Here is a 243,793-nt window from a genome sequence, read left to right as displayed (position 1 = left end):
AGAGAGAGTCTCAAGGTGACTGATAACACTTTCTCTTTGTTTCTGTGGGCGCCAGACAATGATTTCAGTTTTGTCTGAGTTTAGCTGGAGGAAATTGTTTTGCATCCACACACTGATCTGTGCGATGCAGCGACACAGTGTATCTACAGGCCCGTGTTCTCCTGCCGTCAGTGACACGTAGATCTGAGTGTCATCTGCATAATTGTGGTAGGACACATTATAGCTGCGTATTAGCTGGCCTAGTGGAAGCATGTACAGATTGAACAATACGGGTCCCAGGATTGACCCCTGGGGAACCCCACAGGTCATAGCCATTTGGTCTGAGACAAAAAACACTGACATGCAAGAGATGAAGCTACTGTATTCTCTAAAGAGGAATGAGCTGAAACATTCTCCCACTCTGATATCCTGACATGTTTTGAATGTAAAGTCTTGAAAATTTCACCTATAGATCAATCAGAAATGCATCGAAAATCTACATAAAAATCAAAAATACTTGGTGTTATATTATAGTCTACAACAGACAGCTGTGAAAACAGGGCTGAGAGAGTGGCCACTGTGCTTAAACCAACACGTATTTTAACAATAGCCTGTTTCATTCATCTCAATACCACCTCAGAAAATTGTTTCATATTGTTAAAAAAATGGCATATTGTCTTTAAGTGTGACTTATTCTTTTTCACACAGTAATGGTGAAACTTTTTTTTTTCTTAGTATAATTACTTTGAATATTCCATCCTCTACTGTACATGATACCATCAAAAGATTCAAAGACATAACTGACCAAAATCAATATGTGATGCCTGTGATGTTTGGGCAGCTGCTTTAAAAAGAGGCACAATTCTGTCAGAGAAAACGCATCACCGGCTCATTTAAAACGGACTGAAGCAGAGTGGAAAACTATTGCGTGGTCAGACAAAACAAAATTTGAAACTACCTTTGGATATCTGGGGTGCTGCATTCTCTGGACTAAAAAGGAGAGGGACCATCCAGCTTGTTAGAAGCACTCTTTAAAAGCCTGCATCGCTGATGGTATGGGGGAGCCTGAGTGTGTATGCAACTGACAACTTGCACATTTGGGAAGGCACCATCACCGCCTAAAAGTATTTACAACATACACTCCCGAGATTTTTTTTCCACTTTTACTATGGTACTTATCTTTTGGTCAATGCCAGGAAATAAATTCAACAAAAACACAACATATAGAAATGTGACGTGTGTTCTACAGTACTAACACAAAGATAGTGACAGACTGAGAGAAACATCACTTCCATGTGTAACCAATTTAGATTTCTAATCAACTGGAAATCTTGTATTTACTTGAATTGTGTATAAACATAGAAGGATTAAGTGGGTGATACTAAAATCCTGGGGCAGAAATGCAAAATGACTACAACTAGATAACTTGCCCCAATGGGACTCAAAATAACAACAGGGGAGCAAGAAAAGACCACAAGATATTCTTAACATGTAAAGAAACAAGGAACAACCACAAAAAAAGCCTAAATAACCATAAAGAGTAAAGATCGATCAAACAGTTCGAACAACAAAGCAAAAAGTCAGTTATCACAGAGACATAAAATTAGCACAGACACCAAATTGTAACTCTAAAGAGACACACTGAAAGACAAATAACTATAAGGAGATGAGAAATTACCACAGAAACCTAAATGGATACAAAGATGATAAAGTGGGCTACTGCAAAGACAAAGGAGACACAAAACTACCACAAGGAGACATGAAATGATCAGAAAAACTAAACTAAACTAAACATCTCAAAGGATGTAAAAAACAACGACACAGAGATTGAAATTAAGAAGACACGAATGACCACGAAGGAAAATAACTCTGCGGTTGTTTCAAAAGGGGGCCCCCCAGTCTGTGTCCATGGGCAACAGCTGAATAATCCGTACATTATGTAATGTGTTGTGTAAACTGTGAAGCGGTCATTCAGACTTATGTTCTGCTGGAGTAACCAAAAAAAATTAAAATTAAATTAAATTAAAATTCCATCTCTGTTTCAGTCTAATAATTCTGCAGGCCTTACACGTAAACGTTGCAGAAAATGAGGCATAAAAGAAGCGGGCGCAATGAAATGCTGTAACCTGCTGCTCATTCAAGTAGCCTGTGACCTATTTATCTGCAAACCTGCCAGCATCACCACAGCCGTTCAAAAGGCAAGACCAGCGTGCTCCGGCTGATTGTTCTGCATTTGGTCGCTGAGGTGACTCTTTAATAGTCAGATAAACATCTTGACCCATATCGCATTGGCAGCGGTTCAAAAAAAAAAAAAGGCCTGCTGTTCAGCGATTGGCCAGAAACCCTCGAAAGATTTGCTCCGAAGTTCGGATGGAGGGGGGCGATGAACCCAGCCTATCAGGAAAGAGAATCGGAGGTTGGCTTCATGATACTGTACTTGCTTTTTAAAAGCATCTGTACCGATCTGGAGCAGACGTGAAGCGGTCCACTGATGTAACGGGAGCCCCGGCAGAGGAGGCCCAATCTGGATGCTGTGAGTTGGTATTATTTCCCATCTTCATGTTGTGGCCCGATGGCTCGTGCTCTTTTTTTTCACAATCAAAACGGACCGTATTATGAGAGACTATTTTCTTTCTTTCTTTTTTTTTTTTACTGAAATTTTAATGAAAGCTCGCTGATCTTAACATTTCCTCGGTTCAGTTCATCTGTGTGCAGATTATTAAGGGCAGATTCGACACAAATTCAGCAACGCTTCACCAACTGCTCCAACAGCCGGTTAATAGTTGTCCTGGTTTTCGCACCCCTCTGTTTTAGTTCAACCACGTTCAACTTTAGAGAGCAGCCTCAGTTTCTGAGAGCTGCTCTGTCTGTGCGCTGTTTGAAGAGCTTTTTCCTTTTTTCCCCCCACATCTTTGCTCCAGACTGGTCCTTTAGTGTGCAGGTGGATTAATAGAAGTGACGATGGGAGGTGGAGGTCAGCAGACGGAGCCCAGTGGGAGAGGTGCAGGTGTTTACACCTGGGAGGAGGTGGAGAAGCACTGCAGCAAGAATGATCAATGGCTGGTGGTCAATCGAAAGGTTTACAATGTCTCTCAGTGGGCCAAAAGGCATCCAGGAGGGTTTCGGGTCATCGGCCACTACGCTGGGGAGGATGCCACGGTAAATGTTTTTCCTCTTTGAATAAATCTATCAGAGTGTTTACTGAGAACAAAACTACTATTTGCTGTGGCGGTGTTTATATCCTACAGTAAATGGCAGTGGTTGAGTAGGTTTTGAAGGGCATTTAGTATTTAGTATATGCTAACTATACGTTTAATAATGCTAGGTGCTAGCCAAGCTGGCTCTAGTTTAGCTTCCTGCCAAGCTTCTGGACGCAGTGTTGCCAATTTAGCGACTTTGTCGCTAGATTTAGCGACTTTTGGCCATTTCTGGCGACAAAAAATTTAGCGACTTTCGGGCTCAATCTGGCTGAATCTAGCGACAATTGAACTTGTTTTGTGAGTGACAAATCAGCTGCCCCGCGACACCATACAAGCCGAGACAGAAGCACTGCAGGACGGCGGCAAACCGGCATACCGTCATTCCCTGTCAAAACGGCAGTTTCAAGCTAGCTACAACGAGGGTAGGTTCACTTCCTGTTTTCAAAACAAAATGACATTTTTATCGTAATGGCTTTCCCTATGATAAAAGGCAACGGGTATTTTATTTTGTCAAAATAACCGGAAGTGCGTTGCTCACTGTGGCTAGCTTTAGTAGCGCAACAAAATTGTAAATAGCCGGTATTTTGGCAGGTTTTTAACACGTTGGGGATCTAAACGACTACTTTCTGGCCTAGAAATTTTCAAATGTTGCTAAAGTTTACAGAGTTTAGAGGTGAAATCAGCTTCAGGCCGGCTGATTTCTTTTCGGGTAGGAGCGAAAATATATAATATGGGCGTGGTTACGTCACTGATGACGTCATGACGTAATCTAGCGACTTCATTTGCACCAGCCTGTGCTGTCAGTATTTGACAACCTCTAGCAATGGGATTGCGCTTCAAAAATACCAGAGTTCCCCTTTAAGACTGGCTTTAAGTGAATACCTTTAGGTTACCAGAATGGCGATCTATTGTAGATGGTATTAATAGTATTATAAATTGGTACGCACATCAAGTGTCAAGGCTTAGTCCTTTCTCTTTCTCTGGAGAGTAAAGACTTCGGAGCCTTCAAAGCTCAAAAATAAATTTGACAAAAGCAAAAGCGACTTAATTTGTTGGGACAGTGATTACTGTGGATACAACTAATATAGTTGACAATATATGGAATGTTTATTTTGACGAGAAATGATAAAATTTCAGATATCTGTATCTCGATTCTCACTATCCATTAAAACAACAACTTCATTTTTTTAAAGATATGTGTATGTCATTAAAGTGCGAGATAAGATGCAAATGCATTGTCTATTGGCAAGAATACGGTCATCTTCTGAAAAGTTAGAATGTCATTTTGATGAAAATGACTAAAGTCTCGGAGTTAGTTTTGTAAAACGGGCGAAAATAAGAAAATTAATAGATTAAAGAAATAGACATGTATCTTCAGTATGGATTTTTAGGATATACTTTTTAGGCCTTTATTTCAAATTCTTATTGTTATTTGTAAGATTGGTCCTATCTCCAACCAAAATATGGAAAAACACACTGTGTGTTCACACCCTGTGAGTCAACCAGCTTTCCACTCACGCCCATGAGAGTCCATTTGATCTTTGACGAATGCGCCTTCCATTTGAAATCCTGATCCATGATTTTCCTGAAATATGTTGAAAATCTCAACATTTAAGGTGGAACTATGTAGAATAGTGTTTCATGTCTTTTAACAACATCTTTTACAACTTGCATGGTCGAAAAAAACCTCCTACTTCCCCTTTTGTAATATAAGTACCATTGAGTCATGTATCTCCACATGCAAATACATGAAACTGGATAAGAAATGTGCTAAAAGTAACCTTCCCGATTGCTGCTATGAAGTTTTCATCCATCCAAATCTAAATGCATTTCCTCACTTTGACCACAAGAGGGAAAACATGCACATCAAACACGTTACATCATGAAGCCGTCCCACTTAAGACTTGCTGCACATAGTGAGGTAAAAACCTCTCTTAATTTCATTGTATTGAAACTCTGCTGTTCGTAGCAGGACTTTTATTATCTAAGATGCGCATGCATATAATATGAGAATGTAGAGTGGACCGATCCAAAGTGGTTCGGAGTGAGTGAAACAATCTGCATCGTTATCGGATAAAAACTGCTTTCTGTTCAAGAATTGAAAATAAACTTTGGAAGATCATGTCTGAAGATGTTTGCAGTCAGATTTGCTGAGTTTTTGTCTTCATCTGCCTTCCAGGACTTCAATACTTTTCCAGCTTGATGCAAAACACTTTGAGATGTCTCTGAGTATGAAATGTGCTCTAATGATAAACTTACCTTACAGAGGATACTTTTTTCTGTTATAGTCCAAACTATAACGTGTGTTTTTATCAAAAGTGTTGCAATATATATGAGAACGTTTTTGCATTTCTGTATACGTTCCTGTTTGGTGTATCATTTAAAGTTGTTACCATTTTTCTTTTCCAGGAGGTGTTCTCTGCTTTTCATCCTGACCAAAAGTTTGTGCAAAAGTTTCTGAAGCCTCTGTTGATCGGGGAGTTGGCAGCGACAGAGTCCAGCCAGGACCACAACAAAAAAGTAAGACTCTGAACTCAAGTCAGAGGTGTAGGTTAGACTATAGGCTGACCAGTTTGGTTATTCATCAATCTTATTGAGTTGACATTTGAAAAATGTTACGTCACTGCATCATCATTTCTGCAAAAGGACCGTTTTTCTACTTCTTCTCTTTCTTCAGGCAGCAATCATTCAGGACTTTAAGACTTTACGAGAGCAGGCAGAGAAGGAGGGTCATTTTCAAGCTAAGCCGTTGTTCTTCTGCCTCCATCTGGGTCACATCCTGCTGCTGGAGGCCCTCGCATGGCTGATTGTCTGGTTCTGGGGGACCAGCTGGACACTGACGCTTCTGTGTTCAGTGTTGCTGGCAACTGCTCAGGTAATTTGAAAATAAATATCTGTTGTTGTTAAAAGGGATGTCACCACACAAAATTGACCCTGTTCCTCTTTAGTCGCAGGCTGGATGGTTGCAGCATGACTTTGGCCATCTCTCTGTCTTCAAGAAGTCTCGGTGGAATCACCTGATACACAAGTTAGTCATCGGACATTTAAAGGTAATCTGCTTGGATTTTAAAAGTCTTTTTTTCATTAATAAAAGGGTACACGGTTATTGAAATACTGTTTTTGTTTTTTTTCAGGGAGCTTCAGCCAACTGGTGGAATCATCGACATTTCCAGCATCACGCCAAACCCAACGTCTTCATGAAGGACCCAGATATCTACATGTTGGACATCTTTGTGCTTGGAGAAACTCAACCAGTGGAGGCAAGCTGCTTTAAAGCAGACTTTCTGATTCTTACACATTTGTTTGGCCAAGCTGCTCACTCTTCCTGTGCTCCTCTTGTTACAGTATGGAGTAAAAAAGATCAAGCACATGCCCTATCATCACCAGCACCAATACTTCTTTCTTGGTATGTTTTTTATTTGGAGTCATTTAAGTGAAATGATGAATGATTACAGCTTCCAGGAATAATTTACATCTCTCATTTTGTTTCAGTGGCACCACCACTGCTCATTCCAGTTTTTTACAACTTCAATATAATGAAGACCATGATCACCCGCCGTGACTGGGTGGTAAGATACAAGTCTCTGTGATTTTTTTATTTTATTTTTTTTTATTTCATTATGTGATATAAAGTGTGTCATAAGTAAAGATTTAAAAAAAAAACTTGATAGTGAATCATGGTCCTTCTTTGCAGAAAACAAACATTGAAATGATTAGAACTTTTCCTTTCAAAGGATTTGTCCTGGGCCATGACGTACTACTTCCGTTACTTCTACTGTTACGTACCCCTGTACGGTGTGTTCGGCTCGTTGGCACTCATGACCTTTGTAAGGTATAGAAATATGAAATAAGGCCTTTGTTTTTATCCGATGTTCCTATTCATAAATTGTTTTTATTCTTAAGTTTTAACAGCAAATAACACCGTAGTCTTATTCTTATTCGTTAACAGGTTTTTAGAGAGCCACTGGTTTGTGTGGGTGACCCAGATGAGCCACCTGCCGAAGGAGATTGACCACGAGAAGCGCCAAGACTGGCTGACCATGCAGGTGCCTGCTTGATTGATAAATACTGTTACCTTTTTATTATTTTCTTTTTTATTTCTTTCATCCATTGCAGATGCAAGGTACAAATGCCCAGCTTTGGCAGCTCATTTGAATCAAGATATGTTTTCAAGCATTTAAAAAACCCCTCATATGGAAATGTGACCAAGGCTTAAAACGGATCTTTCACTGGAGGGCGTCTTTGAGATCTTTGGATTTTTCCATTAAACGATGCAATTATTTCAGTGTCCCAAGATTACAATCACTAGTTTTATTCAGACTGCTGTTTTTTTTTTTTTTTTGTTTATTTAATTAATGAAGACGTCACACTGTACTGCCTAATGTGAGGTTTGTGTTTCTAACCACATCCACCCACTGAAGGATAAGCAGACACAGCTGTATAGCAAATTTATCGGTGTATTAACTCATCTTTACTCTTGTTTCATCTTCTTTTTCAGTTACAAGCCACTTGCAATATTGAGCAGTCCACCTTCAACGACTGGTTCAGTGGACACCTCAACTTTCAGATTGAGCACCAGTAAGTAGTCAAATTATTTGTTTTGGGAGCAAAGTCAATATTGGCCAAGTTATCAGACAAACAAGAGTACAATTTTAGCTCTCTCAAAGAGTGCTGAAATGAAATGAAAGACTTCTTTTCTGCTCTACAGATGCATCAAGCACTAAGAGTTCAGAGTAAAATACTAAAGATCATTACACAAACAAAACTGTGACTTTGGTTAAAATACGCAAAATGTCTGGTGCAGAAAAAGTCTGGATAAGTGGGTAAAGACTGTGTGAAACATTCACTTCATATTGAGCAGACTGAGAACGCTGGAATCAAAACAGGATTACTGTATGTTAGGGGGGGGTTACTTTTCTGGACCAAAGTCCATTCAATGACTACAAAACACAATGTAATCCATACTCATCCATACAGGAACTCATTTGACCTCAATGATTTTGAATTCTTTTGTCTTTTCTAAAAATTAAAGTGAGATTGCTAAATTCCTGTTTTGAGGCAAAGTATATCTTTAATGTGCCGCTAGACACGCAATTATTTTTTGCAAAAAAATCCCTTTTGGGTAACGCCTTTCTCAAAGTTTTTTACACAAATGTTGGAATGCGTTTGCTGTCGTTATGTCTAACGGGCACCTCTTTCTCTCTCTGAAGTTTGTTTCCCAGGATGCCACGCCATAACTACCAGGCGGTGGCGCCACAGGTCCGTGCTCTTTGTGAGAAACACGGCATTCCATACGAGGTGAAAACTTTGTGGCAAGGCATGGTTGATGTTGTCAGGTAAGAACTCACTGGCAGGATGAGCAACAAAGCTAAAAATCCCAACCGATGTTATTAGCAGGCAGCAAAAGGAGTTTGTGTGTTGATTCAGTAAACATTAACAGAACGATGAGGATAGAAGGTTGTGAATGTCTGTGTAATCAAAGGCTCTCAGTCTTTTTCAACAATTAAAAAAGATGAAAACGGAGTGTTAATTTACTTATGTTTTGTCCACTTTTTTCCTCAGGTCACTGAAAAAATCAGGGGATCTCTGGCTTGACGCGTATCATCATAAATGACAAGCTGGGTGTCGAAAGAAAGATGCATTCTCCTTCTTTTACAACTAAAAATGATTGTGTCTATTTGACTTTGGAAAATCAGTTAATAGTGTTAATCTTTTTGTTTCGTAGGTGTTACTGTTAACCGATTTGCTAGTCCATTGTGCTCGTGTGACGTTCGGGCCTCTTGATCTATGCTAGTATGGTTAAAAAAGAGTAAAACTGTGAATAATTTTAAAGTATTAACAATTTTTCTGCACTGTGATATAACCTTTGAGGCATAACCGCAAGTGTCCTGACAAATAAAAATCCTGATCTTCATAAAGATTTTTTTAATTTTCTCTGTCAAATGTGTAGCTTCTTCACCGAGAACCTTTGATTTGTCATCTTAGTTTACAATAAAGAAACAGTTGACTGTACCCACACTTCTGGCTTTATTATTGCACTGACAAACAAAGACATAGGGGAAAAAAAAAAAAGACAGAAAACGTTTTTCTTTATAAAGGACAGCTTTTTAATTATGGTCTTTTTAACCAATGCATCCCACAATATTTACAACCCAATGAAAGTGATCTCTGAATCTTAATTTCATTGTTTTTAACTACAACAACAGATCTACAGCATTTACTCTTTATTTTTCCCCATCTGTGGAGTTTACTTTGCAAAATACCAAGTCGCCAAAATAAAAACAAACAGACAAACATTAAAGACAGCATCTCACTTTTAATGACAATGACCTCGTGCAGAATTACTGCTTGATAAGCATGTCTGAAATCTGAAGAAACAAAGATTATACATAATAATACTTAGTGCCGATCAGCATTTGCCAACCAGGGTGAGACTACTGACACCTGCGAGTAGTAACACAAAGCGTGTTTTATCATTCCTGTAAACAGCAATAGGAAAATAATTGGCTATACATCAGAAAATGTGACAAATGTTCTGGCACTGATTTTTAAAATGCAACAGCGATGATTTACGTATTTACCAAGTCATTTAGTAAACAATATTAGCAGCGAGCATAAACAATGACCACACTGCTCATACATATATGTATGTTACATGCACGTCATGCCTACACATACGCGCGCTCACACCCAAACACACGTGTACACACACACACACACCAAACTGTACATGAGATGATATGCTCCCAATCTCTGCAGATATCCCTTCAACAATTTGAGAAATTAAAATCAAAAGTGACATGATTTGAAACCATTTGAAGAACATGCACATTTGAAGATAAAAAATAAATATACAATTAAAAAAAACGTACACAATATGTCTTAGATTTTCTACTGGAGATCACAATAAACTGCAAAATGATTGAGTAAGCTGCTGAAGCTATGAAAGCCGCGAGGGAGGAAACTGTCTGGAAGGAGCTCCGTTGCTGAACAGGTTCAGTCTTTTCCACCAGAGTCGATCCTCTCCTGTCTCCGCTTCATGATTTCCTGCAGCTCAGAGTCCCCCTTGGATTGCTGTAAAGAAAACACTGATGTTGCCGTGAATGTTCCTTTTTCTCTGCGCATACTGCTCTTCGTCACTTTATTTAGACTAAAGGAAATGTCCAAAATACATGATGTATGTATTTACAGCATGATATTTTATCATTTTATTTGTTTGTATGTTTCAGTTACAGTCCTTCTTTTCCCTGTCATACTGTGAGCCAGAAACCACCACCACACTAGCCTTTGCATCCATCAATTTCTTTAGTTTTAGTCCTATATTTAGATTTTCACTTTCAACAGTGACAGCAAAAACACAACCTCTTTCAGTTGATTTTTTTTACTAATGAATAAACTAAACTACTACATTTCTCTTTAAGCCTGTTTTTTTTGTGTTAGTCCTTGTTGAAGATGAGAACTGCTGAAAGAAACATTTTGAGGCAACTTTTGCGGCCTTTGTTCCTCACAGCTTTATCCAAGTCAGGATTCATTAATTAAACATATTGTGTCCGTCTTCAGCAACATAAAGCAAAATAAATATTTAATAGGAAACTTAATAGGTAATAAATCCAACACTATATTAAGACCAGAGTGTGTCCCAAAGTTTACATTTACACAAAGTGTAAAGAGATTCATTCACATCTTTTTGGAATTTGGCAATTTGTTTTGTGTTTATTTTCAAACTTGTGTTTTCTTTTTATGTTATCAAGTCCTCACTTGTGTGACCCAAATTCATTGCGCGATGCTCCCACTCACTGTACTGAGCCAACAACAAATAAGTGTGAGTGTATAAGACCGACAGCTAACACCAGCTCGTACATGCCAGAACTTAAAAACTTTTTGACTTGATTTCTAAGCGGTGTGCATGCACACACACACACACACACACACACACACACACACACACACACACACACACACAGACAGACAGGTGTGACCGACCTCCACCACTCCTTTCTGCACGGTGACCTGATGGTAGACACGACTGCCTTCCTCTCCACACACTGCCTTCAGCTCTTCTTTGTTCAGGGAAAAGAGCTGGGCTCCAGTCAAGATCCCCAAACAATCAACAGTCCTGCAGAAACAGTCAAACAAATCACTAACATATTCATTCAAACAAATTTCTTACATTGGCAGGTTAACATTTCTTCAAGGAGAGAGCACTGATGAAACACTGATGACCCAGATGCACACCTCTTAAGACACTGTGACATGTCATGGCAGGAAAATTATTGGTGTCGTCAACGGCATTTGTACCAACCGGATTCCTTAGAGATGTGTCTGCTCTAGCACCTTATATGAATACTGGCTCCCTGGGGCAATTAATGCAACTAAACTATCATCAATCTAATTGATTAGAGCTCTTCATCTCTATGACACTTTCCCAGATAAGTACTGAAAGTTCCAATCTGGGTATCTCTTACACAATAATTGAAAGGTCTGCAACACAACAAACACCAGTCTAAAGCAAATACTGCTGGTAACACATCTGAAGACAGATAATTAGTCTGAACATGTCGGAGTAGCTTTAATAATAATTAGATTTGGAGCCAAATTCCGAACAGAATCAAACATACACACATATACATACATTAAGAGCAGCTCTGAGGCGGAGCAGCGATTTGAATTTTTAGCATTATGATCAGAACAACAAGACAAACCTGCTAAGGTTCTTTTTTTAAAACTCGTTTCATAAATCTGACCCAGCTCACAGTGTTTAGCATTGCTAACATTTGCTAGTTAGCCCTAAAGAAAAAAAACAAGGTGCATTAAAACACAAAGAGAGCTTGAGAGAAAAAACAGGGTTTTCATTCATTTCAATAACATAAAGGTCAACATAGCAGCAGCAGCGACTGTCATTGGATCCGTACACCGGAGAATCAATCAACTCAGACATTAAACCACTGGAAGTCAGCAGAGATAAGATGTTGAGGGATGTGCCTCTGTGAGGTGGGGTGGGTGTGTGTGTGTGTGGGGGGGGGGGGGTGACTTGGTATACAGATGAATGCTGTGGGATACTTACTGTTTTGAGAAATTTTTCGAGTTGAGCCACATGATCACCTGCTCTGGGTTTGAGTCAAAGGTGAGCGGCACTTGATTGCCCGATGGTCTCTCTACACGGATCTTTCTGGGCGGCTGGCTTTTGCTGGAAGTGATTTTAATCAACAGCTCACTGTTGACCTCATCCATCACTGCAGCATAAAGACATGACGGAAGTGAACATAAGAATAAGAGACCTATAAAAATGATTTAATCTGTTTACTTTGTTGTGTTCACTCACTTCTGTCTTTGGGTCTACCCTTGTTGAAACTGTCTCCATGGCTCAGAGACCTAGAAGGTGGTGTCCTGTAGTCTTTCTGCATACACACACACACACACACACACACACACAAGCACAAACACAGTTCATGAGACACGTCCACAGAGTTGTTCCAAAAACCGGTTTGTCTTGAACCTCAATCTGGATTATACATTTCTGCCCAGAAGCCAAAAACAAAATAGGTGTGCAATTTTTTTCCGCACAAGGAAGAGTGGTTGAATGCATTTCCTGCTGCAGGATATTGGTGGTGCAGGCTGGACGCATGTAGTTTGTTAGTAAGGAGGGGAATGTAAATGTTGCATAATATGTACGAGGTACAAACAGGCTGTATACAAAACTGAACACACTCAAGGGCCAGTCTCGGGATAATACAAATCGCTTAGGATGAAGAATACACAGAAGGAATAACACAACAAACCTATATGGAAGAACAAATTAAAATGATACTCAGTCAAAAGGACCAAAGCAGGTCTCTTACTTTAATAGGACAATGCAAACGCTACAGTTACTTTTTGTTAAGTAGGACTTATTATTTAGGAATTTTACGTGTAATGTTTAATGTAAATTGGTACTTTTATCAAAGTAAAGGATCCAAAAACTTTGCTCCCCACCTCTTGTCAACAGGCTTCACAAGAGATAAAAGTAAGGACTGTAGGCAAAAGTGAGTCACAGTGATAAGGACATAGAAGAATAAAAGGCATACAACACTAGGAAAAAAAACAACAACTTTGAATTGTCCTCTGACTCCACTGTATTCTGGTGTACTGAGAATAATTTTAGTACATAAACTTGTTTGTGACCAAATGATTGATCAAAATGCAGCCAATGCAGAGACTTTGTTTGTATTTATATAGTCTGCTCAGAGATTTGATTTGGCTTGTGGTGCAGCCTGAAGCAGAGGAGAAGAAGGGCAATACACCAACTGATATTGTTTCCTTTCTCAAATCGTGTTGACCTAAGCAGTGCTGCCATCTGAAATTAAAAGACATCAGTATACATTCTATTTACCCATTTGGAAAAACCTCTCATAGTTTTTGTGTAGCCCATTCCTTGAGTATGTCATGACCTCATGAACTGAGAGGAACATAACTTACTATATGTAGCCAAGATAAAAAGCAAACAGTCTGACAGTGGTGAGAGTTCTGCTAATTTCAGATCCCAGTAGATGTATAGTATGTACAGTTGGTGGGTCACCTGGTTGTAGGGGCCTTCTGCCTCTTCTATCCTCACAACATCCAGGATATTAAATGGAACATAGCCGACCTGCCCACTGCGATTCCGTAGTTTCCACCACTGTTTGTTGTCCTCAATCACCTGCAAGACATGTTACACATTTCACTCCTGTGACACAAGTGTTGTGCAGCCCACACTCTTGACACACACTCGGCTGAAATTGCGTCACTGCTCACAGTGACAATTCGTTCTTTAGCAATGATGTGTTTCCAGGAGGTGCAACCACGTGAAGCAGTTAAGATGTAAAAGTTAACCTGCAAACATGCTAGTTAAAACTACAGTTTTGACAAGAAGGGAAAAAAAACATGACATAATAACCTCGTGGATTTCGTCCTGCAGCACTGACAGCTCGTTGGCATTCCGCGCTACAAAGTGGTAGCGAATTTTGGCATATTTACGGGCACTGGGCATCTCGTTGTAAGAGCTGCTGGGCATCTCGTTGTAAGAGCTGCTGGGCATCTCGTTGTAAGAGCTGCTGGGCATCTCGTTGTAAGAGCTGAGACACATAGTATCACAATCTCACATGGTTTAGGTGAAATACACAAGAAAGTTTCTGAAGGACTTTACTACTTACCCATTCAATGAGCTTGAGGAATGTTTATGAGTAGGACTTCCAAGATACTAAATGAGAACAGACAAATGGATTTAATGATATAGTTACATTTCTAATGGTTAGGGCCTATAGATGGCTAAATAACAAATCACTTACATCCTCAGGTGAGTGTCTCCTGTAATCAGGACTGGGGGAGGCCCCAAACTGTCCTGACGGCCCCTCAGTTTCCCAAGGGGCAGTCATAAAAAGCTCTGCCGGTGGCTCCCAACCGTTCCGAAATCTTGGGACATAAAGAGGAGCGCACTGATCCCTGGGCCACTCTGCTCTGTAGGAGGAAGAGTGAGGGAATGCTCAAAAGGTGACCGTTGAACTACGCATGTGTGTAGGTGTAGCTAGCAGCAACAATCTGCATGTTCTGTACCTGGGTTTGGTCCATCCATCACCGAGCAACTCAAAGATGGTGGTCTCTTTGGGACTGAGCTGTCCCCGCACGAAGTCCACAGCGTCTTTAGAAAGGTGAGGAGAGATGACTGAACGTAACAGTTCAGGACTTCCACAGCTCTGAAGCACCTGAGGACATTTTCAAAGGTTTCCAGCTTTTCACCATCCAGAGGCATACAGTATTTTCTCCATGACCCTCAGCTCTGAATCATTTCAAATGTTTCAATGCTGATGCCAGCATGGCACAAAGGTTCTTGTACTTTGTAAAGATAATAATGATTTCATGACTTCTTTGATCAAGAATAAAATAATCAAAGCACAAGTTAAGAATTTAGGTTTGATACAAAAAAAAACCATCTCATTTTGGTGCTCAGAAGTAATGAGAAATAACCCATTGCCTGAGGAAATTAACTGAACAATACATTTCCACTGGCTTTAAAGCTTTAAAACTTTACACAACAAACTGTTAGCACTTGAACAGAATCACCCTGGATAGTGTCAGTTATCTGCATCCCAAATGTTCTGAATATCCTCTAAAATACTTTTTGACTTTGTCAAAACTGATTGTTGTTTTCAGCAAGAAGTCATGGGGCCACATTTCTTTTCACAATTTGAGTATTACCGCTTTGTTTTTTTGTCTCAACAACATCAAGCAAATCCGACATGTCCAAAGATCACAGCACCATATCAACGCGTTTCTGTCTAGCAGTATCGAAGGAGTGGCTGTGGTTTGGAAAACCAACATTATGTAAGTGTGGTAGCGCCTGTGTTAGAGCAGAGAGCCACACCACTCCAGACGGGTGAGAGCGGAGCGGCAGTGGGTGTGGTGTCAGAGAGGTTAAAAACAATAAGATGAATGCCTGCTGGGGAAAAAAATGTACTCGACTGCTGTCATTCTGTGGAATGAAAGAGTCCTTGTATATTTTTGATTTGCACTTGGTCCAGATGCTTGTAGTTTGAGCTCAGTTAACGTTAAATGCATCCTGACATATTCAGCAAAAAAATGTATAGAATAATTCATGTATTCATGTACTTGTGATACTCAGCGTATCCCTCATCCATTTTACCCTGCATGAGATCAGATGTTTTGATTTTTGACTCTTACCAGCTCCAAAGGGCCAAAGAGGAAATGAACCAACTCAGCAGCACTCGGGTTGTGTATGTGCTTCTTCAGTTTGGCCTGCAGGGGGCAGAGTGACAGATACAGTGATGAGGTGATGAAGGGAGAGCTGAAAGAGAGGGGTTAGGAGCTGTGATATCTCACCAAGAGGTTGAGGGCCAGCTTCAGTTTCTGCAGGCTTTCAATGAACTCTGCTTCAGTGGGGGGCTTGGCACGCAGGGTCAGCATGCCCTCTGTAAACAATCAGAGGAACAATGACCACACATAGACTCCAGAGTTACCGGCCTGCCACACAGACATGGTGCACACAGGACGTAAGTTTCATTTTCTGACCAGGGTTCGAAGTCATAAATGTTTACTTTGTCTCATCTTTACTGAAGCTTATGGCTAAGGTTATATTGTAATGGTTAATCAATGTACATCTTTACAGATTTAAAGTTTACAATGGCCAGAAAATAAGAAAGATTGTTACTGTGGGTCTTCTCAGCTTGTGGCTCAAAAGGTAAAAAATAATAAACAAAAGATCCCAAAAATTATGGTTATGTTATGCAAATTTGAGGAAGACATTGAGTATAGTTGTATTTCATGAATATTCATTTTCTTATTCTATACTGTTAGAATTTATTTTAGAGATATAAAAACATCATGAGGGCCCGAACCATAAGCTGAGAAACAAATTCTTCAAATCAAGAATTTCTGACTTGTCTGTGTGGTCAGGGGCCAACAAACACATTGTCTACTTTTACATTGCTATGACCACAAAAATGTGTGGAAAAAGAAAACTGTGGTTGTCTCTGGCCAGGCACACTCAAGCAACACATTGTTTTAATGTCTCGTGTGACATGTAAAGTATGTCTCACTGTGTTGACATAAAAACAAAGCATCATAACACTGCCAGTGTTGGGGTACAAAACATTTTTCAACGTTTACAGTAATACCATTACTTTCTACAGCAATCACAAGGGGAAACTGTTTTGACTCATCTAGTCAAAGAGTTTTGCTCTGTTTGGGATGACAATAAATATGCACTCGTATTTAAAAAAAAGAAGGTAATAATATTACTGAACCCCAACTGACAAAACTCTAAATTGACCACTACTACCACAAATACGTCACTGAATGGCAGTCCTGGGCCACAGGTAACAAAGACACACAAACATAGCAATGTGAGCAATATGAATATATTGTCACCGCAATCATGCCACCACAGAAGAAGAAGACAGACCTGCTGGTCCTTTCTTCTTATTCTTCTTACTCTTGTTGCGCTGGTTAAGCTGGGAAAAGGCCTCTGCCACCTTTTGCAGCTTAGCCACAAAGAATTCTATGTCATCCAGAGAACAGTTGAGGACTTGCTGAAGGAGACAAAACATCAGCTTTAAGGGTTATGATCTCATACAAGGAGCTGTGTGATGGTGTCACGGTGGAAAACAAATGCTCACCACATCCTTCTCAATGCGCTGGGCCAGCTTTTCATGTGACTCTGAGTCACTTTGTCCAGAAGCTCGTCTGTCTATATTCAATCATTAAAAAGATGATATTACAACATTCATGGTAAATGGTAAAGTGTGTGTGTTCTTTTGAGTGCATGCACTGTGTGTGTATTCTTACCCCGTGTGTACTCAGCAGCTGCCACTCGTCCTTGTGCCGCAGGTGGGGGGCCCCTGGCGGCCGATGGGGGGAGAATGGTTTCTCTGTGATGCCTCATTTTCTCCTGGTTCACCCTTAAGGAAAAAGGAAGTATATTGACACAAGTTAACTGAGGGACTATTACTACTTCAAATATGCATTTAACTGCAGAAATATGTTTGTGTGTGTATAAGCAGCACTATCCCCACTTCAGAGTCTGAAGCCTCATTTTCTTTCCATGCTTGTTGTCTCCAATGGCACTATCTATGTCTGCATGAACCAGTTCAGCCTGGAAGTGAGGAAAGACACACAAGGTCAGATCATAATGTCTCAGCCAAATCTCTGTTGTTTTCTGCATTCACTTTTGTCATCTCAAATTCAACAAAAGAAAGTTTACTGTTAGAAAACATTTTTTAGGACCCAAAAAGTCTGAACAACTGGAGGCCAGCAAGGTCCTCTCCTGCCCCCATTTGGACTCTCAATCTAGGGACAAATCTGTCTCTGGGCAATAACAGTAAAATAAAAAAAAAGATTAAAAAAAAACAAGCAAGCATCCAGGCTCAAACACAACTGCAATCTGACCTGGGACTCAAACAACATCAGCATCAATCTATAAATGAAATAAAACACAAAAACATCCAGTGACTGATGGAAATGAAAAATAAACACACTGAGATAATCCTTAAACATTCACACTCAGACCCACCTCCACCTCGTCACAGTGGAAGAAATGAATGTCGGGTTTGTGTTGCTCCTTGTCCTGACACACGAGCAGCAGCACAGACGGGTAACGTGTCTGATTCAGCACCGTCTGGCTCAGGTGGATCGTGGGGAGAGGGAAATTCTCAAGTTCTTCCTGCAGGAAAACCACAAAAGAGGAAGGATGGTTGGAAGGAAAGAGGTGGTAGCAGGAAGCAGGCCAAATCCTGAGAATGGCAAAATAATCTTATGAATAGGATAAATATGAAGAAGAAAGTGGAAGAGTTGCAAAACATGAAAAGTATTTCATTTGAATTCTTGCTAAAGATGACCTATCAGAAGCCTGATATGTTAAAAATTAAGCCAAAAGCTGCAAATTATTATCTTGGCTTCAAAGTGCTTCACAATTTTTCACCCTTCAGATATTTTTGGATTCATGTAACATTAAAGATCATCAGGTTTTCCCATGATTTCTAAAACCCAAATAAAACTAATTACAAACAAACACTATAACAAGAAATCCAGTGTTACATATCTCTAAACTTTGTTTTCAATATCTGCTAAGAGCCTCCTGTGCAGCAATAACTGCAAGTAAACATTTCTGGTAGCTGTTGATCAATCCTGCACACCTGGGATGAATTTAAGCTCAATCCTCTGTACAGAACAGCTTCAACTCTGCCCTGTTGGTGACATTCCTCACACAAACTGCTCACTGCTGACTTTAATTTTGCTATTTCAAATCATTAACTTCATTCTTCTTTAAATAATTTCTGGCAGAACAACTTGTGTGCCTCAGGATATTGTCTTGATGCACACAAAAAAAAAAACTTTCCATAGAGATTCAGCTCAAAGACAATTTACGGACATTCACATAAAAGGAAGCAAGCTGTCCAGACTATATAAAAAAGGCCCAAACCACGACATGACCACAACAGTGCCAAGCAAACTACAGAAGGGCAGCAAAGTTCTTTTTGAGGTGCAGTGGACTTCTCCACATAGCTGCGTTGTTTGCATACTTTGCTCTGTGGGTACTTGTAGTTCAACCACTCCTAAGGAGCGTAACAATGGGCTTGAATTTTGTCCATTAGTAACAACCCATCTAACTGTGGATAAGCGCACAAACTCTTTAGAAATGTATTTGTAACCTTTTCCATCCAGATCCACATCGACAACTAATTCTTTGTTCCTTTGTTCACGCTGCGTCGCGCTTCAGTTTCTTTCCCTTATTTAGGCTAATTTGCCAAAAGGATCAAAAACTTTCAAATGCCACAACTGAAAGTCAGACAGGAAAAAGAATGATAAATATATTTGCGGTATACCCAAGAAAATCTGAGTTTTATCTCCAAAAGCTAAAGGTCCTGCAATAAATTTTATAATAGCATCTCCCATTAATCCATTTTACACCCTTAACTTTCACCAATAATTTGAAAAATCACCTTGACATGTAAAGTTTAGCAGTTAATACTTGGAGCATGGTGAATTTTTTTATTTGCATTCTTGACATAAAATCAGATTCCATACAACTTCTCAACAGAAACGTACTTTATGCTGTATTGAAACAAAGAAACACCTTCACCGTCTGTAAACATAATGTAATGACAGGTGGACAAAGCCTTACCTGTGTATCACAGTCAAGCAGCCTGACCGCCTGGTCAGTGACCTGCAAGAGCATCTCCTGAGTCCAGATTTTATCCTTGGAGTCCAGAACAACCAGTTTCTTGATTGCATCATCCACTGTGACAATAGATTCTGACTTGTCCATGATGAACGTGGAGAGATGCTGAGGAGAAGACAGCTGTCAGTGACTATAACCTGAGGTGAACTACAGATAACAGAAGTGGAAAGTATGGTATTCTTTGGAAAGTTCTAATTTAACACTTCCATTTTTGATATGCATGTCTCAGTTTAGGAGCTGTATCAAAGGAGTAGAATACATTTATAAGTTCATTTGAGAATTGGATAATATGCTTTTTTGCCAAGAGGTAGATGAGAAGATTGATAAAAGAGGCCTGTTAGCTTAGCTTACTATAGCATTTCTCATTAAGGCTGGAAGTGAGGGAAACAGCTGGTTAGCGTTTTTCAGTAAAAGCTAATTCTTCTGGAACTTTGAAGGATGTGATAATCAATCTATCCATATTTTGTCACATTAATCTCCCTCAAAGAAACAAGAGCAAAATTAACAATTTAGGTCATCCCATCCATCTCAACTAACCCTCCAAGTTCATGACAGATGGGGTTTTTTTCTTAAAATAAAAAATATTGTGAAAACTTTGATTAAGTTCATGGGATCTTGCAAAATCCAGAAGTCCTTTTCAAAACACTTTTCCATTTCTTGTATTTTGAAGACTATCTCTATAAACCATTTAATATTTGTTCTTGCTTTTTCAAAGCTTCCCCCACCTGCCTATTATTTTTCACTGGGTTCTGATCAGTTCACTTACAGTTAATACATTTCCTACTCAAATTAAATTAATGCATCATTAATATGATAGACATAATTAATTTGATTCTGTGTAGTATTAATATAGTTACATGTACTTCAATGTACTTCTTAAGTTATTTGGGCCTGAATAAACACTAATTGACCCTGAGGAAATTTGCTTCGTACCTAAAACTCGCCCTTTTTAAGGCATCTTGACTCCATACTTAAATCCACTGAAACTTCTTTATGGGAAAACCCTTAATTCATGCCGTAATTGATCAAATCCTTGAAAATGGACAATTTCACATATTTTCATTGACTGTAATATCATTCAATGGTTTTAGTTTACAGGCAGGTATTTGTACGAGGGTTTTTGTCCAGGTATGGGTCTCCGTGCGATACCTACACTTAAAGCTACCACTACAAAATATCTAATAACCCACACAAATTAATCGCAGGACCTTCAGCTGACAGTTTGAGTGAATTATTATCATGTTTTATCTGATTTTAAAAATGCAGTATAACACGGCTGCCGCCAGTTTGTTATTGTTAGAAAAGGTAACAGTGACTGTTATCTGTGATTACCTGCTTATGTGTGATAATAAGAAGTATTTCAAACAACTGTTTTCCATGCAGACGCAGTACATAGTTTAGCACCATCCCTGACCCGGTGCAGGTCTCTCACTCCCTAACATAAACCCCCACACAGCTGCAATCAAAGAGCTGATTGTTTTATGACAACAGAGTTCCTGTAAATGAAACGCAATCAAGACGTCAAAGTGTGTCAGATTTTATCTCTCCAACTCTTGGCACATTTATAGCCTTTTTATCTCGTTTTTTTTATTTTTTATTGTCAAATCTTTAGCACAAGGGTCACATAAGATTTATCCACTTTAAAAAGTGGATGATTAAGTCACACATTTTTTTTAAATAAATAAAAGCATTGACTTTTCTCTCCTTTTTTAAGCCTTTCTTTGTCATTTTTTTCACACCTTTTCATTTTAAGGCATTTTCCAAACTTAAGGCAAAAGAGTAGAATGACGCTGAACTTGTGTTTTTCGTCAGCAGCCAAAAGGGACTGCTTTCCAAATTTAACAGTTAAACCTTAGGCAGAATAACGTCATTGAAATTATTCTTTTAATATTGCTTTGTGGTGCTCAGCTGGACTCAAACTAGAGATGAAGAGTTTCATTGTAATTTTTTTTCTACCTCTCTTTACACCACGCACATGAACATATAACCCAAATGATACAGAATAAAAATGACTAACTGCAATATTCACAAGAAATCAGTTATTTCTAGGATTACTCATCGTAAGACTTCCTACAAAACACAATTAAACAACTTTGCATTTTGCTTTAATAAGCACTGAAAGGTTGTTTAATCTAAATAAAGGTAGAGCGTATTGAAGTGACTCTCACACTGATCTGTCTACCTTTCAGTTTCTGTCATAAAAGCATTCCACAAACACATTGTGGGTGCATTTAAAACCTTTATGGCAAACCTTAAATTCAACAATGTTTTTTCAAAATAGTTCAGTCACGCTGAATAAAACAGAGAAGATTTTACCTCGACGTGATACTGCGACGTCTCATGCATGATGAAATTCGAGTGGGAGTATTTTTTCCGCTGTTCTGTTGATAACAAAACAAAAACATTACAGAAGGGAAACTGCCTGCCATTTTTCTGTAAAATCCTTCTATATAGACGTCAGTGGTATTACTGACCATTAGTCCACATGTTTTCGTTTCAGCAGAGGGAGGAAATGAAATGAAACGCTAATGTGCAAGCTAAGAAAAAGAGCAGGGCAATAAGGAAGTGATATGTGTGTCTGTTTTTTTTTTTTCTTCCCATTCTTTATGGGAGGGTGCAGTAAAACTGATTCAAACTGTTTTTATATATAATCTTTTGCATTGCATTGTGTCCGGAAATGTCCTGCTGGTAAGTGAGTAAAATACAAGCAGACCTATCTGAGAAGTTAATTATTAAATATACAATCAAAGAGTGTGTGAATCTTAATATGGCTTCATGCACATTTTAATGTGTTGGCAAAGATGGTCACAAAGATTAACTGCCTCAGTTGCAGGTGCAGATTTAGGGGTTAAAGATCGATGACAGCACCATTCATCCTCAGTTGCTTACGTAGGGCATTCTAAAATGTTTTGAAGTCACCCTGAAATACACTTGCAAACCCAGGTGTAGTAGTGAGTTAACTGAAATCATAGGTTGTAGCGTGCTACCAACGATTCTGAAAAAAAGAGTGCAGCAGATGTCACCACAGAATAGGCAACAAAGGAATGATTCAACAATTTCTGAACGACTAGACGTGCTTTTTTAATTCATTAAAAATCATTTTCAGCACTTCAGGTAGCCAAATGCAGCATCACAATCAATAACTAAGTTGCTTAATGGGCAGCGACTGGTCTCCACCTCCACAAATGGCTCACCCTGACTTCCTTATGTGTCCACCTCTTATAGTCAGATTAACAACCCTTCATCATCACTAAACTGAGAGTCACTGTAAAGCTGCATAAAACCAAGGGGAGACGCTGACGTGGGCAATCATATGTCACTGTCACATTGCTTACATGCTGTCATTTTAAAGAATGTTGTGAAATTTAACTGCTATTTCTCAAACCAGTACAAGATAAAAAGGATTTAGACGAATGAAGCTGAAAACGCAGTCACTTGTTTAGAATTTGAATGACATTTTTAGTGACACCCACATCCAAACAATGAAGCTAACAACAGCATTGCGTGAGCTGCTGGCTGAGGCTCTTGTGTTTGAACTGTATGATGTTAAGTGAATGTGCCAGCGTGCTTTTGACCTATTTATCAGGTGAATAGTTTGCAGATAACAATTATGGCTAAATGAGAGCATGTTCCTATCAAGTCCAGTGCCTACTCTCATATCAGTTCCCCACCCAAAAGAGTCAATATTCTGATTCCACACAGATTCTTTTCACATTTCTATTTGTGTACTTCTTGTTGAGTGCAACACTAAAGCCATGCTGTTTGCAGAGCACTTTACAAAGTTATGGCAAGAGTCTTAAGTACTTTCCAATATTTGCCCTTTTTTACACTTCATTGTGAAGACTGATGAAGACACCTCATGGAGCTCTTGCATGTGCTTTGCCCTGAAGACAGATTTCTAAAGGGGATGACTTTATTCTGTTCAAATGACGCAAGCAATTGTCTTCCCTGTTCCTGCCATTTCCTTTCTGCTGATTCCTTCCTGCTTGGCTCCATACAGGTGAAACATGAGCATCAAGTGTCGCTCTGAAAGTTGAGCTCGCCTCATGTCTTAATAATGACTGAAATTTGTGCCAATCAATTCACAGCGCCACAACAGCTTGCAATAAGAGCCACTTAGCGGGCAGATGGGCCGATCCATAGAGCTCTCCAGAGTCAGTGACCAGTAAAATAAGATTATCGTGGCAGATTATCAGACCCATTCATGACCCAGATCAATCCGACGAGCCCATTAAAGCCCATTTAAACAACCTGAGGCTCGATATGTATCACCTCTTCAACTCAGATGCAACAAAGGTGACACTGATTGATACAATGTCAAAACTTAGTTTTGATTCATTGTGATGTGTCAGTTAAAACATATAAAATAGTAGATAAGAGTGAAAGCCCTGTGTACAAAATGCTTAATCCATCTAACAAATCCAACTGTGTTGGCACAAACTGCTTTCCCCTCATACTGCACGGCACCCTTTAGATACAGAAATGTGCAGCTGTGTCCACAAAGACATGTAGACAGAAAAGTATCACATCTCAGCCAGACACCTGACAGAAGTTCCACTGAAACCGCAAAAGCTATCAGAGATTCAGTTTCATACAAACACAGGCATTGGAAAAAAAACTTAACAACAGACAGAGATTAAAGCCTCTCTGTTAGAAAGACCACCCGTTCAATCACAACCCAAACGCAGGTTACCTGACAGAGACATGCTCCTTGGCAAGAAATCGTCTGAGAAACTTAAAAAAGACTCCTGATGGTTTAAAGTCCAGAGTTGAGCTCTCTGATGTGGCCCTTTTCTGTTTCACCTGTTTCACCCGAAGAAGCTGATAACAGATCAGGTGGGCGGACCTGTGCATCATTTGCATCAGTTGTCTGGTTGCGCACACTGGGTGAATGATGGGGAGGTTTGCATATGGGAGATTGCTCTGCTGTTGTTAACGTACATGTTTATTCAGCAAGCAGTGAGCAGCATTCTATCCAAATCTTCAGCTCTGTTATGGCTGGTGCACTATATCATCCACTGTCTTGCCTTTCGGGTTAGAGAGGACAGACATGCTGTGGCTGCCCTGCTGTGAGAAGGTAGTGGTGACCATCTGCCACACAATATGAGAAGAGCCATTGAGAAACAACACAGGCTCGTCACACATGCAGTTGGATATTTCACAAACATCACAAGAGTGGGCGCACCCTGTGGATATTTGGAAGATTTTATGGCTCAAAAATATTTCACAGACAACGAGGTGCACAGTCAGGTTGTTTGGGAACATCTTGCATCCCCACAATACCATCATCTGCCATTTGAGCCTTTTCTAAATTTGGAAAAGTGCAGCCATGCAGCAAAGATCGTTGTCTCGTTGTACATTGCTGTAGGTTTCTATCTGGGCCTACTGTACGGAAAATGTTTCTCCATGTTGGCAGTTTGGAGGGAGGAGCTGGCAGGAACAAGTGAGCTCATTTCTGAGGCAACAAGGGGAGGACCAGAAGAGAAAAAGGGGCAGAGTCTGCTCTTTCCTCTCCACTTTTTCAATGTGTCTTTTATTCACCTGTTGGAGCTGGGTATCCCCACCCTGTTCCAACCACACATTAAAAACAGGCACACCCTGCACACTAGCATGAGGTGTTTCACTCTCACACACACACCCTAACACAAATACGAAACAGCTAGAATAAAACGCCACATCTTGCCATTGCTACATTACTTCAGATATAAATGGAGCTCTAAAATGACACAAGCAAATCCTCCAAAATGTGCACCAAAGACTAGAAGTCAAAAAAACATAAATACATCTGCTCATATGAGAATGACAGTAAGGCTGATGCCTCAGACAACTAATCCCAGCATGTAATGCACAAAAGGAAAGCTGGAAAGTCTAGTTCCCTTCAGGAGGCCTGCTTCCCTCCCATGAGTCTGACAGCTGTGTCACCACATTGAGCACGACGTGGCCCCTTAGCAGAACCTTGGCCCCTTCTTATCAGTGTCCATGAGTGTGTGTGTTCATGGGAGAGGACTGTGATAGTCAAGTTAAGCCCCATGGCTGTTGCAGCATACCAAAGAGGGAGAGTGGTAATTTCCTGATTGTGTAATTTGCAAAGCAAATTCAAAATTGTTGTGATTTTTCTCCATAACTGTGCTGATCCACACAGCTTGACAATGGAAAAGTATCAAAGGATAATGTCACAGTTATATTTTCTAACTGTAATTACTCTCTTTTTTTTTTATGTCTGAAGCTGTAAATACCTAAAAACGGGTCACAAATATTTTTCGTTTGTAAAAAGCAAAGACAGTCAAAGAAATGTTAGTCTAAGTTCTATGACTAATAGTGTGCTTCTTGGGGACTTATTTCAGAAACAGATTCATGCACATTTGGGGGAAGGGGCTTGTGAGTCCCTACGTCAGCAGGATGGTTCAAGCAGGACAGACTTAAAGTTTAGATCACAGCGTCTTTGTTCATCCAACCGAAGCAACATGTCACCAATATTTGCCAGTGTGGGCTCTATGTGCTTTTCATGTCACGAATTTATGAACAACAATGCAGGTTAATGTCAGATTTTATTGTCTCAGACAGGATTCATTTACAGGTCAAATCAATCTTGGTTCTACTATTTTCATTGCATTTCAAGATATTGTGATCGACGTCGAACAGATTAAAATTAGAAAACAATGGTAAAAAAAAATAAAACATATTCAAGAAATTTTCATGAAACCAGTCCTTGAAAAACAATTGTGAAACAACCTCCTCAATTTTAGGTTGTGAGAAGTAAACTGTCTGCAGTGACCCAAAATGCAGAAATATCACAAATATAAGGATATGGATATATTTAAAAAAGCCAACAATAAAGTATTGCTATATCTATATATATATATAGATCCAAACTTCCATGATGCTACTTACCGTAGAGGGCCTTAGCGCTGAGCTTGCTGTCCGATCTGGCCACTCCACTGCAATTACAAGAGGAGTAGGAGACGAGGTTACGCTGGATGCCCTTCATCTTTTCCCCTGCACCCCTGGATGTCACTGTCACAAACCCTCCCACACTGCCGCTTTACATTAACACAATATGCCACGAAAATATAGAAGTGGTATGTAGGAACTGACTGGCCAGCACTGGATGAGATTAGCCTGGGATTCTGAGCATATGGACTAGTGAGAGGAAGAGAGTGAGAGTGGAAAAGGGAGAGTAGGAGGGGGGGGGGAGGCTGGAGGTAGGAGCATAGGCAATGCAAACAGCTCTCAACAGAGCCGCTCTGTGCCCAAAGTCCCTGACCCATACCACCTTCCACATACTAGGTTAGTGATTTCTCTTGTGCCTGCGCAACAGCTACACAGCATAACACAATTAGCTAGCACCCAGAAAGGTAAATATCTAGACAGAAGCCACAAGAATGTGTGTGAAACTCACTTGGCTGGCCTCGACACAGGTCCCGGGGCACTCATGATTTTAGGCATCCACCTGGATGAAGAAACAGAGAAGAAGGTGCTAATGAGAGACTGAGGAAAGAAATGTTGAGTGGAGGAAGGAAACCTTTTTCCACTGTAACATTTGTCTTCAAATGGCAGTTTAAATGTTTGTTGTAGCAGTTATTTTTACGTTTTTTCACACATTCCTTATTGATGAGCCTCATGGTGTGTAAGCTTAAAGCGATACTCCGGAGTAGAATCAACCTGGGGTCATTTGAACCGTGATATCCAGCCAAGTAGCCCACCCAAAGTTTTTTCGATATTGGCTGAACATCAGCTGAGTAACTGAGTTATCCCGAATAGCTTCGTACAAGGGTTAATGGATCCTGGCAGTATCTCCAAAATTACCACACTAAAATCACATGCCATGACACCAAACTTCTACAGTAGTACAAATATGGTCTGTACTCACAAAACGATGCATTTGGAAGTTTGAAAATAGTCCAGGAGTTTATTATTATCAACACAAGCCTGATAGCTTTTCTGCTGCTAAAGCTGCGTCGACGTCACTTCAGGGAGCTGGGAGCTTCAAAGTAAGATGAGGGTTGATCTACTACTGTAGACAACAAAGCAAGGCTGCTCAATTTCTCCATTGATAAAATAATTTCACAACTCTACAACATAAAAATTCATAAAAAAACATGTAGAATATAGCATATACTTTGTTGTCTACAGTAGTAGATCAACCCTCATCTTACTTTGAAGCTCCCCGATCAAGGAAGTGACGTCGACGCAGCTTTAGCAGCAGAAAAGCTATCAGGCTTGTGTTGATAATAATAAATTCCTGGACTATTTTCAAACTTCCAAATGCATCGTTTTGTGAGTACAGACCATATTTGTACTACTGTAGAAGTTTGGTGTCATGACATGTGATTTTAGTGTGGTAATTTTGGAGATACTGCCAGGATCCATTAACCCTTGTACGAAGCTATTCGGGATAACTCAGTAACTCGGCTGATGTTCAGCCAATATCGAAAAAACTGCGGGTGGGCTACTTGGCTGGATATCACGGTTCAAATGACCCCAGGTTGAATCTACTCCGGAGTATCGCTTTAACTCCTTAAGTCTCGTGCTTGTTTTCTTTTCTAGTTTCCATCTTAAAAAACGTTCTAAATTCAGTCGGTAACAGCTCCACAACTGTGAGGCCAAACCGAACAACCTTAGACTCTGGATATGTGACACAGGAGGACTCTCAAATACAGCCCGCCGTCTCCTTTTCTCCAGGCCAGGGTGAAAAACAAAACAAAAAACATCCATCTAAACCATCATAATCACAGAGAGCAAATAAAATCCTCATAACAACCAGTCAGTAATACTGATGTTATTGAACCTGTTCGGCAACTTCTCAGCAGAAACTCTTTGAAATGTACTGCAACCAAAAAATGAAGCAAGACAACTGCCACATTCATGCGAGTCATTTCAATACCCCCTGGCCTCTTCAGTCAATGTGCTCTGGTGGGAGACTTTTGAAAAGTGTGTTGCATTTTTAAAATGCACGTGAGTTTGGAACAAGAAACGTCAGACTCACACTGTAAAGATTTCCCCTCCAAAATAATCTGCCAGCAGAAGCACCATGACTTTACTACCATTTAAAAAATCATTCATATTTTATTTTTCACAGTATATTACTTCATATACTTTACAATATATGACTGTGGGATGACTGTACATGTTAAGCAGGTTTACACTATCAACCTGAGTATTACAGTTTATTCAGTTAATCTAAATCCTAATAAAGAACAAAAAAAGAAATCTGTAATGCCACTATGTTGTGTATCACCTTGTAATGTAAGTTATGACATTTTCGAATTCAACAACAGTGCTGAATTTACTGAACTGTATCCACAGTTGGTCCTCACCCCAGGACAGGCTTGTTCAGTCGGACAGTTGCTGCTTCTCAACCTGGCATTCCCTCAGGAGAACCTTACATATACCCATCTGTGTCAATATGAGGGTCATCAGCAAACCATCAACTCTTTTACAGAAAAGACTGTTTTCTGCTGATAAAACAAGCGCTATCTGTTGTCAACCGGCCTCATTAACTGATCATTTGCATGCAAAGGATGAATTTTTATCCGTAACTTTAGAATTAATGTAAAACGCTGTACGTTTAAGATACTGTTGACAGTTAACAGGAAATGTATAGAGCCTCCAGGGTGAAAAAGTTTCAGATGCCTTATTATGGTTGCAGATACTGTATGCAAAGCTGAAGTGTAGTGTATCACACAGCCTGTTCATCCATCACTCAGAGCCAGGTGTTGGGCCTCCCATGCCTGTAGTCAGGGGACTGGTCCTGGGACAATAGCAGACAGCAGGCCGATGTGCGTTGTGTAATTAGATCCACTCTGCTGATGACTATATCTGCATAGCTGACACAAATTAATTCAGTTGGGTTTTTCGCATCCAAACTATTTGATTATTACCATGGCCTCTAAGAAGACAAAGCAATGTGTAACAGAACACTGCGTCTAAATCTGAGCGTTTAAGGTGAGCTGAAAAGAAAAGAACAAAGGCCTCCCACACCTTTCCTTCGGTGCCTTGAGACTTTAACTTGTCTGTCAAGGCGTGCACTGACACGTTATGCAATTCGTATATATATATATATATATCAGGTCTACAGTTCTCACTGTGGTTGCACACAACCCGATTTTATCTGACTGCAGACCCCGAAAAGATTTTAATCACTGCATTAAACACTGATATGTAGGGATGGGAATCGAGAACCGGTTCTTGTTGAGAACCGGTTCCCAGTGTTTCAATTCCTTGGAATCGTTTGGTGATTTTGCAAACGATTTTCTTATCGATTCCAGTGGGCGCGAATGACGTCCAGTGCAGCCAGCAGTCAACAGTAAACATGGCGCCCAAGCGGTACAAACGCTCAAAAGTTTGATTACACATCCCTAAAATAGACTACAACAGGGCAACTTGCAAAGTGAATATTTCACCAAAGGGAGGAAATACTACCAACATGCAATAACTATGAATGAATGATTAACGTCGGTGAATCTGAACCCAGCTTCGTTAGCAACGTTAGCAACGTTAGCATGTCCTCGGCTAACACTGCAGGTCACTAACTAACTAACAAACACTGCCTATCATGTTAGCGCCATTTGCCTCATTGTAAAACCTGCTATTAGTAACGGTTAAGGTTAAATGAAAGCCTTCTCAGGCATTACATTTAGATGAAATCATGAGAGACAGAGCCTGACTGGCTCAGAGCCAGAGGCTGGTGGTACTACCCCCAGTTCACGTCTACCTCCAGCTTCTCTTTTCACCAGAGCAGGGAAGAGTTAAATTACCCAGGCCATGATAGACCAATGTGGACCTCACCGTTGTTGGGTTTGTAAGGTCATGACTTGTGTTACTTCTAAACTAAACAAAGTTGATGCTAATCGACCGGTTTGTTGTCCTTTTTCTCCAAATGAGAATCAATAAGGGAACCGATAAAGAACCGACTCGTTACGCAGAATCGAAAATGGAATTGGAATCGTAAAAATGTTATTAATAACCATCCCTACTGATATGTGTTTATCAGCTAAAGTGACTTTTAGACTCTAAGGAGCCACGTACTGCTGTACTGAAACCGGTTCAGTTTGCATTATTAATCAGTGGTGAGTGTTCAGGATCCTGTGTCACCAACAAGCATTTTAAGTTTACTCCAACAACAGCACAAACGGTTGGAAACTGACCTCCTGCCGCTTGGTGGAACTCTGTATGTTTCCCACAACAAGTGTGAAAATGTCATTATCATTTCTAAAGCAAACTGTTTTGGCAAGACTCGCCTATTCTTTGAAATGATAACTTTTTGTTTTTTCTTATTAAACAGCTCAGACAAATAGAGAAAACACACCGTGTGTGACATTTTCAGGTGCAAGCTTATCTCGCTACAGATCATAAAAATAACCAGCTTAGAAAGATAATCCTCTCAAATCTTCAGAAACAAAGTAAGGGCAAATCATAACAGCTCTCACAGCACTGAACTACTGCAATGCTGCCTATTGTCTTGAGGACTACCACAACAAAGTCTATGGACTTTATTTTAAGTGAAATCTGCACAAACGACAGACTTCCTCTTTCAGCTCTTATCTCCCCGGTCATCTCCTCTCCGTGCTATTGTTCGCCGTTCTGGCCTGCTGCCAGATTTCAGGAGGCAGATGAGGCCGGAGGAGGACAGGCTGGGTGTCATGTGTTGTTAACCTGACGGCACGAGGACGTTTGCACACCTCCTTTCAGACCACTGTAGGGTGCTTATTTCTGAATGATGACAACTTCTTTTGCAGAGGTAATTACACAGTACGAGAGCAATTACTCGCTCAGCAGAGTTTGTTTGTATTTAATTCTACCCTTTTTTTCTATTAGCAATTATATCAAGCAGCTTTCATTTTAATATTATTCAAGGTAAACACAAGAAACTTGTGCTAAAGAAAAAAATAAATAAAAAAAGACCAGACTCAGTGAGCAATTCCCTATACTCCCTATATATACCAGTGAGCAGTGCTGACCAACATATCATTGGGATCATCAGGTGGGAACCTCCTTTCATCAGTGTTTCGTCTAGTTGGGCCCACGACACCTCCAGGAGGCTAGACAATGACCACTGGCATTTAATTCTACCCTTTTTTCTATTAGCAATTATATCAAGCAGCTTTCATTTTAATATTAAGGTAAATTAGTTTAGACACCTGTAATAACACCTGTAATAATCACAACACTTTCGAACAATGATCTGAGCTCGTGCTCAGCAAAGTTCTCTCTCAGCTTGTGGAGTCATGTAGTTTGTTGACATAGTTGTTTCCAGCTTGAAACTTGTCAAACTGCCATAGGGACACACAAGAAGCGTTGAAATACTCAAGTATAAATCTTTCTGGCAGTCATGCCTGTCAGCATCTTAGCTTTGATAACTTAAAACTTGGTAATTCAGTCATTCTTTTATAAGCACGAATGAATGGATTCCAATGGAGAAATATTGTCACATGCGTCAAAAGCAAAAATCAAGAGTAAAACTCACACCCTTTACATATTACATCATAATTCAAAAAGATAAAGTGTAATTTAAGTCTGAAACTCATCAAATGTCACAAGCACAAGGGATTTTAGCTCAGTGACAGCTCGAACACAATGAATATCAGCACATATCGAGGCTTCGGCTCTGAGAAACACAACAGGCCTCATGAGATAGCTGAAGGTGCAAATCACAGGGTTACCTTGCACTGACCCTTACCAAATCATGTATCCCTGTTGACAGGCTGAATATATATCGGCAAAATGGTGAAATAAACTGAGTACTAACAGTATATGTTCATTAGCAGCCTAATCAAAAACACCGGTAATACTACAGAGCTAGAAAACACTGAGCGTGATATGTGATGTAATGTAGGTAGTATGTAAAAATGATTTGATCATACCATTACATGAGCAATATGGACATTACCCTGTGCCCCTAAAACCATTTAGTAACAGATAAGACATATCTGCCTCTTGCCCAATGACAGCTGGAATAGGCTCCAGGCCCCCCCGACCCTAAATTGGAATAAGCGGTTATAGAAAATGCGTGGATGGATAAGACATATCTGATTTTATGCCTCTCAAGCCATGAAGCCATTCAAAAGGCTGACTGTGTTGTTGCTATTAAGAAGAACACTGATTTCAGCATGAGCAGTCAGTGTTAATTGGTTGTTGACGTGTAGTGTGTTGGGAGGTTTTTCCTACCATTTGAATATAAATGACACCACATTCCTCTGTCCATAGAGCTAAATGCTGTAATTAAGCCTGTGTGTGACATCAGATATGATGAGAAGGTTCGATGCACCAAAAACACAGCGACAAACCTCACACAAAATGCTACAGTATGTAAATGACCCCATATTGCTGCATCATACAGTTTGGATCCAATTTGATCAATGAGGTCTTAAAGAAACTTCCTTGGTAACAAAAAATAAAAAGATGTGCTAACCTTTAATTTATCAGTAAGATTTTTTTGGGAGAGTTTTTTTTTTTTGTGTTGCACATTCTTGTTCATTTCTATTTCTGTCAAATCAAAGACAGATATGTTGTCGAACAACCTTTGGCTTTGATCAAAGCATTCATCGACCATGCCATCATTTCAACAAATGTATGCATTGTCAAGGCATTCATTTCCACCCGGAATTCTATTAATTTTTTGCAAAGGTCATGCATTGAAGTTACAAGAGCCCAATTTGCTTAGAGTCTTCTCCAGTACATCCCAAAATTAATCCTGACATTGTTATCTTGGGATATGACTTCACCAACAAGGGACAAAAAGTCCATTAATGGAAAAACCTGGTCAGGTAGCCAGCAGACTTCGAGCACATAATATTGTTGAACCTTGATTTGAAGGTCACTTTTAGTAAAATCCTGGCGGTGGCTTTCTTTTTTTTTTGGCCAGGAATTCTTATATGAGCAGCCAACTGAGTCTTAAAGCCTGTACTGACAAGGTCAAAATGATGAGCAAGCAATTTTTGTTTGCTTGCTTATTCATAGCTATTGTGACTAAAAAAGGACAACAGAAAACCTGTCCGACAGCTGGGCACACAGAGATCATTTGCTTTTTAGACTGTTTATACGCTACAGCAGAACTCGCGGTGCCACAGTTTTTATAATCAAATGCAGGCTTGTCGATGATAGCTTTCTTCCCATTGTGCAAACACAGATTTTCGGAACAAAGGTTGAGCCGAAAAGCCTCAGCACGCCCATAGGTATATAAATGATGCACATAAATCTTTTTGCTCATGCACCAATGACCTCTTTACTCCAAACATACTGTACTGTCTGCTTTCTTTCAGGCCAAGCAGTCCAACCAATTCCATATCCAGATCTTCATGGAACCTCACGTCTCCTGAGTGTCCTCGAGCTCTGTAGCATGTTGATGCATACAGACCTGTCAAATATCTGTTTTGCACAGATTTAACTGTTTTGAACATTTATAGTTAGTACATAAACGAGTATATATATGAGTGGTAATTTCCTGATTGTGTAATTTGCAAAGCAAATTCAAAATTGTTGTGATTTTTCTCCATAACTGTGTTGATCCACACAGCTTGACAATGGAAAAGTATCAAAGGATAATGTCACAGTTATATTTTCTAACTGTAATTACTCTCTCTTTTTTTATGTCTGAAGCTGTAAATACTATCTATGCCCAGCATAGTCCAGAGTCCAGACTAAACATGGAGAAGCAGCATTTAGCTGTTATGCTGCCAACAAGTGGAACAAACTGCCAGTGGAGATTAAACTTTCACCAAATGGAGACATTTTTAAATTCAGGTTAAAAACATTTCTTTTCTCATGAAATCTATGCATGAAATCAGCATGGTATTTTTTAACTTATCTAGACTGTTGCTTGTTTTTAAATTCATTTGAATTATTTTATTTGTTTCTCTTTATATTATTTTATGTATTTTTAATGCTTCTTACACTCCCTGCTGCAATGCTTTTATTTTATGTAAAGCACTTTGAATTGTTTTGTACATGAAATGTGCTATACAAATAAATTTGACTTTGACTTTGACTTAATAAGGGCTCCGAAAACAGTAAAGGGAGGCTCCCCGTCCCATCACCAAAGATCACATGAGAAAGCTCCAGAGCTGCTACAGCGTGGACGTGGAACTTTTGAAGTTCTTGTTGGAGACCATGTGAACTTACTCGTGCAAACTGAGTGAAGTACACTAACATCCCACCGAAAAGTTTACAAAGACATAAAAACAACATCTCGGGGACTTACTGTGGTGTTTTCCGGACCGGATGCTCAGGCGGACTAACGTGGGTCAGTCAGACATCAGCCTGTCATCCCAACCTGTCTGGAGTCTGCGCGGCGAGATTACTCCACGGGGAAACGCTCGATGTCTGCGGCCTTCTGTTTTGAAGTGGACACTGTAAACCATACACCCCCCGTGGGTTGTCGATTCTCAAAAACCCAGCAACTACGGAGGCGACGCCGGACGCAGGTTAGAGACGGTGACTGCGCAGGTAACTCAATCTGACAGAGGAGGGGGAGGAGCCACCTCAGACTTCACCTGAAGGTTCTTTGCTTGTAAACTAGCGACTTTGAACACATGTTGGTGATGTAACTCACTCGCTTTTCAGCATACAGAGAGCTTTAAAATCAAAGGTCAGCTTGTTTAAAGGTGGTTTTTGAGTGGTTTTTTTTCCGGCTTCAGTGAGTGAAAATGAATTAAGGGTGTTTCCGACTTCTTTTCTGGCCCACGGCTTTATTTGGAGAAAAAAAAATGGCCAAAGTACAAGTTTGCTTTTCTTTTTTAAACAAAAAATGTCTGATGTAATCATTTTAATTATCCTGATTTATTTCCGTGTGCTTTGGGGGGGAATACCAGTGACAGGAAGCGTACTACTGCTGTAAACAAGATGACATTATTTTTAAAGTAAATTACCCTAGCAAACCCTAACCGCAACCTTCTCTTTGTGTAGCAAAAAGCAGTGACTGGTCTGAGCTAGTTAAACGACTCGGGGTGACAGACTGAAAGAGGAGTAACAGTGTGGAACACTGCCCAGGGTTCAGTGACACTTCCTGGTAAGAGTGACCACTCTGTCTGAGTGCGTCTCCTGCAGAGAACATCATCAATGTAGTGCAGTCGTTCTGGGCAAAACATATAAAGAACAAGAATTAGCATATATGAATTATTATCATCATTATTATTATTATTTTAACAGACCCCAAATTGGTGGGACAGAATTAAAGGTCGAAACGGAAATGTACACTTTGGGTGACTGTATTCAGCTGTTGCTCAACCACAGGCTCTCTGACATGTGATTTGTTTTCTACGTGGTTACTTTGGTAACATTGCCGCTGGGTTTGATCATTAACTTCAGCTGTCAAGCCTGAGAAATCACCTGTTTGAGAAAAGTGGAGTTGGAAATGACTAACAGACCAACCCTGAAAACCTCAGATACATGGAATTAATGCGACAGGAGTCGGCATGGGGGAATAAAGGACACAATATTATATATTATCAGATTATTATTTTTTTCAATTCTTTGATTGGAAAAAGTGTGATCTCTCCCCAGTAATGCATTAAATAAAGCTTTCAACTCCCAACAAAACTGATGCCTTGTGCATTTTAAAGGTGTTTGAAAGAAAGTTGAAATCAGTTTTTTTCACATTTTTTTTTTATTATTATTATTATCAAAACCATTCTGCCCTCTAATGGGCAAAACAGGAACATAAAATATACACAGCATATCAAAGCATATTCCCAAAAAGATTTTATTTTTATCACATGAAAAAATATTCAGTGTTAATGTGAATGCTCTTCTTTGGTAAAGTCTTTCACAGAGATTATTACAGCAAATATACACAAAAGTATGTCTCTGCATTATAATTATTATTCAGACTGATTGTTTTATAAAAGCCTGACCAGCTCAATTAAACATTACTTACATGATTAACACTCAATTACAGCAAGTAACAGGGTTTTTTCATGATTTCCTTTTTTTTTTTACTAGTTGTTGAAAAGTGTAGACAAGCTGGGAGTTCGGCTGCAGCATACGAGACGACGAAGAGGAGTCTTCTTCATGAATAGGCACTGAAAAACACAAAGTAGATCACATAATGCATACTGGAAGGAAAATCTGAGGATTTGACGGCACTGTACACGGTCTACAGTATCACTTCAGTGAATGCAATCCATATCAATAATTCAAACAAGTCCTAATAGGAACCAGGGCTTATTTCATTCACGAACAATAGCGTGGACAAAAGAAAAGATCCCTGCTGTCGGGCCATTCAAAACATACATATGAGATGCTACTTACGTCACCATATCTTGTCAATCAAAATAAATGGAGCGTCAATCTGTGGGCCAGTCTACGCATGAGATAATGAAGTGTTTCGTCTATGTTTGACACCAGATACTTTAATATATCGACCTTGTCTTTCGTTTGTGTTGCACTAACTGTGTTTTCTCATTTGGCTAAGGTAACTGAACAAATATTCATCCATCCATCCATTTTCTATACCCACTTAACCCGATTCAGGGTCACGGGGAAACTGGAGCCAATCTCAGCTGCCATCGGGTGAGAGGCGGGGTACACCCAAAACAAGTATTCTTTTTCATGAAAATCTTTGACATTGACACTTTAATCTGAAACACCTGCTGAGAGTGAGTGGAACCAACCTGGCGAATCGAGCCAAAGTGCTGAAAGCCAGGACTCCATCTAAGCCGTAGACAGCCAGTAAGACACTGCTGATGATTACATCTGCTCGCATTACGTAGGTCTGCCACACCAGGAAGTAGACCGTCAACAAGACAGTTGTCGCTGTCACAATGAGGTTACCCAGAATATAGCCCTCGCTCTCCGTCAGGTTGCCCTTCACACCTGCAGACAAGGGCAGACAGTCATGTAATGAGTTCTACTGCCAACTATTCTTTTAGGGGATATTACAAGTTTCCATGTTACATGTATTCATTCAACCCCAAATGCAACTCTTAGGTCCCACTTACTGCAGACATGAAAAACAAGCTTAGAAAAGATTTGAACAGCTCCCGCTCGGGGCATGTTTGTAGTAATATGGGTCAAAAAAGAAAAAAGTTAAGCAATGCTTAATGAGAGACAGCGTGGGCAAACAGTTCAACAATTTATGATAAGGTTTCCCAATTTAAAATTGCAAAAGATAACTGGTTACAGTTGATTACAGTTTGTAAAATCATGAGTCAATTCTGAGAATCTAGATAAGTCTCTGTACAAAAACGTACTTCTGAGTACTTCATATACTTCAGTGATGTTTGGGCCCTCGGGCTGCACTGCATTAAAAAAATGAACCCAACTCACTGGATGAGCTTAAGAACACATGTGAAAATCATTTTCACCACTGCATCCAAAAATGTGAGTTAACTCTCAAAGCAAAGGCTGAAATACACCTGATGCAGAAACACTGTCTTGTCTGCACAAAGCTTATTGTAATGAACTAGAGGTGACACTGAAAATATGGACGCTGCACACAACTGGCTACAAAAGGACAGGGTTCATCAGGCTCGTTATGAGCACAAAGTTCCAAAGCCTGTATCTGCGATAGTATGGGGCTGCATCCCAGCACATGTCATGGATAAGTTACGTAAGTTCTAAACACCGTGTGCAGGTTTTATAGCCACACTAGCAGCATTCAGCTCGTATTAAAACAGCGTGACTCCGGAGTAAAAGAGTTCAGTTGATAGAGTGGCATTTTGCAGATTTGTCTTTTTATTATTTTCAGTTGAATGTCGGGTTTAAATACATTAAATCATTGCATTCTGTTTATATTTACACTTTACCCAGTGATCAAACCTGTTTGCAAACATGGGTGTAAAATAAAAACACTAATTGTGTTATCAATTCTATATGAATATTACTTCTAATATATAAGATATATATAAAAAAAAGGCAGCATCAGATACATCTTTATGAGCAAATAAAGGGAGCAAACATGTCACTCGTTTTTTTCTCAGACATATATAAAAAGTTTTATGTATTGACAGTTATAATCGAAGATGTGACAGCACATTAAAATATATCCATCCACCGAAAAACTACTATTTAGAAAACATAATCTGAAATTTAAAGCTGTATTTTTACACGTTTTTCTAGTTTTAACAGCGCACAGAAGATATTAATAATGCCCCATGTACTGAAGGCATCTTGGTGGTTAGTGTAGTTTGTGTTTTCTCACCAAATAAGAAATGAAGAAACTCCAGAGCAGCCAGGAGGAACAGCAGACCAACATCACAGGCCAGAGCATCCACAGGATAGGACAGCACCAAGCCTGAAAGCAGCAGATCATTCACCGTCTACAGTTAAACACTTAGGATAAAGCTCAGGCAGAGGGACACATGGCATCACTCACTCTTTTTAATGATCAGGCCTAAAGTGAACAGGAAGTAGAAGACGAAGTAGACGCTCGTCAGTTTGAGCAGCAGCTGCAGAGGAACAGAGGAGAGCTGGGTGCAGAGTTAAGGATCATCACCACACAGAAGGAGATGTCTCTATGTTCTGCAGGCGCACATTTGAATTAGATGAAAAGGATACGAGACCCGCAGACCTCCCTGCAGACGTAGAGAAGAAATTGGGTTAATCACAGTAAACCTGAACAGGAATAACATCGATCGCTTTAAAGTTTCTAGAAACTAATCGTTAATATTTGTGTTTAAGGCTGAAGCGTGTGTATAACCATAGCAACGCGTCCACTACCTGGTCCGGGGATCGCCATTTTGAGCTTCCTCTCTGAGGCTTTAAACATGAACGTCTCCCCCTGCTGGCTGGAAGATGAACCACAACTCACCAGGGCTTCGAGTGATCTTACTTTTTGTAGCCTGAATCTAAAATCTTTTCTAAACAACTTGCTGATCAAACACAGCAAACACAAACTCTGATGAAAGCTTTATAATTTGATTGAAAATCTAAACATGTCTTTTTTTATTATTATTATTATTATCATGTCCATAGGCTCCCATGACCCTCATCAGCAACATTGGCCAGAGAGAAACACAACAACAAAAAACAGATGGGAAACAACCACAAACAGGCCTATATACGTAATAATACAAGGACATGCAAGCTGTACACAAAAAGATGAAAAAAATACAATAAGCAAAAAAGGACGAAGAAACGCACAAGCCTAAAAAGATCAGAGAATAAAAGGAAATTTTATTCCAAAAAGCGAGGAAAGCAACAACAACGTCTGCAGTAAACACATTCTGAGACTTATATTCTGTACAAATGACACAGATGTACGGTTTTTCTGGTTGTTTTTATGTTTCCTAATCTTTGTGTTATAATACAGTCCTGATGTATTAAATCTATCGGTTTCAGTCCAGTGGAAGACATACAAATTTCACATCTGAGTTGTTGGTGATGTCTTCACTTTTTTTTTTCAATCAAACTAGTCTCACAGTAATAAAAGCTTTATAAAGGTTTGTTTTGTCACATATTAGACAGAATTAGAAATTGACACTTGCCTTCTGATACAACTCCTAAGCAGGTTTTCTAGCTAAAAGATGAATGAATGAATACTGACCTAAATGACCATTAAGGGCATTGGCAACCCAATTCAGCCCCGTACAAATTATTTGAATCCCTGTGTTCCCGGGCCCCAACTTCTGCTCAAGAGGATGTTGTTTCCAGCCGCAGAGGGATGCAAAACAAGCTTTGATAAGCCATGATATGATTACCTGTCTGGCACCAAATATAAAACAAAGTTTAGAAGTAAGCAAAGAAATAAGCATACGGAAGAATTCAGCTAAAAAGCCAGATTTTTTTCTCTTCTCAAAGCTGTTGAAGACCAACGCAGAATGAAATAGAGAGTGAATATTTCTTTTGACAGTTTGACCGGAGAATGTAAGTATATTTCCTGGACTTTAACCTTTAACCTCAACCTTCACCTAAGCATAACGTTAACCACATGAGGGTCTGTTCATAGGAGGAGAGTGTTTATATGACTCATTTAGCAGGGTTTACATCCACACAGCATTGGGGATTAGTACACTTATACGCACATATACAGTTACACGGCTATATGAGATAAGAAATATAGAATACCAAAATGAACTGCTTTAACATAGCCAGCTGTTTCATTGTCCCCTGCGCCCTCGATCTGTTTCTCTTTCTTGCTTGTCCTCTGAAACAATCTGCATAGTGTGGCTGGAAGAACAGAGGCGTTGTTTGGGTTGAATGGAGGAAAAGCAGAGGGGTGGAGGGGTGGAGAGCGAGATGCTCCAGCTGTGGGGGAACAAGACAACACAACAGCATCTCACATGTGGGTGAAGGGGGGTGGGGGTGGGCGTCCAGGCTGCGGGGGCTGCACACAGTGGCATTGTTATAAGGGGGGTTGGATGCAGCTGATAAGGTTGAGAGAAATGGATCATTCCCTCAAACCCTTCCATTGGGAAGCCTATAGACACAAAACACCCCTGTTTTGATGCGGTTGTTCAAGTTAAAACAATTCAGAAAGTTCCTTTAGAGAGAAGTGATTTAAATGACCCAATTTGCTGTAGATCAAAGTTTCAGTGTATCATTAACGGCAGAAAATATTTGCTTTAAAAATCCCACTTCGTCGACTTTAAAAGCCGTGCCGATTGAGTGTTGGAAAGTGTCATCTTTTCTTCGCTTTAGGCTGTTTTAACTGTGGAAAGAGAGAGAGAAGTCAAATTGGATTTTACCCCAAAATCTGAGGTCGTACTGCTACCTCAAAAATACTGAACACAAGAGAGAAGCACGGGGAAAATTTATGCTACAGGGCAGAGAGACTTCCAATGTGTTAGTAAAAAAGAAAAAAGGAAAAGGAAAAATAACAATTCCCTTCCACAGAGGAGCACGACATTTAGCCTGATGGAAACACAAAACAACAGCAAAGCATGCAGATGGGATTTGAGGCTGGGTTTGGTGTGTCCTGAAGTTGGTCATTTTGCAAACTTCTACTGTCGATCATTCTGTCTCATTTTGATCCTTTTACATCTGGTTGTGTTCATGCTGATCCAGTTCAGCTTGCTTTCGTAATCGAACACTTCAATTCAAAAGTTACGCCTATTTCTGGTCACTTCTTTATTTCTATGTTGTCATTTTAATGTAGTCTAATGTTTAATGTAGATATTTTCACACTTTGCAGCCAATTAGTAATTGTTCATTTTTTTCTAACTCTTTGTGGTCGTTTTCCTTGAAGTTTGGAATTTGTTTTGCATCAATTTTTGTTCATTTGAACATTTGGAAAACTTTGAGTCTCATCTTGTTAATTTTCCATCTGTTTGTAGCCATTCTATATCTCAGTCGGTGTTGTTCTGGTCAGTTTGTATTGATGTTCTGTGTTTGATTTGGATTCTTTTCCCACCTCTCCATTGTCATTCTGCCTCTTTGTGGTCCTTTAAAAGTCTCCATTTATTACACCTCTCCTTCATCTCATATTGGCTGTGTTGTGCCTCTCTCTGGATACAGACTGAATATTTCTGGAATAAGAGCAGGCCACCCCCTGACCCCTTAGGGCCCCTGAGAGCTGTTGATGGTTTATACAACTGTATCTGAAAATAATTAAAATCAATGCAAAAATATGGTCACCTCTGAAAACTAAATTTGGATTTAATTGCATCATATGGGCTAATTGCATGCAGAAAAGAAGAAAAAACATATCAAACTCCCCCAGTGTCTTAAAGTCGCTACCTTTCTTTGATCAAAAGTATAACCGAAACATATTAAACATATAGATCTGATGAATGAAAAATAACACGTCAAAAATAAATGTCTTTTCATTATCTAATGGACGAATAACTACTATTTTAGCCTATTAAAGGAAGTACAAAAATATTTATATTCGACTACAGTGCTTCAGAAACAATGTCTTTACAGAAGCTTCCGTGGATGTTTGCAGCACATCCCTCACCTGCCGCAGCTCTCTCCTCCGACTCTCTGCAGCTGCTGCTGCTGCTGCACACATCCTGTCTGGGAGGGAGCGGCAGAGGAGGAAGAGAAGCAACTTCACGGACTCCCTGGAATCTCCTCTAAGCAAATTTAAGGCACGCGTTTTCCTTCCCTTTAGCTCTCCACTTATTTCGCCGTCGATTTTGCCGGTATAGTCCCCCCTGGCAGCAGGTGCGTTTGAGTATCAAAACCAAAGTTTGTTATGAAGTTTATGGGAATTGAAGTGAGGCTGCGCCTGAGTGGACATTTTTAATCTTGTTCTCATATGGACTTTTTGTCGGAACTTTCGTTTTAAAAAGGGAACACCTGAGACCGTTTACTTTTAAAAGGGTAGGCTATCCTGTCTCAATTTGGCCAAAAGAGAACCAGTTTGTGCCAAGTTCTCAACAAGATTAAAAAAAAAAAAGAACTTCAGCGCACGCGGTGGATTCATGTGAAGTGTAACAAGGCTTTACTGATTAGAATCTGGATTCCGTGATGTATATGTGAAAGTTTCCCCCATCCGAATTGATTTCGTTCGGACAAGGGGAGACTTTAATGGATTTTTTATGTGGGACCCGCTAGGATGGACGTGGTAGATGAAACAGAAGCTTTACAGAGATTTTTTGAAGGTAAGAACTTCTTATTATCATATTGGCCTTTTTTTCTTTACTTATGCGTTAAACTCACAGAGTTTTATATATATATATATATATATATATATATATATATAGGCCTATATATATAAATAAAGACTTGGACTTGAATGATTAAGAAGATTAGATTAAAGTATATATATTTTTTAACTTTCCCCACCGCTCAAACTTTTAAACATCTTTATTATTATTATTATTATTATTATTATTATTATTATTATTGTTATTATTAATAATAAAACACGTGTTTTTCATCTCTTGGCAGTGTATTGCACGTTCAAAACTGTTAAGGACAAGACATGTGGCCCACATATTAAGCTATTTCTACTGTGATCTTATGGGATTGGTGGCTTCCAGAGGAAACTTTCCCAAACATAAATTGTTTCAAGGTTTTCTTGTTTCTCATCCTAAAAGCTAAAATTGCAGGAATTCAGAAAGGTTACTGGGTGCGGGGAGCAAAAGTGCTGGTGATGGCTAACAGATCTCCTTTAAGTGGGAATCCTCAGGAAAGAGAAAAAAAAAATTGGTGGAGGAAGGTGGGGCTGAAGGGGTGTAGGAATTCAAGAAAAGATAAATGGTGTGTTTTGCAAGTGTTCTGTGGCACAATGTGTGAGCAATGTCTTCAAGCAGTGGTGTTATGGTGATCGTCATATTCCTACTTCTGTGTTTTTATCTTTTTGAGTTGTGCTGTAAATCTAACATTACGCATCAGAGTAATCTCATTGCGAATTATGTGTGTTATTTTGTGCACTTTGAGACTGAATCCAGAATTACATTTTGACTGCGTTAAGACTTGTGTTTATTAAACAAGTGTTTAGGGACAGGTCATGTGCACATAAAAGCCCACACTGCAAAAGAAGTTATTTGTGAGGATAATTAACACTTTACTATAGTATACACTGAGTGCTGACTTGAATATATACAGCCATCCATGACTGTCAGAGGTTCCTTGCCATTCTGACAGGAATTTAGTGTGTTTACATTCTTGCTTTGGGAGTACAGAGATGTTCTTACTTTGGCTTTATTTCAGCGACTCTCGCTTGGAATAAAATGTCAGTTTGTCCATGAAAGGTACACAGCAGAGCTTATTTTCCCAATTGATTTTTTTTCTTGATCTGAACTAAACCCCCTCAGTTACATAATTTTCTCAAATGTGAGCTTAGGACTTAAAGAGATCAACCTTATATCTGGATCGGCGATAAAATAGAATAAAAAGTGTCAGGAGGCTTTTATGTATGAGATAATGAATAATCAGTTCAAGAAGTGCCTGTTCATCTTCACCTCGCTCACACAGGCGCAGACACGTGCAGCACTGAAATGGGTTTCAGCGCCGGTAAACTGTGTTTTAATAGGATTAGTGGAATATGGATATGTTCACATTAATGTACATTCCAGGCATAGTCCTGGTGGCTGTTAAAACACGATGAGGTGAGGCTGGTGTTTCTCCTCGGGTCTTTGGCCTCTCGCTCCGGCTCTCTCTGACTCCATTAGAGTGACAGTGAGCAGACAGGGTGAGGAGGTGAGATAGTGCAGACCCAGGGTGGAGAGAGACCGGCCTGCTGAGAGAAGTGAACCACCAACCCCCTCAAAACTTGACCTTCTCCTCTCTGACTCTCTTAGACTATAAACAGTAACTCACACATAGGCAGAGCGGGCACATTCACTGCTGCCGCTGTTGCGTTGCAAGTAATCATAAGTCGACCAAAGACTGAATTCAATTATAAAAAACGGTGCTTGTGTTGCATATTTCTGCCTCATGAGATTTGGTCTAAACTCTGTGGATCCAACAGGCGTTACAGAGCCCATTTGAAGGACTCAGTCTCTCAAACTTTTCAGTGTCGAGTGCAGTGATTTTCATTATCGGTTAGTTTTTCAGTTATGACTGATTGATTGTTGGGCCTATCAAATGTTACAGAGACATCACAAATTCATCTAATAGCAAAGAGAAACAGGAGATTCACACAGTGAGATTAGATCATTCCTTTATTACAAGCTTGTTACAAAAGAAGAATCAGTTGTTCAGAATTGTTGAAGATTATCTACGATGCTGTTGGGAATGCCCTGAGTTTTCTGGCATTTGGCCATCTCACCATAGATGTGATTAAAATGTTGACCTGATGTTGGGACTGAATGTCAGCACATCAACAAAGCTGTTGCGTTACACTCTGAATTCATTTAATTCATTATGATTCATCCTCTGTGCCACACGAATGCCTGTTAATTTCATGGCAATTCACCTGATAGATGTTTCATAATTTAAGTTTGAGCTGAAAGCCAAGAACAATGGATGTTCTTTGGGCATAATGGGAATAGTTTGATTCATTGAAATTGCTACTACTGTACTCCCATAGTTGTTGTGAATAATGACTGGGGATTCTGTGGTCCATCATTGAAAACCTGTGTAAAACTGACAAAGTTGAGCTGGTTGCACTGATTAATAGGTTCAGCAGAAAGTTGCTTTATCAGGAATGAATTGTTTTGGAGCAGCCTGGCTGGTTGTGCGTCACTCCTCATCGTCAACATTGTAAACCTCGGCTTCCTCCCGTTAAACTTGAAGTCAGGTTTTCTACATCTTTGTTTCTACAAGAGCATTGAAATGATATGAAGACTGAAAAAAACAAATTTTGAAACTCTTAAATGTCTATGTAGTTAAAACATTGTCTTGATATGTTTTAGATGCCCTTTGAATACCTGTTTGTGAGTGATTATGACAAAATAAGTGCAGGTGTTTGATACTGTTGTCTGTCTGAAATGTTGTTATCAAAAGAGAGAGAGAAAGAAGAATAAGGTGCAGTTGTGCAATTTCAGCGGAGATTCTATATATTTCTTCATCTCCACCTCTGTTGCTGTTTGTCGGATTGTGTCGTACTCTGCCCCTCCTCCTTTTTCTCAGTCTCCACTTCTTGCATTGTGTATCTCTTGCCCTTAAACTCAGCCTCACATCTGTGGTGTTTCTCACTGAGTCCCCGTCACAGCCTTTTTTCTCCCGTAATCTCCCTGAGCCATGTCCGACCGGTGCGACCAGTGCTTGTGTGCAACAAGGGCTGTGTGTGGCAGCCTGGTACAGCCCTTTCTCATGACTTGGGAATAATCCTCATTAAAACACTCTCTTACTCACCCACACACATACACAGTATCTTTAGCACATAGGAATGCACTCACAAACACACACACACATTTCTTACCCTGATCTGCAACTCTCAGGTCTGTAGAATAAAGTCTTTGAGCCCGAGTGGGGAAACATGTGAAAAATAGACAGGAATTTTTCCTCTCATCTTCTTTTTCAGGTGTTGCCATCTCAAGAACTTCAACATGCTTTGGCTACGTGCAGGTACTCTGTGCTGCTCTGTCTGCTCTGCTTCTGTGTAGATGTGATAGTTTTAGTCTCTACCTGTTGAAGGGCTTTCCGTTTATATTAATTATTAGTATGTGTGTCACGGTGATGCTCTTCACTCTTTTATTCGTAACTTTGAAACTTTGGAAACAAACGGATAAGATCGGTAACTCTCAGACTTTGTCAGAGCTGTCTAACTTTTACCTATTGGTGATTTTCCTTTACTTTTTTAACATTTATTCACTGTACATGTTTGCACATTGTAAATATGAATTGACATGTTTCTAGTCAGAGCTGCTTTTTCCAGATCAGATTGATTGTTTGCCTGTGGGAATCATCGGATTAGATTATCGTACAGAGCACTAGCAGATCATATTTAACAGATATCGGTGCCTGGGACCCATGCAAGATAAGAAGAGAAGCCCATTAAAATAGATCTTTTTTTAAAAATGAAATCAAAGTGTGTGGAGATATATGACATAGAGACTTTTACTCAGGGTAGTTAACTTCCAATACGTACATTTTATAAGCATCTGCTTTAATGATTACTGGCAGATTTTTGTCTTTTTTTTAAATTGAATGCGGTATGTGCTGGTTTCCACTTTTTGTCGACAGAATGTCAACAGAATGACAAGTTTGTTCGAATCTGTTCTCATAATCAGATGGGCTTTGTTCCCTCTTAGTTCACTTACAATGAAGGTTTCAGTTATCAACATATGCATGTAAATGTATTTAAATCTCATTTGGTTAAAAACGGGGAGAAAGGGATGCTACGGGAAGAAATTGTGCTCAAGTTCAACCGTTGTGTTCTTTCAGATTGTCAGTTGAATTGAAAATAGTTTATGATCTCTGAAAGTAGATAATTAAGTCGGTCTCATTTATTCTGCCCACGAATTTGTGTCAAGGGTCTTTACAATCTTTACAGCACATGGCACCTCAATTTGAGCTAGAAAAAAAACAGAGGAAGAGCAATTGAGGAGGATTTTCTCCCCAGAACTAGCAGACACTGAATAGATGTTGTGTGAACTGAAAAGCTACATAGCAGATTCACAGTGCAGACAATAAAGATGACAAGTCTTTATATTGCATGTTATATAAGGATTACTTAAAGCAGCTAATGGCATAGAAACTGAGTCACATGACCTCCTCACTGAAGGAGACAGACAAGAACAACATTATTACTGAAGGTAGAGCTGTGTGTTTTTCTCAATGATATTAGTCAAATCATGTTTAATGGGCATACACACACTGTCCTCTATGTTACAACCAAGCCATTGAAATGGTGGCATAACACACGCACACACTTACACACACAAACACGCGTATGCTCACACACATAGAAACGCACACACTCAGTCCCCTCTCAGCCCCTAATCTTTCCAAAGGCGAGTCTGTATTGAAGACAGACTGACAATCATTTCACTGTTCCTCGCTGAACACAGCTGGACAGAGAAAAACATAGAGGACAGGGAAATTTACACATTCGGTTCACAGCAAGTTAGGATGATTCAGTGATAAGGAGGATACAAGTGATTGATTTATGTTTCTGTTCATCTTTGCCCCAAACACAAGTAACATTGATACAACCTACAGTACGTTTGTATCAGAAATACACTAAATCATGACAGGTCTTGATGTTCCTGAAAAGTGATACTGTATCTGTTTTCAACGATCACCCTGATCAGATTATTACTTACAGGAGAAGCGCTGTGGCCTGATTGTACTCTTTGCCTTCAGTCTCTCAGTCATGAACTTTGTCTCATGATTTTGACATAATTTTATCTAGTGTACCAATGACACTGTGAAAACTGACATCCACTATATAGACTCGGTAACGTGTCATTTGCTTTCTTCAGTGTTCGTAAACGTCATGTACGTCAAGTTCCAATATAAATTAGAAAAGAACTACAAAGATTGCAGTACATGCAGGTAGAGGTGAACATAGGTGTTCATGAAAAAATCTCTCTGAAGAACGTATTAATCATTGAAACATGTGAATATTAATGTTGTTCCTATGCAAACGTATTTAAATGAATTCCATTACGTTTAAGCATGAACACCTGAAACATCTTTTGCTCCCACTTTCACAGGTTAAGTGCTGCAAATGAAGGCAACTAAGTTTTAAACCTTAACCTTATCGGGTAAAAGATTTGTTTTCTTTTACAAGAGTTTTCGAAGGCATCGAACCAGATCAGCAGAAGTGATGCAACTATACAGATTCAATTAACTCACAGCCTTATACAAAAAAGGGCGACATTTGTTTACCGATCAAAATGAAAATCATGAATACTTAAATCCCATTAATAAAGAGGAGCCTGTCTCTAATTTTCTAAAAGGGTGCTTGAATCAATTTCGTGAGATGAGGTTATAAGAAGAGACAGGAGCATATTTAAATGCCCTTTTCCAAATTCAGTACAGGCTTTAACAATAGATAGAAGGAAGAAGTCTGGGAGGGACAACAATAACCTACCATACAGCTTCATGCTCATTGTTCAGCTGTCCAGCCACAACTTTGCAGTTATGGTTTGTTGGCGCGCCTCTCGGGATGTAATTTCAAGCTGCAACATGCAGCTGTTTTCAATGTAAAAAGTTTTAAAATCTACCTTACTCTGCCCGTTCCTGCTCAGGACCAAACAGCAGAAATGAGCAAATATAGGTTAACAGTTGAACACACTGGAGCAATAACAGTGAAACAGTCAGATGTTGTTAGAAAACAAAACCAAAGCAGAGTGAATGCTGGATGTACATTTATCTGGAGGTCAGAAACATACATGAATGCTGATCTGTAAATAAGCAGTTATACATTAGCATTAGGATTGCAATGATGTTTCATATCATATTTAAATTCATATGTTTCTGTAACTCTTAAATGGACAAAAAAGGGGGTTAGTGCAGGTGCAGCCCAGTCTCCAGAAAAATATGTAGCCATTTTATCTTTTTGAACACTAGAAACTAAATGTATATTGTGTTTTTTTAATGCATGAACAAAGTGTCTTTAACAACTTTTACTTCCAGCAAATGGGCTCTTATCAAACACTGACTAGGTAGTTAATGTCCTTACCATAACCAGGCATTTTGTGTTATAAACATAACAAAGCGGCTTTGGTTTATGTGCTAAATCAATTGAAATATTTTCAAAAAAGGGAAAAATTTGGCTGTGACAGGACTTATCATCGGATGAAATGGTGTTGTTTGTTAGAATTTAATGAAACGTTGAATATTTTGCTGGTGACTTGGTTGGCAGGCTTACGTAGGCTAAGTAGCTGTTCTAGATGCTGGTTCTTTCTCCTTACGTCATTAAGTCAAGTCACAGTATTCATAAAGCCCAACATTACAATTTTGTCTTAAAGGATTCAGTCTGAGGGACATCTCTCTTATTACTGGGATTTTGGCAGTGAAGGGATAACTGCTGAATATCAAACTGCTTTATTTTATCATGTTTACTCCTACAATTCTTGTATATCATCCCATGAATAGCCCCGGGTGAAATATTAATAATAAAACCTCATAAGAAAATAAAAATAAAAACTATGACTGCTTCCTACGGGAGGATACTGCATTTTTCCAAGTCTAAGTTTTGAACTTGTGCCAGTCTTGGCTTGAACACGACAAGTTGGTCTTCTTAACTACGGCTACTACTGTTTCTTATTCTCTTTTCATTTTCATAGGTTGGTTTGCCCTTCTGTCATTCTGTCCTGGGATATCAAACATTTTATTCTGCCTTTCTTTCCCCATCTCTCCTGAGCCCCCATCTATCTTCCCTCCCCTTTCCCCATATCTCTCTATTTTCTGTTATCAGGCCTGCCAGCCTAAATTTACTGCCTCTTTGGGTGGGGTGCACATCTGGATCTTATTTTGGGGAACCATCCTGCTTTTTTACCCTTGCACTGGCATGCATCAAGAGACATTAACCAGCTGTTTCTATCTCGTGAAAAAAGACAGTTTTTCCCATAAAAATGGAAACGCCAGGATTTATAATGTTTAACAACAGATCTAGTTTAATCAGTTTGAGACCAGTGGTTTGGTTCGTGGGTTTGGTGATTGAAAGTAAGATTTTTATGTTTATTCTGCTGTATTTTGTCAACTGTGTGTTTGGATGTGACAAAGTACATGCTGTTCACATGATAATATAGGCCATTAGTCTCTTTTGTGGCAAACGTTAGAAATCTACAGAGAAGGTTAATATCACAAAGTGACATTCATGATGAGTTTCTGATGGTCGTTAGCAGACGATTTTTTTGAAAAAAAGGTAAAGTGGGACCTTTTTTTCTAATGCTAACACAAAAATTCCTGACATTCTCAACAGAGTAGCCGCTTAATCTATCAGGGGAAGAGTGAATGTGTGTGTGAGAGAGTAAAAAGTAGAAAGTCTGGGGTTGCCTGCCCACCCACTATAAGAAAGGGTTCTTGATCTTTGTTCTCCATCCCCTCTGTCTGGTTCCCCACTCAGTTTCCAACATACGCAGTGGGTATGAACACTTAAAAGAAAATCTCCCTCTCATTTGATTTTAATGTTCTATGTACGGTTTTGATTTGTGTTTGTCTAAATATATGCATAAGCAGGTGCTGATTCTACATGTCTGTGTTTTAAAGATTAAGTGGGGTCATGTGTTTGGGATTTGTGAGGCTTTGCCTATCAAAGGCTGAAAATGACTCAGGGGTGAAGAAAGGGAAGGATTTGGAAATGATGAAATTACTTATTTATATGCGCCACATCATTTCAAGAAAATGTTTGTAAATCTTGCTACAGATGATGAGAAAAAGCCACCATTACATCTGTAATTTATGATGAACGATTGCAGTGAGTAATAAAAAAACAGGGACACAATCTAGTTATTAAAACATACTCTACTTCCCTTTTAATATGGAAAATGCATCTGTGGAACAACATTGTAACTATGAACTGGAATGATTCCAGTTTATTGGTGAAACCTAAGAGGAACTGAATCATCAGTATAACTACATCCTTCGACTGATGGTCACTCCTGAAAGCTTAATCTTTAAATTCTCTGTGAGCCAATCACAACTCCTCTCTTTACATGATCTACATTACGTGTTCTGTAAAAGATAATGTCATCTTATGATATCAATACATCAATATAATGTAATCAACAAATTGCATTCTTTTGGTAACACGTAATTAGTTCTCCAGAGAATTGTTACAACACCAGCTTGTGTTGAAACCACAGCAGCTGTGGCACTGTGTGGAGCTGCTGAAAGATTTCTGTTGCTAATCCCCAGATGCTCTCCATCTTCCCCTGTGTTCCCAACCCTCCCTTCTCCACAGGTCATGATATTACCAGCTCTCTGGAGCCAGCCAACATCGACACAAGTATCCTGGAAGAGTACATCAGCAAGGAGGACGATAGCACTGACATGTCAGTAGGGACTCCACACGAACCCAGAAACGTCAAAACAGCTTGCACCGACCAAACCAGTCATGTCGTTACAAAGGAATTTGTTTTTCCTGATAAGGCTAATCCCTTTTTTCTTTTCTTTTTTTCCCCCCAGCTGTTTCTCAGAGGTCCACAGCACCCCAGGACCAAATTACTCATCTCCTCAGGCAGGAGTGTCCTCCTCTGGAGGATTGGTGTGTGGTGTGAGCCCCCCTATTCCACTTCGCCAAGGAGCCCCTCCACCTGGGCCCCCTAGCTGTCAGAACGCCTACCCCCAAGGTCCATCTCTGGGCCTCCGACATAGCTACCCTTGTCTGGGACAGCAGCAGCAGCAACATCAGCAGCAGCAACATCAGCAGCAGCAACAGGGTCACGTCAAGCCTGAGCACAGGGGCCACTACGCTCCAGGGTGAGAACAATAGAAGGCTAGGCTTAGATACAGATATACGAGAAGAAGAAAATATAACACGAGTTGATACTAAAGATTGACATGAGCAAGACGCTTAATTGTAGAATAGGATTCAGTTTATTTGAGGGATGCAACAAAAACCAGACAAACACCTTAAAACAATGCAATTAATATCGTCAATATCAATATCAATCAAGCCTCATTTGGACAAATGAAGCGTGAGTTAGTCACAAGGTGGAGGGAGACTGATAGAAGACAGAGTGAAATTCCACCCTGAAAAAAAAAGGAGACTCCCCTTTAAATATGATGGCAGTTTAGAAAACAAGAGGAGCATATGATGGAGAGATTTAACTGTGGTATTATTTCAAAGATATTCATTTCTTTAAAACCTTGACATTACTTTATTTATGAGTCAATCATCCACTGGCTTTTGTTTTCTTTTTTTTTTAAATCATCATTTTTAGGACACTACCTGAGTCCCCCCCAGACTCCAGCTCAGAGCCATATTCTCCACAACAGGTGAATGGTAAGTAACCCATCTTTACAATTTCCCTGGGAAATAAGAAAATACAGAATATGAGGATGAAGAAGGATGTGGGTCAATATCTGTTGCTCAGCACTTCAGGGTGTTTGGCAAGAACATTAAGACATTTAGGAAGTTAACGAATACATATATGTAGATCCCAAAAGAATATAGTGGTTGTCATTTATTGATTTATCATTTAGTCATACATAAATATGTTGTATCATTTAATTACTTTTCAGTTGCCTTCTTAAAGAATTAACTGCACCCATGGCTTGTTTCAACAGACCAGTTGAACAAAAACTGTAGTCATTCTTGCCACTCACTTCCCTGTATTGGTCTTGCCAGTTTGTGAAAAAATGTGTCGAATAATGTTATCTGATGGGAATTCCTCCTCTCTACTTTTAGCCATGATTGGAGAAAAGTGGTAGAAACTGCTGCATGGAACTCGAAACAGACAGATTAAAAGCAACAACAACATTAAATTGTGTGAACACTTTGCTAACCCTCCTTTTCAGATACTCACATGATCAGGACCATGACACCAGAGAACATGTGTCACATGACTCCAACGCCACCTCTCCCACCACATGGGCACTATCCCAGCATGCATCGTGACATGTACCTGAAGCCTGAGCCCATGGTTTCACAGTACTCTATTGGACCAGCTACAAGTGGAAGTGGGGACATGCAGCAAACGCAGATGCTTCATCAGCTGCTGCAGCATCCTCAGGGCCAAGAGTGAGTCAGGAAGATGCACAAGAGAGAGGGATGTGTTGTCTGATTTGCATCAAAACAGAAAGTACAGCAGAAATGTTATTAATGCCTTAGACAGTGTTTCTGTTTCCTCTCACAGTGGCATCCCTGTTCATCAGGCTAAGAAAAGGAAGCACTCCGATTCTCCCAACAGCACCCTGAATTCCCAAATCCTCACAGGTATCATCAAACAAGAACCAGGTAGGCAGGCATCTTTCTTCCCTTCCTCACCTCCTCCACCTCACGCTCACCTGCTCTTACTAACTCTTAACACAGATAAAGACTTATGGAAGAGAACATTCTTTACATTCATTGGTCACACTTTGATGGCTGCTGTTTGAAACTCTTTCTCACAGGTTTAATGCAGGATGCAGACAACGCCTACCTGGACCCAAACTATCAGTGCATTAAGTGGCAACCACACCAGCAGAACAAGTGGACACCACTTTATGATGCCAACTGCAAAGAGCTGTGGGTGGAATTTACTTTGGCTTATCTGTACATGTTTTGGAACAAAAAGAGCTTTTTTTCTCACTCCACAGAGAGAGAAATATGAAAGGGGTTTTAATTGGTTGAATGTATAATTCAACAAAGCATAAAGTGGGAGTGGAAAAGAAATAGCCGGGTTGCCGAGGTCTACAAATTCCTCAGTGGTGAGCTGTGTGGGGGAGTATGAACGAGCACAGGGTTTCGACTTAGACAGACAACGTGAGGAGGGGGTAAAGGAAAAATTAGTGTGCACCTACTTGTGCTTTTTCAGTGCCAAAATAGATAGGGAGGAAGGTTAAAATGAACTCACAAGACCTTTGAGATATGTTATCAAAACCACCTGGTTGACACCACACCTAAGTAAAAAAAAAAAAAAAAGTTTTTATTTGTATAAGTCTCTCCGAAGATTTTAGCTCAGCGGGGCCTTAGAGGCCTTTGTAGAGATTACAGGGTTCCCATACAAAAAGTTTGCTTGACTACAGTGTCACCGATTTAAAATTAAAAGTAGAGACAGACAGAGGAATCAAAGGTCTTACCATATACATTTTACATTCCAATGTAACACAATTTTTTAGAATACAAAAACCCTCCAGAGTTAAAAGTTGCAATATGTTGACAGAAAATGTGAGGTTACATATATTCCGACCTTCTCACATTATGCCATAATCTCTTTCTCTGTCTTTAGTCCGATGCCAACCTACCGTGTTGACGCTGACAAAGGGTTCAACTTCTCCTTGGCTGATGATGCATTTGTTTGCCAGAAAAAGAACCATTTCCAGGTCACAGTGTACGTTGGAATGCTTGGAGATCCCAAGTATATCAAGACTAATGACGTCCTGCAGCCCATTGACTGCTTCTACCTCAAACTCAATGGAGTAAAGGTGAAGGAAACATGCTGGACATGCACTGCATGCAGGATGCACAACTTGGCAAACAGCATTCATCAATTTTAGTGTTGAACAGTTACAGTTACTTAATCAAGCAGTAAACCAATATTACGATATTTTTCCCAGGGCGCACTGTTCTGTGTTTTGCATATTAATGCATTTGAGTCCTTGCTATGCAGTCCTGAGCAAGCAAACTTATAGATTTCCAAGAATAAAACCAGTCTGTTCTGAGATTCTGCTGCTCTAATGTGACACCCAGTGGCTATTAAGGTCATACATTACCTACCAAGGAGGAGTGGGTTTTGTAATTCTAAGGGACATACAGTATTAGCTAAATTACAAAAATAACTTGCAAATCAAAAACAGAAATTAAACTATCCCATCATTTGGTTCAAAATAACAATTAAATACATCTTTAAAAAACATTTCAGAATATGGAACGATCACTATAGACTGACATCTTTTAATATCTAGTATTAGTTTTCCAGTCATGGAATCTGTCAAGTTCTTCATCTGTACACAGCCTCCAACGTGCTGTTTAAAGCTGTTCCCTGCCTTGCCTAATCTTTTATGCCTTTGCTGGCTTGTGAAGAAGTAGTACTTCAATGCATGCAGCCAAGTACGACTCCTAGGCTAGCCAGCAAATATCCCATCATTCTTGAACATTGGAGACGTCTTTGTGTGCCACTGCTTGAATAAAGTACCCTCAAGAAACTGGCAGCAGGTTTGTGATTGATTTTAATTCCATCATCAACCTGAAAATGTCCAACTAGCTTATTTGTCAAAATAGCATCCTATCACAGTATACCCCGCCCACATTTTGCTCTCACCTGACTCAAAAGGTGCTCTGAGTCAATTAGTGATTCTTCACAGCCCCCTCAATCAGCTTCAGTGGTGAATTAGTGTCAGCTAAATTTTAATTTTGAGGACATGTTACTTGAGGTGACGAGGCTAGCCAACAATTATGCACACTTTAAACACACCTTATTTAAGGTGTTAATCGCTTATGGCCACACTGTCCATCATTACATGAATACAATTCACCTGGAAATGTTTTAGTGCAACTTGTATCCAAACTTGTATGGTTTGAGTGCATTGAAAATGAAATTATATGGTGAGAATATGCGGAAACCATTTTGTGCATATAGTGTGGGTACAGATACAGTGGTGTTATGACGAGGATGTTGTGTTCATTTGCTCTTTGGTGTATTTATTGTGTTTTATTTTGCTCTTCGCTGGCAGGTAGAAGCCATGAATCAGTCCATCAGTGTGGAGCAGTCACAGTCTGACCGCAGCAAGAGGCCATTCAAGCCAGTTCTGTGAGTCTGAGGTCTTTGAATTAAATAAAAAACTGTATAAAGCTGTAGCAGAAACCCCTTTTCACATAATGCCATCGTGATTTTTGTCTCTCCCAGTGTCACATTGCCACAAGATCAGGTTACAAAAGTCACAGTAGGACGACTCCACTTTAGTGAGACCACGGCCAATAATATGCGGAAGAAGGGCAAACCAAATCCTGATCAGAGGTGAATAGCATACCATAGCACATCAACTAACTCAAACTTAGACCCAATACTCACATCTACTCCTGATCCATTTGTCTTTGCAGATATTTCATGTTGGTGGTGGCGCTGCATGCACAGTCCCACAGTCAGAGCTACACTGTGGCTGCTCATGTATCTGAGAGGATCATCGTCAGGGTAACGTCTGGCCATGTCTGTCTCCTTCCTACAACAATCATATACTGTGTGAATGTGACGCTGTCCTCTTGGTCTACTGCACACCCCTCTCTAATCTTATCCTCTTCATCATATCTTTTACCTGCGTGAATATGATCATCATGACACTTTGAAGTACTTTGTTCCGGAGAGCTTAAATTTAAAGCAGCGTGTTGCTGTTGTCTTGTGAAAACCGCACATCTTCTAAGCATCATAATAATAATAATAATAAAATTTATTTACAACGCACTTTAAATTTACAACAAAATCTCCAAGTGCTAAATCAAAACGAAGCATCAGCACTGTGTTCGCTGAGATGTTTTCAGCTATGAGGCAATGCATTTTTCAGATAATGTTGCTTCTTTAAAAAATATTTACTTTAGCTGAAAATATGAAGTCTATTCTTCATTTTTGATCCACAACTGTGTCTTCCCTGAATCCCCGAAAAACAAGGGATAACAATATATATATTAACTCCAAAAGCCTGAGAGGCATTAGAAAAGTGATTTGATTGTTACATAATCACTTACTTGTTTTTAGATAGAAGGCAGCCAGGCGACCACAACTGATATGACACTTTTGTTTACTTAACTGCCAAAGCTAGTTTGCTTTCTTGCAGATGAGATGAGAAGCTTGATGATATGAATGTCTTTAGGTAAAAGATAGCCAATTTAGATTAGTTGGTACAAATGATAATCAGCACTTCTAAAAGGCTACCAGTGTGCAACTGTGCAACCATTTCAGATATTAACTATGTAGTTGTCCTGAGCAGCTTTACTCAAGGGAGAAATATATCTTTGGATGGAAGATATCTTTTCATGAACTTTTGGCAAGAAAGCAAATAAGCACATTGCTGGATTCTTAAATCTGAAATGTTATCTTGGAATTTCTGTTTCAGCACAACCTTTTGATGTCTGAATCAGATTCTTTGTGCACCTTCCTCTTTGTTTTTTTTGTGACAGGCATCTAACCCAGGCCAATTTGAAAGTGACAACGAGGTGCTGTGGCAGCGTGGCCAGCTGCCAGACTCAGTGTACCACCACGGCAGAGTCGGAGTTAATACTGACCGGCCGGACGAGGCCCTTGTTGTCCACGGCAACCTGAAGGTCATGGGCTCCCTGGTCCATCCGTCTGACATTAGGGCCAAAGAAAATGTTCAGGAGGTCAGGATGTGTCATTGTGTGTTATCATCTTGAATCATGTCATAATATCATGTTATCTTTACCTCTGAAAGACACTGGTAAGCTACTTTTAAACACAACATGTTACTGATGTGTTAACATAGATAGTTGTGAAAATTCCTCTAATGTTTTTTTCTTTTCCTTTGTTCAAGCAATAGAAAACTTTACTTTGATCCGATCTTTGCTTATCTTTACCTCTATCTTGTTTTCATGCCAACCATCTTTCTTTCTTTAGGTCGACACCACAGACAATTTAAAACGGATTTCTCAGATGAGGCTGGTTCATTACCAGTACAAGCCTGAGTTTGCTGCCACCGTGGGCATAGAGAACACTGCAGATACTGGTAACAGCTTCATAAAAAAAACTATTTATAGAATAAAATCCAAACAGCTCATTTCTTTGTATTCTGTGTTTAAAGTCATTGTTTTAACATCTTGTCTTTTTGTCTGTAATTTGCTATATTTACATCACTAAGCAAACATTTCATCATATTCGGGCTTTTTTTCACTTCTGTCCTCCTGTAGGAGTGATTGCCCAAGAGGTTCAACAAATCTTGCCTGAGGCGGTGAAGGAGGGGGGTGATGTGGTGTGTGCCAATGGAGAAACTATTCCCAACCTGCTAGTTGTCAATAAGGTAATAAATTCTCACATCTGTGCAGCACAGTTCTCACAGATCAGTGCTTGTACATACATATCAGCTCTGAGCACTACCTATAATTTCAAAGGATCGTATCTTTATGGAGAATGTTGGAGCTGTGAAGGAGCTCTGTAAGCTGACTGACAACTTGGAGACTCGCATAGATGAACTGGAGCGCTGGAGCCGCAAACTGGCCAAGCTGCGTCGCCTTGACAGCATGAAGAGTACCGTGAGTGGAGGCACCGTGAGGTGAGAGGAACAAGTTTGACTTCAGATCAGGCATATTACGTTCGCAGAAATCCTATTGAACACAGAAAAGAGAATTCATAAATTACTTTTCTTTTTATTGTACGTGTAGCCAATCAGGAAGTTATTTTAGCAGAACAGGAAGTGGTCCACTCAAGAAGAAGACAGTCAATTCTGGGAGCAAGGTGTGTGTGGTGAAAGAAAAAAAAAGGAAAAGAAAAGTGTTTTAAATTGGTGAGCTGCAGGATGTATAGATTTAACCACATGCAATCTATCTGTTGCAGAACTCACCTCCAGATCAGGGCTGCATCAGTCAGAAGTTCTTGCAAGGGACCATTCTGGCGCTGGTTGTTGTCATGGCCTTCAGGTAAGAGAGCATGTGGTGGGAGGAAGTGGTGGGACGACAGGAAATCTGCTACATCAGTCCACATTATAATGTGTTGACTTCTTTTCTTTTTGTCCACAGTGTTATTTCCATGTCAGTCCTTTATGTGCTCACCCTTCACCATAGAGGAGACATCACAGAGAAAGATGGGTATGTGCTTTTTTAGGTGTTCACACTTGAGCTTATAGTCAATGAATCAATTCAACATCTCCAATAATCTCTTTATGAAATCTGCCCTGCTTCTTGTAGCTATGTTCCTTCCTGTGTTTTCCACATCTCTTGGATGCCCATCTTCACTGCCACTGTAACTGTCTGTCCACCTGTCTGCACATGGTACACTGTCAACTCCTGTCATTCTTTCAACTTGTTCAGTTTCTATCTACTCTATCAGTCTTGTCTTAGTATGCTTTAGTAACATATGTTAGCGCAATGAAATTCATCAAAATCCACATAAGTGTGCTCTTGACCTTCTTTGCTGTTTCATATGATTGGTGCAGGTCCAGAACAGCACTGGGATCCTCTAGGAAGATGCCATACACTCCACTGTCCACCACACCTGCACCAGGTGTGTGCAGGTTCTAAGTGGTTCAAATTTCTCTGCTGGGTAGTTTTGACAACCCCAACCACAGAGGATAAAGTTAGAATAAATGTATTCAACATGGTGTAATTTTGTCTTTACTTTTAAACTCTTGAAGCCTGCTGTTCAACCACAGTTGAAAGCAACCAATCAGCTACCACCCTGACACCAAGTAACAACCAATCCACTCCCGGTAAGAGAAGACTTTTCAAATATGAGCCGGTTTTTTTTCTGTCATATTGCTCATGTGGCCTCTCTACAGAATAATTATCTGTCTTTTCTAGGTTTAAGCAGCTTGGTTCCCACACCAGGCACTATCAATAAGAAGGCCAAGTCCAGGCCAATGGACAAGGATGGCCACAACAGAAACCGTCTGAGTCACACGTCGGCACCTATGTACTTTGCCAAGTCGAAGAGGCCTGTTTCCACAGACATGGATGGAGTGGGAGCCACCAACCGTCTGCCCGGGGGACAGCAGCCTGTGCCACGAAGACAACGCAGCCTACACACAAAAGGTAAATCCACACATGGCACTCTATCAATAAACATAATATGCAGGGTTCAAGCATAATAATGCCATTTATTTGATGACATCAAGAAAATCCTGTAACATAGTGTTAAAAAGGAATGTTTTTTTCTTCTTCTTTTTGCAGGAGGAAGGGCCGCTCCCTCGCTCACTCGTGTTCACATCATTGAGACAAACCAAGAAATCACTGCTCAAAGTTGTGCATCAGCCGAGAGCTGCAGGCATGCGATAAGAACCACTACAGCAGTTTCTTTAAACTTAACATTCAAATTTTGACTTCTGTTATGTGATATGTTTTTTTCTCTGTGTGAATTGTAGCTATACAGTATCACTTTATGGACAAAGAAATTCCTCAAACTCACAAATTACTTTGCACATGATGTGAGTATAAACACAACTACAGTATTAGGTGCATTTGAATAACGCTCACTTACTTTTGTGCTGCATATCAACATAATGTGGATTATCATTCTTCTACACTAATGAATAAGTTAATTGAAATTAATTACACATTTAAAGTAATACGCTCTTTTTTTGGCATGATATTTTAAGTTGAACGGACTCATGGTGTTTCTAGAAGTGCTCCTATCTTTTAAATAAGTGCAGCTTACTCAACTATAGTAAGTAAGACAGTATAATCAAGTTGTGACTTATTATTCCTAGTAATTTCCCGGAAAGAACCATGTAATTTGTCTCAAATCACACATGAACAGTTTTAGTCGAGTAGATCAGATGAATTGCTACGTGCCTTAACCTCAAGTACAGCAGCTGAGATGGGCATAGAGAGTGTACCTATTTTAAACTGGAATTCATACAGTTCAGCCTTACTGAGGGAAAAAGAAAACTTCCGATAATAAACATTTGATGAATAGATTTGATCTTTTAAACTGAACTTTAGTTTCAGAGAAAGGCAGCTAGAAATTAGGACTTGTTCTTAAGCATTCACTATCCACAAGACGCTGTTCTCATAAATATTGTTTTATTTTCCATATCGAAAGTTCCAAATCACACCTCTAAGGTTTAGGAAACTTACTGGGAACTCGTTAGGAAGTAGCAGGATCATAAAAATAAGATAATATAGAAATATGATGTATTTTAGGTCCACAAACAGCGTGTGGGTACAACAATGTGGAGCCACCAAAGGACGTTTATGCCTCAACCACACAGACACAGAGCTTTATAGTGAACAGAGCACATCGACAAAGGTACAGATGATCAGCGTTTCAAGCAAATGAAATATGTTTTTCCTATTTGATCCATAAATGACTTTCTTTTGTGACTTGGAATATAATATTTTCTCTCCCAGGGGACTCATCACCTCTGGTCAGTGCCTGTGTTGTCTTTCCAGGACATCACCTATCACTTTCGTGTCTCTCTGTCTGTAAGTAAAGTTGGCCTCCAAAATACGAGGCTCTTTCAGAAGCTGTAGATGCCACCTGGTAGCTCTGTCTTCTTTATAACAGTGACTGCAGTTTGAGGATTAGGCCAATTATAGTGTGGATAATAAACAATTTTAATCTCTTTTCATTTACTTTTCATTGACAGAGTGAAGTGAATTGTGCCATGGAAGGAAAAGCGTCATCATACTCTGACTACCATTTTGTCATTCGAAGCAGCTGTGTGTGAGGAGGAAGAAGATGTGTCTCAGTGTCTTTAAACTTCCCCATATACTTCGCCTTTGTGGTTTTAGATGTATGCTGTTGTGATGGATGTTTTTTTTTTCCACTCATTATTGTACATTATTTTAAAAGAAATACATAAGGAGCAAACCATACACTGTACTACTGTCCCCACTGTAATCCCCGCCATATGTATATGCATTAAGACATCTCTTTTTCCTGTCAACACTGGAGTATGGCACACTGAAAATGTTTTAGATGTAATTGACACTGTTAACTGCCATTGTAAAAACAAGGCTGGTCGGTTTATGGTTCAACTTATTACAGATCACTATGTCTTCCATTCTTAATATAAGCCATAATTACTTTTTAGCAGGCTGGGTTACTGTAGATTAGTTTTGATTTGTAATATCACAGATACGTGCGTACACTGAAACCTGCTTCTTCAACAACATTTTTCAATAGTTTTAAACACTAAAGAGGAGATCAGAGGATTCTACCGAATGCCTCACATATTAAATATACCTCAGTAGTGCACACTGGCAAATCCTTGGTCTCTACAGTGGCGCTTTTGTGTTGAAGCTGCTGCAGGCAAAGACAGAAGACCGTATCCCCACGCTGCATCTGATTAAACACTGTGCAGTTATGACACTGAATGAAACAGATCAATGTCACCATACAGACTTAGTGTAAATTTGAGGACCCCCTGAGTCAAACTCATTTTTGTAGAATCACTGAAGGACATATGTGTATTTTAAGACTGGGTCAAATAAACAAATCATGGGAAATGAACACATGGATACGCTGACAGCTCTTTGCGTCTGATAGTGGAAATGCAACAAGTCTTACACTGACAATATTTCAAGAAACACTGGAATAGCTTACACTGTATTTTGCTAACTGGACAATGCTGGTAAGGCAATAAATGGCGTATATCAATTTAGGTGCATGCCCAATCATTGCTCTAAAATGATACATCATAAGTCAGTGGCAAGCTCTAAATGTCTGGATCATAGAGTTGAGAGCAACTTGATTTACTCAGAGACCAGAGATAAATTTGGAAATTTTACACTGGATATACTCTCTCATGTATTTCTATGGATGTTTTTAAATATTTTCCTTTGCCTATACAACTAAGACTATGCAATGATAACATTTTTAATATAACTGAATTATATAACCTTTTTCTGTTTCCAAGGCATGTTCCACTTCTTTTCAGACATCGTGCTTTGGTTGAGAATTGCTTTTAAATCTATATTCTTCATGTGTCTGTGCTCCGAAAGAAAAACACAACAGTGTAACTCAAATGTAACACCAACATTTAATAGGAAAAGCAGCCATCAAACAAATTTCATGGAATTTGTAATGATATGAAGACCCTGTACAGTGCTTACACTGTATCCTTGTGGACACCGTGTACTGTTTAAGCTTATTTATAATGCACCAGCTAGCATAATGAAACCACTGTAGCACTTTTTGCACTGTATATATGAACTGCTTTTGCTGTACCCAGTGTGACAGATTAGTGTCAGATCTTCTGGTAGAACTGCATTACATGTAACTGTATTGCTTCATTTTATTACTACCAATGCCCCTTTTTATCGGATGTGTTTTTTGTTTTTTTTGTTTTTTGTTGTTCTAGCTTTTTTATTATCATTAATATATAACTTTTTTGCTTTTGGAGCTGAGAAATTATTGATAAGCACGAGAGCACACATATATACACGTTTGTAATTTTAGTAGTATTTGTTAAAAAATAAGTTTGATAAGAAAAAAATGATTGGCTGTATTAATATCACTACTTTATAGCCCATTTTTTCATTACATTTTGAAACTTTTTTCTTGAAAAAAATATGCTGTAATACTATGGCTGCATGCAGTAAATAAATTGGTGATTGCACTGTCTTGAGTTTTTTTGCCTTTGTCATCTGAAAACAGTTTTTCATTCAGTCCGCTAGATGGCAGTAGAAGATCTAACAAATCTGAAAGCCTACGTCGAAACCCTAAATCTAGCCTTTCAGGTAGCCGATGGCTCACCACTGAGCCAATCAATAATCCATAAAAAGTGTATGATTAGGAAAAGCCAATATAAAAAACTAATACATTTTAATGGTACTATGCTATATAGCATGTAAATTATAAAAATATCCAACGAAACAAAATTTGTGCGCATGCTCATAGGTATAAAATGCCTCTTAGGCTAAATTTAGGGAAAAGTTTCCGCCTTCTTCAACGTCAGCACTACGTTGTGAAAAACCAGGAAGGAATAGTCAGTACGTGGCCTTTTCATTCGAGACGGTAGCTGCAGGAACTTCGCTTCATTGCAAAAATGGTGACGAATTACTCATATTTATTTTTATTGTTTATGTAAATACAGTTTTAGTATACATTGTTAGGTTTATCTGTACACGTTGTTTCTCATCTCACCCGTAAAACACTACGTTTTATAAAGTGTAGTAGCAGGCAGGTTGACATTAGCTTCTCGTGTCAGACTGACTTCTTTAGCCATTGTGTTAACTACGTCAGAAAATGTACCAGTTTATTTGCAAAACTCATCAAAAGCTGCAGAAGGTTACCGTGATGAAATTCTAACCACTTTGTTTCTGGGCTGTTTGTTCGCTGTGGCTGCAGGAACTCGAGGCCATGACTAGGTACACCAGCCCGGTGAACCCGGCTGTGTTCCCCCACCTCACTGTGGTCCTGCTGGCCATCGGCACGTTCTTCACCGCCTGGTTCTTCGTGTATCCTTTCACTGCTGCTTCTTCCACATTACGCCCTGTTGTCCGTGGTTAACAGGGAAGTCGTGGTTCAAACCAGCGGGTTATTGCAGAGTGAACACGCAGCGAGGTTGCAAAGGATCGTGCCATTCATTACCCGCCCATCTGCTATAAGTGTACTTACTATGACACAAGTACTGGCTAAATGTATCGGAGCACAACCAGCAGAACATACACGTACACAATCTGAATCTTATTTAAGTAGATCAGGGTGTCATTTCTGTTCATATCGACAACATAACTGAATATAAGCTTTACGATGGCACAGAAAAAAACAGCTGTCAGATGATTGCACGGATTTCAAACAAGTTATCAAACTTTACTGGAGGAGAAAACGCGAGTAAATTAAATTACTACCCAAAGTTTCTGTTGTGTTGTAAACATCAGAACATGAGAGCTGGCTTATGATGTTCCTGCTTAAGGTTTGACTTGTAAAACTTCTTAGACATGATTAGATAAGCAATACATAACTTGACTGTGTTGGGTCACATAGGGTCACCGTACGGGGATAGCGAATGTCAGTCAAACTGTTATCGCAACTTGATTTTCTGTTTTCACCGGCATGTCTTCTTAAGTCCAAGCACAGGGATGCATCGTTATGTTGGCTGTTTTTGCAGCGCTGCAGGATCCTTTTTATGTGCCTCAGGAATGGACTTTAACAGCACTTGTTGGGTGATTTTACTTTATAAAGTGAAGGGAACCGAATTAGGGACAGAACAAAATGTGCTCTGTATGAACTAACGCTAATAGCTTTAATTTAAACGGTGTCCTGGTAAAGTATTAAAATGTGTGTGATTTCATATATTTTGGTTAAAAGCAAAGACGGATTTGATCTATTTATATCTGACTTTGAATGTAACAGGGGTTTCTTTTTTCCTTTCTCAGTTTTCACTTCTTGGTGAAAAACTGATTGAGGGACATTTTGCTTGACTCTTGCAGCTTTGATATTTATTTGCAGGAACTGTCAGAATTGTTTGCCAATACACCATTCATCTGTGTCTCTGGGTCATGTTTGAAAAGAGTAAGAGCTCTAGGTCAACGTGAGGAAGACTCTTGAGTGGAGTTTGAAACATTTTTAGGAACCAAATAGTAGTCCACTCACTTTCCCTTTTGGCAGGAACACAGACCTGCAATGATAAAAGTTAACAACTTTGCTTTTCTGCACATTAAAGGGGCTGTTAGAGATGCAACTTTTGGCAGAAGTGATGAAGAAATTCTTCTTTAATACCGAAATTCTTTGTCTCATTAGAACTACGGAGAATCGTTCTTGTAGAGCCCTCCATCCACTGACTGCACCCTCTTATCTCTCATCTGCAGTTTCACCACTGCACCAACATGCTGCCCTTAATCACATTAAATGAAAAAATAATGAACGCAAGCCGGTCAAGTCAGTACTTTTCCACCAACACAGTCAACAGTTTGATACTTGTACGTGTGAAGGACGCATGAGATCGGTTGTCTGTTGCAGCTTTGTCTGAGTTTACCTCAACTTTTCATCAGTTATGAGGTGACGTCGACAAAATACACAAGAGACATCTACAAAGAGCTGCTCATCTCCCTCGTGGCCTCACTTTTCATGGGCTTTGGTGTGCTGTTCTTACTACTGTGGGTTGGCATCTATGTCTGAAGGTAACTAACATTGTGCCTCATAAGGGTCATGTTTAAAGCCTTGTGATGGTTAACTGTTAACTTTTTCTGCCCCCTCTGCTGTTTCAGGTAACCGGAACAAAAGAATATGACACATTCCAACAAAGGACATCACTAATAACACATTCAAGATTTTGGATTTAATTGGATGGCACTGACCGCGTTGTGGGATCATATGGACTCTGAATTTCGTTTCACTAGTAAAGGGGATTTGTACAACTTCTGGTGTGTTGTGGTTTGTTTGATTGCTGAGATAATCTTCAGATTTCATAATATGACAGATGAACAGTTTTGTAAAACGTTGACACCAGTCTTTAAGTGCGCTTGCACTTAACCTGTTTAAGAATAGCTAGTCACTTTGTCACACTGAGGGCTATTTGTGGTGTGTTTTACTAGTGGTGCCTAAAACCTCAATCCCTGATTAATCTTTGTGTTAAAAATAGAGCAGCCTGTTTCACCTTGTCACCAGGATAATACAGACTAGCCTAGTGATGAAGGATTACGGTGGAGTGACAGAGAAGGATTATTTAATAAAAACGGTGTGAACACCATTCAAAGATACCCAAATGAGTTCACCTGAACAATGGCTTCTTTAAATTTCTTTCAACATGTAAAACAGCACATATTAACCTTACATAAGGCAAAAAAACAAACAAAAAAAATGGTCTCTGAGAGAGGAATAACAGAAATGTCAAACAGGACTAAAACTACACATTTCTCAAACGAGTTCATGGGTACAGAGTAAAAAAAACAAAAGCTTGCAATGGCAGGTAAAACGTTGTGCAACGGCGCTTACCTAAAAATCCTGTCTTATAAAAAATTTGCACTCAGTCTGCAGTCCAAAATGTTTCATAAGGCCACAGATTAACCAGCTCAATCCTGATTAATGCAATACTACATGTGCCATCCTTGGCTTACCTCTCAGTGTAAACCATTTAACTGGCCGGCTGCGAGGAGCCAGTAAACACAAACAGTGTTTGAGACTTAGCGTCATGTGCTGCCCGTTAGTGAGTTCCATTACTGTCCAGCGTCAGTCTGTCTTTGTTTTGAGCTTAGTGGTGCAATGCCTTCCAAAATTCAGAGTAGCTTGTGGTGCAGCCCAGTCTTGTAACGTCAGATAGGCCTTTCTAAACGGGTTCTTCCTCTCAAAATGGTCCCCTCTTCACTGACGAGCTCTGGCAAAGGCATCACGCAGCCACAGGGAGTCCTCGTAAAGCCTCGGGTCCCCCATGTACTCCGCCGTGCGCTTGTATAAGTAGTAGTACAACACGGCCGCTGTTAACAGACAGAAGTAGTCGGTGACAAAAATGTAACTGTATACACAAATTACCTTCAGTATATCCCCCTGTTCTCTTAAATATATTACCTGTTCTCTGGAAGACAAAAAGAGCCTGAAGACCATCTGTCCAAACAAAACGGTTCGAGTTGAGCCATCTCAGGTTCTAAGACAAAGAAAAAAAAGAACACTTAAATATAAAAATGTGCCTCAACAACACGCAGCTCTAAAAATCCATTCAACTGAGGTTGAGAGTCATACGAGCGTTGGTTTGCACGCGTGTGGCGGAGCGTACCAGCACCCAGCAGTGGAAACAGATGCTGAGGGTCAGGTAGAGAGCGGAGAATAGGAGCAGAGCCCTGAATCTCTCCAGCAGCAGAGACACCAGGCCAACCTGGAACACGTAGGTGTTGAACATCATCAGGAGGATGATGATCACGTTGAACAAGATGGCAATGTCCTGCATGCTGCAAACACACAGTTTTCAACAGTTTAATTGCAGTACTGGTTTTCTGCTGCACTGGAATGGTGATGGTGAATGATGGGGAGAGAACAACGTGATGTGTGTCAGACGGTAACGACAGAGATGATTACGTCTAGAAAAAAAAATAATGACATGGGTAACTGGGTTTGATGTTTGTTCTGAGGCGTCACTCTCAACTCTTATCTTCCTCATGTAAAAAAGGGTGAATTTGGCTTGTTTATAATTCCAGAAAATTATTATGTTTTTAACCTGACATTTATAAGACTACTCAGGTGGAACTTTTCTTTTCTGTACATTCTTTTATGGGGGAGCAACGTGCGCTATAAAAGACACTGTCCCGCCTAAACTTTCACTCTTTTTTGTGATGTTCGATGAGGAAAGGAAAGGAAAGGAGAGGTTGGGGGGGGGACCTTCGAAAGAGCAGCAGTGTGGTCTCCATCCTTTCAAGCCTTAAACACAACGCAGAGATTTGGTACCGGTTACACTCATAAGGATGTGAGTTATTCTAAAGAAGGGTAAGGGTTTTTTTTAACTGTTGCCTAAAGAACAGACTATTAAATTAAAAAGTTTACAAGAATTATCTTGGTAGCTTTCATAGACACACAGTGTATAAAGGGAAGAAGATTAAACAGTGCTCCTATTCCAGTTCTTTTACCCCTCAATCTCAAGAAATGATGTGACCGATCCAGTAACTTTGGAAAAGTGAGTGCATTTCTCTTAGTAAGGTAAACGCTTAGGGCTTACATGTTTTCTCTCGTGCATGTGAACGATGCCACGCTCTACTGCTTCCTCAAATGTTAGCCTTTCTGATTTTTAATTTTTATTTTTTTTGGTGTTTTCTGGTTTAATCAAACACTATAATTGCATTATAAACGCATGGGGGAGTCTCTGAATCTACTTTGCTCTGAATTCAAAGTTGTTTTAGGAAATATTGAAGAGAAAAGTTCGATTTTTAAAAAGCTATTTGATTAAAAAAAAATAAAAAATCAATTATTTGTTACAAATTTCTTTTTAAGAACTGCAGCTATTAAGCCCTTTTATTAAATATATCAGCCAGGCAAATACAAGAATGAATCAATTAGCTGTATATCTAATCAGCACGTTGTTCTCGTGACTCACATGAAAAGCACAAGTTGGATGACAGGTGCTCCCCTCAAAAGATCACTGAAGGAGTTGACGAAGAGGTCATAAGCCAACAGTGTCAGCTGGATCAGCAGCACCAGCGAATAGTTCCCGGTCTGGAGCATCTTCAGGGACTGATCCTGCAAACCACCAAGCTTCTCTGTGCCCCTTTCTTTTGGCTGGTTTTCTTTATAGATCCAGATACTTGGTGGTAGCACAGATCTGTCTGATCTCTCCCATACTCAAGAACAAAAACACTGTCCAGTCACAGTTATCACTGGGGACTTTTTCCCATAAATGCTGTCACGGCTTGATATATCCATCAGTCCAGTTTGTTGCCATCTGCCAATAAACATGATGTTAGTGATCCAAGACGTTAAAATATGAATGCAAAAATGTCCAGGATGTCAGATGGACGAATCGCGTTTGAGCGTGTCAAATGCTTCATGCAGGCATCTTTGATGAGGAAACTCTCTTTGGCTGCATCAGCTGCAAGAAAGTACAGGAGCTGTGGAAAGAAATGGGTCGTTGTCAGGCAACACAAAACGTTAAACTCCAGTGCGTGACCATATAACATCTTAGTTCCGTGGTCATCTCCAATGCTAAGACCAGTTCATGTAATTTATCCTCTGCCTCAGACAGCTAAATTAGAAGTAAACCCATCCATGTAAGGTGAACGTGTCCATGCTGTTACACAGGCAGCTATGTAAAGGTCGAGGCTCGGATTATAGATTTGACCTATCTCAACTTAAGGCGGGCATCACAATCTCTTGTTTTATCGTTGTCGTGGTGCACTCCCTCTTCTTTTCTTAGCTACGTTTAGTTTGAACAGTGGATAATCTTGGAGACGAATAATAGCGTTACTCCTGGCTCACAACAACAAATCACAGTTGGCGCTCAACTCCATTTAGGCATGTTTTACTACGTTTAACCGCACCATTGTTCAACCCCGCTCACTGCTAACACAAATAGCCGAACCAATATCTACTCACCAGAAAAAGACGTTTGGGGGAATCATGTCATCCTGAGCCACGCGAAAACGCCCAATACAACATGATTGCAATTTTATCTCTAACAATGCTGGCCGCTTCAAGCGTCGGACGTTTTCCAGCAGCAACGTATGTATTTCCGTAGTTCCATGGTAACGCCACTCCGTACCGTAATAACGGGGCGACAGAAGAAAAAAACGTTACGGTAAGTACCAAAAGCACTCGGTCGCCCCCCAGCGGCCGAGGGTTTAAATGAATAATGCGAGGTGAGTGATCAAAGGTGCAGCAATACGCCGCAGGTGGGGAGTCAAACTTTCTCTAACTTCACCTAGCCCACAGGCTACAAGGTAAGATGCGTCATTTGGAAAAATATATATTTAGTCTCTCTTTGCTTTTTATGGCAAACAATGACAAGTGCTTGCAGTGTGGGGTTGTATTCTCCTTTAATATTAAATGCCCATTGCTCCATGTTGGTGGTTTTGGTTTCCTCAGCTTACGTTGCAAAAAAAAAAAAAAAAAAGAAAAAGTTAACATTTGGCGTATTAAATCCTTTTAATTAACTACATGTGGCTAGACTGCTTTTTGACACGAATAACTGTTACCGTCGCAAACTCTAATCTTCTCTTCACAACCAGTTTCGTGTTAAACTTTCTGTTTTTATCAGACCAGTCGCGGTATTGTTGAGCACCATTTGCTCTCCGTTAACCCGCGTAGTTGTGCTGAATAGTTCGACCCTTTAAAGTGTGACAGACGTTATTTGTTGCCTATCTACATGTCGCTGACTTTATCGCTTTTCTTCAGTGTGAGGGCAAATTGCATTGTATTTGTACCACACACCGACCAGGCTAAATTTTGGGTCCAGAGAGTATTGAAGTTGATTTGACCTTTGGCGTGGCTGCTGTTCTCACGAGCTATCTGGTTGATACACAAAATCCTTAACGCACATTGTTTACCCTCGTCTCTTATCTGGAGTTCAACTATTCCTGAGTTTAGATGGCTTCCCAGATAATCAGGAAGATAATTTACTACTATTATCAGTACATGTTTTTAGATTTATACCATCAAATATAGCAGGACTGGAGAGATAAAGTGGGAAGGCAAAGCAATATTTTATTCATCACTGAACCTGACAACAGTTCAGTGTGCACCTTACATTGGCATGAGAAGGCCCCCAAAAACATAGATCTACTTTGTCAGATTAATGTTACTTCAAATAAGGCGTTAGATGATGCTTTGTGCACAAAGTTAGTCTAACTTGAAGGCTTGCATGTGACGCATTTGTCATAAATCACTGTTGTATAAATGTCTGTTGTGAGTCTGACTCTGAGGCATATTTCCCCTTCAGCTCTTAAGTGTAAACCTTGTTTGCAGTTGTGGCCACTCTGACAATGCAAACAACTGCAAATGTTTCATTTGCATTTCTTCTCCCATGGCTATGTGCCCTCCCCTTCCAGGACACATACTTCTTATAATGACACCATCCTGTTCACCATCCTCCACACATCCTGGTTCGTGCTCATGGGCTGATTATTCTTCATCAAAAATAAACATCGAGGGCAAGGTTGTGCCGCTTCTGTCACACCTTGGATTGATATTTTGGATGTAATTTCCAGTAGTATTGGATCCCTAAAACTGCTGTGCGCAGGGAACTGACGGCAGATTACAGCAGCTGTAGATAATGTGCACAGTCACAGCAGTTAGTGTGTTCTGCACCTCCTGCGTGTTTGACTAGGGAGGCACCCTTCAGCCGGATTCTCTCAATTTGGCACAGCGTTTCAGATAGTAGACCCAAAATGTCCCTGTAAGGTATTCCTACAGTACGGTCAAAAAGTTATAAAGGTCATGTCGTTAATACTAGACTGTCAAACTGGGAGGTCAGTATGTGCATCCATCCAGTTCCTAATGATCATACCAAACTGCTCACCGATGCTACTCTGTATCTGCACAGGAATGTCTAAGTGGCTGAATGATGGTGAAGTGCTGGAGGGTCAAGGCAGTGGTGAGGCAGTACCGGTGAGCCCGAGACTGCGGAGCCTGCCGGCTGTGAGCCCCGGGCTGGGCCGGGGACATAGTCCCTTGGTTTCACGCCGCTCCAGAGAGGCATCGCCATTAAGTCCGAAGGCGGAGACCATGAGCAAAGCCAGGGAGCTGTTTGTTCTGTGTGACAAAGAGGGGAAAGGGTTCATCACCATACGGGACATGCAGGTACACAGTTAGTGTGGTAGGACGGCAACATTCACACTGATTTCAGATTGCAGAACTTGTTTTTTGTTACTCACTTTTTCTCTGGTCAGAGGCTCCAAGAGGAGCTGCCACTCTCTCCCGAGCAGCTTGAGACGGTGTTTGAAAGTCTGGACCGAGAGAGCAATGGATTCCTCACTCCTGTTGAGTTCAACGCAGGGCTTGGTAAGTGTGCTGTAGTGACAAATCAGACAAACCTCCATTTGATTACAATATGTCGTTTTGTTCCTCCTTTTTCTTGTGTCTTATTTGCAGGTGAGCTGATGGGCCCGCAAGAAACGACTGAGCTGAGTTCAGAGGAAGCAGAGGAGGATGAAGGCGATGTGGATTGGTCCCAGGACCCCACTGCAGTCAGATTTGTTAGCATACTGATGGAGCTTGGCGCTGACAAGCTTTTCAAAGAGTAAGATCATGCTCACAATTTTCCTGCCAATAAGTTGGATTTAGACTGTTGACTTCCTACTGCAATACAGACATTCATGTGACATGTATTAATCTGAAATATGAACACAAAGCACTTTTACATGACGCAAGAAAGTAAAAAAACCAAATAATTATGTTAGTCCAACAAAACACAGATTTTTACAATGCATGTTAACACGTTAATATGACCAAAATCACTTGAAATTGAGCTTCTCAAATCCGGGCTAACCCGCCTCGATAGATAGAAGTTGGGGATGGAATCACTGCTGGTTCCACCCAAACTCAAATGGGCCGAGGGACTCCACGCAAGCTTCAAAGTTCCATCTTTTTGTGAATACAGTAGAGATTATTTGTATATTTGTAGAGCTGAATTCCCAGTGAAGGTGCTCTCATTCCCATGTTTCTCGTTGTTATTTTTCATGCGACTGAAAATCCGTCCATTAGGACTTGGCGTCAACGCGCAGTCACTCAGAGCATTTTCAGACTGTCGCTCTGCTCTAATAAAGTCCGGACTTTATAACCACAGTTTCATCTGACAAAATCACCGCTCAAGTAACTTAAAAGACAACGTCCGTGCAGTGAATTCAGCTACGCTTACATGTACTCCAACAGAGAAAACTGGAAGCGGCAGAATGTTTTATTACACAGCCCACAGCATCGGACATACTCCAGTCATTCTGCTCTCGTGCATGTATACAGCTACAAGGATGGTGGTCCAGTTAAGTGGCCGAGTTGAGCTGTGAACGAACCGTGCTGGCTGTGCTGTAGTTATAAAATGTGGGACGTATTGAGACGAGAGCTAATGAAAAAAGAAGATTGATTAATTTATATTGCTGGATGTGTTATCTACAAAGTAGACAGAAAAGCCAAAACTGGTTAACAAAATCCAAGCAGATCCATTTGAAATATTGAAGTTGAAGTTGAGGACAGCTTTGTGCTTTCTAAAGTGTTTTTTTTAATGCCAGTTCTACAGCTTCACATATCTTGCAGTCGACTGCATATACTCTGACATCTTTACTGCACTGCATTATAATGAGATGTGTTTCTAGTGTTTTTACACGGCACATTTACTAACTTTTGACACCCATTTCAATATAGAGAAGTCCAGTAATACTCCACCACTACATATGACTTTAGGAATAAAGACGTACTGATGGATGACAAAGAAAATTTTGACTCCGTAACCCTCGAAAATAAGAAGATCTGGGTTCACCGTTACGCCGTTGGTGGTCATTTTGACATAATTTGGGTCCACAGGTCCCCCTGTTAGACGGGTCCCTGCAAATTGGTACAAATTTCTTTTAAGTGATCGTCTTTCTATCCTGAAGGGAGTGTCCTCTTCCTGGACCACAACAGCCCGATACATAAAACACGAGGAGTCACCTAATGCTGATGAGTATGAAAATGATGGGAATCGTGACCTCAGCAGGTGATTCCTGACTGACTTGTCAGACGGTGTTCTCTTAAAACCATCTTGAAAAGACAAAAAAGAGAATAACATTTGGGAAAATGATGTTCCACCTTAACAAAGGGGTTTCACAGACCTTTAGAATCAATGCACAGACACACTGAAGCTCTTCCAGTTACACTTTATAGCCCAATACCTCACTAAGATGGCTAATATATTCACATAGTGTACATAATGTATCAAGTTTGTAGGTACCTGTTATGTCATGGGAGATGTTCGGTTAAGGTTGGATTTGTCCCGTTAACTGTTGCGTATTGTGTGGCAGTCAGCAGGAGCTCAGCTATCTATGGTGTGAGCTTCAGACAGACAAGCCAGAGCTGCTGAGTTCCTTGGAGGGCGTCTTGGTGCACGCAGTGTCCCATCTACAGGACACCATGAGAGAAAGAGACAGCCTGGAACAAGCTCTACGCAGGTAGCTGCTCCATCGCGCTACTCCGACTCTCCTCGGTTTTACTCGGTGTTTAGATTGTGTTCATTTAAAAAAAAAAAAAAAAAAATGTATTCCTCTTTGATTTTTGTTTTGTTTATATTAGACGAGAGAGTGAACATGACCAAATGGTTCGTTCCATATATGAAGAAATGGAAAACCAAATCAGAGAGGAGAGGGAGAAACGGCTGACTCGGGTACAGATATGTCTGCAGGTTGTTTTCAGTAAGTGATTATTGTATTGACATTTATTTTGTTGTGAAACCAAGGAAAGTTTAAAGGAGAAGCAGCGATGCCAACAACTTCAGGAGGAGCTGCTGATGCGGGAGCGAGAGTTGGAGAATACACTGATCAAACAGAAAGAGGCAGGTGTTCCCATAGTACTGAAGTCATTGCTTAAAAAAAAGCTCAATGTTGACGGTGCCTTTTTTTGTCTTTTTAGCTTGAGACCAGAATCCGACAGCTGAGCTGTGAGCGCGGACACATCACCGAGCAGAACCGGCAGCTGCGGAACCTCAACCTGCAGTTACAGGAGCAGATGGAGAGCAGCAGAGAGCAGCTGCGGGCTGCTCTGAGTCAACTGAACATGCTGCAGACCAGCGCTGCCCAGGAACAACTGGCCAAACAGAGGTGAGCAGCCAAAAGCCAACTGTCTTCTATTTATTTTTTTTTCTTCCATGTAACCTTTGTCATTAGGTAACACTTATCAGACTTCAGATGCACAACAACAGTTGATAAGAAGATTTCATCATAAACACTGTATTGATTGTCTTGAGCCTTTCTTCTTGGCTTTACTATAGAAATGCAATGAGAGTGTCAAGAAACATCAAGAAAGAGAAGGACAGTCTTGTCAGACAACTGGAGATACTAAGGTATGCTGAAGAAGGTGCTGTTTGTTATTCCAGTCAAATTTAGTTGTTTAGAAGATTGATTTTTCATGTTGTGTGTTGCTTTATTTCAGTGGAAAATGTCAGAATGGTTACAAATGATTCTGTTTTTCGTGTTATCTACAGATACGACATGAATGTGCATAATTATTACATAATTGTTGTGAGAGTTGGCACCATCAACTCTTTACCTTGACATGCTTGACTTCTAGTATTTGGTTGCCTGCAATTCAGGGAACACCTGTTGACACTGTCGGGATCAGTTGCCAAGCAAAACACCTCGGTATGTAGCACGCCGAGGGCACAGCTAGGTTTTAAGCTAAATGAAAAGGAGAGCCTAATACCTTGGAGGAAATTATTTATTAATTGGTAATGGTTCTTTCTCTGAAGGCATGTGTACTTTCTTAAGTTTACACTATAATAATGACATGAGAAAAGGAACTGCGTTGCTTCTCACAGTTAATAAAAGCAGCTCTTCACTAACCTGTGGGACACCTCACCTCTATGGTGGGTTCGTGTGTATTTTCACAAAAGTGTGAGAGATTTTTAATTCCTATTTTAGACTAATTTCCTTCCATATTTACCACTAGTACTCATCCGTCCACACAAAGATCAGCCGGTGCGAGAATGTCTCTAAACAGATTTATTTTATTTTTTTAAAATTATTATTATTTTTTGTCTTGCATCAGGGATATGAACAGAATGATGCGAGATGAACGAGATGCCCAACATTCACAGAAGAGGGTTAGTCACAGAAAATCTGTTGCTCCTCCTTTAACTCACTACCTCAATGAGGACCTTTGTACCCCATGGACACGGCAGGTCTACCAAACCTAAGCTAAGTCTTGGAGAGCGTCATGCTTTCCTTCATCCTCTGGATAATCATTATTTATTCGGGCAGCTGCTATTGTCAGGTTATCAATGAATTATTTTCAAAGTTGCAATGTGGACGTGTTTGCTGAAGTGAAGGATTGTGCAGAATAGACGTTTACTGTGTCAACTTTAAAGTTAAGAGTGTAATTTATATGTTTGTTAGATAAAATGTACAAAGCAGCATTCATGCAGGTGAAATAAAACTGAGTCAATATTTACCTGGCTAATGACACCCTACTACCAACCATCATTCTGCTGTTTCCCATTCCCATTTCATGAGATAATAAAAATTGTTTTTGGCTAAATGTTCATTGTAGATAGCCTTTTTCTTTTATTCCATTACTCCTGAGCAAATCTGACAAAAAGGTTCAGTATTCATTGAAGAAACTGTCTTGACCACTGCATAACAAACACCTGTTGGATATTACTTGTATTTTTTTCATCATATAATTCAGGAACAAGAAAATGTATTGACGAAAAATGATTATGATGTTAAAGTGCTTTGCGACAGAATAAATATCCCATTCTGACTTCAACCCAGCTTTAATGCACGCAGCAGATAATCTACCTGTGTGAAGCAGCAGGCGTCCCTCCACAGAACACGCTGTTCATTGATGTCGTTGCTCGGATTATGCACCGTACCAATTATATCACCCGAAAGATTCACTTGCATTTTAAAATTTGAATGCCACTCATATCTTTTGCCTCAATGTCCACATAAACCTTTTTAGAATCCAAACATCTCAAAGCCTTTGCTGAAGAAAGGGTCAGTCATAGGTAACTACTTTCAGCACGACGAGCCAGAGAAAAGGTTCGTATGATCTCATCCCTGCATTTGTCATTTTCCTTACAGCAATGAAGCAGGTGGCCAAAGAAGCCATTCACATTTTCTCTTTTTTATGTATTGATTTTTAAAGAGAGCTGAGCTCTACTGATGAGTTGGAGCTGGACAAAAAGAAAGATGTGACAAATTCATCCCAGACACACCAACCGTGTTGTAGAGTCAGGGGAGAAAATGTTGAACACACACAAACTCAGGTAGGGCAAATATTAAATCTGCAAATTAACACAAATGTATCACCCAAACTATCTACTGTATGACATGCATACAGCAGCAAACAAGAGCAGTAATTATGGCAGCTTACACATTTGTATTTGGAAAAAGCCATAAAAATAGTATTGAAATTTTAGACTTTTATGGAATAGTCATGTCTGGTCCATTTCACTTGAATTTTTAGAGCAAACTTGTCAGTCCACAGCGAGTGTTTAAGGTGGTATTTCTGGGTAACTCAGGAGTAGGTAAGAGCTCCTTCATCCAGCACTACTGCACAGGACACTTCTACAATAAAATGAGTTCTACTGTTGGTAAGCATTTCTATAATTATCATATGTTCATCAGTGAGAACACTTGTAACTGGAACCATATATTTGCACATACAATACCCTCTAAAAGCTCTAATACACCCGGCTTTACAGCACAGCTTTGTTGTAACTTAAGTTTGTGTACATGCTTTGTCATATTTCTAAAATTAAAAAAAAAAGGTTCAATTATACAGATATAACTCTTCAAAGCAGTGTCCTACATTTCTGGCCCTCAAATGTATCTTGAAGTCTAATATCTACAATAAGCTTCTAAAGGGTCATTCCACAGACCGTGCCACTCTCATGTCCTGGCTTACTGCAAAAGCCTTCAAGACAATCGAAAATCATTAAAGAAATGTTTCCATTCCAAAATTTCAAAGAGATTTAAAAAAAATCAGAATGAACATTTTCAAGAAACAAGACGATTGTAGTTTTAGATAAAGAGACTATCAAAAACTATGACGGTATTAGTGCTGTTCAGAAAGGATTCGCTGTGTGTCAGCCTCAGTGAGGCCCGTTCTGACCCGCCTCAGCGGGAGGCCCCGGGTTACTTCCCCGGGTTACTTCCCCTGCAGGGGATAAGTTTCTCTATGCGTCTAGTCTGTCTGACAGCTCAGCTGATGACTCAATTTAGCAAGACGCATCATATGGATTGAACGGTGCATAATTGGAAGCGAGTTTTATGGATAATCCAATAAAGGCTCAAGAATTTTGGTTTAAACTGTTTGAATAAAATATTAAATGCTAAAAATGTATATTTATATTACAATGAATAAAATGAAATAATAAAAATATTGAAATAAGATCAAAATAATAAAATGTTTGTCATCAGAGAGATGAAAGCAGGAGGAACTGTTACCATGAGGCACAGGAGAGGGTGATGGATGGTTTGGAGATGTTTTGCTGCAGGCAAAGTTAATCTTTACCAATTCCAAAAAAAAATCTCATTTATCCGACCTGAACACCATCGTACTTGACTTGGCCGAAGGGTTCGCGCCATGTCGGCAACTGTTCAACTGCTCTGTGAATGTCTTCAAACCACACGGGGAGAGATTACAGGAAGCTATATTAAAAAAACTCTCTGCCAGAATGGTCAGAGTTTGCAGGGTCTGTGACCAAAGCCAAAGGTGGCCAATTTTAGAGTCAAAGATCTAAAATCAGTGACACTCAGCATCATTTTGACTTGCATTTTTCCTTCATAGCTGATGGTCTTTTTTGCATTTCTTAAAGCTGTGCTGCAAAACTTGTATGTATTTGTTGTGTATTTTCCTTTTGGAGGGTACCGTTATGAAGTCAAAATGTGAAACCATGGAGCTGTGTTATTTCGTAGGGATAGATTTCCAGATGAAGACCTTAACTCTGAACTCCACCACTATCACCCTGCAGCTCTGGGACACTGCAGGGCAGGAGAGGTCAGATATGTGACTTTCCGCCATAGAATCAATTATCAAGCTTCATGAATTATTCAGCTTTTTCTTCTTTACTCGTTAACTACATTTTGCTTATTGCTGGGTGTGAAGTTTTTTTTAAAATCCTGTTCCCCGTACCGATTGCATTTTCAGGTATCGCAGCATCACTGCGCAATACTACCGAAAGGCTGACGGCATCCTTGCCATGTATGACATAACTCACCCCGCCTCCTTCACCGCGATGAGAGGGTGGATGGACTCTGTCAAGGTGAGCCGGTGGAGTTATAGTAGATGGATGGATGTAAAAACATGCAAAACAGTCATTTGAATACAGATGCAGGTTATTGAGGAAAGGGTGTAGTAAGAATCTCAGTCGACACAAGTTATCTTAATGACAAGTTCATTTTAAAACATTATTTAGATTCTTCTTTCTAATTTTGAGGATATTATTTAGATTTCAGGAGATATATTGTAGTACTGGTCCCTGCTGCTACCGTTTGTACAGTAAAAAGTGCATAAAGCAACCTGTTGTGCGTCTGTCCCATGTGAAGATGAGCGAAGGTACTGTTCTGATGCTACTGGGGAACAAGCTGGACTTGGCAGACAATTACGGCAGAAAAGTGACAACAGCAGATGGTCAGAGGCTGGCGGAGGTGAGGCCCATTTGAATATTCAAACAACGTTCTGTGGGGATTCAGTCAAAGCCACGGCTCCAAGAAAGCATTGAGCGAAATGTGTTTTTTTTTTTTTTTTTTTTTTTGTCCTCTTGACTTATACAGCAGTACCAGGCGCTGTTTCACGAGTGCAGTGCCAAGACTGGGCATAACATGGAAGAAGTGATGACTCACCTGGCTCGGTATGACGTAGCATTCCTTTACTGTGCAGATTATTTTACCTGAACGGCCTTCACACCATGTAGTTTCTGCAGAATGTTTGAATCTTTTGTATTTTGTCTTTACACTTCCTCTTTACTCTGTATTGTTCACTGTTGCCACACCCTGTTTCCACTACTTAATGTAAATGTAACTAAATGATAGTCTTTCAATAAATCTTACTTTCACAAAGGTTGTTATGGTCAGTTTCGGTGGCACTTTTAGAGAAATGTTATGGTGATTAGAAGCGTTAGTCTCTGCAGTTTTTGGCAGTGTCTTTAAATGCTGTAATTATTTTGTTTGACAAACAGCCCATAACCAAAATCATAACCTTTAAGATATAAAATCTGAGCAGTAGTTACTCACCTTTGGGAGTCTGGAGCATATATTTTGTCTGATGAATTGTGGGTATCAATAATTCATTGTCAAAATGACTCTGGATGACTTGACAGACACAGATTAAGTCAAATGAAGTAATTTAATGATTAGAATTTGAATAACAATTAAGCATTATTTCTCATATTTAGTTATTATTGACTGCAATGTGCCGTACTTGGAAAAACCGTAGGGCGTCGTTCCTCTTACATTTTAACAGGATCATGGGGTGACAAATGTTTTTCTCAAATGTAGCGGTTTGTTTTACACATAGATTTTCTTTCTTTTTTTTTTTGGACTTTTCTACATTTTTAGGGTGTTGGTTACCAGACATGATCAACAATGTGAAGATGCAGTTTTATTGACTGAGGACACTGGCAAAAGGGGTTGCTGTGCCTACAATAAAAAGTAGAGGACAGGCTTCTGGAGAAACCTGTGACTCAAGTGCCGTCCAACACCAACGATGACTTGATGTGTCCCCGAAGTTACTCATTCTAACACAAAAACAGTGTCATTTATTACTCAATAGTATATTTATTGTTCTCCTATGTCATATTGTCATGTGTCTATGTCTATAATACTTCCAGTAAAATACATTACGAATGACTTTTTTTCTGTGGCCTGTTTTTTTTTTTTTAAGTTACTGAACAATGTTGGATTGTTTTAAAGCCAGTGAAGCTCATGTTAATATAAAACCAGATGGGGGCAGACAAGCACTCTGTGTGGGTTGTGAAGGGGCAAGCTGCCTGTTGAGCCAAAAGAGGACAGACGCTCAGACGCTTGAGTGGGAGGCTTGGGTCTTACTGTCAGCCGAGAACGTACGCTGTTGCAGTTCACCTTCAAACACAGTAGCACAGTGACACTGGGGTTCGTGGAATCTGAAGAGACATTACCCCGATAATCACCATCCAGCTGGGGTCCAACGTCTAAAATCAGGTAGGAGTATCTTGGTCTCAACAAAAAGAGAGAGCAGTTTTTTTCCATTACACAATGAGTTAAAAATAACTTTGAATATGAATATTAGGACTGCTTTTTTTCCCCCAGTCACGTTGATCGTGTATCTTAAAGGTTTTATTGTAAACTTTAAGAAGTTTGTGATTTGATATCTCATGTCCCTTTCACCTGTTTTGATTCGTTTGTCTTTGAGATATTCAGTTGTGTATAACCATGATTTTCCCATGATGCTCGGAGTCAAACACTCTCTCAAAATAGAAGCTGAGAAAAACCTGAGTTTTGCATAAAACCACACTGACTAAATCGTGAAGTAGACAGTAAAAAACCAACGATGTATCACTGAAGATTGAGGGATCGGCTTAAGTTACAAAGATGGGCGACATACATCTGTCTACTGGGTGACATGTGACACAAGTCGTTAAGTATGTTTTACCCACAACATATTTGATTTCATCTGTGAGCTCTTTCCATTGCTCTGCTATAACCACTTGATGCCAGTTTAGAATAAAACACATTCCACTTTCAGTTTACTGTGCAGTCAAATGTTATAAAAATGCAGTCAAATGTGACATGTTGTCAGATAAGCTCATTTATGCTGCAGCTGTGTTTGAACTCCACCCAGTAAATCACCTTTTCACTCCAAAGGTGGAACTAAAATGCACTGAAAGAGGAAATCTGATGTGTAAACCGCAGCTAACCACACACACAATCAGATACAGCACTCACAAAATAAGACTTTAGCTGGACGTCATGCAAGAGCAGAGGAAGAAGGCTGTGTGGTTAAAAAATACTATGTGAGAGCAGCTTTGGGAGCTATGACATGCCTTCAAAGCATCTTGTGTTTACTCTCCTCAGCTGCACCACCAAATCCTATAAAAAGAACTTTTAGGACCCTTAATATTTGGTAATGTTCCTTGTGCTTGTTTACAGACTACGAACATCTATTTTTTTTTCCAGAATGGAAGCTCGAGATGATACCTGTGGGACAATTTGTCTGAAATATCTACTTTTTCTCTTTAACATTCTGTTCTGGGTGAGTACAGTTTCACAGAAGTTACAAAATAAAAAAAACAGCCTTCCCATCAGAGGCTCTAATGACTGCTGGGATAAATTATATTTGCAACATGATGTTGGTTCTTTGCTTCACAGTGTCATGCATGTGAATAAACATTATTGTGTTGTGACATTGACAGTGGTTGTCATTGTTAAGAAATATAGTATTTTTGCTATAGTTGCAATAGCTGAATATGGTGCTAAAATGCTAAAATAATAGAAGATAAATGTTTTGTTTTTGGACACAATCCATCTTTTTTGTATTATCCTTACTTCATTAACTCTCAATTCCTTTAAGCTTTAAGGATAGAGAGAAAAATGTTTGTATGACCAGAGATTTATGTGCATCACATAATGAAAACAAATTTAGCTGTATGTCTCTTGAGGCTCCCAGTGAACGAATAGAGATTTGTCCTGTTTGCATTATGATCATATTTGAGCAAAGTTATAACTTCCTAAAATTATGAGAAGCATTCTTGACGTGAGCATCTGGTTTTGAATTGAGCTGATCGCAGAACCTTTTGTCAGCTGGCAGGAGGGGCTGTGTTGGCAGTGGGAGTGTGGACTCTAGTGGAAAAGGCAGACTACATCAGTTTATTGAACTCCAACCTCTATTCAGTCTCAGCTTACATCCTGATAGCTGCTGGAGTCATTGTGATCGTGACGGGGATGATCGGGTGCTGTGCCACTCTGAAGGAGATGAGGAGTCTATTGATTGTGGTAAGTTGATCAGTCCCACAAAACACTGCCTGCCACAGAAACTGGATTTATGTTTCACTCCAGCAACAAAGTTTATTTGATTATGTCAAATCCGAAACCAAAACATGTTTAAGTTCCTGTTTATACCCACACACTGAGTCTGGGTAGTATATTGAAAGTTAATCCCTGGTGACCTTCTGTCTTGTCTGCCTGCAGTCAGTACAGCTCAGTATGTCAGGCGTGTGTGTCAGATATAACAGATAAATCCATGCAGAGTGTATCTTTAAGAGTTTAGATTTAGAGTGTGGCTCATGCCAGAGGAATGAGGGGCATCGCAAACGGCTGCTTGGACCGAAGAGAGTGAAAGTGAGGCAGACATTCTCAGTGAAAGGCTGTCACTCAACAGCAAACCTGCACAAGCTGAAATCTTTCTCTCAGTTTTTTTTCTATGTCCACATTCCCCCAAGCAACGTTTGTAATGAACCTTTCCCACATAGGAATCACTTAATGTCAGGAGTATTACTCGTGTTTTGGTTGTCAGGCATGCACAAATGCAGTCATGTCAAATAGGAAGTACAACCTCTTTCATGCAAAGGTTTTACATATTAGATTAAAAATATATACAATGTACTGTATATACAGCCTCAGATGAAAAATACCACATGATGTATCGTACTTTGACATTATTTACTTCAAACCTTAAGAAGCAGTGCATGACAAACTAAGTACATCCTTACTGTTTCCGTAGGAATTAAAACAGCTAATCAAATCAGAAAGTGTGAGCATGTCTATAAAAACTGAAGTCTTGGCAGTTTGCTGGTCTGGAGCATTCAGGCGTGTGTTAACTCAATATCACAGATCACCGATGATATTAGAGAAATAAATGTTGCTGCCCGTTAAAATGGGAAGGGTTATAAGGCCATTTCCAAACCATTTGGAGTCCATCATTCTACAGTGAGAAATATTATTTACTAGTGGAAAACTTTTCACAGCAGTCAAGCTTCCCAGGAGTGGACGTCCCAGCAAGTTTATCCCAAGGTCAGAATGTAAAATATTCAGAGACACTGTAAAAAAAAACTCAAGAGCTACATCTCAGACAATACAGGACTCACATACTGTAGCATATTAAATGTTAAAGTTTATGAAAATACAGCTACAAAACAAAAAGTATCCCTTTATTTGAAAGAGATAAAGCCTCTTCTCTCTACAAAAGAACGTGGCAGCATCGCTTAGGTTTGCAAAGTTATATCTGGACAAACCACGGGACTTCTGGAAGCTTGTCTTTCATACAGACAAAGTGAAAGTGAGATGTTTGGCCATAATGCACAGGACCACATTACAAACTCCTCATAGTAGCTCTCAAGCACAGTGGTAGAAGGGGTGATGATTGATTTAGGCTTGCTTTGCACAGAGAGTCACTGAGGCGACCAAGAAGTCCTTTTGTGGACCAAAGTATTCCAGTCAAATGTGAGTCGACCAGGCTGAAAGCTAAAGCTTGGCCAAATTTGGGTCATGTAACAGGACAACGATCCCAAGCACAGCAGCAAATCTACAATAGAATGGCTGAAAAAGTAAAGAGTTATGGTGTTGCAATAGTCCAGTCAAACTCCAGACCTCAGCCTGATTGAAATTCTGTGGTGGGACCTTAAGACAGCATAAACATGCTGCAAACCTCAATTGTCTTAAACAACGCTGCAAAAAGAACTGGCCAAAATTCTTCCACAATGATGTGAGAGACTGATAATTGTCACACTGAATGTGATTGCTGCTAGTTATTGCTGCTTTTGGTGGTTCTACAGAACTATAAAAGTCATGGGGTGAACTTAGTTTTTCTCCCACTGCTTCTGTACTTCCTCCTTTACGTGACTGTATTTTCAGGGCTTATGTTAGATTCAGACTTTCAGGCTTATTCATTCATTTCATGTCTTTCCTCTGCAGTATTTGGTTTTGCTGTTCTGTATTTTCCTGGTGGAAATAATTGCTGGCGTCCTGGCTTACATTAACTACCAAGAGGTGAGTAGCATTGCCTCAGATTAATGCAGATTAATGCACAATAAAATATAGCAACTGATATCAGTCAAATTTGACATAATATTCTGTATGAATATCACATGACCTGCTGATTTTGTCTTTGAAATGTCAATACTGCAGTTAGAAAGCCTGCTCTTTTTTTATTCTTCTTGTATTTTTTTCCATTCCATCTCATGTGATCACAAACACCTTGTTTCCAATCAGTCCTTCTCCAAAGCTAACAATACACTGCCCGAGTTGCTGCACTCTTCTGTGAGATATGCTCTGCATGCCTTTTTGTGCATGTTCTTCATTTGTCCTGTTTGTCCACCCTTCTTACACCTCTCTTTCTTCCTCCTTTTTCTCGCTCCAGTGTTTCCCTTTCTGCCACCAGGTAATCTTTTCCTATGTGTTTCTGTCACAGTTGTGTCTCTAACAGGTCCACATAAAATTTCAGTTTGTTTTTGCACCTTGAAAGTAAAGCAAAGGAAGCTATTTCTATTTTTACAAATTCATGTGAAGAATGCTCCTGTAAACCGCAGACCGAGGTCACAAATATGTGCTCATATATTTGGAGTTATGGGTGGTCATTGCTCAGGTAGACTGGAATGTTAAAGGGCAGGAATGAAACTTGAGCAGGGGCTACTTTTTTTTTTTTGATGGGAGGAGATATGCCAATGGCTACACTAAAGTGCTTCTTCTGCCTCACAGCTGGATGATGAGCTCAAACAGAACCTGCAGGTGACCATGCAGCAGAAATACCAGCAGCCGGGAGAGGAGAGCATCACGCAGGCTGTGGACAAACTACAACAGGAGGTGTGGCGCAATGATGTTTGGTTCTCTGCTCATTGCAGGAGATGGCTCAGATGAAAATTAGTAAACATCATAAACTTTCATTTGACAAGTCTCTCCGGCCTTTATCATTACAAGAAGAAACTCAGTGTTAGTCACGGTACTCATTCCTCTTCTCTCGTTTGGTCCTCCCTGTTCTGCTTTCCTCGCAGTTCATGTGTTGTGGAAGTCACAACTCCTCAGACTGGACAGACAGTGTGTGGATCCAGGCAGCAGAGAATCTCCGTCTTGTGCCTGATAGCTGCTGTAAAACTCCCAGTGAACTCTGTGGCCTCAGGGACCATCCCTCCAACATATATAAGGTGGAGGTGGGAGAAGCTCTCCACTGACTCTGGGTATCTAGATGTTACAATAGAACAAGATTTAAATTCCACTCCTTTTCTTGTGCTCTCAGGGAGGCTGTATCATGAAATTAGAAGAGTTCATCCGGAGTCAGTTATATATTCTCGGGGCAGTGGGCATTGGGGTTGCATTTCTGCAGGTAAAGCCTTAACCAGTGACCAACATACAAAAGAGGTTGAACATCTGTTGAAATGTTGTGGAAATTGTGAGCAACTGTGGTGTGTATCATGGATGTGTGTGAGAACTGACAACTTCCCTGTTTCTGTTTTCTTTCAGCTTGTGGGGATGATGTTCACTTGCTGCCTCTATCGGAACTTAAAAGAAGATCCATACTAATTTCGGACTCTCTTTTGTGTTTGCTTCTATATTGTACAGCACCATATATTTCCACAGCCTAATCAATGATACGGTTAAGTTATCGTTCCAAATTATGAAACGATCACTTTACGAGTACAAATACTACAGTTACCATAATGCTGCGGGACAGCACTGCAATTTATGTATCTTCCAATCAGGGACATGGAGGGTCATACATTTCTAGCCTAAAACAGAAACAGAGATGAGAAACCCAAACAGGCTGTGGATACTTTAGCATTTAAGAGTTCTTTTTTTCCTTTTTCATGTATCATTATACATTTTCCGAGGATATACCGAATATCTAAGTTATAATATGTTTGTTGGGGAGCAAATAAAAGACTTGTTATTTGTCATTGCCAATCAATTTCTCAGATACTTGTTGTTGTTTTACCTTGAACTTTTGTTCTGAAACTACTGAAGCGGATGTTATTGTCAGCTGACTGCACTTCCTCCTCGCACTGTTTTGCACATATTCTTTCAAACAAAGATTCATGAAATGTCGGCAAAACCAACTTGTTTGATTGTGGCGAGTGCTTCTCCTCAAGGTGGGTCAATTTAAGCGTTGATATCTTTGGATCAGTAGCAACCGAGTTGTTCTCAATTCAGCCATTAACGCGCCCGTTAGCTGTGCTCAGGCAGCGCTACTAGTTGACACGTAGCCCGGTTGGATGTGTTAAATATTTGCTTTGTTCTCTTCAGCGTTTAAACTGATGTGTTTTATTCATTCAGGAGTGTCGGCGAAATCTTTTCTCCAGTGCTTCAGTCTGTGCAGCACAGCGTTTAATCTCCAAACCGCAACACCCGGGGTAAGAAAAGTGTGACGTTACTCCGTGATTCGGTCATATTGCGGTGTCCATGGCAACTAAATGGGAAGAGAATCAAAAGCTTCAAGTCTTGCTTGTCTTTTGTGCAGCCGGTGGTCTTAAAAGTCCAGTTTAACCATAGGATCTTTAAAGATCAAATGCGAAACGTTAATCATATGGGAAATGTGGTTGACATTTATAAGACGCATATTTCAAATTAATACTGTGGCCCAGCAAAAGTATTCACCTTCCTTTGCGTTTCCCCTTCTTTTTTGCTTCATCTCAATACAACCTGTGATTTAGATTGATTTCTTTGGATGGGGTTTTATGTTAGACCCAAACAAAATAGCCCAAATTGGTGAAGTGGATAGAAAAAATTCTATGAAACCCTTGAATAAGATCTGGTGCTACAAATTACCTTCAGATGTCACCCTGTTGGTTGAATTAGGTCCACCTGTATGCAATCTAACTGTCAAATGATGTTAGTAGACATACCTGTCCTGAAAGGCCCCAGAGTCTGTAACACCAGAAGTCAAGAGGTACCACCAAGCAACCACTGCCATTAGGAGCAAGGAGCTCTCTAGGCAGGTCAGGGACAAAGTTCAGGTTTGGGTGATTAAAAAAAAAAAATCTATAGGAGAAGCTGTGAAAATGCTAACAAAGAGACCATAGTTAACCCTGAATGAGCCGGAAAGCTTCGCACCAGAGACCAGACACTATAAGCTGTTCATGCCACAGAGCTGCGCTTTATGGAACAGTGACCAGAGAAAAGCAATTACTTGGAGCGAAAAATAGGAAAGCAAGTTTAAAACTTGAGAAAAGAACCAAAAACATATGGAGAAGGACCGCTGGTCAGATGAGACTGAAACTGAACCTTTTGGCAACCAAGAAAAACGCTATGTCTGGCGCAAGCCCAACACCTCATCACCTTAAGAACACCATTCCCACAGTGAAGCATAATGGTGGCAGCATCATGTTGCAGGAATGTTTTTGTCAGCAGGGAAAGGAATGATGGATGCCTGCCCCAATTAATTATTTTTATTATTTCTTGTTTGCTCCCTAATCACAACTGTCTTACATCTTTGATTTGACCCGATTGATGTATTAATTAACACAGTATTAAAGAATATTCTCCACTAAAGACTCTGGCTTTCAGTCTCATTAGTTCCAGCCTCATCTGTTTTGACTCTTGGTCCTGATGACAACAGAACAGCTGCCGTCCAAACCTCCTTACAATCTTCAACGTTGTTGGCCCATTGTCTAAATTGAACGATTAAGAAAAACTCAAAAATTCATTTTAATGCCTGGTCGTAAGGCAGAAAAAAATGGGAAAAACACCAAGGAGAATGAATACTTTTGCAAGCCACTGTGTCTTGGCAACTCTTGCAACTTAATTTCAAAAGTTTAACTGCTGATCAAAAGAAAATCGCCACATCACTACATGTCTTTCCTAAAATCCTAATATCCTCAGATTTCAATTATTACAAGCTTCTTTTAGTCTGAAGGCACATAGTGACAGGGCAGCTGAGGTTGTCTGTGCCTTGATTTAAAGAGTCATAAAAATATCCAATTATCTGATTATTATTTAAGATGTATGTCCAAAATTGTACCTATCATTTTGGCTTGACATCTCACTGACATCAATTTTCAGAAGAAACCGGCCTCTTGTAGTTATCAAGCTTATATTATCCTCCCTTACGTCTGCTGCTGTACTCTTTTGACTTGCAGGGAAAGCCAATAGACTTTGTGGGAGTTGACGATAGTACAACTAGATGGGTGCAGGACTTCAATTTGAAATCCTATGCAACACCGGCCAAACTGGAATCTATAGATGGTAAGAATATTAATTTCATCCGACGTTTAGCTTCATCCGCTGCTGCTGTTTCCTGGACTCTGTGTTACATCATGACAACCTTTTCAAGGTGCCAGATACCAGGCGCTGCTCATCCCGGACTGCCCTGGAGCGCTAAATGATCTGGCACACAGCGGCTCTCTGCACCGCATTCTTACACAATTCATCTCTCAACACAGTGAGTTTAAGGCCCATCTTTAAAATCTTTGTCCTTTGCAGCAGCGTACATGTATACAGTTTTTCTTCTTCTTCTTTTTTTCTTTCTCCGCCTTCTGTTTGCAGAGCCCGTGTGTGCCGTGGGGCAGGGAGTTTCAGCTCTGTGTTGTGCCACTGAAGAGCAGAAGTGGATCCTCAGCGGTTACAGCCTAACAGGGGTTAGCGATCTTCAAACATTTCTGGGAGAATACAGTCCAAGACATTTAACCAGACAGTTTGCATGTGTTCCCTGCTCCCAATAACTAGAGCTGTTTCTCTCAAAAGCCATCAGTGTTTGAACTGGTGCGGGAGCCTGACTTTGCCAACCTGCCCCTGATTGTGGAAGATTTTGTAAAGGACAACGGCGGATCATACACAGGTGAGCTGACCTTCACGACAGACAGAAAATGAGTATCTAATTATTGTTTCTAAATCCATTTAATGTTTATCTCTGTTTGCAGCAAGTCAAGAGGACGCTGTGCACATAGTCGTAGACAGACACCTAATAACTGGACAGAATATGCAGTCAACATCGCTTGCTGTAAATAATCTAATTCTGCTTTGTAATGCCAAATAAACCCAAGTCTGTGTCTCTGTAATGAAGCATTTATTTTGAACAACTAACAGTAGATGCTTGCTCAGATGTTTGGCACAGTTGTAGCTCGTCACTCATGTTATAACTGAAATCAGAAGTCTTGATGTTGGATGAATCTGCTCCGTAAATGCAGATGATATCTGGCTTTTGGCGATGAGATGCTGGACGCATCTTTTGCTCATAAACTCTTAAGTCCTCAGAACAAAAACTGAACCCCTTTGGTTTAACTTCCCGTGCTGATGATCATGCACCTGCCGTTGTTGAATGCTGATGTGCGACTGTGCTTTGATGATTCTGTACAAATTTCATCAGAAAATAAAAATAAAACCCACTAAAGTAAACACTGTTTGCTTCAAGTACCTTTTTAGAAATCAACAAGCCCCGGCTTCATCCACACAGACGAGATTTCTCAACACTTTCATGACCCTCAAACAAGTTGAGTATTAACTAAAAATCTGTTAAGGCTGAGTTCATTTCGGTTCAAAAAGGAGAAAAAAAAACAGCACAGAAAAACGATGTTGCCTTTACAATCTTCCCCAAGAAGTCCAGCACTCATAGCAGATCATAGAAATAATCCAGTCCTTGTCCAAGTTCCCATAAGGAAATTCCTGTTCCCAGTTCAGTTGCTAAAGAGATCCTCAAGTGGATCGACTGTAAAATAAGTAGAACATTATTAATCATCTCATGACTGCAGAGGTAAGACTCTTGTGTTGTCCAGACTGAACAGATGTTGTGTTTTACCTTCAGTGATGGATAGTACACCACACTCTTCACTGCATTGTTCCTGGCATGAAAAGGAGAGATGCGCTTTGGTGAGAGGAGCTCCTGGGAGTTTTGAATTTCAAACCATATTTTGCTTATTTCGTGTGTTATTCAACAGGTACCTTTTGTAACTGAAATAATGCTCTGCAGAATATTCATCCCAAAAGATTTTTGGCCTGTGTTCTCGCAAAATCTCAATGTACCTGCAGGAAACCGAGGACAAGTGGAGAGTGTTAAAGCCCCACGAGCCCTTCTCACAGATGGAAATCACTGATTTAAAAAAAAAAAAAAGAATAGTTTTGAAGAATAGGACTGTGTCTAAAAGCAGTATTTAATATGTTGCTTTATTTCTATGGTCAGAAAACACTTAAAAGTGTCACACACTCAGGTTCCGTTTGCGTTTTCTTTTTAATAATGAACGTTGCGGCCCTTAAGCCTTGATCAAGAGAAATGCTTCACAAGACACAGGCTCAGATGTGTCATATGGGCCCCACTTGAGTCAAGTATCTGACGGCGATTCGATAATCACCTTCCGCCTTTAAAGGCGAAGGAAAAAGAGCTTCCAACAAACTGGGAGCAACCCATTTTATATATATAAAAAAAAAAAGTATTTTCTGATCAGACCTCAACAATTCTCACGTGGAACATAAGTGTTTACTTCTTTCTGTAAACAACTCTGAAACGCAATGCATAAACAGATGCAAATAAGGCAGTGATGATGCAAAATGATTAAATGTACCCAGTATTTCACTGGTAGTCAAAGTTTTTATCTTACCTCCCCCCCAGGATTGGCTCTGTTCCCTGACTTGCAAAATCAATGCCGTACAAATTGAGTCCAAGCAGAATCTTATGCCTCCACTGAGGGTTGGGAGCAAGCTGGAGAACACAGTCTCTGACCCAGGCCAGCGGAGAGCTCGGGCCCGGCCTATTGAAACAATTACAAAAGACATAGAGCCGGAGACTGTCTGCGTTAATGTTGTGGATTCTATTGTCGTGGTCTGTCCATTTCTTGCCTAAACTTTTCAGCGAACCCTCGAGCCTTTGGCCTCACCTGGCACCGCTGGAGTAGTCATACGTCATGAGGCTGAATCCATCAACAGCAGGGGCCAACTGCTCAAACTCCTCCCTGCCAAACATCCCTGGTTGTCCCGTACTGATAATTATAGAGAAGAGAAACTTTTATTCCGCACCAATAGTGTAGTGGCAATCTTTTCTTTTTACATGCATAATTGCTGTGTATAACATAATTTCATTCACCTTGTCACAGCTGGTGGGACAACAAGAATGCAGTCTAATCTTTTGGATTTCAAACTCTCACATATGTGTTTCACCAAATGGACCAGCTCCCTGCATTTGATAACAGATCATAAATATTTGATTACAGTTCAATACGAGACAAAAACCTCATTTCTGAGTTTCCCGTATAAGTCTTAACGGTACAACTCACTTTCTTTTGTTTCCTCCTAGCTGGCTCCAAAGCTCCAAAGTAAAGCCATCGAAACCTTCGGTCTGAAAGTCCACAGCAGTTATGTCAGAATAAACCAACAAAACGATGTTGCAGGGGAGTTAAGGACAAAACACATCATTTAATTACCTTTGCAACATCAACCAGCTCACTTGCAAGCTCCTCAATTTCATCCTCACTGCCCAGCACGCTCGTGTAGTCCTGATAGGACCAGCCGTCAAATAACAGCCGAGGCACTGATGGTTAAAAAAAGAAAAAAAAGAACAGGAGAATAATGAAGCAACCGTCTGATCTGAAGCGACCTACACTGACCTACATTAATAGATTACACCTACTCACCCATCTTGACTTTTTTGTTGGACTTGCGTACAGCTTTCACCCATCCTACGAAGACAAAAAGAAAATTTCATCTCATGTATGCCAACAGAAGTTCCCATTTGACGGTGAGTGCAGTGGCTCATCTACCGGGGTCGTGATCATGGAGTCCAGTAACGTCAAAGGTTTCAGGTCCTCGTCGGCGAAGCTGAAGCCACACTGGAGACACCGACGTTAGTTTAGAGCCAAACGTCTTGGCAACGTCATAACCGTGAGAATTCCACTGCCAGGTGGAAAAGACAAAGAGATTAAATGTTAAGTCATAGGTTCACCGTTTGAGGATGAGTTTGAAGGCGATGGCTGCAGGACATTATTGTTATTATTGTGGCAAATGTCTGACATTATTGCTTGGAAAAGGAAAAGGAAATGACCACGGTTAAACAGTTACTTTGCAAAGAATTACCATTAGGTGAAATACATAGAGGGACTTTTGCCATATAACATTACAATATTGCAAAATACCAAATATATTCTGCAAATTCAGATTCATGAGCCTTGAAATGCACTTTAAAACATCTGTATCATTTAATGCTGTGATAACAGGAGCACCAAAAGGTGTAGCAGAGGGCGTGACCTACAGGTGTGACATATCCAAGCACTGGTCCTTGAAATGTCCTCTTGATTTGAGCAGAGTGTCTCTTTTCCTCCCTCACAATGTCTTTCCAGTGCAGATCTGCCACAACAAGACCTCTGTCCAACACAGACAGCTCAGATGGAGATGTCTAAACAGCGAGATACAGAATGATAAAAAGTAACAAGTTAGGTATGGATACTTGTTACGAGTCACCGTGTCTCGCATTTACTTGGGCCCTTGTGTGACCCTCTGACAAGCACAGCTCGTGGCAATGCACAGGCAGAGCCCAGCAGGTACCCACCTCAGCCTCTGCTTTATGCGACTTCTTTGCATCCGTTTTAGAAAGAGTGGCTTTGGCCAGCCAACAGCACGAGATGGCATGCAGCAATATTAACGTCGTTTTCATTTCCGAAAAAAAATTCTGTGCAAACGTCCAGTTAAATAAAAACCACCTGGCTTAGGTCTACAGGTTGTGTGCAAGTGTCTTCTTCCTGCCTGACTGAAATGTGGCAGATTAAAAACTAGCATATCCTCCTTCTGTGGTCGGAAATCGCACGGTGCAACGATCCCAAACGGCCCGGCTCGTATCCATACCTCTAAAACTTATAGCAAAAGAATATTAGATCAACAACGTAGCTTTGACTGTCACTGGTTAATGGCTGTTAAGACAGACAACTTAGCTCAGCGTGTTGGAGGGCTGTCAACGAAGCTGGGTAACTTCTGCGTTTGGTGTTTTTCAAAATAAACGTTGTGACTAAAAGGTAAGGATGGAGGTCGTCCCCGCCGATAGGTGGCAGTGTGGCCACCATACAAACCGGATTACAAATACAAGGAAAACAACAGCAATAGAGCGAACCTGGTGGTGTGGTACAATCTGCAATGTGACAGGAAAATTGAACTTACCTTATATTTATTGGTAGTGTCCTTTGATCTTCTGGTTACTCAGATATTTTGGTAAGTGTCTCCATCAGTTGCTAACTGATTTTAGTGGTGTTAGCTAGCATGTCGGTAGCTTTTAACTTTACCTGCCATTCAACCAGTAAACGGTTCCCATAAACTTTTATTCACAGTCTAATGCTTCTCACAGCTTATTTTTCTCATGTACTAGCCTCAAAGTCAACTCCAGGGTGAATGTAATAATAACGCATTTCTGTAAAAGCCTGGTAGATGCTCTTTGTGTTAGGGAATATGAATGTTTTGTGTCAAACCGCAATGAAGTATGTATCTAAACGGATATGCAATAGTATACCACTACGGTAAAAGGCACATAATGATTTAGTATTAAATTGTATAAATTATTTTTTTATTGCTGTGTGTGAATGATTTGTTGTATCTGCATAGTATAAGTAAATCAAAATGAAGAAGTCCTCTAAAAAAAAAAAAGTAATTTTTTTTTTTCAAGTATTAAATAAATTCAATCCATAAGACCTGCTGTATTGGAATGTACAGAAGAATAATGTTTAGATGTGAATAGGGTAAAGCGTCTATTGATTACTTACTTTAAAAGTATTACTTTGTGTCGTAGGTTTTCTGAAATTATGTCTTAAATATGCGAATGAGATATGTATCCTCTCATTTGCATAAATACGCCAACATGTTGTTTTGGGAAACATTTATGTCTTTGTTTTATGTTGAAATTAATCAATTTGTTTATTTTCCTACCCAGAGTGATGGCAGTGGAAAAATTTGTGTCCAAGACTCTTGAGCTTCTACAGGAAGAACGGGAGGCTGAAATTGAGGAAACCAGGTATGAACTGTAAATCTTTATGAGAAGGAGGGACAACCCGGCAATTTGATTTGTGGATTTTGGCCGAAACAGACAAAGAAAGAGTGTTTAGAAAATAATAATAAGCAACAAAGTTATTTTGAGTTTAACTCGGTAGTGTTTGTCATAGAGTCCTACGCACCACAATGCCATTTGATTAAGTCCATGGTAGGAAATGCACACTTTCAACTATTAAAGCTTTTTAATTCAGGTTTTATGTCCATGTCCAACCAAAGTGACCAGTTGTTGCTGCTTATGATTGCAAGAATTTTTTATCTTTTAATAACTAAACTGGATTTTTAATGCAGACCCTCTCTCCTAACATTGTTTTTGTAAAATAAGAAAAGTTGTAGCAATGTTCCACGAGAATCTAAAAAGTAATTACAGACATGAGCGTGGTTCAGGTAAATGTAAACGTCTCACTGTAGAGTTTATTCCACAGCAGATGCAGTAGAGAGGGACTGTAAACCAAGTGCTTGATTAAATGGGGCGTCTTTGCATACACAGAAACTAAATTGAGTTTAATATGTGATGCAGTTGCTATTGTAAAGCACTTTGGTCAGTTGAGGTTGTTTTAATGTGCTATATAAATACATTTTTAATTGAATTGAATTGATAAATTGGCTAATATTTCCTTGGTTAACACAGCAGAAAGCAGAAATTATGCTTTGAAAATACTCTAGAGCCATAGATGATATTATTATGTGTAAAATTGCTAGATTTCCCTTTGTCTGTATACAGCTCTACGTGTGTTTCTGACCAAAGTGAGCGATTGGCCTTAGTTTACAATGTTTTTCCTACAAAATATCAATTTAGTCACTTTTGCCATTCATTGCCACTGTAATATGACAAGTTAATTTTGTGCCTTTAGGATATGGCAGGAAAACATATCTCTGAAGGAACTTCAGAATAAAGGAGTTTGCCTGCTGAAACTGCAGATAGGAAGTCAGTCCACAGGCCTGTATGGTCGCACGGTTGTCATCCTCGAGCCAAGAAAGCATCTTGGTTTCTTATCTCTTCCGAGCAACGGCTTTGGGCCAGGTGAGATGGAGGGCTACACATTAGTGTGACTGGGGCTTTGGTTTCATGTTTCACTCCCTGTGAGTTACATATATAGTTGTCTTTAATTCCAGGTGATATAGTTGGCTTGTATGATATTTCTGGATGCACGGCAGCCTCGCAGATCTGCACAGGGATAGTAACAAGAGTCAGCCAAGCATCAATAAGTGTGGCGTTCGATGATTTAAAGGATGGCGTCAGTCTCGACACGGATGCTTTTTACAACATTTTGAAATTAGCCAATGATGTCACATACAAAAGAATGAAGCGGTAAGCGGCATCTCTAATGTAAAATATCACGGATAGTGTATGATTTTAGCATTGGACTATCTCGTTTTGACGCTGTGTTTTGTGCTTGTAGGGCCTTGAATACATTAAATGGATACAACAACGGGCCAGCTGCCAATGTGATAAATGTTCTGTTTGGGGACTCACAACCATCTTCTCAGTCACAGCCGAGTAAGTAGGCTATGTATTGTCTTTGAAAAAAAAAAAAAAAATAAATGCCATCTTGCTGATCTGAACAGCTAAAAGTCATGTACGGATTTCACAAAATATAAATCAGATCTGTGTATGTTTCTGTTTTGTTTCATCAGATGTAGTTGAATTCTATAACTCGGACTTGGACGATTCCCAAAGAGAAGCTGTGTCCTTTGCTCTTTCACAGAGAGAACTGGCTGTGATTCATGGACCTCCAGGCACAGGAAAAACCACCACTGTGGTGGAGATCATCCTGCAGGCGGTTAAACAAGGCCAAAAGGTGCTAAAAGTCCCGTTCATTGTGAGATATGAGAATACATGTGTTGCTGGATTTGATCATTTTGACAACTGGCCTCTTGTGACTGTGCAGGTCCTCTGCTGTGCCCCATCAAACGTTGCTGTGGATAATTTAGTGGAAAGGTTAGCTCGGCGCAAGGCAAAGGTCCTGAGATTGGGTCACCCTGCCAGACTGCTGGAGTCTATTCAGAAACACTCACTGGATGCAATCCTCGCTCAGAGCGACAATGCAAATATCATCGCTGACATCCGCAAAGATATTGACAAAGCATTTGTGAGTAGTGCACATTATACTCCTTCTAGGATTTCACTTTAGAGTTGTCTGAAATCCTTTGCTCTCTTTCAAGATGGGGATGAGGAAGATGCAGGAAAAAGGAGAGCGGGTGAACTTTAAACGAGAAATCGGGGAGCTGAGAAAAGAGCTGAAAAACAGGGAGGCAACGGCCATCACCCAGATCCTGAAGGGTGCTGATGTTGTGATGTCAACCAATACTGGTCAGTAGAGGGAAGAAACTGTCATTGAGTTGTTGCAGAGATGATGAAAGGCAATCAGAGAGAGACTCGTCTCTATCTGCAGGTGCTAGTAATGACGGGCCTCTGAAGTTGCTGCCAGCAGAGCATTTTGACTGGGTGGTGATAGATGAGTGTGCTCAGGCCCTGGAGAGCAGCTGCTGGATCGCCCTGCTCAAAGCGCGCAAATGCATTCTGGCTGGAGACTACAAGCAGTTACCACCTACTATCAAATCACAAACGTAAGAAGTTGTCATATTTTAACAACATTCAAAATGTTGCATTTGTCCTGTGATAATATACATACATATGCGTGTATGTGAGTGAGATAAGTAAGTAAGTTACTTCATCAGTCACAGAAAGAAGCTCATTTTAAACCATTTAGCCATATAATCAATGTATTATGTCCTTAAAATCAGGGCTGCATCAAAAGGCTTGTCTCTGAGTCTCATGGAAAGGATTATCCAGATGTACGGAGACTCAGTGGTCCGTATGCTAACAGTCCAGTACCGCATGAACAATGCCATCATGGACTGGGCCTCCAAAGAAATGTACCAGGGGAGACTAACAGCTCACAGTTCAGTGGAGAGACATTTATTAAAGTGAGTATCCTCAAAGTTATGGAAGATACTTCATGCTAGTGCTCTACTGTACGGACTGTTTCAAATGTCCCAACAGAGATCTACCAGGCGTCGCCTGTGTTGAAGAGACGAGCACTCCGCTTCTTCTGATCGACACAGCAGGCTGTGGTCTGAGTGAAATGGAGGTCCCTGATGAGCAGTCCAAAGGCAACCAAGGTTAAGACATGTTTACAGTTTGAAAAGAAAAATACAAGCGAATGGTTTCACTGATTTGATGGTGTGATGTTTAACAGTGTGTTTACTGTTTCCTCAGGTGAGGTAGACGTTGTCGAACTGCACATAAAAGCCTTGACTGGAGCTGGAGTTAAAGCGAAAGACATTGCTGTTATTGCTCCGTACAATCTACAAGTAAGTCACAGACTTATGCAGAGATGCAGCTCGTAGATATTTTTATTACCAGGACAGATTAAAGGCCCAACGGCGACGAGGTCATTGATGAAAATAAATACAACAACACTAAATATAAAACACTGCATGCAATCCAAACTGGGTTTTTTAGTTCACATTCAAAAGGATCAATATGTTCAACAGGCGGGTTTTCCAACTGCATCGTTGAATCTGATCTGAGGAGCGCTCTCAGCCCATAAACCAAAAACATTTCTGGGAAGTTGTTTGGTGCAAGGCCATGTGGGGACTTAAGAGCTAATTCAAGAATTTAAGAAACTGTATGAAAACCAAAAAAATGGCATATCTGAATGATGTAGCTTCAATGCTTTTGTTTTTATAAAGGTTGATCTTCTGCGTCAGAAACTTTCTGCGCGTCACCCGGAGCTGGAGATAAAGTCAGTGGATGGATTTCAGGGCAGAGAAAAGGAAGCTGTTGTGTTGTCTTTAGTTCGGTCCAACAGAAAAGGTTATTTCTGAATCTGACAGTGTGCTGATTGTATCACGCCATTAACGTGTGCTGCATTGTTATCTTTCTAAACGTGTTTTTTGATTTCTTCCTTCCAGGCGAAGTTGGATTTCTGGCAGAGGACAGAAGAATTAATGTTGCCGTAACACGTGCAAGACGCCACATTGCTGTTGTGTGTGACACACAAACTGTTGCGAATCATGATTTCCTGAAATCCCTGATCAGTCACATGACTGAATTTGGAGAGGTCAGAACTGCATTCGAATACCTTCCGAATATCGTACCACAGAACTACACCCGTGACCACAAAGACGCAAAGACCACATCTTCCAGCACCTCCACATCTGCCAAAGACAAGGCCAGTGGTCTGCCGTCCAGTAAGGCAAAACAAGGACAGAAGAAAGCCACTGGTGACAGCAGTAAGAAAAATACTGCTGGTTCACAGAAGCACACAAAGTCCCATGCATCAGCACTGACAGAGCAAGAGCAGAACAAGAGCAGATACGCTGAGATCAGAGAGCAGGTGGAGAACTTTATGAAGGACGTAAATCGGAGTGATTTACAGTTCCCATCATCGTTTAACTCCCACGACCGCCTGTTGGTCCACCAGATCGCTGAGGAGCTGGGCCTCAGTCATGACAGCAAAGGAGAGGGCAGCGACAGATGTATCACTGTGTCCAGGCCTATTAAATCAGCACCGACTGTGGAGGCTACACAAGAAGAAACCCAGGTAGAGGAAACGGCCCCACCTGTGCAAAGTGAGCCATCATGTCAACCTTCATTAGACCTGAAGAGTTTGCATTTGGAGAGAATGAAGAGGGAGCAGCAGAAAAGGGAAGAAATCGCCAAACAAAAAAAGCTTCAGAACATTGCTCCAGCTCAGCCAACAAAGAAGGCCAAAGGTTCGTGTCCATAACATTTGACAGAAGTGTTTTCTTATACATCTGCTAACAATTCCCTGTGCTTTTTTTTTTTTCTTTCTCCCAGGAAAGAACAAAACGAAGGCCGGTGCCTGCTACATCGCTGCTGCCGCTGCTCCAGACGACGACTTTGACACGCTCATCAGCGCTGTCGTGAAGGCTGAGAGTGTTTGTAGTTTTGTCAAGTGTAAAGCATCCGTGTTAACACTGGGTCAGCTTTGCTTGTTCTGCAACAGGCAATATTGTCTCAGTCATCATATACCAGAGGTAAGAGGCAGAGATGGACCGATCGGCAGGTGGTGTGGTTTCAGATAATCTTTCTTTAGTTCTGTTTGTGAGATTTACCAGAAAATAAAACATCACGAAAGAGAGTCTGTTCTACTGTTCCCCAAAAAAATCTGAATGCCATGTTCTTAAAAACCTTTTAGGTTCATGGATGTGGAGACAAGGCCAAGTCCCACGCCCGGATGAGAATAAGCAAAGAAGGCGTTCTTTATGCTGGGAGTGGGACGAAAGACAAATCCATGGACCCCAATAAGAAGGCTCACCTACAGAGAAAACTGGACTCTAGACTTAAAGATATGGCATCACAAAGGAAACCAAAGAACAAGGAGAAAGACAGCTAATGGCACAACATCAACTCTGCAATTGAGCAAATGTTAAAAGTTTATTCTGAATAAGATAGAACCTTTCAATTGTTTGATCAAAAATACTCTTGTGACCTCCATCGTATAGTGTGATGTCATAGCATGCTGCTGATTTTCATGTGAGACAGATTACAGTGATTATAACCACAACATGCAGCTTGTTTTTTGTGGGCCACGATGGTTTCAGTACACACTCCTAATATTAAGCAGCGCGACCACCTCTATTCTACATCCACTGTTATTTTCAGAGGGCAGATAGTTAGCGGACTAGAGTTTTTCCAGTCCTTATACACTCCGGGGGAGAAGTAGGGGAAAATCCTCTCGGCGAATCTGTCTTTGAACGTGTGCATCACTGTTGAATCTGCAGCGTTGATGAAGACCACCTTTCCCTTCTCGTAGTCCAGCTCTACGGTAATCCTGTCAAGCTTTGGCTTCATTGTGATCTGGGAGAAGGTAGTAGGCGAGGTCTGAGCGCAGAGCGAGTTTCCATTGCGTAGGCTGATAACCCAATAACCCTCTGCAGGGATAAAGAAGGCGGTGTTTTTTCTCTTGATGGACTCTCGGGCCACTCCGATGTACCAATCTGTCCCCTGGCCCACCTCTACCGTCCAGCTGTGCTTTCCAGACTTAAAGCCCGTAGTTCCCAGCACACACACATTGGTGGTGCAGCGTTCAGGGTTGTCAGGTAAGTGCTGCCGAGAGCTGTGCTGCACACAGGTCAGCTCGTGGGAGAACTTTAAGTTGGACTGGGCCGTGTTCGGATCGAAAATGACGGGAGCTGGAAAACATGGAGTTCAGTTGAACATAATCTGTATTTTAGAATTAATTTGCAGGCAGCTGTCTGCTCACTCACCATATGAGATAATGTTTACCATGTTCTTCCAAATTCCAAACTTGAGTAACCCCAGGTGCTTTGCAGAGTTTATCAGAATATCTCTGACGCACTCTGGCTCTCGAACGTTGCATTTAATCCTGAAACATGTTTCAGTCATTACAACACAGTCTTATGGAAACGGTGCTGATTTGAACAAATAATGGGTTGTACGTACCTTTTCTTTGTCTGCTTGTAGTTCTTAAGTTTGAAAGAAGAAATACGTTTCATTAGTGACATTTTGCATCTGTTATGACCGATTATGTTCTGACACTGTCGCTGTATTTTAAAAAAGGAACTACTCCTTATGAATAGCATGATTTACCAAATAAATGCATTTTTATAAAAAAAAAAACAAAAAAAACATTTGGTTTAACGGAACACTACATTGCTCATATCGATTTTTACTGTAAAATCAAAATCAATGCCTTCCAGACTTGATCTGCAACAGTTCCAGGTAGCGTAGTCACTGCAAAGGTATGAGTTTGGAATGATTGACTTCAACTCTTTGGCAAGCCTCAAGCAGAACACAGCTGTGCAGATATGAGAAAGAGTTCTTCACTAGAGGGGTTGTTCTCTCGCTTTCCCGTCAAAATGCTCAAAGGCGTTTTTGCTAGTTTCGAGTGTCAATCTTTGACGTAGTTAAAAACTAGTGAGATCTGGGCTGCGTGCTTTGAATTGCTGTGCTTAAGTCCTTCAGCTTCTGAAGACTGCGAGTCATCTTGTCAGCCTTTATTTTTGGTAAATGTACAGAAATTCTATCAGTGTAATCTCCCCAAAACCTTCTCCATTCAGGCCGCCCCGTATCATCACACTTCCACCTCTGTAGTCCCCAACATGTTGGACCCCGTCTGAGCCAGTTCGGTAAAGTTGGAAAGATATTGGCAGATTCGGACTTCCGGGATCAATAACTCAGAAGTGAGACGTTGTTAAAACACAAAACAAGAATATTTCCAACCGTAGTAAGACAGACAAGGAGCTACAACCTAACTTTCATCAAAACGAGCCATCCTCGGAGCCACACCAATAACATTAGTGTTTCTGTGCAGCCGGCTGTGAGAGCAGCGAGCAGGGACCGTGTACAAAGTGCAACCCAAGAGAGATATTACAAAAATAATCAATAAATATCCAATAACTTCACTAGGATACAGTGTAGTGTCACCAAACTCACTACACATTTCACTGGTCTCCTACAGATTATACTACAACTCTTGCCTTGAAAAAAAAACATTTTTCATAATTTCTGGGAATTTTTATTAGAAATATTAATCAATAACTTCATGATGATACAGTGTAGGGTCACCAAACTCACTACACGTGTCACTGGTCTCCTACAGATTACACTACAACTCTTGCTTTGAAAGAAATTCATTTTTATGAATTTCTGGGAATTTTTATTTGGAATATTAATCAATAACTTCATGATGATACAGTGTTGTGTCACCAAACTCACTACATGTGTCATAAAAATGAATTTCTTTCAAACCAAGAGTTGTAGTGTAATCTGTAGGACACCAGTGAAGTGTGTAGTGAGTTTGGTGACCCTACACTGTATCATCATAAAGTCATTGATTAATATTTCTAATAAAAATTCCCAGAAATGATGAAAAATGAATTTCTTTCAAACCAAGAGTTGTAGTGTAATCTGTAGGAGACCAGTGAAACGTGTAGTGAGTTTGGTGACACTACACTGTATCCTAGTGAAGTTATTGAATATTTATTGATTATTTTTTGTAATATCTCTCTTGGGTTGCACTTTGTAGACGGTCCCTGCTCGCTGCTCTCACAGCCGGCTGCACAGAAACACTAATGTTATTGGTGTGGCTCCGAGGATGGCTCGTTTTGATGAAAGTTAGGTTGTAGCTCCTTGTCTGTCGTACTACGGTTGGAAATATTCTTGTTTTGTGTTTTACCAACGTCTCACTTCTGCGTTATTGATCCCGGAAGTCCGAATCTGCCAATATCTTTCCAACTACCGAACTGTCTGAGCCAATCTCACCTGAACAAAGAATGTCTTTGAAATATTCATCAGAAATCTGAATCAGAATTCTCTTTTGCAAAATTTAGGCTTAAACACATTTTGTGCTAAAGAGCAAATGTTTATTTTCTATCAATCCAATCAGCTTCCTTCAAACTATCTGAGCTATATCCGACAAACTGTCCCACAGTGTCAAGCCAGAAACATTTCACTTCTTCAGATCAAATTTATGCAAGTAGCTCATTGTCTGTGGTGTCGTCAGCCTCTGTGGCTCTGATTAGTGTTACTAGTGATTATTTTGAGTTGGCCACTGATAAGTATATCCTTTTACACATTTGCGAGCATTTAAAATCATACTTTTTTTCTCCATATGGAGCCATAGCCCAAGGGTCCAAAACACAGAAAGTTCTGGTGTTCACCGGTCCTTTTCTAACCATGCTCATCCCATCAAGCGAACTGGAAACGGCAGATTTGCCCATTTTTGCTTTAGTGAACAGTCGTACTGGGTCAGCGATTGCAGCACGTTTGTTCCTATATTTTCAATATAGCCTTTCTAAAGTTTCCTATTTAGAACCAATGCAGAACACTTTAACATGGTAATATGTGACAGATATCAGATAATCACTTGTAAATGGGTATCTGCCCGCCCAGCTTACTGTTCATCTATATTCACTTTTTACTTGCTTTTATGTTTGTCAGCCGGCGTTTTGATCTCAGCAAGAATTAGCGAGTGAATTACAAATGTCAATAGAAATATAATTGTAGTTTTATAGCAAATAAATTAAACTGCGGATACTAGATTGCAAGTGTACCTGTAAAAATGGCAACTCATTGGCTCTGAGGGCTGTCTCGGTATCGCTGATGGTGAATGAGAGAGAGCTGATCTGCTCTTTTATACTTTCAATCTTCTTACTCATGACCTGGATCTTGGTGGTTTCTTCCTGTTTTAGCGCCTTCAGTCTGGTGTTTTCCTCCTCCCAGAGGAACCGGTGAAGCTTCTGAAACTCCTCCTTTATAGCTGTCTCACACTGAGAGCTTTGGGTCTGTAATGATGAGGAAGTTGGTTAGTCGTTGGAGCAAAGGAAACGAATGCATGTGTTGCATGAGGAGGGACTTTTTCCCATCTGGACCTGAAGAAGACTTCAGATGTCACATTAAGTCTCAATATTGAAATGCCACGAATTGTGAGATTTTGGCCCAAGTAGATGGACGAGAAAGACAATAGAAAGTCTATATATATTACCTGTATATAGGTTCTTGTTTCCTCCCATTGCTGCTTTGTCTTGTTCAGTACACTGAGCTGTTTTATCAAGGACTCCAGCATGGCTGAAATTTCAGTCTAAAAGAAAAAAATCATACTTCTAAATGATGATTAACAGTTTAAAGAGCAATGTAATGTAAACTTTAGTCTAAGCCATTCTAAAATTCCTTCAATTCTTATGTTGTGGTGATTCTTCTATTTTTAACGTACCTTTTTCTCTCTGGCTGCCTCCTCCACTGGGCAGCAGTTGTGCACTTTGTGCTGTCTGGATACTTGGCAGACAACACAGATGGCCTCTTCGTCGTTTTTACAAAAGATCTTCAGCTTCTCATTGTGAAGAGCACAAGCGTCTTTAGTCCTGCCAGTGTTTTGCGCTCGATATGCATCTGCCGCTATTTTTAGTTTCAAATCGATAGGAGGCCTCAAAGTGGGAGACACTGTGCCACACACGGGGCATTCTCGACATCCTTTCCATTCCCAGAATCTCTGTAAACAGTCTTTGCAAATGTTGTGGCCACATTTCAAAACAACAGGAACACAATAAATGTCAGAGCATTTAGGACAAAGTAAGTCCTTCTCAGAGGTGGAATCCTTTGTCGCCATCAGGTTGAAGAGTTTCTGCAATGTAACGCTGTGGGAGACCTTTTTGTTCATAAGGAGTGGCGACTATGGGAGGTACAAGCCAGAACTCACCTGATTCTGGTAAATGTTGAACAACTAGTTGGGCAGGTGAAATATCCAAGTGTATGCACGTCATTCACACTTTAACAAAACAGCAACACTTCCACTTTTGGTGAACTTTATTCTCCATTATGAAATGAGACATTAACGTGGTCCGACTAAATGCATAAATAAATTAACAATGCATTTGAGTCCGACTCTAGATCAAATCATGACTAGAAAAACATAACAAATCTACAGGTATGTAAATGTTGTGGTATTACTACAATTATTGTCAAAACTTGGAGAGAAACACCCCCCCCCCCCCCCCCAAAAAAAAAAAAAAAACAGAGGTAGTTCAACTGTTAAAGATGCGTTCAGTACAATTCTTCATACCCTAGAGCCGAGAACCAACTGTAAATAACATCTATGTCTATGCAGGTAAACACACAGCGAATCTTCATTATTTTGGATGCAGAGACCTCGAACAAGAAGGATCAGAAGTGAGGTCAAGTTGCTGAAAATCACAAGTATAAGTGCTCGTGCAGTAAATGTAACTGTCGGTTTCTCATGCTGTTCTCAGATTTCAATTGGAGAGAGAGGCAAAAGCTCCTTTTAAAGCTACGGTATCGTATGTACTCTAGTAAGGATTCTTCTTTTTTTTCAAAAGAAAATAAATTAAAATACTATTTACATTTGTTTTTGTCAGCACAGCAGAAAGTATATGTCCCTTTCTCACTGTGTAATTGAACAACGCCAACGATGTTGGAGTAGTTCAACAAAGTAGAAGCTCAATCTCCAAAACAAATATAGTGAAAGAAATTTCCAGATTGGGTGAAACCTACCTAATAAAATGAAAAAATAAATACATAAAAAATTTGATGAACGTCACCTTTTCCTTCCAAATCTCAATAAAGTTCAAACTGAATCATTTATACGGAATATCAATGGTAAAACTCACCGACTATTAAGAAATACCATTAGAGACAACTTTGAAATAAATAAATAGGCAATTGCCTGACTTGATAAATAGATCTAATTGTATATTGTTAACTGGCATTGTAAATAAAACATGCAGCCACTCACTGAAACAACAACTCAAGTTTGTTTTGAGCTTCCCTCAAAAAAAAATAAAAATAAAATCACCCTGAAAAATCTCAATGCCTTTGTCAAGGAAAACGTAATAAGCGACGCAAGCAACACCAATACTCACTGTTCAAACATACCGTACGTATGCATCGCCTCTAAAAAAGCTGTGTGTGTGTGTGATTGGTCAGTGGTTTCCTTCCCGACAATATTTATTCTTGAATTCAACAATATTTGTGTTAATATCAGAGTTAAGAGTAAAACATTCCCAGAAACGGCAAGAAAAGGAATTTCTATGAACACAATGTGTGTTGATCCTGCTCCTTAATCTCTTTGAATAAGGAAAAAAAACCAAACAAAACAAAAAAACAGCTGCATGTACCTGCTCTGTAAAGACATACTAGTTTTTGAATGGTTAAGAGATTTTAGTTTAGTTTTAGGTTTTTACAAAACATCTCAAATAAATCAAACTTTTTCAAAGAAATGAACACGAGAATAGTATGTACATGAATACAACAATAAATATATATCAGCTGAATTCAGAAAGGGCTCAACTGTTGAGTGAAGAATGGGATGTAGCATAAAAAGAAAAGGGACCAGGAGTGCTGAGCTATTGCTTCATTTTTTACAAAACACGGAAAATATCCAATACACTAAGCTATAAATGTCGTGTTTGACAGTCCACATCCTGCGTAAATGCTGCAGCGTATGGCCGGTCGTCGGAGACAGCGTGGGCTCCTCAGCTTATCTTGAAATCTAACACTGTTAATAATACAGTCTCTTATGTCAGTGTCAGATCGATGTCTAAAGGAGACGTGCGTCTTGATCTGAGTCCACTGAGAGCTGCACTCTGGGTTCACTTCGACATCGTCTGTGCAGAGCAGTGAATTGTCGCTCCTTAAACGTCCTCAGCACATCCTGAGGCCGCCTGTTTCTCTCAGATCGGTCAGGAGCCTGTGACGCTTCGTGCCGTTTCTGTAGATCCGACGCACAAAAAGAAGTCTCGCAATCAGACAAATCCAGGCTTCACGGAGGACTTGAAACACTTCGGACAACCCTTTGTCCCATTTGTCTGCAGACACCTGGAAACAAGGGTTCAAATGAAGGCACGTGCATTTATTTATTTATTTTTTAAACCATATCCCAATAACCCAATACAGTCATCGACATTAGGTTTGTACCACAGCTGTTACTTCTACATTAGTTATGGGTGAAGAAAATCATAGTCAATTTTCACCATTTCCTAAAGACAATGTAGATCAGATTAAGATCATGTAGCAGTAATAGCAGGTAAGAGTTGGCTTGGAATGAAAACCTACTTCAGATGGAAAATATGGGAACAGGGAAGTGCCTGCAGCTTTTGGTCTCTGTCCCCGATGGACTCTCCACACATGCCGCAGTAGAGCTCCAGCTCCTCGACACACTGCAGGAACTTCACCACCTGCTCCCTGAGCTCCTCCTGCTGCTCACGGCTTCGGTGGATCCCTTCACTCAGGCAGTGAACCTTCAACGTGCACAGCTTACATGCAGGAAAAAGACTATCAGCATGACAAACAAGACTGTGACCGCAAGATTTCCAAAGACGGTTTGCCGGGCCCTCAATTAGTTATTGTTTTAATAATTTGTCGATCAGCGTGACACGTGTGGAATAATTGTTTGTCGCAGCTCATCTCGTCCTGTTCAAAGAACTCCAGTTACCTTGTTTCCCATTCCATCCGCCAGTTCCTGTGCCCGCTGTAAAGAATCAAGAGCCTGAGGAGTAAACAGATGCCTGTTATGATTACCACAAACGGTTAATCTGATCAAACTATTATGTTGGTTTTAGTTTTCAATTGAGATTTTTCTTTGGATTGTTTGGACCTTGTCGAATTCCTTCTGCTGAAGCCAAGACTTTGCAACTCCCAGATAGACATGCGATTGTCCAAGGCGGTTTCCTATCTCAGTCATAATACCCAGTGCAGACTCATAACGAGGGAATGCTTTCTAAATGGAAGGAGGGAAGTGCTTTTAAGTTTAGAATGTTTAGAAATGGCTTGTTGTAACATCAATAGCTAGTTTTAGAAGACGGATTAGAAATAGGGAGGATTGCTAATATTGCAACCTTACATCAACGTCATGCCTGCAGCGGTGTATGTCTGCAAAGTTCAGTAAGCACAGAGCCTGAAGAGGCCGGTCACCATGCTGCAAAGCGATCTTCATAGATTCCTGTTAGAGAACAAGGTAGAAGAAGTTAGAGGAGAGTCCTAACACCAACTGGAGTCACCAGCACGCTCTAAATCTACACCACTGGCTGTGTCCACTGAAACTACAAGGATGCAAATGAGTTCTGCCATTTAAATTTTGCATTTTCCAAATCAGTACATATTCAAAGTGAGGAGCAGTCGGGGAATGCGAGCTGTAGCCTCTCGAACTCTTCTCGTGCTCTGGTATTCTGAATATGCGGGGAAGTGTAATCTGTTTGGCTAAATGCGTTTGGCAAATGTAATAAATCTGAAATACACCCTGCTCTCCTGTTACTATACTTTTACACTCCAAGGCAATGACATCAAGTTATTTTTCACCCTCGGTACATAATTAGAACAGGGTGAGGACTTAAGCCACCCTCTTCATTATCACTTTAAACCAGCGCCTCTGTGAGCATATTTTTGTCGAGGTCTTAGGCTTTGTACAACACAACAACTGGCGCTGGCACCTGTCAGCAGCAGAACATCTACTGTATCTGCAGTGCCTGCATCAGAGCAGCCAAAGATTTCAGGGGGCAGCAAGCTGGTAAGGACACCAAAACTGTGAGATTCATCATTCAGTCAGTTTGTCCCCGAGGAGAGTAAAACAAAACAAAACAAAACAAAACAAAAACAACCTCGCAGCACTCCATGGCGTCAGGCAGGCGCTCCAGCTTCCTGTAGGCCACGGACATGTGGTACTGGCTCATGGCTCGATACTTGAGGCTCCAACTTTTGCCGTAGTCATTGACGAGCTCGGCCGCTTTGCAGGGGAAGAATAAGGCTTTCTCATAGTCCTATTGGCAGATGTGAACAATGAGAAAAACTTTGAGCGGGCTGTGCTTTCCAACAAATGGCAGCATATTCGCTTCACAAGGTACTAACATCTACATTTTGGGTTTGTCATCATGAGAACGAAGGTAAACGGTTATCCTAAAAATGAGAGCGCTTCGTGACTTGCGTGTCCCTGTATCACTTTTAAGCAAGCAACATTGAAACGCCACTTCATCACAATGCCTCTGAAAGCAATCCTCCCTGGGAAGCAGAGGGGGATTACATTTGCAAATCCTCTACGTCAAGGTTACTACACAAACCTAGCCTGGCGACGCCATCCTACGTACTTCCGCCCAAAGATTTTGGCTCCGCACATAGTCTGGCCAAATCCCCCTACCTCGGTTCGCTCAGTGTTTTGCCAATCAGCAAACAGTTGCGAGTGGTGACGCAGAACTCACGCGCGGAGTCCATTGTAGTCCATATAATTGTAGTTCAACCGCAGCGGAAATAAACATGGCGACGGAAGAACGCTAGAAGCTATCCATGAAGTTGTCTCAACTCTGGAGAGCATTACACAATTAAAACAAGAGCAAGAGGAATGCCTCTTCAATTTTGTTAGTGGCAAGGATGTCGTAGCTCTCCTTCCAACTGGCTTTGGGAAAAGTTTGATTTATCAAATGGTACCGGTATAATGAAAGCGGATGTGGGAAGCGTGATTCGCGAGCTAGAGCCTCGCGAGAGTAAGCATGAACCTCGGCGCATAACCTACGTCCTTTCTAAACATTACTGATTGGTTAAGGGAACGCCAATGAATTTAAGTTGCTGAGTAAGGTCCCACCCTCCATGGAAACGGATTCCTCTTGGGTTTTTCCAGACTGTTTGACGGAGTCAACGGTCGGCTTTTGCCCAGGCTAAAACTGCACACATCTGCTGATCTGTGGACCTGCCAAATCATTTGATCAGCAGTGGCACACGCGTTTACCTTCAGCTGAACATAGATGTTCCCCAGGCTGCAGCAGACTCTGCACTCCAGCATCTTGTCGTCGTTGTTGTGTGCGTAGCGCAGGGCCTTCTCGTAGCTCCCCAACGCTTTCTGGAAAACACTGAGGCCCAGGTAGGCGTTGCCCATGCTGAGACATACCTGGCCATTGAGCTGCAGGCTTACGGTGGTACCCTGCATATTTAAGCAGGTCTTGCAGTAAGAGACCGTTTTCTGGAAGTCGCACAGCTTCTCGTTGCTGCGTGCCAAGTTTAGGTAGCCCTCAGTCAGGTAGTCTGGGTCCTCCATTTCTCTGGCCGTGTCGATCTGATCGAGGGCGTACTGCAGAGAAACGGAGTGAATGTGAGGATGAAAACAGCAGACACGTTGCAGATTGGATGGAGAGAGGAATGAGTAATACGTGCCACAAAAAAAGAGATAAACAGTCTCATTAAAACAGTGTTTGTGATGAGTATGCAAGATTGTGTCAACATGACACCTCAGACTGATTCTTAGGTTGCAGCACACTTATTTACACTGCATCGCGTGGAAGCCACAGATTAACCCGTGCTTCTCAAGATCGCTGTAAATGGAAGACGGTAACCCTTGGCCTCTTTTCATTCAACGATCGCTGGGACGTTGTGGAAATGTAAAAATGCTACCCCAGCAGGAGCTGTACCAGTCGTGAGCAGATGTGATGACATGCGTGATATTCAGTTACATACGCAGACTGGATTTGCAGGCACGTACACACACCTACTGTTGATTGCATAACACGAGATACAGTACACGTTCATAAAAAATACACACATTTTTAACATGAATTTTTCATAGCGAAATGATTTGTCTGAATGAGAGAAAAACATATTGAAGACATACCACATACTTTCAAGTATTCCTAAAATGGAAATTTCACGCCGAACTCACCCATACAAAATGATTTGATGTTACTTAGTTAACCGTGTAGCATATATTGTTATTTTGGAGGCTTACCTTGAGCATATCTTTGTACTTTCCCATTTCTGAGTGAGCAGTGATCAGGCACCCCAGCACCCGAAACTTCCCTCCAGGATCTGAGGTCTTTTCCAGCACTTTTGTCCACACATGCAGAGCTTTGTCTGTTTGATTGGACTGATACAACTTCAGGCCCTTCTCTATCTGCTGCTTGGTTTGGTCCTGGCCCATCTCTGGTGCAAGGCGCCTCATAAAAATATTCATTCGTTTAGGACATGCAGTTTCAGCGAGGCAGCAAGAAAGTAGATCCTTGCCATGCACAGTACAACTCCAAAGAAGATCCCTTGAAGATGATCCTCTGAGAGGTCGGTGCCAGAAGGCCTAAGAGATCCCACTCTATCAGCTCCGGCTGTGCTGAGACGGAGAAGAAACTAGATCCAGCGAAGCAGAGCGGCGACACACAACCACCATTTTCACCAAATGCTATAGGGAGAGCTAAAGGGCAAAAAAAACTATCATCCCTGTTCAACCATACAGTGATATTGTCTCACCATCAAGAGCTCAAAAATTCTCCCTTGGATTTCCCTTTAAAAAATGGAAAAGAAAACACATATCCCAGCTGAGCGCTAGCAGTGATAGACCAGAATATCTACTCCCTCCACACCCTAGCGAAAGGAATTCTCAGCACCCCTGCTTCCAACCCCCTCCAACCTCCTCCTGCAGGCGCTACAGCAGATGGCCTTGTCACTCCAGACCATGTGTCCCTTCAGGAATTATGTTCTGCCCTCACCAACAAGTCCCAAGGTCACTACAGCTCTTAGCAATCTACCTTCACACGAAACATTGCTCACGACCAACGCTGGACAAAAACCTTTTACATCATTAAAAGCTATGGAGCTTTAAAAACAAACGCCTTCAAAAGAAGCTAACCAGAGTGTCCAATGTGAGGCTGTGAAACTTAGATACAGGGATTAAACGCAGCTGTACTTCCAACATTATGGAAACCGCATATCAGACGGTGCTCGTAGTGCCTGTAACTTCCTAATGGGAGTCCTTATGGAGACACATATGAGCCCCCAGAAACCCCCACCCCTCATCTCAGCGTCAGCAACTGATGCTTAGAATAGTTCACAGAGTCTGACATGTTCCTGAGCTTAGGTTTCAGCTGCACAGCCTCCTGCAGCACATCAATGAGATCAAAGTTTGGCCTCTCTGTAGTAGGTTTAGTGGTGAGTATTATTTATTCAAAGATAAATTCTCTGTAAACTCAAAGATTTCAGCGGCTCAGCAGCAGCACAGTGCACCAATTTCAGATGCATCACTGCTTACCCGAAACAAATAAAGATGCTACATTTCTGGTAATAAACACAAACACTGTCTCACAGCAGTTTGTGAAACTGTTAAAGGCTGAAGATTAAAAATAAAACAAGTGACAGGGACAGCGGGTAGCTACAGCGATGTATTTAACATTTCTCATAACACTTCATGTTGAACAAGTACAGTGTACAAAAAGAAAAATAATCTCAAGACAAAAACATTGTGAAAAATTGAAAAGGTTTAAAAACATCCTCCGTTACTTTTATGCTCACAGACAAAACAGTTCAAATCTGAGTATATTCGGCCTACATCAGCATGATAATCACAATATACCGAAGGGAGTTGTTGTGTAGCTGTTCATGCATGTGACTATATGAGCAGTGCACGGGAAATAACAGATTAGTTTATCACTATTCACAGCATCACCACAACTTTACTTCTGCAGAAAGGGATCCACAAAGACGAACTACAGAACAGAAGCAAGTGACACACGTGACTGAAATATCATTAATGGGATGGAATGATTTAGACTGCTGAATGAATACATTTAGAACAGATCTCCACACAGGAGTGAAGACACGGTAAGTTGTCCAAAAAACCTTTCCTGATTCCCTCAGGATTCACTGTGTGTGGACCACAGTGTCAACATCCAGAGGGCAACTTAGGCCAAGACAAACTGCCAGTTCGTGAGGAGGATTTTTATACTTCTGATAACCGAGACCACAGATGTGGCCGGGTTAAATTTTAATGTATTAGCGTCACCTTTCTTACATTTGTCTCTGAAGACGTATATGCAGCCATTACAGCTGGCCACCTTCCACAGTGACGGGATGCAGCTCCACACCTCAGGGAAGCGGAGGCGTGTGAAGCTTTCCAACAGAGGGTTGTAGCACACCAGGGAATCTCCTTCTGCTACAACAAAGATCACATCCATGTGGACGGCAGCATGCATGCAGCCCGCAAACGGCAGCATGTAGGGTTTCATCTGGCACTTTTGGGCGGAAGTGTCAAAGCACTGAATGAGACGGGACGGCTTAGTGAAAAAGTCCATGTCATTCTCCTCCCCTCCGAGCAGGTAGATGGTCCCTCCCAGGTTAACACCCGCAGCTCCAGACACGGCGGTGTCCAGCTGGCTGGTCTCTGTCCACCTGTTGTCCTTCACCGTGTAGTAGATAACGGCATTCGAGAGCGTGTCCTGCAACGTCTTACCTCCTAGCGAGTAGATGGCGTCCTCAGAGGAGACGGACACCATGGTGTGGTTGAGGCGGTCTCTGGGCAGTGGTGCACAGCGCTCCCAGTCCATAGTGTGCATGTTGCATTTCCACATGCGGCGGGGTATAGACCCACCCACCACGTACAGGTCACCACCGTGTTTACAGGCCGCTGTGATCTGATGACATAAACTGTTCTGCCCGCTCACGCTGATCGCATCGTCCTCGTCACAGTGCAGCGAGACGGCAAGGGAGTGAGTCCTCGTCTCCTCTTTACCGATCAGGTAAATGTGGACAGTCTCACCAATTTCCTGAAGGCAAAACAGAGAAATCAGCAGCAATTCATTTCAACAAGCATGTAAAGAGCACACTGGGGTTTGACTAGTTACAAGCCTGTTACTGCAACGATTTTTAATCTAATATCAGAATCAAATATTCTTTTTATTCGTTTTTCTCACAGATTCCAAATCAAATGGATTATTTTTAGATACACTGCTTAGGTTCTGGTGCAGCTAGAAGCTCCCATCACTATTCCTTTAAAAAGGTACACATATAAAACATCCTCTTTTCATTGCATATATGCAACATATGATTAAAGTTTTGTGTTTGCCTAAAGTTTCACACCAAAGTTTCTATGTTTACAGCAAATGTACAAAGGCAACTGGTCAGCTTGATAACTAATAATCAGTATTGGCTCTGAAACAACATATCTGTTGACGCCAAACACAACGGCCTATGAAGCAATACTACCTTAAGATTCTCTTGGAGAATGCAAGAAAACTCCTCTCTCTCAACCTTGTTGTGGTTTATCCATGACTCTATGGCCACCGTTGGATTCTGGGAACTTGGAACGCCATCTGAAAACAGACGTGGTGCCTTTTGAAACTAATTCAGAAAATGTGTTTTGATTGTTTAAAAAGAGCATATCAAGGTTTTGCATGTGATCATTCTGTTTTTTGTAAAGATTTGGTTGTTAAAGACAAAAGATGCAACTTTGCAAGACTCCTGCATGTCACAGAAAGTTATAAAGAGCTGTCAATGAATTGTAGATGTAAAAAGAAAAAAAACATATACAACCACACTGGAGCAAGTCTCTCAAGTGCAAAGAGGTGTAGATGGAGAATGAATATTAAATTTACTAAATTATATAGTACACAAAGCTGTTATACCTTTGATGATGTCCAGGAGAAGACAGAGGGGTAGATTGAGAAATTCCTCGGTCTGATGCAGTTGAGTCAGGTGGATTTTAGCACAGTGCTTGGCTGCTGTATAGAGCTCCTGGTCACTGTGTCTGTCTGCGAGCCACATCACCTGAACAAAAAAGAAATACTCAGTCAGCACAATCATCACTAAACTGCAGCAGATTGTTACATCTATGAACAGCTAGAAATCACCTGCAAGCAGTTCTTGACCTCGACTGTCCGGGAGAGGAAGCGAGAGCATTCCTCAAACAGAGCAGTCAACTGGTACATGTCTGCCATCTCATAGGTGTCCTGCAGCTCCTCCACCCTCAGCTTAATTGTGCCATGGTAGATGTAGTCTATCAGCAGCTGAAACACTGTGGAGCTCACATCTTTAAGTTCAATAGAGCGGTTATGGGATTCTTTGAGGTTGGAGGTGAACATTGAGCGAAAGAAACTACTCTGCGCCGAGAGCACCAACCGATGTAGCTGAAACTCTTTGCCGTCCACAGTGACGGAGACATCAGCAAACAGGCCATCTTCCAGGCACAGGCTCATGATACTTTTCACCACGCGGCTTGAGTGAGAGCGGTCTGTGAATGTGTATCCCAGGAAGTAGTTATCCTCTCCCACAGAGCCCCCGACACTGAGGCCACTTTCCTCTCTGGACTCCATCTTTGCTGCTTACCCTGTTGAAAGAAATAAAAAATAAAAAATATTCAATTTTGCACTAAGGCGCTTGTCTTTTTTTATTTGAGGTGCATCTTGCAAAAAGCGATGTAACAATTCTGAAATAAAACCCGTCTTCATTGAGGTAACAATATTCCGTTTATCGTTATGGGTGCATTCTACCATCAGTATATCAACCATAAAGATTATAATTTGCTGTACGCTGTAGAACAGCAAGATGAACAAAACAAACAGAGCTTTGGTGTACAAACTATTGGAATACGACCGGTTAATGGAGACAGTCTCTTGGTTATCCGCTGATAAATAAGTTGATATAACACAGAACAGAAAAGCTGCTGCCCCAAACATGAGTTATACTGCTATTAAATAAACGGTCGGGTGAGTTAATGGATGAGGATGCTTTTTAACACAGGGACTTCATGTTGTATGATGTCCCATTTAATGCATAACAATAGAAAAACTGCAAACAATCATGCAAATAAGAGTGTTGTTGAGTGGCTACAGACGCTACAGACTACGTTGTTATGATTAGCTAACGTTAGCAGCCACAGCAGGTAGTTGCCCACCGTCCCCTCCTGAGCAAATTCAGCCTAATCCCGTGGAAATTACTAAAACTAGGTCTTCTATAATAAAAATGAACGGTTAAGAGATGAGCAGGTAGGTGTGGTTACCTTTATCCCTTCTACTTCAACATTCAGAAGGAGCTGAACTGTTCACCGGAAGTAAATAAAGTTTTCTCGTGGGTAGCTGCTAAACCATGAATAACTATTTACTGCCCCTATGTGGCCGAGTTTTGTTACTGCACTTCAACACCGTCCTCAAATGATTCACTAAATAGGTATTTACGGGGCACATTAGGGGGGTAAACTTGTTAGTATGAGATTAGTTGTAATCAGCTTGACAACAGAATATATACATATATATAATTATTATCATTATTACTTTTTTTTTATCTATTTGTTTTTTAAGGAAAGTCTTATTGATTACAGCAAGATAATGCCAAACAACATACCGCTTGTATTACAGTGGCATGGCTCTAGTAAAACAGCAGTCCATGCCTGTGGCCCACTGAAAGTATTGGGTGCATTATGAATCTGAGGAATGTTGTTAAAAGGAGAGCTGCATCAGCAGAGTTGTGAACATACTTCTGTCCTAAATTCTTGTGAACATGTTTCCGACATCAAAAGATTAGTCTTTTTTCTAATTTCAATTCAATCCCAAATTTAAATTATTTGCAGATAATGCAGATTAGATTTTAAATCAAGACAAAGCCATAGTTAAAAATACTTAAAGGCTAAACCTCAAGTGAAAGAAATGGAATCCTGAATCTTCATGTAAAATCTCTTCAATTTATGAAGGAATTAGTTATGTTGAGAGTGTGTCTGTGCTGTAGTTAACTCACTGATTTATATTTTGCCTTGTTCTGTGGGCTCTTGTTGCGTTCACTGCTTTAACTTGGTCTCACAAAAGGAGAAATTGGTTGCCTGTGTGAGTCCTGCTGGCTGAACAGCGTTCCTGCTCTGCATCAAAGCCATCTGGCTTTTAGACGCTTTTTCCAATCTGAAAAAATGTGTGGCATTCGGTCTACGTTTCTCTGCTTCGAATTCACAAAAGTCTATTAGACAGAGTGATGGTGAGCAATGTGTGATATCTGAGGATACGAATCAAGAGAAAAAATGAAGTTACATCTTAAAATCTGCCTTCAGATCATGGTGTGGCTTTGGTTTGATCAAGTGCTGCAGGGTGAGTAAAAAACAGATTTGCTAACAGGGCTGTGATTAAAACAGATGTCTTTTTTTGTGTTGTCGCATTATGAAACGACATGTACTGTGTAGTGTGCTTTGCAGATAGCAAAATAGGTGATCATTTAAAGAGCAGCAAAGCTCAGATCATTTATCTGTCGTGACACATTTCACATTTTTAGCAGTTATAAGTATTTTCTTCTTCAGATGTGTCCGGAGGCACACGTCCAACTCTTAAAACAACTGGCTCATCTTTCTCTGATCCTAACCTGATGTTTGAGGTACTTATTGCACTTTGGCTGATTTAAATCCACAAACAAATATCTTGTTGTTTCCCTTCAAGCAAACAGATATTTGTTTTTCTCTCCTGTTTGCAGATTTTGTTGCGTGGCGTGGCGATAGACCAGGACAACAATGTCCTTCTGCTGGATGAGGAGATGGCATCGTTGAGGAAAGGGCGGGAGTTCTTGTCTCAGATAAATGATGGCATTCCAAAAAGTCTGAGCTCCATGGTGCTCATGGTGAGCACGCTGGAGGAACGTCAGAGGACACCCCTGACTCAGGTCCAGCTTGACAATGTTGTCCTGAGCATGGCGTACTCTGCTCACCAGGCAATGGCTCAGAAAAGCAAAGAGGATCGGGAGGCCTGGGGCGGAGTGCTGCTCCAGCTGGCAAACATCACGGTCTACGAACTACGTGGAACTTTTCTCTTCAACTATGCTTAGAAAAAATGAAAGCGTGCGCAAGTAGTCAGCTGCATCAATTCTTCCTGTCTTGGCATTCAGAAATAAATATGTATGTAGTTACAGATTTGCTAAGAGAGTAATCATGTATGAATTAATATATTTATTGTTGTACAGTAGAAAAACAGCTGAAAGAATGTACGCAGTATCCCAGTTTTCAACTGGTTCATACAAGAAAAAACTAAAACACTTTTCAAACATGCAAACAATCCCTGAAGTTAGAAATACAAACATGAACAGTGAAATATACAAAGTTTTTTTTTTTTTTTTTTTTAAAGACTCTAGTTTTCGCAGGTTCACTTCTTCTTCATGTGTGCTTGTTTTTGTTTTGTACAGCCAGTCTTTGTTTTGGTCTCGGTTTCTTCCAGAGAAGCCAGTTTTTTCTTGAGCTTTGCATCCGCAGCCGGAACCTTCCGCTCCCTGTTCGAGCGCTGACGACTCCTCCGGTGCCCCCTTAAACCCTCCGCTGAAGTTGAGGTTTCCTCGGGTGCTTGGTGCAGGCCGCTCATCAACGTCTCGTCGTGGTCCCAGACCAGCAGCGTTACGCCTGGAAGTGAGCGCAACGCAGCTATTAGCGAGACTTTTCTCTCAAAGAGCTGCATTGAGTCGAGTTAAATGAACGCATCTATAGATAACGTGCTGCTGGTGAACTCACCCATGCCAGAAGCAATCACGTTACCCATCGGACTGAATTTGTTGATCTATAAAAAGAGAATTCTTTGCCTCAATAAACACAGTTTTGCTGTTTTAACACATCTGTGCTCACGTAAATGATACTCACAGATTTGATCCCTGAGGCTGTGGAATCGTAGAGCTGAAACACGAGCTCTGCAGTGTTGGCGTCAAAGATGTCAATGGTCCTCCTATCGCTGGAGCAGATGCGGTCATCGGGGTATCGCCCGGCCACAATCAGGTCGTACGTGGGATGCCACGTGGCCTACACAGACAGTATTCTATTGTCATACACAGTCTCAAACCTTGATTGCAGTCTCAAGACATCTTTCCAGGGTTTTCAGTCTTAAAAACATGGGAGATTTGCATTAAAGGCAAAAAAAAAAAAAAAAAAAAAATGTGGCTCATTGGAGGGAACCTATATGCTGCTCATTTAATCTACGTGTTGTATTCTGTGAAACTGATGGCTTTTCATCAAACCCTTTAACCGTGGACATGTATGTGCTAGAATGTCAGGTTTTCATGCCGCTTGTGTATTTGCTTTGATCCCATGTCATCATCGGGGCAGATTGTAGTCATCAAGGAGACATTTCTCCAGGACTTACGGGAGGACATTTACTCTCGTAGAGAGAAAACAAACCTTGATGGGTGTGAGGTGCTGAAACTGTCTGTGTGGGTGCTGGATGATGTGCTGAGGCTTCGACCAGTCAGAGGATGAGTAGATGCGGATCTGGTCATGCTGATCGGTGGTGAGCAACTTGGAGCAGTCCAGTGGGTTGAAACAAGCTGCGAGGAAACAAACAAACAAACAAAAAAAAACAGGATTTAGAAAAGCAATTAAAGGCCATTAAGGCTGCTATTCTTTTAAGTTTTTAAATACTGCAAGAATTTAGAGCTAGCAAGGTATGCCGAGTCTAGGTTGGAGCCTGTCCCAGTGGCGACAGACAAAGATTTCAACCCAGTCTCACAGAAAAACGTGTAATAGCTACGTTGGTCCACGAGGGAAAACGTGGTATTGTCACAATTTGGCCCCCAAAATTGTGACAATGCCACGTTTTATTTGGCCTATTCATTTACATTGCTTCGCAACCAGGTCACGTGACTATCAAGTTTCCCACAGCTAAAAAAGGAAAATAGCCGACTGTCAACCTTTTTTCTGTGAAAAACACAACATTTTAAGAAAGCATCTGCATTTGTATGCATTTCGATGGCATTTCTAGCGAGAACTATGCACAATATTTTCAGAATCTTCGTTCAGAGAATGTAGACGATCTTTCGTTTAGTAGTTTCGCCCAAGATTTTGGTATCTCCTTGAAAAAACGTAAGGATATCACGTTTTCTACCGTTGTTAAGGTGGTTGCTATGGACGCTGCTATGTCAACGTCACCGACCTGCACCGACATTCCCCGTAATTTCTGTTAAAAAATTTTTATAAAAAATGTGTATATATATATATATATAAAGATATAGCCACATAACAATAGTGACCTTATCATAGAAATGGTTGATAAAACATTATCAACCATTTCTATCAGTGGGCCATTATTTCAGTGAGCCAGTAGAGAGAGGCCTGTTATCAGGCATGGGCTTTTTTTTGTTTTTCAACTTTATTGACCAAACGTGTATCTCTCATAATATATTCATCATAAATATATTATACGCACATATAATCTGTCTTTATGCGACTATAAATAACCCTTGCAAACCGGAAGTACTACGAGTACCGTGTTGATTTTGAATGATATTACATGGTGCGGCTCTAAAAGTATCTGAAGTAAATTTATTTAATTTTTCTTTGTATTGATCATCGAGATCAAGTGTAATTACTAATTCGGCTGTACTTGATATTTGATATATTTAGTAGATGTATGTTTTTCCAACCCTACTTTGCAAAACGGAAGAAGCTGCTAACCCAAAACCACATTTCGACAATAACAGTTATCTAACATATACACACATCTTGACTGTTTTCAAACCTCAATCATATAGATGAAGTATAATTACTAATTCGGCGGCACTAGATATTTGATATATTCAATATATATATATGTTTTTAAAACCCTACATTGCAAACTGGGAAGAACTATAAATATGGCGCTAATTTGGATCAGATACATAGCACGTCCCAAGGGACTTGTAGTTTATTTTAAAAACGGGCGTATTTCTTATAATTTGGAGTAGTAAATACTAAATTGAGAGTACAAGGAGAGATTTAAAGGGGTGGAAAACACATTTATGTCATCAGATTTTAAATATGCAATTGTGAAATTGGTGAAAATGATTTTTTACCATATTTGATAGCGCCCCCACTTGGTGGTCATATTCATATGAGTATAGTCACATAGCTGAAGTCAAGAGCTCTCTATAACAGTTGGTTCCATATCTGTAGCCTCTTCTGTTAATGATTAACAAGCCTTCTAAATTGCACTGAGGTCAACGTTCAGAGGTCAATATTTCAAGGCAGGACTGATTTATAATCTTCACACTGACATATGTTACTCACCAGGTCAAGGTCTTTTCAAAAATGTCTTTCATTTTGTCCTACAACAAAGTGTCATTTTCACCTGTGTTTGGTGTTAGCCCCTTTCAGGTGTGGGTTCTAAGACCATTTGATTGTCAAGCCTGGATGAAATCAAGTCTGGATTTTTTTTTTCATTTTTGGTCAGAAAGAACCTTCAAGGTATTGATGATTTTCCTAATCATGTTCATAATTTTGGATTTGGGCTACTGTAGACTTTATTTTACTCATAGGTGGGTGACAATGGGCCCCTGGGCATGGGTTTGACAACATCCCATACCCCCACGTATAGGGCACTCACTTCACAAAAATGATAAATAATAACAATAAAGATCATTCTTCAACAGGTAGCCCTCTCAGCACCTCAATTATCCTACCCTGCCCCGCCATACATCTTCTGTAAAGACAGACATATGTGTGTGTGTATGTTATTTGTCCACTATATTCACTAGTATAATACTACTACTCTTTCATCCCTATATTAATCAGCCCAACTTCTTCCATCAAATCAGATACACATATAACCAAATAGACATATGTATGTTTATGTCGGCATACATACATACATACATAAATAGGAGTCATGTTTTTTTGGTAGGTAGCTCTTTAACCAGCTCGGAGTGGTTGCCAGGTTCGCTAGTACCTGCGTTTTTTACGCATTACGTGACCAGTCCGGCTCTATTGGGTCAACAACCACACTGCTACAATAGCTACCAGGCAAGCTAAACATAAAAGACGAGATCTGGCAACCTGATTTAAAAAAACCCAGCAGGACTGATGTGTGCTGATAACGTCTATTGAATAGACTGATAACAGTCAAATAGGGTGCATAGATATACTTATATTATTATCTATGATCAAAAAATTATCTTTTGCTTTTTGTGAATACATATTCCAAAAAATGTAAAATGAACAGAGTAAAGCATATTAGAACGCATACACAACAGAAGTTCTGTTGTGTCATATGTAACTACACGCAATAGAATCGTTGTTCCTTCACGTCAGCCTAAATTCCTCTGCATTGTCCTGGTCGGGCTGCCGTGCCTCAGCCACTGGCGCATGCACCACGCAAATATAGTGTGGCTATATAAAAAAAAAAAACAACAACAAAAAAACCAAACCAAAAACCAAATATATATATATATATATATATATATATATATATATATATATATATTGTAACGACCCAGAATTAAGGTAAAAGCACACGGACTGGGTTGTTTCCTCCTCTCCCTGTCTATCACTGGACCGCAGGTCATGTCACTCAGGTGTGGGCTGGTGATTGGGGGAGAGGAGTGGGCGTGGGCCAGTCTGTGTGCAGGTTTGGTGTTCTCCTGGGGTTGGTTGCGGAGCAGGACTGAGAGTCACCCGTGTTCTGTGATTGTACTGCTAGTGTAAAACTTAATAAAGAGCAGTTCGGCAACCGCCGGTCTCAGAGCCTCCGTGAAGTCATTACAATATATTTCTTTCTTCTTTTTTTTAACAGAAATTACGGGGAATGTCGGCACTGGTCGGTGACGTTGACATAGCAGCGTCCATAGCAACCACCTTAACAACGGTAGAAAACGTTATATCCTTACGTTTTTTCAAGGAGATACCAAAATCTTGGGCGAAACTACTAAACGAAAGATCGTCTACATTCTCTGAACGAAGATTCTGAAAATATTATGCATAGTTCTCGCTAGAAATGCCATTGAAATGCATACAAATGCAAATGCTTTCTTAAAATGTTGTGTTTTTCACAGAAAAAAGGTTGACAGTCGGCCATTTTCCTTTTTTAGCTGAGGGAAATTTGATAGTCACGTGACCTGGTTGCGAAGCAATGTAATGAATAGGCCAAATAAAACGTGGCATCGTCACAATTTTGGGGACCAAATTGTGACAATACCACGTTTTCCCTTGTGGACCAACGTAGCTATTACACGTTTTTCTGTGTGACTGGGTTGAAGATTTGTGATAAAGTAAGAAAACGGATCCAATGTGGAGTAAAAGAACAGACAAGGAAATCACCCACATCACGTGATAGTATTATCAAAAACTATTGCTCAACAAAATATGTTAGGACAAGTTCTCCAGAGATCTCTAAACAATTCAAAAAGCTCAGTCTACTAAGGAGAGGAAAAGAACGTTTTTCTGAAAGAGTTACCCGAGTTGACGGCTCTCTCATGAGGCATGTCATAGAGGAAACTTTTCCTGTCTTTGATGTTCCTCAGGTCCCAAAGCTTCACCGTGTGGTCCACCGAGGCCGTCGCCAGCAACCAGTCGCATCGGGGGTTAAACTCTGCGTGGGTCACTTTGGCTTTGTGCAACTTCTCGCTGAAAATCTGAAACATTGAGCGGAACAAAACCAATTTAAATTCTTCTTCTAGTAGTCAAAAATATATGTTTGCCTTTTTTCTTTTTTTTCTCTCACATCACCGCAGTGGACTTTAAATGAAGCAATCACGGAGTGTGACTGAAGTACAGGCTTTCTGGTTTTCAGGATTCACAGCCATACATTCAGTCCTTCCACGGCCTCGAAAAGGCTTGGAAAACTTGGTGTAATCATAAGGACCATTTTCAAAACGTGTGGAGCATAGTGTTGCACACTTCAGCGATCAATAACCAGTGACACAGTTCCACTGGCAGCCATACATGCCGCTGCCATCCCACTGCCTCCACTGCGTTTGATAAATAATGGGAAATGGTTTGTATCCTGGGCTCCTTCTTTCCCTCTCATTTCATCTCTCCAGAGATATTTGTTCCAAGAACAAAATTCTCTTGTTTTGTAAGGTGTTTTCCAGCACAGTCTGTTCTGTTCTTAAGTGTTACTAGTGGTTATCATGTTGAGGTTAAACTCTCTGTATCAACACTTATGAAGTTTTGTCTTGATCGCAGACAGTACCATGCCTAGCTCAACGAGAGCTTGGTTAGACATGGTTTTCTTTGGCAAGAACCGAATTCTGCATCCACCATGATGTTACAGTTGTTTTGGTGTGTGCCTTTTTTTTTTTTTTTTTTTTTTTCTTCAAACATGAACAAAACCGAGCTATTTCATCACACTTACAGTTTCTGCTACCTCTCTGATCGCTCTCTTTCATCTGATCAGCAGAACCTCTTTGGACTGCATTGTGAGAACTCAAATGCAAACAAAACATTTGGAATTTCATCTTTTAAATGCATCTCTGAAATAATAAGGGAACAAACAGGCCATGAAACTGCATATCAGTATCGTGACCAATTCATTTTCAGCCTGCGAAAAAAATGGACGGATTTATATCCGTCCATATATTTGGATTATATCAAAAAGCTGGATTTAAAATTTTTTTTTTTTTAAATAGTTTGTTGAACTAAAACTGAGAGTGCTCAGTTTTTCAAAGACATCTAAACAGATCAAAGACAACACAAAGCAAACAATCAATTTCACTCTTTGCAATTAAATGATCCACCTTCTGGCCATCCAAACCCAGAAGTACGAGTTGTCCCATATTGTCTCCGGTGACGAGCATCTGTCGACTCACAGACACGTCAACACAGCAGTACCAATAACTGTGAAAGATAACACACCAGTCAGTTTAATGGCAACACATAATGATGATATAGCAAAAAAATGACAAAGAATGGTAATCTAACTTTTACTATTTAAAGGTCTATATCTAAATAACTTGATAAATTTCACATTTACAGACAGAAAACTCATACAGACAGAAAAACCTGAGCTCAGAGAAATGGCATCTGACATTCAATAGAATGGAACTGAACTGAATTTGGTTTGTGCTGCTCACATCTTTCACAAATGACATACAAAGAAAAAAACAAAAAACAGACACTCATTCTTACGACGTGTCATAAGATTGTTCTAAGATCGAGAAAATACAGGCAAAACTATCTATAGAGATTAAGAGGTAGGTGGAAGAAAAAAAAAAAGAAAAAAAAGAAAAGTTAATTGTCGAGCATCAGTCTTCTTTCAGTTGTCTCACCAAACATTGTGGTGATCGTGGCCACAGTCTTGTGTTCTGGACAGTAGAGAGGGCGTGCGGCCCTCAAAGCTCTGCATGGTGAGTGTGCCCTCGCCAGAGGCCACATACACTTTGGAGAAGTCCGTGGGGCAAAACTTCATCCCTCCAATAAAGTCCCCTGCTCCATTCTGTACACATAAATACAAATGCAAGCCTATCACAGTGTCACTATGAGCACTCAAGGTCATTCGAATAGTTAAACTAGCACGGGCCACCTGACAAGAAGACTGATGCTAGACTGAGCAGGCCTAAAAGCTTAAACCCTTAGAAAGAAAGGGCTCTGAGTCTTACTTCAGCGTGTCTGTGTTGGCAAACACTGTTAAGGTTGTCCCACTGAAATCTCGGAGTGCTGTCGTACCTCCCATAGATGAGGTGAACAGCTGAGTGGGATTTAACTGGTTAAACTTCATGCCTGTAACTGAGTCTCCAGCTCCCATCTAAGCAGAAAATCAATAACAGTGTGTAGTCAAGCACAGCTAAGGTGCACAGCTCTGAAATCAGCTGCAGCCGTTTTAATCAGCTAACCCCTGAACACCTCATGCTGTGAGTTATACGTGTACCAGGTACTCACCCCTTGAACAAAACTCTTCTTTGTGGGCTTCTCAAAGTCCAACAGAAAAATGTCTCCACCTTTGGAGGCTGCAGCAAGAGTGGTGGGATGAGTGGGATGCCACTCCACACAGGTGATTCTGCGGTCGAAGGGGCTGCTGGCACCGTGGAAATGATAAGACGACAGCGAGCGGACAAAAGGCTCCTGGAGACACTGGAAGAGACAGCACGCAAAGTGTTCAGCAACTTCCACTGGAAATACACTTTCAGAGTGCTCACTTGAAGCCGCGTCGTGTGCTGAAGACTAACAGCCGTCATGCCTAAACACGTCCATCATTACCGTTCTCCTCTCACCTACCTGGATTGTTACCGAATGTCTGGAGATAGAAACATGTACACTAAACTGTGTGGAACTCTGAGGAGCCTTATGTCAGGGAACGTGAAGTCAGGGACTGCTGCCAACATGTGAGTCTGCAGCAGTCGTGACAGTGAGAACACAAAAATCCACGACAACGGTCACAAAGTAACGTGATCCGAGAGGTGACGTCAGCTTGGTTCATGCGTGCCTTTCAAATGTCTATTTAGTGGACTCGGTCTCTTTTTGTCATGCTTCTGTATCTTTGTCATTCCGTGGACCTGATGATTCATTCTGTATCGCTTTCTCTGCCATCATTTTGTGTCACTCAGTAGTTGTTTGCATGTCTTTGCTGTTGGTTAGCATCTCTGTGAGGGCATTCCGTGGTGCTGTTTTGATGACAGTCCCCTCATCTCAGTTCCTAAGTTAGACATCCTTAATTCCTCTCCTCGACTTCTGCCCTTGCATCTTAGTCCCGCCCAGCAGAGATGTGAGCGGAGGAAGTGAGAACAGAAACAAAGAGGCTTTAATAAAGTGATACATTCTTGCCTCTGAGCTGTCACTTTAAACCATTGTGAGTCTAAATGAACATTTCATCTCTCTGATTCATGCTTTGCTCTCTCCACAATCTTTCTCAACCATTTCTGAACCACATAATGGGAATCCAAAGGAAGTAAGAAAATATATAGTTTTCATATTTCCAAAACAGTTCCATTCAACACATAAATGGGCAACAAGTATACTGCAGAAGCCTGAAAACAGGTCCTGCTTTTTTATATAAGAGAGAACCTGAGCTTCGTTGGCATATTGCAAGTTTGAACACGAGGAGATGAGTGTGCTCAAATTACCACTCAGCAAATCTGGAACCTATTTTATCATAGAAATGTACTCATCATTTTAGCACTCTGAGGTCATTAAATTGATGTAAAGTGCTTTATAAATAAAATATATTATTATTATTATTATTATTATTATTATCATGACCAGAATAGGCAGAGTGCTTAACGGAGACCAGCAGCACTTCTCCCACAGTTAGTCTTACCTGTCTCATCTGAGAGTGCAGACTTTGGCCCAGAGTGCTTCTGTATATATAGTGCAGGATGTTCCTCTGGCCATTCTTCCTCTGGAGTCCTGCGGGTTTGAGAGGAGGACCTGACACGCAGGACACACAAACCCATTCAAGTGTCATGACGAAAACATCTCACGCACAGTGTCCACGCATTAAAACTGCCCCATCAATAGTGCACACCTGATGTTGATGTTTCACCGTCTTTTCTGTCACGCAGTCTTTTGGACAGAGTTGGACCAGAGTCGTCCGCAGCTGGTTTCTTGACTTTACTCTTTGATCCATTTGCTTCTGACTTCGTGGGCTTCCTTTTCATTTTCTTCTATTAAAGGAACAAAACAACACAACGCGAATGATTTGACTCAGCCATTGACATGTCTGTCAGCATTAACAAGGGTCATACCTGATGCTTACCTGCGACGGTCACCGTTAAATGCTGCAACTCAACATCAGGCACTTCTCTGTACACAAACACGCAGCAGCACACGTGACAGTAATGGCTGAAAATGCTTGTTTTGTAACTTGGGTGTGTTGCAGCTGGTGGGCGGTAGGTGGCACTGTTTAATTTAGTATAAATAAATAAACCAACCTGAATAAACGCCGTGTTTGGTGTTCGGGGGGAGAACTACAAAGTGACGTCATGTCAGCGCTCAGTTTAAGTTTTTATTTATAAGGAAATCTCTTATGGTAGTAACAACTTCTTTTTCAAAGCTGTAAAAGGTACTTGACTTTTGTAAACACAGTAAATTAATGAGTAAAAGGTAAATAGATAAATTGTGCTGACAAATGATAAGAATGCTGTGTATTTATTTGACACTTTTCCTTAAAACTAAGACGGTGTATTTCTTATATTCAGTTGGATGCTCTAACGCAAGATATTTTCCCTGGGATTAATAAACATTATGTGTCGTACTGCTTGTGCTTATAATAGTGCAGATCAACATTCTCTAGGCATTTATTATTGTCTTTCCCACCTGAACTTGTCATGGCTCTATCCAAAATACACTGTCAGTAAAATAAATAATATATCTAATGTGAAGCAAACCAAATCATTTAAATTACTTTCTCTTAAACACTGTATAAACTGGAATACTAACATAAACTCCAACAACAGCGAATCCTACATTATCTAAAACAAACACTGTCATTGAGAAAACAAATAAATTCCACCCGTTGCTGTTTACTTTTGGTTGCTTAGTTTCTGATATGGTTCTCGCTGCTATATCAATGTTTACTTTTATCAGTTTATCTGATGACCCAGACATATTTCGCATTTTCCTTTTGTTGTTGCCATAAAAGTCTCGGAAGTGAGGGCGGAAACACGTGCTCGTTGATGTGAGCTCTTATTGGCTGCTACCGGCTCTGGTTTTGAAATAGTCCTGTGATTTGAGGCGGAGGGAAGATTCAAAATTAGATCAACAGAAACGGTGAAACCAAAACTGGCTGCTCGCTAACATGAACAAACAAGCGTAAGTGGAAATATATTTTTTACCTTTGGGTTCAGCGTATGTTGCCTACATGTATAGTGTTTTGGCTAAATGCTGAGCTACGAGTTTACGACAGTTTTATAGACAGTTTAACTAGCTTAGCCTTAATGCTAACCAGGGGCTAATGGCCACATGCTTTTGTTTTAAACCAGTCATCGCTGCCGACTGTTATGAATAACCATCACTAACCACGGGTAGACATGTGATATTTCTTTTGTTCTTCAGGAAATGTAAAACTCCCCGAAGGCCGCCTCCAAGAAAGCATCCAAACAATCAAAAAGATCCGGTTGGGGTGAGTATCACATGTTGAAAAAGGAGAGGGGCGACTTGGTTAACCTCGCAAACGCAGCGAATTGTTTACTTAGTGCTCTGAGGTATAATCAGAGTAAAGTACAAAAGTGCATTTTCACTTATTCCGATACTCAGGTGTACTGTCGTGTGCGGCCCCTGGGTGTGGAGGACGTGGAGTGCTGCATTGAGGTGATCAGCAACTCCACCATCCAGCTGCACTTTCCTGAGGGCTTCAAGATAAATCGCAATGGTGAATACAAGGAGGTAATAAATCTATTAAACCAGGAGGGATTCTGGATTAAATTAGATTCACAGGTGCACTGGAAAACTTTCAGTCATCATAGGTCTGTAGGTTATTTAGAGTCAATGCCACTCATCATTTTGTTTCTGTAGGTACTTATTTTTCAAATAGGTTTGATCTGTGGCTGAATATGCTCCTCAAACGTTGACTGTATGTTACTTGTTTGGGTTAATCAACGTTACGTACAATATTAGGATATTACTGTTGTCCCTCTGCTCTACTGGAGGGTATAAGATGTCTTGGACCACATGGGATATCTAATCAATCCCGTATTTCATGTATGTGTCTGGAAGGAGCTAATTGCACAGCTATTTTAATGAAATGGTAATACAGTAATGATAATGGCTTGTTCTTTTGGCATTCTTAGAGAATATGATGATATTTGAGACAATATGGAAGCATTCTAGGTGTAAAGTTGTATGTTGTTCAATTATCCGAGTTTTACAAAAGGGTAGAAACGTTAGATTTACAAGGTAAAACTAGACTTTTTCAGAGCTATTATGTAACTTGTTAACAGAAGAAGAAAAAAATTGTCAGTTCTATTTTTGCACAATACAGCTTGCATTTCTGATGTATGTTAATCTGTTTACATTCTCAGACACAATACTCCTTTAAAAAGGTGTTTGGAGTTTCTGTATCTCAGATTGAGCTCTTTGAGCATGTGGCCAAACCGCTTGTCGATGACCTCATCCATGGAAAAAATGGTAAGAGCTCAGACCAATTCCAGAAATCGGCCACGATTGCTTGAACCCATATAGAAACCACAGTCACTTGCCTTCTGGATAGAAGTAATTGTGCAGCATATTGTCCCACTGAGTGTTGGTGCACTATAGCAAGCTCAGACACCAGGACCAGTTTGGTTCTGAGTTCAGGATCAGCAGTTGAAATACTTTTTGTTGCAGGTCTGCTGTTTACCTATGGGGTGACAGGAAGTGGAAAGACATTCACTATGACTGGCTGTCCAGGTCAGGGTGGACTTCTGCCGCGCTCTCTGGACATGATATTCAACAGTATTGGTGCATACCAGGCCAAAAGATATGTAAGAGAGTAGTGCGAGAGCATGTTATTAACCTACATTTCATATTTTTTTGTGAAATGAATGTAAATGTAATAAATGTCCCTCTGTTTGCCTAGGTGTTTAAGACGGATGATAAAAATGGTATGGAGGTTCAGTGTGAAGTTGATGCTTTGTTGGAGCGCCAAAGGCGAGAAAACAGCGTGTGTGTTCCTAAGACGTCCTCTTCCAGGTACAGACACTTTAAACTGTAGAACGTTCAGTTGTGTGCTCTCTGAAATGTGAGTCATTAATTAAGAAACTCGGTGCAAACCCCAGATTGCAACAGGTTTAGTATTTCTGCTTAAATGGCTTGTGTCAACAAACGAGACAGTTTTAGAGATGCAGTTTCAACGCTTGAGACTGGGTCCCAATCTGATTATGTGCTTCTGCCCCACGTTAGTATTTTCTATTCTTGCTATTCACGTTGTAGCGCTGCAGTTCACATACCGATCATGCTTAGCATGATACAGATTCAGTTTTCTAACTCCTCTTACGGTGTGATGAGCAATAACATTTCCCGGTGCTCCATGGAAACGCCAAATCTCAGTCCATGCTCTGCAGCACAAAAAGTGGTGCATGTATAATGTGTCATTTTCCACTTTCAGGCAAAAGATTGATCCTGAAATTGCTGACATGATGACGCCAGAGGAGGCCTATCAAGCAGATGGTGTGGATGAGGACAGCAGCTACAGTGTCTTTGTGTCATACATCGAAATTTACAACAACTACATCTATGATCTCTTGGAAGAAACCCAAGAAGATGCAATCAAGCCAAAGTGAGTTTTAACAAAATAGTGACAGTAGCATAATTCAGATGTTTGTATGTCTGTGAAATTAATGGTTTATCGACATCATGTTTTACCTGTTTAGTGATGAGCAATTCCAGTGTTAATTGTAGTGTTTTTTTTTTGTTTGTTTTTTTTTAGCTCTATCTTTTCATGGCAGAGTAGCTAGAGAGAAAACCTGTTGTCTTTTCTTTTTACTAGGTGGAATGGTGGAGGCACACCTGTCCGCCAGAACACTGAGTTCATGTATGTGAGCAGGGAGTTTTTCATCCATCAGACATGAGAGTAGCTGCCTGATTTAGCTGAGCTGTCCCTATTATGTAAATTTGGCAGTTTACAGTGTAAATTAAGTTGCACCTCATCAATTCTGGAGACATTTTTAAAGCTACTCGGATGTTGTTGTGAATTGCACATTTTAACATCAGTCCTTGTAAATAAATAATAATAATTAAAAAAAAAAAAAAAAAAAAGATTTCACGATAGTATGGATGAGCACATAAAGGTGCTACTTTGGACTTCTACTTTCCATTAGTAATAAGAATTAGAGTATTAAATAAATTGTCTTAGTTGTGGTCATTACGTTTATAGAATAAAAATGGAAATGACTGTCTAAATCCAATAGTCAGGTTAAAGAATGAAGTGTAAAGCTGAGCTCAAAGTGAAAAATGACTAAACTTCAGCTGCCAGTAAAAAAACAAAAAAAAAAACACACCTTTAAATCGAATACTCAGCCCTATGTTAAGGACAGAGCTGCTAAACCAGATCACGTCTCCACTTTTGATGAGTAATTCTTTAGTCTTTAAAATCCTGACACTACCCATCCCTCCTCCCTCCTGCTGCTTGTAGGCTTTGTAATGGCAAACCTGTCTCCTTAAACCCGTGTGTGTCTTTTTATGATCCCCGATCATTGCACCAGTTGATTACTTTCTGTGGCTGGAATCAAGCAACATTCATGCCCCATCTGCATTCAGCTCTCAATGCTCTTCGTCTGTTGCATGTAAAACATGCGGTTACACTTCTTCAGCGAGTAACGTGTTTCTGTTATTATCGTAGACCACCTCAGTCTAAAATCCTCAGAGAGGATCAGAATCACAACATGTATGTGGCTGGCTGCATGGAGGTTGAAGTTAAGTCTGCCGAGGAAGCGTTCCAAGTATTCTGGCGGGGTGAGTTCTCTTTATGTAGAGTTCCATATTCAAATGTGCTTTAAAACTGCACTGCTGTGATGATTTTAGATGTGACTGACCTGGAATTGCTGGCCTCAGGGTCAGCTCTGTCCAGGTAATGACTTCAGTTAATCTTCTCTCTGAGCAGGTTGAAGATGAGTGAATCAGAAAGTTTATTAGTGGGTGTTTTTTTTTGTCTGTCTGAAAGTTGCCTGCTCTGTTTCTCCAGGTCAAAAGAAGAGGAAGGTTGCAAACACTCGACTGAACAGAGAGTCCAGTCGCTCACACAGTGTGTTTATCATCAAACTGGCTCAGGCTCCCCTTGATGCAGATGGCGACAACATTCTTCAGGTGGGCTAAAACCAAACTTCTCGCTTGGTGTCCACCTTTTTATAATACCAGCTGGGACGAAGTGTAACTGACGCCATCTATTTGTCTTTTTCCCCATTTTGATGGTCAGGATAAAAACCAGGTGAGTGTTAGTCAGCTGTGCCTGGTGGACTTGGCAGGAAGTGAACGTACTGGCAGGACCGGAGCAGAAGGCACTCGGATACGTGAAGCAGGTTTGTTATCAAAGATCCGGATTTGATTTAACTCTCGGCTGGACTTCCCCTGAAATCTAACATTTCACCTCGCAGGTAACATTAATCAGTCTTTGCTGAATCTGCGGACGTGCATCGAGGTGCTTCGAGAGAACCAAATGTGTGGCACCAACAGAGTATGTCTTGCCAAACTAAAGCTGAACCTCATTCACATTCGGATCAACTATGACTGTAGTGCAATTTTTCTCTTATAGATGGTCCCCTACAGAGACTCCAAAGTGACCCACCTGTTTAAAAACTACTTTGATGGCGAAGGAAAAGTCAAAATGGTTGTTTGTGTCAATCCGAATGCCGATGACTATGAAGAGACCCTGGCAAGTTGATCCCATGTTATCACAGAGTCTGGTAATGAACTTTTAAGTTGCCGTTTCTCCTAAAACCCAAAACGCACTGTTTGTGCAGCTGGTGATGCGGTTTGCAGAGATGACCCAGGAGGTGGAAGTAGCCCGTCCAGTGGACAGGCCCATCTGTGGTTTCACTCCAGGCCGTCGTCATAGAAACCAGGCATTTAAAGAGGAGCTGTCTCGCAGGCTGGACGAGCGTGGTGGTCCTATAGACGAGGGTAATCACCATATTAACCAAATCTGCTCATTGGAATAAGTAGAATTACAAAACTCTTACTCTCCGGATATATTTTGAAAAGGGGAAACTTGAGCAGATATAATTCGATAACTAGACTAAATAATGAGTTAATTTGACTAACATTATTAGAATTTTAAAGATTTGTAGTTTATTTCTAGCTTAATTTCATTTAGCTGCGTAACTGCTGTGACTGTGTCCATTGTCCAGTCATGTGCTAACATTAACCAGGCACTTGCATTAAGTTAAAGGAAAAAACCTAAAAGTAATTTCTCTAATTTTGAAACGTTTGAGGGTTTGTTCTGTTTCTGTAGACATCCCCTCTGAGATAAACAACCTGGTGCTCAGTCTGCCACCTTTACCCTCCTCTGAGCTGACTGACCCACACGATGACATCACCTTGCCTCGGTTGATCGAAGCTCTCCAGAACAGACACACGATCAGGCAGATGATGGTTGAGGAATACAACAAAGGAGGTGCCTGTTCACATTTAGCTCTGCAATGTTGTTTTGACAGTTAAGATTACTTGAATGTTTTTAATCATTTTTAATATATGTTGCCTCTCCTTTGTGTCGTCTTTAGCCAACGTGATGAAGTCCATGCTTCAGGACCTCGACTCCAGCCTCGTTTCCAAAGACAACGTTATTCACCAACAAACCTGCCGACTGGTAGAGAAAGACAAAGTCATCCAGAACAACAAGACGGAGATTGAACGTTTAGAGAAAAGGACCAAAATGCAAGAGCACAAGGTTGAAGGGGTGGAAATGGACTTCTTTAAGTTGCGATAGTTTGTAGATGTGTTCAGTTTCCTAAAGCCTATGACTGTGTTCCAGATTGACATCTTGCAGAAAACAACTAAAATCTATGAGGATGACAAGCGTTCACTACAGCAGGAGCTGGAAACCAGAGAGCAGCGGCTGCATAGAGAACTGTCTGAGAAGAGACGCATGGAGCAGCGTATGCACGGCGTGGTCTCAGACACTCAGTATAAATGGGAGAAGGAATGTGTGAGTTTAAAAAAAAAAAAAAAAAAAAAAAAAAATTTAGCATTCTTGGATTATCTAGCTGAAAATTGAGCAACTGCTGATTGTGCTATTTGAACTCTTATACTGTTATACTCTTGTTCTACAGGAAAGACGTGTTAATGCAAAGCAGCTTGAGATGCAAAACAAACTTTGGGTGAAAGACGAAAAGCTGAAGCAGCTCAAGGCCATTGTTTCAGAAAACAAGACTCCTGGTCGCCCTGATCCTCCACCGCGTCAGACGCAGCCTCAGCAGCAGCCTCAGCAGCAGCCTCAGCAGCAGCCTCAGCCTAAGCCTCAGCGCCCTTCCAGAGAGGAACGCACCCCAGCAAAGAGATCGGCTTCACCCTCGCCTCATCCTGTATGTTATTATTGTTTTCATAGTTGATATCTAAGCATATAGAAAAGAGGTGTTTATGTTTTTGATGTGATGACACAAATTGCTTTCCAAGGCTTTTTATTTCAAGTACTTGAAGCAGCCACACAAGAGGCAGAGCACTTGCAGGGTTTGCCGCTTTTCCTCAAGGTGGCTGCATGCGCTCTCCACTTCTTGGTAACAGCTTAGAAAAGCACTGTAGACCGCAGCCCTTAGGTAACACCTTTACTAACTTCCAATTTTACTAACAATATTAAGTTTCATGTGATTCTGAAACGGACAACAAAGACCCTATATCAAGAACTGTCAGTGTAGTTCAAATATGTTTTACTGTCGGCTCGTTATTTAGCTGTACTTTAGTGTGTGTGTGTCTCCTTTAACGTTGGGGAAAATAAGCTCATCGACACCCACTAACATTTGATTTCTGCCTTCATTGTAAAAGGACACAATCATCATCCAGTCCCCTGCCAAATGGCTCTCACATGCACATATCAGCTGCAGCTGGCTTCTCTATTAACTTAACACCCAGGTGGGCACACTATAGTCCCTGGTGTGCTGTGCTCAGAGCTGCAAGAATGCGTTCACTTCCAAAACGAGTTTAAAACATGTTTATCTGATCTCAGCATCCCACACAGAGGCTCTGAAACTGACAGGAGCACCAACCTGCAGATAAAAGATGTGATGGGTTTGTTTCACCAGTCTGCATGTTATCTGGCAGCTCGTGCCCATTAGTACCTCTTGGAGGATGACTCCCTTTGTCCAGTCAAAAAAAGATGAGCATGATTTTTCTGAGAAAAAGCTTCAGAAGTTCTGATCCAAAGATGTATTGACTGTTGAATGCCATTCATTCCAGTTGTTCCTATTAACATATGTATCATATCCCTGAAATGACAGCTACCACCCTATTTTGGCAATGGGGAAAAGGGAATTTCTGAATTTCCATGCATATCAACTCTTGTAAATCATAAAGAGAAAAAAATGTTCAGTCTCAAACAGTATTTAATCATAATACTGATAGTAATGCAGGGCTTCTGTATTTGAATACCGGAAACTGTGCAAGGTGTCTCTTTTCCTGTCCATACGAGATGTTGATTTTCTCTAACTGTAGACTTCCACTTTGCTCCCCAGAGCCCTGTCGATTCTTCTCATGTCAGTCCAGTGCCAGGGTCACAGCCAGTCAGTGCTGCTAGAATTGAGGAAGTTGAGATGAACCCAAGGCCCGCCTGCCCCATCCCCAGCAGCATTAGCTCGTTGTCGGTGGCTAACACAATCTCTTCATGGGAGCAGCGGTCAGGTCTGGACAACAGGCAGGGTTCCCAATCCCCTAGTACACCTAAAAGAATCCAGCCTTCAGCCAGCCGGTCCAGGAGGAGAGGGTACTGTGGTGGAGAGGAAGGAGCCCGCTGCCTCTCCCCTACATTTGTCTTAGACATAATTGAGAGAAGCTACAGGGTCAGTGAGTTAGCTGCAGGCAATAGCGTGTGGTTGTAGAGTAACAATTGATATCTGTAATCAGGATTTTGGTTCTTACAAGTGAAAGTAAGCGGTTTACCAGTTCTAAGCTTTGGTTTTAAAAAGAAAAAAGGACTAAATGATTTTGGCCCACTTTAAATTGCAATGCTGTTTATCCGAGCAGACGACGACGCCAGTGCGGCCGCTGCACCGTCGTTCCCGTTCTGCCGGTGGGGAGAAATGGGTGGACCACAAGCCAACCTCCAGCCTAGACTTGGGCACAGTCTTGCAGCCCCTCATCCCCAATTCCATCAAGGTGTCTACACCCAACGAGAAGGTCCTGTCGAAGTGTGACAGATATGTGTTAACGCACCAGGAGGTGGCTTCAGATGGAGAGATACAGACCAAACTTATTAAGGTAAAATATGCTGAATTTGGTTATTGGGCCAAGTCTACATGAACATGGGCAAACAACGTGTCTACAGAATCCTAAGGCATTCAAGGTCACGTGTGACCCCGTCCTTGCTTGTCTGCACACAGATGCTCTGACGGCACAGATGAGTGATCTCACTGCATTGCTTAATGATTGTTCTTTTTTAGGGAGAGGTGATTAAAACCAGAGGAGGAGGACAAGCTGTTCAGTTCACCGACATCGAGACACTGAAACAGGAGCTCACCACAGCCTCGAGGTAACAGATTACAAGCCGTTATTCGATGAGTTCAAATAATGTCTCATTAATTTGCCAATTTTTAAATTCTATTTGACTATGACAGATTTTACGGTTTGAATTTTGGGTAAAAGTGCATAATTCGTGTCGATGGAAACATGCTCATTTTAGTTTTGAACACAACCGCCATCTTTTAATATGCGCACGTTTATTTGCACATTTCAAACATTTGCGGTGATGTTAGTGTTAAATAACATTTTGCCCCTGAAGTCGCAAGAGGAAATCTTCAGAAGGGGCCCCAGCCAATGGAGATCAATCAGATGGAGCTTGGACTGATGTGGAGACCAGGGTAAGAATATTCAATGAATTGTGCTCTCGTATATGAATCGCGTGTGTCATGGTTTAGAAATCCCAAGGCTCATTGGGCTGAATTTGTGTCTGAGCTTGAAGAAGCCCGCCTAACACACACACACAGTGTTGAGCAGCAGCTGCTTCGGTGCTCTGTGTCTGAGCAAGATGTGCTTGGACACAATGCAGGGCTGAACAACACCCACGCTGTGGCAGCCCACAGTGTGTAAGATGGGGGACAACAGACAAAGTTTAATAGGTTGAAAATTGTCCCTTTGTAGTACTTTGTTACTCAAGCCAACAAACCTGCCTCCCTGTGCGAATGCTCATGTACGTTTCAGTTGACATTATCTTTATATAGTTCAGTTTCATGATAAAGGTCTCTGTATTCCCCCACCCCCCAGTGCTCGGTGGCTGTGGAGATGAAGGCCGGATCACACATGGGACCCGGATATGAGCATCATGGGATCACCAAGTAAGCTGTCAACTTTTTAGAGTCCATCTAAGAACAGCGTTTTGTTCTCATCTGTGGTTCATGACTGGGGTTTGATTTGGTCTGTTTCACCGTTCCAGGCGCAGAAAACCCTGAAAGCTGCTGACGGCTGCAACAGTGATCACCCCCCCCCCCATCTGTCCTCACCTGGTTATTGTGCAATAGTCCGAACTTTGTTTTTATATTTAGCTCAAGTCGTATTTATACTTTTTCCAAGCTTTTTATATATGCAATACGTGTGTATGAATAAGGTCACCAAAGCCATTTTATTGATTCAAGAAAGTGTTACTGGATTTCGTCAAGTGTGATGTTAAATGTTTACTGTGGCTCTTCACTTGTAAAAAAAAAACAAAACAAGTTGGCACATGATTATGAAGCTGCCACAGTACTGATATCAGCCTATGTTCTGTTTGTTTAATTGTTGATTTATACTAAGCTTCAGATAGTTTGAAATATCAAGTATGAGCTTTTTTTTTGGCTGTAAACTCTGGAATAAAATTCCTTTGGCTGCAATCTGTGTATGTTTACTAAATTCAGTCGAGCGTCATATCAAACAGTAACAGGTTAATTTGTCAACACTAGATGGCAGCACAGGGCAACACAACATGAATTCCCAGACACGGAATGCACATGTACATTGATCCACTCCTAAACAGAACTAATTTATCTGCTTGGAAACGTGAACTTTCCATTCTTATGAACGGTTATGATGCTCTTGTCTGTTTTTTTTTTGTTTTTTTTTCCCTCAGTTGCAAATTGCAATTTTAGCATTCAAAGCTTATAACAGAATAAATGCATACAATATTTTAAAGAAGTATTAATATTGACTTAGATCTATGCCAAGAGTTCAGCAACAGTCAGTCATGTAAACAAAGTCTGATTTCAATTACTTTACTGTAATTGTTTTCCTGTGCTCATGGTTGATTAGATATTCATTGTTAAACAAGGCACTTTGTATAAAAATCCATATTGAATTAGACTGGGTGGCTGCCCCCAGGACTAAAAAGTCTTGGGCTGTGTTAATTTGGCATTTTATATGCAAACGAATGAATTGGGGTCAATATTGTGAGGGGAAAAATAGATTGAAACACTTTTATCCAAAAAAAAGTTCTGCATATCATGTATTTGGGCAGTATTGATTGAATATTGGAATCCAAATATACAAACCAATTATCAAGCTTTCTGTGGGTTTGTGTGAATAAAATGGGCTATCAACCATCACGTCAGTTTGGAGAAAAATCAATGTGCCTCAGACCAAAGTTTGCATGAGGAAATCAAAAGCATCGGGCTTTATCAGGTGCACTTCAAAGCTGAACTAAATAAACCTACTGGAGCAATGTGTAAGTTTTGGAATATTAAAAATGGAAACCATTTCTCTTCAAATCTGTGAGCAGACAGGGCAGTGAAAAGGTTCTGTGTGAAATACCAGAGATAAAGTCCAACTCCCTTAACTCCCAGCATTCAGTTTCACTTTCACCATCTCTTTGCTGAGCATCACCAGTGTAATGACCAGCTGAAGCTAGCGGTACAGTCATCCAGGCTTTGAGTAGACAGTTGAAATCTCATCTACTACCAGTCTGGCAGGGTTTCAATTGGAAAGCACTGGAGAGTGACTAACATGGAGCCTCTTGGAGAGGGTCAAGAGCCCAGAGCAACCAGTGGCCATTAAATTCACTCCTATGAGACATTGAGTGCTTTGCTTTTTGACCAGGTTCTGTTTGATGTGCTGTGCCATGTTATTATCCCCAGCTTGTCACTGCAAGCCCTCCACATCCAAGTGGTGTGAGCTTTATAAAGATGTTATTATGAAACTCCTGTTGAGCCCCCTGATCAACAGTTTCAAAGAGACACTTGAGGGAAATAAATTAAACTACACATAAAGGCCTGAAATTCACATAAACCAAATGTTAAAGAGAACACCGGTCATCTAACTGTCAGGCAAGAATACATAATTCTGCGTTTCATAATTCTTAGCTTCAAGCCTCTTATGATTATGAATTATGCTGCTTATCAGTGTTATTAAACTTGCTGGAGGGAATTCTGCTGTTCTACTTGAATACACAGTCAATTAGACTGTCTCTGATTTTAAAAGAGCAGTCCTAATTGTAGTGTTTTATTGACTCTTTGCTTGAATGACTCTGATAAAGAGGTCTTAAGCTGCTGTTGGCACCATTGGGATGAAATCATTTTCACACCAATCTATAATGCAGATCAGGGCCATTAATAATTCAGAAAATCAAAATAGTGTTTTCCACTTATTTGCATTACATGCAATTATTTCCTGCAAACCAGATGATCACATGCAGATGAAGAGAACAATGTTCGTTATTCTCTAACAGCATTCGCAGTGTAAGATTTATTAGGTGTTCAGTTGGATCTCGTAAACAGCTTGTTTACATGGGGAAAAATGAGCTAGTGTGAGCAACTTCGACAAGGAACACACTGGCTTGAGCTCATGGTCAGCAGCAGTAAACACCTAGCGACGGATCCACGGCGCCTCCAACTTGCAACTCAAAGGACTTAAGGGATCTGCTGACAAAATCTCAGCGCAGATGCTTCAGGGCGCTTCCAGAGGTCTTGCTGTGTCCATGGCTTTGCATGTCTTAAGTGCTGCGGTGGCACACGCAGCGTACACCAAGAGAATGTTGGCAGAGTTGGTCCTAACGTTTTAGATCATCTGTGAATAATTTGCTCGTTCATAATATGCAGCTGCATTCATTGACAGCTTCTGAGCCCCCCTTTGTTCACTTATGCGTGTTTATTTTTAAGTTCATATGAAGAACTTGGCATACGGCTGCCTGTTCATACATTCAGTGGATTGTGGTCAGTGCACATCAGCATTCATGTCTTGGTGAATTTGCAAAAATAGTTGAAAAGCCTTCTCTCTTTGTTACTGTTTTTGTTCCTTACAAACTCCGGGGGGGAGGATGCTAAACACTGTTCACTAGCTAGTCATTTATTTGTTTGCTGGGCAGGTAAAGCACAGTGTGAGAGTGAATCCGACAGGATGCAGTCATTTAATCAAATGCTAGTATTAAAAATATTCATCATAACAGCTTTACAAAAGATGTTTACCATTTTGTTTTTGTCATTTTGTCTTAAGCTGCAGATACAGGACCTGTCTCTGCTTCCATAATTAACACACTGTTCTGAATCAGGCAGCAATAAGTGGACATGAGTTTAAATAGGTGTGATGAAAGTGTAACTCCATCCAGTAGCACACTATACTTGGCCATACGAAGCATCTGAGGTATGATGGTTTCCATTTGCTTCCCAAGCTGTATCACATCAGTTGAATGATTGCAGATTTGAAGGGCAAGTCGAGGCAAGTGACTCAATCACAGCTACAGCCGTCCTTTAAACCACAACCTATTACACGGGTTTCTGCTCTCTTTTACTGGCAAGCATAACAGTCCCTGACAATTAAAGTCAGTTTAGTGGGAGACATGAGTAAATACAGCATAAAGGCAGAGCTTTGCAAAACCAAAGGTCTGACCGGAGTCTCTCAGCTACGTCTTCATATGTCAAGGCTGTGGCTGGCTGCCAGCTAAATGTGTCAGGCCAGAAAGATATGTGAATGCAGATGAGTGTTGACAGCCAGTCAATTGTCATTCGGCTCATCTCCCAGCCACTAGGGCTCATCTGTTTTTTTTTTTTTGTTTGTTTGTCTTTTGTTTTTTCAAAGGTTTCACTTCACTGCTTCACCCTTTTCGGACCTAATGCATAGTAACTTGCACAGTAGAGGTAAGAGGTAAAAGCTCCCACGCTCTGTTTTCTGTTGGTGCGGCTGTGATGAACAGATGGGTCAAAAAGTCACAGGCTCCCAGAGGTTAACTTAGGTTTTTCAGCTGTTTGGAAGCACATTGGAAAATAATTGCTCTAACCCTTAAGTGCATGTGGTTAGTGGTCCATAACACCTCATCCCATCTGCTGCCTTGTCTTCCATCTCGGCTCTTTAGTCTTCACTTGACGAAGCTGTTCCATTCAGACTTTCAGACAGTCTACATTTCGCTGATGGGTTTTCTTAGTTCATGCAGCTGATTGCAGCAACAAAGATGAGGCATACATCTGTCACTATCCTCAAGTTAACATTAAGAGCTGGGGTTGTTGAGAGGAATCCATTTGTCCTCATGCATGTTGTTGTGGTTACACATCAACACAGACAGAACTGACCGCTGACAACCGCAATTCCAGACATGTCTGATTTCTTATTGAAAATATTGGAAGCCATTGTTGCGTAGTCTCATATTGCCAAATTGGGCTGAAGAGTTTTTCCTTCCAGGCTTTGTTCTTGGCGGCTAACTAAGTGCTTGCAGCTGTCACTTGAGTGTATTCTCCTTGCCCAGTATATGTGGCTTGGCTGCACTTTTAGCTGGCTGTGTCCTCACTGTGGTGACAGTATGCCACGACTGATTTCCGTTGACTCACTTTCATTGTAACCACAATGTGTCCTTCACATAAAAGTCTGAGTGCTTTTTTACAAGTGCTTGATCTCATCTAGTTAACGCTGCAGCTGAACCGTGCTTTGTGTGCAGTTGGCTGATTATTTAAGCAGCGCTTCGAGCAGTTTGCTGATGAAATGAAAGGAGAGGAGAAGCCAAAAAATCCTGTGCTGACAATGGTACAAAGCACGATGATGTATGAGGACAAAATAGTGTTTGGATGTGGTGGAGAATAATTCAACTCTCTTTCTGTCCCGTGAATCTCCAAACTTCAATTTAGAAAAAGAAGTGTGTTGAAATTAACTGATTAAGTCACTAAATTGATATCTGAGTCCATGTTTGCGGCAGAAATGAGATCGGTATTTCAAACCTTTGTTCTGCCAATGCTTTCATGCAAATCAGTCACACTGGAGCCAGCTTATCTGTGAACAATCATGGGTGGCATTTGGAGGAGGGTGGAATAGTGCCACATGATTTTCATATCTGCATAAAGCTCAGTCAGGTCCCCCAATGCAAAGTCCTACGCAAAAGCAAACACAAAAGCCTGTTTGATCACACACATCAGCAGTTTATCTTAAAATAGTCTGCAGTAGCTAACACGTTGCACTTCTCGAATGGTAGATAATTACACATTCACATTTAAAGGTGCTTTCAGTTGGAAAAATAATTAAATTACAGATATCAAAAGACTTGGAAAATAGCAGTAATGACATTATATAAAAAACGCCTATGTACTATGTAGCTGAGATATACGACGGACCTGACTTTACTGTAATACCACTTTGTACCACTAGATGGGACATAAATCACCGGGTGTCTTGTCTGCTCTGGAACCAACAGAGCAAGAAGAGGAAGCAGCAGCGGATGAGCAAACTTGTGGCTATCAAACTAAGCATGGAGTTGAGTGATTGTTGGTGAAAAACACCATTTTTACAACAATGGCAGAAGCTCCTGGCAAATAAAAAACACATTCCCCATACAAAAAGGGCCTCAGAGTTGACATTTTTGCTGCCATATTTGTGTTAAACCCAAACTGACGGTATAGTTTAAACTGTAAGCATGTAAAGGTACCTGTGTAATTGTGAATAGCAGATATTCATCTTACTGTCAGTCAAGTATTCTTCTTGATGATTTTTCATTAAAAAAGAAAGGAGACGGTTGTATTCAACAGACAACAGAGCCAGCGATAAAGTTTTTTTTGTTTTTTTGTTTAACCTCTTATTGTCACTGGGTAGGCTGGAAAAATGTATCTCAAATTGGAAAGGAAACATACACCATCTCTGGTAAAACTCTGCTCCCTTGTGGTGATCATATTACTACCAGAGTTACAAAATCCCTCTTTAATAACCTTTAAGAAAGTTAGTTAATTAATTTGATTTGGCTTAAAGAATGAGATTATCAGTGCACAAAAACTGAACATTACCTGAGGAGCCCATCTTGATTGTTCTTCCTGGACTCTAATGATTCACTGCATACCTAATAAACTGAAGTGAGGATTCATACGAGGCTCAAACTGCCTGTGAGGCTAGCTAAAGCAAACACCAGGACAGCTGGCAGAGAAATCATTGTGACTAATGGTCTCAGTGTGAGACAGGAGCACGGCTGTGGGTGGTTGTTTCAGCATGCTAAGAAGAACAGACTTTGTTTGCCTTTCTGTACCATGCAGCGTGACTGTGTGATTCTGGAAGTGTTAGCTTTGTTTGCTTTTCTTTCATTGCCATCCTAACGTGACACCAAGACCAACAGCAACAAAAAAAAAGTTGTTGTACTTGTTTTCCTCCCGACAACGAGGAGATGTTAAAAATGTGAATGTATTACTGCTTTTACAAGTAGGTTGACGAGGAGTACTATGGTGTGCCTCTCTGTCAACTGATGCTTTGACTGTATTTGGATTCTGCAGTGCTGTGGCTCCTTTGCTATGGTAAACCCAACGCACTGTGACCTGTCCTCAGGGTGAATGATCTGAATTGCCCTTCCCTTGTCTTTTACTTCTAATCGCATGCACCTCAGAGATAGAAAATGGTTGTGCAGCTGTCATAACCGAGCACAGCTCAGCGTGATGGGAGTGCATGTTTTTGCTATTATCTATTCTATCTGAGTCAGAACAGAATACTAAACATTCACTGCACCCCCTTTTTCTCACAGACCGCTGCATGATCAATACCCACATCAAAGGCTCTGCGGAGATAGCAGGATTCTTTGAAGCATGTTTGTGGAGCTGGATTTGCTGAGCTAACATGGTCCACACAGAACCCCCTTGAATAAGCTTGTTTGGCTAGCATCCTCTCTGTTTGTAGAACAACTGAGTGGATTCTAATGGAGAACAGACAATGCCTCTCAATAGTCTTTTTCCTCCCTTTGAGCAGCTAAATGCATCCGTAGTGCCAGTACTTTTTGCTCATCTGACATACGCTTTGTTGCATGCCAGCTCAAATATTTATCTAATATCAAACTGGCTGTAGTATTTTGGAAGCAGAGAAATGCCAAGAAATCTTTCTCATGGAGGACACAAAATAACTTGCATCATAGTTGGCAGTGCCAAGTGCAAATATGCCTGGTAATTACTGACTGCAAAGAGATGGAGTGCATACAGAAGTGGTGGTGTTCTGGGTTTACCTTGTGTTATGACTTGAACAAGAAGGAAAGAATTTCCCAAATTCCTTTTTCTGCACTTAAAAGGTAGCTCATGTCCTCAGAAAGTTATTTATTATTAGCAAATATCTTTCTTGACTCCTGAATGGGGAGGTGGGGGTGGGAATTCAGTGCTATAGGCACTGGCGAACTCCTGCTTCTTCTGTATGAGCGGCTATTTGCTTTAGATTACTGAATTCACAAATTGTTGGAATTTTTTTGCATCTTGTATATGCAACAGGAAAGTTTGACCATCCACACTGCTCTGGATCATTTGAAAGTGAAATGTTTGAAAATGCTGACATCTCTTTCTCTTTCCTCGCAACACCAGGGGCACCACTAGATTTGCATCCCTGTCTCTTTCTCAATCTCTTTTTCTTTCTCATTTACATTATGGATGGTTCATTTAGCTTACACGACCGAGTGAATACATAACCCTGGGCAATTCAAAATACCATGGGGGCCTGCAGGGATAGAATGAAACCACATAAGCAGAAAAGATTGCTGCACTGCCATCTGCAGCAGCCTGCGATTCAGCTCTTACCCTTTCATGTGGTCAATAAACACGGCCTACCACTGACCCAGATAGCTTGGCTCATTGACCTGTATTAGTTACATACAGTGAGTGATGACTAACAGAAACATGATTTAATGCTGAATTGACCATTCACTGTACACCCCCTGAGCAGCGATTGTCCAGTCACGGTGGGTACCTGTCCTGTGGATGACAATTTCCCTTCCACAAAGAACAAAGAGGTCACTGAATGTTTAGATGAGTATCAAAGCTATGATACGGCCTTCATAGTCACTGGATCTCAACCCAATTGATAATCTCTGGGAGATTTTTGACCAACATGTAAGATAGTGCTCTCCACCATCAAAACACCAAAGGAGGGAATATATTTTGGAAGAGTGGTGTTCCATCCCTCCAGTAGAGTTTTATGGACTTGTAGAAATCAGTGCCAATGCACACTGGAGCTATTCTGGCAGAACAGTGCCTTACTAAGACAATACAAGGTGGTGTTTTCTTTATTTTGTCATTTGTCTGTATATCTGTAGCCACTGTGTGGGAGCCAGTTCTGGATGATAATCATCTAAGGATCAGACATAGAGCCTCATTATTTGTTTGACTGCCTACAGTCCAGATCTTTCACTAACTGAGAACATATGGTGCATCATGAAATACAAAATACGATAAAGAAGACCCAGTCGAACAGCTAGAATCCTACATCAGACGAGAATGGTGTAACATTTCTCTCTTAAAAGTCTGGCATCTCGTCTCTTCAGTTCCCAGACGTTTACAGACTGTTGCTGCCATCAAATAGTAAAATGTCTCACTTTCAACATTTGATATGTTTTCTGTTTTCAATTGGGAATAAGTGGTCGTTGAGATCTGCAAATCACTACATTCTGTTCTTATTTGTATTTTACACAGCACCCCAACTTTTTTTAGAAGTGGGGGTTTATGCTACTTTTTTTGCTACTTGTAGCAAATCCTCAGGGCACAATATAATCAACAAACACACACAGATGAAATTCAAGCGCTCAAGATAAATAATGAGGAATGAAAAAAGAAGTTAGGTTAATAAATGAGGAGAGATTTCGGACTCAGTCTCTGAAATGCGTACGTGAGAGATAGAGATAAAGATCTACAAAGCAGTTGAATAGGCCAGCATGTGGTGAATAGTCGAGTAAGTTTTCTTATCTGTGTGTTTGTGTGTGTTTTATGGTTGGGTGGAGCTGTTAACATTATGGCTGCAATGTGTAACCACCGATAAGAATTTAATACCTGCACTCAGATTAAAAACCTGCTTGGGTGCAAAATGCAAGCTTTTATTCCTGCAGCCAAGAAATATGACAGCTCTTTGTTTTTTCGTCACAGTGACACAAACTACACAATGGTCCCAGGGACGAGCCAGTTTTACAACTTCAAGGACTCAATGGGCTTAATGACAGAAATGGCATATACACATATGTCCACAGGGAACAAGAATTCTGTGTGTGATTTCAAAGAAGACATTTCACAAGTGGCTGTTATTGTGTGCTGGTGATAAAAGTCCCGGAGCGAGAAAATATTTGAGCAGGGACCAAGTTGTGAAGTCCACCTCTGCACCCTCGGCTCTCTCATCGGCTGTGGTTCTCCTGCTCAGCTTAACATTAGCACCAAAGCACCAGCCTGGACAGGTCGACGGCTGTTATCTCAATGATGTTCTAATTCTAGTCAAACAGTTCTGTGTTTGACTCAATAGAGGCAGTGTTAGTCAGGAGAGTCAATATTAGCAGAGCACACAGAGCAGGGCTGGTGTTAGGAGAGACAGGAGTTATGTGTGTATGCTTGTGGTGGGTGTGTATGTGACAGGATACACGGTTAAGAGTGCTCTGTAAGTGAACTTTGACCGCCCACTGCAGTAATAATAAAAAAGATAATAAGAAAACGGAAGAAGGCAAACTTCTGCTTACGTTTGCCTCAGTGACAAGAGTGTTTGACAAGAGTGACATTTCTTTTATGGCCTGTCTCTTGCGTGGATGTTATTGTTAGACGTTCCAGCGCTCAGCCTTTCTCATTCCTTGGTGTGCGAAATTAAAAAAAGAGGGCTCTGCAGTCGAGCCTGGACCTGCTGACAGCTCTGTGAAGGAGATTTTGTTTCCCTTTATTCATGGTCGGACAGCTGCCAATATCAATGGCCTGGCTATAAATTGTCACTATCAGATTGCACAACGACCACATTAATCCTTCCATTCAGTAAATGTGGTGTGGATAAGTAAGCTCAAAGTGAAGGCATTTCTGAAGGCCATTCACAATGATTTCCCAACATAAAACATGCAGAGGCATAGAGAATATTTGTGCCTGAAAAAAGTATTAACTACACAGAGCAGCTGAATATTGTTTCAGCTTTGCTTCATTTGCAGTAATGAAGTCAGAGGAAATTATAAATCAGTCAGCCAGCAGCACCCTCTGTTTGATCCAACAGCACACGTTAATCTGCATGAGACTGTGAAACAAATTCATGTCAAACTTCTGCATCTGTTCCACACCATGATCGGCGTGTGTCTGTAGCCAAATTTCACAACAAGCATCTGTCTAAGTCTGCTGATCCAGACATGTGGGCCTGACAAGCCCAAGGCATTACAAGTAAACTTTAGATTTCCCCAGATGATCAACAACAAATAGATACATTGATTTATTAAAAACACAAAATCAGATTGGGAGAACTTACTCAAAAATATTGAATGTGATTATGATACTATGTAACAAAGACTGCCACAATTTTTTTCACATTTTCCGCCATCTCTCTATGTTTGACACATCATATAAGTCGGATGAATGATGAATTTGCTATATTTCGTCAACACAGATGCTCTCCAACAAACTTACGACGCACAGCCCTTGGAAATGATCCAATGTGTAGATAGAATGGTTATTGTTTGAAATACTGTTTTCAGCCACAGGCTCTTAACCAATTTCATCACAAAGAGGATGAAGTGCCAAGAACAATAAAGAACTGAACAGCACAGACAACAGCTACAGTGGAAAATGTTCATTATTTTCAACTCTTAGTTTCACTCCATTACAAAACAGATATTTGTCTATTCAGACTTGAACAAAGCCAAAGTAGCAATAAAATCTCAATCCCGTAGCCCATAGCGCAGGTTGTTCTGCTTATTGCAGACTGCAGCCAAGTGGCATCTAAATGCTATAACAGTGCAGTAGGGGTGTATTTGAAAAACGCCAATGCAGAGCGGTTGCAAAACCAAGTTCAAGCCCGAACTCAGCCACATCAAGCAACAATATTTTTGCTGCTGGATTCAAAGGGAGAACACAGAGGCAGTGTTCAGAAAGATGTTCTGCATGCACAATGCAAAATGAGCCAAAAAACGCAATATCAGTTGCATGGAAAAAGAAATGAGGAACAAAAAGCAAATAATAACTGGAGTGCCTTGTAATTGTTGCCACAAGAGACAACATGTTTTTTTTTCTGTTTTGTTTGATTGTTTCAATAAGCAGATCTGATTTCCACTCAAAGCAAGAGCTATATCATGCTATGTTGGATCACTAAAGCTTGGATTTACAGAATAGTGTTATAATTGTACAGAGGAGTTATGATTGGTCCACCACTGTAAACCACCTAAATCCCCCCTTGAAACTGCTTCAGAAGACGAATCACTGCATTCACACCTGCTTTTGTGTTTGGTGGATTGAACCCAAATGCACAGCATTTCAGATTAAGCATAAAATTCTTCAGTCATCCCACCCCTTCCAGAGATTAATTTTTCCAGATTGATCTATTTCAATCATCCCTTCATTTTCCTATGATTTCTTCATTTTTAAAGAATGTTTGCACTTCTCACCAATATTCAGGCTGTAACAACTGGTTTTCTTTGGCACTGTCACTTAAAAAGTCATATGTCAAGTTAGAGATATCTTTAAATCCCTATAATTAATGTTTAACTTGTCATGGTTGTATTGCAGGTCTCTTGAATTGGATAGTTTGAATTATGTTGAGGATGTCTTTCGCAAATCATTCTGCCTCGTCAAAATATAATTGCAGATTTATTAAAGTTTAGACAACTGTGACAGAAGCGTGAGCAAGTGTGAAGTGGGAGCGGCAGGTTATTATTTAAACAGGCCATAGCACTACAATCGTGTGGTTATAGCAAGCTGCTTTACTGTCAAGTTTGACAGGGTTCTTAATGCTGCACCTCATGCACAACAGACACTGTTTCTGAAAAATGCAGAGCAGCTCTTTCTATTTCATGACATTTTCTATATTTTCTATTTTCATTCTCATCTATCTAATGTTTAAATGTTTTGCCAGGCCAATATCCTAAAAGAATCCTCATATGAGAAATACCACGCACGACAATTCTGACTGCCTGCCTCAAATATATTTATGTTGCGCTGTTCTTTAGATCCAGGCTTTTGAACTGTGTGCTGATTACAAGCTGGAAGGTTCCTCTCCCCTTGAGCCTGGAGAATGCTGCTATGATTTTCAGAGAGCATTTCCCATTTTTGTCTGTCAGACCACAGGAAAGTTTTTTGCACTTTGCCCCAGTTCATTTTGAATAAGCTCAGACCCAGAGAAGGTATCATTTATATAATTTATGACATCTCTATGTTTTTTTTTCTCCTTTGCATTGTAGACTTAAAATTGCATTTGTGGATGCAGTAATAAAGTGTGCTCCTTTCTAATAAGGGATCAGGTCTCTTTTTAATACAGTGTTTTTCCAGTGTTGAAATTTTGAACAAATTACAGATTGAACTGATTTGCGGTTCGCTGCATTTTTTTCAATGGTCTGACTTTTTGGAAATGTGCAATTTCATTTCATCAGACTGTTGTAATTTGATATGTAAATATTTCTGATGTCTATAAAGAGGCTGTAGATTACACCAAAAGCTTCTGTGTCTGTCAAGCAACTCTATAAAGCAACATGAAAACATGATAATGGTGTAGTGGCTGCCATGCATACGGCAAAGCCATCAAACAGTTGTGGTGGCAACAAACAGTCATTCATGTCTGACTGAGTCTGTGGCCTTGTTAGCAGTAATAACTAGAGTAAACAAACAGCAGCAGAGTATTTTAAGGTCATCACAAGCATCAACCAAAACCTTCCAGTCAGCACAAAGCACTGGCTCTGATGTGGCGGCACACTCCTCCTATTTAAATCTGCTGACATGTGAAAAAGCAACATTAGCTAATGCACTACTTAAAGACCATAATTGCACTTTCCCCTACTGTTAATGAATGCTAATTAGAAGTCTGGAGCAGTTTGTGGTGTGTGCTGGCTGCTCTTCTAATGTGCCGTATTGTTCTTCTCCTCGCTCCAGCTCAGCACTAATGCTGCTGTGCCAGCTATTAAAGTCAGATAAGCGATCCATCTTTAGCATTGCCAGCCAAAAAGCCACTAATAGCTTAGCAACAAATTTGTTAATTTTCATGGTTTCCTCTGCCCGTTGAGTGTTGGCTCTCAGTGTAAAACAGATAGACTGAGGCAGCTATTCCTCTTTTGCTTCATGGTGTCTATGCTGCACAGACCCCCCCACCCCAACATTTACAAGATCCACGATTTCTAAGCACTATTGCACAGGGCACTATGGTTGTGGGCACCATGTAAAAAGTCAGTTTCAACACAACACTTCAGCCTGGACACTGTTGTCAAAGCCAGCCAACAGTGTAAAGCTCCCCCAACATGCTAAATGCGTCTTCATGACTCTTAAAACAGGAGTGCTTTTTTGGAATCCATGTTGTGGGTTGTAATAATGGGATTTAATCCATGAAACAACTTGACTTTAATAAGGGTAATCTCAACCTCACATTTAACAAGGATTAAGAGACATATTAGCTGCCATATTACCCTCTTTCCAGATTGTTGTTAATTTTACAACTGGTTTTAAGATCTGGCACTTATCCATTCGTCAGTTCAGGCTGCATGGGCCACTGACGATTTAAAGAGAAAATTGAATACATTCTGCATGTACACGAGTACAGAATAGAGAAAGAATGACACACTCTTCTATGAAGATACTCCGGGCTTCAAGTGGCACAATTAATATTTGCACTCAACAAATGGATTAAAATAAGTCTAATACTGATGCAGAATTTATCATCATAATTGTTCAGGATCTTTCCATCTTGTTATACTCATTAGCAAACAGAATTTTTCAAGTTAAAGTGAAATTGTAGATGTTATTGTGTATATTTGTCTTACTCATAGACTTCAAGATCAGCTTGAAATGTTCCAGCCTTCATTATGATGGGACAATATCAAAAGAGGAGCAACTAGACAGACCTACAGTTACATATAGATAGCTGTTTCTAAAAGTTACACATAGACATGATTATCGTTTAGTGCTGGCCTTCTGGTAAACTAGATGTGAGCCTCGTGATGTACCACTATTCACAACGTGGAATTTATGCAGGATTCAGCATGTCCCTAAATTAATGGTTGAGCAACATTTTACTTTACAACATTTTGTGAATTGCAAACGACAGCAGTCAGTCCATGTCACACTCTTTAAAATCACATCTTTCTAAATCACATGGAAATGTTTCGAGGAGCAGATCTGTAGGGTAAAAAGCATCCACTTCAACACTATGTTTTTTAATGTTTATAATAATCAAAGCCAGTTTGTGATCAATTAGTTGACTCCAAATGTGAGTTTGTCCATGTGTAAAACAGTGAGGGCTGAGGTAATTCAAGTCTTTGATGAAGCACACATTAACCCCTGCCTTTCCTCTTGAAACTTAAGCTTAAACAACTTCCCACCCAGATGTGCAGTTTTGACACCCACTGATGCAATGTCTGGTTCACACCCACATGTAGGTATTTCATTTCACGGGTCTGAAACTAGATTCCAGAAAGTGCACAGAAGAGCAGTGACTCTGTGAGCGTAACTGCTCCCTCATGGAATAGTTTTTGTGTCGCACTTTCCACTGAGTTTTCAAGAATAAGCTGATTTGTCAGCGAGTGTATAATTCACAACGCAAGATTTGTTCTCCGCATACAGATGAAACAGTCTTGCCTGAAAATGAGGCAATCCAGGAAGTGATTGGTTTATAGAGCGTGTAAGAGTTATAGTCTTGCGGTTGTGCAGCCGTGCCCTGCTCTGTGGCTTTGCGATTTGGGAAAACGGAACTTTTAATTCTGTGTGACTTCATGGCTGTTCATCCTGCTTTATCTGACATGTACAAAAGCAACGTTTACCATTTCCCCTAACAGTCTGGTGTTAAACTCAAAGGCTGATAGATTTAGCAGATTGTGGAATTTTATATTTGTTCTGGAGAGAAGTGTGATTTATGTTGAGAATTACAGTAAACCATCTTTCTGAATGACTGAATGAATGTGTAAGGGAGTTATTCAAAAGTGGATAATTTAATTCAATCCTACCAAAAAACAAGTGCAACTAACAATAATACTTATTATCAATCAATCTGTGGATTGATTTTTCTGAATGATTTAGGTTGTTTGGTTTAAAAAATGTGAGAAAATAATGGAAAAAGATAATTTCTCACACAAAAAAGTCTTTTAAATTTTGTGTTTCATTGTGTATAATGAGAAACCCACTACAGTTTCACAAAAAATAAATGCTGCAACTAATCACATTGTCTGGTTTCACATGAACAACCTGCAGCTCAACACCTTAAAGACCAAGGAACTGGTCATAGACTTTGGGAGGGCCATACCAAGGACGAGACCAGTCCTGATTGAGGGAGAGGAGGTGGAGGTCGTGGAGACCTAGAAATGCCTCAGGCTGTGGCTTGGCAACAAGCTGGACTGGGAAAGAAGTATAAGAAGGCCCAGATCAGACTGTATTTCCTGAGAAGACTGGGATCTTTTAACATCTGCAGGAAGCTCCTGTGGATGTTTTACCAGTCTGTGGTCGCCAGCGTCCTCTCCTACGCTGTGGTGTGCTGGGGTGGCAGCATTTCTAAGGTAGACCTATCCAGGCTGGAAAAACTGATCAGGAGGACCAGTTCTGTGGTCAGCATGGAGCTGGACTTGCTGGCGACAGTGGCACAGAGAAGAACACAAACCAAACTGCTGGCCATTCTGGACAATGCCAGTCATTCTCTGCAGACTGTCATCAGCAACCAGAGAAGCACGTTTAGCGACAGGCTGCTCCTCCCAAAGATAAGGACGAACAGACTGAAAAACTCTTTTGTCCCCCGGGCCATCGAATTGTTCACCTCCTATTGGGAGGAAGGAAGGGGAACAGAAGAACGGAAGGACAGATGATAGGGAGGAATCAGTTAGCTGACCAACGAGACAATTTATAAATTAAGACACTTTGTGCAATAAGAATCTATCTATCTATCTATCTATCTATCTATCTATCTATCTATCTATCTATCTATCTATCTATCTATCTATCTATCTATCTGTCTGTCTGTCTGTCTGTCTATCTGTCATTGGAGTAATGATAATCTCCAGAGGACTTTACTGTATATATGTTTTAACTGACTAGTAGTACAATAGAATACTATTTATCTAATTTATCACAGATTTTAGATACACTTTGACATTATATGATCTTTTTTGCTGTCTTTCAGGGAGATAATTCTGCAAACTTTGAATCAGTTTGGTTCTGATGGTGCGTTCTATCTGAAATGGGAAGTTAGACTTTCTGAGATCCAAGAAGAATTTTCAACTGGAGCACTGGAAAGCTGCCATAATAGCACGTTCCATTTGTACCTGGGAGACTAAATTTTCAAGATTACTGTTGGAATAATCCAGTGGAATGTCCCCAAAGTTGCAATTCTGACTTGGAAAACTCAGAGGAACCTCACCAACCCAAACCTCAAAAAACCCAACATGGCTGCACCTTGCATAACATATGGTGATAGTTGCGGTAATAAACCGTTTATTAGCACTTCTGTCAGTCTGTGTCTTAAACGAACACATAGTATCTTATGTATCTATGTCTTTCAAGATATTGCTATGGTGTTTAGATGCACGAAACACTGTGTAATGTATTGTCATCAACTTCTACTGCTAACAATAGCTAGCCCAGTCAGTGCTTGCAACTGGAACACTGGATGTCATGCTCAGCTCACACATTCATCAGTGTGCAGTTGACAAACTTGAACTTGTCTTATAAACTTTAAGCTGGGGTGCAGGGATGCAAAATAACAAAGTATGATAACTGCTGCGGAAATATTTAGCTTTCCATTTGTTATAAGGCTGTTGATTAGGTAGTGTTGACCAATCATGTTTGTGTTGGCTTTGAATCCCACTAGAAAACAGCCATGTGGAAAAACACGGCAACCAGATTAGTCAAAAACAGAATCTTGAAACCATGGGCTGTCATGTGACAGTGATTTAACTGTTGCATAGCTTTGATAAATTAATTTGCAATCAACCAATAACCAGCACACAGATCAGGAGCTTCGGGCCCACAAATTTGTTATCCAGATGTTTGATGACAACACAGGAAGCCCAGAAATATGGGCTGTTTATTCTAAGTCACAGTCATTAGTCTAGAGTCGATGGGTTGCTAAATTGAGAGCATGTTAGTGAGCTGTATTTAGCTGTTAGCTCAAAGCACCACCGTAGTAAAATATTGGAACCTCACAAGAGATGGTAGAGATGCTCGTTATTTTGTAAGTGTAATCTGAACACTGGCAACAGAAAGTAAAGATGACTGACCACTTACATTGCTGAATTCCTGTGTAAAAGTGTAAAAAGTTACATACTATGGTGACATCTCTGCCACAGCCTCTGTGACCCTCTGTCATGTTGTGAGATCACATTACAGACCTTCAGTGAACCAGGAAGACGCAGCCACAAAACCACAGCCACAAAACAGGTCACAGCAAGTGACAACTAATGATGACTAAGTACCAATTGAACTGATATGTAAAAGTAGAACTAATGCTGCTCTTTTTCCCAGAGGTAACTCCAGGCTCCAGTATCCCTGCTTTTGAGTGATTACAAAATACCAGGGTTACTGAAAACCCGCATAGGAACATTTTTCAAATCTAGAAATGACATACTGCCAGCTACTTTTTGTCCGCTGGAAAGGGACATGACCCCAAAGGAGAACATCACCCTGACTCAATAGCCCTTTGATTATAAACCTGACAGAATACTTGAAGAAGCATTTGCTCTTCCTGTTGGAGAACTTGTATCTTCAGCATCCTGTAATTGTCATCAGTTTCCCAGTGTTCTGCCTGGAGGGTGGGGTGGTAACAGTGTCTAGATTGACAGGTGGTTGAGTGGTTAGCGATATGTCCTACGGCTCTTTCTTCAATCCCAGATCAGTGGAGCTGTTGACTCACACACATATCAGTTTCTTCACCCTGAACTGCACCGTGCAACCACTAACAAACAACTTAACACACTGTGGAATGCGGCTCAGCACTAAAACAGAGCGAGAACAGGTCTTAATGAACCACAAACAGCCGCCGGACTCCAGGGCGCCAGCACCTCATATAACAGTAACTATTATTATTATTATTATTATTATTATTATTATGATTATTATCATTCTGTTGCTTCATCATTTCTCTGATGTCTGGCTGTTGCCACAACAACTGCTTGTTATCTGAGAAGTGATCAGCATGTGCTCGCAGAGGGTTTGCCCTGTTGAATTCCCACAACAGAATGCACATTAGGGTGAAGTGCTACAGGTGTGAGCATTCCTTTGCAGACCAAGGAAAGATAGCCCTGTGAATGAGGGTAGGAAACCAGCTCAAGATTCTTGAGATAAGGATTACCAGGGAACCAAAGGTCATACAAACAGAGAAAAAAAAAATCCCCAACAATCTTTTCTCCTTCTTCTTTATCCTCCTGTAACAACTCAAACACAGCGGACATGCTGTTCTTTGTTATGACCTCTGACAAGCATAATCTGGGACCTTGTTACACCTCTTTAAATCTTAATTGCTACCTGTCACAGGATTGGAATCTTCACTCTTTTACAAGACCCATAATAGCTGAAACCGTCAATCTTCTATGTGGTGCAACTCATCAACTTAAAAGGGTGGATAAGTAATCCTGCAGATGAAAGATAAGAGTGAAACTGTGTGAGTCAATGCAACTATGCAGCTTGTGTTTAAATTCTGGATTTTAACACCACACAGTTTTGCCTTGAGCGAGGGAAGTTAGGGCAAAGCAAGTTGAAGCAGAGAGGAACCTCACAAAAGGTTGCCAATTGTGTTCTCAGCTGTCGTCCCCCGAGGCCAGCACTGTGTCCTGGAAATAATGTTCAGATATTACTACTCTCTTTTCCCAGTTATGTTGTTGTGTGGAGAACTGTCCATGTTTTCAATGTGTTGCATTTATTATGGGCATACTAACCAATCACTGTTTGCAAACACAGCATTTAAACTTGACCCCTCCAAACCATCGCTGCAAGCAAGAGTGGCAGCCCTATTTAGAAAAAGATTACGACCAGTCATAAATCAAAGTCGTAAATCAGTAAGAAAACATCATCAGTTATTATTAGTTGTTTCCCAAGGGTTACGCTCTAAGGTACAATTAATAATATTCACCCCTCTGCACCCTGAAAATGTTTGAAAAACTGAAAAATCCACAAAAATACATAGGGAGTTGTCTCTGGAGAGAAATACACAACTACACACTTCTAGTGGGTCAGAAGAAACGATGCAGAAGGATTACTTTTGTAAAAGTTTTTGTGGAAGTGTAGATGTGCGAAGCACTTATGACTTGTTGATGTCTGAGCAGACAATGAATCAGAAAGATTCAGAGAGAATTCATAATGGGTGAGCCGAGTTAACCACTGCTCAGACCAGAGCCACCAGAGGAGCTAATCTTCATCAACTAAAACAACTCAAACCTAAAAAATGTTATGGCAATAAATTGACTTTTACACCATGTCACTTTTGCATCAGAGTTACATGGCGTACATTTTGCAACACACATGTTCTGTGGTAAAGAAAATGTAGTGACATCCGAAGCATAAGCTATGCAGAGTAAAAAATCCCAGCTCAGTCTCTCGGAAAATCATTGTTTCTACTGATGAAGACAAAATCTTTCTTATTTCTTTCTTTATTTTATTGCCATCCAGCACAACTTCAAATTGATATATTTCAATAGAATGTGTGGTTTGTGTCTACAGCATGCTTTGTGTGTTTAGCCAAAAAGGGCAGCAGTCAGCAACCAGTAATGCAAGTAAAAGATATTTTGATGCAAGCCATGATCCTTCTCTAAACTCATCACCTCGCTTTTCCTACCTAACCTTAACTAAATAGTTTGTAATGTGTAAATACACAAGCAAAAGCAGAAGGAATCAGCAACGTCATGTTTTTAAGGCACAAGTGGTCAGGAAAGTGAGCTCAATCTGGTATGCAACACAACAGTCAAAATGTGACTATCTTATAAAATGCTGTGCCACAGCATTATGTTGCTCTGCGTTATTTTTGTTTTCAGTTGCATGAAAAAACAGCGCAGAATCATGTCTGTTGATACAAATAAATAGATCATGAAGCAAGATAATCCAGTTAAGGTCTAACTAACGGACTAATACACTGTAAATCCTCTAATGATACTTTCAGCCATTATGAACCTGTTCTGTGGAACTCTGCCACATCAACTCAGACCTGCTACGACTTGTTTATAAAGCAAACTAAAAACATATCTTTTCTCAAAATGTGAATAAAATTTCAATATTCTTATTCTATTTTTAAATGTTCTTGTTGTTAATTTATCTTTTTTTTTTTTTTTTTACTTAATTGAGTTTATGCCTGACGTAAGAAATGTGCTATATTAATTTGAATTTGAATTTGAATTTCGAATTCAAACTTTGAATTTCAAAGTCAAAATAACCATGAAACACACTCATGCTTGTACTTCACAGGAGGAGTTTATCCAGAGTAGATGAGCTCTTATAACAGAATTTACTCCTGAGTGACGACAGAGTGCTCAGGAGGCAGGACCTGACACAGAAATAAAGGGTGGAAATCACAGTGTTTTGTATACAGAATGTCAGGGACGATGGAAACTTTTTATGTTGACATTGATAGTGCATATATTTCGATGTATCTACAATACTATAAGGTGAATGGGAAGAAAATAAATACCAAAAGAAAAATATGAATGTCTGAATGATTACTTTCTATCTCTTAACACATGGACTCAATCCCTCATTTTCTGCAGCTATCACAAGCTAGCTGTTTGGGTAAAACAGGAAATCTGTAGTCAAGGTTGTGGACATTTGCACTCTCAAAAGCAACTGCCCTGCATGAGTGAAAAAGGCTTTAACCTGGATATCAGATATTTGGGTTGTAAACAAATACACTCTCTGTCATCAATCAACTTATATGCTCTTAAAATATTGGCGACCAGCTAGTATATTTACTTGAAATATGATTACCATAGCAACGTAACTGTATATAAACACAAATTTTGTTGAGGGCAATGTTTACAAAGTTTGAAGGTAATGTCCCAGTTGTCAGTTGCTGTGTGCTTAACCGTTCCTGTGTTCACCAACAGAATGATGGTGAGGGGGAGACTCACTGCAGCATTTCAAAGGTGAGTGATTTATATGGCAGCTGTTCCCCAGTGTGGTGTTCTGAATGCGTGTCCCCCATGTTTAACAGCTGACAAACACATGCTTTTTCTGTCACATCACATGTATGTCCTCACACACAATTCTATTAGTGCAACCTCAACCATACAAGGATATATAGAAGTTGTTTTTTTAACGAGGCAGTTATCTTCGTCAATCAAGCAGAGCGATTACTTCAGCAATGCTCACACTCACATAACGACGCAGGCGTGAGTATGATAACAGTGATTTAAGGAGCAAACTTCCAACAGCTGAGCTGCTCAAGGACAAAACATTCAAACTGTTGTTTTAAAATCACAAACTTTATTTTAATATGACACATGTGCTCCTTAAATAAGGGAAGGCTCTCAAGTAGTTTTTATAGTTGTTTGATATTTGAGATCTCTCCATTAACCCACAGCAGCGCACTGGGAAGAGTGTAACCTTATTTCACGCTGGCTCTCAAATAGTGCCGAGAATTTGTGAGGCAGTTAGTAGCCATCATTAATAACGGTCTAGGCTGGTCTGACAGCTGCTGATTGGAATGAAGAGCTGTGCTACGGCAGACAGCTACAAATTTCACTGACAGCCAGGTCTCCATTACTGGGCGTCAGCTGCCAAAACAGCAGTAATCAGAGAGGGGGAGAAAAGAAAAAAAAATACTCTCTTGCTACTGACACCTTCCTTTTTCGTGTACTGTTAGAAAAACAAACACATAAAACATGTAGCTACGCACACATGAAGTCTAGTATTTTCTTGGCCCACATATTACACTCAAAGAACTCCTGAACATCTGTCAGCCTGTTTCTGGAGGCCATTATTAAAAGACAGATCCCTCTGTCGTTTATCACTATTTTTAATAGAAAACTCAGTATTGCTTTCACCTTCCATGTTTGGTGTGTCTGTATGTGTCATCACAGCAAAATGTAGACCTGGATACACCTACTAACAAAGATAGTTTTAAGAACTTTGACAGCTGTCTGTTTGTCTTTCTGTCCTCTTGTGGACAGATCCCAGTTGACTTTGTATTCCATGAGGGTGCGACTTTGTAACTTTCATCTGGTAGCAAAAAAAAAGAAGAGAAAATTACACAAAAGCTTTTACCCCAAACTACGCTGCAAGAGGAAACCGAGCCTTTAAAGAGACAAAAGTAGATAGAGATTTGTGGCATCAGCTGGAGGAATAGGAAAAAAACGTAGGACACACTATGTCTACATGGCACCAAATGTGTAAATCTGGGATGTGAATGAATCAGATAACTGTGCAGGAATGTCAGTGTGTTGGCATGTGCCAACATATATCTGGTATTTACTATTTAACAGGAGATTTGTTCCATATGATAATCTTTACTAAGCTAGGTTTAGTTACTTAGAGTTCCAGCCTTTGGTTGCATGCTGTGGTCACTTTTCAAGTGTCGTGGGGAATTGAAATGGGAGGGCCAAGGGACCCACTTCCCCTTCCCAAAGACTGAACAGGTCAGTAAATGCGAGATAAAAATTGAAATGAAATTAAATGAATACTGTGACATCAAAATATAAAGTCTTGTTATGTAAATGCATTTCCAAGAACAATGAATGTCTGAAATAAATTATAGTAGAATTAGGTAATAGTCACTTAAAGTTAACAAAGGTTTTCCATAGAAAATGGTAATTTCTAAAATAACAAGATGTATTCATTATCATGATCATTATCTCACTGGCTTATTTATTTATTTAATGCATGAGGCAATTATTGTACTGATGTTCTACTAATGTGTACTCAGGTGACATGAAAGTGGCCGTAACATGAGAAGAAACAAAACAATTTGCCAGCAAAAGCAGGGAGGATGAAAACTGTTATCCAGCAAATATGAAGGTAAATTATGCTAATATCTTTGGTCTGAGAATGTTTTATGTTCTAGGGAAAGCACACAGCTTACAAAGGCCTTAAGGATGCACTTGTTTGATACCATTGAATGTATAGAGCAAGCTTTATTTCCAGGTCAGCTTAACCAGGCATCTTCTACAGATGTATCAACCATGTTGCAAAATGCTGAATCTATCAGTAAACGCCTGTTTTTCCCAAAATATCTGCTTGTAGCAATTACACGGAAACACAGCATATCATTATGTTAAGATATTTATCTGACTCGGTTATGGTGAGGAACAGCTTGTGGTTTGTGGTGGAATAAACAAAAACTCAGTAATGGCTTGATGGAAATGGCATATTGTTTTCACTATATTCAACCAAACCCCAAAAACTTTCGTTGCCAACATTTAACCACGTGCCATACTTTAGACAAGATGTCAACCCTAGTCTTAGCGTTCACAAACCCCCCCTATGCATGCATTTTCTTTACTGGAACAAATCTTACCACAGTATATAATCTAGATAGCAGTTATGTTTCCTTCTTGACAGGATGAGTAAAACAAATTTGTAGTATATAAAATCAGGGATTGGAAAATTATATATTTAAGTTTTGCTGCTCCGTTCTATCTAAATATGCATTTCTAAGAAGCATAACGGAACGGATCTAATAAATGTATGCAATACCACAGTGGGCTGTTGCAGGGAAACACAGTTATTTCAGTCTGCATAATTTTGTACAAGGGTAAAATTATAGATGCCGGGCAACTTTCAATCCTCAGTGTTTTCACATGAAAAAACAGTAAGGCTGAAATCTGCTAAAGATCTGCTCTGTGTGGTCATAAGTGTATGCACTTATGACCACACAATGTTCTTAAGACTGTGGCCATTTATAATAATAAGAGGCAAATATAGCACGAATATGGTCCTCAAACTGCTTGAACATGTAACTACGCTGGTATAAGTGAGGAGGGCAGGCACAGCATTTTTTCAGAGGGAGGAGTAAAAGTGAGAGTCTGTGGCCTTGAACAGTTTGATCCCTGTAATGACAGAGGGCTTTGGTATGGGTCAACATGTCAGCGCTCTGATCCCTGCTACTCCTAACTGCAAAGCATGTAAACATGGCCACTCATATGCATACACACAGCTTGGAAAAATCTCTACGGGTGTGTTCTACAGTCCAACAGTGAATCTGTATCTTCTGATCCTGACAGTTTTTTTATTAGCTGACAGCTTTATAAAGTGAACAGCAAACACACTTCAGTGACATGTCAAATGTTGTTTTATGGATGGGCCCATTAGCTCATTGTTGGTTGTGGAAAAATATTTGAGAAACTTAATTTTTATCCAAAACTCTGTCAACCACAAAACAGATGTGGTGGTGCATTAAAATGAAACATTAATCAGACCTCCTCCCAGTGCTGCTCTACACATAAACTCCTGTGTGAATACATGGTTCACAGTGACGCATAAGTAATGACTGATGTGTTATTTATTCCAGAAACACAGCTTCCTAAACCAACTGCAAAGACAACAGGCCTATAATGCACGTCATTCCCCTTGTACCACAGACAATACACATGAACGTGTGTGCATACATATAGCAAAGCTTTCACGGGAGGTGGCAGAAAACTGAGAAAGGGAGGCTTCATTTTATAGCCATCTCTTCCATGTCAGCTTACTCCAGCAGCAATAAAACACTCCATAATAAAAGGCGCTATCCCAGAGAGGCAGCAGGACTGCAGCTATGGATAATCCACCCAGCTCACACAGCGTTTGCATTACTTCCTCCGGAATTCATTTTGCAGGTTTGCTTCAGCATTGGCTGGTTGTTTTAGCTGCTGGATCAAAATGAACAAAGCAATATTGTGGGAGAGCAAGCCAGTTAATTATCACCTACCATATAATCTAAACAAGACCTTTAGAAAAAGGACGCAATTAAATCACCTGATAAAAACTGATAAGAAAGAAAAGCTGTCAGCTAGTACAATTAATATATGCATTATTGCTTCATGTACACAGTTAATACCGTTACTCTAAAACCTAACGGTAGACTATACCATACAGTACACTGGACTGGTGTGTACCAAGCTTGGCTGTTGAAAAGACAAATGTCATAAACAACGCGTAACTTGAAACAGTGTCCATATATTTCACTGACCACTCTTAAATTGTCAACTGCAATTCATGGCCCTAAATGTAAATCCATAATCAAGGTCACATGCAAGCACAGCAGATGCTGGCATGTGCCACTGCCGTCCATGCAATTCAGACAGTATTTATGACACAGGATGTCCCAGCTGGATCTGCTTCCTGTCTTGTTGCCCCCCTGCAGAAAGGCTGCCTGGAGCTAGTAGCACTTTTCTGGGACATCTGCTCCTCTCCTCTGGGAGTAATGCAGTACAGTCGCCCACAGCAAAGACTCTTCAGCTCTGACAAAACAGCTTGTCTTCAGATATGTTGATACACTGTTTAGGGCAACATCTACACATTATGTCCATAGATAATTATTTAACCCAGTCCTCTCACAATTGCCTAAACATTTCTAAGCCTAATATATAGTACCAGTCAAAAGTTAGGACATATTTATTGATTCAGAGTTATTGTGTGGATGTGCCCAAACTTGACACCGTCATTATAGATTTAACGTTTTTAAGCTGGTGTCACTCCGACCTTGTTAAATACTGATGCTTTATTCGAAATAAGCATTGTATTGAAAAGCTTTTTCCTCAGATATAACCTTATTTTTTTTCCTCCCAAACAGGGGCGTCGAGAGACCTGGTCATTCGGGGCTTCAGCCCCGAATCTCTGGGGTTCAGCCCCGAATCTCTCTGGACTGACAGAGACCAATAAAAGAAGCGGGAGAGTATTTATTTTATGTTTGCATCGGTAAAGTTTAATGTTCCTGTTGCATTTGAATGCACCGCACAGTTCGTATGACCCCACGTGGGGAGTGCCTCAACAGCCAATCAGGGGCTACGCAGGCCACTTTCAGCCTCTCAGCTCGGAGGTGAACTGCAGGTGCGCGACTTTTACGTTATTTTCTGACCTTAACCAGGGAAGTAAAGCGCAGCTACTTGTGAAAAGGACAGAAAAAGGAGAAAAATCCCGAGTTACACTGAAAGAAAGTCAGAGCACATACCGATTGGAAGTCCGGAGACAAGTACGTCGGCAAGACGAGTCAGTTATCAATATAAAGACTTGTTAACGCTTACCGTCGTCCATGCTAATGCTAGCTCTGTGTCTAACAGGCTAACACTCACCTGTCACCTGTAGAGCCGCTGCAAGCTCCGATATCGGCGTACTTTGAAATACAGAGAGCAACGGTGAGAAACTTGTCTTTTTAGCTGCTCTGAGGCTATTTTTCTGTCGGTGTGCTAAAGAAAGTTGTGGTGATATAAAAGTCCATGAGAGTGAACTGAGGTTGTTAATGGTGTGATATTTTGGAACTTGTGTGTATTGAGTCTTTTATTTTATGCCGATATATATGGACATATATTTAAGGGGAAGTTGTTTTGTTTTCCTAATGCCAATTTAAAAGGAAAAAGAAAGCAATTTGATTTGTCATGATGAATGTAAAAGAATATTTCGCTATAATCGTCCTGTTGATTAAAAGCCAACAAGGCGCACCTTACTTTGCTACAAAACAAAGCTAATTCGCTTTAGAATCTGATGGATAAGGGCTATAGCTAAAAGAAACTCGCCTAACACACATCAGAAATGTCCAGCCTGACAGTACATAAAATACCTAGTAGAGACAAGGATATGAATATACACAGCGTTGTCTATGCACACCGCAAAGACATAGATAGTATAGGCTACTACTAAATTAAAGCGGGGCTATGCAACTTTCAGTAATACAGGGTTTGTTTACCATGCAATACATACCCCAAAGCTGTAGGGGGAGCTCCGTAGAAAATAAGGCGACAGTCTAGCCAGACTGTCGTAAACCCACCAGAGGCAATTTACGGTTTATTTTTCAAGACACTGGCAGAGAGTTGGAGAGCCGTGTAGCGACCCGACGTGAGTGCTTACCGGATGTGAGTACTCCGGATATCCGGGCGAGTATTTACGTGCGTTTCAAACATCACGAATGCTTTGCGGTACCACTGCTACCCGATGTGAGTCGCGCTGTGAGTCGCGCATGAGCAGAAGTAATCTCACGGTTGACACGAAACAATAACAATATAAGATTAGTACGACGCCGTTTGGTGCTATTGTCTACCATTTACCACTACACACGCGCTGTCAAGCAGACTGGACTGAAAGTCTTATAAACACCATTGTTTTAAAACTTTAGGATTACACTAATCTATGTTGGGAGTCAAGCACAAGACCAACCAAGAGCTGAATGCGCATAGTCAATATTGAAATATAGTAGTAAAAAAAAAAAAAAAAAAGAATTTCATTTCAAAATTAAGGGGACATAAACAGTAGACTAACTGGTTTTATACGATTAATTTTGCAAAATATATACTAACTGGTTTTATATGATTACTTTTGCATACATTGGTGAATGACAAAAATATATATAATAATAAAAAAATATATATATATACACACACACACACACTTACTCTCTGTTCCAGCCACTCCATCCAAGGGCAGACAGTGGAGCACGTGGAAGTTTTTAGGTACCTGGGCACCGTCTAATGTCTGTGAGAAAGACCGGAGCCACACCAAAGACAATTTTCTGTTGTTGTGCCACCTGACATTTTTGGGGGCAATCTGTCTTTACTTCTGTATGCTACAAAAAAAATAAAATTAACGCGATTTGAAATTCCACTAACCGTTAAGTATCAACAAGTGTCTAACTTATGAAAACCTGGTGCATGTGTGACCAGGGGATGTTACACAGGTCAAAACTTTGACTACGCCAGTCTCATTAAGGGTGAGGCGTCACTGGGGCTGCTGTACACAAACAATTTCCCCTGCAGGTTTGAAAGAACTTGAGGACACAGTTGTTGCAAAACATATACTTTCCTTTATTTTCTTCTTCTTGTATAAAACATTCTAAATGTGCAGAGTTGCAGAGAGGGCAGGCGAGTAATAAAAGCACAGTGCTACTCTGATATGAACATGTATAGTACACATTGCGAACTTGAAACACAGCAAACAAAGAAAACCAACACAGAAGTTAGTACATGATCTTACTGTGTTCACAATGTAGAGGTATACATTGAGACAGTCACTAGGTTCAACCTTACTCTGTCAATTGTGCCAGAAGTATATTATATGCAAACCGGAAAAACACTGGCAATTAGATTCAGACAAGGTATAAAATAAAATCCACAAGAGTCAGAAGGCCTAGACCAAAAACAAGTGGTATATAGTCATAAGGAACAGGGTGTTCAGATGCAGCCCCTGGTGGCAACAGGGGTGAGGAAAAACTCCCTTTTTACTTGATTTGATATTTTTCTTGGGATAAAAACTCAGTATAGTCTGAGGAAAAAAAAAAACCCATGAAGTCAGGAAGAAACCTCAGGCAGAGACCGACGGCCACCAAGGGGAGCCCCCTGCCAGGGCTGGTTACGAACAGGTTAAAGGAAGAGGGAGGTAGGGGGGGGTGCAGCAGGGTGACGCAGGGTGACGTTGTCTGGCCTGGGCGACTAAGAATAGGCAAGGGTGAAGAGGTGGGTCTTCAGCTGCTTCTTGAAAGAGTCGATGGAGGTAGAATCTCTGATGTGAAGAGGAAGGGCGTTCCATCTCTTGGGCGCGTAGATTTCGAAGGCGGCTTCACCAATCTTCTTTGGTGGGGGGTTGGGAATCCCTAGTCGCTAAGCATCAGTGGATCTGAGAGCTCGGGCAGGGGCATAAAAAGAGAGCACGTCAGAGATGTAACAGGGAGCAAGACCGTGTAATGCTTTAAACACTGTTAGCAGAATCTTAAAGTCAATTCTATAGGAGACAGGCAGCCAATGTAGGCCTGCCAGAACAGGAGATTATGAACACTAAGAGGTGGACAGTAATTGGAAAAACGAAACAACTACATTGCGAACTTCCTGCACAGCAAACGAAGAAAACTAAAACAAATAAGAAAATAAACAAACTCCAAACTAAGGAAAAAAAATAGCACAGCAATCAAGGCACAGCAAACAAAGAAAACCAACACAAACAAGAAAATAAACAAACTGCAAACAAAGGAAATAAATAATTGCACACCTCTACACAGTAATCACAGCACACAGATGTTTACAGCACAAAGTTCGCAATGTAGAGGTATCATGCAACCATATTAAAAGCATACCATAACCATAAAAGCACAGCAAATAAAACAGACCCCTGACCCCTAAAAACACTTTGTACACAACGGGGCAGGGCGCAGGGGAACTATAGCTTCACATTGATACATTGTGGACTATTGTAGTTTCATGCCAATTTGCTTACCATTGGCATGTTCTCGGCCTCCCTCACGTGGTCCTCCACAGGATCCACAACCAGGTCCTCCACAGGGTCCTTTTCAGTCACCAGGTTGAATGAGGGATCACCGGTCCGAGAGGAAAACATACACACAAATGGACAGTAAAGGGTCAGGTGTGCGCACACACACTTTAGTCTTTCCTTCCAACAGAGGTAACTTATCCGGGTAACCAGTACACCTGTGTATTTGTCTTACAATCAGCTGACTGGTTGGATCAAGTTTGTGGTGGGTTCTTGTAAGGTTTTTAGTGTGTTACAGTAACAGCTATGAAATTTCATGTGCAAGTGTTGTACTTAAACCATGAATTTACTTTTCACACCTCTGGTTTGGCCATACCTTGACTTTCCGACGAGGAAGCCTATAAAGAGGCTCCAGCTTCCCGCAGAGCAGATCTTTAGCCTCCTGCGTCCAGAATGCAAAGCGTTGCCCGTGTCTGCAGAGAAAATCAATGAATACTACATGTAGTGATGTGAAATCAACAAGAAGTTTAAAAATGTCTATCCACTTTTAAATGGTCCTACCCTTCAATGGAGAACCGCTCCATGACCTCCAAACACCACCATTTGCGGATTGATGGCATGTCCTCCTACATAAAACCAATTGTGTGAAACCACTGTGAACATTTGTATCTGTGAAGACTAGACCTATGGACAATGTTAATTATGTCAGCCAATGATGAATATACAACTTACCTCTGAGAAGTTTAATGGAGAGCTGATGCAAAAGCTGAGCGCATACTACAAAACAAAGGGGAAAATATTAAGTGGAAATATTAAGAGACCACTTCGAAAGGATCAAAGTGGTCTCTTAATTTTTTCCGCGGCTGCATGTATATTAGGCAGCATACATATTAAGACGCATCTGAAGTGTATCAGAACCAGCTAAAACTTGTACTTTACCATGAGCATGAAGACTCCACAGTTAACCCCGCTGGTTTGTTGTGGGAAACCCTGAATAACAAAGTATCAGACTGTGAATATGATGGTGGTGTAACTACAGTACAATCGACATGATGGAAACACATAACAACACATGTCAACAACACCTATAAAAGCTTGATTTTAAATATTTACGTCGAAGTCACAGCCAGTCTTCTCAGTCCATTGTCCTGGCTGAATGGACTGTGCAATGTTCCTAAAGTACAATAAATAAAACCAGTTGAGAACAAACCAGTGATTGAAAATGCAAATGTGTTCCTATAGCGATATGAAACCACAGAACAAGGCTCGAAAACCTGAAGCCATAAAAGTGAAAGAACCCAAAGTGAAAGCCCACCTGTGAAACTCCTATTGTCATTGTGACACAACATTGCACAGCACACAGTGCTCCCTTCACACAAAATTACCTCACCCACCCGTGCATGGGGGCAGCCCTAGGGAGCAGTGCAGTGGGACAGGACCCCACCAACTCTCGCGTCAGCAGTCGAACCAGCAACCTTTGGGCTACATGTCTGACAACTTAACCGCTTACCAATGACTGCCCATAGAACAAGGCTTGAAAACCTTTGAAAAGATCAGTGGAACTAGGCCCATGTATAAACCTAAATATTGCTCTGTATGCCTCATCTCCAAAACCTTCAGGAAGAAGAGAGTCCAAGAAGATCATCTGCCTGTCTTGAACTTTTAACACCTGTAGATATACATTTTGTGTGACCCATCAACATGGTTAATTTGTAAATTGTTAAATAGGGCAGAAATGGGTCTGAAAGACTCAAATGTTCACTCAACACATAACAAGTAGTGATCCCCTCGGCCTGGTTGCCTGCTCCAAGCAGGAAAAAGTATGGCATCCCTTGAACGCACGTTGTCCTGTTTTTCGGGATTAATTTCACAGACAGAAATACACACTTACTGTCCTATGGGGCATTGATATGGATAGGTGCATAAACATTGTCAGAATTCCAGAGGAAGTGTATATATATATATATATATATATATATAAACATACACATACTGCTGCAAAGACACTTACCGGCAGGTTAGACAGGGGGTCCGCATCCGCTTTCCATGTAGGGACAACGAACATGTCCACAATATGGACATCTTTTCCCTACTCAGAGACATACTGATAACCACTTTTAACAAAATACACCTTCATAACACATACACTAAAGATTTAGAAAGGTAAATAAATTAATCAAAACCAGATTTACATGCGTTAGAGCAGCCTCGCGCACCAACTTCAGACAGGCATTTCCAATCTAAAAAGAAAACAAAATCGTCATCCTTGCGGTCTGGTCATAATATAGGCTACCTAAATGATCGAAAGGTCATACTCACGGTCGAATCCATGCACCTGTTGAGACCCAAACTCCAGAAATCCTCACGGAGAAGGCAGACCTCTCCATCTTTGACGAGGAGTTCATTAGCTGGGCGGATGGTGTCCAGGACATATTTCAGCTACAATGCATGTCATACTCACAGTTATGGCAGGAGTAAGCCATAATTAACACACAGCATGCCAGTACTATGGGTCAGTGACAAAAAAAACATATTAATAATTAAATAATAATAAATAATCTTTTCAGAAGTCACTTGCCAGGGCATCCTGAAAAGGACCTGCGTCTTTGGCCCATTTGTCACCCAACCAGGCGTATCCATGGTCTTGCTTCAGGGAACAGGAATTGTAACCATGGTGGTCATGATAGACTGACAGCCTCTGACAATCGTGGCCTGCTAACATACCACGAAAACATTAATAAAAGAGAAATTAACTTTAATGTCATACAGATCACCTCCACAAATTAAGCTTCAAAAGATAAGATAACTCTTACTCTCCACTCGATGATATGGCTTGAGACGAGAGATATTGTGCTTTTGCCGTGTCCCCTTCTCTGTAGTGATTGTGGCAACACCTTTTCCCGACAGGCCTACAACTGTATATGGCCCTCTGTGGCGGGCAGACAGGCCTTCTGTGAGGGTCTTGTTCCTCGGGTTCTGCGACACCAGCACCTGATCACCAACACCAATTGGACGGACTGGCAATTTTTTGCCCTTGCGGGTGGCAAATCCCTTCATTTGGCGTTGCTGTGCCCTTTCAATGTTTTGCAAAACCTAAAATACAGTAGTAGACATAATACAATAGTCATTGTAGGCCTGGCTAAAACACACCTATTCTGATCATCACCTATTGTCTTTTAGAACTGACCTTCTCGTTCACCGCTTTCATTTTATTGACCGCACTGTCAATGTCCTCCTCTGGATTGCCCAATTCAAAGTCTGTCAGGGGACAGGCGTTATGCACCTCGGGCAACACTGGATGGCGGTGGAACATCAGATAGAAAGGTGTATGCCTTGTGGATGCCTACACACATAGCACATTTACATTAGGATTATAAATAGACAACAGGAAACAGAAAAAAGCTAGAACGAATAGCCACCTGTGAAGATGTGTTGATGCCATAGATGACAGCATCGAGGTGCAGATCCCAGTCATCATGAGCATCGTTCACATATTTCCTTAAGGCACGCTTGATGTTTTGGTTAGTCCGCTCATCCTTCACATTAATAAAAAGTACAAATTAAAATGCAATAAATTATTTTTTTAAAGCATAAATTCCATGCACGGTATGTACAAAAAAAAAAAAAAAAAACATTATATTTTTTATTACCTGGCCATTCGTCTGGGGGTGATAGGCACTGGAGACCGAATGCTTAATGTGGAGCATGTCAAAAATTCTCTCATTTAACTGTGGACAAATTATGTAAAAAAGATTATGGTTCCATGAATGATTTCATTCATGGAGAAGTATGATGAGCCACAAGTTTGTAAATGGGCCAGAATGACAACAACTGAACTGGATTGAAGGCAGTTCTACTGATGCAGACACCAACACTGTTACTGATGTAAAAAGCTTCTCACCTCGTTTACAAACTCCTTCCCTTGGTCAGTTATTATTCTTTGGACCATACCGAACGTGTACATGATTTTTACAAGTGCTCGGCATACCTCCACTGCTGTCTTCGAAGGAAGAGGGGCGGCAGCAACCCACTTACTGTACAGGTCGGCCAGACCCAGGGAGATTGTGGCACTCGTTAAGGACGGCAGTTTTTTCCGCGTCACTGGTCACCACCAGCCGCATGTACTGCCGCTTTGGTCCGACATAAAATATGCGACGATCTATTAAAACAAGAAAAATTATAGGCCTAACGAATTTAGACTTTTTGATAAGGCTACGTGAGGTTAAGTCCTGATCGCGAATCATCTCCTTGGCTCGCTGCCAAGTGCTAGTCAGCATCAAGCGACAGTTCTGACAAACATTGACATTCTGACAAAACAGAGTAAAACAACAAAATGTAATAACATGACAGGGTGTATACAGGTATAAACAAGTTAAATTTAAGACTTTTTAAGACCTTTTAATACCACTTCTAAATGAAATTTAAGACCAAACATACGATGGAAATACCAAGTATTTCCAAGTTGACACACTGACAGTATGGTAAAATGACAATTGAGTTTAAGAACATCGGCTAAATGTGTGTCATGCGAAAAGATCGCAAAAGTGTCATCACTGTCCTAAATTAAATTTATTACAATATTTTCAGAACATTTAAGTCCCATGAACAAATGCTTATAAAATCAAGTAAATATATATAAAAAAAAAATACTGTTCCTTTAGAGCAAAAAGAAAAATACACAAATATTTAAGACCCATGCAATGTGAATTTAAGACAATTTAATACTTTTTAAGGTCTTATTTTCAGGAAAATTGATTTACGACTTTTTAAGACTTTTTAAGGACCCGCGGCCACCCTGCATGATTAATGACAGTAATAAATGCGCCTCCGCTTCCGAACAAGCGGATAGGTAGGCCTATAATTGCTGACATAAATTAAGTTTATTATTTATATCTCGAGTAAGATTGAAAAAAATGTCAAGTCGGGAATGTGATGAAATTGGGCTTACCTTTCAGTACAAAGCTTTTCGATGCGCGGCGAACCTTCCATCTTTCCTCCTTCCCCCAGAGGGGCAAAACTTGCCCCGTCTCTAAAAAAGTTTTTACATTCTCATAAAACTGAGAGCCTTCCATCTTCTGTCAGGAGTCAGACCTGTCAGGAGTCTGACCACAGATTCTCTCCTCCTACTCAACTAGGTCTGTGCTACTCAAATTAAGTAGCTGAGGTAAAACTGTCGTAAATACGCGCCAAATACGTGGCCGGATATCCGGAATACGCGGACGGATATCCGGAATACGCGGCCGGATATCCGGAGTACTCACATCGGGTAAGTACTCACGTCGGGTCGCTACAAGCCGTCGACAGCTAATGGAGAGGGGGTGTGTCTTATCAGGCTACCTGGCTCGGCTCAGAGCCCTTTACGACCTGCCGTGAAGCAGTAGTTCTCGGCTCTCATGTGTCGCGAGACTTCCAGAGGTAAACAAAGCACGCGGCGCCACAGGCAAAGTTGCAAGCGCTGTTTCGGTCTAGGGCCACCAGATGGAGATGGAAATGTCACCGTTTTCATCAGAATGGGTCAGCCAAGCAATCTGATGATTGCCAAGCAATTTTATGACCATGAAAAAGTTGCATTGTGCCGCTTTAAAGGCATAATATCAGTTTCTTAATTGTGTAGCAGCTGGTCATGAAGTGTGTTAAATTTTCATATTAACACCCCCTTTTTTAATTTTTTTTCCCGGGGGAGAAACCCCCGGCCCCCTGTTAAAAATCATTTTCATGTCTGGGTTGTCAGATTTTGGGGTGAAGGTGGGAAGGTAGGACACGGATGCGGATTTCCAAAGTAAAACCTGATTTATTAACAACAACAAAAATAACAAAGTTCAAACTAAAAGCGCGGCTGAGCCGGATTAAAAAACATAACTGGGAAAAAACAAACAAAAGATCTTCATGGCATGGAATAATTAAATACTTAGCTTAAAACGAGGAACGAGGGTACAACGGATTACAAGGCGGGCAGGTCGGGACAACAGACAGGTCAAGAATCACTAACAAAGAACCAACAAACAGACAGGGGAGACAAGAGACTAAATAGAGGGCTGGGAGTGATTGGAGAGTCAGTGCAGCTGGAGACAATGACAGACAGGTGAGGGTAATGAACTAATTACCTGAGTGAGGGAAGTGAGGAGAAAAACAATGGCAAAACTAAAAACCAAGACATGAACTGAACACAAAAACGTAACTTAAAACCTGATATCAAAAACACAAGTCCATGGGCGTGACATGGGCAACAGCCCCGAATGTTTGCTCAAGCTACAGACGCCCCTGCTCCCAAAGATTAGTGGTTTTGTTGCCTAACTTTAACCAACTGAATTTGATGTCTTGAATTTGAGTGTTGAGTGGACAAGCTACACTCAAATAGGATGGACCAGGTATAGAAAATTTTAACTTCACACACTGAACAATAATGGCAGAGCAATAAAGCAATAACTGTGTATTAAGATCTATGTTTATTTTCTGGGTTTGCTGATAGCCAGCTTATCTGTGTACAAAGGTAATGCTACAATTATCACCTCATGGTCATTATTGGATGCCGACACCAGCGTGCCAGGGTGCAGTTTACATCATATCTATATAAACTCAACCTTTGTTTTCTTTAAATATGAAATGCCACCACATCAACATATACAACATTTGTAAATCTTTGCAATCATTAGCATTTTAACATTTGAAAATGTGCAAAAACATTGCTCCAAATATGCTTAATTAACACTGTATATCTTGTATGTTAAAAACGTGTCAAACCTATTCTCGCTGGTTACCTGGTAATTTCTCTCGTATTTCTTAGACACAAATTTAGTCGCAGTCTTAATTTGAAAAATGTGAAAACAGAGAAAAATGCAGATCACAGTTGCTTGATTAATTCCAATTAGGAAAAATTGTCAGGTTTTTGTTGATCCACCAATTAAAAGATAAATCACCAAGGAAATTAAAAATTTCATACTGAACTAATAGTTTAGTATAAAAGAAAAGTGCAAAAAAGTGTAATCATGCATTTGTTTGGCAAACAGACAGTTGCATGTCAAGTATTTGACAAAAATAAACGGATCAATTATTTCACTTCATCTTTGCAGAATTGTTTATTGTAACTGGTGAAAAGGGCTCACGGCTGCAGAATTGTCAGGTGTCATGTTGATTTACCACAGTGAAATATCAAGGGATGGTGGATTATTTGTGCTGTTGTGACAGTGTGTAGATAACACAGACGGTAAAAATATCTAATCATTTGTCACCTTTAGATAACCATCTTTTTATATCCTGATTTGTTTGGATTCGGAGGTCTCTGTATCAGATAGTGAAGGAAGGTGTGGCCTGAGGGAGTAGACTCTAACAAGGCAGCAGCCTTTATTTAACACAGCATGAAACTGCTATTAGTCATAGCTCGCCATGACAGCAGCTCTCATTATCAGTACCTGGATATGCATGGCATGGTTGTCAGAGTGAGGCAGGCTCTGGGGACAGTCACACTTGATTGCCACAAATCATCCAAGAAATGGGATGTCTGATCACTCACCAAATCTGATAGAAGAACAGAAATCCAGCTTTGGCAGTTTGACGTTATGGATGTTATGAATGGAAATGCAGGTGCCTCATTAAGTTGCAAATTGAGAAGCAGAAATGTTCAGCAGAGTTTATTTCTCTGTCTCTCTTTCAAAGACGGATAAAAGTGAGATAATTCGATGATGTTGACATGATAACACTGAAAGAAGGGAGATTTTGATGGACAATGTGCTTAATTTTGGTACCTTCCAGCCACTCAAATCAAACCAGCCTCTCATCCCTGTGTCCTTATGTCAAGTGTTGATGGGCTGCCATTTCCTCTCTATCCAACTGTTCTGTGTGCTGAGGGTTTCAGGACTGCAGGTGCAAAGCCTGTTTGCCCACTACAGGTGGGCCCAAGAGAGAGCGCTCACATCTCACTCTCCTCTTGGCTCATTAAAGCCTTCAGCTGTTTCTACCCCTCCTCCTCAAGACTCATGATCCTCACACCACACTGATCACGCCCATCAAGCTCTGATTTACAGTATTTACACCATCCTCCTTTACCCATTGTGGCTCTGGGGAATCTGCGGAATGCCCCTCCCCTCCCTTCCCTACCCTCAATGCAGCCAGCATCCTGCTAAATGTGAGCCAATCAGTGGTGGTGGGTGGAGTGCCAAGCCACAGAGCACTTCTTCCTGTTGGCAGCCTTTCCTGTGGTGGCTCTGATCACAGCACAGTGTTAACAACACGTGACCTGGCCCCACAGCCCACAGTAATTGAGGTTACATCCCAGGCAATACCTTGATGAATAATTAAAAGGGCAGAAACAGAACTCTGAGTGACTTAGCCAGCGCCCTGGGGTCTAATAACGTGCTTGGACTGTATTAGGTAATCTATCCACTGGTACCAGTTAGTGTCGCACACTCACACATAAGCACACAATTGGGCCCAGATAAAGGCAACAGAGCAGAATCAGTCATTGTCAGGACAGAGAGCTGGTTAAGGCTCTGCAGGAACAACATGAGGAATTATTGCAGGGCGACTGGTGGGCACTTCTCCCGCCAGCAATGTGAGACTAATTTGAAAGTGGAGAAAAGATGGAGTCTGGTATTAAACAGCACAATTATGATATGCTTTATGACAGAGAAATAAACAATAAATACCCGGATGATACAGCTTTTGTGCATAAATTGTATTACGTGTAACAGGAACAGGTTTTTGACCTTGGCAACATGGAAACCTGAGTGTGGAAACACAAGACCCATTTAGAAGTTGCCATTAAGGCTGCAAAGGTGATAAAGATGTACCGCCATACCAGCACTGGTCGTTAAAGCTACCAACGTCATTCAAAGGCTAACAGAGGTCATTCACACTATGCTAAAACATGACTTGTTTTATGGTCTGCAACCCAGAGTATAAGATTAGACATCACCCCATCCAACTGAAAATTTTCTGTGGTGGCATCTCTTGAGCCAAAACACAGTAACGGAGAAAGTGTGAGTAAATAAAACTGGTGAAATCATGAGTCATTTGATGCATTTAAATAAAAAAGAATGAACAAAACAAGTAATATTACAGATCTATTGAATTTACAGGCAAAAAGAAGTACAAAATAATTGCATTGCAAATGGCTTTATGCTGCAAAAACATGCTGATTGATGCCATCTTATACTCATTTCAAACCTGAATGAAAGACTTGTAAAGGGGCTAATATATATATATATATATATATATATATATATATGTACACCAAAACAAACTGCTGTTTACATGTTCTGTGAGTGCAGCATTGAGAACTGCATGGCACTCTCCTCTGACAGGCCTCTGTGTGTCACAGTTTCTGCAGTAAGCAGAGGTGAGTTGGTAGTGCAGAATAATTAAGACCTCTGTGGAAGTGACAGGGTCACCAGGAGGTATGCAACATAGCAAAGCTCCTCTTCTCAGCTGTTTCCTCTGTGAGCTGTCAGGGTCGTGGCGTATTTATAGCAGCACAGCACTCTACACTTTTCTCCACCTCCCAGACAGATGTCACCTTCAAGCCTCTATTTCTGGGACTAAACATAAAGCTTTCAGGAGCCTAACAAGCCACATACACAGACAATCAACAGAACAACAGGAGTCTGAGGACAACATCAACGTTGCCTCATTCAGGCTGAATTCAGCAGTGGGGAAGGTGGCAATTCACCTCTCCAATTGGACTGGGCTTCTTTACATAACAACTAGTCAGTTAGAGTTATTCTGCAGCATGAGGACCCGGGGCTGTTGACACGATAGCACATTCAGTATGGAAGAAATTTTACCGTCTTCCACTCTAGAGCAATATTTCAGCCAACACTCAACATAAAATTAATTCTTATTCATCTGTTTTGGTCTTGATGTTATTGTGCAAAAGTACGAGACTTCTAATTTGATTCCATCAATAAATGATATCTTTCAGTGCTCGCTAATCTTTGCGAAATGTAAACAAGAAAAAACGTGTCCTCGTGGCAGACAACAGAAAGACGTCCAAACTCATTTGAATTTTAACACAAAAAAATGTAATTACAGAATAAACACAGGAAACAGTGGAATATCTGCCTTGTATGTGTTTGTGCGTACATAATGTGGCTGACTGTATGTCTGTGCCTCAGATAAGAAACGACTAGGGGCCTCTATAACGTAAGCCTGGATGACTGAATGTGTTGACATAGCTTTAATTCAGCTTGATACCAGACACCAGTAGTCTGTCTGAGCCTCTGTGCACAGGGGGTGTTAACCTCTCAGAGATTCTCAAAATACACAAACACCAAGCACGACTGGCCACGAGGGATTAAAATAACTTTTATGAGTGCCATGTTCATATACTGCCGTTTCCACACTTGCCTTAGGTCAGCAATATAACTTATTCAAACATAGCAAAGCACTGCTTTAATGATGAGTAAACAGCCTGTTTAATGATCTATTAGACATGTTTTTGTAGATATGATTAGAATTACATTTACAATCACTCTACTCTGTATATCAAAGAAGCTATAAAGCTCAATTACAGTGTACAAACACATAAACATCTTGTATGGGTAACAGATGCAATTTATGACCGCGGCTACAATTTGATCCTTTAACCTTAAACAGATTGCTAATGTGTCAGATTATCTGCCCAGTAGTGTGTTCTCAAGGCTAGGGTAACACAGCCTGAGCCTCTGGATGAAGTGTTGGTTACTCAATATGAGCGTGTCTTGCAGGTCATAAGCCTGTCGCTGCCAAAGTGGGTTTCTCTTACTGCCACAGTGGCGATAATCAGCTGATACTGGCTGTCAGTCGACATGGCTTTGGGACAGACAGGGGACAGACTCAGAGGACACATGATAGCCTTGCTGACAAGTATCCCTAACCCCAGCTGCTCCAACAGCTCCTCTGTCATGTGGGAGGATGAGCGGTGGGGCACAGGATGAGAGAAAGGTGGCAACAGGGCCCTGCTGAGAAAGGGACAGGGAAAGAGTCTTAAGAGAGCACAAATTTCAGCACTCTGACATTGCTTCGCACTCCTCCCCTCTCACCAGGCCCTTACACTGCCCAGTTATAGTGCTTCACTAAAATCCCAAAGGAGCAGGGCACAGGCTGGGCAACAGGCTTCAGTCGCCACAGCTCCCAAGTTAAGCCAACAATCAGGTGCTACATTGTTCAAGAGCATTAACTCAGATTAGACATCTATTGTGAAATGTCACAGGATCCTTCCATATAAGTATCTCCCCTTTCATGTGCTGTACCAGTGCATTTAAATATATATATATTTATTAGGGATGCACCAATCCAATATTTGGATCGGATATCGGTACCGATATGGAAAAAAATTCTGCCCCCTCTAGTGGTGAAAAAAACTTGTTAACATACATATTGTTCTGTTCAGATGCTTTTGTAAGGGATGTTTAATTCCCATTTGCACTAAATATATAAAGAGCTGATTTCTATTTACTTGGAAAGTCTACCAACCAAGCTAGTGAAGCTATTGTTTTTTTTTCTCAATTTCAGCTCCTTTATTGTTTAATATTTATTTTGTTTTACATTTGATTTTGAATCCCTAATTGCACTGACTGAACCAGTTACACTTGTTATATTTTTATGGTTAAGATTGTTTTACTGGTGCTCAATTATCAAATAAACAAGTAATTCAGTTAATTTATATCTCTTTATTTGTTTTTAAAGAAAATACAAGAAATGTTTAAGTCAAGTCTGATGTTGCCTAGCACAAAATAATGATCCCAGTCTTTTCCACACAATGAAACTTACCGTTTGTTACCATGATTCTGCGCTGTTTTTCTGTATTGGTATTGGCCGATGCTAAACCTCAGATATTGGGAGGTGAAAAAGGCGGATCGGTGCATCCCTAATATTTATATATATATTCATACATCTATCAAAGGAAACATCATCGACATAACTAATGACTATCTTTTATCGAATGCAAATATAAATGTTTACACAGGAAAACTTTTTTTATACAAACCAACACAAAATTGGTTATTGTAGACCGGATTATGATTGAAGCAAAAGATTTTACAGATTTTAAAAAGATCGCTATTGCACTGTAATATACTAAGCATGTGATGATATCACTCTTCTTAAATGACTTGAAGCACACCTTTTGCGTTTTCTTAATTGTTTCTTGTTACTTATTGGAAGACACATGCTCCAACACCTATATGTCTGATAAACAAATATTGGCTGATAAAACTCCTTTTACTCTCTGGTTCTATTTGTAGATTAAAATCTAGACATTTTTTCAAAAATAGATTTTGATTATGTGTATTTTGATTATATATTATATATACCAGTACTAAGTACATGAATGTTTGTAGTAGATAACATTGAAAATACCTATTAACTTAAGTTATTCTATGTTTACGAGTATAAATGATAGAAAGAATATTTGGAAACAAGCGTCTCTGAAGCCCCCCCCCCTAATCTCAGCACTCAGGTGGCAGTTTTCATTTGGATTCAGCAAAAAGAGGTGTTGGATAATGTTCCCAGCTGTAAATAACCCTGCTGCATCTAAGATTTAAATATAGCATTGGGTCCTGCTGCTTTGAAAGCTATGCACTGCCTTGAAAAGTTCAGCCCCATTAATTAGTTTAAACTTAACCGTGGCCTCTTATAGACACAGTGTTGTGCACTTGCCTACATGCTGACATGCTCAAATGATCCTACATCAACACATATGCGACATGCTCCATCCGGAGACCCACAGTGCATGACGAGAAGAGGCTGCAAGAGCATGCTATCCCCAGAGGGGGGCTTGACCCCTTCAACTTTGATTGGCAGGAAAATGGCTCAACCAGAATCTTCTTTCCATGGAATGTGCTCATGTCCGTCAGAGCAAAGAGCAGCTGGTAGGAGTAAAGACAGAAGATCAAGTCAGCTTTAGGTGTTAGAATAAGATCCTCACATCTCTCCAGGCCTTTTAACAGCACACCAGACTATCTCATTTTAGACACCCATTAGCAAACTATACACTTGTTATTGCAATGCAGAGGGTGTGCCTGCCCATGAACAGGATACTTTTGTCAGTACCAACTAATGCTGCGATTACACAGATAGGCCTGCTGCTTTACGCCGCCTCTTATTACACACTATTAAGACATAAAATGTGTTTTCTTGAACACAAGTAATTGCAATCTTAATTTTTTATGGTACTATTAGCTATCATTTACACATAGGGCTGAAATACCTCTACTAGGCCCTTGTTCAGATTAAATTCAGTGGTTCTTCAAGGCTGCAGTGAGACACATACACTTGCACATTCCCCCAGCTCCTGCAAATTGCAAGTGTTGACGTGTTGAGTGTTGCTGTATGCATATCCTCCCTCTCACACAGCAGTTTAATAACAGCAAAGAGGCCTGACAAGCACTGCTCTCTAACTCTCAGTGCTTTAATTCTCCATTAGAATGAATTAACACCTACATTGTATATGATTAAAAAAACATTCAAAGGTGGTTTAGCATAATTTCTTCATATTAACACCTCAGTTTTATCAGCCATATCATTTTACTCAGAAAGAGAGGTTATGTAAGTGCATTCATTCTGTGTTATGTGACCTTTATGTCTGTTTATGAACAGACAACTGGCACAGCTCAGTAAGTCAAAGATATCTCATTGCAAATGATGATTGCTGAGTATGAAAATTTAGCAGAAAGATTATGAAATAGGATTGTATCTTTTTGATCAGACAATAAGTGGTTTCAGTGCACAAGCACTGGAAAAACACTTTTATCCTTAAATCCCCAAACTTTCCTATAACCCTAATCTATCACCTTCGTTATCCCGCATGATTAATACGTGGCCTTAAATAACCTAGGCAGGCTTGATTAATCGAAAGGGGTGAGGTGTTGAGATCAGGCCCTACAGTGAATGTGCAGAGCCAGCAAACGCCTCACACTTCTGTGGCCACTGCCATCTGTCTCCCAGTGGGACTTGGTCCTCCACAGCACCCCTCGTGACCATGCAACTACATCACTAACACATTTCTGACACATATAACACAGATGTCTTCCTACTACTGCATCCTGAAGACAGCTGAAACAGCAACGTGATACCTGATCAAAATTTTCTTAGCAGAATTGCGATGCAACATACTGTTTATATTTCATCTTATAAAAGGGCAAGAGGCCGAGTACACTAGTTCATCAAAGGGCCAGCAACAAGACAAACAACCACACAGGCTGATACTCGCTCCTAAACCGGGAACCTTCTTGGTCTAAGGCAAGAGTCTATGAAAAATTATGAGAGACAGATAATTGATCACCAAAAAGCATTTAGTTTGAAATTTAAATTGAACATTACAAGCGAGATTAGTGTCGTCATTGAGTTTTGTACAGTTTTTGAGAGGAAAAATTTAAAACATTGGGCACTACAAGGGATTTGAGCAGTCAAAGCATTTATTCAGAGCGTCAGACCTTTATTAGCTTGATAGGTCTATGGCGTCCTCACAGCTCAGAGTAGGAAACGTCAGGTGAAGTCAATTTTGAAGCTGCATAAACTGTCACACAAATAATTGCAATTAAAATGTCCTGTTCATTTTCATGACACTATCATAATATAACGCTGCGTAAAAAAGTATTACACCTAAAGAATAAAAGCAACTGTCAACAGCGGACAGGGACACAACAAGATTACATCAATTTCAGGATGCCAGTTCTATCAGTATCTTATTTTTTTCTTTTGCAGTGTGATCCAGCTATATCAGTGTGATAAAAAAAAGCTTCCTACTTTCTTCCCTGCTGTCCCTCTCCTGCCCTTTCTACTGACTACACAGGGGCAGTTTAGAGCCAAATCAGTGTAGGATGCTTAATGAATGCCATAGAAGCAGATCAGTCAGCTCCATCATAAAAGAGAAAATCTTGTCGAAATATGATATTTCTGCCAGTTTCACCAAGATGGATGTTTTTACATTATGATAAATAATCACTATCATCTCGAATAAGCATATTCATGATCACATAAGTACTGTTCAAAGTCCATGTGTGTTAGGAGAAGATAGTTTCTCCATTCATGACGTAATTAAAAAGAAAATGTGGAGGTCAACCTCTTAAGCGTTGCTTTAGCAATATGCTCAGGGTTGTTGTCATGCTGAAATGTGAACCATCTTCCCAGTTTTGATCCTCTGAAGGACTAAAACAGGTTTTCCCAGAGAGTTTCTCAGGATTTTGAACCCCTCTGAGCAATCTTCGAGGCCCAGCTGATCAGAAACATGATGCTGCCACCACTGTACTTCACTGTGGGCATGGTGTTTTTGAAGTGATGACAAGTGTTGGGTTTGTGAACAGATCTCCAAAGAGCACTGCATGCAAGAAGGTCAGAGATTCTCACAGAGGTAGAGGGCTTTTACTGGAAGACTGGACGAGAAATCCCGGGAACTAAAAGATTTATTCGGCTACATATAGTGTTTGAAAGCTGAGATGCTCGCTAATAGGGGTGTTAGCACTGCGGGATGCCAAAACAAGCTCTATATCTTTACTGTTATCTTGAAACTTCAAAACATGTCATTAAAATACTAATCTTGCTCTAAAAACATTCTACAAATGTTTTTTGGAAATCAGGTAATCTTTAATCACTTAGCTATTCACAGCAACGGATATCTTGACAAGGTGCCCGAACATTTGAATGCCACTATATGATATGCAACATTACCTGACGCTGGCACGTTAGCAGTCCTACCCAATGACAGATGAGACAGAGGCAGTGAAGTCTAGCAGGCCCCTGTAGCAGACAGGTGGTACGCATCAGCAATAATGCTGGTTCAGGGTTGATATGGTTAACATGTTAATGATTTTTGTATATACATATATATGTGTTTGGATTTGATGTACATTTACAGTAAAAATTTAAGTAAATATAGTCAAATTAATTTAAACACCTTTTGTTTTATATGCATCATTCCATTTTAATCATACCAGGGTTTCTCACTAAAATATAATGAATTATATGAATTTAAAACTATAGATTATTAATTTAGTTGGAACTAGATAAAAAAATCAAGTTGATAAACTTGGTTTTGACATGTTAATCACATAGAAAGTTGCTTGCGGGGACATATATGTACATCATCTACAAAGCTCAGGTCAGTTTGGATGATTTCAAAAGGAATTGTGTCCAATGAGAGCACCCGTAGATAGGTCAAAACAAACTGAATATCAGATCTGACCTGTCAGGACAACCTTATTAAAACTATTATCTCTTGCATTGTTTTAATTGTTTTATGGTATGTACTACTCCACAGTGTAGTAACTACTTTAAGAACTCTTAGATTTATCTCCACAGGAAGTCCCAACTAGCAGTTGATTAGATGTGCTCTTTGGGACCAGTTTTCTAACCCATATGAAGACTTGAGCTCTGAGTATTTTTTCCTATCTCTCTGCAGTTTGCACTACAGTTGTGTTTGTGCATAGATAAAAAAAACGTGAAGCAAATTTAGGAAGCCATAATTTACATCATCGTAATTTTTTATGATGCTGCTAAGTTTTGAATAAGTGGAACTCTAAAATAAGTCTCAAACGGTGATGTATTAGGTTAATAACTGGTGAAAGGATGTTAATGTACACTTTTTCCACAAAGCAGTTTTTGACCGTGTATATTATGAACGTGGTGAATAAATGTCAGAGAATGCAATCTTGTGGTCCTGGAATGAGCTAACATGATTATCTCAGGAAATACAATGATTTACCTTTTTTTCTGGAAAGGGTATGTGAGTTAACTGCCTGTTAGGTGAGAGCTTATTCACAACACATGTTTCCATCTCCCCTTTGGCACATCAACTCTTTTTTTTAAGCAGGAAAAAAAATGATCTGCAGTGGCCTTTTTCTAAAATGTGCATAAAAAGTGTTGATGGAAACATGACTAATGACACCAAACAAGAAATACATTTCACACTTTAGTAGTTGCATAGACAACATTCTTAACTGAATGTGTATGCCATTATTTTGTGTAAATACCATATAAATGTGCAACAGTTCCAAACCCATATTCTAAGGCAGTAATCAATTCCTCAGTCATTTTAACAGAACTATGACTCTTGTTATTTCAAGTATTTGCACTTTCTTTCCATTTATGACATTTTGAAACCATGGGCCATAAAGCAAGAGATTTATGTTTCTGAGTTTATTAAAACTCTGTGGCTACACTACCATATATTTATCCTCTATATCTTTATCATGTCTAATAAATGACAAACCCGGGAAGAAAGCAAAAATTCAAGACCCACATTATAGTGCTGATGTACTTGGATAAGCCAGAAAAAGTCTCCCAAAATTAATAAAAGTCACAGAACAAAACGACCACGAATAGGATCATGGATAATGTCTATAATGATATGTTTCATAACAGACTTAAACCTCTCCATATTATTTTAGTGCTACATTTCCCACCCATCTCAGAATGACTCCACTACTGACCTAATGATATCATAAACATTGCAGTTTAATGTGGCTATTAATATGAGAGGAGCTCCTCCAGCCTGCCTTATTAATTACACACTGATGTAATTTGACAGTGTTGCTCCTGGGCTGGCCGGCAGCAGCAGCAGTATGTTATTACCACTGCCTTTCATATTTCAAGACAGTAAACACAAACCAATATAATGCAGTGAGACCTCCCCTCTCTCTCTCTCAAGTTGCCATTTTGTCTTTTCTACATAACCAGCCAATACCAATTGGACATGGGCTTAAAGACCACAATCACACATCAGAAAACAGCCCAGATACCACATATATAAACTAATGATTTATGAGTAATACAAGTGATGCTATGCTATTTTCACTCACTGAGTGTCTGAGCTGATGCTCAGGATATAGATCCCTTGTAAAGTAGTCGAGCTCTGGTTTTATTTGGATTAAAAACATGGCAGGAGCATACTGATGACGGCTCGTGATAGCAAACAAATGTATATGGAATATATTATAGTTTTATAATGGTGCACTCTTTCCTTTCGAAACTCTCCCTGCCACTGTTCTGTCATTACTAAGTTTTATTGGTCTCTGTCTTATTTTCTGCTGCAGGGGGGAGGGTAGGAAGTGAGAGGAACATTCTGTTAATTGGACATCGAGTGAGCCTAACAATAAGCCACGCATGGGGAGATTTGCTTCGGAGAGCTGGGGTAAGGATTTGGAAGAAGAGAAGTTATAATTGGCCCTAAGATGAGGAGCTCAAGCCAGCTGTAGACGTTCGAACTGTGACAGCGGACTATTCCCCTCATCTCCGTGAAAATGAGCTCAAGATTCACAGCCTCGGGAGACATAATACATGTCACAGCCTACAATAATGGTTAATTTGAAATCATGTAGCACTCCTCTCTCTTGCTGTCTCCCTCGTCTCTCTTTTTCTATTCCACTTCCTCTCCCCAGCTCTCGCTTTCTCCCTGAAATAACCCATTCATCCTAAAAATGGTTTTCATCGTTTTTTTGCCTCCACCCCAAGCCCACCCCCGTACACCATTAGCCCCATCCCTCTATGCTCTAATGACCAAATGCATTTCCTAGATTTTCTCTGTAGCAGCCCTTATTATCCTGAAGCTAATGTTTTAAATTCAATTGCAACAATCCATATCCAGGCCAATTTACTGTCTCCTTTTCAAAGGCGGCCCTCCCAACACAAGCTTTAGAGAGCACGTCTGTGGAGTGAAGATAAAAGTGGCTGGCTCTCCATATATACAAGCATCCAATCCCTAAACAACACCACATTTGTTGGTAATATATTCACACAGTGTCTTAACAATGTACAACCAATTCCTCCTCCACATCTCTAAAACACTGAAGCAAATGTGCTCAAAGCATGCACGCAGATCCTGATGCATTCATGAATGTGCTCATACGCCCACGTACAGTATACATGCACACTCGCATGACCTGCACTGCTCTCGTTCTAGCTGTAGGCAAACTGTAGCAGTGGCTATTAATGTTTCACAACATAGTGTATCTGTGTTTCAGTTTCTCTCTCTTTTTTTTTTTGAAGGGCATTCTGCCAGAGGGAAAGTGTGGGAGGGGTTTGGTGGAGGGTTGGGTGTTCAGACACAGACAATATTTCCCCCATCTCTCGTGCTTCAGTGCTACAGTGCTTCAGTGCTTCAGTGCTCGCCAGACTCAATCACATGTGTGGTGTTCTTTCATGAATTAATAACGGGCACTTTGGAGGCCTGGCAGGAACATGGTGACCACACGCTGATGGAAGTTTAATGAGCAGCACGGGGACCACGCTGCCATGGCACCGGCAGGTCTCTCAGCGCACTAGGCCATGTCCCCGGCCCTCCCCATAGAGCCACGGTGTTTGGGCTCTCATTACCTAGATAAATATATCTGCCCTCTGGATCAGCCCGCAGGCCCTGCTTCCTCCCCCCCCCCCCAAGAGATGCTATCACAGCCCTGATTACACTGCCCTGCCCTTGGGACAAAGGCTAGGCTGGAATCACTAGAACACAAACATCAGTCTCAATTCACTCTTCTGCTAAACATCAGACCCTTACACAGCAGCTGTTCAGCCACAACTCTGACTGGAGTGAGAAAAAACTATGACTGGAGTGAGGTTCAATTGTGTTTCCAGTTGGCAATTATCTCAATCGGGTCACATTTGGATTAGAGCAATAGCACAGGGTAATTACGGAGGTCAGTAGCTAAAAGTGCACATTCCCTCCCTCCTCCTCTTTCTGAATGTTTATCTCCCTCCTGCTCACGATCCAGGCTCTCAGGGGACTGCCCACTGATGAGTCTCTGAGACGCAACGCGTTCATTGATTCAGGACCCATCACAGGCATTGATTTGAAATGGCTGAGAGATCCTGGCACATAGCATCCTGCTTGTCCTAATGACAAGATCAAATGCATCACACCTCCTGAACTGGCCAGCCCAATACTAACTACATTCCAAACACACACCCAAAAAAAAAAAAAGAAACCACACCAATTCCCTTTTACTCTCCTAAATTCGTTATATATGGCATTAACCCCCCCCCCCCCAAAATAAAATCGACACAGATCAGGATCACGTTTGTTGAGATGTCAAAATATGACATTGGTCTTAGTGGAGAATACACAGAACACACTTCAGTCTTCAATCTTCTGGCTTCATATCTGAATGATCACCACACACCAATTCATGACAAATAGATAATGAAGAGAATATTGTTAAATTCATAGATAAGGGTAAAAAATATCATAAAGATGACCTAATTCCAGCAAAAGCTGCAGGTGTGACTGCAACTAAGACAAGAACATCTTGAAAAGCACCAACAGGAGAAAATAAATTCACTTGAAGCACATTCACATTTCCTGACATCTTTAATAATAAAATTCTGATGATCTCATTTATTATATATAACTTGATGTATGGCCCAATCTCACAAGTATGTTCACATGCTCTCTCCATCACGAGTGTCTGAATGAAGCTGTGAGGAACAATAATGTAAATGTGAGCTAATTATTAATCCCAGAATGCCATCGCTTTAACAGACAGGTAAAGCCAACAATGTTACAAATCTCATGGATAAAGTTCCAGTTTCACAGTCATGCTTCATGTTTCTTAAAGCTTTTTTTGTTCAATTTACAATAACAATTGACAGAGGACATAGCAAATCGTCACATTGCTGGAACATCGAAACTTATTGAATGTTTGAGCACTACACCGTCACTTTACTCACTGATATGTGACACTACATTTGACCATGGCCCGTAAAAATGAGCTCCAACTCAACCTCACTTCTCTTTCACAATAATCAATTAAAAATAATGGATAAAAATTCAAGCCGCGAAAGCAGCAATGTCCTTTTTCTATTTCTTGTCCAAACCTGTTAATGATATTTCACACTATGCAGCTTCCACTTGTTTGGTGTTTGGATATTCTGAGGTGTTCTGCTAAAAGCACCTCGCCTCAAGCACCGCTGAGAAACAGGCTACTGGACTCGCTCCTTTCCTCCAGATTTTGCTCGGCACTCTGATACTAACTTAAATCCCACCACATGAGGTCTTTTACTGGAACCTCAAAGGGTTTTACACAATATGTTGACACAAGTGACAGAACTCCCCAGTAACCAAACTTACAATACGGTTATATTGAGATTCCTCTTAACAGTAAAGCTTATTACAAATCAATTGCTTATAATAACTTTTAACACAGACAGAAGCCATTTGTCATGAAGACGTTGAGTGCCTTTGGTACACATATATACCATTTTGGACTTTTGCTTGTTTTGACTCCTTTTATACTCATGTAAAGCATCTGGATACATCTTTTACAACTGCTCAAAACGGGACATACACATTAATATATCACAGTGGTCTGTTGGTGCCATTTGTATTCAAAGAGTAACTGATGGCTTTAGAGGGAAATGTAATATGCACTTGTAATGAAATGGAAGAGCCTCCTTGAATTCCCCGGTGTGGAGAGGTCTCTTCGTTTTCTTGCCTCTTGCACCTCTTGCTCTCATGTTTATATAACAGTATAGTCTCAATCATTCTCTCCAGCTGGTTGAAGGTTACCAGGGGCAAGAGGGTAACAAATGGGCTCTGCGCACCATCTGAGAGCTAGCAAGCTGAAGGCTGGATAATGGCCTGTCATAATGGACAATATAGGCAGAGCCCTCCTGAGACCAGGATACCAAAGAACAAGTAGGCTGAATTATTCATGGTTACCATGGCGGCCCGCACAGCTGCATTACATTAGGCTCTTCATTAGCCGTGCCGTATTCTACAAAAAGCTTGAAACTAAAATATGACCAATATCTCCCATTGAGGGAAGACATTATCATAAGCTCTCAAGGGGGTTTATTCCTGCTTAAATGTGCCTGAGTGCTGACCTTCCTCACCACAGTAATAATGTGGTGGGGATTAAAATGTGATTCCATCCACGACAAGAGCTTCTCATGCTTATTCTAATGATGGCTGCACTGTGACAGCTTGGGTACGTCTGACACTGCAGTCATTTCTCACTAATAAGACACTTAACACAGGGCCTCTTGCTCCTCTCCTCTCTTGAATATTGCAATGAGGTAGACACAAGTAGCTGAGGGAAAATTGCACTCTGGTCTATATTTGATTTCCACCTACATGTACAAATCTATCGCTCAGATGACATTTCGAAGATCACATGTCAAGTTGTATACACTGTAAAAGTTTGTGTGCTTTCTTTATTAAAAAAAACAAAGGAAGATTTTAGGTCTTTGGTCACAATTTTCAGATTGAAATAAAACCCTCTGCGTATTTGCAATTGAGATAAGGTTTTATTTATTTCAAACCCTGTGAAGTAAATTTTGCCAACATTTGGTTTACACATCCCGAAATGTAAAGTTTTCAGCTGAACGCCTGATCTTTGCTCAGTTGTTGTCACATGAAAACATTAAGACTTGTTGCCGTTGCAACCTAAATCAATTGCGCTGTGATATCACAGTGTCATACCTCACAGCTGAGACAACAGTGTTGGTGACAGGTGGAGAGCTCATGAAACTTTGAAGCACGACTACCAATTTAGCAAGTTGTCAATCAAAACATACAGAAATGTATATTTATGGGTATGTAGGGCTGTTACTATTGCCCCTTTGTAATAATTTTGCTTTTGTTTGGAGAAAAAATAAAACAATCTCACAAATGCTGCAGTCAAACTCATGTTGCCAACTATAAACAGAATTCTTAATCTCAGTAAATGCTTACTAAATCACACTGCATGATCATCTTTTTTACACTGCCCTCCCCACATTTTTTGCTCTGAAATAAAAGCTCCCTTAATCCACTCAGTCCAAAGGCATTGGTGAACTCCACTTACTAAAGCCAGAGGATTTCCTGTAATACTCGACAGAACTGCAAAACTTTTACCAGAACTTTTTGTAGCCTCAGCCACTGAAAAAACTTTTCAGATGTTAAAAAGTCTTTGTTCTAAAGTAGGCTCAGAAGTATTCTACTGCATGTGTTTTCAGTTATTGGGCAGGTAATGAGTTTTCAGATTTTTTGGTTGTAACATCTAATTAAAACGTGTGAATATGTGCCATATTTATAAAGACATATTTAAGCAGGAAATGTTACATGCAAAACATACCCCTGACCTTCCACATACATTTGATAAGCTCTGTCATAAATTCAACATGTTGAATTGTTAAGCAAATTTCTTACAAATGAGGTGTAGGTAAAATATCTTATCGAGGGAAAGCTCATGAGAGCTGCCTCCATCTCCCAGCTGTTAAAACAAGTAAGAGATGAATATCTGCTATGCCCCTTTTCCAGCCATTGACTATGACACACACAGTCCATCATTTATTCATTGGGAGCAGACTGTCAGAGCAAGAGGGCTCATGTTGGTCACTCTGTCTCTATACCTGCAGCTCAGGGTTATATGACCTGAGGAGTCAAAGTGACCTATCGGGTGGCTCCAAATCAGAGTGAGCATCTAATTTTACAGATATTTGATAGCAAAATGTACACATACATACTTGTCTGTGTAAAAGCATGCTCACATACTACATGAAGTTATGCATGCTTAAACACAGCTTTTATCCACAAATGTATTTACACTCACACACACAGAGCATCAAAGACTAACTTTCGGGGGAATCAAAATGATTATCACTGCTGTAACATGAGCAGATATTAAAAAGTCAATACATCATTATAAGTGAAGATTGTTCCTACAAAGTGAAGATATCGATCTATTCATGTGCTTAATGGTCATCGACCCAACCAGTTATTTTCTGGCAAATAGATAAAAGATAATAGTCTTTAAAATAAGGCTTCCCCACTGAAATGATGCGTTATGATATAAGTTAATTAGAGAAAGGATACTGCAACCATGTCACATTTCTTGGACACTGAGAAACATTGGAACCTGGCATTCATTAAAGGAGACGTATTGTGTCCCCCCCCCTTTTTTTTACAGAATTTCCTGAGGTCTTAAAGGGATAGTTCGCCTCTTTTGACATGTAGCTGTATGACATCCCATATTATCAATATCATTTATGAACATTTTCTTACCCCCTGCTCCATCCTGTGAGCCGAGTTCCAGCCTCGTTTTGATGTTGACGAAAGTAGTCCGGCTAGTTGGCTGGGGCTACAAAAATAAAGCGTTTTGCTTCTCAAAACAATATGTGTTCAAAAGATTAATACATTTGCATCACAAAATCATTCTCCAGAAAAAATTTAGACCTCACAATCGCTTGGCGCTATTTTCTCCCCCTTGTATCACTGCATTCTGCCACCTGCCGATAGCCGCGCCTGTTTCAGTGTTTACTGCTCGGAAGCAGGGGACTGCTCGGTCTGCACTTCGGTCTGCACGGTCAACACAGCACGCAGTGATACGAAGGGAGAGAAAATAGCGCCAACGCAGCAGTTTTCATAAATGATATTGCTAGTATGAGATGTCATACAGCTTCAAGTCAAAAGAGGCGAACTATCCTTTTAATATCACACAAAAACAATACAACAGTTCATTTTCCCACCATGAATTACCAACCCTATTCATACTGACCTGTCTTTGGGCATGGAGGGAGCATGACATAAAAATATTTGACTGGCAGTTTTATTCTTAAAAACCTATATTTCTCTTGACTCCAGCTTGGCCACAAAGTCAGCACAAGTCATGAGTTGAACTGGCATAGGTTGATTTTGTAGACGAGATATAACAGATGTGTAGATGACATATAACTGTTAAAACATTATCAACTAATGTCTTTCAAGTTGATTATATGCCGATGAGAATTTGCTGTTGATAGCAGAGCAAAAAGCACAAGCGTTTAAGCTGTTTAGACTCCCCACGTCTGAGGTACAGCAAATAAGTAAATACAGCATTATTTGATGTTAGATAGAGATAAACATAAAGAGGCTGGATATTTCTACTCTGGGCCTGGAGTGTTACACAGAAATGCACTTCACAACCAAACTACTCATAGAATGACATATTTTCAAACCTAAGAGACCTGAAACAAAGTTCAAAAGTTGTGTCTTTTTTAGTTTGTTCATTTTCATTGTTTTTTTAGTTTTCGTGTTTGCAATATACACCCATATAATTGCTCTGAAGCACAGATAGAGTAGTGGTTTTCATAAGATGTCCAGTTGAACACTGTTGCAGACCGAACACACCCTTTCGTGGCAGCTGTGACTTCCTGACAACTGCAGCCTCCCCGCATAGGACAACGTGCCTCACCACACTGCAAAAACGGCAAGAATTGGCTAAATGAACAGATTTTAGCACCTTAGGTAAATACCCTGCCTCCAAACTACCCAGATACCAGTTTTATAAAGCATCTACACCTGGACAAAGAATCAGCTTTCAAGCAGCTCTTTTGCTTATGAATGCTCATTCTATTAGAACAGGAAAAGCTTAGGTAAAACGACACGAAAGAACGATGGCTCCATTTAGTGTAAGCGTCCTAGAAAGCCAAGAACGATTATGAGCTCGGCTCTAAAATTGGCCAAAGATGAGATGCAGCTATTATTGCTGTTAAGCAAACCTGTGCTTTCCTTGTTGTAACAGAAAGTGTACCGTGAATAACGTCAGCTTTCTGCAGAGCACACATGTACGGTATTATTTTACATTTTTATCTGTTATTAAGATTTTAAATTACACTGGAGCTTCACCTGCTCCAAAATGCCTAAATGTAATGAAATGAGAAAGGCCTGCAGGAGGAAAGTCTGTCCTCCACTCAAATATTACCTGTCTGTAGAGGCATACCAAGGTGATTTATATTTAAAGTAATTTAAAAATCCCTCTAACAGCCCATAGGAAAAAGAGTAGTGATATATTTTGTTAAGCGGAACAATCAATAAGTTTATTTGACCCACATTGATGGGAAATCTGAAGTGTGAAGGAAAAACTGAACAGGAAAACAGGCCATGGTCACTTATGTTGTCTTTAAAAGGCAAAGAGCAAACAAATCTCGAGTTGTCTGATCACATGATGCACTCTGCAAAGAGATTGTGGACTTCAGCCTCCTGTGCTTTCAATAACCTCTGTGACAGGCCAGCTTTTCTTAGAAACAATGCATTATTTAATTGGATATTATTCAGAGGTAATCCAAATGCAGACCAAGTCATAAGAGGGACCCAGCAGATTTATATTTGCTTGATCCTTTGAATTTGTGTACGCCGTGTGATTCAGCAATGCACTGGAGCAAAACCCAATCACTTGAAAAGAAAAAAAAAGCCTTGTATAATATTTATAATCCCTTTTGAACTGTAAACTCCATCTGTAGTTTAAAGTGATGACTCATTCAAAGTAGAAACTTAATCCTTTTTTTACGCAGCTTAGTCCTGAAACCGAAGGGAACGAGGGGGGGGGGAGCTGCCATCAATGCAATAAACCAGAAACAAATAGAACCAGTAGGACATAATCTAATTCTCATACAAGGGCATTGATACTGTTAATGTGTGTTCATTAACACAACATACTGGAAAAGATCAAAGTAAGAAAACTTAAAACTGTAGAATTCTGAACAATGTAAGACTCTGAATGGCACAAACAAGGTATTAAGCAGAAGGTCATCGTGCATTCACTTCCCTCTTTTATCCTTTCACTGAATTCACTGTATAATGTTGCTTCATAGTTTCTTACATTTATAGCATTTGTATCATTCTGTATGTTTATATGCGCTTCGACAAACCAGAGACTGAGACAGGCACAATTGACTCTTGTTCAGGAAACTGGACATAAGGCAACATTATGTCTCTTAATCAAGCAGACATTTTTGATGCCTAAATGTAAAGATTTGATGCACTATAGTATTGGTAATTTGCCATAAACCGTTTCTAAACTTAACCACACTACATCTGCTGCTTGCACATAGCACAGGAACTGAGAAAATACTCTTTTTAAGAGTGGCCATTTCATATGAAACAGTGAGTAGACATAAGTGTTTGTAATCGCATGACTCAAGGCTCTACATGTAGAAAGATCAGAGCCTTCATAAATTGATTTAATTTCAAAATAGCTGCTTGGAAAAATCTGTTTTAATGCCTCTGGATGTAAAAAAAATACTTGGCAGTGAACATATTTAGGAATTTAGGAGCACTTTTATATGACACGTAAAAAAAAAAGTTATTATTCTGTTACTTTCACTCTGTGTTTTACATGTAAACACATTAGTCTTACCGAAATTGTACAAATTGACCTTCTTTAGTCCAGACTCCCACACCCAGATAATGTGTGGTTTGAATCACTCCTGCTTGTATACGCTTGACAACACTAAAATGGCCTGGACGCACCACACATGCTGCAAAGTTCCATCTTTTTGCCTCTATTCATAAAAACAGTAAGGGTAGGAATATATTGATAAATCCAAATAGTCAATAAAGCTGCTCTCAGTCACATGTTTTTTCAGTTTGTCAGAGTGCAAAACGCATCAGAAATTGTGACTGAAAATCTGCCCATTAAGATTACAAGTCAATTTGCAGTTGCTTAAAACATTTTAAGCCACACTGCGGCCTGTGCTCTGCAGTGTGGCTCCATGGTCGCATTTGTTGTCTGAAGGCAATATAAGACACACATAAAGCTATTTACTGTCCTCATAAATGCAAATTACCGATGAAGCATTGAAAATAACCTCCTGTCACTGAGGCAGATTGCTATTCGTGCAGCACTGAATATCTCAAATGAGTCTTGAATGACAGCTTTCCTGCTGTGCATACAAATATATACTCACAGACAGTCTCTTTTTCCACAGACCAAAGCCACGAATAAACATCAGAGGTCTTGACTGACAGCTTAACTAACAAGCTCTTTGTTGCATGGCTGCTGCACTGCATTGCATTATAAACAGTACACTGTACATCCAACAAATACAACAGGTAAGTGATACAATTGCTCTGACAAAAGACCACTTCAAGATGTAATTTTTCAAGATGATTTTGAATGTGTCATGTCTGTGGGTTTTTTGCCACATTTTTAGTTTCTGTTTAAGTTCTTAGTTTTGCCATGTTTTAGTTTTTCCATGTCTTAGTTTAGTTAAGTTTTAGGTTCAGGTCTTGTTTTTAGTTTTGCCATGATATGCCACCTTTTTTCTCAGTCTTTCTCCTGCCCTGCCATCAGCTTCACTTCCCTCACCTGTGTTTTCCCCATCAGCTGCACTCACTCACCAATCACCCTCCTCAGTATTTAGTTTCCAGGTTTCCCCATGCACTTGGTCAGATCCTTGCACCTTCACGCCACGTCTTCATGACAAACCTAGATAAGTATTTTCATGGCAAGTCAAGTCTTTAGTTTTTTTTCTTTTTCCCAAAGTCATGTTTTGTTTTCACAGTCTCGTTTTTGTCATCTGGCTCAGCCGCACTTTGTGTTAACTTTGTTTTTAAAAAAATAATAAATCAGTTTACTTTTTACATCTCTGAGTCCGCATCCGTGTCCTACCACCCCACCCCTCGTGACAGAATGTTTATTTCCTAGTACTTTTTATCCCAGTGACTCCTGTCAAAGAACTGAAAGGTTGTTTCAGATTGTGACTGAACACGTTTCCAAGGCAACTAAAATTCTCACAAATATTATGCAAATTAACCTTCTGATGCATTGAAAAAAAAAACACACTGTCCTCACAGCTCTATTGGAGCTACAGGTCAGTGTGAACATTGCACATACAAAAAGCAGTGAAGTCACATTGAAATGGAGGAGGCGTGCAACTCAACAACATTCACACAAAATGTGGCAATGTGACACCTTTTTACATGGCTGTGCTGAGGTGTGGACATTTAAGTTATTTATGTGCAATTTAGAATATAGCCGCTCTGAAATAATATAGTTAGATAAAATGTCATTCTCAGATTTAAGAAAAACTCCCAAACCTGTGTTAGACATTAGATAGTGATGTCTAAATTCTGAACACTGATTCAAAACATTTCCTTTGTCTCTGTTTTCACTCTGTTTTGTGTGGTGATGAATGCAGCACTGGGAGTTATGGATGGGTTAATTAGCAGTAAGAGCTCATCTCATCAGACACTGAATGACATCAGTGCTGAGTCTGCAACATGCTGTCAGAGCTCTGATAACACATTCCTCCATGGAGCAGCTTCAGCAGCTCTACATGTTTATTGGCCTGTTTATAGACACTGACAGACACCATTACACCCCTGCCAATCTTGTAATACAGACTGAACTTAAGAAAGGACTTTGTAGGTCATTCTGTCACATCTTTTGTGATAAATTGTATTTTCCCAGCTTTTAAGATGTTATTCTGGTGCATGATTCTAACAAATGTTTTAATGGACAGAAGCAGAAAATATTTTTCTGGAAAAGCTTACTGTTTTAGTTTTGAACCTCTTTTTATTGCTATCCAGAGATGAGATTCAGGCTTCCTCTATACAATCCTAGACAAAAAACCATATCATCAGTAACTCAAGTGCAACTTCATTATGAAATGCAGTGCTGTGCATATACCACCACATAATCCATGCATCTCAAGCGGGAAAGCTCACACTGATTTTCACCCTATTTGTCTGCAATTCGCTTGCACACAGAAAATCTGTAACTGTATGTAGAAATGTAATAGCAACAAGGCCACCAAAGAGATGTGTGTCTGAATTAAGTGATATGTAGGGCGCGTTGTATGATTTGCTGTTGGTTTGAGTGAGAATTCTTTTTTTTTTTTTTTTTTTAAATCTAAAAATCTAAATTGCTCGGGAGGAATTATACTTGAGAAAATACACAAGTCTTTAATGCTTCATATAAAAAGTGCAAAGGCAAAACATCACAAGACAAGGGACACATGAATAAGGTGTTTTTTTTAGCAGCAAAATGAGGAATCATCTACTTTTTTTCCCCCCATCTGTGATGCCTGGTTTCTGTTTAACACAGATTAATGGGTAGAGAAAATGTCTCCAGCGAAGCAAAAGGTGTGCAGTCTTTGTAGGTCATGACTCAGCAGGATGACATGAAAACTGGGATTGTAGATTTCCTATGCAGATGTAGCTCAAACCTGAACATGAATCTGTTAGGATGAGCCTGATATCACTCACTATTCTCTATATGGTGGACTATAAAGGGATTATGCAATTTTATAGTGCTGTCCAAATCTATAGTGAGATTGTAAACACCCTATGTTTTGGACTCAAAGTATTCCACAATACACCATGAAACACAAACTTCATGGTCATTAATCTAGTAAATATATATCATAATGCATTGCACTAAAGGTAAGATTGCTCACAATCAAATAGACCCACAGCGGTGCCATAAACTCATACAAAAACAAAGATTATTTTAGCAATATAAATGATCAATCAATATTGCAGATATATATCTTGTAGGAAATAATAGATTTCGTAGTTCTTCTATATAACTGTGAGCACATGAGAAATGCTTGCGAGTTGGTGCGAAAACAAAGTCCGAAAGAGCTCTTTAATTAAGATGAGCCCCAATTATTCAAAGAACTCCCTAAATAGTTATTAGGGATAAATTCATAGGTTAAGGTAAACTCATTTCTTTGAACAAAACAAAAAGAATAAATCAATAAAACAAAAAAAAAAGAGAGAATAGACTTGCAAGCTAGCAAGCTACAGTATTTTATAGGTGTGTTCGACATAAAAATAAAAGCAAAGTTTGACGAGGGTTGCAGCCTGAGAGCTCACTGACATCATAGACTAATATGATCCAGTCACGAGATGGTCTCCAGTTAGTTTGATCAGTGGAGGAAAAGCTATGCTTCACAACTTATGAATAATGAATTAATTGATTCATTAATTCATTCATTTTTCCTCAGCTGCTTCATCCTATTTTGGGGTGGCAAAGGGGCCAAAGAATATCCCTGCTGCCATCAAGACAGGTGCAGAGTACACCCTGGACAGATTGCCAGCCTATCACAGGGCTGTTATGATTTTAATTTATAGTTATCAAAGAAGCCATAACTTCATTTTTAACTTTGAAAATTTTCTCAATTAAACTTTTACAAACGTTACACATCAAAAATACGATATATAGAAAAAGTAAATTGCCAACTATCTATGCTTATTAACTCTGTGACACTGAGTCTGTCTGATGACCATCTGTTTCCCAGCAATTGTCTGCTCTGTCTCATCGATTTTATCTCCACGAAGATTCCTTCATAAATTTTCTAATATCAAATGCAAACTGTCTCCTGTAAAGAATCTAAATAAGTTTGAATCCAAGCGTGAATCCCTGGCCTTTCACAGTGTCTGCTGATCTTTGACACAGCAGCACTCCGGCAGCAAGCCACAGTCACATTCATGTAACACCCTGATAACCATTTGAAAGTCCTAATAATTTACCAATGGACATTCCATTTTTTATTTACCAATCAGAAAAAGCACAGGAGCTTTCACCATGTTGATCAAGTACAGATGATTTGACAAATCATTCCCCCACTGAGCTTAATGTCTCTTGCATATTCATAGCTTTTTAAGATTTCCAATCAAAGTAGCTGGCAGGTCTCTACTGTGAGCCAGGCCTCTCATCCTCTATGAATCATTCATGCTGTTTAGCTCACAGTTGTTTGGGTGCATCTGGCTCAGGGACGTATGGAGTTGGCCAAATGGAGAGGCCACATGGCAGCTCCAGATGTTTTATTTTTGTATATGCACAGCTCATCAAAAACAACAAGCAGTGCCACCCTAGAGTCTGTGCCATCTGTGGAAGAGCAGACAACAGCTTCTCATGTTCCCTCGCTGGTGAATTATTGGAAGACTCTTATGAAAAAATGCAAGTTATTTTCAGGCAGTCCCCGAATGCCAAATTCAGCAAATCTGAGAACAGGAGCAGTGACTCCACTGTGGTAAAATTTTGGGCAGGAGGCTGCTAATTTGAAGTCAGTTCTTCAGCAGGAGGGCCTGGATTTGAGAGAAAGTAGGCATCTGCACAGCAGAAGTGTCCTTGAGCAAGACAGCAAATCCCTGACAGCTGCTGAAGATGTTTGACAGCTGCTAAGTGTCTGACCTGCCTGTGCAAAGTAGGTGAAGCACTTCAGTCTTCAGAGATCAATTAAAAAGAACGATTAACAATGCCGTCAAAACGCTAACTTGTCTTTCAGCTTAACTGCATCGCAACATGAATCAATCAGAGTAGCATGAGAAATGTTTAAGGAGTTCACTTTTTGCACAAAGTTTTTGAAAAAATCTGTCAGGTTATATTATTCTGAATGCTGTGCGCTCTGTTCTCTGCAGGCTCTTTGTGTCCAGCCCCATGTGCACATCACACCCATCCCCGGATTCCTGCCACTCTCAGTAAAATCATTATTTAGTCCTTTTGTAAGCAAGCAGTGTCCCAGATCACAAATTAATCTTTCATATGTTTCCAAGATCTAGCCTTCTGTAATCCCATCTGTATGAGACACAACAAAGCACAGCGAGAGAGAGCCTATGAATTATTCATTCACTTCTCATGAAAGGCTTTCGTTATGTCTGTCATGTTTCACTCTTGCAAGGAAAATCCATTGATCCTTGCCTTTTCTCTGACAACAAGAACAAACAAGCGACATCACATGGCTGTGCATTTTCTAACACACCAACAAACAGATCTGAGAAAAAATCCATCTGCAGTTTGGTGCTGTTATAATCTGCATATATGCACAATGTGTACACACACTGCACATGCTCACTCACACACACTGTATGCACACCAAATTAAACAAATCTCCATGTTCTTAGCTAATAGCTGGAAGTGCAACCTCAGGGAAAATGTTTGAACTGGAACACAGCGAGCCACAGCGGATAAAGTCACATGTGTCTTGCCAGTAATCATTTATCTCCAGTATTATTATAATCTAATGGGCATGTCTTCTTTTTGACAAGTTGCCCTCATAATTCAGTGCAACTGAATAGAGAAAACAGCATTGTTAACAAGAAAAGGCTTTAAATCACAAGCACGGAGTACATTTCCTGTGAAATATTCATGTGGAAAGTGTGTTTGTGTACAAGGAACAAAGGGCAGAGTGTTGTACATCAATGGGCTGACAGTGCTGCGGGCTCTGCTTACTCCAGCTATGGCACGCTGTGTATGCATAGGGGAATGGTGCATGGGGAAAGAGAGGTGGTTATTTATAATGTATAGGCCTGCTAGAGAGTGAGGTGTTGCGTCTGCTTGGGTTAGTGTGCACAGCTCAATGTGGCTGGTCTTCACCTTACTCTCAGTACTTGGCTTGCTTTAAAAGTTTTTCTCTGGAGTCTTGTTTGGAAGCTTGGCTGGCTTGATGCATCAGATAGATAAAAATTCACTTTTACATTGACGAACCTTGCAAGACTGGGAGAGGATATAACTCCCCCTATGAAATCACACAGTGCTCAGTGTTGTCTTGTTACCTTTAATGTAAATGAGGTTAGTTGGGCGGTTGTCTGCAGAGCGCCGCTGTTACACTTTTGTGTCCCAAGTGGGCTGAATCTGATTGAATCCTATCAAGACCAATGCAGTATGGTTATCGCAGTTTCTATCAATTAGAAACTTAATAAGAGTCAAACAAATATTCAAAACATTCTATGAAAATGGTAAAAGTATATTTATTCTTTGTGCACCTGTAACTTGTTCTTTTCTCGTCACTCATGTTTTTTTCATAGTACACTGAAGCTCTGATATGACAAGTTGCCTGTGCTGATTGTGTGTACTTGACTATGCAGATTACACAGCAGCTTGAAGGATAAGAGGGCTGTTGTTGGCCCTGGCTGCCTCCTCCCTGCCTGTCAGCTCCAAGCGGAGATGAGCTTGTGGCCCGTTCATTCTGCTGTTAATCCTGCCTGTTCTGCTTTGTCAAAGCTGCTGTTTGAACAATGGAGCTGTCTTCTTGTCTGCTAATTTAGGAACAAACATTTGCCTGCGTAGCAAACAAGCTCTCCCAGGAAGTGCTATTAATAGGATAATTAAGCAGACGGTAATGAGTAGGATTATTGCTAATTATGACAAGATTTGTTTTGGCATTTGCCTGAGAGGCAGCAGAGTGTTAAAGTCGGCACAGGAGTTCATCATTGCACTGAGTGAGTAGGCACCTGAGTAAACAGACTGGGACTCACCGGGGTGTGGGTGTGTTGTGTGCATGTGTACACGTGTGTGTTTTAGGGTGAGTAAGAGTGGGATTTGGGGGGGGGTAAACACAGGGGAGAACAAGTTTGCCAGTGGCAGTGCCAGAGCAGAACTAAAACCAAGGTTAATCCAACATGTCCCTGCATACATTTTTGGATAGGAGGAGCTTCCAACTGACCATGTGCTCTGCATCTGCTGACCCTGTGTGAATGAAATGACCATCAAAGAGCCAAAGTGATCATTTTCATATTTGTTATCTGACAGCTCAGATACTCTATTTATGATATTAGAACTTTTGTGAATCTGATTCAAGTGCATTTTTGGATGCGTATTTTCAAATTAAGTACTAACTGAATTTTAAAAAAACTTTCCACATTTCTGCAAAACATATTTTACGCTTGGTTGAAGTGACATGAATGACTAAATACAACACACACAGCTGAAAAAAATGACCAAGAAATACCTCTAGTTTTTTCTGTTGTAAATGGCAGAAGTGACAGGTTTTGTTTGTGTCTTCTTCATCAGAATTGTGTTTCTGAATAGTGACCACTATGTTTGCGACTTTCACTCGTGCCACCTGATAACAACACTACACTGTAAATTTAATTTACTCCATAACAGGTCAAGTAAATGTCCAATTTGTAGTTTCTAGGATGTGGCATTTAAAAAATTCACTTCAAATTCAGTTCACGACTAAATGGACACCCAGCTAGTTACATTTTTGATAAATTTTTAGTTGAATAATTGTCTCCCTTTCACCCTTTCAAATTCACTCATTCTTGATGAGTATAGGCCCAGCAAATTGTTTTTATTCGCAAACCAGATTAAAGAGAATTTGGGGAAGTGCTTTACGTAGGACTGTTTTCCAAAGACTCAAATTACGGCACAGTATCATTTTCCAAAAATGCTTTGTTGGCAACTTGTTTTTCTTCCCCCACACTAGAAGAACTGGTGTTTTGTTTGAAGTAAAACTTGATTTTGTTTCATGTCAGCACATCTGTGATAGTTTCTTTGATATTCTTGTCATAAAGATTTGCTCCTTTGCAGTTAAAATAAGAGGGCAAAAAAGGCAAATCTTCTGTTTTACACCAGACTGAAAGTTTGATTATTTTTGTGAGTATTATTGTATTATTAGTTGTACAATCATTGTCATTTTCTCCCATGATAAGAGATTAAATTAGACTGTTCCTTCGTGTGGAACACAGTAGTCACAGGAATTAAACTGTGGGCTGACTTTAACTGACACAAAACCTTAATTCACAAGATTCAATCAAAACCTGACAACAAACAAGACTAGTTGAGGTGAGGGGGAATCTTAATGCGATTGTAGCTAAAGCTCAGACAGTGAGCCGCCTCCATTAAAGCATGTCGCACAGCCCAGCAGCTCCAGATAAGACAGCTGAGTCTGGGATTTAGAGCTTTGGCTTATCATCATCTTCACACCACTGTCTCACTGCTAGGAAAGCACACAGCCCCCAAATCCTCTCTGACTGTGAACCAAGTTTGTCTTTGGGCTGTTAGGTGCCGTCCAAATCTGGCGCAGGTATGTTAATGTGTTACAACTCCTAATTAGGACCTTGATCTCTTAGCCTCCTTAAAACACACAGAGGTTTTGGCACGCTAGCAAGATTTTTCATTCTGTAGCAGAAGCTGGGATAAGATTATGGAGGGGGAGAGCTGCGTGGAGTACTGTTTTAGAAATAAAATTGCTTTTATTCCACCCAACATGTGCTCAGTGAGATTAAGGCATAATCTTGCAACGTTTAATAAGAGCCCGTTTGTGGCATTCCAGCTGCGGCAGGAAAAGTAGAGCATGCACGCTCCACTTTAAATCCTGTTTATTGAATTGTAAAGAAACTGAAAGGATCATGGATGTGTGACATACATTGAAATGGTTCATATGTTAAAGCATGCATGTAAAATATGAAACGTTTAGAAAACTTTTTCCCCTTCCTTTTTTTTCCGATTATTTATATCAGTTTAATGTTCTGAATATAATTCACCTGCATAAGCAAGATATTCAAGCAGATTTTAGGAAATTCGATTTCTTTTATGGAAATGTATGCAAAAAAAATTAAATATCAATTACCAAAGTATATTTAGAACGTAACAAGAATAATGATATTTTTATTTAAGATTTAACATTACAGAGAAAAAAAAGAATTCCACCACAACTGACATCCAAATCCGGCTCCATTCTCAAACATAAGAACATACTGGAAATCCCTAACCTCAATTTATGTAATCCAAAACCCTTGCATGAACTTCAGTTTGAGCTCTGGCTTTCAAGAGGTATTTGAAAGTTAAAGTCTCAGATCAGATTTGGACAGATTAGAATTACGAGTTGGAAGTCTGGGAGGGGTGGATATGAGGATTTGCACTGCTCCACGAGACGGCCTTGTCAGTGATAAGTTATACTGAGCCACGGGTAAGAGGATTGCCCAGACTAATCCGAATCAAAAGACATACCATGTGAATTACATCCCGAAACAGGTTCGCTTACAGAGATTAGAAGCCTGCATGTAAATCCTGTCATACTCTACTTGGCGCATGAAGATGAGCCTGAAAGAACAAACACAAACATGTGCTTTGTACCCTGCTGCAACTGCTGGCATCAGGTCTGCTTCTGAAATCGGTGGCTTCCTTGATTACAGCTTTCTTCTCCCTATTCTTCAGAAGATTAAATGTCCATTGATGAGACTATCTAGGCCAGGCACACTAATTATTCACACCACATCTAAGAAAGAAAGTGCTTATACTGAGGGTTGAGAATAACCCTCCCTGGGTGTACTGACACCAACAGACACCCACACAGCAGCCTGCTCACCCTTCCCTCTCTCTGCGCCTCACCACTACCCCCCTCCCACCATCACTAAGCTAAGCTCTAGTTCAATGAAGCATTTATTTCTCTTCCTGTTTGACATGGGTGATTCAATCGAGGCATCTGGCAGCAAGTGCTGTAATACAAGGCTTGCTGTTGAGACGTCAAAGAATGTTACTCTCTGCTGTCGTGAGAGAAAAAAAATAGCTTGCGTCTATCTCTCTTTTTTTTTTCTCTCCCCTTTCTAGAAGTACTGAACAAACAAGACTTGTATCCCTGGCCCAGAATGCTTCAAAGAGCACATGTCTGCTGGGACTGGCTGAGAAATGTAGAACAGTGTTGGCTGCTTAGCTTTGCATTTCAGCCAGAGCGGGCTCATAAGAGCCCTGCAGAAATCTGGGCATATCTGTAAACCAAGGAGGGTAGACTATGAGGCACAACCTGTTTCACTGCAAAGGTGTGAATATGTTACTGCCATTAAAAAAAAAGAAAAAGAAAAAACAACTGCAGTTTCATAAGTTATCCTTCACTCACACGGTGAGTAAGACACGATGAAGTCAAAAGCCTGAATAACACAGGGTCATAGCTCCTGATAAAACTGATGAATATCACAGCATAAAATGCAGTGAATACGCTGAGTTCTCGTGTGCATAAGGGAGATATTCTATGGTAATTACCCTACACATCAAGTCTTGTGAAAATGCAGCAAAGCAAAGCTATTTCGTTGTAGATTGAGTGGATGTAAATGCTTTAGGGCATAGTGTAAATGGGAAGCACTGAGACGAAAGCAGTAGGGGCCAGCATAAGAAAAGCCATCAAGCGGTGGTGCAAAACTCTGCAGCGCTGTGAAGCATGCCGAATAGAGGTCTCTCACTGCAGTATAACGGCTCATAAAGCCGCAAATGGTATTTCCACTTCATTCAGTCTCAGGGCCAGGTTCCAAGCAGCTCCTCAACGATGGAACTGAACCCATTAGCAATCGATTAAAGAACCAGCAGGCAGTCACCACTCTGTGAGGGGGGAGGACAGGGTCTGGCGGGGCAGTAAAGCCTCCTAGGGATTGAGGTTCAAATCTTTGTTTATGTAGAAATAGTGGCGAGCACTTTAACCCCGGATGACACTTCTGCAGTGCAGATTAGTCAGCTTTTGATTGACACCTCCTGTCACTGATGCACAAGGTACAACACCACAATGAGATAAAACAGCACCCATAGGACACCTGCTACTCCTCAAGACATTATGATAAGCATATTAATAAATCTTATCGAGTGTTTGAGCTGTGAATGTTTACCCAGACCATGAGATATGAATGATGAACAATTTGACCTTTGGAAACAGATTAGAATTTCAATCAAGTGACCGCAAACCAATCCATAAAACAATATGAATCCGGAAAATTAAGTCATTTAATTACCTGAGGCCCACAGCATGTTAAACGTTCACCCCTGTTTTTTACTAACCATTTGCATACCGTGAGCATACATTTGTACAGGGTTATAAGAGAGAACGTATTCTATTGTTGTCCTGCTCTGCTCCATTCCTTTACTATATATTCACCATACAAAGCAGCCTGTCAGCTTTTATTCTTGGCGCTGACCTTTGTCTGCATGGGCCTCATAAATGACATTTTCAATTACACTGCAAACAACTTATCAATATGCATGGATTTCTCAGCCAATATCAGAGCAAACAGAGTCGTTTGGAGAGCTGAGTCTGTCAAGAGAGAGAAATAGGGCAGACATGTCAAGGTCAGGATTTTGTTAATGAGGGACGGACCGCTGAATAATTGAATGGGCTGAGCAGTATCGACTGTTGAAGCAGAAGCATTTTAAGCGTTGGCAATCGTTAAGGAAAATCCTCCCAGCACTTTATGTTCCATGGCAGTAATTTATGCACGGGCATCCAAGCGGGTGCCCTATGGTTCACAGGATTCAATGCACAAAGCAATGAGTGGATTAGGCAAGCCCACTTTAGAAAACAGCAGCCAAGCATGCAAGTCACTCCCATGGATGAAGTGACAGCTCTGGCAGTGCAATTATTCAGCTGAGTATTTTTAATACACAAACAGATGACAATAAGAGAGGTTCTGAATATCCGTTCTGGAAAACTAGAAAGATGTGCAAAAAAAAAATTACAGAGGCTAAAAATGAACATTCTCTGATTTATGTAGGCCTATCACAAAAACGCACACCGAAATGCAGGATCGCACTGTGATCCCGAATAACAGCATAGCATGAACATAGCGTGTTCTTCTAAGGTGCTGTTTACACATACCCGGGTATTTTGATAAACGAAGACCTTTCCCTTCGTTTGTGCCTTTCGTTTATACACAAACGAAAACGAAGCTAAAAAAAACTCCGGCTAAAGTGGAGATTTTTTAAAAACTCCGTTTAGCGTTTGTGTGTAAACTGGTTGAAAGAGACGAAAACGGAGTTTTCAGAATGGAATGCGGAGTTGTCGTCATAGTACAGAGCCCTGCCCCTATCCGCCATATTGGCAGGATGCTAGCGTGATAACGCCATTCATTGTTTATCTGGCAAGCATGGAGGTGCTAGCAGCATTTCTGTTGTTGAGAGCTATACTCGCTTGTGTGATTTTGAAAATTACAGTCATACAACGTATTGAACAACAAAGACATTTTTCACGGCTTTAGCAGTTTTATAGTCCAGCGCAACGTGTAAAAGTAGCTCAGTCTCGCTATCAGTCCACACACATGAGCCTGGCGCCATATTTTCTTCTTGAAAAGGATCCGGAAGTTCTTCCTGTCAGCGGTTCTCTATTAGGCTTCTGATTGGCTTGTATGGAATTCTCATTGTTCTAACACTGCCACCGTCAGGCTTGGCGTAATTTAACAGCTCCTGATAGCGTATTTATGCGGATCAATGTAGACGTGTTTTTTTTTTAAAACGGGGCTGTGTGCACCAAGTTTTTTTTGAAAACGAAGGTTAGAAAATATGCGTTTATCAAAATACCCGGGTATGTGTAAACAGCACCTAAGTCATTCTGAAGAATGACTCAACTGGATTCTACTGCAGACAAAGCTGTGATATTTGGCAACAGAAAACAAAATTTGATAACTGTGGGATCAAAAGCAGCAGATGTAAATGTGTGTAAACAAGCTTAGTAATTCTAGTTTGGCCAACTGCCCTCTTTGTTTTGAACGCAATCTCAGCCATTTTTAATCTGCACCAAGAGCTGCTCAAGCTGTTGTTGTTGCAGCAACATACTCGAGCAGTTCTCAGACCTTTAAGCCAGCACCCCTCTCTCCTCTCAGTAGGTTGGCAGCTTTGGGGGGCTTCTAATCCCTCTATGTAATTACTGCTCCCTGCAATGGCCAGACCATCTCTGTGTAAATCAGATTAGCCGACCCAAATCGCTCTCGTTTCTCTCTTTCCCATCAAACAATTCCTTATCTTCACCCATAGAGCTAAACAACACCACTCCTCCAACCTCCCGCCCCCAAAGACATAGCCTGTTTATTTGATCAGTAAAGGAAAGAAAACAGTTTCTCCATGATACACAAACAGGCAGGGCTGGGCCAGCCCGGCTGGGTGGCCAGAGAGCAGTGGTAAGGTTGAGTCACTGGCTGGGCTGAGGATATGCAGATAACCACCTCCATCACGTTCACAACTTTCATATTGGGCCATTAAAAGAGGAAGAAGCCAGGCAGACACATAACACGGACAAAGATGTTGCAGAGCGCTCTGTAAATAAAGGTCACTGAACATGATAGAGATGTATTACTGCTCTCTGTGCTGCCTCCTCGCCTCCTTCCCATCCAATTTATTCCTCAGGTCATACATTTACAACTTTGAGAGGGGAGGAGGAGGGGGGCGTGGAGAGGAAATGCTGCTCTTCAGTGGGAATAGAGTCAGGCTAAAGTAAAGAGGGGGAACAAATGAGGTCTGTGATCCTGCCTGTCCTCTCCTCTACCCCACCCTCCCCCCTGAGCCCCAATCAGGCTGAACCACTGCTCTCAGTGCGACAGCCAGGCCTTTGTTGCTGTCTGAATGGAGGTTAAATATCCCTCGAAATCAGAGCTCTTTGGCTTTCTGGACGCATAGTCAGAGACCCGGTGCCTTTCACATGCTAATGCCCATGTTTTTTATTTCCTTTGTAACCATGGTTAGACAGCGGTATCATGCTAAAGGGTGATGAATAAAGCTGGTGAATTTGTTTTTTTCTCAGCTTTTTCCCTCTCTTTTCTCTCTCCTCTTTTTCCCCATCCCTCCCCCCTTTGCCTCTCTCCCTCTTTTATCACCACCTCTTCAAGCCAGCCCACATTCCATCCCCCCTCCTGCAGGGGTTTAAAAAAGCACAGATGGTCTCTCCTGACCTGCTATTCATCACTGTGTCAAAAGCTTTGTCAGAATAATGCTCCCCAACAACACGCTGAAGGATTTTATTTGTTTCTATTGATGAGGCCTGTTAATTTCACAGACGTCTCATTAGGCTTAAACCACCAATTAATTTCTTTTGTTCTCATTAAATGGCTAATTCTAAACATGAACCGTGCTGACAATGAATGCTGCTCAGAGCCAAAGCCGAACAGCAGTGCTCCCGCCACGGAGCTACTGGAGCGTGAAGCAGGCAGGTAGAGGGAGAAAATTGAAGAGCATGACGAAGGGCATGATGGAGGAGGGGGCCGCAAGAATGAGGAGAGAAAGCAGTGGCAAGAGGAGGAAAGAATGAGAGAGCCCGAGAAGAGCCATGACAAAAGCCTCTGTTAATTTGTAGACACCCTTAACACTGGCCATGGATGGAGACTCATTAACTGCTTGCTGATTTTAGAATTTTTTTTTTTTATTCCTGTCAGGGGATCAAGTGGTCCTCAAGAGTAAAGGTTGCAATCATCTGTTGGTGGCAGCAGCCAGCCCTCAACTCTGAAAGAAAAAAACGAAAATAGAAATGATAGCTGGATAATTCAAAATACAAATGGGAACAAAAGCAAGAATTAGAAGCACAGACTGAAAGCAAAGGTAGTCATTTTTCTATTGGAAGTGTGTTCACAAAAGCCATCTTGTGCCTGCACTCTATTACAGCAGTGCAAGCTGTCATTATGGCCAAGGATATATGGAAGCCTCATAATATCCAGAGATTGGTAGTTTGTTAGACAGCACCATACAATTTGCTGCAGCCTTGAAGGATCCTTGTGCCTCTCTTGACAATTTACTGAGGGAATTGCCGGAGCGTTGCCTTTTGTCTGCTGGAGACACAGGGGCAATTATCCGGCCTCCTGTAATGTTTCCCTGACTTTAATCTCCTGGCTGAGAGCGTCAAGCAGAATGGGTAAGGTTTCAAAGTGCCTCTGGGTTCTATTAACACGCAACTGCTGTTTCTGTTCAGTCCGGGCAGTCAAAGAGAGGACTGCAATCTGACAGACAGGCTTCTCCTGGGCTTTTAGGGACAAAATATGATTATGTCATAATATATTTTCAAAAAGAGATCCATTTGAAAGATTGCCCCTCTGTCTTTTCAATCTAACATGGCTCTGCTTTTGTCAGGCACAGTGGGAGCTCCGGGAATGACATATGCTTCAATGAATCAAATAGGAATAAAAATAAAGTGTTTTGCCAGACAAAAAAAAAAAAAAAAAGGGGGGGGGGGTCAGCAGAAGCCAGAAGCAAGGGCAAAAAAATTCCAAACAATTTTATCAAATGGATTTCGATTAGTGAAATTTACTCCAACAACACAACAACTAAAAACAACTTTAGTGCTGAGAATAAAACTTGTACGTTAAGATAATTTCAATAGGGCTGAGCTCTTCACAAAAGACCTCATGTGGCCACTTCACTACTTGTATATGTCTAAGTGTTTTCCAAAAAATCTACTTACAATGGTGGAGTATGTTAATCAAAGTATAGTGCAGGACGCTCTTTTAGAACCTCTGCAATGAAGACTATGGTGCACTATAAAGCTACTCTGAAAAGAGATAATTTGCTGTGTGAGAAGGAAAAGGTCCAGCGTTTCCATTAAGACTACGAAGGAGCTACATTTCTCATACACTAATAAATCTATTTTGCCATTAGAAACAAATACAATGTACCTTGAAGAAGATATGCACATAATAATAAGTCTTCAATTCAAATGATTGAAAGTTTTTTACTAGTTCATGGAAAACCTTTATCAGCGCAGTGGATGTTTAGAATCAACATGTGGACATAGAGTTAGAATTAGCTTTTAGTCACAGTTACCTGGCAGAGCGAAACCTTAGGTCGACATGGCTTTCTAAATGGTCGTTATCAATGCCGATGCCAATTAGTTGGGGAGCAGGTCATACTGATGGCTAATACAAAATGCCATTATCATGTTGTTCTTGTTGTTATATTTTGCAAGTGACAAAGTAAGCAAATTTAATGACCATATCACACAACACATAAAAATGCTGAACTTAAATGAGAATTTAACACCATTGGCTCTCTTTGCTTTGCATCAAAAAACTATAAGAACTTGTTTTTAATTAAAACCCTCAAGAAACAATTAGTGATTAATTACCATTTGAGAATAAAGTGGAAAGTCATCACCATTTACTGTTTATTCAGTGATACCAAAGTTACGATGCAAAATCCATGCAAATTACGATGCTCCTTACATAGGTAAGCAGCATGAGACAATATTCTTTTATTAAATAATATTCTTCAATATTCAACATTCACTCTCTGCTGTCTTTAAAGTTTTTTTGTTGTTGTTGTTGATAAGGAAACAACCATGGTTAGCTTGAAGTCATGTTGCTGCAGGATGAAGAAAATTATACTGAAAGTCCACAGAGGTGAAACAATGCGATACAATACTGTCCATTAGTATTTTGCTTGATTATTAACCCAAGTCTTTATAGGTTTCTTGGGGTGAGCATAGCTAAGCATTACTGACCACAGTGCTTCATGACCACTACATAGTGTTTAAAGATATACCGTATGCAGTGACAGGGGTTCCACCTTTAATGTCTATTGTGTTATGAACCTGATAAACCAATAAAAAAAAGTTATATCTAATTTAAAAAAAAAAAAAAAAGATGGGGAGAGGCAGTGGTGAAGCTACATAGATTCTCACAGTAAAAGTGAAAGTTGAACTAACTGCCCTTAAATTCATCAAAAGTTTGATGTGGAGATTTACAGTGTTGAGCTGTTGATGTGCAAACTTAACAACAGTATTTTCATGAGGATATATTTCTGTGGGAGCTGTGCAGCTGCATTTACTTTATTGGTGTGAGCAGTATAGCCAAACCCTTTATATAGCAGCCTTAAGTATATTGTAACGACATTATCAAGCTTTTAAAACTCAGTGAGAACCGTTTGTCATAACTATAAACTTTACTATAAATGGTTGCGTATTATTATAAACATCCATAAAAGGTTATGCAAATCCATACAAATTATTTTGCCATATTGTGTTATACACCAAACTGTTGTGAAATTAGGTTTATTTTTATCCGTGATGGATGGAAGCACTGATGGTTGCAGATCTTTGGTAAGTAGTATTGATAGAATTACCACTTCCTTATGAACATGTTAGCATTGAATTAACAGAAGTAGTTTGTGATTAAGTAAACATGGTCATCCCATCTGATTCAATAGCGCTAAAATGGAAAACAACAACAAAAAACAGGGCGCCTTAAAGAACTGGATGTAAGGAGTTGCCAGTGCTGCAAACTATTCTTTAAGTGGAGTTGAATCAATATCAGCTGCTGAGGAAATGTAAATCACACATTTATGATATTTGCGGACAGCTACCCTGCTTTATGTCAGCGAAAATGAGTGAGTTGTTAATCAGTTTTTATGCATTTTCTTGTCATTATTTTTTAAAAGATAGATTAGAAATAAACACAGGCACAAAAAGGTGCCAAAGGGAAATTCAGTTCCCACTGCTTTGGTTCAATACCACTATTTCCCCTGTAATTAGTCACGTTGCTTATACACCTCCAGCTGTGCTTTAATCACAGAATGTGTGTGGAAAAATAATTAGCATCTTAGCATAATGCACATAATAAAGAAGTACTTGTAGGTGTCTTGATCTCAACATCAAAGAGCATGTTGGTCCCTTCTCGGGGCATTAGTATAATAAAATTTAATCACTCGCAGCATTGAATTACTGGATTTTAGTGGATACTTGGAATAAACACAAAGGAATGTCCTGATTGTTCTCCCACCTCTGACTGGTAAAAAGCTGTTACAAAAAGAGCAGGCATGTTGAAACAGTGCTGTGATAATACGTTTTGTCTCCCCAGGACACATCAGGAGGAATTGATGTTTTCTAGGTTCACAACCCTTTAGCTGCAGTGACACACACATGCCCAGTGCTGACAGTCCCTTGACCTCCATATCTAAAATAGCATCCAGTCCACTAGCATGTCCTTTGACTAAACTCCACAGGGTGAAGAGCAACATCAGCTTCTCGTGTAGAAAGTCCTGTGGACATCAGTAGTCTGAACACAGCAGAGGCAGCAACAGCAGCAGTGGCAACGGTGGCAGCAGCAATCCGCCCTAATCCAAATGAATCCGGGTCTCCCAGGTTTGTTCATCCTGGTTGGAGGGTGATGACTGCTCTGCTCTGTTGGAGTGCTTATCTGCTGTCGGTGGTCGGTGACTGTACAGGCCTTGTGTTATCAGGGCTCAGCCTGCTCAGGGATTGGAGGGTCCGCACAAAGTAAACATAGAACCTGTCCTTTGCTTATCTGTCCCAGGAGAGAGTGTGTGTGTGTGTGTGTGCATTTTGTCTGTGTACATGTGTGTGCATGAGAGAGAGAGAGCACAAGAGAGAGGGAAAGCTTGTTTCCATAGCAACCTCCTCCTTTAACCCCACCACCTCCACCCCTCCCCTTCAGAAGAGAACCCTGGTGGTCTTTGTGTAATGCGATTCCACTAGAATGCACTGTGGATTAGAGCTGTGCTGCCTTCGGGCCCTAGGCAGGGCAACAGTGAAGACATTATTACCCAGATCAAATGCTGTAATCACTAGGCACTGGGGGCTTTCACATCCATTGCAGATAAAACCTTGGACTGGCAATACTCAGGTGATTAGAGGATTATTATTCTGCATTTCAGCACGGTGCCAGTCCCTTGCTGTTGAAAAAAAAAAAAAAAAGAAAAACCCTGATTTCCTGTGTGATGGATGGGGGAGGGTAGAAAACTCAATGCCAGCACCAAGGAACTGGCCAGAATTCTGCTGGACTGTGATCAGTTACTGGGAGCAAAAAGTAAGAAAAAAAACCCATTCACATCGTCCACATATTGACATCTCAGACACCCCCCTGATTTTCTGTATGCACTTTGAGTCTTGCCTTTAAAAATCCAAGCAGAATAGGGAACTGGATTCTGTTTTTGTGTTTCGAGCAGCTGTAAAACACTTAGGCCACTTCGTTTCAGTCTGCACTGTTGTCCTTCTCTAAATAGTCGAGAGCAGCATGGGCTCTTGCATGTGAACCTGCTGAAAGCCTTCCATTGAGACACAGATGAGCGAAAGGCGAGACAATGACCCCCTCAATGTCCAACGATAGGCTCTCAGTGGTGCAACCTTTCATCTGCAGATATTCTACTGTTTGATTAAGTGAGGAAGAAAATTGTACTTGAGCAGGGAGCTTAAACTACAAATGCACACAGGAAGTACACACTTCACCAATGTGGGAAAAGAAAGACTATAGCCTTTAACAAATGAGCCCGTGAGAGCAGAGAATGGCGGCTGGCTCCATGCTGAAAGCATCCGGCCCTGCTTTTATAATCTAACAACAACATCTCAGGAGAGGCCGCCTTATGAAGGGCTTACAGCTTCAAGCACAGAGTCGTTACTCTGGAGTGGACGGGTTGGACCATTCACCTCCATTCTGCCCAAAAGTATTCAGCTACCAAAAGACTACTCCACAGAACTCTCAAGAGCAGTGTTTACGTCATTTTTCTGAAGTGGCACTGAATAAAACTTCTGGCTTATTGTGACACTAAAACAGTTATGTGATTACATAGTGCCACCATACAAACCCCGAATAAGGTTGTAGCTGGGACACAGTTGGAGCACACTGTGACTTTGAAAGCTGCACCAAATTCATCCCTCAAATATTAATGTCAGCTCAGTAATTTTCTGAGTTAAAGCCGAGGCAACAGGCCCATAGCAGCCACTCTAACAGCACCCAGAATGTCTTCCGCTCATGTCTGCAGTTCTCTTGAGACAGTTGTCAGCCCAAATCTAGATGCATTTACAACCATTTGCTGATGCACTTCCATTTACTGTCAAGGAGAGCCTGTGAATAATATCGTAGCCCATGTACTATAAATGTAGACCAGAGTAGCAACACAGAGGTTAATGGGGATTTTGAAGTCACAGTTGTGGTCTTCTGGCAAGAAAAGTAGAGCCGAGAGACCTTCAGCATGTCAGTGTATGTTGTTAACTCCCTGTTACTTTAAACATAAAGACTTTAATATTCTGCTGGACTTATCGGGTTTGACATTTTGGAAGCTTATCTGATATCTTTCAGAGAGCTAGGTTATTAGTGCACAAAATAAAGAAACAGGGGGAACATCGAGTCTTGCTCTTTTCAGCCTCCCAGCTCCATTAAAGCTTACCAATTAACATAGAATATCATTGTTTGTAGAAACCAAAAACCAAAAAGTAAAACCATGCTGCATGTTGCGTGGTTTCTTGAACAATGCAGAAACTTGTCACCACTGTAATCTATGCAAAGAGCTGAAAAAAATTCCTTTGCCTCGGACATGAATACGTTCAAATTAACTACCAACAACTCTGAGTTTTAAGATAATCTGGTAGATACATTTTGTTGCTTTTAAAAAGATCCACATTAGCTATTTCACCATTTTCTGTCTTAATGTCAAGAGGGTATCCATCTTCTCATTTAACTCTTTGAAAGCCAATGAGCAAAACATTCAACTATTTCTTAAAAAAAAAAAAAAAACTACAACAGCAGCAATGCAATTAGTACTATAAAAATCCAGTCAAAGTTATTTTTATATAAAAACAGTTTATTGATTTATCAACAACTGTCAACTGTACAATCCTTGTGGGTGATGACAAGTATATCCAACACAGTTTAACTTGTGGAGAGACCAGTCCCGAATGAGAAGATTGTGGTGGAATACTATGAAATACTGAAGAAAGCAAACAGTATAACCAAAACATCCGATGTAGTCGTGGCTTTGCCTGTCACCTCTATGTGTAATGATGTTAGTCTGGCAAATCAGTCACAGGCCATCGAAATAAGAAAGGCAGTAATTAACTTCTATGGACTAATGACTTTGCTGAATGGAGCAATGACTTTTCAAATAGTTATTGTGTCAATAGGCTGCGCTCAAGTCACAGCTGCTTTATTGCAAAAACATCAGTCCTCCAGTTGTTAGTTATCCATTTTGTTGTGACAGAAAGCAGCCTGTGCTGAGTGACGATCTTCATTTCAGAGTTGAATATCAGCTGATCAAGGCCAATGGGTCAATGTGACTGAAAGTGACTTTCTCCTTTTTCCAGTCAAAAAAAAAAAAAAAAAAAAAAAAAAAAAAAAAAAGGGCATTACCAGAGGTCTCTACTGCTAAAATCCATGGGACAACAGTCTGTGTTATAGCAAATAGCAAAGGAAAAAAAAAAAGTTGTTGTCAGAGAAAAAAAAAAAAAATCCAAATTAGATTTCCGAAAAGGTCATTCTGGACATCGAACATGAAAAAAAAAAAAAAAAAAAAAAAAAAAAAAAAGCCAAGGAGGGAAAAAAAATTAAATAGAATATCCTCTTACAAAGTCCTAATCTAATTTCCATCCCCAGAAGGGACAGAAAATCACGGAGAGAACAAGAAAGAACCATCACAAGCGTAACTGGACACCAAAATATAAATCTATAAAAGGCCATTTATTACTCCATTATGTACACTTTTCACAGGACCTCCAAGGAGAAGCTCCAGGGTGAAGCGCCGCTTCTGGTTGTGTCATGGAACTTTGTCCCCACATTGAAAAGGATGAATAAAAAAAAAAAAATATCCAACAAACAGAAAAACAGCAAGACATTATTTTCTTCTTAGTGCCTTGGGAAACTGCACTCGCTGTACAAGTGTTGTATGAGTGAGGAAGGGCAGAGCTGAATGACACAGAATCCTGGGCCAAAGCAGGGCCACCATCCATCTCAATCTGGCACTGCCAAACTTCCTGCCAATCCACCCTGGGGCTGCAGGCAACATCCATGCTGTCTGTGTGAGGGAAGATAGATGGAGGAGGAGTCTACTGTTCCCGAGCACGAACATGCTCCGATCCAATGCAGTCTATTCTAATAGATCACTTCATATACAGTCGCCTTCTTGTCGCCAGAGCCTGTCACGATGTACTTATCGTCTGTCGAGATATCACAGCTCAGGACAGATGAAGATTCCTTGGACTGTTTAGAGAAAAGATAAAAACAACACTTTAGTCTTAGTGGCAGTTAATATGTTCAAGTACTGTTAAAGTTAAGTGGGAAGGATTAGCTGACTACTGGCCCAGTAGTACTGGGATAGATTAGATTGCAGTGACATCAAGTTTTGGCTCGACAGGCCTCAAAAAGATTTCTTTGTCGGGTCAATAATTCAGGTTCAGTTTTCACTGATAGGATAGTCCTGTCAGACAGCGGTCGTTGTGCCCTTCCTCCTAGAGGCAAGTGTGCATACTTTTTGCCTGGCTGCAGACAGCATGTATTGATCTGCATACCTGGAATATGCTGGCGCCATAAGGAGTCCTCCAAGCATTCAACAGATTGTCCTTCCCAGTGCTTACGAACCATTTACCTGCAAAAAAAAAAAAAAAAAAAAAAAAAAAAAAGCATCTGTGACATCAGGCCACTTTGGACTAAGGAGTGGGAGGAAAATTACCTACAAATCAAGAGTTACTACATCTGTAACTATGAGAATACAATAGGCATTTATACTGTATCCTCTGCAGTGTTTGCACTAAATAAAATATGACTGGCCAAGATCTCTTAGCAGTTAGCTAAACAGCGTTGTCTCCAGTTCTTTATGTGAGTTATTCATACCACAGTAGGCGAACTTCAGGGAGAGGACGCAACTCTCATGCAGGTGGAGCTGATACTTGTCAGGCTTTGAATGGTGAAGCACCTCTACGTTGCTGCTCTCCATACCCACAGCAAGCCACTCTCCAGTCGGACAATAGCCCAAGGAGAAGATCTGGAGATGGTACAGCACAGTAATTAATGACAGCTCCGAAGCTAAAAGTGTGTGTTATCCATCTCCTCCCTGTTACAGGGTTGTACCTGTGAAGTGAAGTCATGCTGCTGCAGCTGTCGACCCTCCCTCAGGTCCCAAGAGCGAACAGTATTATCGAGACCGCCAGTCCACAGCTTAGTGCCATCATGGGAGATGTCAATACAGCTAGCACCATCCGTATGACCCTGGAACTGCCTGCAATCAAAGTGAAAAAGGACACAAACATTTATTGACATCCTCTTTAAAAACAACTCACACAAGAGCAGTTCTATTGTGGGGCCAAAGCCCAAACACTGGGAATACATTTTTTGCTTCTGACCTAACAAGAGTCTGGTTGTGCAGGTCCCAAACGGCAATGTTTCCATCACTGCAGCAGGAGAAGCAGACTTTGGCGTCGGGGCTGATGGCCAAGGCATAGCATGCCGGGGCCGAGGAGGTGAGCTCAGCCTTGATGCGGGGTGTCTGAGAGGCCAGATCCCAGATGGTCAATGTGCTGGCCTCGCCTCCAACAATCAATGTGCGACCATCAGGCAGCAGTTTACAGGAGCGAATGTAGTTATCCCTGTTCTGTAGCACAGTGGACAAAGCCAATCAATATATTATCAAGGCAGTGGAGTGAAAGAAAGATTTCTGAACAAAATTTGGATGAAAACAGGATAAAAATCTCCTCGTAAAGATTCAAGCAATGTGTATTATTTCATAGCCCAATCTGAACTGAGTTTATAGCTTGTTAAATTCACACATTTATTTTATGATATTCACAGTTCAATCCAACTTTATTGTTAAATGGTGTGTAGTGTTTATCAGTTTTTTTCTTTTGTCAGAAGTACTTTGATCTATTTTATACAGACTTTGTGTAAAGGCATCGTCTGCAATTCAGAGCGGATGCATTTGCTGTCAAACTGTCAAGTGGGATGTAATCCCCATCAAAGGATTATCCCATTGTTAATGGAAAGACACAATGTATAAACTGTAATAAAAGAACTAACTGCAAAATGTTGTTGATGATTAAAACATGAATCAGCAGAGGGCCTTACCAAACAGTCCAGTTGGGACACGGGGCTCTTGCTGCCGGGTTGGCTGATATCCCAGATTTTGACACAGCCTTTGCCACCAGTGTAGACATGACGTGTGGGGTTGCTAATGGTAACAGCACACACCACCTCGCCATGGCTCAGTGTGTTGATTTGACGAGCATGGCGGGGGATACCGGGGCCAATAAGGGCGTCGGGTGGGAAGGGCACCGGCTGCATCTGGCCATCTGCACTGACGTGGAAGGAGTAAGCTCTGCAGGAAAATGGAAAAAGTGTTAGTGCTGCTGATTTCGAAAATGTATAAGGGTAATGCATTTAGTGAGACACGTACGGCTTGCCGCCAGAAATGGATGTGAGGCTGGCTGGAAGGCCTGGGGCTCTCATATGGGTGTGAGGATCAAACCCCTAAAAGAAAAGAAGATGTACATGTTTGAACAACAGATCTGTTACTGACCTGTGATCACACCAACCAGTCCCAATACACCAATGTAAAAAAAAACGGGGAAGTTATTACCATCGGGGAGCGTCCATAAGCTGCAGCTGCTGCAGCACTCATCTGAGGGGAGATGTGCAGACCAGCATACACCCCTGGACTTGTCAGGCCTCCATTCATTTCATGATGGCCCATCATGGCGAAGGGGGTTGGATAGGAGCCCGCAATGGACAGAGGAGTACGCAAAGCTGGAGCTGCTACAGGCAAAGACAGGAGATAGATATCAGTATGTGACATACCAGTGCATCTGTAGAGAATGGTAAACGGTTAAATGGTTATCTTCATTTCTAGAGAGAAAAGAAAATGGTACCAACCAAGAGCTTCCATGCCTGGTGGTTTGCCCAGAATGGGTCTGAGTCCAGGAGTGGAGCTGGTGCCAGGGGTAGGGGCATCGTTACGGGGGGTGGGGGTGTTGGATTTGAGACCAGGCGTGGAGGATTTGTCATTCTGTCGGGGGAACAAGAGACCAGGCACATTCACAATCCTGAAACCAGGGACTGTGCACTGACAATTTGAGAGCAAACTGAACATAATCCAATCTAATTCTGACAACCCTCATAGTCCTGCAGAGCCATAAACTGCTATTTATTCTAAAACCTATTATGGTCACAATGGAGATGGGGCCGTTTTTATCCCCTTACTGCTTTAGCTTTAATCTTTTAGTGAGGCAGAGGCAAAAATCCTGGAAAAGTTAAATACATTGAGCTATTAACAGAGAAGACCTGACTGATCCTGATGCGGGACAATATTATCCCTGACATTTAGTCATGCACTTAAAACACAGACAGCTACTCCTAATCCCCAGGAGAAAATGTCCTAGATCTATTTGCACATATCCCTTTGCAATTTTCATTTAAAATCCTTTCTGTCCTAGTTTGCCTGCAACTCTCTTGATGTCTTACATGACTGAGTTCCTTGGCCTTGGAGGATGGGGTGCTTCCCGAAGACGCCACAGATGCAGGACTGTTGGGTGTGTCCTTCTTGGGTGGGCGTGGCTTATCAATGCCATTTTCAGGTGGTGAATGGGCTGGGCTTGCCCGTGGAGTGGCAGGATCCTGATGGAACACAGCAAATGATTTTGATATCAATGCGACAGCCACCTCTCAGTGTAGGTTCATTACACGCTATAAGGCTCACCTCATTAGACACATCTACCACCAAGTCATCGCTTTTCTCTCCGTCACTGTCCTGTAAAGAGAATTAGAAAATCAGCTGACCTACAAGATACACTCCAGATATGTGTCACTGCAGCTTGAGAAATTTTGGTGAAAAACAAAAACATCGTATTCATCTTCTTGCTCAGAGTTGGATGAGCCTGGAGCAGTGACTTCTTGGATTCTCGATGTCACTGTGGCATTGCCAGGCAACCAGCAATAACTCCAGGAAATAAGTGTTCTTTATAGCTAGCTGTTGCTTATAGCCAAAAATTTTAGACTGGTCAATTTTTCACTTTTGTCTGGTGATTTTATTATTTTTTTAATGGATAGTATGACATGTTGAATTAAACAAATAAGAACATTTCCCAACATGTTTCACTGTTCCTTTGACTTACATATCTGCTCATGCTGTCCTTCTCCTCCACTTTGCGTTTCTTAGGGTCCAGACTGTAGTCAGAGGAGCTGCGATGCTTCTCACTGGTTGTTCGCAAACTTTCTGATGGGGATATCGAGTTATTCTGCAAAGAGAAAACCAAACACATTTTAAAACCACTTTGTCTTCCTTTGTATAAAGGAAGCAGTGAGTCATTTGTCGATTACAAATTCAGACAGCACACTGTGCCAGTCCAAACAGTAAAAAAAGCCTTGTTCACACAATGATGCGTACAGCAGACTCTTAAAATGCAGCTGTAGGCCAGCTCCAAACAGTACCCTGACACCAGCCAAGTCCAATCTCGCACACAAGCCTGTCCCTGGCCACACAACAGAATGGGCCGTTATCTGAATTGAAAGGAGTAGGGCTTGTTTTCTGAACTGGTCTCCCTCCTCCTCATAACTGAACAACAAACAGCCTCACAGGGACATGAGCAGTGTGTTGTGGCTGAACAGAGGGCCTTTTCTCGAGAATCATTCGGGCTAAGCATGGGAGGGGGGGGGGGGGGGGGGGCGAAGAGAAAAACTGAGGGAGAAACTATATGTCGCGGGCGCTGGGCATCGACTGCCACAGCGCACTTGGGCACGGTGTTAGCTCAGGCTTTGAGCTCTGATAAAGAAAGAGAATCTATATCCTGCCAGTGGGCACAACAGTGTGGGGCTGGCTGGTGGTTCTTCATAGAGCCTGCCCACACAAGCTGGGACAGCTCACTCCAAACGCCAACAGAATAGGAGGCACTAGGCAGGTGTCCAAAGGCTTTCACAGGAGTTCGCCATTTGCCTGCAAATTGCCAAGTTCTCCTGATTCTCTCTGTCCCTCATCAGAGGACCAAAGCAACACCATGGACAATGTCAGTGGTAACCTAGAGGAGTGAACAATGGCTGATGGACTAGCAGTCTGGGCAAAGGGCCATTGTCTGCATAATGGCTGACCTTTAAAGAGATGCTTAGCGTGACTCATTAACCAAAGTCACCACTCTACTATCAGATGACCTGGGCCGGGAGCACAGAGGCAAAACAGGCCTGCTAATCGCCCTAGGAGTTCCATTTCTTCAGACATGACTGCACCCATTCAGCTGACCCAGCCTACAGAAACACAATCTCACAGGCCCATCACAAGTCATCAGAGATCGCAGCATTTCAAATAAAACACTTCAGCAGGTCCAACCAGATGTGGTGGAAAGAAAGAAAACAAAACTCTCCATTTGTGATTATAAATATTCATCACATACAGGAGAGAAGAAAGAGTGAATACACAAGACAGACAGTAGAAGGGATCAAATAAATCCTTTAAGAAGGGCGGAGTCCAAGTCCTTCTTTAATTGTGATGAAATTACAAGGCTTCTAATCTCACCAGGATGATAGCAGTCATTTCCTTTCTGGATTAAACACAAAGGATTTATATTCAAAACCTCATTTTTGATTAATCATTTTATGGAAAGCAGATTACAACAGCGTAGAAAATCAGTAATAAGATGCAGTGAATATGGGATGTTCTGTGAAACCAACAATCCCTGCAACAAAACAGCTGCAGCTCTGGACACTCACCGTGTTCTCTGTATTGCAGACATCGGGATAGCGATGGAGGTGATGATGAAACCAAGTGAGCAAAGAGAAAAACATGTCAGTTAGTACATCATAACAAATGCTTCTGGCTGAACATGTGTGAATCAGCTGCAGGGCACAAACCCCCCCACCCCCTTATCACCATGTATTGGAGCTGCTGAATAGCTTATGTAGTCATGGGCTGGGAATGTACCAGCTCATTACCCAGACAGAATGTGAACAGACAGGATGTGCTCCTCACCTAAAGGCCCTACATTTCTGCTCAAGAGAGTGAGACGCACTCTGCGCTTAATTGGTTTTTCCCCGTTTAACATCTTTTCAACCGTGTTGAAATTAATATACATCTCAGTTCTTCCAAATAAACTGGCTAGACAGCTAATGCCCAATTGGACAGTAATGTGATTGAGCTCAACTTCCCACCTCTGTGCTCAAGATCGTGGTGGTTCTTCTCATCCTTCACTGGGAGGTGAGCTTGGCTGCCCAGAGCCCCTAGTGCCAGCAGGCCTGATCCAGAGCCTGTCACAGGGGGGATGCCAGGTGGCTGCAGACCCGAGGGATGGGGTGGCAGCTGGACAGGAGGCCCGTGAGCAGCGTGGGAGAGGTGCTGTGCCTGGAGCTGCTGTTGCTGTAAGATGAAAGGGAAATAGACAGACAGACACCAAGTGGGTCAGAGGGAAAAGCCATCAAGAAACCACCAACTACACATGAGGCTAATCGGTTAAAACACCAGTCACACATTTATTACTGTCAGGAAGAGCAATACCCTTAGTACAATTTCTATACCAAACCAGGCTGGCAGAAGCCTTGTGTTGTGGAGACTTCAAGTTATTACTTAGAATATTCTTAAGATAGCTATTGCATGAGGTGTGCAGTGGCACAGTGTTAGTGAATCACATTAGGACAGAAAAAAGAATAAAACACAACAGAAAAATAAAGAAACATGAAGCTATTAGCCTGAGGGCTAAACAACTACCTTAACACACTTCAAAAACACAACCGTTGTCTTTTTTACTACCCCCATATTCACATTCTAGGATTGACAACACATAAATCTTTAGCTCTCAAAAAGTTTAAGAGACTGAAGGAATTCTAAGTGCCAGAAGCTGGCACTCCTTCCCTCTCAGTCTTTGAGTGTGCGTCTGTAAGGCTGCTCTGGGAGCCAGGACCAGGAGTCCATGCTGGCACTCAGTCAACCTTCCAATATTCACCATCAATATTTGAAAGGCGCAGGGAAATAGATGGGAGTTAAAAGGCACTCAGCATGGAAGTAAGCAGTTTAAAGCAAGGTTAAATAATACTTAGCGGAGACACCAATAAAAACATCAGCAATTTATTACCCACCTACAAGCCAGCTGAATAATTCAGCTGCTGTTACAGCATGCACCCCTCTCTTTTACAAGACGGACTTCAATCAGTAGCCATTTATGATCATTTCAGGAATATAAGGAACTTGGTAATGACTAGGGGGTTGTAAAACACAAAGAACAAAGTGGTGGATTAACTCAGCAGGAGCTTGCTTTCAGAGTCAGTGGCAGGAACACAAAGGGCACATAGTTCTAAAATATGTCTTGGGAGAAAAAAAATGACAAAAGAAGGATCTTTTTACTTGTTGCTTTTCTTTTGCTTTTATCTGCCCTAGAAGTTATGTGGACTTGATTGGAAAATAGCAAAATTTTTTAACTTGAAAATACGTCCTTTGCTCCACAAGGCTAATGCCAGTCCAAATTCAGGAATGCCCAGGAAACTTAGAGAGCAGAGAGCGCTTTATAATATTGTGTCCATGAGGGAAATTAAGGAGCCAGTTCATTGGCAGAGGAGAGACATCCTTGCTCATCGTGTTTAATGAGGCACTGATGGGTAATAAGCATGGCCGATCAGCAAGAGCCCTCATTAAAGGGCCATAAATGAAGACAATAATAAATAAAGAAAGGAGTCTGGCCCATTTCTTCTAATTTAATATTCCAAGATAAAGACCTACTCGTTGCCCTTAAACCCCCCTCTCACACTGAGTGTAGCTACAGAAAAAGAAAGCGCACACAGGCAAAATTGAGCACACGTATCATAGTATTCTCAGGTGTCCTAACATGGTAACTATGGTGAAAGCATAGCACTTGGGTACAATTAGTGCCATGCAACATGCACAAGCTCTTCAAAACCAGATATGTGCACACCAAGCCCATTAACAAGACCATGGCACAGACTGATGTTTGTGGATGCCACTGACCATGAGAGCAGGGTAGGCAGCTTGCTGCTGCTGAAAAGGAGGACAGAAAGTGGTCAAGCAGACACATTCTGTCTATTGATGAAATACGACACTCCATTTAATGGCCTTACAGACAAAATAAATGGTCTTACTCATCATTAAACACAGTGTAGGTGTTATCTAGTTGGCCTCTCGCAGGAAGAATTAAGTGGAAACAAAAGCATATCAATGCTGTTTATTGCCGACTTGAATATTTTGAGGTGTTTTCTCCAATCAACAGGAAGCCCCACCAGTCACGTTCATCTCCACACAAGCTTCTGCCCTAGTTGGATTCTATTAATGGCCTGCAGCTCCATCAATAAGACATGCAGCTAGTTCCTGGATGCTGCCAGTCTACCTGGCATGCTCTTTTACCCTACTTGCTTTACAACATACATGAGAATTTTGGCAGGTCTACAGAGCATCCCCTTGATAAATAACAGATGGACAGGTATTCGTAATACAGACAGTAGCTACATTTTCACCTCCCTTGATATAAGCAGCCACTCTGACTTGGGTTGAGGCCTCACTGTTTCATTTAGTAGTCTTGGTGTCACATAAGTCCATATACTAAAATTATGAACAGGCTTATCAAATATTTCACAAGTCAATTTTTAATCCAGCCAACTTTTGAGACTAACAGAGGGTCACAGTAAAAGGAGCACAGCACCAGATCCAAACGTAAAGCAATATTAAAGTATTATATGCATCATGTGTTCAAAATATGAAAAGCGGGATGGAGCAGCATAACAAATAATACTATTGTTAGGCACAGCTGATGCTTGAAACCGCTTTGGTGAGAGTGTAATAAAGCATCTGCTTTGGCCCAAAAGATAAAAACAAACAGCTCTACATCACCTCAAGACACTTACTCAGACAAATGCAAGGGAGCAATTATCCTGGAACAAAAGGTCACCAAGGGGGCATTAATTGAATTCCAATATGTGCCTCCAGTCATCGAGTCAGCCTTTTGGGCCTGCCTCTTGTGCATGCTAAAGATTCAACTGTTGTAATAAGATCACTGATAGCCTGAGCTTTGTGTCAAAGGTGAAACCAATCACTTGTGCTTCAGCAGGATAGAATGAGTACAGCTGATCAATGCGGAGCAGATGGTGTTTTGAAGCAGTGATCAACACCAAACATTATTGCTCAGTGCTGTGCAAAGAGCTTTGCAGCCCGGCTGGGATGGCTGACTTGTGTCTGTATTATCTCAGTGAGCTTGCAGCGCTGGCTGTGTTCTGCCTTTTAACTCCCACAGCTATCCAGGTCAACAGTGAGGGATGAGACTCCTCGTTAAAACCTTAGCCAATTAAAGCGATTCGGGCTGCAAAGGGGATCTCAAGAGCTCTCAGGCTCACATTTATAAACACACAACAAGGCAGGGAGGATACCACTGAGACCAAAGCTGTGGAAACAGACCATCTCTGGAGAGCTACGTGTGTATATTTACTGGTTACAAACATAGTATGAAATTGGAAAAAAACATATAATAAAACATTTGATTCAAGAAGAGGCACATCTGCACTATAACTGTTATTAATGCTATATTACATTCTGTTCACTTAACAGTTCAGACTATTAGTCCATGGTCAATACATTCAAAGCATTTTATGCACAGGTTAGCCCCTACCCAGGTTCAAATAAAGGAATAAAAGAGAGTATACACACGGTGAGAGGCAGATTGGGAAGTCCACGTACCCCGATGATGGCATTCAGCTCAGTCATAGTCACCTGCTTAGCCCTCTCCACTGCCTGAGCAACCTGCTGTTGGTGCTGTGGGAAGACAATTACAAACAATTATAGGGACTTGCCAAACCTGCAATTATACACTTAATCTTCACAGCACTATGAGGATTCACAAAGTCAGAGCAAGTGTCCCCCCCACATACACACAAACTTAACTTGATTTTTTTTTTTCTAAGTACCATCTCTACAATACAGGCAACAATAAGTGACTTTATGCATAAATAAACTGTGACACTATTTTGGAGGCCGCACTCAAAACTCACCTCTTGTGACAGGAAAGGCATAATTTGAGCTAAAATTGCATTGAGCCGTTTGGCAATCTCCGTCTGGAAAAGAAAAGAGAAGCAAAATGAGATGGTTGGGTATGAAACACACAGTGAGTTCATATAACCCCGCCTTTAATGTTTACACCGATTAAGTCAATTACTGCAGCAATCAGAACTGCTTGACTCAACATCCTCTAAACAGCGTGATATTGACATTTGAAATATTTAAAACATTAGAAGAGCCCAGGGGGATGAAGCACAGCTGTGCTGAGAGTGCACTCCATGCTAAACGGATATGAGCAGGCAGAGTGCTGCTGTGTTGAGAGGATCCTTCCTCGCTCTTCCCCCTTTCCCTTCATATGCAACTGCACCGTCCTGCACTTAACCTCAGCGTTAAACCACACAACCACACCCCAGGAAGGGAGGCCAGACACCTGGACTGCACTGTTTACTTACATGTGATGGTCTGGACAATCAGCATAAAGAATTACAGTGAACAAAGAAAACAAACCATAATAACCTTGTGGGTAACAGACCTCAAATCTTTGATCAATAACCATTAAAAGACAGCAAGCAGCCTGTGTTAGAGCAGTTTGCAAAAGCTCAGCCTTTCCTAGAATGAAGCCTGAGCCATTTCTCACTGCAATCAAGTGTGCAGCCCACCACCCTCCTAGCCTCCCATCTATCCACAAAACCCTGCTTCCATTTTTCTGCTTGTCTACCAAGTGCCATGGCAACGGCTGCAGCCCTATCTGGCTGGGATCATTATGCAAATGGCACCTCTGCTTGACCGTAACAGGCTTTAAAATCATATTACGTGCTTGGAGGCAGGTCATTAAATTGAATTTTCAGCCTGTCGATCACATGAACAGACCAAATGAATGGTGGATAAAAAGAGCAGTGGGAGGGGATGTGACCCCCTCCTCCTCTCTTCAACAAAAACACCACACAGCCAGCTAGTTCTCCCTTCCTCTCCTTCCAGGCTTTGGAGATGAGACTTTCAGGTTTGAGCTCTGCTCTGGGAGCAGAAAAATAACAGGGCCAAAGCTACATCATCTTTGGAATTTATGAGCTGCAGTTCAACCCAGGGCCACTGCGGAACACAAACACATCACAGGGATTTTCTCTGATTTTTCATTTGGAGCAGCACACACAATGTACTTTGCGGACCGCCAGCGTATTTATTACACATGGCAGAAATGCCAGGCAGTTTTGGCAGCCAGACTTATTACCTCCGAGCAGAGCCAGAGAGATTGCAGAGTAATGTCCAACACAACAAGACCTGCTGACCCAAGCTACAACATGGATAGCCACTTAGCCTGGCAAGCCAGCAGAACAAACAAACTGAGGATGAAATATCAGATATCAGATCAAAGTGAAGCCTGGGATAAGGGGCAATAACCTGTAACAAATATATGGTAGCATTTGTTACAGAAAGTACAATAGTCCATAAGATAACATAGACTATAACTTGCTTATTGCCTGTCGACAAGGAGAATGAACTGTGGTCTCCTATGGTAACCAATAAATGTAGCCTTCAACTAATAACCACACTAAAAGGGTTTGATAAAGATTTTATGGGCACAGATATTAAAATAATTTAGCAGGTGCTCCAGAAAGAGTCAAAGGAAAAACACAGAAATGATTTAAAAGCTACTGGGCCAGTATAATCCATGTTTATTGAGATAAGCCATGTAAATAGCAGTCGAACATTTGACAGGATTTGTGAAAAGGCCCTGAGCACACGGTCCATTCCTCTGTAGCTTAGTGTCATGGTGACAGCTGGCTGGGAGAGGTCAGGAGGTGGCTGATCCACTGTGCCCTAAACAACTGTCAGTCTCTGCATTCTCACAACACAACATGCAAATACATGGCCGAGCCATTGGCTCAGCTCACCACCGCTGTCAAAATAGATACAGTGCAGTGCTGGGAGGACTTTTTTTTTTTTTTGGTTCTACTGGCAGATAAAAATGGGGCTGTTGTCACTTTAAGTAGATGACAGCTTGGCCCTTGAGAGGCCAGCTTTGCACCGCTGCTACACAATTACAGGTACTCGGACCTGTGTAGCACCACTTTAAGAGCACTCTCAGGCTGGCTTGTCAATGGTGTGCAGAGAGGTATTCGCCTGTTGCCATCAGCAGTGGGAAAATGGACTTGAGACACTGATGACTATTAAATACAGAGGAAAAGCAGGTGATCCGTCTATAAACAACATTTTATGAGTTATATTCATAGAGTCAGCGATTTGTCCGAGCTGACAGCATCGCCCGAGGCCTGACTTTTATATAAAAAAAATTTAAAAAAACTCGCACCAGTACTATCAGTTGTCTTAACCAGATAATGACATCTCCAGCTAACTGGGATGTTACACAAAGCCCCAGTCTTTGTTAATGTGAGGCAAATCCAGAGTAAATTTCTAACTGGCATTTAAAGACATCAGTATTGATCTAAGTAAAGCCAAAAGGCTGCCTAAATGGATGCATTACTCTGATTAACCCCCTAAGACATCTTTGCTCGAACAAAAATAACACAAACTTATCCCACATCTTAAATACAGTAACTTTACATTCATAGAAGTGGACCTGACAGCCAAAAGCTAACACCCAGAATTATAACACTGCACTCCAGTCCCACATGACAGATTAGGGATGTGGAAGCACTGATGGCTTGGAGAGCCACAGTTTTTCAAAGTGCTTTTCACTACATGTCACTTTTGTATGAACAACGCAGAAGGTCTGTTGGCTGATCAAGTTTGCTTTGGCACTGGTTATGGAGGACACTTATAATAAGCAAATTATTCCTCCAGGCATGACTCATGTCTGTGTTGCGATTACAGGTAACAGCCAAATCTGATTTAAGCTAACCAACATACAAAGCCCAAACCTCCAGCAGCTCTTGGAAATGGGTAAAATATGATGGTAATTGCGAGCTGACATCATGCAGCAGAAATTAGCCGTTTGCATCTATGCACTGCCATGGCTGACAGGGAGGGATCAGATAACACCGCCACATCAGTCCTGTAAGCTGTGCCAGGGTGTGCATTCTGAAACCTGAATTATGTCCCTGTGCAGTAATGAAAAAGGCACAGTTAGAGGAATGAGTTTCCTCACTGTGGAATAAATCTCCTGGCAGGAGAATAATATGCCTGTGTGCATCCAATAATCCATCCCAACCCTGTCTGTTAACCACTCCCCATCTTCTCCTCCTCCCCTGCCTGAGCTGTAAGCTGGGGGAGCTGTGAGGATGGGGCCCGCACTGTTTGCTCACAAACACACCGTTCAGCAGGTTAGGGCCCCACTGATGAATTATTCAAGCTCTTCCATCAGCTCTGTTGAGGTTCCTGATAAAAGTCAGGCGCTAAAATGGATCAGTCGATTAACCTGTTTACACAGAGCTGGGCTGTTGCCCCTCCCCCAGCTCCATTCTCCAACTTGCCTCCGGGTCCCATCCCCACCCCTCTTTCCTCTGGTTGGCGATAAGTGCCTGACAGAAGCTATCAGAGGGGCCGGAGGCCTGACAGACATGTGGCAGTACGACACACAGGCCAGACACTGATGGATCACCCCACCACGCCAATCCACCATGCTGCCAGTGCTGTCATTAACCAAGCCAGGCAGTTACAGGAGACAGAGGGTCAGATCCACTGGTTTGAGAGGAGCATAGACCGAAACCTCAGGATTATTCATTCACACAATCTTTATAACTTCAGGCATCTGTGTGATTGATCTATGGAGCAATACAAGATAGGACCCTTTGATAAAGATAAGGGTACAATAAGTGACTAAACGACTTTTGCTCCACTATGGTAATTACTGTTCTTCTAAAAAAGAAACACTGACCCCTCAGCAGTCCTCTCCTTTTAATCGTTAAGTTAGAGGCCAAGCCTGTCAAAGTCTACCTTTAATCTTATCAAAAAAGCTGAGTCAAATCCAGTCATTACATCAGTTGTAAATGTCAAAACGTGTGACAGCAGTTGTTCAAATGGTGGTACACATTTGCAATTGTGCTGTCTTATGTGTGAGCAGTAGATCTGCTTGTGAACAGCCAGTTGGAAGACTGTGCATGGCTCCTGGATCTGACTTCCCATCACACCGTGGAAAAACAATGAGCTGAAAAGTATGAGGAGGAGGAAGGTACATACCTGTTTGTGCATCTCTATGTTCAACCCGTAGGACATCTCATAATACTGAAATCAAAAGCAAAGAAAGATTACACTTTTTACAGTCTTTATTTCTACATTTTTTACACAATTCTACAGTCTTTAGTTTCCCGATGTCTTTTTTTTCTCCTAAGAATTCTTATTTCAATGAATTTAACAAACTATACAGCCACAAATCCATGTCATTGATCCCTACACTAATTACATCATCACATGGTTTTGGACATTGAAATAAAGACTAAAAGGTGATGAACTACGATCAGACTAAAAAAAGGACTTCTCTGAGCAGCTGACAGCGAACAGCCAATAAATCGATTTTTTCGCCGTTTGTAGTGTAGGCACAGAGAAGAAAGGGTCAGATGTATCGATCACTATCTTAAGCCCTCAGATCTCCATGATGTCTGTTTACTTAGCGTAACGTGATTGCGCAACACTCTTGATATTTCTAGCCAGGTCAGTCTGTCTGGCTGAAATGTAATCTGTAGAGCCCACAAGTGGCAGCCAGGGCAGAAATGGCTTTCCAGTCAGCGTCTATTTGATGAGGCCAATGCATTATTCAGTCCATTAGCGTCTTCGAAAATTACTCTCAAACAAGAGAGCCTTTCTGTCTGAGATCAGAGCCCTACAGCCATAGCGTAACCTGACACCCTGTGCCGGCTGTGGGATACTTCCCTAGATGTTTTCCTAACCCCCTCCTTGTCAGACTGACATGTTGTTTTCCTGCGAAACAGCAACAACAACAACAAAAAAAAAATGTTTCATTTAAGCCAGCATGTATTGGTTTAAATCATCCCTGCAGCGTGTTTACCTGGGACAACAAGAGTACACTTCCACAGAAAAACCTGCTCATTGCATCATGTCTGGGCTCATTTCTTGCGTCAGTGGCACACCTATGTTTTTCTAAAGGGCTGCTAAAATAAAAGCTAATAATTAAGGTTTACAAAGAGCGCTGGTGCTAAAAAAAAAAAAAAAAAAAAAAAAAAAAATCAACTGCATCCCTGTTCCATGTCCTCCATCTTGTTTACAGTCGTGCTTTTTCCCACACACTGCTTATGGGCCCCCACCAGCAGCTCCCACCTAATTTATGGCCATGCATATGTCTTGAGCGTGGAGTCTCCTAGGAGAATAATCAGATCAGCACACACAGAGGGCAACGCCGCAGTCAACCCTTGGAGATCAGGGGCGTGCTATAATGGAGCGTCAGCCCACTGGCTGTCAGGAGGAGCTGCTCCGTAACAACTGGCTGCACCAAACCTCCCTGAGGGCTTTCACAGGCCTGTACCTGACACTCAGCCCGCCCTAACCACCACATAGGTGATCACAATAGCCTGTGTCACTCCACCCCAACGAGATCTTCAACAAGCCTTGCAATTTGGTACCATAATTGCTCCCAATTGTAACTTAATCTTACCATGACATAGTGGCGCTGCATCTCTGTCTTCTCATTGGCCAGTTTGTCATACTCCACCTTAAGACTAAAATAGAAGACAAGGTGTCATTTTCAAGCATCCTCACCACTTCAGTAACTCACTCACACACATGGTGCCACTTGACAGCAGTATAAAATCAGTCCCTTTTCCTTCATGGATTAACCACGTTTTGCTCTTAGCCTTTAGAAACCAAGACAACAAAATGTTGATAGTCTGTGATCATGATTACCTGTGATACTGGGCTTGCAGGAACTGAAATTCATCTTTAATTCTGTCACAAGACTCCGCTACGGTGAATTTGAAGCCAGGCTGACCGGGCTGATGTGGAGCCTGAAAGAAGGGTTGTTGGTTTTTTTTAAATTATTATTATTCATTTCAGAAAAAAAATATCTCAACAGTTCAGTCACACTGCTGAAGTTTTACTCATTTTCTGCCGCGTGTCCCACGCAGCCTAGTAGCTGTCACGTTAAGACTGCTTTAAGGCTAATATGTCCTCTACAGTAAGACATTCCCACACCAAAGAGGTGGGTCTACTTCACACCTCCAGCTGCTAATAACACCACATGAATAGGTTTTCTCGCTGAATATGAATTCTCTTCTCAGAAATTAATTCCAACCACCACCTGTCCTCATATTCAGCACAGTCATATGTGAGTACATGTCTCCAGGCATACAAGCCATCTGCATCTATTTAAGGGCAGATTCTGGTGTAGTATAAATGCATTGTGATGTACAGAAAATTGATGACCTGCAGTTGGGGGGTGGGGACTTTGCGGGGCAGTTTTAGGGCACATCAGCACAGTCAGGAACCTACATTTCGCTGTTCTGTGATGAATATGTAAGCTGCTGTAAGCGTAGAGGAGACACGTCTTACCGGATGTCGGCCTTGTGGATACATCTTGAAATGTATCCTTTGTTTATCTCGCCAGTGTGCAGGTCCTTTGGCAAAATGATTGAAATTTGCTCACAGCCACACCAGTCTCAGCAGGCAGGGTTGGGGGTGGGGGGACGGGGGGTGGGGGAGGTCGTGAAAATCCTGTGTTGTTAAAAAAAAGAAAAAAGAAAAAAAGACGTTGTTTAACCCAGAGCTGTAAAAATAAACAACTTAATGCAGATCACTGTTTACCAATGAGCAGTCCAAGCACCACATAGTCCCCAGTTATTGCAGCAATTCAAGTCGTGTAAAAAAAAAAAAGAAAAAAAAATAGCACTACGAAACGTGCACTTCTGTCTTCTTGGTGACCTTATTCGGTCAGTGGTCAGCGATTTACAAGAAATAAGACCATAAAAATAAAAAAAATCTAAATCTTCATTCAAAGTGATGCAAACACGACATAAAACAATTGAAGACCCCACTTTTCGCCGTTGAATTCAAACTCTCGCGTCAAATCGGTGCGCTTGTGGATCCAACCTTGACTGATGTTCGTCAAATGACCAGAACCCTCGCTCTATAGGACGTCTACAGGCAGGCCACAGCCGACAGCAGCTGGCTTCCACCTACCGTTTGACTCCGCGCAAAGCCACGGAAGCGGTGCGCTGCCGAGCGTACGCGCACCCCCCTCCCTTTAAAAAGCTGAAAAAGAAATCAACGGCTCTGGTAAATACATACCCGAACGTGCGTCCTAACCGTTCGCCCGACCTCTGTTCCCGGCGAAGAAAAAAAAAGAAGCACAGAAGGCTATAATTCATGCGTTTAATCCCTCGTAATGTGGACGCGGCTCTCGACAAGCATCCTCGCTCTCCGGAACGCACCCAGCCAGTCTGGGGAAGCAGTTGGGAGAAAATTTGGTGCGGTCGGGCTCGATTAAACTACTTTAATCTTCAGCCGCGAACCTCCGAGGAATGTGCGCCTTCTGTGGCCGGTTAATCCCAAAAAGGAAAAAAAATGTATATATACTTCCAAAATCTGTCTTCCGACTCGAAGAGGTTCTTTAAAAGCGTAACATGGTACTCTCCACAATCTCGCATTTCCCCCAGTTGTCCAGCTTACCCCGGTTGCCACACACAGGCAGCAGGGCTGAACTGCCGTGAAAGCGACTATCTGTCCAATCGCATTACTCGGAAGGAATACGGCCACATCTGCCTATCGGAAAGCGACGGCCCCACGTGGGGTGCAATGATACATGACATCATCCCGCGGATCCACAAGGCATCAGCCGTCCGTCCCACCGTGTACGACAACAACAGCAGGCACTGATGTGCCGACGATGATATCCAAATTTGACAGAGACAGCACAAATTCCACATCCACGCTTCATTAGGGTGTTTGCTCTTTTTCTTCTTCTTTTTTTTGGACATCAAAATAAAGTTAATGAATTTTTGTTTTTGGGTGAGACCACCAGCATGACATATAGGGAGGGCGAGATGGAGGTGTGCGGTGCAACAAGCATTCTCGAATTTTTTTATCCCCATAGAAGGGAAAAGGTGGGAGGTGTGATTTGTTTGTAGAACACGGTTATAAAACGCGGAGCGATGTTACTGTGATGTATACAAAGTAAAAGCGGAAAATGTGCCTTTAATCCCCCCTCTAACACACATAAACCATGAAGGGCACAATGATGACCAATCGATCGTCGACATTCACCAAATTAAAGCCACGAGTTGACGGTTTTTTTTCACTTTGGACGTCTCGTGATTGTTACACAACACATCCGCGCGCCTACCTATCAGCATTTGGGTGATAGTCGCACAGCAGGGGGAGCGGAGATGATTGCCTTTGTGTGATATGAACATCAGCCATGTCTGAGCACTGCCTCTACGCCTTGTTTTGAAGGTTCAGCTCTGCCCCACGTGGGACCCCTCTGCAGCTTTAAAGACTCTTGTCCAATCGCAGCGCGGTGCACTTACTCGGCGCCGTTCTATTGGTCGGCTGGCGTCGAGCCTGTCATTCACGGCGCGTTGTTGTCAATCAATACCACGCGGGGTCAAGCGCTGACAAATGCCTGTGCTCCCCGGTCCTCTGCCTGTGAATAGAGCCTGGAATGGCTGCTTAATTAGCTTCGAATGGCTTTTCTCTCCAGTTCAAACAATCTGTTACCACCACGTGGTAATGAGAACCTACATTAAACAAAGGAAGAAAGGAAGCATGCAAACAGTTGTAACATTACAACCTGTAGTTTTCCTTTACATATGGGCCTATGTAACAAGCAGACAAAAGGACACTGTTTACTTTTATCATAAAGGCAAGTCGACCTGTTCTAGCCTCAGACGTGAAATAAATGTTATGTTTTAAAGATAGTTGCTTTCTTTTTTTGACTATCAAAAGCCTAGAAAGACACTTGCATTGTTGATGGATGTATAAGAAGCCACCAGTTATTTTTTTTCTTCAGCAGGGATAATAAGCCTGAGGGATGAGGAATAACTGCAGCACACCCATAAAGATGTAGACTAATTGGGCTTTATTTGTCTCCAGCTTTTTATGGTGTAAAACCTAGTCAAAGCTGATGAACTAGCAAAAGTCAAGACATATCATGTCTCAACATGTGTTAAACATGTAATTTTGCACAATATGGAGCTCAATTATGGTCATGCAAGTAAAGCAAGTAAACTAATGACATAAGTCCGGTCTGTATAATGTTACTCAAAAGCAAAAACAGCCAGCCATGTTTCACAGGGCATAGCAGAAGTTTTTGGAGCATGCTAAGTTCATTATGTCACGTTAAGATCTGAGATTGCCCAACAGCAGTCGTCTTACTTGTCATTCTTGTCAGCCACCTCGAGGATGTGGGATAACTGTGTTATTTCCAAAAGTACGGGGTCAGTCTGTGAGAAACTCAAGCACACACAAGAGCTGGCGGGCTAATCTCAGCCAGGCACCCCCTCGTGCTTTTCAACAGAGAGTGCTTGGATTAAAGGCAACAAAAGGCTGGTCCAAACCCCAGGGAGAAGAGGCCCTCCGCCCACTGAGACCCCCACACTGTTTATTTACACGGAAACCCCAACCTCAGTGAAACTCCCACCCTCAGGCATTACACACAGGCCTATTTGCAGAGGTGGCTCTAATTCTTGACAGAGCAGGGATTGTCTTCAATGCTGCCTCTTTGAACTGACGAGCAACTCACTTTCCACAGAGCTCAAATGTAGCCAGTGAGCAAATATTTTGCTTCTTGCACAGAACAATCTCCTTGGGGTCATATTGTTCAAAGGTAGCAATGCTTGTTACACTCGAGCATGTATTTTTGTGTGAAAATTGGTGAGCATGCAGTTTAAAAATCAAACGTTTGTAGCCCCACAAACGAGGCGAAGACCAACGATAGGATGGAACTATTTATCATGAACCTACATTCAGCATATTTGTAGATTACATGGTATGGCTCATTGAAGTGGCTCGTATTTAATAGATTACTTGGCCATTTTTCTTCTGCCTGCTTACTTTCCTGTTGACAAAGCAGAAGATGATAGCCCTGTTACTGCAAAGGCTTGTTTTGCATTGCACTTGCTTACACTTCAGGATACTCCCGTTTGCATGGAGATTCTCAGACTTACACGCTGCACGTTCACAAACAACACACATGCTGTGTATCGCAGCGACGTCATTCACAGGCAGGAGGCAGAAATGTACAAACACACGCACACACATTCCATGCAACAAAGAGCCCACAGTATGTGGTGGAAAGATGAATTGCTTGTATTGTATTATCGGGATGAGTCATCAGACGATTATCAATGAAAACAGGATGGGAGTCCTTATCGACGGAGAAAAATGCAGACATGAAAAGTTTCGCTAAACAGAGAGAGGCTTTTAGCAGTAATATGGAGCTGTAAATAATCCCCGGCTGAGCGGACAGAACCAAAAGATACAGTGAAATTCAAAACCCAACGCAATCAACAAGCCTCAATGATAAGTACTTACAATAACGACAATACATGCACAAATGTAAGTTTAAGAAGTCACTTTTCTGTGCAAATCTTTCAATCTGGGGACATGGCGAGAGGCAAACGGAACAGACCTGTTTTTTTTCACATCTGGAAACACAAGAGAGGAACACAAAAGCACTAAAACAAAAGACATACTGTGTGTACACAAGCTAGTCTCAAATGAAGTTACTTTATCGTGTTACTTGGAAATCTTCCACTTTACTCCCAACTTCTTCCAATTTTCTGTGATTCTTTAATGACAGCCGAATCAAATACATCCCTGCGCTTAAAAAGACCCTTGCTCTTTTCCTTTGGGATCAGGCTGTGCAAATGTCTTCTTAAAGCAGGAAACAGTGTATACTTAAATAGAAATTGCCAAAATACATCATAGTTGGAGGCTGCCACAACTTGATGCTGTTACCTGCTGAAATTCACACAGAGTACATTCTGCATGAGTGTAACACACTGAGATTAGACATACTTTTGAACCATGTGTATGGTTTTAATCTGCATGGATTGTCATGACAAGCTTTGATTTAAAGGAATTTTTGTGACATTAGATTTCTGGGGGGGAAAAAGCAATTAATAAACATAAAAAAGTAGTAATGACAAGTTAAACCCTATACACAAGTATGTGAATTAATTTAACTGTCAGAGCATCATAAATTGAGCTGACAGCACATTGTTAACACAGAAACCCACAGTGTAATTTAAAAAAGACTGAAAGTAACAATAAAACTCCTAAACAATTAGCAATTTTTGCTAATCACTCATATCAGCAGCAATCACATAAATCACCATTTTTAAAGTCCTTATTTGTAGAATTCAGTGTTTTTAATGCATCTAAATCCAAGTTCATGCAGAAACAAATGAGAACTAAAACAGAAAAGCCTTAGAAGTAGTGCTTTGTGTTCAATCTGTAACACATGTCAGCTTGGAACCAGCAGCTGACAGATCACCCCCCCCCCCCACGCACACACACACACGCACACACACACACACACACCACACTTACCCGTAAGCTCTTTATCATACTTAATGTTTTCATCTTCCTGCATTATTGTTGTTGTGAGTCCACCATACATAGCAAAGCTGGAGGGCAGCCAGCTATATTCTTATCCATTTAAATTCAGCATGCTATTTTCAGTGAGGCGATATTGGCAGACATGTGCCCTCCTAAACTTGTTTTTTCACTCCTACTCCTCCACAATCAAGAATCCAAATTGCAGTCGTGAGCGCTTGCTAGACCGAGCCCCTTAACTCAGGAAATTTGTAGCTGCATCATATCTGTTTTCATAAAAGACTACATATTATAGCTAGTTGCAGGCAGTTAAGTCTGAGTATTGAATTATTCCTGTCTAACAATCTGCTTTTGGATGTGGTTCAGATTTTGAATCCCACATTCTTTACTGTGAAAAAACTCAACCACATTAAACTGATCAGAGGATCAAGCTGTACCAGTTGATTGAGAGGACCCCGAGTTGCACAACAAAGATTCTGTTACTCTAATCCAGTTTGCTAAATGGCTAATGTGATTAAAAAGATTCTTTGGGCCTAAATTCAGTTATGGTTCACAATTACATTCACATGGCATGGGAATGACTTCACATGACTGTCTTAAAAAAAAAAAAATCTGTTGTCAGGGTAACAGTCCATGTAGGAAAAGTGCTCTTTCTATTGAAGTCTGAGACTTTGAATTGTTTGGTAAGGTGTCTCATGAGGTTATATTCACTTACATCAAACTGCGATGTTGGTAAGGCCAAACCTCATCAGTAAGAAATGTGAAGTACCGTCTTAGAGCTGATGAACAGTAAACAGACTGCTTTAACTAGATCCATCATGACAATGTGAGCTGTGTAGTATCTCAGAAATCTCCTTAAGAGACCACAAGCCTCAGTCATCATATGCAGCGTTTCACCACTTCTGACTCACTGAGGAGTATTTCATATTCACTGGCACACAGTATCATAGCTCTACTCCTCCTTGCCAAATTGACTCCACAAGTGCTCCTATACCTGCTGACTGACACATGCTCGCCTAAAATCATTCTTTCACCAGAGGCCAGCATTGCTCCTTGCTCTGGAGGGGTGCTTGATTCCATTATTAAGTTGAAAAAGAGAGACAGGGTGAGAGGATAGACAATGGAAAGTCTGCTTGACTGGGTAGAGAAGAATAATAAAGAGCTGAAGAAGTTATCAGGGTAGGGTAGAGTGAGGCCGCGGTCTGACAGCAGATCAGAGTGGTCCTCCAGCTGGAACAACTTCTCATGAGCCTGGTAGAGATGCGCCCAGCAGTCAGTCAGGATGATGAGCTCTGCAGTGTAGGGGAAAGGTCAAAACAGAAGCACCTACACAGCTTATGTCATGTCTACATTTATGCATCAGCATCAGTGCTGATGTATAATTCAAATATCATTTCTAAAAAAAAAAAGAGCAAGAAAGAAAACCTTCCCCCTAAATACAAAAAAGATTTGGAAAAAAGCACAATATAGAAATGTGATGCCTGCACATTGGTGTGGTGGTTAACACTGTCACTGGTTCGAATCCCGGCTGGGGCCTTTCTGTGTGGAGTTTGCATGTTCTACCTGTGTATGCGTGGGATCTCTCTGGGTACTCCAGCTTCCTCCCACTGTCCAAAAACATGCATGTTAGGTTAATTTGTTATTATAAATTGTCTCCAAGAGTGAGTATGAGCATGCATGGTTGTTTGTCTCGTTTGTCTCTGTCTGTGATGGACTGTTGACCTGTCCAGGTTGTCCAGTTAAAGTCTCAACATCATACCAGAGTAAGCTGAATATTGGACTCAGACTGTCTTCCAATCTGTTTATGATATCATAAATCATGCTAATGGTCTGGCCTCTTAAAATCAGATTTCCAGGGAGCACAAAGTGGAAACTTTTATCAGTGACTATGAATATACTTGTCTGGTGTAAAACTTTGGAATGTGTAATTCTACACTGTGAAGCTCAACAATTCAACCTTTTTTAAGTGGGAGGGGACTTTAAGGTATGGTGAAACTATTATCTATAGCCAAGTGCAGGTTTGATATGTTTGGACTTTACTTGAGAATTTCCTTTATTCACAAGTGTCTGTCATAGTTCATTATTCATCAGCCTTCAAATCAGGAGGTAGTACTGAGCAAAATCATTGATATCACATATGAGTTCCCAGAATCCTGCTGTCTGTCTGTTTATTCTCGCTCGGTCCTTCAAACAGAACACAAAGAGTTAAAGAATTATTATAGTATATTATGGAGCCTGAAGCCTTGAGAGAGAAAGTGCGACCAAATCAACAAATTAAAGCCTGTCCTATGAGAGACTAAGCCTCTTATTTTTATTTCAAATGAGTATAGAAATTGACTTCCTTATTAAATCTAATTATTAGCCGGTGCCCTCCAAAAGTCTTCTGAAATCGCCTGGAGCAGCCAGGCTATTAGCATAAACACCACCACTGGCAAGCTTAAAACAAATGGTATATTTAGTCAGTGTTAATGGGATTAAAGTGTGTGGGATTCAGGAGCAGTTCAAACAGTGAGCATCACATCTTCATTATGGATTTGCCTGACTTTTCAGTTTCCACTCTCTTTGTTTGCATTTCATTTCTTTCTGTCCCCCCCCCCCTCCCTGCTCATCTCAGTTATTCAACAGATTGTGTTCAATCTTGATCCAAAAATCCCAGACAATCATAAATAATAAAGGATTACACCAATCTGAAAAGCTGGTGGCTCGCCAGCGGCAATGCACACACAGAGAAATAATTGTTGGCCATCTGTGCACCAGATTGGTAAGAGAAAGGGTAAACAAAGAGCACAGTGTACCTGCTGAAGCTTTATCCCCTTCATGCTCTTTCCCTTTAGCTGGAGTACATGAAAGGCTTTGATGGCACTCACCCCTGCAGAATCCACTGGCTCACTCCAAGAGATTTTTTGATTAGGGAGGTTTCAGAACCACAGACTGACATGCTGCATCTGTCAGGAATCTAACAAAGCTTGGGGTTATTTCTCTTTCAGCGGCCTAACAGAGCTGAAATGCTGCTCAGTGCCAAACAGTATCAGGATGGAGGATAATTGACCAGGCAAATGATCACATTTCCATGTCAGACACACAGCTCCCCCCAAAAAGAAAGGTTGCCTCATGAATCACTCTTCATTGGACAGAGACTGGATTTACTGGCACATTGTTGTATCTGCGGTGCCAGAGCCATTCTAGTGGATGCATAAAATTACACAGAGCTTTGCAGATTTTTACTTTACAGTATTGATCCTGTCACTGCACAGGGGTCAATCAATACATTTTGAGCTGTCATGATATAGATTCATGGGTCAGAGAATAAATCAATTTGAGATGGAACTTTGCATGGCTTCTATCATTTATTCAATGGTCCAGTTGACTACAATTAACTGTCTTGTGATTACAGCTAATTTGATATCAACCATCTCATTCACTGTTTAGGTAATAACTGCCAAGCTCTGCACGAAACACACATCATTTCACAACTTTTTCAGTCTTTTAAATGGAAGCTAACACAAAAGCCTGGGTTTGCCTTACTTCCGCAGTTTCACAGTCTGTGCAGGGAGTGAAAAATGACCTTAACGCTTCCATTCATCCCATCTGGAGGACCCTCATTATGGGAAAAGATTTATATATGTATATGTAAAGAAAGATATATTGAGATGAATAGCGCAAGGTTCTGCAAGAGGGAGGAAACAAAAGATAGAGCAGAGACATAATGAGCTGTGTTTATGTGCAGCGTTGCTTGGCCTGTTGACAACGGCTAATGAAGTTACACTTACTGAGGGGATCTGCTGGCACTAATTAAGCTTGCTGTCATTAGCAGTGCTGGAAAGAGGAGGCGCTGCAGCAGAAATGGGTGGAGTAAACACTGGCAAATTCATCACAGCACCAGCAGCACGTACCCAAACACTAACAGGAGCTATATGCGGTAGGGGGGTTTGATATACTGCAACTTTATAACACACAGTGAACTCGAGAGTCTGCATTAGACTTTTATGGGACGACACATTTTCTCTTTCAAACTGAACTGAAACCAGAACCTTTTCTTTTTTTCAAAGCATCTACTCCTAGAATAACAGATTGATGTCAGGATATGAGGTATGGGATTAAAACACAATACAGCACTCTTCAAATGTCTAAAGACATCAAGTCAAAGCTTATGTTAAATAGCATTTGCAGGAAATATTTTACACCCAAGTGAACCTACAGTGTTGCTCGGCTAGTGCAGAAGCCACATCTCTGACATCTGGAAATGTGGCATTCACCACTGAGCTGTTAGAAAGTGGGAGAGAGCTCGATTAACTGTCACAGAGTTGGAGCTCAGTGTGAGCCATCATAACCACAGCTCCATCGTAGCCTGTAATCCAGCTCACCACGAAGCCACCACTGCTGGCTGCCTGCGCGGACCAAGCCTCACTGTTTGTTTATGCAGCACGTAGAACTGGCCATTAGAAGTGGGAAGTCTGTCAAAAATAAAAAGAGACTTTTCATGTTTGAGGGCTGCAATTGTGGCTCTTGTGTGATGTTTTTCCTCCACACTGACCCCTTGCTTTGAGGTCGGGAAGCTGCTTAAGTCTGGCTTGTGGGGCCAGCCGATTTGCTGAGCCAAACGCAGTATTTTTGAATGTGGTGGTGTAGTGGGTGACTCTGGCAGAGATATGCTGGTTGCATGAAATGACTATGTCTGTGTAACTGGGACAGCCTGTACATTGTTATAATGGCTCCTCAGGCAAAGAGGCCAAAGATTCTTCATAAGTGTGCACAACATTTCCATCGTCATGTCCTCTTTACTTTTCTTCATCTTCCCTAAAAAATTCTAACATTTCAAGGAAAAGTTAACCATGCAACAAGCTGAATAGAATAGACTATGACTATGTCATACTAATTCATAAATAGAGGTGTGGTAATATTCCTGTTCTGAAATACGTTAATAGCCTTAAATAATTCACTGTAAAAACTCCAGAAACTGCTTACAAATAATACAAGCTGTTTAAGACAGCTACTCTCAGCTCACAAGTGTTCAAATAATAAAGCAGCACAGGGAGAACGTGGAAATTTGCTATGTAGTTAACTTGCGACAGCCACCAATTAGGTTTATGATTTGGGCGCCTCTGGGCCACTGTCGCCAGGCCTCAGTCTCCCTCTGATGTCATTACACAAATCTGCTGCAGTCTGTCAGAGCAACAGGGCTGTAGGACACAGGGGGACAAGGAGAAGGAAAGTTGGCTCGGCTCCTCTCCTCTGATAGCAGCAGATAAGCTGGCCGTGGGGCCTCTTATCTCATCTGTGCATCCTGTGTAAATGTAAGTTTTAGTCTGGCAGATTACATCAACACACCCTGCAGGGGACAGAGGCCGGCCGCTGGGGGACCGTGATGACTCCCCTCATGTGACAAATGCTTCCCCTCCACCCTTCATGGACAAACAAAGGAGGATCGGGCTATACTGAGGGAGACGGCTCCTCTCAGCCAGTTAAAGTGAGTCCCCAGAGGATCTTGAATTAAAACTGTCAACTTCTATTTAGTCTAATAGTTCTCCTCTTAGCGTTTGTTTCACTGTCATCTGCAGACTCTGTGCAGTTATGGCGATAATAGAAGACAGCAAGCCTCACTCTTGATAAGCATCTGTATTACAGCTGTGTGGAGGTGTGTGTCCTGAGAGGGGAAGTACAGACCAGCTGACAAGCAAGCCCCTTGTGGTGCAGAGGCCACAAAGATGCCATGTGACTGTTAACGGTTCATTTTAGGATGCATAAACATACCCTCTCTGTTAGACCAAAAGCCTCACTGTCCATATACTCCATGCACAGCACATTCCAGCCACACAGACAGAGAGAAAGACAGACAGACCACATCTGGTGAGCAACCAACAGAAGGCCATCACTCGTCCCTCTTTCCCTGCTCCCTGCGACTGTCATCCCACCCAGGGAGGGGAAGTGGTGAGGTTGCAGTGG

The 243,793-nt window shown here is 40.8% G+C and overlaps 19 protein-coding genes and 1 non-coding gene across 31 annotated transcripts; 11 read left to right on the top strand and 9 right to left on the bottom strand.

Annotated features, from left to right (window-relative positions):
• Nucleotides 1-2,404: 2,404 nt before the first annotated feature.
• Nucleotides 2,405-9,191, top strand: LOC142384059 (acyl-CoA Delta-4 desaturase-like). The gene is made up of 13 exons (XM_075469986.1): nucleotides 2,405-2,512; nucleotides 2,901-3,138; nucleotides 5,589-5,699; nucleotides 5,857-6,054; nucleotides 6,128-6,229; nucleotides 6,314-6,439; nucleotides 6,525-6,585; nucleotides 6,672-6,748; nucleotides 6,914-7,011; nucleotides 7,129-7,225; nucleotides 7,678-7,757; nucleotides 8,390-8,515; nucleotides 8,742-9,191. Exons 2-13 carry the CDS (start codon nucleotides 2,941-2,943, stop codon nucleotides 8,791-8,793), a joined length of 1,326 nt encoding a protein of 441 aa, XP_075326101.1. The 5' UTR covers nucleotides 2,405-2,512; nucleotides 2,901-2,940; the 3' UTR covers nucleotides 8,794-9,191.
• On the bottom strand, nucleotides 9,183-35,332 carry eps8l2 (EPS8 signaling adaptor L2). Of its 2 annotated transcripts, none has more exons than XM_075469983.1 (21): nucleotides 35,087-35,332; nucleotides 27,287-27,337; nucleotides 26,779-26,825; nucleotides 22,204-22,268; nucleotides 19,831-19,992; nucleotides 18,220-18,369; nucleotides 17,723-17,802; nucleotides 17,496-17,608; nucleotides 17,327-17,397; nucleotides 17,113-17,239; nucleotides 16,032-16,120; nucleotides 15,873-15,947; nucleotides 14,748-14,896; nucleotides 14,483-14,651; nucleotides 14,348-14,394; nucleotides 14,092-14,269; nucleotides 13,735-13,854; nucleotides 12,502-12,577; nucleotides 12,244-12,412; nucleotides 11,163-11,295; nucleotides 9,183-10,253 (listed from the first exon to the last, which is right to left on the bottom strand). In XM_075469983.1, the coding sequence occupies exons 2-21, from the start codon at nucleotides 27,331-27,333 to the stop codon at nucleotides 10,176-10,178; spliced, it is 2,145 nt and encodes a 714-aa protein (XP_075326098.1). In that variant the 5' UTR covers nucleotides 27,334-27,337; nucleotides 35,087-35,332; the 3' UTR covers nucleotides 9,183-10,175. The 2 variants fall into 2 exon arrangements, with proteins under 2 accessions (XP_075326098.1, XP_075326099.1); XM_075469984.1 differs by having other exon boundaries at nucleotides 14,092-14,245.
• A 1,227-nt stretch (nucleotides 35,333-36,559) lies between these two features.
• Nucleotides 36,560-39,583, bottom strand: LOC142384695 (transmembrane protein 80-like). Its single transcript, XM_075470999.1, has 6 exons — nucleotides 39,544-39,583; nucleotides 39,382-39,398; nucleotides 39,200-39,293; nucleotides 39,026-39,118; nucleotides 37,497-37,698; nucleotides 36,560-36,905 (listed from the first exon to the last, which is right to left on the bottom strand). Exons 1-6 carry the CDS (start codon nucleotides 39,560-39,562, stop codon nucleotides 36,893-36,895), a joined length of 438 nt encoding a protein of 145 aa, XP_075327114.1. The 5' UTR covers nucleotides 39,563-39,583; the 3' UTR covers nucleotides 36,560-36,892.
• Nucleotides 39,584-42,788: 3,205 nt separating this feature from the next.
• myrf (myelin regulatory factor) lies at nucleotides 42,789-63,967 on the top strand. Of its 2 annotated transcripts, none has more exons than XM_075469982.1 (27): nucleotides 42,789-43,370; nucleotides 52,016-52,106; nucleotides 52,240-52,533; nucleotides 52,998-53,059; nucleotides 53,575-53,797; nucleotides 53,892-54,013; nucleotides 54,169-54,283; nucleotides 54,987-55,182; nucleotides 56,431-56,507; nucleotides 56,604-56,714; nucleotides 56,798-56,888; nucleotides 57,869-58,069; nucleotides 58,323-58,431; nucleotides 58,613-58,722; nucleotides 58,814-58,974; nucleotides 59,084-59,156; nucleotides 59,256-59,338; nucleotides 59,438-59,506; nucleotides 59,606-59,689; nucleotides 59,854-59,921; nucleotides 60,052-60,126; nucleotides 60,218-60,448; nucleotides 60,587-60,680; nucleotides 60,778-60,840; nucleotides 61,559-61,664; nucleotides 61,766-61,840; nucleotides 62,005-63,967. In XM_075469982.1, exons 1-27 carry the CDS (start codon nucleotides 43,325-43,327, stop codon nucleotides 62,083-62,085), a joined length of 3,111 nt encoding a protein of 1,036 aa, XP_075326097.1. In that variant the 5' UTR covers nucleotides 42,789-43,324; the 3' UTR covers nucleotides 62,086-63,967. The 2 variants fall into 2 exon arrangements, with proteins under 2 accessions (XP_075326097.1, XP_075326096.1); XM_075469981.1 differs by having other exon boundaries at nucleotides 56,798-56,903.
• Nucleotides 63,968-64,310: 343 nt separating this feature from the next.
• On the top strand, nucleotides 64,311-66,721 carry tmem258 (transmembrane protein 258). Its single transcript, XM_075469980.1, has 4 exons — nucleotides 64,311-64,410; nucleotides 64,710-64,819; nucleotides 66,356-66,484; nucleotides 66,572-66,721. Exons 1-3 carry the CDS (start codon nucleotides 64,408-64,410, stop codon nucleotides 66,480-66,482), a joined length of 240 nt encoding a protein of 79 aa, XP_075326095.1. The 5' UTR covers nucleotides 64,311-64,407; the 3' UTR covers nucleotides 66,483-66,484; nucleotides 66,572-66,721.
• On the bottom strand, nucleotides 66,558-70,501 carry tmem138 (transmembrane protein 138). The gene is made up of 5 exons (XM_075469979.1): nucleotides 70,377-70,501; nucleotides 69,382-69,892; nucleotides 68,074-68,245; nucleotides 67,869-67,944; nucleotides 66,558-67,777 (listed from the first exon to the last, which is right to left on the bottom strand). Exons 2-5 carry the CDS (start codon nucleotides 69,507-69,509, stop codon nucleotides 67,665-67,667), a joined length of 489 nt encoding a protein of 162 aa, XP_075326094.1. The 5' UTR covers nucleotides 69,510-69,892; nucleotides 70,377-70,501; the 3' UTR covers nucleotides 66,558-67,664.
• A 142-nt stretch (nucleotides 70,502-70,643) lies between these two features.
• Nucleotides 70,644-78,345, top strand: cracr2b (calcium release activated channel regulator 2B). Of its 3 annotated transcripts, XM_075469967.1 has the most exons (13): nucleotides 70,644-70,720; nucleotides 72,322-72,578; nucleotides 72,668-72,779; nucleotides 72,870-73,017; nucleotides 74,771-74,917; nucleotides 75,039-75,129; nucleotides 75,202-75,297; nucleotides 75,375-75,562; nucleotides 75,733-75,804; nucleotides 76,509-76,563; nucleotides 77,424-77,503; nucleotides 77,610-77,730; nucleotides 77,931-78,345. In XM_075469967.1, the coding sequence occupies exons 2-13, from the start codon at nucleotides 72,324-72,326 to the stop codon at nucleotides 78,252-78,254; spliced, it is 1,689 nt and encodes a 562-aa protein (XP_075326082.1). In that variant the 5' UTR covers nucleotides 70,644-70,720; nucleotides 72,322-72,323; the 3' UTR covers nucleotides 78,255-78,345. The 3 variants fall into 3 exon arrangements, with proteins under 3 accessions (XP_075326082.1, XP_075326083.1, XP_075326084.1); XM_075469968.1 differs by having other exon boundaries at nucleotides 77,610-77,975; XM_075469969.1 differs by lacking the exons at nucleotides 77,424-77,503; nucleotides 77,610-77,730; nucleotides 77,931-78,345 and having other exon boundaries at nucleotides 76,509-76,997.
• Nucleotides 78,346-78,392: 47 nt separating this feature from the next.
• LOC142384054 (EF-hand calcium-binding domain-containing protein 4B) lies at nucleotides 78,393-81,316 on the top strand. Its single transcript, XM_075469978.1, has 5 exons — nucleotides 78,393-79,466; nucleotides 79,617-79,731; nucleotides 80,015-80,116; nucleotides 80,243-80,319; nucleotides 81,026-81,316. Exons 1-5 carry the CDS (start codon nucleotides 79,303-79,305, stop codon nucleotides 81,120-81,122), a joined length of 555 nt encoding a protein of 184 aa, XP_075326093.1. The 5' UTR covers nucleotides 78,393-79,302; the 3' UTR covers nucleotides 81,123-81,316.
• A 135-nt stretch (nucleotides 81,317-81,451) lies between these two features.
• On the top strand, nucleotides 81,452-87,341 carry cd151 (CD151 molecule). Of its 5 annotated transcripts, none has more exons than XM_075469972.1 (9): nucleotides 81,452-81,646; nucleotides 82,595-82,697; nucleotides 83,246-83,437; nucleotides 85,355-85,429; nucleotides 85,800-85,820; nucleotides 86,138-86,242; nucleotides 86,431-86,586; nucleotides 86,673-86,759; nucleotides 86,897-87,341. In XM_075469972.1, the coding sequence occupies exons 2-9, from the start codon at nucleotides 82,623-82,625 to the stop codon at nucleotides 86,954-86,956; spliced, it is 771 nt and encodes a 256-aa protein (XP_075326087.1). In that variant the 5' UTR covers nucleotides 81,452-81,646; nucleotides 82,595-82,622; the 3' UTR covers nucleotides 86,957-87,341. The 5 variants fall into 5 exon arrangements, with proteins under 5 accessions (XP_075326087.1, XP_075326088.1, XP_075326090.1 ...); XM_075469973.1 differs by having other exon boundaries at nucleotides 81,453-81,646; nucleotides 82,622-82,697; nucleotides 86,431-86,580; XM_075469971.1 differs by having other exon boundaries at nucleotides 81,454-81,646; nucleotides 82,622-82,697.
• Nucleotides 87,342-87,437: 96 nt separating this feature from the next.
• gatd1 (glutamine amidotransferase class 1 domain containing 1) lies at nucleotides 87,438-90,763 on the top strand. Its single transcript, XM_075469977.1, has 7 exons — nucleotides 87,438-87,522; nucleotides 87,707-87,783; nucleotides 89,509-89,614; nucleotides 89,703-89,810; nucleotides 89,915-90,006; nucleotides 90,113-90,206; nucleotides 90,289-90,763. The coding sequence occupies exons 1-7, from the start codon at nucleotides 87,474-87,476 to the stop codon at nucleotides 90,402-90,404; spliced, it is 642 nt and encodes a 213-aa protein (XP_075326092.1). The 5' UTR covers nucleotides 87,438-87,473; the 3' UTR covers nucleotides 90,405-90,763.
• chid1 (chitinase domain containing 1) lies at nucleotides 90,243-94,342 on the bottom strand. Its single transcript, XM_075469970.1, has 12 exons — nucleotides 93,900-94,342; nucleotides 93,603-93,746; nucleotides 93,115-93,247; nucleotides 92,989-93,033; nucleotides 92,779-92,885; nucleotides 92,632-92,693; nucleotides 92,442-92,531; nucleotides 92,236-92,337; nucleotides 91,960-92,109; nucleotides 91,307-91,387; nucleotides 91,164-91,206; nucleotides 90,243-91,073 (listed from the first exon to the last, which is right to left on the bottom strand). Exons 1-12 carry the CDS (start codon nucleotides 94,002-94,004, stop codon nucleotides 90,975-90,977), a joined length of 1,161 nt encoding a protein of 386 aa, XP_075326085.1. The 5' UTR covers nucleotides 94,005-94,342; the 3' UTR covers nucleotides 90,243-90,974.
• Nucleotides 94,343-94,420: 78 nt separating this feature from the next.
• On the top strand, nucleotides 94,421-102,049 carry ighmbp2 (immunoglobulin mu DNA binding protein 2). The gene is made up of 16 exons (XM_075469965.1): nucleotides 94,421-94,552; nucleotides 95,265-95,345; nucleotides 96,235-96,404; nucleotides 96,497-96,692; nucleotides 96,784-96,881; nucleotides 97,019-97,182; nucleotides 97,273-97,473; nucleotides 97,547-97,694; nucleotides 97,777-97,951; nucleotides 98,129-98,311; nucleotides 98,388-98,506; nucleotides 98,604-98,698; nucleotides 99,080-99,203; nucleotides 99,302-100,105; nucleotides 100,191-100,390; nucleotides 100,552-102,049. Exons 2-16 carry the CDS (start codon nucleotides 95,269-95,271, stop codon nucleotides 100,747-100,749), a joined length of 2,952 nt encoding a protein of 983 aa, XP_075326080.1. The 5' UTR covers nucleotides 94,421-94,552; nucleotides 95,265-95,268; the 3' UTR covers nucleotides 100,750-102,049.
• Nucleotides 100,778-105,544, bottom strand: LOC142384048 (zinc-binding protein A33-like). The gene is made up of 6 exons (XM_075469966.1): nucleotides 105,091-105,544; nucleotides 104,863-104,958; nucleotides 104,432-104,662; nucleotides 101,820-101,842; nucleotides 101,624-101,742; nucleotides 100,778-101,548 (listed from the first exon to the last, which is right to left on the bottom strand). Exons 1-6 carry the CDS (start codon nucleotides 105,532-105,534, stop codon nucleotides 100,992-100,994), a joined length of 1,470 nt encoding a protein of 489 aa, XP_075326081.1. The 5' UTR covers nucleotides 105,535-105,544; the 3' UTR covers nucleotides 100,778-100,991.
• A 326-nt stretch (nucleotides 105,545-105,870) lies between these two features.
• rapsn (receptor-associated protein of the synapse, 43kD) lies at nucleotides 105,871-112,683 on the bottom strand. Of its 2 annotated transcripts, XM_075469962.1 has the most exons (8): nucleotides 111,595-112,678; nucleotides 110,605-110,943; nucleotides 109,487-109,645; nucleotides 108,733-108,831; nucleotides 108,487-108,609; nucleotides 108,325-108,378; nucleotides 107,946-108,145; nucleotides 107,554-107,708 (listed from the first exon to the last, which is right to left on the bottom strand). In XM_075469962.1, exons 1-8 carry the CDS (start codon nucleotides 111,817-111,819, stop codon nucleotides 107,636-107,638), a joined length of 1,272 nt encoding a protein of 423 aa, XP_075326077.1. In that variant the 5' UTR covers nucleotides 111,820-112,678; the 3' UTR covers nucleotides 107,554-107,635. The 2 variants fall into 2 exon arrangements, with proteins under 2 accessions (XP_075326079.1, XP_075326077.1); XM_075469964.1 differs by lacking the exon at nucleotides 107,946-108,145 and having other exon boundaries at nucleotides 105,871-107,708; nucleotides 111,595-112,683.
• A 318-nt stretch (nucleotides 112,684-113,001) lies between these two features.
• On the bottom strand, nucleotides 113,002-116,699 carry kbtbd4 (kelch repeat and BTB (POZ) domain containing 4). The gene is made up of 5 exons (XM_075470997.1): nucleotides 116,626-116,699; nucleotides 115,478-115,953; nucleotides 115,253-115,394; nucleotides 114,834-114,940; nucleotides 113,002-114,394 (listed from the first exon to the last, which is right to left on the bottom strand). Exons 2-5 carry the CDS (start codon nucleotides 115,937-115,939, stop codon nucleotides 113,534-113,536), a joined length of 1,572 nt encoding a protein of 523 aa, XP_075327112.1. The 5' UTR covers nucleotides 115,940-115,953; nucleotides 116,626-116,699; the 3' UTR covers nucleotides 113,002-113,533.
• Nucleotides 116,700-117,580: 881 nt separating this feature from the next.
• Nucleotides 117,581-119,145, top strand: LOC142384045 (protein FAM180A). The gene is made up of 3 exons (XM_075469961.1): nucleotides 117,581-117,697; nucleotides 117,904-117,977; nucleotides 118,074-119,145. Exons 1-3 carry the CDS (start codon nucleotides 117,631-117,633, stop codon nucleotides 118,419-118,421), a joined length of 489 nt encoding a protein of 162 aa, XP_075326076.1. The 5' UTR covers nucleotides 117,581-117,630; the 3' UTR covers nucleotides 118,422-119,145.
• Nucleotides 118,528-128,090, bottom strand: ddb2 (damage-specific DNA binding protein 2). The gene is made up of 11 exons (XM_075469960.1): nucleotides 128,012-128,090; nucleotides 127,781-127,919; nucleotides 127,574-127,683; nucleotides 126,199-126,390; nucleotides 125,589-125,755; nucleotides 125,058-125,157; nucleotides 123,776-123,953; nucleotides 119,752-119,897; nucleotides 119,221-119,376; nucleotides 119,095-119,140; nucleotides 118,528-118,986 (listed from the first exon to the last, which is right to left on the bottom strand). Exons 2-11 carry the CDS (start codon nucleotides 127,911-127,913, stop codon nucleotides 118,736-118,738), a joined length of 1,479 nt encoding a protein of 492 aa, XP_075326075.1. The 5' UTR covers nucleotides 127,914-127,919; nucleotides 128,012-128,090; the 3' UTR covers nucleotides 118,528-118,735.
• An 897-nt stretch (nucleotides 128,091-128,987) lies between these two features.
• On the top strand, nucleotides 128,988-138,697 carry kif23 (kinesin family member 23). 3 transcript variants are annotated; one of them, XM_075470996.1, is made up of 24 exons: nucleotides 128,988-129,066; nucleotides 129,310-129,376; nucleotides 129,511-129,639; nucleotides 130,275-130,380; nucleotides 130,579-130,715; nucleotides 130,811-130,923; nucleotides 131,339-131,509; nucleotides 131,720-131,764; nucleotides 132,572-132,684; nucleotides 132,914-133,035; nucleotides 133,145-133,247; nucleotides 133,323-133,402; nucleotides 133,481-133,600; nucleotides 133,689-133,848; nucleotides 134,180-134,341; nucleotides 134,448-134,614; nucleotides 134,699-134,872; nucleotides 134,997-135,248; nucleotides 136,392-136,715; nucleotides 136,900-137,133; nucleotides 137,316-137,404; nucleotides 137,654-137,732; nucleotides 138,136-138,206; nucleotides 138,305-138,697. In XM_075470996.1, exons 1-24 carry the CDS (start codon nucleotides 129,053-129,055, stop codon nucleotides 138,318-138,320), a joined length of 3,048 nt encoding a protein of 1,015 aa, XP_075327111.1. In that variant the 5' UTR covers nucleotides 128,988-129,052; the 3' UTR covers nucleotides 138,321-138,697. The 3 variants fall into 3 exon arrangements, with proteins under 3 accessions (XP_075327111.1, XP_075327109.1, XP_075327110.1); XM_075470994.1 differs by lacking the exon at nucleotides 136,392-136,715; XM_075470995.1 differs by lacking the exons at nucleotides 131,720-131,764; nucleotides 136,392-136,715.
• LOC142384946 (Z30 small nucleolar RNA) lies at nucleotides 132,736-132,832 on the top strand. The gene has a single exon (XR_012770135.1). It is a non-coding gene; the product is annotated as a Z30 small nucleolar RNA (small nucleolar RNA).
• Nucleotides 138,698-215,215: 76,518 nt separating the features above from the next.
• Nucleotides 215,216-234,019, bottom strand: tle3a (TLE family member 3, transcriptional corepressor a). Its single transcript, XM_075469959.1, has 21 exons — nucleotides 233,582-234,019; nucleotides 232,847-233,008; nucleotides 232,202-232,302; nucleotides 231,954-232,017; nucleotides 230,525-230,569; nucleotides 226,381-226,443; nucleotides 226,070-226,144; nucleotides 222,543-222,754; nucleotides 221,497-221,509; nucleotides 220,527-220,649; nucleotides 220,112-220,162; nucleotides 219,877-220,029; nucleotides 219,289-219,421; nucleotides 218,996-219,168; nucleotides 218,813-218,886; nucleotides 218,485-218,734; nucleotides 217,767-218,014; nucleotides 217,495-217,642; nucleotides 217,258-217,408; nucleotides 216,936-217,012; nucleotides 215,216-216,627 (listed from the first exon to the last, which is right to left on the bottom strand). Exons 2-21 carry the CDS (start codon nucleotides 232,868-232,870, stop codon nucleotides 216,520-216,522), a joined length of 2,286 nt encoding a protein of 761 aa, XP_075326074.1. The 5' UTR covers nucleotides 232,871-233,008; nucleotides 233,582-234,019; the 3' UTR covers nucleotides 215,216-216,519.
• Nucleotides 234,020-243,793: the final 9,774 nt, after the last annotated feature.

The sequence above is a fragment of the Odontesthes bonariensis genome, chromosome 7, assembly GCF_027942865.1.
Source record: "Odontesthes bonariensis isolate fOdoBon6 chromosome 7, fOdoBon6.hap1, whole genome shotgun sequence".
In the NCBI taxonomy this organism is placed as follows: domain Eukaryota; kingdom Metazoa; phylum Chordata; class Actinopteri; order Atheriniformes; family Atherinopsidae; genus Odontesthes; species Odontesthes bonariensis.
Note: the sequence above shows the minus strand (reverse complement) of the source record. Positions and strands in the feature narration are given on the sequence as shown.

What these genes read in the sequence shown, in the direction of transcription:
- LOC142384059 (XM_075469986.1), top strand. Translation starts at nt 2,941, where the DNA reads ATGGGAGGTGGAGGTCAGCAGACGGAGCCCAGTGGGAGAGGTGCAGGT. An exon ending in TCACCCGCCGTGACTGGGTG is followed by an intron (nt 6,749 to 6,913) that starts GTAAGATACAAG and finishes TTCCTTTCAAAG; the next exon opens with GATTTGTCCTGGGCCATGAC. An exon ending in GCACTCATGACCTTTGTAAG is followed by an intron (nt 7,012 to 7,128) that starts GTATAGAAATAT and finishes ATTCGTTAACAG; the next exon opens with GTTTTTAGAGAGCCACTGGT.
- eps8l2 (XM_075469983.1), bottom strand. Translation starts at nt 27,333, where the DNA reads ATGCCTAAAATCATGAGTGCCCCGGGACCTGTGTCGAGGCCAGCCAA. An exon ending in TCCACTGTGACGAGGTGGAG is followed by an intron (nt 17,803 to 18,219) that starts GTGGGTCTGAGT and finishes CCTCACTTCCAG; the next exon opens with GCTGAACTGGTTCATGCAGA. An exon ending in AGCTGCTGAGTACACACGGG is followed by an intron (nt 17,398 to 17,495) that starts GTAAGAATACAC and finishes GATTGAATATAG; the next exon opens with ACAGACGAGCTTCTGGACAA.
- LOC142384695 (XM_075470999.1), bottom strand. An exon ending in AGGCCTGATCATTAAAAAGA is followed by an intron (nt 39,119 to 39,199) that starts GTGAGTGATGCC and finishes TGCTGCTTTCAG; the next exon opens with GCTTGGTGCTGTCCTATCCT. An exon ending in GTTTCTTCATTTCTTATTTG is followed by an intron (nt 37,699 to 39,025) that starts GTGAGAAAACAC and finishes CCTTGTCTGCAG; the next exon opens with GTGTGAAGGGCAACCTGACG.
- myrf (XM_075469981.1), top strand. Translation starts at nt 43,325, where the DNA reads ATGGACGTGGTAGATGAAACAGAAGCTTTACAGAGATTTTTTGAAG. An exon ending in GACATCACAGAGAAAGATGG is followed by an intron (nt 59,507 to 59,605) that starts GTATGTGCTTTT and finishes TGCTTCTTGTAG; the next exon opens with CTATGTTCCTTCCTGTGTTT. An exon ending in AACAGAGCACATCGACAAAG is followed by an intron (nt 61,665 to 61,765) that starts GTACAGATGATC and finishes TTTCTCTCCCAG; the next exon opens with GGGACTCATCACCTCTGGTC.
- tmem258 (XM_075469980.1), top strand. An exon ending in TTCACCGCCTGGTTCTTCGT is followed by an intron (nt 64,820 to 66,355) that starts GTATCCTTTCAC and finishes ACTTTTCATCAG; the next exon opens with TTATGAGGTGACGTCGACAA.
- tmem138 (XM_075469979.1), bottom strand. Translation starts at nt 69,509, where the DNA reads ATGCTCCAGACCGGGAACTATTCGCTGGTGCTGCTGATCCAGCTGACA. An exon ending in ATCCAACTTGTGCTTTTCAT is followed by an intron (nt 68,246 to 69,381) that starts GTGAGTCACGAG and finishes GTGTGTTTGCAG; the next exon opens with CATGCAGGACATTGCCATCT. An exon ending in TTTTGTCTTCCAGAGAACAG is followed by an intron (nt 67,778 to 67,868) that starts GTAATATATTTA and finishes GTCTGTTAACAG; the next exon opens with CGGCCGTGTTGTACTACTAC.
- cracr2b (XM_075469967.1), top strand. Translation starts at nt 72,324, where the DNA reads ATGTCTAAGTGGCTGAATGATGGTGAAGTGCTGGAGGGTCAAGGCAGT. An exon ending in TCACCATACGGGACATGCAG is followed by an intron (nt 72,579 to 72,667) that starts GTACACAGTTAG and finishes TTCTCTGGTCAG; the next exon opens with AGGCTCCAAGAGGAGCTGCC. An exon ending in GAACAACTGGCCAAACAGAG is followed by an intron (nt 75,563 to 75,732) that starts GTGAGCAGCCAA and finishes GCTTTACTATAG; the next exon opens with AAATGCAATGAGAGTGTCAA.
- LOC142384054 (XM_075469978.1), top strand. Translation starts at nt 79,303, where the DNA reads ATGTATTTGTTGTGTATTTTCCTTTTGGAGGGTACCGTTATGAAGTCA. An exon ending in GGTGGATGGACTCTGTCAAG is followed by an intron (nt 79,732 to 80,014) that starts GTGAGCCGGTGG and finishes TCCCATGTGAAG; the next exon opens with ATGAGCGAAGGTACTGTTCT. An exon ending in ATGGTCAGAGGCTGGCGGAG is followed by an intron (nt 80,117 to 80,242) that starts GTGAGGCCCATT and finishes TGACTTATACAG; the next exon opens with CAGTACCAGGCGCTGTTTCA.
- cd151 (XM_075469972.1), top strand. Translation starts at nt 82,623, where the DNA reads ATGGAAGCTCGAGATGATACCTGTGGGACAATTTGTCTGAAATATCTA. An exon ending in CTTACATTAACTACCAAGAG is followed by an intron (nt 85,430 to 85,799) that starts GTGAGTAGCATT and finishes TTCTCGCTCCAG; the next exon opens with TGTTTCCCTTTCTGCCACCA. An exon ending in TTGGGGTTGCATTTCTGCAG is followed by an intron (nt 86,760 to 86,896) that starts GTAAAGCCTTAA and finishes GTTTTCTTTCAG; the next exon opens with CTTGTGGGGATGATGTTCAC.
- gatd1 (XM_075469977.1), top strand. Translation starts at nt 87,474, where the DNA reads ATGTCGGCAAAACCAACTTGTTTGATTGTGGCGAGTGCTTCTCCTCAA. An exon ending in TCCAAACCGCAACACCCGGG is followed by an intron (nt 87,784 to 89,508) that starts GTAAGAAAAGTG and finishes TTTGACTTGCAG; the next exon opens with GGAAAGCCAATAGACTTTGT. An exon ending in CAACGGCGGATCATACACAG is followed by an intron (nt 90,207 to 90,288) that starts GTGAGCTGACCT and finishes CTCTGTTTGCAG; the next exon opens with CAAGTCAAGAGGACGCTGTG.
- chid1 (XM_075469970.1), bottom strand. Translation starts at nt 94,004, where the DNA reads ATGAAAACGACGTTAATATTGCTGCATGCCATCTCGTGCTGTTGGCTG. An exon ending in CGCATAAAGCAGAGGCTGAG is followed by an intron (nt 93,747 to 93,899) that starts GTGGGTACCTGC and finishes CTCGCTGTTTAG; the next exon opens with ACATCTCCATCTGAGCTGTC. An exon ending in GACTACTCCAGCGGTGCCAG is followed by an intron (nt 92,110 to 92,235) that starts GTGAGGCCAAAG and finishes TTGTTTCAATAG; the next exon opens with GCCGGGCCCGAGCTCTCCGC.
- ighmbp2 (XM_075469965.1), top strand. Translation starts at nt 95,269, where the DNA reads ATGGCAGTGGAAAAATTTGTGTCCAAGACTCTTGAGCTTCTACAGGAA. An exon ending in GCTGAAATTGAGGAAACCAG is followed by an intron (nt 95,346 to 96,234) that starts GTATGAACTGTA and finishes TTGTGCCTTTAG; the next exon opens with GATATGGCAGGAAAACATAT. An exon ending in CGGTTAAACAAGGCCAAAAG is followed by an intron (nt 97,183 to 97,272) that starts GTGCTAAAAGTC and finishes GTGACTGTGCAG; the next exon opens with GTCCTCTGCTGTGCCCCATC.
- LOC142384048 (XM_075469966.1), bottom strand. Translation starts at nt 105,534, where the DNA reads ATGAACAAAAAGGTCTCCCACAGCGTTACATTGCAGAAACTCTTCAAC. An exon ending in AAACAAGAACCTATATACAG is followed by an intron (nt 104,663 to 104,862) that starts GTAATATATATA and finishes TCATCATTACAG; the next exon opens with ACCCAAAGCTCTCAGTGTGA. An exon ending in GGTAAACATTATCTCATATG is followed by an intron (nt 101,549 to 101,623) that starts GTGAGTGAGCAG and finishes CATGTTTTCCAG; the next exon opens with CTCCCGTCATTTTCGATCCG.
- rapsn (XM_075469962.1), bottom strand. Translation starts at nt 111,819, where the DNA reads ATGAATATTTTTATGAGGCGCCTTGCACCAGAGATGGGCCAGGACCAA. An exon ending in AGTACAAAGATATGCTCAAG is followed by an intron (nt 110,944 to 111,594) that starts GTAAGCCTCCAA and finishes GTTTCTCTGCAG; the next exon opens with TACGCCCTCGATCAGATCGA. An exon ending in AGCAGAAGGAATTCGACAAG is followed by an intron (nt 108,379 to 108,486) that starts GTCCAAACAATC and finishes TTTACTCCTCAG; the next exon opens with GCTCTTGATTCTTTACAGCG.
- kbtbd4 (XM_075470997.1), bottom strand. Translation starts at nt 115,939, where the DNA reads ATGGAGTCCAGAGAGGAAAGTGGCCTCAGTGTCGGGGGCTCTGTGGGA. An exon ending in TCTCCTGGACATCATCAAAG is followed by an intron (nt 114,941 to 115,252) that starts GTATAACAGCTT and finishes GTCTGTTTTCAG; the next exon opens with ATGGCGTTCCAAGTTCCCAG. An exon ending in TTCTCCAAGAGAATCTTAAG is followed by an intron (nt 114,395 to 114,833) that starts GTAGTATTGCTT and finishes TTTTGCCTTCAG; the next exon opens with GAAATTGGTGAGACTGTCCA.
- LOC142384045 (XM_075469961.1), top strand. Translation starts at nt 117,631, where the DNA reads ATGAAGTTACATCTTAAAATCTGCCTTCAGATCATGGTGTGGCTTTGG. An exon ending in GTTTGATCAAGTGCTGCAGG is followed by an intron (nt 117,698 to 117,903) that starts GTGAGTAAAAAA and finishes TTTCTTCTTCAG; the next exon opens with ATGTGTCCGGAGGCACACGT. An exon ending in ATCCTAACCTGATGTTTGAG is followed by an intron (nt 117,978 to 118,073) that starts GTACTTATTGCA and finishes TCCTGTTTGCAG; the next exon opens with ATTTTGTTGCGTGGCGTGGC.
- ddb2 (XM_075469960.1), bottom strand. Translation starts at nt 127,913, where the DNA reads ATGAAAAGGAAGCCCACGAAGTCAGAAGCAAATGGATCAAAGAGTAAA. An exon ending in TGAGAGAGCCGTCAACTCGG is followed by an intron (nt 119,898 to 123,775) that starts GTAACTCTTTCA and finishes GTTTCCTCGCAG; the next exon opens with CTTGTTTCAACCCACTGGAC. An exon ending in CGTGATTGCTTCTGGCATGG is followed by an intron (nt 118,987 to 119,094) that starts GTGAGTTCACCA and finishes GCTCACTTCCAG; the next exon opens with GCGTAACGCTGCTGGTCTGG.
- kif23 (XM_075470996.1), top strand. An exon ending in CACTCGGATACGTGAAGCAG is followed by an intron (nt 133,248 to 133,322) that starts GTTTGTTATCAA and finishes TTCACCTCGCAG; the next exon opens with GTAACATTAATCAGTCTTTG. An exon ending in ATGACTATGAAGAGACCCTG is followed by an intron (nt 133,601 to 133,688) that starts GCAAGTTGATCC and finishes CTGTTTGTGCAG; the next exon opens with CTGGTGATGCGGTTTGCAGA.
- tle3a (XM_075469959.1), bottom strand. Translation starts at nt 232,870, where the DNA reads ATGTATCCACAAGGCCGACATCCG. An exon ending in TGCAGCGCCACTATGTCATG is followed by an intron (nt 230,570 to 231,953) that starts GTAAGATTAAGT and finishes TTTTGATTTCAG; the next exon opens with TATTATGAGATGTCCTACGG. An exon ending in AGGCCAAGGAACTCAGTCAT is followed by an intron (nt 219,422 to 219,876) that starts GTAAGACATCAA and finishes TTCCCCCGACAG; the next exon opens with AATGACAAATCCTCCACGCC.